The sequence below is a fragment of the Nilaparvata lugens genome, chromosome 6 (assembly GCF_014356525.2).
Source record: "Nilaparvata lugens isolate BPH chromosome 6, ASM1435652v1, whole genome shotgun sequence".
NCBI lineage: Eukaryota > Metazoa > Arthropoda > Insecta > Hemiptera > Delphacidae > Nilaparvata > Nilaparvata lugens.
Window position 1 is genome coordinate 64,893,969 of NC_052509.1, and position 243,041 is coordinate 65,137,009.

The 243,041-nt window shown below is 34.4% G+C and overlaps 1 protein-coding gene and 1 long non-coding RNA gene across 3 annotated transcripts; both read left to right on the plus strand.

Annotated features, from left to right (window-relative positions):
• Positions 1-280: 280 nt before the first annotated feature.
• LOC111050756 (DNA repair endonuclease XPF) lies at positions 281-67,713 on the plus strand. 2 transcript variants are annotated; one of them, XM_039431686.1, is made up of 21 exons: positions 281-451; positions 1,147-1,280; positions 2,541-2,657; positions 6,598-6,790; positions 8,306-8,482; positions 19,950-20,132; positions 24,000-24,180; positions 26,057-26,209; positions 26,866-26,979; positions 30,957-31,105; positions 43,924-44,078; positions 44,941-45,077; positions 48,125-48,373; positions 49,861-50,013; positions 52,343-52,480; positions 56,991-57,221; positions 58,526-58,699; positions 59,609-59,749; positions 61,963-62,067; positions 62,584-62,679; positions 67,249-67,713. In XM_039431686.1, the coding sequence occupies exons 5-21, from the start codon at positions 8,415-8,417 to the stop codon at positions 67,429-67,431; spliced, it is 2,610 nt and encodes an 869-aa protein (XP_039287620.1). In that variant the 5' UTR covers positions 281-451; positions 1,147-1,280; positions 2,541-2,657; positions 6,598-6,790; positions 8,306-8,414; the 3' UTR covers positions 67,432-67,713. The 2 variants fall into 2 exon arrangements, with proteins under 2 accessions (XP_039287620.1, XP_039287621.1); XM_039431687.1 differs by lacking the exon at positions 281-451 and adding an exon at positions 614-632.
• Positions 67,714-72,103: 4,390 nt separating this feature from the next.
• Positions 72,104-238,034, plus strand: LOC120352088. The gene is made up of 4 exons (XR_005571691.1): positions 72,104-72,271; positions 122,098-122,128; positions 178,336-178,376; positions 237,952-238,034. It is a non-coding gene; the product is annotated as an uncharacterized LOC120352088 (long non-coding RNA).
• Positions 238,035-243,041: the final 5,007 nt, after the last annotated feature.

Below are 243,041 nucleotides of genomic sequence, written 5' to 3' on the forward strand. Positions count from 1 at the left end.
CATCCTTGACTAGGATTTTTTCAATCAGGCTAAAATGTGAAATGCCTATAAATTATTCCTAGATTACTTCTTCTAGCGATTTTTTTCAGAACTTACAAATTTTGCAGTCTCACCTGAGGCACTTTTGAGCATGACAAAATACCGACAAGGGCACACCCACATGCCTCGGCGCACAGTGTATTGAAGGGCGCACTCACGCTTATAGCCTCTTGCCTTCCAAGTATGCCTGTGTGTACTCCGCTTAAAGCCTTGAATACTGATGATCAACAGCTGTTCGCTGTTGTAGCTGCTGAATTTGTGTTTTGTCAGGTTATGAAATTTGTAGTTTACAACCAATTTTGCAGTCCCTTAAATAATTAAAGTGAATTAAAACATGCGTATATTATGAGTAGTCTTAGATAAGTGTAGAGTTATAATGAAATATTTCCTTTCATTTAGTTTAGTTCTAATTGTAAGTTCCTTATGTATATTGTTATGTTTTCAAGTGAATTTAGACCATTAAGTTTATAAGCAACATGTCTACAATTTCCCAAAACAGCGATTTTGTTAATAAAAACGTACTTGTTAACTTATTATGTGTCAAATTTATATCAGTTTAATGATCAGTTTATCGTCGTCCGTCAAAATTCCAGGTGATAACTGGTAGCACACCGGTACCAGTATCTAAAGTTTTATGTGATTTTAGAACACACTATTTTGATTTTAATTAGTTCACAAAAATCACTAGCTAGTTTTCTAATATTTGAATTGTTTTTTATTGTATTTTGCACCTGTTTATTCTACTATTTCTATCTACAATTTGTTTTTTTCTAGTTTAAACAGCACTACATACCAAGTTGAATACATACAATGTGTTACACAACTTACCAATGAATTCTTTGATGTTATCACAAACGAGAAACTCACTGAGTGTTGAAAATCTGTATTTCTTGTAAAAGTATTGAGAGTTTGGTGATTATTCATTTTCAACTCTGACAAAACAGAACAATAAATAGATTCAGGATCATATTTCTATCACTACTCATTGCTTTACCAAGCATGCTACACTAACACAGATGTGTTTTTGCACAAACACATAAAGTTGAATCAAATAGGTTTATATTTTTATCCAGATTTAATATTAAGTACCTAATTGGATATTTTCAGATTGCATCCATCCAACTGCAATGTAAGGGAGAAAGTCAGTTACTGCACTCTATATCTGGAAAAGTAGGAGGAGGAAATTTCACATATTACAGCTTGATGTACACTGGACCAATATCGCTCTATCTCATTAGCAGGTAGGCTAAATTTGATTTTCTTAACTTACTTCATAATTCTCTCCTTAGTTATGACCAGATATCTGGATTGACTGTGTCAGAAAGTGGACCTGACTTGGTCCTTGTCTTAGAGTTGACATATAAACTATGCCAATAGTTTATAACATTCAACCAGAAATCTATATTTCAAATCAACTAAGATACCGTACTCGTTTATCAATGCAGAACATTCAAAGTAAGCTTACTAATATTTGCAAATTATTTTTTCTTAATCCGGGGTGCCCACAAGCGGGAGGGTTTGGACGCAGACTGCGACAAAATTAATTCTTGGAGGATCCGAAAAAACAGTGTTTTGAATGACTACCGACTACATTTTGGTTTTCAATTCAAAGGGGGGTACTGTAGCAGCCTATTTTTCTTTAACCTAGTTTGGCCAGTTAACTCTATAACGGCTCATTAGCTCTAACGGCGTGTGGTGAAATCCGATTTTGTCAGTTAAGGTCTAATTGGAGTTTACGCTTCCTCCAATGACACGTTTAGTTCCTGGTGAAACCCGGCCTTAACCTTCCGATAGTCGCGCCCTACTCAATCACACGAGCAGTCGCGTGTTGTATTTTGTACAACATCCAATTTTCCAAGTGTTATGTACTCTGTTTACTGTCAAAACATATTAATTAATTGTATAATTACTCTTTTCATCTTCTTGGACTATTTTACGCCTATGAACATTTGGATGATTACCATTTCATAGCCCAATAAAGTATATCAAGCAAAGCCATCAATTCTGTGTTATTGGTTTGTTTACAGTCCCCGTATACAGTCTTTCCCTATCTTATGCACAGTGCTACTAAACGGCACCTAAAGACTGAACCATTGCTCGGTTGATACTGCAACTCAGTGGAGTGATGGGGAGAAAGTTTTGGAATGCATAGGTGACTCATTCACTGACACCACCCCATTCAATAGTTTTGTGCAGCAAAAAAACTGACACTGTTGTACTTTTTACAACAGCGCGACTGCCGGAAGGTTAATTTCAGGGGTACTCGTCCTTAAGCTTGGGGATGGTAAGCACCCCTGTCATAATAGATTTCGTAGATTTCACTGTTGTTTTGTAACAGTATGTGAGTGTATCGTTTAACAATCAACAAAACTTATCAACACAATTACTATTTTAAACAACTGATTGACCAAAAGAACTCAATGTAATTAGACTGTTCTATCAGATACATGATTGTCGTTTTGCAACTAAAATATCAAGTGAATTTCATTATTTTGTTCCAGTTCTGGGGATGCTGATTTGTACATTTCACAAACATTGACTAAACCAACCTACGAGCCTGAATTCTACTGTCTTCAATCTTCTACGTGTGGTGTTGATACGGTTCATATTCCTAAAAGGTATATATTGTACTTTGTGCTAATTAATACTTAACTATTATCTTGTTACCATGTAATCTATCGTCATAAAACATGAAATAGAAAAAGTTGTACTAACTGTGATCAAAATTGTTATGATAAATGTAATGAAACAATAAAACAAGCTTTAAGTAGACCATTGGTCGAGGGGAAATGATTAGTACATTTAATGGAATTTCCAAATCAATATTGAGGGAAAACATGAATAAAGTGTAAAGTAAATGTAACCATAGAGAAACAATAGCGTAAGTAGATATCCCATGGTATAGGGAATTTATGTCGCAACTTTTACTGTTATCTCAAGCTGATTACTGTCGATTATTGTCAATTTTGTTGGGGTGATAGTGTATGAACGGCACAATTTGAGAGACTACCAGCGTCACACAGCTGCATGGAAAAGAACTACGTGAACTATCGGCTTGGGATAACAGTAAAAGTTGCGACATAAACGCCCTATACCATGGGATATCTACTTATGCTATCGTTTCTCTATGATGTAACTATGCGAAAAAGACTATATCAACTAGAAAACGCTACTGATAATGAGTAGTGCCTTATTAAGAAAAAAGGATTTCAAAATTTGTATGAAATAACAGAAATCCTTATAAATTACTCATATATTGTTAATTAATTCTTTTGATTCCTCTTTCTACCTCCATGACCAGGGAACTGGATGGATGGCATCCAAAAAGTAAGATAGCGGTCAATCTATACCATCCTAGTGTGCATCAAAATATCCCGCCACTAAGTAGAATGGATTTCTCTTCACCCAGATCTCGTCTTTTTTCTGGAAGCAATACCCTGCAGGTATTTTACATTACTAGGCAGGTCATTGTACAGGCGCAGTAATAATAATAATAATATCGAGTGACCTGGCTGACTCAGGTCTGGTGTCAGAGTTTTCAGGTCGCAACTGACCAATATCAGGGCCTCTGACATGACCTAACGACTGCTTTTTAGGCAGCCGGGACCGACGGTTTAACGTGTCTATCCGAAATACGGGAGTGGCCCGAGATAAATATCTTGCCCGGGCCGGTACAGGCGCAGTGCAAAGATAATCTAAGCTATTGTCTGGCAGTAAATTGGTGTGGCGGAATTAATTGACACAATTTGTACAATACCAAGTATTTGTATTAATATCAAGTACTTATACAGCTGTAAAATTGTACAATACTAAAGGTTCAAAGGACAAACTATAGGTTATCCAAGACAGTTAATTGAAATTCAATATTGGTTCGACTCACTTCTGGTAAGTCACTTTTTTACTTAGGCTATAGAACAGTCATTTTACAACTTACTTGTCAAGTCTGCAATTGTTCCAAGAAATTAGTCCCCATATTCAGTGTGTAGAGAGTACCTTAATACTATTCCATACTATGTTGCGGTTCAGGTCGTAGAGTGAATGCTTAGAGTGAAAGGTCTTCGGGGTGATTTGCAGCATTTATTTAGGATTTTCGTTAAATAATAATTATATATTAATTAGCATTTGAATAAATGCATTCTCTATTTAATTCCATCTGTAGCATTCCTCAATACTCAATGAAAAGTAAGTGTTTTTTTTCAAATATTTACAAGTAACACAGTGTCAGAACTACAACAGAGTTATTATGTAGTGTTTCGTCATGGAAAGCAACATCAATAAATTAATGGTGTTTGAATTTGAATAATATTACATATTTTCTATTGTTAATAATGATTATAATATCTTAATTATTTTAATTTTTACTTTTAAGAGTGAAATGTTCAATATTTTTGTAAAAACATTTACAAAGAAATGAATCAATGATACATTTTCATATTGATATTAAATACTCTGGTAGTTCATTCAGTCTGCAAACAATCTGCCAACGGTGCGGAGCTACATAAGGAAGGAGCCGTCTACTTTGTCAAATGACAGACAAGGATAGCAAACAAATGTTAATCAGATGCTGACTTTATAACGTGAATCTCACTCTAACCCGTGCTTGGCACTTGGGAAAATTTTGTGTTATAAAATGCAATCTCCTTATGTACAGGAAACATAAAAAATAGAGTAATTATTTTTTTATTTTTTTAAATTACGTAGATAATCTTCATCAGAGTTGAAATTCTCAGCTCAAAAAATTAGGTAGTTTGATTGGTCTCGAAACCGCAACCTCTCATTCACGAATCACGTGTGCTACCAATTATGAGTCACTTGATGAAACTTTTTTTGGTTGGGTTTTTATAGTTGCGTAAACTTTAAACTTCACAAATTGAATGAATTTATTTTGATTATTAAACTAAAATTGATTGATAAATAAGAATGAAAATAGGCCAAGAACCATTCTCGTAAAATTCAGAGACTTTGATGTAAAATTTCAAGTTAATCAGTTGAGTAGTTCAGACGTGGTGATGCCTCATTCGTGAATTTCCCATCCCGTACATGTATAAGCCAATAATTATGATAACCTCGACACATATCCTATTAAATTAAACGAGCAATTTCTGTATTTTTATATCTGGTTATCTATGTTCAACGGATCTCAAAAACGGCTCTAACGATTTTCACGAAATTTGGAACATAGTAGGTTTATGCCCTATAAAAATTCGATTGCACTAGGTCTCATCCTTGGGAAAACTCGCTGAACGACATTAAAAGGATAATTCATCCTTGGCTGAAACAGCTGAGACTTTCGTTGTCTGTTGATAGTAAATAGTGAGCGAGTGATTCTGTGGAAAATCAAAATATCGCATCCCCGAAATTCATAAGCTGACGTATAGCCAGCTGTAAAATATAAACACGATCATTTTAGAGAATTGTGTTCTGTTCATCAATAAATAAAAATCTGGTGTGGCGCACTCACACAACTTTCCTTGCCGTTATGAAAATTGATCACCTGACGCTAGTGTACCCGCGCATCTCAAGTCTACTATTCAAAGATTTGAGCCATCTGGTAACAGGGCAATAACTCTGGAAACACACATGAGGTCTGCTATCACTTCATATTGAATGATTTAATAGAATCAACAATAATTTGCAATTGAATAATCACATTTTCTCGAATTTAAAGCTTATTTTCAATTTTAGGTGAAAATGTTACTGAACATCAATTGTAGAGGTTTTCATGCTCAATCTACTCCACTTGATTTTTTTCTTTTCAATTGTATCTGATAATTGGGAATCTATCTGCATTGATGGGGCGAAGCTCCTGAAATTTTTACAGATATGGGACTTGTGGCAGTTGATAGAGATTACCGATGACTATTTTAGGTATGAATTTGATCAAAATCGTTGGAGCCGTTTCCGAGAAAATCAAGAAAAACCCTGTTTTTAACAACATTCTCGCCATTTTAGCCGCCATCTTGAATTTCATTTGATCGAAATTGTTCGTGTCGGATCCTTATAGTGAAAGGACCTTAAGTTCCAAATTTCAAGTCATTCCGTTAATTGGAAGATGAGATATCGTGTACACAGACGCACATACTCTCATACATACACACACACACACACACACACACACACACACACACACACACACACACACACACACACACACACACACACACACACACACACACACATACATACAGACCAATACCCAAAAACCAGTTTTTTGGACTCAGGGGACCTTGAAACGTATAGAAAATTACAAATTGGGGTACCTTAAATTTTTTCGGAAAGCAATACTTTCCTTACCTATGGTAATAGGGCAAGGAAAGTAAAAATAACGAGCGAGGCTCGGTGCCCCGATATTATTATATTATATAGTGAGGTATCATTTTGAAAGCCTCGAATATTGTTATATTATTGAAAATGTACGAGAAAATAATATATTATGTTCCTGAATTTATGAATAAACTCCTCTGGATGTGTAGTCCAACATCTAGAGAAATTATTATTATTATTATTCTTTTCTTAATTATATTATAGATGAAAACTAATGGTTTACTATTTGTTCAGTTTTCAGCGTCCGGTCGGCATAGGGATTTACGGCCACCCGTCGCATGAAGTGAGCATTTATGTGTTGGAAGTTTATTACAGAGATAATTTGCCCATCGATTTGGTGTTTGAAGATGGGGAAGACTTGTTCGAAGAGAATGGCACCTTTGATGAAGGAAGAGCTTCACTAGACGACAAGTTTCAAGGAGTTGAAGTAAGTCAAAATTAACGTCCGTTTTACAAAATAAGTTAGGAATAGCAGTTATCATCATAAAATAAGTCAACATACTACAGTTATCACCTCTTCTACTTCTTCTTGAACTACAATCCTGAACTTGACATGTTGCATGCCACTTGAGCCTTGCTCAAAAATGTGTGGCTTTACGCATTAAATTGTAATAATAATAATTCTTCTCCTTATCCTCCTCCCGTCTTCTTCTTTTTCTTGCAGAGTTGTTTCTTTTTTCCGGGTTTTCCTCCACGCACCATTCTCATAGACCGGACGATAAAGGTAGGCGCACACAGATCGTCATCGGACGGACGGCACGCATCGGACGGATCGGACGATTAGATTTGATGCATTGTTTTCAATTGGAGTGCTCATACCTATCCGCATCGTATAGGTATGCGCACTCCAATTGAAAACAATGCATCAAATCTAATCGTCCGATGCGTGCCGTCCGTCCGATGACGATCTGTGTGCGCCTACCTTAATATATCCTCAATCTTCAAAGACCATCAGAACATATTGTTGTCTTCTTGCAATCATCATCTATTTGCTTTGGGTTATTGTATGAAATTTTATATATATATTTTATCAAATTCAAATTTTATGTATTCAAACTCACAATATTCACATTCAGAATCAATAAGAAAAACAAAACACTCAGCTCAGTAAGATAAAAAATAAATAATGGAAGATTAATAAAATAAATACTGGTATGTTTTATTAGAAATACGGTAAATTTGTGAATTGGAATAAAAAATACTACCTGCTGGAAGTATACAATACTCCACGTTTGCAAGCAGGAATGAATATCACTTCAACTAATTTTAAAATGCATGAATAAAAGGAGAAAGAAAAAGAAAAGAGAAAGAAAAGACTAGCAACCATTCACTCTAACATTCACTCACCTTGCACACTTTCCAATAACAGCTCATCTTACTAATGCTTATTGCCAGCCACCAAAATTACATTTAAACTACGAAATAACATTAAATAAGGATTCTAAATGGTCAGGCATAAGACCTCTGAGCCATCTAAGAATTCTTTTTTGAAAACAAGTTGATTTTGAACCCTCTTGATTTCAATTGGGATGTTATTAAAAAACTTGAGGCCAAGAAATACAAACGATTTCTGGAAACAAGTGGTATACGATTTGGGAAGTCTCAGTAAATCAGCTGTCACTCTCCTAGTTTGATAGCTGGGAACATCCCTGAGCAACGTATGACCACCGTTTCCAGACATTACAAAGAACATATACAGGACCTTAAACACATACATATATCTAAGAGGCAAACATCCAAGGCACTGAAATAGAGGAAAAGAATGTTCATATTTACCCTTTCTATTTATAATTATATATATTTCTATTATCTACCTATTCTATTTCTTTGCTCACATCGATTTCTCCTGTACCTCCAATGGAGTGGAGCAGTTAAATACTGTTACTTGTTTCAATCCTTCACATCTGACAACTAACACATTTTTTTAATTTTTCCCCGACAGAAAGAAGAAGAAATAGAATCTTTCCTAGGAAATCTGCTCTGGACCTTTGTGAATATTTTATTAGAAGTTTTATTCTTGTGACGACCGCTGTGGACCTCGAGCTACCATCATGATCGAATACGAGAATCAAATGTTCTTGGATGTATTGTACGAGGATGGCCTACTTATATCTGCCAAGTAAGTACACTTCAGTGAATTATATATGCTATTTGATTACAGTCTAAACTATACTCTATTAGTAAATAAATAAATAAAATACTCATTTTATTTGTTCATAGACCAGCCATACAAATACAGAAATACAGTTAAATAGAGATACATGCACAATTATTCTATAATTCCAACAATAACCTCCAATAGAAATGAATTCTAAAGTAAAGTGTCAGTTCGTGAGAGAGCACGATTTCACTCTCTATGTCTGTTATAAATGTCTCCACTCCATGTGGATCATCAAACAATCAAGACTTATAGAATATTACTGCATAACTGAAAATTTATAACATAAAATATTGTATCAAGACATCAATGGAATAATTATAATTTAAATAAATACTTGAAGAACACAGCAATATCACAATTATAGATCAAACAATACTTCATAGCATATTACCAAAATTTACAGGAACATTAACATTACATTATAATACTACTTCGGATTGGAACAGGTACTTTAGGACAGGTACATTACTTAATAATTTTAACTACAAGGTTTCAAGCTATTGAATAGTCTTACAGGCATTCTAATGAGTATAATGATGGTTGTTAAGTCAGAACGATTGATTTACAATAAGACTACACTAAACTTGGGTGGAAATTCAATTTTTCAAGCCAAACAAAATGTGATTAATTTACTTGGGGCATGCAATAGCAATTATCACACATATTTTATATGAGTTACAGGAAATCCCACTTGTGAAATCACGTACTCAAGTATCAACACTACAAATCAAGAAGCGAATATCAATAATTGCTTTTACTACATAAAGGGATACTCTATTTATTTTCCTCTCACTCAAATTTGATAGAAGTACCATTACATTGTACTCTATTAGTATAGGAAACTATATAGAAACTATTCTACTAGTAGTTCTGTGAACAGTAGACCTCGCGCAGTTAAAAACCACAGCCTCCTCTAATACTGTCCATCGGAGTGAATTATGTCCTGTCCTGACGTGTCGGCGAGATATCGGTGTGTAAACAACTAATGGTTGTTTTATCGACAATAATTTTGTTGTAAACAACTATGCTACTATCATCAAAAGCTTAGAGCTTGATCACATGACAGCGCTTTACGCTCGGTTGTCGCGCGGTTGACCAACCGAGCGGTTGCCAGGTATAGGGAAACACATGGTGCCGTACACATGCATCGCTCGGTTTTAGTAGTCGCCGGCGAATCGCGGTGGCAGTTGAAGGTTCCAGTCCAACCGCTCAGTTGTCGGGCGGCTCGATATACTATGACCTGAGCAAGGCATTTGACTGCGTGAATCATGATATTTTGCTTGAAAAATTAGCTTATTATGGAGTCAGTGGAAGGAGCCTTAGTCTTTTTAGATCGTACCTCGGCGATCGCCAGCAAGTTGTTTGTGAAGGAAATGAAAGATCCGATCTTGCTAAAGTAAAGTACGGTGTCCCCCAAGGATCAATATTGGGACCACTCCTCTTTGTATTGATGATAAATGATCTTCCTCTCACAATGAACAGCAAGACTGTGTTGTATGCTGATGACACGACTTTTCTTAATTCTCATTCAGATGCACACACTTCACATAACATGACAGCTGATACCTTGGCGGAGGCTTCCAAGTGGTTCACAGCGAATGGCTTTAAACTAAACGAGGATAAAACTCAGCTTATGACATTTGGTCTCAGGGACTATACACACAACAATAACAATAGTTTAAAGTTTTTGGGCTTAATGTTTGATCACAGGTTGTCCTGGGAACCCCACATAAATTTCATTTCTGCTAGGTTATCTAGGGTTATCTATCTGTTAAGGCAGTTGAAGAATCTTGTACCGGAAAAATACCTCAGAAACTCATATTTTGCTTTTTTCCAAAGCATAATTTCATACGGAATTTTAGTATATAGAAACAGCTGTCACATAAATAAGGTCTTGCTTTTGCAGAAAAAGGCTATTAGAATATTGACCGGTGCAGGGTCACTGTCGACCTCTTTTCAAAAAAACAAAAAAAATTGACTGTCATAAACCTCTATATATTTCAAGTAATCATGCACACTAGAAAGAATCTCCATAGCCTGAATAAAAGATCCAATATTCATGCTTATAACACCAGGAAAAAAGACCTCATTGATATTCCATATAAACGTCTTGTCATAAGCATGAAGCCTGAATAAAAGATCCAATATTCATGCTTATAACACCAGGAAAAAAGACCTCATTGATATTCCATGTAAACGTCTTGTCATAAGCATGAAACACTACGACAGCATAGGCTTGAGAATGTACAATAAGTTGCCATTGGATATGAAATGTTGTGAAAATATTGTTATTTTTAAAAAATTACTTTTTGAGTGGCTGGTTTTAAGACCTTTCTATTGTTTGACAGAGTTCTTCGATTCTACTTGATGTAATTTATTCTACTTTGTGACTTTAAACTATTGCTTTGACTCTATTATTTTGTAATATTGTATTACTATGACTTTGTCAATTACCTATATTAGTCTACGACAATAAAATTTATTTATTTATTTACTAGATCAGGCATGAGAGCGTACATGTCTTCAGTCAATTGAGCGGTTTCGAGCAGAGCAGTACACATAGTGCACATTCTATTACAATTTCAGTTCAATTAAAATTTCTTTGTACGTGCCGTATTACATTTTTCAGTTCAGTTAGTTAGTTATTGAAAAACTTTCAATTACAATAAGTAACTTTGGAGGATACTCATGAATCGTTGTATGAGGCTGGCAAACCGCTCATGAATCGTTGTATGAGGCTGGCAAACCGCTCATGAATCGTTGTATGAGGCTGGCAAACCGCTCATGAATCGCTGTATGAGGCTGGCAAACCGCTCATGAATCGCTGTATGAGGCTGGCAAACCGCTCATGAATCGCTGTATGAGGCTGGCAAACCGCTCATGAATCGTTGTATGAGGCTGGCAAACCGCTCATGAATCGTTGTATGAGGCTGGCAAACCGCTCATGAATCGCTGTATGAGGCTGGCAAACCGCTCATGAATCGTTGTATGAGGCTGGCAAACCGCTCATGAATCGCTGTATGAGGCTGGCAAACCGCTCATGAATCGCTGTATGAGGCTGGCAAACCGCTCATGAATCGTTGTATGAGGCTGGCAAACCGCTCATGAATCGTTGTATGAGGCTGGCAAACCGCTCATGAATCGCTGTATGAGGCTGGCAAACCGCTCATGAATCGCTGTATGAGGCTGGCAAACCGCTCATGAATCGCTGTATGAGGCTGGCAAACCGCTCATGAATCGTTGTATGAGGCTGGCAAACCGCTCATGAATCGCTGTATGAGGCTGGCAAACCGAGTGATTTGCTAATCGAGCGACAACCGAGCGTAAATCGCTGTCATGTGAACAAGCTCTTACCAAGTTGAAAGCTCGGGAGAAAATAATATTATGCTACTTCGAGTTATCAATTGCATGCCTCACTGCATTCAATTAATATCACACAAAACAGCTGTGTTTTCAATAAGTTACATTGAGATATTAAATACGTGCCTCATTGATTGCAATTAATAATCCATTTGGCAGCTGATGTCTGATGAATAATTTCTAGTCTGATTTTTATAGTTATATTGGCGTTCGAAGGAGACTTCGTCTCCTTTTGTATTATCCATAAAATACAAAATTTCAAAAAAAAACGTATACTATACGTCAACGCGAAATTCAAAAAGGAACATACCTGTCATAGTTGGCAGGACTGGGCTGCCTATGAATTGTCTTGGTTTTGTTGCTCCGTATCTTTTGAAGTTTTTAAAGTATTTAACTAAGTATTAAGAATTTGGTTACTGTCGAGTGAATTGTGAGTGTCTGATCTACCTGAGAGGCGTATCCAACATAGTCCAACTTCTTGTGTGCTGCCGGCGTTTGAGAGGTAAATTGCACAACTGCCACGGTTTTGGAGTTGAATCTTCCATTTTTAAAACCAGTGTTTGCATGAAACTCTAACGTGAAAAGAACAACAGCTGAATCTGTCAAGTGAGTAAGGAGTGGTGACGTCAGTTGATAGATAACGTGAACCCATGCTGGCTCTTATCGCTTGTTAAGGTAGGCCTATTCTTTCTCAGTCAGCTGACTTGACTCCGTTTTTGTTTACCGGTATCCATGACGATAACTGATCTCGTATCCAATCCCAGGTTGTAACGTTCGACCCTCTGGAGAGGGCGGGGTAATTGAGTGCTGTCCAGCTATAGCCTAACTCTGCCCCGTTAGGTCGGCAGCTCATCCCTGGGTAGGACTATTACGAGACTTGTGATTATTATTATTAACTTTCACGACGAAATGACACACTCCGATCCTATAACGAAGCAGCAGACACCTAGTCCGCGAATTTCAACAAGAAATTATCTTAAAATGAAGCTTCTAGAGACAAATGATAAAAAAACATTGATAGACAAAGGTCACAGTGTTAGAAAGAATGTGGATAAACAAGTAATTAATAAAACACCAAAAAATAATAATATAGTTCATGACATAGGAGTAAACACTAAAAATACAATTAATTTGGTCACTTCCATGCTAAACAACGAATGGGTGACTGATGAGGTTCTCCAAATCTATTTCAGCGCAATGAATAATTCTATCAACAATAGACTCTCTATATGTATATTAAATCCTGTAATTGTTCAAGCGGTAAAATGCCTCGACGATATTTCTCAGTTAGTGTCACCATTGAAATTAGAGGACCAAGAATACATATTTTTACCTATAAATGATGCTAAGAGCACTGAATTGAAAGAGGAAGGCTGCCATTGGAGTCTTGTAGTTTATGTTAGGGCTCTCAATGAATACGTCTATTTCGATTCGATTGGAAAACACAATTTGAAAGATGCATCTATAGTGACAAAGAAATTGGCTAAATATATTAACGTTGATTCTAATATGAACATACCTTTATTGCCTAAATTAACTCCTCAGCAAAGTAACACGGTGGATTGTGGTGTTTATGTGGTCTTAATGACAGAAACAATCATCTCGAGAATACTCAGAGCTGAATTCGGATTTTTCGATGAAAACATTCTCACATTACCCACTTTTACTGATCTCGAAATATGGACAAAACGTGCACAAGTTGCTTCTACATTGTATACTTATGACACATCAGTATATTCGGTGAAAAAAATTATGGATATGCTGCTAAGAAGACGCGACGAATCAGTTAATAATGAACACAATAATATGGAGTTAATTAGAAAAATGGATAGTAAAATAAAGACTTTGGAAGATGAAATTCAGCGGTACACTAGACAATTGCATGAACAGGATTTAAAATTACAGAAATTGAAAGGTGAAATGGATGTGCGAGACAATAGTGATAAAACTAGTGTCAAAGAAATCGAAGAAGTTGATTGGGAAACGAATCCATGGAAACGAACATCAAGCATAAGAAACAATGTTCAAACACTGTTAGAAGCAAATAAGGCTGGAAACAAGTTTAAACAAGTTAGAGTAAGGTGTTTCTCTGACAGTCAGGGAAGACAGGTCACAAATAGGATCAGGTCAAAGAGTAATTATGAAGTGTTTAATATGATGAAGCCAGGGGCGAAATTTGAAAGAGTCACAGAGGAGAGTGAAAGTATGTGCTCTGATATGGGTAATGGAGACCTCGCTGTGTTTATCGCCGGAACAAACGATGTGGCATGTAACGAATCTAATCGTCTGATTCAATCGTGTAAGCGGAGACTCACAAATATGCGCCACACCAATGTATTGATCTTCTCAGTTCCACATAGATATGATCTACCGAGATGGTCATGTGTGAACAAGGAGATTAGAAGAACCAATGAACGCTTGGAAAAAATAACCAAACACTTCTCCAATGTGTGTTTCTCAGATTTAAGTTCTTTAGGGCCAAGATTTCATACATCACACGGTCTTCACTTGAACTATCTGGGGAAAAAATTCATTGCCGATACCATATTGAACACCGCATCGAGAATCACGGAAGCCATGGAGTCACCTAACCAGCCAATCCCTTTAGGACAACAGAGTGAGAACAATAGCATTTTTTTAGACTGAACGGCTCAACTACTGACCTATCGCCACCTTCCAGGACTTCAAGATGCAATGCGAAAGCAACAGTGAATAATAATTATATAAGAACTCAAATTGAGGGTTGCCAGAGCACTGAAGTGAACATAATTTCATGGAACTGCCAGGGTTTAATGAATAAAATCAATTACCTAGAAGTAATCGCTCTTGAAAATAAATGTGACATGTTAGCACTAAGTGAGCACTGGATGAGTGATGACGAAATTGTCAATATTGGCTTCGAAAATTTTAAATTAGGATCATACTTTTGCAGATCCAATAGAATTCATGGTGGGGCTGCTATTTTCATTAAAAATAAGTTAGAGTTTAATGTGATCCATAAAATTAGAAATATGTCTGTGGAAATGGTGTGTGAGGGTTGTGCAATCAAAGTACCTGAATTGAATGTAATCTACATGTCATTATATAGACCCTTTAACATAGATAGTGCAATCTTTAATAATTTTCTAGTCATTCTTAATGACATGTTAAGCTATCTGTTTACTTTTAAAAAATTCAATGTTATTCTATGTGCTGATTTCAATGTTAATTTTAATCAAGAATCTAGTCAAAGAGATGATCTTCTCAATTTACTAAATAGCTTTAATATGCAAATAACAACAAATGAGATAACAAGACCTAGTGCAACTGGTGGCTCTTGCATTGACAATATTGCTACTGACATTCATTTTAGTAGATGGGAAAGTAAAATAATAAACACAATTTTCTCAGATCATTTCGCTATTGGGCTGTCAATAAAACTGGAGAATACAATAAATTATGATAAGAATATTACTTTAAACACAAATAATAAGGGTGAAGGCTTAAAGACTAAAACAATGGGTAGGAAGTTTGGGAAGTCCCAAATTCAGCGTTTTATAAATGATCTAGATAAATTGGATTGGACTGAACTTTATCAGAGTCCTGTAGAAAACAAATTTTCATACTTTTACAATTTGCTCAAATATTATTTTGATCTTCACTTTCCGTTTGGTAGAAAAGTAAGAGCGAAACAATGTAGTAATAAGTGGATTGATAATGAGATTGTCGACGAACATAAAAGGCTAATTGAAATGCATCAGCGATACAGGAAAGACCAAAGTAATATAAACTTAAAGAAAACTATAAAAGCACATAAAAAGCATCTAAAAAGAATTATCCTCCACAAAAAAAAGAATTATATTGACTCAAAAATAAAAAAATCAACAAATGTAAACAGAACAATATGGCAAATAGTTAACAATGAAACAACAAACAAAAAGGACAAGAAAGTTATTAAAAATATTGTACTTAAAGAGAATGGTATAGACATAGATGATCCGTATAAAATTTCAAACATACTAAACAATGATTTTGTAGGGATGGTTGACACTCATGTCATCCCTTATCTAACCAAAAGTGACGTAACAGATGAGAAAAATGAAAAAGTTACAAAATTATCATTTAGATGTAAAACAATTGAAGAGAAGGACTTAAGTAAAATAATAGATTCGATAAAACCAAAATGGTCAGCCGGCTATGATGACATACCAATAAAAATAATCAAGGATGCTAAGTCATCACTCATCAAACCTCTTTTGCACGTAATCAATGCCTCAATTATAACTGGAGTGTACCCAAACGAATTAAAGATATCAAAAGTAATACCAGCATATAAGAAAGGAGATCCATCTGACCCTCTCAACTACAGACCTTTGGCCATCCAACCTGCCCTATCTAAAATATTTGAAAAGTGTGTACTAGTTCAGTTAATTGATTATTTTGAAACTAATGGTATACTTGACAAAGAACAACATGGCTATAGAAAAAACAGGTCAACCATTACTGCTTTGATAGAGTTCATAGAAAACATTTTAGAAAACTTAGATGAGGGATTAAATACTGTGGGAGCATTCCTGGATCTAACCAAAGCATTTGACAGTGTGAATCATAAATTATTATTAAATAAACTTCAAAATTACGGAATTAGAGGTAAAGAGCTTAGCTGGATCAAGTCATATCTAGAAGGACGGCAACAGTATGTAAATATAAAGTATACAAGCAATAAAAATCAGTACAATATTGGATCAAACTTAAAATGTAATAACTATTCTGTACCACAAGGATCGGTGTTAGGTCCATTTTTGTTTCTGTGCTACTTAGGGGGGTTGCCTAAATACATGTGCGATTTAGTTGAAAATAGTAAATTATGCTTATACGCTGACGATATAAGTCTGTGCATTGCTGATAAGGACTGGAACACAACAGAAATTAAATGTAACAATTCTATATCATTAACTAAAAAGTACCTAAATCACAGACATCTGCTACTTAATGATAACAAAACAAAGTTCCTCCATTTTACTTGTAGAAATTCAGAGGTAAAACAACTTAATTCCGTAGATAATAAGAAAGAAATTAAATTTTTAGGTCTATATCTTGAAAACACACTTAGTTGGTCCGTTCACATTCAAAAAATATGTAAAAAATTAAGCTCAGGAATTTTCGCGCTGAGACGACTAGCAAAAATTTCCAACTTAGAAACGTTAAAAGCAGTGTACTTCGCAATGATCCACTCCCACATTTCATATGGAATTGAAATATATGGAGGAACAAGCATCTCAAACTTAAATAAAATACTCCTATTACAAAAAGAAGCAATAAGAATAATTCTAAATCTTGATAGAGAGCAATCATGCAAGCCATTCTTCAGTAAGTTAAAGTTCATGACGGTGTACAGCCTGTACATTTATAGGACAATATTATATATAAAAACTAACGAATCTAGATTCCCACGGCAAGTAGATATACATAATTACAACACAAGAAATAAAAATAATTTTACAATAAAGAAACACAATAAGGAAAAATATAAACAAAGTCCAACGTACATGGGAATAAAATTTATTGGTTGTCTCCCAGGTTGCATAAGACATGAACCTGATAGATCAAAATTTAAGGAATTGCTGAGAGCATATTTGATGGATTTAGCATGCTACAGTATAAATGAGTTTACTGTAAAAAAATGAATTTTATACAGTCACTAATTTCTCTTTAGCTTTAAGTTAGTTTTAGTTTTTGACTTTTTCATGTATGTTTTGGAAAGAAATAAATGATTGATTGATTGATTGATTGTCAAATTTCATGAAAATCTATTGCTGCGTTTCGCCGTAAATGCGGAACATAAGAGATATGCAAAACCGCCGACTTGAATCTTAGACCTCACTTCGCTCGGTCAACTATAGTGAGGTCCACGTTATATGACACTACATGCATGACGAGTATGTGTGTACACACATGTTCAATTCACTTGTCCTGTCGTTAGTGTCCAACCCAAGTCACACTATTTTAAAATGCAATAAACTCTTGGCAATTTTTCTGACAGATTCCTACTTCACTGTTCTGTAAGTTACAGCATAATAATGTTATTTTCGCAGTATTCACTATGATCTATAAATAGAATCGCATTCTATTCTTGTGTTTTTACATACGATTTCACACTAGCTACTGATGAAGAGTCGTAGGATACTAGTAGTTCTGTGAACAGTAGACCTCGCGCAGTTATAAACCACAGTCTCCTCTAATACTGTCCATCAGAGTAAATTCTGTCCTGTCCTGTCGTGTCGGCGAGATATCGGTGTATAAACCACTAATGGCTGTTTGGCTTGTTGTATCGACAATGCTAATAATTTGATGTAAACAGCTATTCTGCTATCATCAAAAGCTTACCGAGTTGAAAGCAGAGAAAAGTCGGGAGAAAATACTATTCTACTTCAAGTTATCAATTACATGCCTCATTGCATTGCAATAATTAATAGCACACAAAACAGCTGTGTTTTCAATAAGTTACATTGAGATATTCAATTGCATGCAATTTATAATCCACTCGATAGCTGATTTATAATGAATAATTCTATAGTCAGAGTTTTACTCTAATATTGGCGTATGAAGGAGGCTCCTTTTCCTTTTATATTATCCTTGAAATGAAAATTTCCAAAAACCTTGTATATACAAGGTTTTCGACGCGAAATTAATGAGAGTAAGACTGAATATATATGCTTCTCCCTTAGGGGTCCCCCTGAGGATACTAATGTCAAGAATAATGTCAAACTGTTGGGATTTACATTGGAGAGAAGATTGGGTTGGGAGCCTCATATCTTGAGTTTGTGCAGGAGACTCTCCAGAGTTGTTTTTCTTTGAAGGAGACTCAAGTTATCTTTGAATGCTGAATCTTTGTTACTTATGTATTATGGACTTTTCCAATCACTCATCTCCTATGGAATTCGTCTCTGGGGCAACTCTTGTCATGCAACAAAGGTTTTTATTTGGCAAAAAAAGGCAGTGAGAGTATTGAATAACTTGAAGAACAGAGAGTCTTGTAAAGAAAGTTTCCGAAGTCTGAAAATTCTAACGTTCCCTTCTCTCTTTATTCTTCATACCTTGCTATATGTTAAAATTAATATAGAATCTTTTCCGCGTCTGGGAGCCAATCATTCTTACTCCACCCGACGTGGCAATGATCTACCACTGCCTCAAATAAGACTCTCCAAGACAAGAGATAGCCATATTTTTCAACAAGCCAAAATTTATAACAATCTTTCTTTAGAAATTAGAGAGCTGCCAATCTATGAATTCAAACAAATTTTGAAAAATAAATTGACAGAGAGTGCATACTATTCGGTAGATGAGTATTTTCAGTCTACAATATAATGAATGCTCATGATGCAACATTTACCTTTTAATTTTTGGTAAAACTGAATAACTTATTAATATGAATTGTAGTTTGTTCCCAACTAAGACTAAGACAAAATGTTAAGACAAATTGTTATTGTAATATCTTCATATATTATACGAGTTATTTTATCATATGCTTAATTTTATATCATAATTTCTCTTTTATTTCACAAGTGTTATATTATTGTTATTATTTTTTGACGTGCTCATACAATGTAAAGTTGTTCTGGCAATAAAGAATCTTGAATCTTGAAAAAAGGAACATACCAGTCAAATTTCATGAAAATCTATTGCTGCGTTTCGCCGTAAATGCGGAACATATAATATATAAACATAAATTAAGAGAAATGCAAAACCGTCGTTTTGAATCTTAGACCACACTTCGCTCGATCAATTATTGTAGTTTTATAGATTTTTACACTAGTGACTGATGAAAAGTCGTAGGATATAACATGATCTTGAATATTTTTATCAAAGTTAGGGAGAGAAACAGTTCTAGGCTTATCCTGTTGGTTCTCTCTCAGTCGTCATTTCTCATCATCATTCCTCTCATTACCCACGCACAAGCCTAAAAGCTTATGTGGGCATCACCCTCAGCATTATTATTATTATTATTATTAATCGTTGATTTGATATTGTGATTGTGGAATGAAATAAATAAATATCTGCAAGCTCATGACTGCTCTTTTTTCAGAGGCCTAAGGGTGGAAACAGTGATAATGAACCTTTTAAAGGTTTACTGTGACCCGGGAAATTTGGTCGTTGTCATGGGAGCCACACCCCAAGAGGAACAGTTTTTCATATCCGAATTGGAGAAACAGGAAGTCACGCCTCTGCCCAAGGTTTTGACCTACGATCATATCACATATGCAGAAAGGTACAGTATTCTCCATTATGTTATTCCTTTGCTTCTGTACTTAACATTCAAATTAATTTACTGTCTCATTGATGGAAATAAATTGGAATTTGCATTTGTTCAAATTCTAATTGATGAATAGATACATAATTTAATTGGGATTTTCATTTAATAATAATTACTCTCCCACTGTTTGTCTTTGTCCAATTAGTCTTTGTTTTGAAATAGGTAAATTAATCTAAATTAAATTTAACAGCAATTTTCCTAAGCTCGTCAATTCATGTAAATCATCATCAGCTACTCCTCAGCATCAGCTGACATCATGCTATAATCAGCATCATGTAAATCTCCTCTACCTTCCCCGTTCCGCTATGTTTTGACTTCAATATGAATTAGCTCAGCAAAACGTACAACTTGACATTTTAGGCTACAATATTTTTAATTATCCACGCAAATGCCTGTTCTATCTTGCTACATAGTATTATAGATGATACATCATGTCTATGTATTCATAGATAATATATCTGTTGTATATGAACAAGCTTAAATACAACATTGATTGTATCTGACTTATTTACTCTTCATTAGGGTATGTTCACATTGGATAATTGATGAAGTTCAATCAGCTGCCATTTTGGATAAAAGTATCATAGAACATTTTAATTTATGTTATCTTTCTTGTTTTAAAAAGGCCTTTAAAATGATGTACCACACAATGAGTGTTTACATTTAAATAATATTACATTCAATCGGACTCTTATCTGAAAATTTTAACCTATGATGTTCAATGAATGGATTTCTACTACCACGTGTAAAAAGATGTTCATAAATATTTTACACGTGGTAGTAGAAATCCATTCATTGAACATCATAGGTTAAAATTTTCAGATAAGAGTCCGATTGTTTATGGCTTGCAACTTTTCAGCAAGCTGCCTAAAAATTTGTCAAAGTCAAGTAGTCAAGTAGGCCTAATTTTAAGAGAGATTTGTATGCATTTCTGGTTGACAAGGCATATTATAGTGTTGAAGAATTTTTAAATGATAGGGTGTTATAATTTGTTCAACTGTAAAATTACAGTTATTTTTTGTATGTAAAGTGTAGAAGAATGTTATAATTTATGTGACATGCAATATTTTTGTAAGCTTCTGTTATTCTATTTATTTATTTCATGTATTTTTCAATACCTGTTGACATGGCCAGTTGTAGAGTGTTTTGGCTTAATAAATTTTAATTTGAATTTGAATTATACATATTTTAGGATACAAGTATCATAGAACATTTCAATTGATGTTATCTTTCTTGTTTTAAAAAGGCCTTCAAAATGATGTACCACACAATGGGTGGTTACATTTAAAATATTTGAGCTACAACCCGTAAGTCACCCCCTTATGAGGGGTTGAAATTCAGTTGTACGTCTAAAGATAGAATATTTGACCAATAACTTATCCTTATAAGTAACAGTTTACTATAAGTTACAGTATTACATCTATAACAGTCTCCAACTTATTGAAGGGTTCCAATACATATGACTCTCTCTGTATGTTTAAGGTTGTGCATTCAATAATTTGTTTTTCCAAAAAAAAAAAAAATATTTTTATTTTTCTAATCTATTGGACAGGTTCTTAGGACATGTAATATATGCAATCTATCAATCTATGCAATTGAAATATTTTTATCAGCTCCTGTTAGCGAACAATAGGGCTTCAAAAGTCACTTTTTTGAGTCAGATGGTACACATAACCTTCAAAAACTACAGGTCAGAAAAATATGCAAGTCTCCTCTTCAATATAGCAAAAATTACGTCAACTTTGATTTAGAAAATCTGAAAAAAATTAAATTTTTATGCCTTTAAAATTCCTTTTTCACTTTCAATGTTCGTTCTATAGTCTTTAAATTCATAGCAACTTGTAGCGCTGCTCTTGATGAATAAAGTTGATGCTTAAACTTCTTTTATAGATACAATAATAGCCGCTGGTATGTGTACCTTTAAAGCTAGGTTTTACGCCTGCTATGCTGGGGCAGCAAGTGAATAGTACAGCTGGAGCGATCTAGCGGAATTAGTTTGTCCCTAGAGCTAAGCGCTCGACGTTAAGTGCATGTGTGCATGTCAGATGTATAAGCCGAGAAACAAAATCTGGAAAGAGCCATTGAAACACATTGTGACTTGCATGTAGCTGCTCACACTGAACGCAATCAGCAAGTGCACACTTTCAATGTGAATGTTCGTATTGCTCTTTTCAGATTTTGTATCTCATCTGCGCGCTTGTTCATGTATGACCGCGCGTGAACTTGCACATAAACGCATCCAATGTGATCATACCCCTTATATTAGTCATAATGGTTTCAATGTTGGTTATTAATGTTTTAATTATAATTATTAAACGAAAATCCAAACTAAATGATGTTATTATTATTATTATTAGCGTATGGCTTTTAATGGTGGGGAGACCCAAGGGTAGTTGCACCTCGCCGTATATAGTCCAAAGTTCCCTAATGGAAAACCGGACACTAAGGTTATAGTAAGCACATCACTTCAAATTTACATTTTTCACTTCGGAATTAAGTTCATTTTAATGTTGAAAAGTCCGAACATTATACAAAACCGAAACAACACAGATAAAAAATAAAATGCTGTAATTTTTTAATGAAATGCTGTAATTCACCACGAAGACTTCTGCTACTGCAAATATTGACAACAGGGTAAACAGCTAGATGAAAATTCGATGAGCGCTACTATTCAAAAATTATTTGTCAGCCCATCATTAGCATTTGAATAATTGAAATATCTCAGTAATTTCTATCCGTGTATTTATTTTTTATCTTACTGAGCTGTGTGTTTTTGTTTTTCTTATTCGTGGGGTCCCATCTGACCGAATCCCAAAAGGTCGAAGAGTATACTTTCCCATATGGTCGAATCCCATCTAGCCGATGAGATTCGATCAATTGCGACGAACTACATTTTTCTATCAAATGGGATTAGACTGTTAGAGATTCGGTCAGATGGGAAAATCAAATTTTCGACCTTTTGCGACAGTTGAGATTTTCGGCCAAATGGGATTACTATTAAAACTTTTCGATCATTTTGGGATTCGACCATTTGGGAAAGTACAAGTTTGGTGGCATGCCAAATGACCGATTCCCATTTGGTCGAAATTATTATTTTGTCGCAAAAGATCGAAAATTGAAGAATCCCAAATGATAGAATTGAAACTTTTACTTTCCCAAATGGTCGAATCCCTAAAGATCGAAAAGTTTCAATAGTAATCCCATTTGGCCGAAAATCTCAACTGTCGCAAAAGGTCGAAGATTTGATTTTCCCATCTGACCGATTCTCAAACAGTCGAATCCCATTTGATAGAAAAATTTTGTAGTTCGTCGCAAATGGTCGAATCTCAAAAGGTCGAAAAGTATACTTTCCCATATGGTCGAATCTCATCTAGCCGATGAGATTCGATCATTTGCGACTAACAACTAAACTTTTCTACCAAATAGGAATCGACCATTTGGGAATCGGTCAGTTGGGAAAATCAAATCTTCGACCATTTGCGACAGTTGAGATTTTCGACCAGATGGGATTACTATTGAAACTTTTCGATCATTTGGGATTCAACCATTTGGGAAAGTACAAGTTTCAATTCTACCATTTGGGATTCTTCAATTTTCGATCTTTTGCGACAAAATAATAATTTCGACCAAATGGGAATCGGTCATTTGGCATGCCACCTTCTTATTGATTCTGATTGTAAATATTGTGAGTTCGAATAAATAAAATTTGAAATTTGAAGATTTGAATTTGGTTCTTCCGTACATGTGCATTATAATTCAGGTGAATAAACTATTATTATTCGTTATAAGTTTTGTCTTTTTTAAATGAATTGGTTATTTCAGAGAGTCGGTTTACCTTGGCGGTGGAGTGATGTTTGTTAGTGCGACTGTGATTGTGATTGATCTGCTGAAGAAGAGAATACCAATACCGAAAATAACTGGTTTCATTGTGATGCGAGCACATCGTATCCTAGAATCTTGCCAGGAGGCATTCGCGATCAGATTGTATAGACAAGGAAACAAGGTAAATTTAAATATATTTACAGAGCTATTTATAATATTATAAAATATTTATAATATAATCTTATTCTGCTTTAAAAATTATCAATTGTGTAAAGGAAGGACCAAGTCATGCCATGATTACATTTGTATGATCAATTCCAACCTCAGCCATTTAATTCAATTTAATTCATTTTCACATAAAATCACAAAACATGTACAAAATACTTGTTACAATAAAATATATAGGGATAAATTACATTAGGCTGCTGCATTTTTTTACACTGTCACAATATTGGAAAGTGGAATCCCCCAAGGAGACTATTCGTCGGTGAATGGGGGAAGAGTTCCTAGAAGCAGATAGTAATAAAATGAAAGGAAAAATGAGTAAAACATTTGAACTATTTGAAAAAATAAGTTTTAAATGTAATCTATCAAGTATGTGCTACTTCGATTAGTTCTATTGAAATAAATTTGAAATATTTTACTCGGTTTATCTACTTATTCAAGTCAACTCGAAACAGTCAAGAGTCTAAACTATCATGAATTTGACCGGTTGCTCGAAAGACGATTAAATTGTACCCTTTGTGAAATAACTTGTGGAAGCTATCCGAACCATCATGAATATGTATTTGACCGGTTGCTCGGAAGCCGATTAAATTATAATCTTTGTTAAATGACTTGTGGAACCTATCCGATCAAATCTTATTCTCCCTCAAACTTGCCAATTGATCATCTCAAGGGTACTATACTTTACATTCGTATTCAATTCGATATAAAGAAGTGTCATTAGATAGAGCTGTGAGTTGAAGAACTCAACTAGTTTTTGAAATTTTGATTTTGCTGGCTCAACATCAATGTCTGATGAAATCTTGAAATTGCTGGCCTAACTTTTGTGTCTATTTGAATATTTGTATCTAATTGAATTTTTTATATTAATGAAATTAATCAATCTATTTATAATCTTTCTGGCCCAACATCAATGTCTATTTGAAGCTTAAATATTTCTTCCTCCACCTACTGTCTAAAGTACTTACTTTACTCCCTGAAACATAATACTAAAGTATCACTTTTTCGCTCTCGGTAGTAAAAAACAGAAAAACTCCCTACGGAGGAAAAGTGACTCCATTTAAATAACATGGGAAGCATCTCTATTTCATAAACTCACATTGTAATAGGTTAGAAGGTCTAAGCTCAGATGAGAAAGCGTAATAGAGGTGTCAGTCATTGAGTCAACTGAATTCAATGCCACAACAAGAAATTTGATCAACTCATAAAATATATGTTTGTATGATATTATATTCTTAATATTGGTAGACGATAAAAATTCTTACACTTTTAAAAATATTCTATTCTATTCAAAATACCAGCCAACAAATATTTTTGATCTGCAAACTGCAATTCAAATCTGAAACGCGTGATCTGGAGTCAGCCATTTTTGGTAGCCGCTCAGCTGATATAATTGTTACAACTTTTGTCGATAGATAGCGCAATCGGCAGTGCCAATCAGCCGACCGGTTTTTAGGTTTTAGATTGTAGGTTATGTTGTTAGGAAACATTGTCACCAATACGTAAGTTATTAAAATGATTTTATTTGCAGTTTCTATAAAAAAATGTAGATGGAGGAAAAATGTTGTGTTCATCACGAGCGAAAAATACTTTTTCTCCCTCAGGAAAATTGTTGCCCTCGGCTTCGCCTCGGGCTTCAAACTTTTTCCCACAGGGAGAAAAAGTCGTACTTTTCACTCTAGATATACAAATAACTATTGAAGAAAGACTGAAATCTCACTTGTATAATGACTGCAAATTATCGTATTTTTAGATAGCTTGGTTGATATTAATATGAATGATTATTTTAATCTGTATATCATTGATTAATATAAGTTATTATTGACTTTCAGACTGGATTCATCAAAGCCTTCTCCACTTCACCTCATTCGTTCACTGTTGGTTTTGCACAAGTGGAAAGGATAATGCGAACTCTATTCGTCAAGAATTTGTACTTATGGCCTCGATTTCATGCCACTGTCAATACCTGTATGGAGAAGAAGAAGGTGAAACAAGATCCATACATTATCTTTGTAGCCATTCTTTGCTAACTATTCTTTCGATATTTTCAATCTGAAATCAATTCCATTCATAAACCAAAACTTCTTTTGTTCCGAAATTTAGTCCAATCATTATCAATTTGACTGTTTATTTATTTATTCCATTGACAATCACAAATCATTATTACAATATAATATGATTGGGAGAAGGCAACAGGCATAGCCCAAAACTGTCTTCTCCCAAATTTTTACAAATAAAAGTTTAAAAAAAATGAGGTTTTAATGACTGTTGTTGAAGAGAATCAACTATTTTTACGTACAGATATTTTTTTTATTTTGTTAGTTTTGTAGTTGTTTGTGACCTTCATTGTTGGTCTCTTTTCGAGTGAACTCCAATGTTCAATGAAAATCGTGAAATCTGTAATATCATTATTATTGTGCGCACACAACTTATTCTCTGATGATTTTATAAGAAGCAATTTCTGCAATCATTGTATGTTGTAATCTGTTTTGTTGTTTCATTATATTTTATTATTCTATCAACTTGTGTGTTTTGTTCTGTAATCTGTTTTATTATATTTCACGATATATTTTGCTTTATTATTTCATTATATCGTTTTATTATTTCATAATAGTTTAATCATGTTTTATTGTGTTTTCAGCCGGCCGTTGTTGAGTTTCACTTGGAACTGACAACATGCATGTCTCACATTCAAACATCAGTGCTGGATCTTGTTCATTTCTGCATCAAGGAAATCAAACGTCTCAACCCGTCTGTAAGTATTTTCATTGTAATATCTATAAAATACTGGTTTTTGATTCATTTAAAATTCAACATTTCAGTACTCAGCAGAATTTCTCAGTTATTACTAGATTAATTTGATGGTTCACAGAAGAAAAATAACTTGAATTTCAATTTGACCTACCATTGCATTCAAGAGAACTTGAAGAATCAACCAATTAAATTTAATAAACATAGATCACTTCCTTCGAGCAGCTACCATTTATCAGTCTCGTGTATACTTCAAATGACCTCTCCAAGTATTTGTTATAAATAGTAGAGCAAACCACGAGAAAATTCCTGAATATCCCACAATGTTGGTCAAGGGGAGGAGAGACCTCTTATTGTCTCAACTTCGTCCACATTACTTGTAATTATTCGAGTGTAAAAGTCAAATAATTTGACAACATCAACGCCTTAGGCCAGTTTCACACTCATTCGGTTCGTTTCTTTTTCGTTTCGTTTTCGGCAAATTCCGATAAGTGTGAAACGGTAATTCGGTTTGAATTAGGTACCGAATAGAAACCGCATAGAACCGAACGCCCATTTGACTCTAATAAATTCCATCAGGTTTCAATTCGTTGCTAGCGAGAGGCTACTTTCACACACTTTCGTTCCGGTTCGGTTCGTTTCGTTTTCTGCAAATTCCGATAAGTGTGAAACGATGATCCAGTTTGAATTCGGTACCGAATAGCAACCGCATAGCACCGAACGCCCCCTCGACACGAATAGGTTTCATCATATTCGAATTCGTTGCTAGGGAAACAGGAAAAAACAAAGTCTTTTACACACGCTTGTCTGTTTTGTTTTTATTTTAACCTGATATCGTGATTATCTGTTTCAAAACTTTCCAAGTCAAAATCATATGGTCAATTCATTTCTGTTAGTTCACAGGAACATTTCTTTCTCAATGAATAGTCCTCAAAAAAAATATGAAAGATTTAAATTAAAACTCTGGGAGAATTTTTATTTTTCCATGAATATTACATGATTTCATCAATGGAGAGAAGAGATGAAGTATATACCATCTATCAAAACAATAAACAAATTTACAATTTAAAAAAATTATCTCTCTGAACATCCAAAATTAACATAATCAAAAAGAAAATATTCAAATAATTCACAATTTCTAATTAAATTGAAAATTTTGTTGTTCAAGAAATAACATCTTACAATTTAACACCAGCTGTTATATTTACATATACCAGCATGAACTGTGAAAATACAAACACAGCTGTGTTTGATAAGAAAATACCTAATTAGAACCGTACGAATTAAAACCTGACATGTATGAAAGCCTCATTCGTTTTCGGTAACGAACCGAACCGAACCGAATGAAACCGAATGCGTGTGAAGCTAGCCTATTCTTTTAATTTCAGTCAATGGATTTATCTATCTATAAGAATTTCTAACTCTCTTTCTAGCCGTGTGCTGGCAATATTAATCTAATCCTATCATAAACAAATTAATAATAATTATTATTTAACGAAAATCCTAAATAAATGCTGCAAATCACCCCGAAGACCTCTGCTACTGCAGACATTGACAACAGGGTTAACAGCTATATGGAAATTCGATGAGAACTACTATCCAAAAATTAGTTGCCAGCCCGGGAATCGAACCCGGTACCTCCCAATTGATAGTCAGGAATGCTTGCCCTTACACCAAACTGACAATCTCTGGATAGCAGCGCTCATTTTATAAGAAGCCACAGCGGCCAACCAGTTACAGATGGAATTAAATAGAGAATGCATTTATTCAAATGCTAATTAATATATAATTATTATTTAACGAAAATCCTAAATAAATGCTGCAAATCACCACGAAGACCTCTGCTACTGCAGACATTGACAACAGGGTTAACAGCTATATGGAAATTCGATGAGAACTACTATCCAAAAATTAGTTGCCAGCCCGGGAATCGAACCCGGTACCTCCCAATTGATAGTCAGGAATGCTTTCCCTTACACCAAACTGACAATCTCTGGATAGCAGCGCTCATTTTATACGAAGCCACAGCGGTCAACCAGTTACAGATGGAATTAAATAGAGAATGCATTTATTCAAATGCTAATTAATATATAATTATTATTTAACGAAAATCCTAAATAAATGCTGCAAATCACCACGAAGACCTCTGCTACCGCAGACATTGACAACAAGGTTAACAGCTAGATGGAAATTCGATGAGAACTACTATCCAAAAATTAGTTGCCAGCCCGGGAATCGAACCCGGTACCTCCCAATTGATAGTCAGGAATGCTTGCCCTTACACCAAACTGACAATCTCTGGATAGCAGCGCTCATTTTATAAGAAGCCACAGCGGCCAACCAGTTACAGATGGAATTAAATAGAGAATGCATTTATTCAAATGCTAATTAATATATAATTATTATTTAACGAAAATCCTAAATAAATGCTGCAAATCACCACGAAGACCTCTGCTACTGCAGACATTGACAACAGGGTTAACAGCTAGATGGAAATTCGATGAGAACTACTATCCAAAAATTAGTTGCCAGCCCGGGGCAACCCGTTGCCAGTCGGGGTGATTTGCAGCATTTATTTAGGATTTTCGTTAAATAATTATATATTAATTAGCATTTGAATAAATGCATTCTCTATTTAATTCCATCTGTAATTATCTATTTATTAATAATCAATAATTCTATGGTGTAAGAAGTTCTATACTTGTTTCATCTAAGATGGAATAAGCATATAGATAAGATGTGTAGCAGGATGAAATTCATGATTCATAAATTCCTTAAATTGAGCTTACTAAAATAGAAATCTTTAAGTAAAATGGTCTATCTTGCATACGCCCAATCAGTTTTTCAGTATGGAATTAGGGTCTGGGGTGGTGCTTTTAATGCTAATTTCAATAAACTAAATATTATTCAAAAGAGTATCCTCAAGGCAGCACTAGGAGTGCATAGAAGGTACCCTCGGCAGCAACTTTTTATGGAGTTCGGAGTTCTGTCAGTTAGGCAACTGTATATCAGAAATCTTGTTAAATATATCAGCAACCATATACATCTTTTTACACCTCATTCAACTAATTATAGTTTTAGATCAGTAAATAGATGCTTTGTTCCTCGAACAGATCTAACTATATGCAGAAGACAATTCAACTATACAACAAAAAAGCTTATGCCAGAACCTAATTTTATGCCAGAACATTTCATTGCGGGAAAACCTACAAAAGCACTTGGATTAAAAATTGAAAGCTGGATAAAGACAGAAGATATCATACCTAAAATATTTTAATTTGATGTACATATACTGTCTTCCTCAGTTCCTCTGAATTTATTATTAGTAGGGCTATACTCCCAGATTAATTTTCTCTCTCTGAGTTTGTTTTATTTTTTGTGTAATGTGTACTGTATTGTATTGTTTTTCTAATTCTCTCTTTGCTTACAAAAGGAATTGCATATATGCTACAAATGAATTACATTATGTTACTAAATGGATTACATATGTACAGTGAATTGTAGATTAATAATTACATGAATCATCTCTTTTTCTTTTGAGTTTTTAAATTATTATGAATTCATTCTAGTTTTTCTGCTCTCTTAGTATTTCACTCTTAGTACTTCTTCTTTTCGGATTGAGATTTTTTTTTCTAGTTTTTCATACATTCCATATGTTTTTTTTTTCTTTATTATATTTTTTCTATTTTCGACTGAATCTCAAGCCACTAATTATAGCCGACTGATTACTCGTTGCCATCGCTCAAACTACTAGTTTTGCTGGTAACGCCAATGATAATATTATAATCGATTTTTAATGGAAAATATTTTAATTTTAAGTTTTTGCAATGTATTGTATATGAAATTTTTTATATTTTTCACATTTGTAAAGTTTGTTTAATGGTTTTGGCAATAAATATTTCTTTTTTTCTTTCTTTCTTTAATTGAAATACTCCTGAAAGCTATACATTCATGTTTGGCAATCTCAATCTATTTTTACAGTTGGATACAGAAGATATAACAGTTGAAAATGCTCTCTCGAAAACGTTTCATAAAATGCTTCAAATGCAGCTCGATCCTGTATGGCACCAGTTGAGCGGAAAAACTAAGCAGTTGGTCTCAGATCTGAAAACCATACGCCATATTATACAGTAAGTTTGTATCAATAATTATTTTAAAATGTGCAAATTTACAAATAAATATCTCTATTGCAATATATCTTTGGTCGACTATGTTTGGGCTCACAATATCTCTATATCATTACAAAAAATCTGGTGTGGTACACTCACACAACTTTCCTTGCTCATTGAACTATAAGCCTCATTATCAAACGAGAATAATTTAGGGGAATAGCATAATGACGATTGGCGGCAACATATTATTGCAACTACGATCAGACTACTGTATATGTGTATATACAATTGTTTTCAGAGTACTTTTTCCTTTATGTAAATTGTGAAATTCGATGATTTTTTTGAAATTTGTCAAAACAGCTGTTCTACAGATGAAATATCTTGACTATGACTGTGTTCTTTTTATAAACTGCTCTACCTACCTACCTCATGAACGAGAAGGAGGTTACAATAGTTATTTGTGCAACTAGTGCGCAAAGTGACAGTTTGCTGCACCGAAAGAAACGTTTACGCCCGAGCCGTAGGCGAGGGCGGAATGGCTTCTTGAGTGCAGCAGAGGAACTTTGCGCACGTATTTCACATTTAATTTTTCCTACAGTTACCATTGAATATGAGAAGTGGTTGATTGAATGATTATGGGTAAAATGATGGCTGAAATCCATCAAATGTTTGTGTGTGTGTGTGTGTGATGCTGTTATTAATAGCAATTTTAATTCATTTAAAAATTAATAATCCAATTGAATTTGAAAATTCTCAGCCAAAGTTCTCATTTTTCTTCATTCAAGAATCCGAAAAAATACAGATGGAACAAAAACTTCACATTCAAAATACACGCCAACAGCTTGTTGGCTAAACCGAGATGCAAGATAGCTGAACACAACAAGATGGCTGAACCGACAAGCGCGCGACCTAGCGGGAAGAATCGCACCTAAGTTTGTTTCATCCAGCTAAAAATTACTGAAACACGATTCAGAAATTTAGACTTTTGCTCAAATTAACGAGAAAAATGCTCAAAGTAAACTGAAAAATATTTTTTAAAATAACATAGACAACAGAGAATATTTATTGTAGTATTGTTATGTTTTTTATTATTTTTATTCATATGAATATCGAACAGTAATCATTAAACCTCAAAATTCGAATTTTATAATGTATATTTGCTACTTTTCTCATTTCTTGGAGTTGAAATAATAATTATCAATAGAAAAGAACTATTATTTATTATTTAATGATGAGAATTCGTAAATGATGATTATTTAATTATGATTTAGATGAACATTATTCTTGTTTTGGATTTCTAGATTGGGATTTTATCATAAATGTAGGGTAGCCATTGAAATGATTCTTATCTAAATCTAACCACAGTCATTTTTACCAACTTAATTTTTGTTTTTGTGCACTAATCCTCCATATAACCCACCAACTATTTTGTGTTGCCATGTTGCAAATCTGGAGTGCAGAAAAATTTTTTTCCTACAGTTACCTTGAAAAGTGGCCATTCCTGCACTGATTACAGAACGCAAAGAATCACTTTTCCGCTCTAGTGCGGGAAAAATTTTTCCTGCACTCCACATTTGCAACATGGCAACACAAAATAGTTGGTGGGTTATATGGAGGATTAGTGCACGAAAACAAAAATTATGTTGGTAACAATGACTGTGGTTAGATTTAGATAAGAATCATTTCAATGGCTACCCTACATATTTTGATAAGATCCCAATCTAGAAATCCAAAACAAGAATACTGTTTATCAATTCCCCCCCCCCCCGTTTGAGGTAGCCACGGCGAGAATTTATTGATTGCAAAAAACAAGATACAATGTTTACAAAATATACAAAAGTGCCATTGGGCGATAATTTTACAGAAGTGAGACCAGAAGGGTCTCCCCCAACAGGTGGGTTGTGGTCAATAATTACAGAAATAAGACCAGAAGGGTCTCCCCCAACAGGTGGTTTGTTATTCCAAGAGATGTTGCTGGTCGGTGGTTGGAGCTGGGCGTAGTTGAGTCTTGTACACCTTGATGGTCTCGTTGTCACGGGTGATCCAGTAGACAGCTCCTTGGTTGTGGGCGACCATATATGGTCCCTTCCATCTGGGTGCTAGGCCCGCGTGGAATTTCTGAGCCTTGTTTGAGAGTTGATGATTCCGTGTGAGCACCTGGTCGCCGATCTGGTAACGAGGCTGTGTCTCAGCTATCGGGTCTCCCTTCCTATTGAGATAATTTTCTTGGTTCAACACGGCTTCGCGTTGGATTGCGGTTAGCGTGTCTAGACACTGGTTAATATGGTCTTTGTGTGGTTCGAGTTGATTTTCGGGCCAGTGGCTCCATTCCCCTGGCCGTGGAAGGGTTTGGCCAAACAGGATTTGACTGGGGCTGTATCTTGTTGCCGTGTTCTGTCGATTTCGCAGGGTGAATAGCACAGATGGTAGTTGGTTTTCCCATTCTTGGTGTTGCTCTTGTAGGCGGATCCGTAGTCCCTTCTTGAGTTCCTGCTTCCTTCTCTCGGTAGGGTTGGCTCGGGGGTGATAAATTGGCGTCGTGTAGTGTAAGACTCCCCATTCGAGGCAGAGTTCGTTCCATAGTTTCCCCGTAAACTGAGTGCCATTGTCAGAGAGTAGGATTTTTGGGTATCCCCATCTGGGAAACAGGTGCATATCCATCGTGCGGCCAATCGTGTTGGCGTCGCCGTGAGGCAGCGGGTAGGCTTCTATCCACCTGGAGAAAGAATCAGTGATGACCAATATGAATCGATTTCTTCGCTTGGAGAGTGGGTAGGGGCCCATCAGATCGAGACATACGGTTTCCCATGGTCTAGTAGACCGTCGCGGTCGTTGCGTAGGTTCATGATTCCGGTTGTACGCTTTTGAGTAGCTACACAGCAGGCAATTTTGTACGTACGCGGTTATCTGCGCCTTCATACGGGGCCAAGTGTAGTATGTAGCGATGTTTCGGTAGGTTTCGGCATAGCCTGGATGTCCCATTAGATCATCATCGTGATAGCGGAACAGTAGCCGGGTGCAAAAGTTGGGCGGTATGACTATTCGCCAACCGTCGCGTGTCTTCTTCTCCCAGAGTCGGTTGTGTAGGCGGTAACTGGTGAGGAATACTTGATCAGTTCCCGGTTGATCCTCCAACGGTCGGGGTTCGATCTCCATCCATCGTTGCACCTGCGCGTTGATCTGGTCGTCTGTGGCCTGTGCTTTCCGAATCTCTTCTAACAGTTCAGTTTCGGTTGCGATGCTTGCTAGCGTAGCGGGTTCACTGGTGACTGGCAGGATGTCGGGAGGCATGGTTCGTTCTAGTTGTTGACTGGTCTCCTCAACTTTTTCATTGTTGGGTTGCCGTGACAGTGCATCGGCGAACTGATTCTCTTTACCCGGGCAGTGTTCTAGGGTGAAGTCAAATTCTTGTAGGAGCAGGGCCCATCGAGTGAGTTTGGCGCGGCTGTCCTTTGCAGTTTGTAACCAGGTAATCACCTTATTGTCGGTACGGAGTATGAATGGCCTGCCTTCCAGGTAAGGGCGATATCGCTTTATTGCCCAGACAACTGCAAGGCACTCTTGTTCGTTACTGTGATACTGTTGTTCCGTGTGGTTCAGCTTGGCACTGGCGTATGCGACCTTATGGTCATTGTTGATTTCTTGGTATAGGACAGCCCCTATACCGACCTTGCTGGCGTCTGTCTGTAGGATGAAGGTCTTGGAGAAATCTGGTCAACAGAGTGGTTGGATGTTGGCGGTCAATGCTTGTAGGCGGCGGAAAGCTGTCTCTTCTGTTGGTGACCATTTCCATCGCGTCTTCGTGCTAAGTAGCTCAGACAGAGGCGCACAAACGTCAGCGGCGTTGGGTAAAAATTCTCGTAGCCAGCCGACTACTCTGAGAAATTCTCGCAGTTTCTTTCTGGTGGTGGGTGGTTGGGCAGAAGTCACAGCTAGGATAGCCTGCAGTTTTGCTTGGTTGCCCTCGGAGGTGATTATGTGACCGAGGTATTCAAGTTGCTTGCGGCCGATCTGGCATTTTGCTGCTGAGACAGAGAGATTGTATAGATTTAACCATTCAAACACTTTGGCTAAGTGGAGTAAGTGTTCTTCCCAGGTATCCGAGTACACAATGATGTCGTCGAGATAAGCGTAGCAGAACCTGTCGACGTATCCACTCAGTACCTTGTTCATCATGGATTGGAAGCAGCTGGGTGCATTTCGTAGGCCGAAAGGCATGACCTTAAATTGTAGCTTTTCGCCGTAGGGAGTGGTGAAGGCCGTGTAAGGTCGAGACTGGGGTGCGAGTGGTACCTGCCAGTATCCCATCCGTAGGTCGAGTGAGCTGAATATTTTTGAAGTTCCCAGGCTTCGAATGACGTCCTGTAGGGTCATCTGCGGTGCCGTGGCTGGAACGGTGATGGAATTCAGCCATCGGTAATTGATGCAGAACCGTGATGTGCCGTCCTTCTTGGGGACAACGACGATTGGAGAGTTGTAAGGTGAATCACTGGCTTCTACCAGGTTGCGTTCCTTGAGGGCGGCAACTTCGGACTCGATAATTTGCAGTTTCTCCCGTGAGTATCGGTAAGGCAGCTGGCTGCGTATTTCTGAGCTGTTGAGTTGAATTGTCATGGTGGCGGCCGTGGTGATGGAAGGTGGCATCTGCTCCATGAACAATTTTGCATGTTGTTGCAGTAATACTGTTAACCGTCGGTGCTGGTCGCTGGGCGTGTCTTCTAGTAACTTGTCAACCAGGTGAGTGTCCATCTCTACTGAGACTGGTGGTTGCGCTATCCAGAAGATTGTATCTCGCTGCGTCTTGCCGTAGATCAGCCTGTCTTGCTCAAAGTCAAGCACTGCCTTATTCTCCCGAAACCATGGTCGTCCCAAGATGATGTCTTTGCGTAGGTCAGGTAGACCTAGGAAGGGAATATTTTGAATGTGCTGTTGGATCTGGAGTTCCAGATGTCCTTGTATGGCCGTTTCGCAGCTAGTGGGACGGTTGGCCAGCAGTACAGGTAGCTTCAGCGGTTGGATCCGTGTACCGTGGTCGAGGTGGGCAGCTCTCACGAAGTTGTGCGTTGCGGCTGAATCGAGTAGAGCGTGTAGTTGTTTACCCGCGAGGATGACAGGGATCCGGGGTAGAGTCTGTCCGTCTATCTGGATCACGGCTAGGTTCGGTGCTTGGCTGGGCGGAGGGCTGGTGATGTGGTTGTTGACTACTGGGGCGGCAGTGTTGGTGACCTTGTCGGTGACTGCGGCCAGGGCAGTGTTGGTGACCTGGTGGCTGACTGCGGCTGGGGCAGTGTTGGTGGCCGGCTGGTTGACGGCGGCTGGGTCAGTGTTGGTGACCTGGTGGCTGACTGCGGCGAGGGCAGTGTTGGTGACTCCGTCCATGACAGCGATCCCGGTAGGTGGCGGGTGCGTGTGGGTCACAGTTGCATGTTCCTCCCCAGGCTGGTGGTCGATGACGCGCTCATCGTCGGCTGGTGATGCTGTCCTCTCGCGGGCCAGTAGAGGCGCGGCTGCTGGGTGCTGTGGAGAGTCTCTGTCAGCCGGGAAGAGCAAGGGGTCTTTGGTGACATTGGAAGGAGACTTAGCGACGCTAGCAGGGTCTACGGTGGCGTGACGGGTAGGCGATCGATCCGTTGTGAGTGAGACGGTCATGAGTGACGGCTGGGTGGTTGACGCGCAAGGGTGTGCCGGACGCGGTTGCTGTCGTGAGACGGTGACCCGGGTGACGACTGGTACTGGGTCATTCTTGATAGCCCGTGGAGGTGCGGCTGCTAGGTACCGTGGAGAGTCTCCGTCAGCCGAGAAGAGCGAGGGGTCTTCGGTGACGTTGGAAGGAGGCTTGGTGACGCTGGCAGGATCCACGGTGGCGTGACCAAGGAATGACTGGCTGGCCGGTTCAGTGACGGTTATCGCTTGTAGTTGGGGTGGTGACCTGCGAGGCTGGCGCTGCGGGTCTTGATTCAAGATTCAAGATTCAAGATTTTTATTCGCCATTAAGTACAGTACAAGTTTATCTTATACTAGCGTACAATAGGTCGTAGTCACTAATCTAATTAAGACTTATATTACAGTCGAGTCAAAAAGAATTAATTAAAATGAGCATATTATTCAATAAGCTGTCAAATAGTCATAAACATTAAGTATGCAAGAAACATAATTAACATGTATGCATGTTGAAACATAAATTACAAACATAAAACATACTTACAGTATAAATCAGAAAACATCTATTAAAAACTATTGCTGATACATCAACCATACCGGTACGTCAAACTTCTCAAGTCATGGGCGAGAAATTCTTCAATTGAATAAAATGCTTGTTTTTTCAGCCAGTATGATACAGTAAGCGCAAATACTTTATATGGCAGGTTTCTGATTGATTGAGGTAGTTTATTGAACAAAATATATTGCTGATACTTGTGACTTCTGTGTGACTTGTGTAGCCTGATACTTGGAGTTACTAGGTTTTCTCGGTGTCTGGTCTGATACTCATGTTGATGGCTATGTCTATGGAAAAATTTCATATTTTTTTTTACATATATTAAATTGACATAGATATACATAGATGGAAGGGTCATTATATTTAAATCTATGAAACTGTTCCTACATGTTTCCTGACTCTTCAAACCAGCAATACAACGAATAGCTCTTTTTTGCCATACAAATGCTTTGTTCACCTCACTACTATTACCCCAAAGTCTAAGACCATAGTTTAGTTGCGAGTGGAACAAACCATAATAAGTAAGAATCAAAGTATCACAACTAACGCAGGATTTTAGTTTTCTTAAGAGAAAAATGACTCTTGATAGCTTTTTGCATAAGTGCTCAATGTGACTACACCAGCTTAATTTACTATCCAAAATTTCATGAAAATCTATTACCGCGTTTCGCCGTAAATGCGCAACATATAAACATTTAAACATTAAGAGAAAAGCCAAACCGTCGACTTGAATCTTAGCACCTCATCGTTAGTGTAGTGGACTCCTACTTTCTGTGCTGGAGGGGTGGAGTCCGAGTCTCTCCAGTATCGCCGTTTCCCTGCCGTTTCTTCGCGAGTTCTGGGCAGTCGCGATGAAAATGCTTGGCCGGGCAGTAATGACACTGAGGAAGCTGGTTGTAGTTGAACCTCGGCGGCGGCTCTCGATGGGGTGGCCCTGCGGGTGCCGTAGGTTGAGGCGGCTTATATTTTGGTCGACTGTTGAGGTCGGTTTCCAGGTCGTTGGCGATCATGATCAGCTCTTCATAGTTCGTGGGACGAGCAGCTCGAACTAGGGTGCGAAGCTCGGAACTCAGCTGACCGATGAGCAGGGCGATCACCTCGTCTTCAGCCAGGTTGGTTCCTAAGCGCTGCTGTAGTTGGAGCTTCTGACGGATGAATCGCTCCACTGGCTGGTTCGGTTTGTGGGTGGTGCCATAAAATTCCGTGTGAGCGGCTGCGATTTTATGGGCTCCCGAGAAACGGGCCTGAAGTCGGTCACGGAACTGTTCCCAGGTGGTTACGAATTCTCCATAGTCTCTCCACCAGGCGGCGGCGTCGTCTTGTAGTTGCGCTTTTAGAAGCATGACCCAGGTATAGCTGGGAATGTGGTGACCCTGTAGCAGCTCAGTGCACTGTCGCATGAAGGTGATGGGGTCTTCATGGAGCTTGCCGCGGAAGAACGGTAGCAGGGTCGCTATGCTGGTCAGCTGGCTGAGGTTGCCGGTGTAGCTGACGGCTGGAGCCGGTAAGTTGGCCATGTTGCTGGTTGCGGTAGTGGCGTGACTAGGGGTTGACGGTGGAGCAGGCAGGTTGACGGTCAGCGTGCTGGGTTGCAGGGTGGTTGGTCGAGCGGGTGGCTGCGTTGCCCTGGTTTCGCTGGTGGAAGCGGGCGGCTGCGTTGTGCTGCTGTTGGTTTGACCGGTGGTCTGTGCAGGCCAGCCGGCGAATGTAGACTCGGTGTGCTGGCTGGTTGACTGCATCGAATCTTCGGTGGTCGTATCTCCACTGTCTCCGGCTCCGGTTCTAGTCGCTACCATGTTCAGGTGTTATGGGCGCCACTGGGAAATTGCCTGTTCCCAGACAGGTATTCTGAATTGAAAGATTCAGAGACACATTTTGTTGAAAGAAAATAAGTTTGAATTTTTTTGTGTGAAAAATTCAAGACATACATTTAGATGAAAAATTTAAGACATACATTTAGTTGAAAATTTAGGTTGACATTTTGTTTGAAAAAAAAGTTTTGACAGTGGTAACGGGTTACTGCATCTCCATACAGTGAGTGGCCCCACGTTGGCAGGCGCCAATAATTGATATGGCGGAAGGTGTGGCTCGTTCATCAATTGGGCTAGTCAGTCGGGTCGAGCGAGGGGTTTGTTACCACTGTCTAAAAAAAATGGCGTTTGGTGGCCCTGAAAAGGGCCAAGTTTGTTGCTGGTGGCCCTGAAAAGGGACCAAGACAGGTTAGATGTTTAGTAGTCGTCGACTGGCGCGATACCACGCCGCGCGAGGGTCCCGGGCAGGTCCGTCTGGTGCGAGAGCAGGCCGGCAGGGGCTCAAGTCAATGGTTCGCAGTCTCCACTCTGGTTTACCCGGGCTACGGAGAGGGCTGACCGGGTGATCTACTAGCCAGAGGTCGTGCCGAATCTCCGCCGGGAGGACCTCCTCGACCACTTCCTCGTTTAGAAGGGGCCTTTGGTCAAACCCCGGGCAGGCAGGGTCGTAGGCTTCCGCTGCACACACTCCGATGTCGGTTCGGCACTCAACCCGCGCATCCAGTACCGCGCGCCAGTTGTTAGGCTGGGGCGCAGCTGGCGCGGCGGAGCCTCTCCTCCACCTGGCGAAGCCGATGTAGGGCCCTCCTCTTCTGGATTCGGCGGCCGGCTCGGTTCCTCCTAGGCATCGGCTGGGTAGTAGACAAGGAAGACACCTCAGGTTGCGGTTAGTCTCGCCGTGGTTCCCTCATTGGCCTGCTCGCTGCTCTGCTCCTGGTCTCGGTAGTGGTCTCGGCTGGTGGTCTCTTCTGGCTCTTCAGTGGAAGGCTGCTAGTGAGCAAGTGCTATCGAGGGTAGCTGAGTAGCCCCCTTTTATTCACAGTCCCAGAGTTCACCTGCGCTGCTATTGGCCGGCGGTGCTCGGCCAATAGAAACGCAGGAACGGGTGGCGGCTACTGAGGCGCACCCTGGTGGCGGGTGGGTCAACCACTCATTTGGTTGATGCGTGGCGTGGGGAGCAGAGCAGAGCGGCAGGCTGAAAGGTGGCGAACGCGAGGGAGGTATCAACTTTATTATTTTTCGGTAATTTAGTAAGTTAACTATGTCTAAATATCTGAATACTGTTTTTAGTTGGATGAAACGAAGTTAGGTACGATTCTTCCCGCTAGGTCACGCGCTTGTCGGTTCAGCCATTCAGCCATGCTGTTGGCGTGTATTTTGAATGCAATTTTTTGTTTATCTGTATTTTTTCTGATTCTTGAATGAATAAAGATGAGAACTTTGGCTGAGAATTTTCAACTTCAATTGGATTATTAATTTTTAAATGAATTAAGGTTGTTATTAATAACAGCATCACACACACAAACATTTGATGGATTTCAGCCATCATTTTATCCATAATTACCCACTTTTCATATTCAATGGTAACTGTAGGAAAAATTAAATGTGAAATACGTGCACAAAGTTCCTCTGCTGCACTCAAGAAACCAAGTAAACGTTTCTTTCGGTGCAGCAAACTGTCACTTTGCGCACTAGTTGCACAAATAACTATTCCCGCACTAGAGCGGAAAAGTGAATCTTTGCGTTCTGTAATCAGTGCAGGAATCGTCACTTTTCACGGTAACTGTAGGAAAAGTCCATTTCTCAAGGATTGGGTGGACCCCCCATTAGTACCCCAGGAAAAAGACTCATTTCAGTTGATAGAGCTAATAAATAACTATACAGAGTATGGATTTGAAAAAATCGTTAGAGCCGTTTTTGAGAAAATTGTGAAAAACATGTGGTTTTTTTAGTAACTGTCATTTTTCTCAAGAATATTACGGAGCTTCTGCAATTTTCTCAGAAATGAGACTCATGTCAGTTGATAGGGCTTATCAATAGCTATCCATGGTATAGATTTGAAGAAAATCGTTGGAGCCGTTTTCGAGAAAACCGTGTAAAACATGGTTTTTTAGTCATTATCCGCCATTTTTCTCAAGAATATTACGGAGCTCCTGAAATTTTCCCAGAAATGAGACTCATGCCAGTTGATAGGGCTTATAAATAGCTATTCATGGTATGAATTTGAAGGAAATCGTTAGAGCCGTTTTCGAGAAAACCGTGAAAAACATGGATTTTTAGTCATTATCCGCCATTTTTCTCAAGAATATTACGGAGCTCCTGAAATTTTCCCAGAAATGAGACTCATGTCAGTTGATAGGGCTTATAAATATCTATCCATGGTATAAATTTGAAGAAAATCGTTAGAGCCATTTTCGAGAAAAACGTGAAAAACATGGTTTTTTAGTAATTATCCGCCATTTTTTCCGCCATCTTGAATTGGATTTTATTGAATTTCTTATTGTCGGGTCCTCATGGTATAAGGACCTCAAGTTTAAAATTTCAAGTCAATCGGTTGATTAGGAATGGAGTTATCGAGTTCACAGACATACACACACACATACACACACACAGACCAACACCCAAAAATCATGTTTTTGGACTCAGGGGACCTTGAAACGTATAGAAAACTTGAAATTGGGGTACCTTAATTTTTTTTGGAAAGCAATACTTTCCTTACCTATGGTAGTAGGGCAAGGAAAGTAAAAAGTGCTAATTTATAAATAAATATCTCTATTATTATATATCTTTGGTCGACTATGTTTGGGCTCACAATATCTCTATATCATTACAAAATATCTCCACTGAATAGGCTGAAGATAAAATTCGTTTGATTCTAACAATGTATAAAAACTTCTTATATGTAGGCATTATTTATTTGTTCTTAAAATATTCGACTTTCCTATTATATGCTTCTTTGAAGTTTTTCCTTTGGACGACATTGTTTCAGTGTGTGACCACATTGGATGCGTGTGTATGTACAAGTGCTCGCTTGGTTATGCATGACCAAGCTTGCAGATGAGAAATAAAATCTTTAGAAAGCAATAGGAACACTCACACTGAGCGCATACTGGTTGCGTTCAGTGTGAGCAGCTGCATGCACGTCACGTGTTTTTATGGCTCTTTCCAGATTTTGTTTTTCGGCTCATGCATGATTTGACATGCACTTGCTTATATAAGCTTTCAATGTGATCACATCTTTAATCAATAATCATGAGCTCTATGGAGAATGTTGATAAAAATAACAAGTCACGTGTTTGTATGGCTCTTTCCCGATTTTGTTTTTCGGCTCATGCATGATTTGACATGCACTTGTATGTATACGCTTTCAATGTGATCACATCCTTAATCAATAATCATGAGCTCTATGGAGAATGTTGATAAAAATAACTAGTAGTTTTGATTTCTTGATTGAGTACTTTATTTATGTAGATTACAATATATACTGGCTTATACACTTATATACAATAGCTTACATTACAGCAAAATTATAGATGAATTTACATAATATAGACTAAGAAAATAATTATTGAACTGTATATGATATGAAAAAGCAATTTGTAATATAATAACTATAGATAATAATTAAATTGTTATGCATCTACATAAATTGGCGGAGCTTTGGACATATCAATGTCCATTCTTCGGAAAGAATATTAAAAATATCCTCCCCACTAACTCTCTACCAAAAAAGTAGTTCTGTGAACAGTAGACCTCATGCAGTTTTCTCATCCACAAGTATCTGATGTCACCTGTTCTAGTTGATTCAGTTGAATCACAATTCATAATTGAATAATAATTTACTCTTAAAAACTGTTATTTGTTTTCTCCAAGATCAAAACCTAACTTATGTTAATAAACTCAGCTCACGTTTGAATTTGTATCCCATATTATGATTTATCCAGTTTCGTGATAATCTTTCCATCTGATAAACATATTTCTCAACTATTTTTTTCCAATCAAGAATATTATAATTACTTCTGCATTATTCAGTTCATTTAATCATTTTTCATTTTATTTTCAATCATCTATTAAATTTGTTTTTCAAATGTGAGAATATTGATACTGATGGGCACACATCCTAAAAAATATTGAAACCCTACCTCATAGAAATAGACACGGCCAGACATATGTGTAATGCATGCAATGAATAATCCATTTGTCAGCTGATTGATTATGAATAATTCTATAGTCTGATTGATCCTATCTTCAAAGTAGATGATATATACAGTGATATCAGAGTATGGTGGAATTACTTTTCTTTTCATATCATTCTTAAAATGCAAAATTTCAAAAACCTTGTGTATACATCGACGCGGAGTTGAAAAAGGAATATTCCTGCCAAATCTCATCGAATTCTATCAACGCGTTTGGCCGTAATCGCATTACATACAGACAGACAAAAACAAATCGAGTTGAAACATAGGCCTCACTAAGTTCGGTCAATGAATTTGTATAAGACTTGTTCATTAATTATTGTTCTATGTTTGGATTTGAAGAATCTAAATTTAAAAATCTACTTTGTGGGAATAATTAAGAACGGAAAATTTTGTGAAGTGAATAACTACAAGACTTAACCTATTTCGGATTATGTGTAACCTTATCCAAATTTGGGAGAGGAATAGCACAAGGTTACCTTATTTTTTCTCTCCCTATCATTTTTGATGATGTACTTGTTGTATGAATCAATAAAGAATCAATCAATTTTGTTGAAACTACGCATTGTGTTGAATTTCACTGATTGACTTGTTTTGTTTTGACCTGCGCAGGAGTCTCTTCCAGCAAGACTGCGTTTCATTCTATTCATACCTGAATAAATTGAGGGATCCGGATTATGTAATGCGCAGCTCAGGTTGGTTGCTACTCGATTCTTTTGAGTCGATGTATGTGGCTGCTAAGAAACGGATCTATAATGCTAAGAACGGTGAGTTACAAAGTATTATTATTACAATTCACACTATGAACAAAGATGTTGAGGAATTTCTCCATATTAAAGTGAAACGAAAGACATGTTCTCAGTTCCACATAATCTATTCAAGCCAATAAACTATAGTTTCAATGCCCTTGGAACTATAGGTTGGCTCAAATGAATTATGTGGAACTAGAAACATCTCTTTCATTTCACCTTAACCTTCCGGTAGTCGCGCCCTACTCAATCACACGAGCAGTCGCGTGTTGTATTTTTTACAACATCCAATTTTCCAAGTGTTATGTACTCTGTTTACTGTCAAAACATATTAATCAATTGTATAATTACTTTTTCCATCTTCTTGGATTATTTTACGCCTATGAACATATGGATGATTACTATTTAATAGCCCAATAAGGTACATCAAGCAAAGCCATCAATTCTGTGTTATTGGTTCGTTTACAGTCCCCGTATTCAGTCTTTCCCTATCTTATGCACTGTCGCGACTAAATGGCACCTAAAGACTGAACCATTGCTCGGTTGATACTGCAACTCAGTGGAGTGATGGGGGAAAGTTTTGGAATGCATAGGTGACTCATTCACTGACACCACCCCATTCAATAGTTTTGTACAGCAAAAACACTGACACTATTGTATTTTTTATAACATCGAATTGAATTGAATTGAAAATTTCTTTATTCATCAAAATGCACGAAATACATCTGAACAGTGTCAAATTACAACATCGCGACTGCCGGAATGTTAAGATTCATTATTTATCATTACAATTACAAATCATTGTAGAGATATAACAAATCATTAAACATTAGAATAAAAATGTTTTTATAATCTAGTAACCTAATATTTTTAATTACAGAAGTGGATCTTGAGCCAAATCCGAAATGGGAAGCCTTAAGTGCCATTCTGAAGGAAATCTACAAGAATTCTAAAGATACATCACATACTGTTCTAGTTCTTGTGCATGAGTCATCCACTGTAACCCAGCTGAGGAATGTAAGTCATCAATTTCAATTATTCTTCATAGATTTTCTGCAGTTTCATAGATCTAGGTTTTAGTATTCATTCTTGTCTACAAGATCACTGGGCAGCATCACATTTAAAATTGAATTGAATAATTTTTTATTCAAAACTAGCCGGAAGGCTCGCTTTGCTCGCCTTACCCCCAGGACTCTCGGCTGAATCATACAGAAATGAAACCTCGCTTCGCTAGCCTCCAGTTTCAATTTGAGCTCGTTTCCTTCTGTCAAATAGTCAATAGAGACGTGCAGGCACGATCCAATCAGCGGTTAATTTGAATCGTGTAGCGCAGGGTTGCAACACTTTTTTTTGTTCAAAATTAAAAAAAAATATCATTTTCCTCCACCTACTGTCAAAAGTACTTACTTTACTCCCCGAAACATGATACTAAAGTGTCACTTTTTCGCTCTCGGTACTAAAAAACAGAAAAACTCCCTAGGGAGTAAAAGTGACTCCATTTAAATAACATGGGAAGCATCTCTATTTTAAAAACGTACATTTGGAATAGGTCAGAAGGACTAAGCTCAGATGAGGAAGCATATAGAGTAGTCATTAAACCAACTAAATACCTCAACCAGACATTTGATCGATATATAAAATTTATGTTTGTATACTGAAATTATTATTACAAACTTCATATCACTATACTATAAAAAATGTATATATTTTTTATTTTATTCCATGTTATTCAAAATATCAGCCAACGAATATTACTTATTAACTAATCAAATTTGAAACGGGAACTTCATCATAGCTGTAGTTTTGGCTGTCATTGTTGTTACAACTTTAGCCGACAGATAGTGCTGTCGGAGGAGAACTGTGATTAAAAGCCAGCTGTTTCTGTTTACTTTTTAGATTATGTTGTAACACATTGTTTGGTCACATACGTTTTTAAAAATTATTTTATTAGCAGTTTTTATAAAAATGTAGGTGGAGTAAAAATGTTGTGTATATCACGAGTTAAAAATGTTTTTTCTCCCTCAGGAAAATTGTTGCCCTCGGCTTCGCCTCGGGCTTCAAACTTTTCCCTCAGGGAGAAAAAACAGCACTTTTCACTCTAGATATACAAATAACTATTTCCACATTATTAAGATACTGTGATAATTTATTTTATTTCAGTCTAGTTGATTCAGTACCGTGTAGACTATAAATGATGTAGGGCACTCAAAAAACATGGCCTACATATCTTCCCCTTTGCAAGTTCAGATTTGCTATAGAATTCCTTAAAAACGCATTGAAAAACTGGAATGAGAAAACATTGGAAAGCCTTTAAGCTCATATTCTCGTAACTTCGAAGCAATCTAGACAAAACATTCGTACACCTTGGCTGAACATGTGAAGTAAATTTGAACAATTTTTGTCGATTAGTTCTTGAAATTAGGGAAACGCATAAAATGCAGGAAAACGCTAGAAATCGTCTATTTCGGAAGCGAATTTTCCAGGCTCTAGCTGAACTTTTCTATCAAATTTGAACATTTCTGTCAATTACTGGTTCTTGAAAAAGCTTAGAAAACGCTGGAAAAACGTATTTGGAAAAAATCTGTTCTCAGCGCGCGTCAAGACGGCCAAGTCAACATACATATAGTGAGGTCCACGTTATAATGACAGTGTTTAATTAGCAATGGTATTGCTATCCTTGTCCATCATTCAACAAAGCGGATAGCGCTATCTCTTTCTCGCTTTGCTCTGTTGCCAGATCGGCTTTTAACAATGTAGAATTAATAGTTAATTAACAAAATATTTCATCTTTATTATGAAAATTCATTATGAAATTATTGAAAAAAAAATTTTTTGCTTGATAAAATATGATTTATGATTGATTATTTTAAACGAGAAAGAAAAGTTAATATTACATCAATAATCCTGTATCAGCTACCGTCTATTGAAGGCATTGACAAGACAGAGGATCGGCAACGTTGTTCTCCTATCTTTCTCCACTGCCATTATAACGTGGACCTCATTATATTTTTGATCCAGTAGATTTTTAGTTCTTTTGATGAGTGAGTGAGTGCTATTTCTCTTTTATATAATATATAAAATATAGATTCAAATAAATTATTCTCATACATTATGACCTATCACGGACTTTTCCATTCTCATCTTAGTTATGGGATAAGAATGTGGGGCAATTGCCCAACACATAAAAAAGTTTTCATATGGCAGAAAAGGGCAGTTAGAGCTATTTTGAACCTTTCCCCAAGAGAAACTTGCAAGCCTCACTTCATCAAACTGGGTATACTGACTCTGCCATCTCTATATATATATTCCAATTTGATAAGTGTAAAGAAGAATTCTAACAACTTTCACAAACATAATGAATATCATGCTTACAATACTAGGAATAGGGAAAAAATTATGAAACCAAATCTCAGATTGAGTAAGAGCATGAAAAGCTACCCCTATTTACAGTTGTTATTTTACAATAAACTACCAATTGAAGTTAAGAACCTGCCTCAAGAAAAATTTAAAGTCGCCATTTCACAAATGCTAAAAGAAAAGGCTTACTACTCTACTGAAGAGTTTTTAATTGATAGCATATAACGTTTTCTACTTAGAATAAAAATGTGACTTACATTGTAAGAATAGTATTGTGATTACTATGTTATGACTTTATATAGTAGTACTAGTTGTAGTGTTAGTCTTTGTGTTTCTCTTTTAATATATTACGAATTGCTATTTATCTATATGCTGTGTAAATGTAATGTTTCGAAATATTTTGCTATACCTACTGATGTTATTGAAAATGTTCATTCAAGTTTTATTAAGAATAAGATGTTGACGAAAAATGTATTTATGCTAGTGACTTACATCATGTAATCTTGAACTTTTGACGAGGCCTGAAATGTACTGTACAAATGTATTTATTGGTCAATAAAACAAATTTATTATTATTATATTATTATTATTATTATTATTATTATTATTATTATTATTATTATTATTATTAGTATTATTATTATTATTATTATTAGAAACAGCTTGAATATAATTGTAATGATTGATATTCAATTTCATCTTTCCAGTACCTCACAACCGGCAGCAGTAAACTGCTTTCTCAGATGTATGCCAAATTGATTGCGACGAAAAGTAAATCAAAGTTCACTGCGACGAAAAGTGGAACCTCGGAGGCGGAAGCTGACAGTGAAGAGAATGCAGATGAAGAAGAGATGTTGACCACTGTGACGCTCACCCAGACTATGACCCAAATCGACGATCAGTCCAAGGAGGATGGCGATGTTGATATGGAGGCTACATTCACTCAGTGCACTCAGGTGAGTTTCCTCATTTCCAACGTGGATTACCACGTATCAGTATCCGGTTCAGTGAAAATATTCTTCCCATTAGAACTGGTAGAAGATTCTCATAAGAAGTACTCAGTTAAGGCTGTGCAAAGGCTGAAAATAAACTTTCTACTGGTGATATTTTTCAAAGTTTTTCGATTTGTATATCACCAAGATATCAAATTGAAATAGTTTTCTCAGGGAAACATTTTTTTCCAATCATTACTTTTCGAGATATGAGCGCCTAAAGTTTACATTTTTGAGACAGAACACTTATTACAGAACACAAATTAGGTAAGAGATAAATCCATGAAACTTAGAGGATGAATTCTTCACGGCAATTTTGATTAAATAAAACAAAAATTTTCCGAAGATATAAATTTCTGAGAAAGTTATTCAATTTACTAAAAATTACCAAAAATAACTTTTAGTTGAGTTATTTTTGGGTATTTGAATTACTTTCTCAAAAATTGACATTTTCAAAAGATTTTTGTTCTATTCAATCAGCAATAACGTGAAGAATTTATCCTCTGAATCTCATGGATTGAACTCTTACCGAATTTAAAATGTTCTGTTCCAAAAATTCAAATTTTAGGCACTCATATCTCAAAAAGTAATGATCGGGAAAAAAATGTTTTCCTGAGAAAACATTTTCATTTTTTAGCTTGTTATACACATCGAAAAACTTTGAAAAATATCACCAGTAGAAAGTTTATTTTTAGCCTTTGCACAGCCTTAAGGGGCGTTCACATTAGTCAAGTTTTCAGTAAAATGGACGATTTTTGCAAACTTGAATCCAGATTATACCAATCTAGACCTTTCTTCAAGCTCTGTTAATTCAAGTAGATGTTTGACTTTTGGATACAAGTTTATTCGTGAAGGTACAATCCAAACTTCAAATGGGGAATATAAGGTAAAAACAGTTGTCAGTCAATGTAAAATGTATAAAAACATCTAAATAAAAAAGTATGATGCGGATAAAGAAGAAAACTTTGAAATTAATTAGATTTTTCACTTCATAATAATACTTTTGAGGTTATGGAAACTTGAATTCTTGTAAACTTGACTTCAAGTTTTCAAAATCGCTCATTTAACTTAAAGGAAAAAACTTGAATCCAAGGAAACTTGACCAATGTGAACGCAACTTAAGTTAGATCATTAGAAGTTTCAAAAACATAGTTTACAAGTTCTATAAAATCTACGATCCTACAAATCCCTTTATCAGGAATTTCTTCCTGAAAAATTATTTTCCATTTTACTCTCTTTTCCATCCTATATTTAGTGTAATATATAGTTCATTTGTTCCCAATATTTCTAAATCATTCTTTCGCAGAAACATTCAATTCTGTCAGCATACAGTTCGTCGATGCAAGAAATCATTTGATATTGCAGCTGTAAATAATCAAACTTCAACATCAATTAAAATCTCTATGAACCTTGAAACTTAATTATTTATCTATTCTATCATATTTTTCCAGGAACAACTGGTAGGAAAACACGAGCCAGTGATTGTTTTACAACAGTTCAAACAGGACGGAGATACGCTCTCTCTGCCAAATTCATTGAAGCTGTTGCATCCACTCTATATAGTGCTTTACGATGTCGATGTAACAGCGATAAGACAAATCGAGGTGGGTACAAAGTTACATTCAGTTAAAACTTTCAAAATTTAATTTCTTATCAACCAAATTTCAGTTCATCTAATTCGATAAGACAAATCGAGGTGGGTACAAAATTAGATTCAATTAAAACTTTCAAATTTAAATTTCTTATCAACCGAACTTCAGTTCTTTTAACTATTGTTTTTCATTCAAAATACAATAGAGAAACCAGTAAAAAATGAGTGTAAGATTATTGAAAAATCAGTTACCTCAGGCTCAAACATCAATAATAAATAATTAACGTCTATCTCTCTTACCTCTAACTCTATCTCCTCAGTATGCGAGCACCTTTATGCCGCACCCACATGTTTCCCAATGAAGGTCACAATGACGACCAGAACCAGTGTGTGGATGGGTCGTTTGCCAGCGCGGTCCTAGATGTGGACTATACACTGTACAAAATTTACAAAATTACTTTTGACTTGGGATGGACATGCGCAGCAGAGAAGGCTTATCATCCTTATTTAAAGAGTTTGACAAATTTACGACAGAACTTGAGTTGTGGCCTGGGCCCGACTTAACATTAAACACTGGTGTGCCTTTTGAATGCTTGCTACCATTGGACTTCCTTACCATAGAGCGGTAGGGATACAACGGCGGCGATGTTTCCGTTCTCAACCGGCCAGGGCTCTATAATTTCTAGTGAGTATTCAAGCGCTCATGTTAAACTTACGAAGTTTCCTCTCTGCAAGCACTGACTCAACTGATTCTAATCGACAAATTGGCAACTGCGATTCCACCTACTATGACTCTATCCATCACTTTGATTGGCTGATCTCCCTCTTTTGGTAGAGAGTTAGTGGGAAGCATATTTTCAATATTCTTTCCGAAGAAATTGACATTGATATGTCCAAAGCTCCGCCAATTTATGTAGATGCATAACAATATAATTATCTATAGTTATTATATTACAAATTACTTTTCCATATCATATACAGTTCAGTAATTATTTTCTTAGTCTATATTATGCAAATTCATCTATAATTTTGCTGTATAAGCCAGTGTATAAGCCAGTATATATTGTAATCTACATAAATAAAGTACTCAATCAATCAATCAGTTTTTCTGCGGCGCATATTCTTCCAAGTCAAACTTAATTTAGTATGGAGTATAGGCATTACCCAAGAATATTATATTGAAGTCATATACTATGAACAGCGCGGGGTAACTTTGAGGGGTTAACAGAATACGGAGGACCGAGGAAAATACATAAAATGCGGAATTGACTGACTTGATGCGGTTGTAACGTTGCGATTTTAACGATGACTGTTCTCACTCAGCACCCTTCTCCTACTCCTGGGACATAGACAGAGCTAGGTAGAGATTGATTGATTGATTGAGTACTTTATTTATGTAGATTACAATATATACTGGCTTATACACTTGTATACAATAGCTTACAATACAGCAAAATTATAGATGAATTTACATAATATAGACTAAGAAAATAATTATTGAACTGTATATGATATGAAAAAGTAATTTGTAATATAATAACTATAGATAATAATCATATTGTTATGCATCTAAATAAATTGGCGGAGCTTTGGACATATCAATGTCCATTCTTCGGAAAGAATATTAAAAATATCCTCCCCACTAACTCTCTACCAAAACGTTAATTTCATTATTTAAACTAAGGATTTATTTATTAATGGAAATATTGTGAAAGTTTAAATCAATATGAATATTTAAGAGAAAAAAAACAGAAAATTGATAAAGTAAAATAATTATATAGGTAGATAAGATCAAATAATTGATTAATAAAATGAAGTAGGCTGAAAGTAGATCAGGGTAATCAACTTTCAGTAATATACAGCAGTATGCAGTGGATAATTGAAATAACATGAGTTTATATAATATATATATATACAATTCGTTCTATAACAGGTTTAAAGGTTTGTATTTGTGGGATGGGTGGGGGATGGTTGTCATGTGATCGTTCTAGGGTCGGACAGTAGAGAGAAGGGGGGGGGGGAACTAGAAGCGATAAGACGCACTGTACTGTTTACGTTCTAACCATACTATTCTTGGGCATTACCAGGCTAGGCCAGTGACTGCACCAGTGACATGTGTACTAGGCATTATAGTGCATATAGTTTATATTTTAGTGTCGATATTTTATATTTTTGAAACGAATTTCGGCGATAAATTCACTATCCCTGTATGTTCTTGTGAATGCAGCCATTCACTCTCATCCTCTCACCATAGAAGAAACTTTCTTCTATGGTGACTCTGATGAGTGCCCTTTTTTTAATATTTCAGTAATTTATTTAACATGCATCATTGCCTTTTCCAGTGCTTCCAAGCGGCAGACACTGTGTACCAGATAACTGTCTACTTCCTAATTCATGGCGAAAGTGTTGAGGAGCAAGCCTATCTCACTTCGCTGCGTAGAGAGAAAGAAGCGTTCGAGTTTCTCATCAAAGAGAAGTCTGTAAGTAATATTTGAAACAAGAAAACGCCAGAATGTTAGCAATTTGAATTTTCTTCAAAACTGAAGTCTAGCCCAGAATAGAATCCTGGTCCTTGTTCTTGGCACCTGGTTGTTCAATTAAATTTTACTTTTCAGATAGTCCAGCCACATTTAAATTGCATTTTGTGCAAATTGAGATGTACCTTTTTCTTTTAAGCACCTTGCACACAGGGACAAAATTAGCCTAGTGGGAACGCAGAATTACAAATGTCCAGAAAACAAAATTGTACATGGCATTCCGACAGCTAGTGGATGCTAGGTGAAAGCTACTATTGTTTTCGAGTGTCTTGCCTGTATATTTAAGACATTGAAATATGCAAGTGATATCTTTGGACACGACTATTTTGTATGGGACGCTTCTATCTAAATTACAAAATGAGAAGTTGAGTGGTTAGGAGTTGAGTATGTAGTAGTATGTTTTTAGTTTGTTAGTAGTATGATTAGGCCAGTGAGCTTTACACTAGAGTAGAACCATATATAAACGATAAATAATAATATCGAGTGACCTGGCTGGCTCAGGTCTGGTGTCAGAGTTTTCAGGTCGCAACTGATCAATTTCAGGGCCTCTGACATGACCGAACGACTGCTTTAAAAGATAAAAGATAGCATTAGAAGTAACCCATGGTATAGGGCGTTTATGTTTCTAATTTTCACTATTTGTTCAAACTGATTACTGTCGATTACTGTTGACTATTGTTGATTATTACTGTCTTGGACGGGTGAGAGTGTATAAACGGTTAAGTACGAGAGATTACCAGCATCACATAGCTTCACAAAGAAGCTTCCTTGACTATCGGCTTGAACAAACAGTGAAATTAGGAACATTAACACCCTATTTCGCCCACATCACTTTTAATGTAAAGTGCAAATAGAAGGCATTTATCTATCTATTTCGTGGTATAGCTTATTTTGCAATCGGTTCTCTGTGGTAAAACCTCTGCCTGACGTGAAATCTATACGGTAGGGTGAACTGCAAGACTCACCGAACTCGGGAAGTTAGAGTGAACTTCAAGAAGTAGAGTAAACTCTATACTTACTTGGTATAGAGTTCATTGGTTAAGGCTAATTTCGTATCTTTCATTTGTAATTTTATGTGTGTAAAGGTAGGTTTAGGGTTGTGCGTAAACTTCCACAGTCGACGACGACAAGCATTGTTGACATTCATTTTGTCCTAATTTAAAGTGTGCTAAAACAACTGATCCAATAACTTTTCGTTATTCTGTGTTTATAATAAACAGTCAAAACTTTTTCAATAATATCAACATAATTGCCATTCAAAAGTATAAACTTAGACTCCCCATTAAAAAATAATTGAAAATAATCTTTTAGGTTATTTAGACAAATTAATATCCACCCAATCAAAGATCCCCACCCTGCCTTGGTCGACGATTGCATTTACGCACAAACCAAAACCTACGTTTAGGTGTTCAGCAGTACCGGTATGTTAAGACTTATTCCGTATCAATTTTAAGCCAACCTAAATGGCTAATGAGATTAAAATGTACGTTGATAAATAGAGTGAATTGATATTGAGATAAAGGAAGTGACAACTCTATTATGTGTAGATGAAAACATATTTTGATAAATGAAGTGAATTGATATTGAGATAAAGGAAGTGACAACTCTATTATGTGTAGATGAAAACATACCTTGATAAATGAAGTGAATTGATATTGAGATAAAGGAAGTGCCAACTCTATTATGTGTAGATGAAAACATACCTTGATAAATGAAGTGAATTGATATTGAGATAAAGGAAGTGACAACTCTATTATGTGTAGATGAAAACATATTTTGATAAATGAAGTGAATTGATATTGAGATAAAGGAAGTGACAACTCTATTATGTGTAGATGAAATCATACCTTGATAAATGAAGTGAATTGATATTGAGATAAAGGAAGTGACAACTCTATTATGTGTAGATGAAAACATACCTTGATAAATGAAGTGAATTGATATTGAGATAAAGGAAGTGACAACTCTATTATGTGTAGATGAAATCATACCTTGATAAATGAAGTGAATTGATATTGAGATAAAGGAAGTGCCAACTCTATTATGTGTAGATGAAAACATACCTTGATAAATGAAGTGAATTGATATTGAGATAAAGGAAGTGACAACTCTATTATGTGTAGATGAAAACATACCTTGATAAGTGAAGTGAATTGATATTGAGATAAAGGAAGTGCCAACTCTATTATGTGTAGATGAAAACATACCTTGATAAATGAAGTGAATTGATATTGAGATAAAGGAAGTGACAACTCTATTATGTGTAGATGAAAACATACCTGATAAATGAAGTGAAATGATATTGAGATAAAGGAAGTGCCAACTCTATATGTGTAGATGAAAACATACCTTGATAAGTGAAGTGAATTGATATTGAGATAAAGAAGTGACAACTCTATATGTGTAGATGAAAACATACCTTGATAAATGAGTGAATTGATATTGAGATAAGGAAGTGCCAACTCTATTATGTGTAGATGAAATCATACCTTGATAAATGAAGTGATTGATATTGAGATAAAGGAAGTGCCAACTCTATTATGTGTAGATGAAAACATACCTGATAAATGAAGTGAATGATATTGAGATAAAGAAGTGACAACTCTATTATGTAGATGAAAACATACTTGATAAATGAAGTGATTGATATTGAGATAAAGAAGTGACAACTCTATATGTGTAGATGAAAACATACCTTGATAATGAAGTGAATTGATATGAGATAAAGGAAGTGACAACTCTATTATGTGTAGATGAAATCATACCTTGATAATGAAGTGAATTGATATGAGATAAAGGAAGTGACAACTCTATTATGTGTAGATGAAAAATACCTTGATAAATGAAGTGATTGATATTGAGATAAAGGAAGTGCCAACTCTATTATGTGTAGATGAAAACATACCTTGATAAATGAGTGAATTGATATTGAGATAAAGGAAGTGCCAACTCTATATGTGTAGATGAAAACATACCTTGATAAGTGAAGTGAATTGATATTGAGATAAGGAAGTGCCAACTCTATTATGTGTAGATGAAAACATACCTTGATAAATGAGTGAATTGATATTGAGATAAGGAAGTGCCAACTCTATATGTGTAGATGAAATCATACCTTGATAAATGAAGTGAATTGATATTGAGATAAAGGAAGTGCCAACTCTATTATGTGTAGATGAAAACATACCTTGATAAATGAAGTGAATTGATATTGAGATAAAGGAAGTGACAACTCTATTATGTGTAGATGAAAACATACCTTGATAAATGAAGTGAATTGATATTGAGATAAAGGAAGTGCCAACTCTATTATGTGTAGATGAAAACATACCTTGATAAATGAAGTGAATTGATATTGAGATAAAGGAAGTGACAACTCTATTATGTGTAGATGAAAACATACCTTGATAAATGAAGTGAATTGATATTGAGATAAAGGAAGTGCCAACTCTATTATGTGTAGATGAAAACATACCTTGATAAATGAAGTGAATTGATATTGAGATAAAGGAAGTGACAACTCTATTATGTGTAGATGAAAACATACCTTGATAAATGAAGTGAATTGATATTGAGATAAAGGAAGTGACAACTCTATTATGTGTAGATGAAATCATACCTTGATAAATGAAGTGAATTGATATGAGATAAAGGAAGTGCCAACTCTATTATGTGTAGATGAAAACATACCTTGATAAATGAAGTGAATTGATATTGAGATAAAGGAAGTGACAACTCTATTATGTGTAGATGAAAAATACCTTGATAAATGAAGTGAATTGATATTGAGATAAAGGAAGTGCAACTCTATTATGTGTAGATGAAAACATACCTGATAAATGAAGTGAATTGATATTGAGATAAAGGAAGTGACAACTCTATTATGTGTAGATGAAATCATACCTTGATAAATGAAGTGAATTGATATTGAGATAAAGGAAGTGCCAACTCTATTATGTGTAGATGAAAACATACCTTGATAAATGAAGTGAATTGATATTGAGATAAAGGAAGTGACAACTCTATTATGTGTAGATGAAAACATACCTTGATAAATGAAGTGAATTGATATTGAGATAAAGGAAGTGCCAACTCTATTATGTGTAGATGAAAACATACCTTGATAAATGAAGTGAATTGATATTGAGATAAAGGAAGTGCCAACTCTATTATGTGTAGATGAAAACATACCTTGATAAATGAAGTGAATTGATATTGAGATAAAGGAAGTGACAACTCTATTATGTGTATTAATCTATGTTACTATTTTATATGCTAGTATCAACTATTCAAATGACCACTCGTACAAACATTTTGTATGACTATTAATTATAAAATTCCGACTTTGCCTTGTTTTACAATTTGTATTGTTGGCTGTCAATAAATTGAATCGAATTTATAGGAAATGATTTTAAATTATTTATAGGATTGAATTAAATAATTTTGTTTTCAGTCGATGGTTGTTCATGCCGATCAAGACGGCAAAAGCGAAGATTGCGCCGAGCTGAACCGAGACATGGGCGTGTCAGCCAGTGCTACCAACTCTGCCAACACGAGAAAAGGTGGCGCAACAGTGCAGCCAACTGTAATGCCCAAGGTCATAGTCGACATCAGGGAATTTCGCAGTGAATTGCCCACCCTGCTGCATAGGAGGGGTATCAATATTGAACCTATCAGTTTATTGGTAAGGATTTCTGTAGTTTTTGTCTATTTCAATATCGCTATTTGAAACTACTCGTGTCTATAAGGGTGATCACTAACGGTTGAACATGCATGTTTATTATGCACATACACATGTTCATAATCAGCAAGAGGCTTCTAACATAAAATAATCAACCAATAACATCAAATAAAACACTGGAAAATTACAAATCATAATGATAGAACAATAATTTTACCTCACATAGAGCAGCGAAGAAAAAATGAAGAAAAAATCAGAGATGCAATAACCTGACCTCAACAAATTTTGCTTGAGTCGTTTCACTGTGATCACAGCTCTGATAACTTGACAATATATAACGACTGTGAATCATGTATGTTTCACTTATAGTGGCCAGCCTTAGAAAACAAAAAAGGAAGGGTACTAGCATAGAAAAAGGATAAGCATAAGCAAAATTTCTTGTCTCTGGTACTAGTTATATCAATAGGGAATTTCATAGTGCGTTTACTTGTTACTAATATGTCATTCATTATGATATTATAGAGAGTAAGTATAGTTCTGAAAATAATTGAAAAATTTCCGTAGTCTTTGATTAAAATGTCAAAGTTTTTCAATATTTTGAATGCACCAAAACTGATGAAATCATGTTTTTTTTTTTAAATTGGAATTTATTTATAAAACTGTCAATTCACAAACAAAATGAATGAACTATTACTAAAACAAATCAGTTGAACAATTTTGAATTTGAACAAAATAATAAACTAAATATTATCATAGAGAAACAAAAGCATAAGTAGATATCCCATGGTATAGGGCGTTTATGTCGCAACTTTTACTGTTATCACAAGCCGATAGTAATTCTTTCCCGTGAAGCTGTGTGACACTGGTAGTTTCTCATAGTGTGCCGTTCATTCACTCTCACCCGGTCAAAACAGTAAAAATCGACAATAATCGACAGTAATCGGCTTGAGATAACAAAAAAAGTTGCGACATAAACGCCCTATACCATGCGATATCTACTTACGCTATTGTTTCTCTATGATATTATCTTCTAATTTAAGTTAAATAAATGAAAATAATTCAAAAACAAGGTACTTCATTAGCTATTTGCTTAGTTGAAGTTACCTAAGTTTTGATTAATCACTCACCGTTTTAAGAGGTAACAAATATGACACCAATATTACTTCACTAACATTACTATAACTACGAATATATTGTTTTGATATGAACTAACACATTTATTACATGTTTATAGTATTTATAATCATTCCTCATGATATGATGGCATTGAATCAATATTTATCTTTCTTTGTTGTGTATATTTTTAGGTTGGCGATTACATTCTTAGTCCAGAAATGTGTGTTGAGAGGAAAAGTATCAGTGATCTGATAGGATCGTTAAACAACGGCCGGTTGTACACACAGGCACTCAACATGACAAGATATTACCAAAAACCGATTTTGCTCATCGAATTCGATCAAAATAAACCGTTTGCATTGCAGGTGAGATACTTTATCATATACTGATATACTTAAATAATTAAAGATATAAACTATTAAGTATACTTTATTCATGTCAACACTACTAGTTTCAACTCTTCAAATCCAAACAAAAGAAACTTGTAGTATTGACATGAAATAAAGAATTCTTGAACGGTTTTTTATTGCGCGTTTCATAAATAATTTCTTGTTAATACTACTAGTTTCTTTTTTTTGGAATTTGAAGAGTTGAAACTAGTAGTGTTGACATGAATTAAGTATACTTAATAGTTTGTTATTGTGTGGTTTAATAATCAGTAGCCCTAAGTTAGAGTGAACTTTAATTTATGTCATATTGTTCTGAATATATTTTGATATTTATTTTGAACTTTATATTTTACCATGTTTATTGGAAGTTATGGAATTTTCAATCATGTTGATATCATTATTATTGTATTCGAACTCGCAAAGTTTGTATTTTCCCTTTTTTTATAGTCACTTGCATTCAAGTCAAATATTTTTTTACTTTCGCAAAATCACAATACAATGTGAGATGAATCTTTCATCACTACCGTATCTGCAGTGAAATAAAAATTCAGAATTTCAGCTCAATCAATGAAATATTCTCATTTAAAAAGCAATCTCAAACATATTTTATAAACTTAGTATTTTTTCCTCCATTCATACTAAAGACAGTAATCAATGATTTAACAAAACATATATTTATACATTGATACATAGGTTACAATACCATTCTCAACTATGAATGATTGGGAAATGAACAACAGGCTTAAAGCACAAAACTGTTCCTTTCCCAAATTTAGTTAGAAATTGTCCAAAAATAGGTTATGTTTACACTTCATGATTTTTGAAGTTATATTATAATATTTCATCTCTTTCATATCAATCAAAACTATGTTTGGGTTTTTTCAGGGAAGGTATTACCTAAGTAATGACAAGTCTTCCAATGACATCACAAATAAACTTCAGTTACTGACCTTACAATTTCCAAAACTGCGGCTTGTCTGGTCTCCAAATCCATATGCTACAGCTCAACTGTTTCACGAATTAAAGGTAAATAAATTCAATCATTCTAATGTTTTATTTGCATTAAGTCTTCCAATGACATCACAAATAAGCTTCAGTTACTGACCTTACAATTTCCAAAACTGCGGCTTGTCTGGTCTCCAAATCCATATGCTACAGCTCAACTGTTTCACGAATTAAAGGTAAATAAATTCAACCATTCTAATGTTTTATTTGCATTAAAGTGAGCAATTCTTATCGTTGTATACTTATTTTTTCAATAAAAATTAATGCTGTGTTGTGATTCCATTTCCTTTTTTTAATTTAATTATTTTTTAAAAAAAGTATTTAAATTTTTTTATTAAATTAATTCAAACTTCGAATTGAAAACACTTTTGTAGTGGAGTGTGAGGATGACCAACAACAGGTCAAAACATCGTCACTGGTAAAAAGTAAATGTTTCCACCTCAGTAGTGTTTTTAATTCGAAGTTTGAATGATTATTAGTTAATTAGGTACTCATTATTGTATTATTTGATAACAATGTTGTTGCTTTGTAATTATTATTACTTTACTTTTTCGGTAGCTTCAACAATCTATTTTCTTATTCAGTCTGTTTTCTCTGCTCAGTCTTATATGAATTCTCCAATTTGTTATTTTTCTTTCTAAATTTGTCTCAATCGATTATTTATTTGTATAATTGACCGAGCGAAGTGAGGTCTAAGATTAAAGTCGACGGTTTGGCATTTCTCTTAATGTTTAAGAGTTTATATGTTGCGCATTTACGGCGAAACGTGGTAATAGATTTTCATGAAATTTGACAGGTATGTTCCTTTTTAAATTGCGCGTCGACGTATATACAAGGTTTTTGGAAATTTTGCAAATCAAGGATAATATAAAAGGAAAAAGGAGCCTCCTTTATACGCCAATATTAGAGTAAAAATCGGACTATAGAATTATTCATCATAAATCAGCTGTCGAAAGATTATAAATTGCATGCCATGACGCATGCAATTCAATATCTCAATGTAACTTGGTAAAAAAGCTGTGTATACTATTATTGCATGCCTCATTCAATGCCATTTTATGCACTATTAAATAAACTATTGATTGCGTGCAATAACGCTTGCAATTAATAACTAAAATAACATAGTATTGTCTCTCGAACTTTCTCTGCTTTGAACTCGGGCTGTCCTGTTGCCAGTATGTCTTGAAAGGAGATTAGCTTTTGATGTTAGCATTTTTGATACACCAACCCGAACAGCCATTAGCCGTTTTCACACCGATATCTCGCCGACACGACATACAGACAGGATTTACTACTCTGATGGATAGTATAAGAGGAGGCTGCGGTTCATAACTGCGCGAGGTCTACTGTTCACAGAACTACTAGTTTATTATCAGTGTATAATTATGAGTAACTTGTGATCCAAGTTTTACATGATTTATTAATTTTATTTTGTAATTTGACGAAGTCGATGTATTTTTTGTAAATATTGAATGACTAATAAAATTCTATTCTATTCTAGGTCTTATTTGTTTAGAATTTGTGGCTTGCGCATAACAATTTGCATATTACCGTTCTGAGTCTCAGTAGATCTTTCTAATCATGAATTTCTCTTACCATCAAATACAAACAGTTCTCCATTCTATTAGGTTTTGGGTGTTCTTCATAATTTATTAATTTTTTTTCTTTGTGGCTTCAATATTCTATTTAAATGATCTTGACAAAATATTTTCATCCTATAAAATTTTCTAATTGAATAAAACTTTCTCGATTTGAAAGATTATGAATTTGATTCATATCACCTTTGAATTAACTGTCCAATTTTCTCTCATGTTAATTTTTCCTGATTTTTATCCTATAGAATTTTCTAATTTAATAAAACTTTCTCGAACTTGAAATATCATTAATTTGATTCACATAGCCTTTGAATTGGCAGCCATTGGCGTTGAAGGTGTAACAGTGGATGATGACTATCGCCTAGAAAAGTATAACAGTCAAATTCAGGTTTGTTCAATTCCCCCAATATTGTTCTAACTAACTCTAAATTTTGCTAATTGTACTCCAAAATATATTACATTACCTGGCCTTACAGTCCTAAGTGGACTTTGGCCTCCTTAACATATTTCATACTTATTTATTCATATAAAAATACAATTCAGGTAGAAAAACAACAGGCATTCGCCCAAAACTGCTCTAAACCTTAACGTCCAATTTTCTCTCCTGTTAATTTTTCCTGTTTTATTTTTGTTCTGCAGGAAGGAAAAGAAGAGCCAGATTCGTCAGTAGCGGCAGCCATTGGCGTTGAAGGTGTAACAGTGGATGATGACTATCGCCTAGAAAAGTATAACAGTCAAATTCAGGTTTGTTCAATTCCCCCAATATTGTTCTAACTAACTTTAAATTTTGCTAATTGTACTCCAAAATATATTACATTACCTGGCCTTACAGTCCTAAGTGGACTTTGGCCTCCTTAACATATTTCATACTTATTTATTCATATAAAAATACAATTCAGGTAGAAAAACAACAGGCATTCGCCCAAAACTGCTCTAAACCTTAACGTCGAGCGCTTAGCTCTAGGGACAAACAAATTCCGCTAGATCGCTCCAGCTGTACTATTCACTAGCTGCCCGAGCATAGCAGGCGTAAAACCGTGCTTTAAAGGTACACATACCAGCACAGCTAATATTTGTTCAGGAATTTTATTTATAATTTTATATTTAATATTTATATAGATATTGGTTACTTGGTTACTTGGATAGTTAAATAATAAATAATAAAAATAAATCATTCTGTATTTTGTATATCACAGTTTCGTCGAAGCTGTAAATATGAAGTTCTTGGAATATTACTAGTAAATCGTATTTATTTTACAGGATTTTGTGACTCAGCTACCAGGAATCGATTCAAAGAATCTTTATAGTCTGCTGGATAAAGGAGAATCATTAGATAATCTGATAAAACTTTCTCAGGTTGGTATCATAAACCTTACCATACTAGATTACTACTGCTACTAGATATTGTCGGTTTTTTTCAAAAAAGTAGCTTACAACCCAATTAAAATGTATCATGCATAACAATACAGGCGTTGAAAAGTTATAAGGACTGTCTCAAACTGAATTTCAATAAAATATTGAATCATATTATTATTATTATTATTAGCGTATGGCAAACACATAGACACACACATGAATTCACAAAAATATGCAGGTCTTTGACCTTTGTCAGCTTGAAGAAAAAAAAATATATATATATAAAACAAAATAAAACCATCTATCTAGGTTATAGAATACAAACAAAAATATATGACAAAGAAAAGTGTATATATTCACACGGAAATAGGAAATAATCAAGTCAAATTTGAATGTCCAAGTTGGTTATGTAGGCTATTGCTTGTGGAGAAGCTGCTATAAAATCATCTGAACCGCCCTGATAGGCTCGAATAGCACAATGCCGGATGATATGATTCATTGTTTGTCTAGCCTCTCCACAATCACAATCGGGGGAGGGCAATCTACCCCAGTCACTTAACCTAGCGCCGCAGTGCAGGATGGTTTCTTACAGCTTGGCGTTTTTGTCATTCGAGATGGGTGTCTGGTTTGGAAGTGTTTCGGCCGCATTGCAGGATGACTGTTAACGGTTGCCGGAAGATCAACAGCTGGAATTTTTCCGTTATTTTTCGTGATAGAGAAATTCTGATTGCAGATTCGTTCTCAGCGACCCCAAGTTTAGCCTAAAGGCTCAGAATGTCAACAATGTTTTTAAATAATTAAAAATCATCATGAAAAGTCATTAATATACACAGTACACCATGTTCTTTTTACTGGACTGGAGTTATTATTGACACACAAAAATCAAAATAATCGTGATAAAGAAAACTGCTGATGAACGCGAATAAGGCCGCTACTCCATTGTTCTATTGTCTCCGCTGCTTGGCTGAGCCTGGCTGGAGGGATCAAATAACCGACTGGTTTGATCTTTCGTCTGTCCGCTAGGCGGAACTACGCCGACCATTGCTGGATGGAAGATGTTACTGCGGCCGCTCGCATTCCCACCAACGCTGCTATTATTTGCTGTCTCTACGCCTAGTCCGATTCAGCCAAGCAACCAGCCTGCACTGCGGAGCTAGGTTGAGAGATGCTCTACATCTTCCGTGCCCAGTTCTAATCCTGTTGAGTGCTGTCCATGTTCGCCTTGGCAGATCAAACCCAGCCACACTCCTCCCAACAGAATACCTCAGACTAACACTGAGAGGTGCTCTATCCATCCACTCCTCCTCCCAGCTATCAGCAACAGAGAAATTCTCACGTTCTAGCCGCTCAGCCAAGCGCATGGGAGGGCGCCTTGACCTCAGCCTGTTACCGAGCTCCAGAAGATCTCTGTGGATTGGGAGTGCTCTGTCATTTTTTATCTTATTATTCTCACGAACAAGAGCAAAAGATCTTCGCAGCCCTGGTGGAGCAATGTTGCTGAGAACTGACAGCCAATATGTGGGGGTGGTTCTAATGGTCCCAGAAATAAGTCGCATGGAATTATTCAGCTGAGTGTTGACTCTATTCACATGGGCACTATTCATCCACACAGCCGCACAGTATTCAGCTGTGGGGTGTACTAGTCCTAGGGCAGAACAGCGCAAAGTTGTTGCTGATGCTCCCCATGTTGTCCCACAGAGTTTTTGTAGAATATTATTCCTAGTTTTTAGATTCTCAGCAACATTATGAAGGTGATTTTTGTAGGACAGAGTGCGGTCAAGTGTCACACCAAGGTACTTTGGAAAGAAATTATGCTGTAATTGCGTGTTGTCAAACCTCACATCCAGTTTTACCCTAGCCTCCCCATTATTCAAGTGAAAACAGCACACCTCTGTTTTTTCATGTTAGGGTGTAGCCTCCACTTGTGGAAATAAACTGAGAGGGAAGATAGGTCTTCAGTGAGGCTCTCTGATGTTGTCTTCATACTCTTGTCTTGAGTGGCCACAGCAATGTCATCAGCATACATGAAGATCCTTGATGGTATGTTGGGAAGATCTGCTGAGTACAAGTTGAAAAGGAGCGGGGACAAGATTGAACCCTGTGGTAATCCATTATCATAGAGAAACGATAGCATAAGTAGATATCCCATGGTATAGGGCGTTTATGTCGCAACTTTTACTGTTATCCCAAGCCGATAGTTCACATAGTTCTTTCCTATGCAGCTGTGTGACACTGGTAGTCTCTCAAATTGTGCCATTCATACACTATCACCCCAACAAAACAGTAAAAATTGACAATAATCGACAGTAATAGGCTTGAGATAACAGTAAAAGTTGCGACATAAATTCCCTATACTATGGGATATCTACTTACGCTATTGTTTCTCTATGCCATTATTGAGTACCTTTCTTCTGCTTAGCTGATCATCCATGAGCACTCTGAAGCATCTGTTCTTTAGCATGTCATTTATCAATTGGATAAATAGAATTGAATTGAATTAAATTGAATTATAACGACTTGATATTGTCACAATATCTCGAAATGCCTCTTTAAAATTGCTATTTTAAATCGTCATTACAACAGACAATATTATAATCTTGAATTGGAAAACTTAAGTAGAACAGGAGAAGTGATTTTCAATTAAATAGAGAAGTTCCACAGCATCAATATGTAATCAACAAATTTTATAATATATTATTAAATACCGGTGCTGTTTTTGGTGAAATATAGTGATATTTAACCATAATAAAACACAGAATATTGTCTAAAAATATCACGAATTTATTGAAAAGTTACATGTCTCAACACCTAAAGCTGCGTACACATATTCGCGCTTCCAACCCGCACCGAGCACGCTCCTCCCTCGTACCGCCCTCGTACCACCATCGAACCACAGTCGCTCCTCCCCCGCACCCATCATGAACATTACGGAAGATGTTAGATCTTCTCGCGTTCCCCGGTCGAACCACAGTTGCTCGCCGGTCGATCATCAATCGCTCTGCTGGAGTGACGTTCGGTTGCGGAGCAGAGCGAAAGTCTGTACGCACCTTAAGGTGTCATCTTCTGTGTGAAAATATTATAAATTTTATAATCTTGAAATTATTACATCCATTATAATTTTCATTCAAACATAGTGATATGAATCTATGATATAGCCTACCGAACAATATTCTCTATTAAATATAATTATCTTATTACTAGCTGGCCCGGCGAACTTCGTGCCGCCAAATAGTTAATGCATATCATGACAAACTTTAGCTGGATTCACATCTGAGGAGGCGCGATGCGGCATTTTGCATCCAGGTGCTTCTTGCTCATTGGTTTGAATGGAAGCACTTAAACACACACACTGAATCGGGCATGGCGTGGAACGGTGTGATAAGGCAATCTCCATAAGATCAACACTTTGTATCACCAAGCCGCGCCACCTCATGTGTACTTAGCCTTAGCTTAATCTGATGCATCACTATATTTATTTTATTTATTTATTTATTTTATTCAATCATTCAAAAATACACAATATATATTTTATATATTACAATTATATTTTTATGTAAACTAACCAACAATCAGTATTTAAAGTTATATCTCAATATGGACTTCCCATGTGCTTATTAGCTGTGCTCGCAGGTAATTGAATGGTATACCTCCTTGCTGCTGATTTTCCCGTGCATATTCTAAATTTACAGCATTTCGAGTTCTACGACCCAAGTTTGTACGTCTTTCGTCCAAATAATTTACTAAAAAATAAATAAATAATTTACTTAAAATCGTCGTTAAAATTAATTCTAAACACCGAAGACAGCAAAATTATTCGAACAAAGCAATGTCTTTAGAGCATGTAAGTCTTTAACCTGAGGCCTTACTGTTGGATGGTTACATTCAGAAGTCAAAAGAAAAAATTATTTAGAAAGTCAAGAATAAAATACATGGACGGTTATAGAGCAGCACACACACACTCTTGTCTACTATCTACCGACGGCTGTTGAATGACGCAGTGATTATAACAGCTGATTTTTATTTCTGTGTGTGGCCAGCTCACAAATCTTCTCCCATAAGGATTACATGTAAACTTTAAAGGTAGGCGCACACAGATCGTCATCGGACGGACGGCACGCATCGGACGAATAGGACGATTAGATTTAATTCATTGTTTTCAATTGGAGTGCGCATACCTATCCGCATCCTACAGGTATGTGCACTCCAATTGAAAACAATGCATCAAATCTAATCGTCCGATCCGTCCGTCCGATGACGATCTGTGTGCACCTTCCTTAAAGGACCGTAGAAAAGAGTCCTGCAGTCGGATTATAAATTTGATAGGCCATAAACGTGGTTCTGAACATAACGAACACACTTAACTTAAAAAAAAACATCAAATTCGGTGCACACATAAAAAAGTTATTGTATGTCAAAATTTGAGGCTCGATTTTTATTTATATAGATTATCATGCTTATGGCTTTCTTGGCAGAGAGATCCTATAAGGATGTTTCGCCTTGCCGTAAAACCCATGTCATTTCCTATAATATTATTCCTAACTTAACTATTGTATTTTTTGTTATTTACAGCAAGAGCTAAACGCGATTCTTCGTAACTCATACAGCGCTGAATCTCTGTACAATGCTCTTCACACTGAAGTCGATTCTTTGCCAGACGATGAGACTATCATACCTGCAAGAGGCGCTGCATTCTCAAGAGGTCGGTTCGGAAGGAGAGGGAGAGGTCGATTTATAACTAAGAAAAAAACTTGAGCTATAGTGAGAGAATCACTACACACCATTGGTCCATTTGCTGACAGTTAGAAAGACATCGTCATTCTTCCATGAGTAGGTCTTCTTTTTTAATCAAAGACAGATATTTGAAACTATTGTGATGTACAATAAAGTTTTTATGTAGGTCTATAGTATTTATACTCTTATATCTGAGTTTTGGAGTGTTTATAAAACTTCCTTATTATTATATTGTGTGTACTGGTCTCAAGAAATGCATGTAAATTGTTAATAAAACTTGTATAAATCTGTGTGATTGTACAATTTATGTATGTAAATTATGTTGTATTCACATTTCCACTTGAAAATTTCAGTTGTAGTTACTGTACTAAATTAAGAATTGTCTTTTTCCCTCAGGGCTACCGGCACTCTTGAATATAAATGAAAATAGAAATCTAAGTAGGTACCCTTTTTAAAATTATTTAGTCACAAAACAAGTTTCGGCTATATGATGCATTCAAGTCATCATAACTTGATAATAACATGTTATAATTTCATGTAGCCTATTACTTGATAATGGGATCATATAAACATGTTGTGACTAATCTATCTATCTATTTATATATATATATATTATATATATATATATATATATATATATATATATAAAAGCGAAATGGCACTCACTCACTGACTGACTGACTGACTCACTCACTCACTCACTCGCAGTACAAAAAATCTACCGGACCAAAAACGTTCAAATTTGGTAAGTATGTTCAGTTGGCCCTTTAGAGGCGCACTAAGAAATCTTTTGGCAATATTTTAACTCTAAGGGTGGTTTTTAAGGGTTTAAAGTTCGTCTTTTAGCATGTATATTCTTCTTCTCCCAATCTCTTAATTATAATTGAAATTTCCATATCATATGTTACTATAGAACTATAATCTAGATAGAGTACCTCTTCGAAACAGTTGTTAACTGGCAACTAAATTAATAATTTTGTCAGGTTGGCATTAAGTTGAGTTGACTTTGTTAGGTTGGCACCAAGTTGAAGATTTAAATGCATTTATCGCAGAAAAATTGATTGGGCACTGCTACTTCAATCCTGGGAATATTATATTACTAGCCGCCAGGCTCGCTTCGCTCGCCATATCCGTTTGGCCAGACGTAGTCTGGCCCCCGACTGGATTGTCCTAACATATGATAAAAATGCTCAAATGAAAAATGCATGATTTCATCCTTGGACGAGCCAGTCCTGGCTAGACGGATATGGCGAGCGAAGCGAGCCTGACGGCCAGTTAATTTTATAAAGGGTACTTGGATTTATATTTTATTTTATAAATTGAGAATGTATCTTTAATTGCTGTGTACTATTTATTTGTGAAGAAAGCTTTGATTAGAGCATGCACGATTTTTTTAAAATACAGGATTTCCTGTATGATGTATCATCACATATTATATGAACTACCAAATGTATTGATTTGAAACTAAGATTAATTGCACTAAGATTCTGAGTTTACCGAAGATGATTAATTTATATATTATGAAAATATAACTTTGGATACCGTACTTATATATTTTCTGGATGCATAAAATATATTAAAAAGATTTGTAATTATTAATAGTTATTTGTGCAACTAGTGCGCAAAGTGACAGTTTGCTGCACCGAAAGAAACGTTTACACCCGAGCCGTAGGCGAGTGCGGAATGAATTGTTGAGTGCAGCAGAGGAACTTTGCGCATGTATTTCACATTAAGTTTTTCCTACAGTTACCATTGAATATGAAAAGTGGGTAATTATGGGTAAAATTGCCTGAAATGCATCAAATGTTTTTCTGTGTAATTTTATTATTGATAAAAACCTTAATTTATTGTCAAATTGAATAAAAATGTTGTCCTTGGTTATAATATCTAATACTAATAATTTGCGCGTTGTGCTTCGTTGCACTTCTGCTCACTATAGCAGCCCAGTCACTGTTACCAACTTCATTTTGATTTTGCTGCACTGTTGCTCCATATAACCTACTAAGTATTTTGCATTGCCATGTTGCAAATCTGGAGTGCAGAAAAATTTTTCCCGCACTAGAGCGGAAAAGTGATTCTTTGCGTTCTGTAATCAGTGCAGCAATGGCCACTTTTCAACGTAACTGTAGGAAATAGTATATTTCGCACCTAGAGCAGAAAATGAGATTTTTCCAGCTCGAAATCGGTTTTCAAGTCCGAGGCCATAGGCCGAGGACTAGAAAAGATTGAGAGCTGGAAAAACATTTTTTCGCCACACTGCACAGAAAGCAGCTGTTTTCCAGTCCCTACGTAGATCTGAAAGACCTTGTTTGCAGACGACGTCAGAAAAGGGTTTCTTTTCCGGTCTAGGCCAGAAAGTTGTCACTTTCCAGCCGCTCATGGAAGTAGTTAATAAGTCATCCGCTAGATCGGGCGAGTGTCCACTTTCATCATCAACTGAAGACGCCAAGATTTCAGTTCCAGTTTCGAATCAAACTAATTCGCTTCGCAACCAGTTTTATTCAATTATTTATTGTTGATTAGTGCATTCCGAATTTTCAAAAATGCTTGAAGATGACTGTGGTATTCCAAGTGAAATTTTAAAAGAATCTGAAATCCTGACTGCAAATCTTCTACCACTAAAATCAAGAGATAGGTACGATAGCTTAACGAGTATTCTTTATTTATTTTGTCAGCAATACCTGTAGTGTGGTGAAAAATATCGTTCGCACCACAGGCAAAAATGTTTTTCCAGCTCTCAATCGGCCTCGGACTTGAAAACCGATTTCGAGCTGGAAAAATCTCATTTTCTGCTCTAGGTGCGAAATATACTATTGCCCGTGGTGCGAACGATATTTTTCGCCACACTACAGGTATTGCTGACAAAATAAATAAAGAATACTCGTTAAGCTATCGTACCTATCTCTTGATTTTAGTGGTAGAAGATTTGCAGTCAGGATTTCAGATTCTTTTAAAATTTCACTTGGAATACCACAGTCATCTTCAAGCATTTTTGAAAATTCGGAATGCACTAATCAACAATAAATAATTGAATAAAACTGGTTGTGAAGCGAATTAGTTTGATTCGAAACTGGAACTGAAATAATGGCGACTGAAATGCTGATGATGAAAGTGGACACTCGCCCGATCTAGCGGATGACTTATTAACTACTTCCATGAGCGGCTGGAAAGAGACAACTTTCTGGCCTAGACCGGAAAAGAAACCCTTTTCTGACGTCGTCTGCAAACAAGGTCTTTCAGATCCACGTAGGGACTGGAAAACAGCTGCTTTCTGTGCAGTGTGGCGAAAAATATATTTAAAGATTTGTAATTATTAATAATAATTATTAAATAGGAGAACTTGTATCACAGCTAACATCTACTATAGGGCGGTTTAAAAATAGAAGTGAAACAATGCCTTCTCATCTTTTTTACTGATATTGAGATCTCTATATCAATGACTTTCCGATTTTATTGATATCGCACGCTCCGATATATCGATTCAATATTGTACAGCATTTTCATTTTTGTATGATACATCAGAGTTTGGAGCAGCAAAACAATTAGAACTAGACTAATATTGTGACAGAATTTGTTTATCAGATCCTACTTTTCAAATAGGATTACAGTTTTACTTTCCTTGCCCTATTACCATAGGTAAGGAAAGTATTGCTTTCCGAAAAAATTAAGGTACCCCAATTTCTAAATTTCTATACATTTCAAGGTCCCCTGAGTCCGAAAAAGTGTTTTTTGGGTATTGGTCTGTATGCGTGTGTGTGTGTGTGTATGAGTGTATGTGCACAGATATCTAATCTCTCAATTAACGGAATGACTTGAAATTTGGAACTTAAGGTCCTTACACTATAAGAATCCGACACGAACATTTTCGATCAAATGCAATTCAAGATGGCGGCTAAAATGGCGAAAATGTTGTCAAAAACAGGGTTTTTCGCGATTTTCTCGAAAACGGCTCCAAAGATTTTGATCAAATTTATACCTGAGATAGTCATTGATAATCTCTATCAACTACCACAAGCCTCATATCTGTAAAAATTTCAGGAGCACTGCACCATCTATGCAAAGTTTGATTTTATGACCAGCTGGCTCATATCTTAGAAAAGTAGACTTGAGATGCGCGGGAACACTAGCGTCAGTTGATCAATTTTCATAACGGCAAGGAAAGTTGTGTGAGTGCGCCACACCAGATTTTTGTATTAATTTATCGTATTCAATGAACCGAGACTATGTTATCGATATTTTGGTGATATCGATACCATCCAAACGATCGATACCAATTCGAGATACGATATACAGATATTCGATCTCGAATTGATATTGTCGATATGAAAAGCAGCTGATTTTTTATTTCTTCTCCTGACATTTCGTCTTAGTACATAATTTTAACTCTAGAATGCGTATGCTGCTCAAATCAACAATGACTTTTATTTCAACAATAATTATTACATTATTGTTCCAATAAATGCACAATACTTTTACATCATTATCATCAAATATCAACAACAATAATACAAGTATTATCGTGTAAGTAAATTCTTTTTTTCAAAAATCTCCAATATCAAGCAGCCTTTTTGTTTTTGCTTTCTTTCAGAATCAAACTTGGTGGGTATCGAAGTACATAATTTCGCCGCTAGAACGCGGCTACGTCGTGAAATCAATCCAGCTTCTTTTGTGAGTGGAAGGAGTCGCCTGCCATAAATGGAATATGTACGGCCAGTAACCAGGTTTGAGTTTCCACTTCTCATTTTCTATTCTGATAGGACGGTGAACGTCTGAACGTACCCGGTGTCTGTTGTCTCAGTGTCTAGTTGTTGTTTTGTGTTTGTGGGATTCATTTACACTCTCTGCTCATCGAATTTAACCGGTAAGTTTCACTCAACATCTTTACAATTCTTCATTATTTCTTTTGAAAATTTATCCTAACCAAAACGTCGTCGTTCTGTGATCCAGCATCCAGTTTGCTTTGTTATAGCCGTCAGCGGGTGGGGGATGTTTTGTTTAGTCCTGTCTCAGGTAGAAGACGAGATAAGAATCTGTCCGTTACCTGTAAACATTTTGCCGGCTGGCTGAATGAACTGAATTTTCAAAACCAGTTATGGTTGTCATCGCAAAAATATAATTTTCTTCGACTGTGTTTTTATTTTGAATCAATCTTCGATCGCTGTAAAATATCTGGGGGGGGCATGCAATGAGTAAATATTTTGAATTCCTCAACCAGATACCGTACAAAAATCTGGAATCTGGGTGGGGCTTGTTGACATGGATATCTTCTCATCTTAAATTTGAAGATCTGAAGTTCATCTCTTTCATTGATTTGTTTGGATTGAGTTTTTCAAGAAAGGATAACTTTGGATTATATTCTTTATCATTTTCAAAATGTATCATAATTTATATAAAATACATTACGGTGTAGGCCTATTCAATTTTGTTCTTATACTCCAATAATAAATTATGTTGTAAGGTGCCGTAATTTACATTATAATACTTTACTAAAATTTCCCGCGAATTGCAAGTTTCGTAAAATTCATTGAATATGCACGGTAACTTAATTTACATTAAGTTGATTATACCGTATCTTAAATTATAATATTTCAATATATTGGAGTCAGGAAAAAATATATAAGTTACGGTTAATATATGTATCAAATGAATGAAGTACGGTACATATAATTAATAATTTAATTAATCCCCACTCAGCATTCCATTTCCATCTTCCCTAACTCCCGAGTTATGCTCATGTCTTCTCTCTGTCTGAGTTTTCTTACTCAGTTCGTTATTCTCATCCCTCAGATTTCACATCTGAGATAAAATTTTTATTCCCTTTTGATTTTAGCCTATTTATTTTAAAAAAAACCAACAATACAACTTTGGAATAATAGAGTGGAAATGATCTTGTTTTTTGTATTTCTGTGAATCAAATATATGGCTGACATCACTCTATCCAGATCTCAATTAATCAAGAATGAGATCAAGTGTGACTGACTGAACTGAATACCTTCCTAACTTCCTATTGTTCCAGTATCTCAAGAAATTGTCAAAATCGGTACCGGTACCGGTCATTGTTGATCTGGAATCTTGACGAAATGAAACTCTTTCTAATCTTAAATTTTACTGGCCCAAAAATCCTTCCGACTCTTGGCAGAAATTATTATGATGACAGTATAGATAAGGTGTTCGGTAAGGGTAACTTACTATGATAACGATACCATCTAAATCTAATTAATTTTGTAATTAGTAAAAAAAAATGCACTCCATTAAAATTTTAGTGCGCCGTCTTATTTTTTTCGTAAGTCCTAATTTTATTGGACTAGCGAAAATGATGGATAGTTCTCGTAGTAATTTTCTTCAACTAAAGCTCATAATATTGACTTTAAACTTACGAAAGAATTATCTTTTAAATAAAGTATTTCTTCCCACTATTGCTAGGATTTTATAGATCTACTTACAGGACTATCATATTTTAATTAAATTTTAGTTTTAAGACAATACTGTAGTGTATTATAATTTTGAGAATAGATGCCTTGGTAATTCTTCTTCAAGAATAAATAACTGTATAATAAGATTAGATAATAATATAAGATAAGATAATAAGATAAGATGAATAACTGAATAATAAGAATAAAAGACTGTTCCCAATCCCAATGAAAAATATTTCCTCCATGTACCGAAAACGATTCTGTTTTGTAGTTACCCATTTACTGATTTAGCTGCCTCTCTTCTCACTGGAGATGAATCTAAGAAGCTGGCTGGAATCTAAAACCAAACAAACATCAAACATGTACACTCTATTTTTGTGATGGACAGTTCTTCGACTTCGGTCGACAGTTGTTCGACTTCTTTTATCATGTGACTGGTACAAGCACAGCTCAGCCTAGAAAGCTTTAAATTTTTAGACCGAGTACATATGAGAAGGAAGGAAGCATCTAACCGAATCGTCTTCGTTTTCAAATGAAGATGCAGTTTATTTTAGATTTTAGCTTATTTCCAGCTATTTATTCTCTTCCGGTTTGACGCGCTAGTCTCTCGCTTGAACTAGATTTCATTCGAAATTCCTTAAGCGGTCTTCTCAATTTTTTCTCTTATCTGTCCTTCCAACAATTTTGTAAACTGAATTTTACTTGATGCCTAGCATATAATAAATGCTGGAAGCTTCCCCTCTTGAACTGTTGTTTTAGGAACTTTGAAGCTTCAAGGATCAAAACTTTATTACTATCAATGGTTTCTACGTTTATTTTTCGCAAAAGCAGTATCTACAGTAGTATTAAGTATGTTCGATTATTATATATGTTTCACTACTCTGATGAGGCACCAATTCATCTGAATGGATACGTAAACAGCCAGAACAACATATTTTGAAGCTCAGAAAACCCTGACATTTTCATGAGACCCTTTGTATTTCGTAAATAGATTGGTGTGCAAATTACGAATTACGCCTGTAAGAAATGTATCTTCTATTCTTTCAAAGGAACGATAGAAGCTGAACGTTACCCAAAAATAGTGTATAGACTGACTATCCCTGAACGTTACCAGCATATATCATCATAATAATTATGCTGCTTGGCATTGCTTAGAGGTTGGTGAAAGATAGGAGAATCCTGGAAACATAATGAAACACCTGCATGCATTTGAAAATGGCATGTGAATAGCCTACAATAATTTACAGTAGGCCTAATCAAGTTATTTTTTTCACTCTATCAGATTCTTGAAACTCTAAAACAGGGGGAACTTTCTAGCATTTATGCTCAGCATGAACGCATCTCACAAAAGGTTATATGACCGATATAAACATTGCCCCTCCAAAATTTCCCGTTGAAATATGATTTATAAATTAGGGTTGCGTGGTAATTTAATCACTCTGTATATTGTCACTTTACAATATGTACGTTTTATTTTGCAATATGTTGGGAATCTTGCATAGATTTTTATGTTTATGAATATCATGCAATATGTTTTATAAAATTGGATCAATTTGTACATTATCACATTTTAGACAATTTACAACATGCCTGGTAACAATACTTAATATTATACTAGTAGTTCTGTGAACAGTAGACCTCACGCAGTATTCTCATCCACAAGTACCTGATTGAAACTATAGACCTTATGGTAATACAGCAATAGATTGGCTTCTCCACACATCTCTGTAATCACTTGTCAGCTGATTTATGATGAATAATTCTATAGTCTGATTAATTTTACTCCAATATTGGCGTATGAAGGAGGCTCCTTTTTCCTTTTATATTATCCTTGAAATGCGAAATTTCCAAAGACCTTGTATATACGTCGACGCGAAATTAAAAAAGGAACATACCTGTCAAATTTCATGACAATCTATTACCGCGTTTCGCCGTAAATGCGCAACATATAAACATTAATTTAAACATTAAGAGAAATGCCAAACCGTCGACTTGAATCTTAGACCTCACTTCGCTCGGTCAATTAAATATATTCGTATAAATACCTTATATTAAAAATACCATACTAGTAGTTCTGTGAACAGTAGATCTCGCGCTCAGTGAGTTACATTGACCTGTTGTTATGTTTTCTCAAAAATTAATGAATAATTTATCAATTAAAAATGTCTAGAAAAAATCCTAAATAAACATAGAGCTTTCTGTCCTATCGTACCGTGACGTGTCGTCCCGGAATGTGAGTGTGAGCGCTGTTATTAGGTCTGGCTGTAACTGTCTTCAACGTTGATGGAAAGATACAATTTTCAAGATGTTCGATGTTTTTGGACGGGTATTATTATGATGGAAAGATACAATTTTCAAGATGTTTGATTTTTTTTATTTTATTTTTTTTTTATTGCATCCCAAACATCCGAATAATCAAACTGGGGATAAGTCAAAAAGAGCAACCTAAAGGAGGTTCTCAACACATATCATAATACATTAAAATACTGTAATTATACAATAGTCACATGAAATATTAATAAATATATATACAGTATATATAAAAACGCAGTTAGTCAAGATTACCTATGTACAAGGACCTGGGAAGAATCAAAGACAAGGAACAATAATATATCACTCCTGCAGAAACTCATCCACAGAATAGTATGGCCTTTCAAGTAACAGCCTCTTTAACATTCCTCTGAATCTTCGTAAGTCCGCCATGTCTCTAATATGCTGAGGTAATCTATTATATATTTTTGGGCCCATATATTGCGGAGATTTTTCAAACATGGCGGTTCTATGAGCAGCCACTGATAGGGAGGCTGAGTGCCTTGTATTGTAACTGTGGATTTCATTATTGCGGGTGAAGTTTGGTAGGTTTTTGTGAACGTATGAACAGATCTCCAAGATATACAGTGACGGCAGTGTAAGAGTATCCTGCTACTCAGGAATAGTTCTCGACAGGGATATTGGGGGGGGCTTACCAAAAATAACTCTTAATGCTTTTTTCTGAGATCTAAATACTTGGATGAAGAATTTTGATCTTCCCCAAAGGGTTATGCCATACTTGAGGAAAGGAAAAAGATAACCGTAATATACCACCATTAGGGCTTTGAAGCTCAATGTGTTTTTGAGCACTCGCAGAGAGAAAATAGCCGAGTTAACCCTGGAGCATATTTTTTGAGTGTGTACTGACCAGTCCAATCTACTATCTAGTGTTACTCCTAGAAGATCAACAGCAACGCTCTGCTGGGGTACACTCAAATCGGCCAACTCATTAAAGTTTCTGGATGCAAAATGGGGGGGTTGGAAGGTAATGAACTTGGTCTTACTTGAGTTCATAGACAGACCATTTGCAGCAAACCATTTCTTGATATTCAGTAGCTCTTCCTGTGTTTGGGTGACTACAGCTCTCAAACTTGAATTAGTGATAATAGATGATGTGTCATCGGCATACTGAATAAGTGGCTTAGTAGAGCAAGATGACAGATCATTTACGTATATAATAAATAATGTGGGACCAAGAATGGAGCCCTGTGGTACACCAGCATTGATTACAGCCCATTTTGATTGATAATTTTTATTGTCATGGTTTATTAGGGTGGCCTGCATCCTCTCTTTCAAAAACGAATTGAACCACCACAGCTCCCTTCCCCGAATGCCATATTTTCTCAACTTTTCAACAAGAGTATCATGATTTACGCAATCGAATGCTTTTGACAGATCGCATAGCACTCCACATACCTGCTGGGAGGCGTCTAAACTTGCCGACACAGTATTGAAAAATTTTATTAGAGCTGCTTCTGTATCAAGTCCCCTTAAGAAGCCAAATTGTGTTTTTGAGACTATATTATTCACTCTCATAAAATGAAGAATTTGTTCATTAGCTGCCTTCTCAAAAAGTTTGGAAAAGGCTGTGAGGATGGCAATGGGTCTGTAATTGTTCAAGTCCTCTTTGTCATCTTTCTTGAAAATAGGTCTTACCAGTGCATACTTCATTTTATGAGGGAACTCGCCAACAGTAAAAGACTGGTTGAGGATCCTGGACAAGGGTTCAGACAATATATCAGCAACCATCCTGAAAACTTTCACTGGAATTTCATCCCATCCAGCTGAATTTTTATTTTTAAGCGATTTAATGAGCACCTCCACTTGCTTGGGACTAAGAAGTTTAAATCTCATCCTAGAGCTGCAGTTACCTACCACGTTTCTTGTTGAAGCAAGCAGATTGTGAGTACTTCCAACCCGTACTAGTTGTCGTCATTTGTAGCTTCATATCAAGTGCAAAAAAAACCTCTAACCAGATCAGAATGAAATTAGTATGGAAATTGAAAAGCCGTAATTCCAATAGCAGTACGGAATCAGAAGAGATGAAAAATTATTGCTTACGTTAAGAAAATATAAATTCAAATGAATGGGAAAATTCGTGAAAAAATTATAAAATGTAAATCATTATTAAAAATATTTATGCTTAGTGATAGGAAAGAAATTATTTACTCGGATTTATTTTATTTTTCTTTTATATATTTTTTCAAAAGTTTTAATGAGAGATTAAATATTTTTCTCGGTATATTATAATTATTCTATAAGAAGGTTTTTATGAAGGAGAGGACAACAAGTTTGAATGAATCAAGATAAATTAAAAAGCTACTATCTATCAAGTAATGAGAAATTGGGAATGAGAGATTTTTGTAAAAGAGAAAATTCTACTTTAAGACAAAGTGATCAATTTAATAAACTGCCTCTAGTCATAGATGACTAGAAAGGAAAAGGAAATGATTTAGAAAGGAGAAGGAAATCTGATGAGAGCTATGCTGAATAAATGGGAACCGCTAAAATATATTAGCATTAATGCAAAGAAGACTCAAAAAAGGAGGAATTAGCTCTAGTGAATATTTTCAACAGAAAACAAGTCTTTAACTTCCAGTAAACACAGGCGAAAATTCGATGAAACAGTCTGTCCTCAAATCGCTCGTACCCCGTCTGGGTCCGGGCCAAGAGCGACTATAGCAGGATGCAATGTTCACAAAACCTTACAGAGCAGCCTGCCGATTCCTCAGATCTGTTTCAAACCGTGTGTCAATAATTATAATCATCTATGATCATGTATAAGCTCTCCTCAACGAAATCAGGAAGTGGAAAGGGATGTGAAAATTTTTCATGAAACAGAAAAAGGAATGGTTTAAGAGACTAGAGAATTTAACAAAGTTTTTAGTTTACTGATACAATTTCGCAGTTTATGGTAGGACAAGTTTAGAAAGATTACATTTACAGGAGAAAAATATGTAAAACGATTAAGTGGTAAATTTATCTGGGATTAAGAAGATTGCAGATTGATCAATTTATTCTAGGAATAATTATTGGAAAAGTTCAGAGTCAAACGTAATCAAAGAGTTTAAGCTACTTATGTAAAGGCTAAGGAAAAAGTTGAAATATTAATGATATATGTTAAAATAATATTAGAGTTAAATTAATTTTTTAGATTTATAGATTAATGGAATATTGTTAATAATTTTAAAAATATACTTTCTAGGTTATGAAATGCTACCGAAAACAATGAATAACATTAATCTCTACAGGAAGAATCAGAAACAGTCAAGCTTATCTTGACTACGAAGCTGCTACGAAAACACTCCTTCTATCACCACGGCCTGAGCCGAACTGAATGTTTTTGAAAGGGGAGTATTATAGTCCACTAGACAGCTGATTTATGATGAATAATTCTATAGTCTGATTTTTACTCCAATATTGGCGTATGAAGGAGGCTCCTTTTTCCTTTTATATTATCCTTGAAATGGAAATTTCCAAAAACCTTGTATATACGTCGACGCGCAATTAAAAAAGGAACATACCTGTCAAATTTCATGACAATCTTTTACCGCGTTCCGCCGTAAATGCGCAACATATAAACATATATACATTTAAACATAAAGATAAATGTCAAACCGTCGACTTGAATCTTAGACCTCACTTCGCTCGGTCAATTAAATACCATATTAAATACCTCAATCAGTGAATATTCAAATTTTTATTCCCGCTATATGACATATATTTGGTAAATCTATACTTAGGCTTTTTTATTTCGTGAAGAGTAGGATTCAGAGTGCTGAAAGTGAGTGATACAAAGGTAGTGAGTACTGTTTAAAAACTACCTTTGTTGTACTGCTACAAAAGTGCTGTTGAAAAAATCTGGTGTGGCGCACTCACACAACTTTCCTTGCCGTTATGAAAATTGATCAACTGACGCTAGTGTTCCCGCGCATCACAAGTCTACTATTCAAAGATTTGAGCCAGCTGGTGACAGGGCAATAACGCTGGAGACACACATGAGGTCTGCTATCTCTTCATTGTGAATGATTTAATAGAATCAACAATAATTTGCAATTGAATAATCACATTTTCTCGAATTTGAAGCTTATTTTCAATTTTAGGTGAAAATGTTACTGAACATTAATTGTAGAGATTTTCATGCTCAATCTACTCCACTTGATTTTTCTTGTTCCAATTGTATCTGAAGCCTGATAATTGGGAATCTATCTGCATTGCTGGGGCGGAGCTCCTGAAATTTTTTCAGATATGGGACTTGTGGCAGTTGATAGAGATTTTCAATGACTATCTCAGGTATAAATTTGATCAAAATCGTTGGAGCCGTTTCCGAGAAAATCACGAAAAACGCTGCTTTTGACAACATTTTCGCCATTTTAGCCGCCATCTTGAATTGCATTTAATCGAAATTGTTCGTGTCGGATCCTTATATTGTAAGGACCTTAAGTTCCAAATTTCAAGTCATTCCGTTAATTGGGAGATGAGATATCGTGTACACAGACGCACATACACTCATACACACACACACACACCACACACACACACACACACACACACACACACACACACACACACACACACACACACACACACACACACACATACAGACCAATACCCAAAAACCACTTTTTTGGACTCAGGGGACCTTGAAACGTATAGAAATTTAGAAATTTGGGTACCTTAATTTTTTTCGGAAAGCAATACTTTCCTTACCTATGGTAATAGGGCAAGGAAAGTAAAAATAAACTATTCTTTGATACTATTCTACTGATACAAAGGTACTGATAGTAAAAGTGCTGTCAAAGGTGAAATATTCTATGGTGCGGCGGAGGCAGAGAAAGTGAGTGAGTGAGATAGAGTGCTGGCCCTGGTACGTCCTCCATCTAATCAGCACACAGCTGATAAACGACCAACAATTAATAATAATCAGCCATCCTTATCAATTGTTTTGCCTTGCTCGCAGTGATTAGTTGTTATCAGCTGAGGTCTCTGAAGATGAAACGACTTTCCTTGCTGAGATTAATGACTCTCTGCTTGTGGTTTTTGGCCTGGAGAGGTTTAAACTTATAGTGAGGTCCACGTTATAGTGGCAGTGGATAAAGATAGAATAATAGCAATGCCGATTCTCTGCTTTAATCAATTATATTTCTACAATGTCAAAAACATAATTGTCATCGTTGTGAAGCTAGAAAAGGATAGTACCACCGGATATGTCGAATGATAGACAAGGATAGCAAAACCAAAGTTGATCAAATACTGTCATTATAACGTGGACCTCTTTATAGAACGTGGACCACTCGAAACTGTCAGTATTGCTTGAATAGGAGGCATTGATGTTATATATAAGAAATACTGACAGAAATGTAGCTCACTAGGTACTTCATCCTTATCTGCTTCTTTTGTACTGAGATTTCTTCCAAAAAATTAACCTCGAAATGGGCTGGGCTGTGTGTAATTGAAGCTCTGAAATCACTTTTCAAATAAAACATATCAAATTGAAACTTTTTGTAGAATATAATAGTATAGAATAGAGAAGTAGGCTATATAATTAATTGAATGAAAAAGACTAAGAAATTGTCAAAAAATCACTGATTTATTGATAATTAGAAAGACCGGTTTCGGTTATTACACCATTGTCAATCTCTGATACACTCAGTTTATCAGTGATTGACAATGGTGTAATAACTGAAACCGGTCTTTCTAATTATCAATAAATCAGTGGTTTCTTGACAATTTCTTAGTCTTTTTCATTCAATATGAATAATTACCACAATATCAACTTCTCAACTACACAAAAAGTATATAATTAATGTAATATTACCAATTCAATCTCTTTTTCTCCGATTTCAATTCACTCTTATTCGATAAATTAATCAAAATTGAAAGACTAATGAAATGTTACAAGTTCATTTTCAATTAAATATGAAGGGAATTTCTATTGCAGCAAAAATGAAGCTTAACAGATTGTATGACAAAAATCAACGTTTTATTTATTTATTTATTTCATTGGCAATTACAGATCATAATTATAATAAATATAATATGATTGGTAGAAGACAACAGGCATAGCCCAAAACTGTCTTCTCCCAAATGTTAACAAATAAAAGTTTCAAAAAGAATAAGGTTAAGATTTCACTTTCACTTCAAAAAGTCCAATTTCCACTTCAAAACTAATGACAAAACTAAAAATTTTGAATTTTGATATTTAAAAACTGAATAAAAACAAAAATATTTCACTCAAAACTCTACAAATTAGAAATATAGAGTTCAAAACAGAGCAAAGCCAGAAAGAGATAGCGCTATGCGCTTTGTTGGAAGAAAGACAAGGATAGCAATACCATTGCTAATCAATCACTGCCATTATAACGTTTTAAGTTATGTTCCAATATAACTAAAATAGCAATATTCTAATACAGTATACGAGCTAAATGTTTTAAAGCTTGGTACCTTCAATCTAAGAATATGAACTATCTAAGAATCTATAGTGAGGTCCACGTTATAATGGCAGAGGAGAAAGATAGGAGAAAAACGTTGCCGAACCTCTGTCTAGTCAATGCCTACTGCAGACGGTAGCAGATACAGGTTTATTGATGTAATATTAAGATGTGTACAGAAATACGCGCCGCGAACATGAGCAATTCACTTTTAATTAGCTGACTATTTATCTGTATTTTTACAGAAACGGTAAGATACAGATATAAAAAGCTTGACATCAGCTGATTAAAAGTGAATTGCTCATGTTTGCGGCGCGTAAATCTAAAGGTGCTTACAGATATACGCGCCGCGAACATGAGCAATTCACTTTTAATTAGCTGACTATTTATCTGTATTTTTACAGAAACGGTAAGATACAGTTATAAAAAGCTTGGCATCAGCTGATTAAAAGTGAATTGCTCATGTTCGCGGCGCGTAAATCTGTCCTCACCTTTAACTGTTCATACTCGTTTTAAATAATCAATTATAGGCTATTTTAATATGCAATAAATTATATTTTTTAATAATTTCATAATGAATTCACATAATTAATATGAAATATTTTGTTAATTAATTATTAATTCTACATTGTTAAAAGACGATCTGGCAACAGTGCAAAGCGAGAAAGAGATAGCGCTATGCGCTTTGTTGAATGAAAGACAAGGATAGCAATACCATTACTAATCAATCACTGCCATTATAACTTGGACCTCATAATAGCTATTCTTTGCTACTCCAATATCTTGGTATTCTGAGCTACTGTATTTCCATCTTTTGTCTCCACCACTTTCGAGAATTATAACGTCTAATATTGAGATATCTCAACTATTAATGAATATAATGAACTCTGAGGCCCGGTTGCACAGCAGCCGGTTAAATTTTAACCGTGATTAATTCCACGAGAACCAATTATAGAAGGCCTTTCTGATAAGACGGCTTCTCTGATTGGTTCTCGAGGAATTAATCACGGTTAAAATATAACCGGATGCTGTGCAACCGGCGCTCAATGTGATACGACTACAGGTTTAATTGTTTTGTTTCTAAACTATGAAACTAATTACTGAATACTTCAGCTTCGCCCTAATGGTTTTTTGATAAGATATCCTCTTGAAATGAAAATGTTCCAGTTGACCCGAAAGTTGACAAAGAATTCCTTTGGAATAATTATCAAATTATTAACAGTTGGACCTTGAAGTTTAGAAGCTAAGTAATGTGGTCGCTAATGAGACATTTAATTCAATGCTTTCAATGATACATCATGTGATTTACTTTCCTTGCACCATTACCATAGGCTAGGAAAGTATCCATTAAATTAAATTCAATTAGAATAACGATAATATAAAAGTGTAATGTAACTTCATAAATCGGCGGGCGGTGTTTCAACAAATAATTGTCGATTCTTTGAAAAGGATGCAATAGTTATTTGTGCAACTAGTGCGCAAAGTGACAGTTTGCTGCACCGAAAGAAACGTTTACGCCCGAGCTGTAGGCGAGGGCGGAATGGTTTGTTGAGTGCAGCAGAGGAACTTTGCGCACGTATTTCACATTAAGTTTTTCCTACAGTTACCATTGAATATGAAAAGTGGGTAATTATGGGTAAAATTGCCTGAAATGCATCAAATGTTTTTCTGTCTAATTTTATTATTGATAAAAACCTTAATTTATTGTCAAATTGAATAAAAATGTTGTCCTTGGTTATAATATCTAATGAATAATAATTAGCGCGTTGTGCTTGGTTGCACCTCTGCTCACTATAGCAGCCACAGCAGTCACTGTTACCAACTTCATTTTGATTTTGCTGCACTGGTGCTCCATATAACCTACTAAGTATTTTGCGTTGCCATGTTGCAAATCTGGAGTGCAGAAAAATTTTTCCCGCACTAGAGCGGAAAAGTTATTCTTTGCGTTCTGTAATCAGTGCAGCAATGGCCACTTTTCAACGTAACTGTAGGAAAAATAATATCCTTCCCATCAACACAAGACCGGGAAATTGATTGATTGATTGATTGATTGAGTACTTTATTTATGTAGATTACAATATATACTGGCTTATACACTTATATACAATAGCTTACAATACAGCAAAATTATAGATGAATTTACATGATATAGACTAAGAAAATAATTATTGAACTGTATATGATATGAAAAAGCAGTTTGTAATATAATATTACTGTAGATAATAATCATATTGTTATGCATCTACATAAAAATTGGCGGAGCTTTGGACATATCAATGTCCATTCTTCGGAAAGAATATTAAAAATATCCTCCCCACTAACTCTCTACCAAAAGGAAAGAGAGAGAGAGAGAGAGAGAGAGAGAGAGAGAGATAGAGAGAGAGAGAGGGTTAGAGACCGATAACCATCAACACAAGACCGGGAAAGAGAGAGAGAGAGGGTGTGAGAGACCGATAACCCGGGGTAGAAAAGTTTCTACTGTAAAATTCGAACTGTCAGCATTCCTCATAGACAGCATCAACACTCCCCCATTCAATCAAAGCTGACAGTTTCAATTGAAACGCACTACATACAGGAACTAAATAGGACAGGTGAGGATCGGAACCAGTATTTTATTCTTTTATTTTCAAATTACTTTGTAAGCAAATCTGTCTACTCTCTCACTCAAGTATGATGTGCTCCTCTCACTCACATATTATGCACGCACCTCTCAGCGAGAGAAAGAGTGAGAGAGTGAGAAAACAAGGAAGGAAGGAGTGAACGAATGAGAGGGGAGGAAGAGAATGAACACGAAAAACGGAAAGATAACCAACCGGCAGCAACAATGCAGCAGGCATCTGGGGTCAGAGAACTTGCGCCATATAACCAAGAAGAAGAAGAAGAAGATGAAGGTAAAGGAGAAGAAGGAGAAGTGGCTGGCTGTTTAGTTCTCCATTCGTCGACAAGAGAGAAAAGTCTTTAACCTCTTTGATTTCGCCTGTTTTCCTTTTTCAATTCTCCGAAATTGCTAGATGCTAGCAGGGACATGTTCGAAGACTAGGAAATCAAAAGGTTGATTCTTCAATGCGACACTATTTTCACCAGAAACTATCAGCTGAACAATAGAGCTATACCCATCACTATGTACTGAAATAGAACTACCCATCACTATCTACTGAGACTCACAAATTTTCAGCATTCCTTAAACCTAAAGAGACACACTGGGGTGTTTTACACCCCAGGGATTTTTTTTGTTCTGCAGTTGACAATATCAAACAGATGGGAATTTATGCCCAGCCCAAATTAGGTTTGTAGTATTGTCAACTACTCTCCACCACTTCCAGTCAGTAATAGCATTCTACAAGGTCACCAGCTCATCTTGTTCTTCGTTTGGGGTGTCTAACACCCCAGAGTGTCTTTTACGTAGGACTTTTATCAAACACTTTTATTACAAAGATTTACTTGTATTGTCACTACGAATGTGGTATGGGATGATGGATCAGATTGGAATAAATGCTATGATTCTTGAGATTCAAAGCAATAAAATGAAGAGACGTGAGTTTTTGATGAAGTTGTCATTTGCAATGATCAAGCCATTCGTTCAAACCGGATTCGGAGCTCCAACACTTAAACGGAACATACGTACTTCAAAAATTAGTATAAATATTGATAAGCAGTGCTTTACTTTTGATTTCTGTATGCACTTGGAACAAGAATGATTAAGAATTGATGAAGTATGGTTTAAGTACTTGTTTTTTCATATTTTTCGAAGAAAAATTCAAAATTAAATTGGGGTGTTAAACACCCAGTGTGTCTACTGTGTTAGCATAGAGTAAGTGTGTCTCTGTAGGGTTAATATGTAGCATAGATGCTTCCCCATTCACCCAATGCTCACAATCTAAAGTGAATCTATCTATAGCCAATAACAACTACTGACTGATATAGTGAGGTCCATGTTATAATGGCTGTATTCACATTGGTGTTGCTATCCTTGTCTATCATTCGACAAAGCAGACAGCGCTATTCTTTTCTAGCTCCACAAGGTTGCCAGAAGAACAAGAGAATGAAGAAGTAGAAGGATAAGAAAACGAAAGAAGTGAGATGGGATGACAGGTGGAAAGATGGGAATTGAATGGTAAAGAAGAGTGGGAGCGATGAGGTGGTGGAGGAGGGAGGGAGAAAAAGAAGAAGAAAAATTGGGATGACGAAATAGTTATTTGTGCAACTAGTGCGCAAAGTAACAGTTTGCTGCACCGAAAGAAACGTTTACGCCCGAACCGTAGGCGAGGGCGGAATGGTTTGTTGAGTGCAGAAGAGGAGCTTTGCGCACGTATTTCACATTAAATTTTTCCTACAGTTACCATTGAATATGAGAAGTGGGTAATTATGGGTAAAATTGCCTGAAATCCATCAAATGTTTTTCTGTGTAATTTTATTATTGATAAAAACCTTAATCCTAAAATCCTAAAGTCCTCGTTGTCCTTGGTTATAATATCTAATTAATAATTAGCGCGTTGTGCTTCGTTGCAGCTCTGCTCACTATAGCAGCCACAGCAGTCACTGTTACCAACTTCATTTTGATTTTGCTGCACTGTTGCTCCATATAACCTACTAAGTATTTTGCGTTGCCATGTTGCAAATCTGGAGTGCAGGAAATTTTTTTCCCGCACTAGAGCGGAAAAGTGATTCTTTGCGTTCTGTAATCAGTGCAGCAATGGCCACTTTTCAACGTAACTGTAGGAAAAAGAAATAAAGTTGCAGGAGGAGAAAATAAAGTAAGATAAGAAGATAAGAGGCAAAAGGTGATGTTACATGTGGAGAAGTAGGAGAAGAGAGAAGTGAGAGAGTAATAGGAAGAAGGAGGGAAGGGAAATTGGATATTTTGAGCAGTGAGGTAGGTGAAGACGAATAAGAATAATAATAATAATAATAATAATAAGAAGTAGAAGAAGAAGAAGGAAAATGACAGATTTTGGAAGTGGAAAGCAGGAGGAAAAGAGCTCAGTGATGTAGAAGAATGAGAAGGAAACGTTGGAGGAAAGGGAAGGAGATGAGGTAGTATAGAAAAGGAGATGACAATGACAAGTAGAAGAAGACAAGAAAGAATAAGAAGAATAAAAAAAGATCGAAATATAAGAAAAGTAATAACGTCCAGGTAGAGAAGCATGATGATTGGAGCAGTAAAATTGAATAGTTTGTCACAAGCTTATACTTGTGCATCTATGGATAAGAATGTACCTACCTCCAAGTCATACTATAGAATATCTATAATAGAAGGTTATAGAATGTCTATAACGAGTTCTGTAGTTATCAATAGCTAGCTGATGCTAGGAGGAAAAAGAACGAAATCTGATAGAGGAGTACTATAGTTGTGAAGGTGTACAGTACAGTATATTACTTTTTAGAGGAGACAGTCTAGTCTAAGATCATTGACAGCCTTTCAATAGGCGGGGCGGTCTTTCTCATTATCCGCTTCCAATCTTCTACGATACTGAGAGAGAGAGAGAGAGAGAGAGAGAGAGAGAGAGAGAGAGAGAGAGAGAGGAGTGTGTGTGAAAGAAAGATAGAGAAAGCGAGAGAGAAGAGATAGAGTGATAGAAAGAGAGTGTGAGGATGAGGGAGAGATAGAGATACAGAGATAGATAGATAAATAAATAGAGAGAGAGAGAGAGAGAGAGAGAGAGAGAGAGAGAGAGAGAGAGAGAGAGAGAGGAGTGGAGTGTGTGTGAGAGAGAGAGATAAAGATAGTGTGATAGAAAGAGAGTTTGAGGATGAGGGAGAGATAGAGATACAGAGATAGATAGATTAATAGAGAGAGAGAGTTTGAGAGAGAGAGAGAGAAAGATAGAGAATGAACTTGTCATTTTATTTTTTTGGCAGCTCCCAGGAGACTAATCTATTCTAATCACGCAGTCCCTTAAGATATGCTCTCTGTACTAGACAAATGAGATATGAAATATAGTAAATTTCAAGGTTTATATTTTCAAATCTCAACCTAAACGTACAAAGTTTAGATTAAATTTAGTGTTTAACCAACTAAACCAAGTTTTGTGTAGATTAAATGCTGGATGATTTTTATAAATCATATTGTCCAGTTGATAGAGTAATATAAATGAAGAGTAATGAAATGCTGCTCTGAAATGTTTCAGAGCATCTGAAAAATGTATAAAGATATCTTCACATTCAATTTGAATCCATGCATGGAAAGCATAAATTCAAATATAATGTGAAGGTAAATATTTATTGTTTTCTCTCATTGATTAATTTTTTATACTTTGTAAAATTCGTTGAATAATTAGCATTACCGTCACTTAATGTAATTTTGTGTATAAGCCAGTAAATATTGTAACATACATAAATAAAGAAATCTAATCTCTCTCTCTCTCTCTCTCTCTCTCTCTCTCTCTCACTCTCTCTCTCTCTCTCTGGGACTTCTTGTCCTTCGGCAGGATGTGTTGATAGCTTCTTCTTGTTGCGGGTGGAAGGAAAATTATGAAGCAAAAGTAGGAGAGAGAAAGAATGTGTGTAGAGGAAGAGGGTGTGGAGGAGGAGGAAGAGGTGGTTGTAGAGAGAGGGGTGAGAGAATAATGCTAGCGGAAATAATTAGGTCTTTGTCCTGTTTTTTATACATGCATGGTTTGTTGGCCCTTTCGCACATACAGCATAGCTCTCTGGTTGTTTTCTCTATCATACGATCCCATCGAGGTCCTCCTCTTATTTTCTAAATTAATTCTATGTAATTGATTTTGAATGATGGTTGATTCTGGGTTTTCTGCTTTTCTTTTGATTTAAATCTGTTGGTTTAGTTTGGTAGATTGAAAAATGTAATTGAATCGAAACTAATGTATACTGTAGGAAACCTAGTACAATCTAATTTAATCTAAACTAGTCTTTACTGTAGGAAAGCTAGTATAATCTAATTGAATCCAAACTAATCTATATTGCAGTAAACCTAGTATAATCTTATTGAATCTATACTGTAGGAAACCTAGTACAATCTTTTTGAATCTAAACTAATCTATACTGTAGAAAACCTAGTACATTCTAATTGAATCTAAACTAATCTATACTGCAGGAAACCTAGTACAATGTAATTGAATCTAAACTAATCTATACTGTAGGAAAACTAGTACAATCTAATTGAATCCAAACTAATCTATACTGTAGGAAACCTAGTACATTCTAATTGAATCTAAATTAATGTATACTGTAGGAAACCTAGTACAATCTAATTGAATCTAAACTAATCTATACTGTAGGAAACCTACTACATTACGAGAAGGCCCCTGGGGTTTATTGTTAGAAATGGTTTTCAAATGGCAGCCAGGAGCCTTCTCGTGATGCGCTAGGTATGCTTTTACCTTGAATTATTGTGGAATTGATTGTTTTATAAAAAATGTTGAGTTATTTCATTGTAAAATGAGGAAGACGATTTTATTAGTTCAGTTGAGAGTTTAACGATTGTATTTAAACTTTGAATTGAAAACACTTTTGAAGTGGAAACTGTTTGGATATCATGTGATGTCACGATTGTGATACGATTGTATTTAAACTTTGAATTAAAAACACTTTTGAAGTGGAAACTGTTTGGATATCATGATGTTATTCAATCACATGATGACTGTTTGATTTATAATAAGTTGTTTACTTAGTTTAGTTTTTGTTATCGACGTAAATATAGAAGGTTTTTTAACAGAAACACTTTTTAGTTTTTATTGGTTATCTTCAGACTGAGGAACTCTGAGGAATGACCAACAACAGGTCGGTTTGCAACATCGTAACTGCTAAAATGTACGTGTTTACTGTTTCCTCTTCATTTTCAACAACATTTCTACGAATATTCATCATTAAATGATTGAGATTAGGAGAGAGAAAACATGGGGCCCTCGATTATCTCACGATTCTATATTCCATTTCATTTTTCAGTCGTATAACAGAATTTCAGATGAATATCATAGTCAGAAATAAAAGTCAATAGGTCTACTTTTCACACTCCATCAAAATCCATATTTGTTCCATTTACATCAGTTTTTTGCCCATTGAAGTTTTCATTGTCTGTAAATTGGATTATAAAATATTAAAATTCTTAATTTTATTGGCAATGTTTGCTGAAAATGTATTTGAATTTGTTCGCTGTATCTAACGAATAAATGAATAAATAAATTTAATCAACGGGGTCGATGGCAATTTTTCAGTGTTTGCTACATTCTGCTATAAACTACACCCTTCAGACACCAGTTAATAGCTGGTGAAGTGATATGAAATAGAAAATTCCGCTACACAATGCCCTTAATAAAGCAGATGGCGCAGTATTGTATTCATGGCCGTCGGTGTAGACCCAATGGTGTCTCACCTCATAAAGTCTGGTTCACTAAAAACCGTCAGAATTTCTGGTTAATAACACCAGAGCTCCCCATTTGAACAACGCTGATAGTTTGCAGTGAATCTCTCACTACAGCAGCTAGCACCTGTATCCGGCTATGCATGGAAGCTACTCAACCGGCCACCATCTTCATAACATTATGGTAGGACTCTGGCCGCAAAATGTTCAAAACTGTACATTTTATGAAAAATTCTTGAAGTTGGACCAATTCTTGTATTGTTATTGACATGATGGTTATGTTTAAAAATGTCTTTTAGGGGTCGATTGATGCTGAGTATTTATACCTCATATTAGAATACAATAATACCTTGAATACAATAATGCCTCATAATATTACGTATCAAATAGGTTAAAAAGTTTTCTGTAGGTAGGTACATTCAATTGTTGTTGAGCGTACAATTTTCTTGAATCACAGGGCTTGAGAATTATTACTATTGATTTCTAGCTATTCAATTGATTCAGTACCAAATAAGGTATTGAATAAAGCTAAATAAATATCTTAACTATGGCCAATTTTGATCAATTTTTGGATAGGAAAGTTATGGTCGAGTACCAGATGAAGTTTTGAATAAAGCGGCGGAAAAAATTAATAACTTGAGTGATCCTTTGCGCTGAGGAATAGACTAGTTGTTATCCTTTATTGTATAGATTGATTTTTTCTCTCTATCATTTATCACACGTCCATTTACCCAAAGAATTATATTAAACAAAAAAAAAAAAACTTTTGTAATACAACCATATAAAAGTATGTTACATTCTTAGATTATTTCTCTCATGTTGCATCCCATTATAGATTGCGATTGTCGGGATTCTACCTTTGTTCCCTTTTAGCATTTATCATTAACTCTTTCATTTGTGTTCAATCATTAAATTATTATTCAATAATTACTTATTTCACATGTAAATAGTATATATTAATTCTATTTTTTCCTTTCTTATTATCTGTTTACTCTCATCCCGCAAGCTATGTCCTGATTACTATCTGATCATTGATTATAAATTGTTCTATTGTTGATAGCAGTGAAAATCCCCATTGTAGTGCTCAGAATATCATCAACCAGGCTCGTTCAGTCGAACAAAGAGTCGTTTTTCTATCAGATATTTACGAGCTGGATGAGTCACGAGTTCAGTAAAAAGTAGTTTATAACTGCTGGCTTGCCAACTGCCAACTGTAGTTCGGTTCAGGAAGGAATTGATGATATTTTGCACAATCTCAATCTTTCCAATGAGTCAGACTTGCCAGTTTGCAATGCAAGTTAACTGAAAATGGATAATGGTTCGAAATTGGTCTACAAGTCACGTATTGTTTGAAAAATATCGGGATCACTGTGATAATTTCTTCATTCAGTAATGATCCTAATTTACAGTGATGCCTTGTTTAGAATAAAGATAGGTTTTTGTTTGGGAGGATTTGATAGGTGATCCAATTATGTCTGGTGGTATGGTGATTAGCGTCTTAATATTGTAGTACTGTAGAGTTCCTTTTACAACGCATCCGTAGTGCTGAACTGTATTATAATTATTTAATGAGTACTGTACTATTATAATATTGAGAACTCTTATTTCATGACAACTTCTCATCACGATATCATTACATGGAGACTCTATTATCCTTTTTCAAGACTGTGTCTCGAAAACTCGTTCTCCGTTTGGAAGGGTGACGATTTTAGTTCTATTCGCTCGAGGTTCATCCTCACACATCATTATTACCCATTCAGAATACATCTTTCATTTCTCTCACACCTATGGATGTAAGTAGATAAGGCTCAACGTTTGTATTCACAAGTTGAAAAGGAATTGGGGAAATAATTTTCAATCAGAATATTATTAACATATATCATACTAGCCGTCAGGCTCGCTTCGCTCGCCATATCCGTCTAGCCAGGGGGCTCCGCCCCCTGGACCCCCGACTGGATCGTCCAAGAATGAGATCAGCAGGCTCGCTTCGCTCGCCTGCATTTTTATCATGTTAGGACAATCCAGTCGGGGGACCAGACTAAACGTCTGGCTAAACGGATATGGCGAGCGAAGCGTGCCTGACGGCTAGTAATATAATATTCCCAGGATTGAAGTAGCAGTGCCCAATCAATTTTTCCGCGATAAATGCATTTAAATCTTCAACTTAGTGCCAACCTAACAAAGTCAACTCAACTTAATGCCAACCTGACAAAATTATTAATTTAGTTGCCAGTTAACAACTGTTTCGAAGAGGTACTCTATCTAGATTATAGTTCTATAGTAACATATGATATGGAAATTTCAATTATAATTAAGAGATTGGGAGAAGAAGAATATACATGCTAAAAGACGAACTTTAAACCCTTAAACACAACCCTTAGAGTTAAAATATTGCCAAAAGATTTCTTAGTGCGCCTCTAAAGGGCCAACTGAACATACCTACCAAATTTGAACGTTTTTGGTCCGGTAGATTTTCAGCTATGCGAGTGAGTGAGTGAGTGAATGAGTGAGTGAGTGAGTGAGTGAATGAGTGAGTGAGTGAGTCAGTCAGTCAGTGAGTGAGTGCCATTTCGCTTTTATATATATAGATGTAACATATATCATTAAAATGGTAGGGAGAGCGAAAATAAAGTAAGCTTGGGCATTCATCTCCTGAATTTAGATATATATATAGTCTACATATAAGTTCAGTCAATATAGACAAAAAATGGGGGTGTGCTTGCAATTTAGATTGTAATTATGATTTTTTAATATATTATTTGGGTTCATAAGAGAAGTCCAGAACCAATTTCTTCATGCAAAATTTCCTTGTGCAAACCTCGTATTTTCGGCTCATTTTCCAGTTTTCAGCTATTTCTGCCAAATCTCGTAATCGGACAGAAAAATTTGCTCTCGCCTTTTTTTTTGGATTAAAAATTTTTGAATAAAATGAAATCATTCGGAACTCTCTATCTCTCATGAGTACTGAGTTATGATTTTTCAAAAATGAGTGAAATTTGAAGAAAAAATCAATTTTGATGAATTTTAGTTTTTGATCAACAATATCTTTCGATTGTTACCATTTGGATGTATAATTCAAAATCCATCTGGGCGTATTTTTGTCCTCTACAATCTGAGATCAGGTAGAGCGCTCTATCTCAAATAGATTTCCAGGTACACTTGACAACAATGCTCCTTGTATTGTGAAAAACACCTAATTTTCAGCTTCAGCCATCATCACCAACTACATTGTCCTCACATTGATATTTCGTACAATGACATAATTTCATGAGATTATGTTCTATGAGAATCACCCGTTAGATGCACTTCATTTCAGTATTTCCTAGTGGAGAGGCTTAAGGACACCTCAACGATCAAAATGTCAAACACTTATAATAACTTTTGACACAATGCTCAGATTTCATCGTACTACACTTATTCTTCTCGGCTCGTCAAGGCGGTCCAAAATAAAGTAATATTGATTGGTAAGATCTTGATAAAGTATAAGATTGATCACTTTGAACAATTAATTACGACATAGCAGTCAGGTATTTATATAAATAAAAGCTATTAGCTTCTACTTACATTAGTGTAGCGCTATCAGACACTAGTTCCTTCATCAACACTGAAATACCTGACTGCTATGTCGTAATTAATTGTTCAAAGTGATTATTTAACAAGCAGTTCGTAATGGAATCAAACATTGAAGAGTATAAGATTGACTGTTTAATACTTTTTTGGAATCCTAAATACAGTATTCTACAATCACAAACAATCTTCAGGAAAATGTATTTTACAAAAGAAGTAGAAATAGTAAGTGACATAGTTTTCTACAAAGTAAACGAAACTGGGTTAAGTGTGTATGATCTCCATTGTAAAATTCACTTAAAACTTTCAGCGTTTGGTTGAATGGAAAGCATCGATGCTATCTATAAGTAGTGCTGACAGTTTAAACTGAAACTCAGTATATTGAAGTTTGTGCACAGCATGCATGATCACCAAAATTTAATTGGATCTCCTATCTTTAGATTCATAAATTGTTCCACAGATTATGCACTTTGACTAATCCAATTTAGTTGAGCATAACTTTGACTTACAGCATAACAAGAGCTCACTATGACTCACCCAGTTTATGTAACTTGAGTGTATTACCACAGAGGAAAGAAGCACTGTATGCTTATTCCGTAGTATTACTACTGAAGTATGCAGCCCAACTATTAAGATTATAGCTACATTCATTTATATGACAGAGAAGAATAGCTTTGAAGACAAAGCGCGGAATTAGAGCGAATTCCTCACTTTATGGCTTGGCTACCTACTTTGCTTGCAGTTTACGATAGACTTCCCACTGATTGTATTTGCCATTTGAATATTGTTGACCTTCTGTTGAACTATAGCTATTGCGCTACTCTTTCCCAGTCTGGATTTATTAGTGATAGACATTTTCCGTATCCAGAAGTGGGCGATACGAGTGATTGTTGGAGAATCCATACGTTCAAGCTGCAGACCATACTTTAAAGAGATGAAAATTCTCCCTCTTCCGAGCTTGTACATCCTAGAGAGACCGTATGTTTCATAGATAGGAACAAGAATAAATTCAGAACTGGCGCACATTTCCACAATATAGAACAAGGCATAGGGAAGAGTTGCGAGATGATGCACACTGGACCACCCCACCATACCATGTATGAGAGAGGAGTAAAGAGTGCTGGGATTCGACTGTACAATAAATTACCAGCTAACATGAGAGAAAATACAGGACGTAAATACAGAGTATTGATGAAGGAGCAGCTTTTGAGCATTTGTGCATTCTCAAATTATGAATTTGAAGCACATCACGAGATGAGTTAGGCTACTCAGTATTACTATGAACATATTCTTATGTAATTTTGCTATCTAAAATAATTGAAATATGACTTGATTTGAATACATTATTATCGACATATCCAAATTCCGCTTCCGTGGGTGGTAAATTGGACGAATAATAATTAAGATGGAAAGAGTTGTAGGAACTTAATCTCATCCAACAATAGTGGAAATATCTGAGATATCTAGATCACGAATTTGGTTCAGTATAATAGATAGTGGAATAGTAACAGTGTACATGATTGAAATAAATAGTCGACAATCTTTGACTATAGTATCCTCCTCTAAACACGGACTTGCTCCATTATAGTAGTTCTGTGAACAGTAGACCTCGCGCTCAGTAGGTTACATTGACCTGTTGTTATGTTTTCTCAAAAATTAATAAATAATTTATCAATATTAAATGTCTAGAAAAAATCCTAAATAAACATAGAGCTTTCTGTCCTATCGTACCGTGACGTGTCGTCCCGGAATGTGAGTGTGAGCCCTGTTATCAGGTCTGGCTGCAACTGTCTACAACGTTGATGGAAAGATACATTTTCAAGATGTTCGATGTTTTTGAACGGGTAGTATTATAGTCAACTATCCACTAACGTTGATGGTAAGATACATTTTCAAGATGTTCGATGTTTTTGAACGGGTAGTACGCGTATTATAGTCCACTAGACAGCTGATTCATGATGAATAATTCTATTGTCTGATTTTTACGGTAATATTGGCGTATGAAGGAGGCTCCTTTTTCCTTTTATATTATCCTTGAAATGCAAATTTTCCAAAAACCTTGTATATACGTCGACGCAAAATTCGAATTTTGCGTCGACGCAAAAACATCGAACATCTTGAAAATGTATCTTTCCATTAACGTTAGTAGACAGTTGACTATAATACTACCCGTTCAAAAACAACGAACATCTTGAAAATTGTATCTTTCCATCAACGTTGAAGACAGTTGCAGCCAGACCTGATAACAGCGCTCACACTCACATTCCGGGACGACACGTCACGGTACGATATAGGACAAAGCTCTATGTTTATTTAGAATTTTTTCTAGACATTTTTAATTGATAAATTATTTATTAATTTTTGAGAAAACAACAACAGGTCAATGTAACTCACTGAGCACGAGGTCTACTGTTCACAGAACTACTAGACTATATAGACTATATAGACTATATAGAACTATATAGACTCTCCCATTTGGATTTCCAGCTTTTTCCTCTCAAAGTGGAAGTGCAAGTGTGCTGCAGCCTTCCCACTTCCTCTACGCACCCATCATCTTCCTGATCACATTTTTCACTTGTCTGCTGAAAAAATGCGCTTTTCGCACACGGAAACAGTTTGTGATCGCGTGCAACGAACGCGCCGCGAATTGTTGCGCAATGTCCCGGACGAACGAACGGAACATCAACATCTAGCAACCAACCATGCCGCAAACTAATAAGCTGCAAATCTGTTGCCGCTGCAAGAGGAGAGATTCTTCTCCGTCGGATGTTGATGATAACTGGAGAAAGTACTGTACGATTCACTGGATATTGTCAGAATTCTTTGAAGGAAACAGTCAATGCTTCCAGTTTAACCTATGCTGATAGTTGAAAGTGGGTAACATTGTAGGAACTATGCCCGAGCTTGCCTGGAGAGGATGCCTATTGTTTTCTTCAGTTCCTCCTTCTGTTATCAGGGTCTCCAGACTGCATGAATCCCTGTCGTGTTCAACGAGCATTGTTTTTATTTATTCATGTATCTATTTGCTAGGAAGTATATTGTTACTGTGGACGTGGATGGGTTTGATACTCAATAAATAACCTGAATATAAAACATAACCTCATTTTTTCCGAAACTTTTATTTATCAAAATTGGGGAGAAAGACAGTTTTGGGCTATACATGGTGTCTTCTCCCAATTATATTATTGTATAATACTAGTAGTTCTGTGAACAGTAGACCTCGCCCAGTTATAGACCACAGTCTCCTCTAATACTGTCCATCATAGAAAATTCTGTTCTGTCCTGTCGTGTCGGCAGGATATCGGTGTATAAACGAATAATGGCTGTTTGGGTTGTTGTATCGACAATGCTAATAATTTGATGTAAACAGCTTTGGTACTATTATCAAAAGCTTACCGAGTTGATAGCAGAGATAAGTCGGGAGAAAATACTATGCTACTTTAAGTTATCAATTGCATGCCTCACTGCATGCAATTTATAGTCCACTCAACATCTGTTTTTTCACTAAGTTACATTGACATATGGAATTGCATGCAATTTATGATCCACTCGACAGCTGATTTATGATGAATAATAAATTGTATAGTCTGATTTTTACTCTAATATTGGCGTATGAGGGAGGCTCATTATTTATTTTATTTATTAGAACAGTCACAAACACGATATTTGGAAAGAGAAACAGGCAATTGCCCAAAACTTCTTCAATTCCTTGATTTTGGTACATAAATAGTCCAAAGTGAGGTTAAGTTTAAAATTTCTGTTTTCACCCAAAGATTAACACTCAGAGAATACGTATTCGAGATATGACTGATGAATTTTGAATTTTGAAGGGTTAATAAGAGCCGGAAATAACACTAAACAATCCGAAAGTTTCAATAATATTGAAATAAACTTGAAAATTTTGAGCAGAAAAATTAAAACTACTATCACTGCAACTATCAGCTTGAAATCTATTATCCTTGAAATGCAAAATTTCCAAAAACCTTGTATATACGTCGACGCGCAATTTAAAAAGGAAAAATGTCCTAAGATATTCAAATTTCATGAATATCTATTACCGCGTATCGCCGTATATGCGGAACATAAAAACAGTCAAAAAATAAATAGTCAATAATCTTCAATATAGATATCTTTGATAGTCAATAATCAATAAACTCTCTGCCGAAGATCCATCCCACCATACAGAAATAACATACAGTAAAGATATACATATAGTACAGGTATTTGAAATATGACATTATTCGTCTATGATTTGATTTGGAATTATGTGTGAGATATCCTGAGTGTTTGTCATAGATTGGTATTATTTAAATTTGTAACTCTATAGATGGTTTAATCACTAGAGAAAGCTTGAAATTTCAACTATAACTAGTCTATAGGCATGGAAAAATAAAAACATTGAAATCACTAGTAAATGATCAGTTAATCTGCTCAACCAAGAGAGAAGCTTTATTAGTAGGACGTTCCTTTATGTCACAAGAATATTTTCCAATGTTGGTTCACAGATTTTGAGAAGCTCATTGGATTATTGTTGAGTGAAATTGAGAATAACCGATAGACTTTTAATTTCATACTATAATAACTGTTATTGTTATATTTCATTTTAACATTACAATGAAATTCTACAATGTTTTAGAATATTTTTAGGGAAGAAGCAAAAAATGAGAAGAAGAAGAAGAGATGAAAAAGGAGTGAATAAATGTTTTAGGGAGTGAAGCTTGAATTATTCCCCAATTCAATTCAAAGTACTTAAATGTAAATTCATGTTTGGAACAGAATTAATTGCTGAGAATAAAAGAACTTTATTAAATTAAATCCATAAAAAAAATAAAATTAAATATAATTAAAAATATACAAACTTCATAAGACTTGTTACAATTTTCAACTTCTATTGACGGTTTATCAAACAATAACCAATGTTTGAACTCTGAGCACCTACGATGTTGATCCATTTGAAATATATAGCATTTCTTAATGGATAAATAAATTCAAGTTTTACTATTTTGAATCGAACAAGTTATCCTATTGGCCATAGAACTAGATTTTAGTCAACCAATCAAAATCAAGTCCATGTCATTCTGCTAATGTAGGAATATACGCACCGCGAACATGAGCAATGCACTTTTAATCAACTGATTATATCTGTATTTTTACAGAAACTGTAAGATACAGATATGAAAAGCTTGGCATCAGCTGATTAAAAGTGAATTGCTCATGTTCGCGGCGCGTAAATCTGTACGCAACTTTAGATGTTGATTCATTTCAAACATATATAAAATTCAGAAATTATAATATAGTACTTCTTAATGGATAAAGAAACTTAAAAGTGAATTGCTCATGTTCGCGGCGCGTAAATCTGTACGCAACTTTAGATGTTGATTCATTTCAAACATATATTAAATATATATAAAATTTAGAAATTATAATATAGTAGCTCTTAATGGATAAAGAAATTCAATATTCTACTATTTTGAATCGAACAAGGTATCCTATTGGCGTAGAGCTAGATTGTAGTCAGCCAATCAAAATCAAGTCCATGTCATTCCGCTAATGTTGGAACATTTTGCTCAAATGCATCATCGTTGCAAATGTTACCAGTTCCATAATCACGTTTGTGATGTGGCGTTATTCCGTTATTAATGTTTATTTCGTGTTGAAGAAGATTAGTTTGATTGTCTGGATGACTTGAATAATTTATTAGGCGAAAGTGACGATATGTCAAACGATTTAGCAAATCTATTGTCAAGCTAATTAGGGTGAAAAATTGTTGAAACCGTGTGTGGAGTTGTGAAAGTGAGAAAGTGATTGTCATGTTGTATGATTTGTGTGTTCTTAATCTCTTATAAACCAAACCCAGAATGAAGTGCAGCAGTATTTATACTAACGATCAAGTTATTGGTGATAGCCGTGACTTATCAAGGCAATTGTCTGTCATTATTTGATCTTATCTACCTATATAATTATTTTACTCTATCAATTTTCTGTTTTTTTCTCTTTAATATTCATATTGATTAAAACTTTTACAATATTTCCATTAATAAATAAATCCTTAGTTTAAATAACGAAATTAACGTTTTGGTAGAGAGTTAGTGGGGAAGATATCTTTAATTTTCCTATCCAGTGATTGATTGATTGAGTACTTTATTTATGTAGATTACAGTATATACTGGCTTATACACTTATATACAATAGCTTACAATACAGCAAATTATAGATGAATTTACATAATATAGACTAAGAAAATAATTATTGAAAGTATATGATATGAAAAAGTAATTTGTAATATAATAAAGAACTATAGATAATTATATTGTTATGCATCTACATAAATTGGCGGAGCTTTGGACATATCCATTCTTCGGAAAGAATATTAAAAATATCCTCCCCACTAACTCTCTACCAAAAAAGTGCTGAGAGATGATGAGACCAGTGGACTCGTGGACCAGTTTGAGATTGTTTCATGATTTAGTATTGTAGACCATCTACAGTGCCACATGAAACGATCTATCTGCAGCCATCTCTAGTTATTTGTGTTTTAATTGTTTTATATTTTGACGAAGTCTGTCTGGTGTCTGTCGGTCATGGACTGAATAATTATACTGAATTAGCACATATATAAGCCAGTTCTTTCCTTTATTACTTTCCTTGCCCTATTACCAGAGGTAAGGAAAGTATTGCTTTCCGAAAAAATTAAGGTACCCCAATTTCTAAATTTCTATACGTTTAAAGGTCCCCTGAGTCCAAAAAAATAGTTTTTGGGTATTGGTCTGTGTGTGTGTGTGTGTGTGTGTGTGTGTGTGTGTGTGTGTGTGTGTCTGTGTACACGATATCTCATCTCCCAATTAACGGAATGACTTGAAATTTGGAACTTAAGGTCCATCTCCTATAAGGATCCGACACGAACAATTTCGACCAAATGCAAGTCAAGACGGCGGCTGAAATAGCGAAAATGTAAAAAAAGGGTTTTTCGCGTTTTACTCAAAAACGGCTCCAACGATTTCGATTAAATTTATACCAAAAATAGTAATTGATAAGCTCTATCAACTGCCACAAGTCTCATATCTGTAAAAATTTCAGGAGCTCCGTCCCATCTATGCAAAGTTCGATTTTAGATTCCCAATTATCAGGCTTCAGATAAAATTTAAACAAAAAAATTTGAGTTGAAAAGATTAAGCATGAAAATCTCTACAATTAATGTCCAGTAACATTTTCACCTAAAATTGAAAATAAGCACGAAATTTGAGAAAATGTTATTATTTCAATTGCAAACTGTTGGCAACTGTTGATTCTGTTAAATTATTCACTATGAAGAGATAGCAGTCCTCGTATGTCTCCAGCGTTATTGTCCTGGTACCAGCTGGCTCAGATCTTTGTTTATAAGTAGACTTGAGATGCGCATGCACACTAGCGTCAGGTAATCAATTTTCATAACGGCAAGGAAAGTTGTGTGAGTGCGCCACACCAGATTTTTATAGTATAGGAGATACTACTTCACTACTTGAATACTGAAATTCTACAACTGCTAGAAGTATGTATAACTATGAACTAAGGATCAAGATTTCTAAGGTTTAAGGAAGAATTTTGTCTGGAGTGGGTTTCAATTCTTCAAGAATTTCAACGTTCCTCACCCACTCCTAATATACATCCTGTAGTGAATTCGCAGTATTATTGCTGACTAATAGACGTACAAAACGGCTAGTATGCGAATTCGTTGGCCTACGTTTTTAAATTTGTAGTCATCACAGTGATTTCATCATTGCGGTGTCTCTATCCTTGTTTTTTCTCTCTTTTCTCATTGGCTCCACTCTCTTCTAATCTTCGTCAACTGTCCTGTTCCATCGTAGAATTTTATGTCAAGGTAAAATTGTCATCATTGCTAATATTCTCTAGAAAATGGGCATGTTTGAAAATTTTAATTATGTTAATGATTGAAATGAATAGTAGATCTTCTGCTTCTAAATTAAATGTTGTCCTGTGAGGTTTATATTAGCCATAGTGGATGAGATTTACTTTAAACTGTATGCATTCCTAATGAATATAAAATCATTGCCTACCCAGTGAGAATAGAATTACTATACTCTCTGTGCCTACCATTCAAATTGGTAGAGAGTTAGTGGGGAGGATATTTTTAATATTCTTTCCGAAGAATGGACATTGATATGTCCAAAGCTCCGCCAATTATGTAGATGCATAACAATATAATTATTATCTATAGTTATTATATTACAAATTGCTTTTTCATATCATATACAGTTCAATAATTATTTTCTTAGTCTATATTTTGTAAATTCATCTATAATTTTGCTGTATTGTAAGCTATTGTATATAAGTGTATAAGCCAGTATATATTGTAATCTACATAAGTAAAGTACTCAGTCAATCAAACAATGCTTCTCACCAACATTTCAGATAATTGTCTTTTCCAAATATTATTGTATTATGTAGTTGATTTGATCTGATTATCTCAATCCATGTGGAAAATTTCCATTGCTTCACCTTGGCAAAGTTTCTTAGCTATTTAGTTACAGAAAACAATTTCTGTGCTCTTCCTATAGTGTTGAAAATCCATCACAGAAATACAATTATTTCATGATCATTACAGATAGCAAAACTCATTAGCAATACAAATCTTTTCAACAGTAGTCAGTTAACATTTGAATACACATCTATGGACATTTTTCAAGAATAAGAATCAGTAATTAATGTTGACAAGGTTTGCTTGTAACGAATAGTTTCAAAATTTGCGCCGTTCAGTTTCTTTCATCTCGGCTCAACGTGTCTTGCGTCGAATATTTTTCGCTCTTTGTTGTGCTATTAAGCTACGGTTTATGCTGTGCTCTATAGGTATGTTGATTCAGTTGTGTTTACATTATCACCTGAAACTATCGGCTTGTGGCCTCCAAGTATGGTTCAGTTGTTACAGTGACGCCGTGTCGAGTATTCTGTGTGTTTCGAGCGATTCTACTTCATCTTTGTCTCTAAAATTTGACTGGAATGCGTGGTTTTTGAGTTTAAAATTAGTTTTTGGATCGCGAGTGTGTTGTGTTGATGATGGGGAACTCTCTGAAGAAGTACCATAAGAAGCAGATGCAGGATAAGTATGAAAATGAGCTGTGGAAATTTATATTATTGAATTTAATTTATATTTTTTATGTTCTCTTTGATATTATTATTCATGAATACGTTTCCTTAACATTGTAGAACAATGATTATTATCCGTAGCCTACTACTTATTAACGTTGTTACAGTGTACAGTTCCCCTTTCAACATTTTAGATTTTTAAGAGCCATAATGCACCATCTAAATTTAACGCTAAACCACGTTTACTTGTAAATAGATGCATTTATCATAATGTATTTCATACGGGGTTTAAACGAACCGAGCGAGCATCTGCATACGGGCCTTAATAATGTATTTTTAATGCTAAGGAGAATCTTGTCAAACATTTCTTAGTATTGTAATCCAGATAAAATCTTCAAATAAGAGTTACATATTCCAATCCCTGTATTAGTGGTATTGATAATAAGAAAACAAAGATATTGTCGAATTTCACTAAAAATTTTTATTATGGAGAGATTTCACAACATCACCATCACTTCTACTAATTTTATTAGTGGTATTGAGTTGCTTATCTTGCTATAGTGAAGTCCACGTTATAATAGCAGTGTTTGATTAGCAATAGTATTGTTGTCCTTGTCTATCATTCAACAAAGCTGATAGCACTATCTCTTTTTCGCTTTGCTCTGTTGCCAGATCGTCTTTTATTTATTTAATCATTCAGAATTAATTACACAACTTGAAGAAAAGTACATTTTAACAATGTAGAGTTAATAATTAATTAATTAACAAAATAATTCATCTTAATTATGAAATTATTGAAAAATATAATTTCTTGCTTAATTAAGTATAATTGATTATTTTAAACAAGAATGAACAATTAATATTACATCAATAAACCTGTACCAGCTACCGTCTATAGCAGGCATTAACAAGACAGAGGCTCGGCAACGTTTTTCTCCTATCTTTCTCCACTGCCATTATAACTTGGAGCTCACTATAGATAGTAGTTACAGTGGTAGATGTTGATCATACATTTCAAGTAACAATTTTGGTGATGTCAGTGGTGATAACAAGCATTTCCACTTTTAGGGATCCGAATTCTCCAATATTAATGCTGATAATCTTGAGCCCGGTTCCACAAAATCCTGTTAAATTTCAACCGTGATTAAATGTCACAAGAACTTAATCAGAGAAGTATTTTTTTGAAAATCATCTAATGATTGGTTCTCGTAGCATTTATTCATGATTGAAATTTAACAGGCTCTTATTCAACTGGAACTAAAACAGGCTTTTCTGCATGATCTAAAATTATCACTGCATGATACTCCTATCTCCTAATATGGGTTGATCAATTTTTCATCTGTAGGTTTGGTTTGGGTGGACGATAAACCAAAAATTCACAAATTTCTACTATCATTCCTATGTTTCGCAACTAATATTGAAAAGTGGTTTGTCGTATTAGTCTTCATTCACAGCATTTTCAATTCAAATGTGGCCTAGTAAGAAGTGCAGAGATTGTTCATACAATTTACAAAGCGAACTTTCAGTTTGATTTTATTTGAATATCTATAATTATTAATGCTAGATTTGACAATTTAATTGTGTATTGAAGAGTTATTTAATGGTTTATTGGAGTGCTCATCAATCAAATTATTAGAATATTCTGAAACTAGGGGCACATAGATCATAATTTTTGTTTGGTGCAATATTTTTTCTTTTCAGTTTTCAATCTAATTAAATTCTAAATTTTGGTTTGTATATTCCTGGACTCGGAATTTGATTCAAAGTGAAGCAGCATAACCTACCTTTTAGACATTGGCTTACTATTATCAATATTCGGAAATGGAACAGTTTTGGGCTAGGCCTTTTGGCTCTTTGCTAATCATGTATTTGATTTGTGCATTGGTTTATATAAATGAATAAATAATAGAAGCTGTACTAAACATGCACGGTATTGAATATGTTGTTAATAAATGGGTGGATCCTCAGTATTCTCAAATTTCATCAATTTTCTACTTCAAGAATCGTTTAAAGTTCAATAAATATGATTATTAGTCCTGGAGTTATCAATATCAAGAATGTCTACATTACAAATAAAAATTAAAAATCTAAGTACCCTTTTTAAATTGTTCAATCACGACTATATAATATGATATAGTTTCGGCTATATAATACCATTATCAAGTCAAATATCGGGGCACCGAGCTTCGCTTGTTATTTTTATTTATTGATGAACAGAACACAATTCTCTAAAATGATCGTGTTTATATTTCACATCTGGCTATACGTCATCTTATGAATTCCGGGGATGCGATATTTTGAATTTTCCACAGGATCACTCGCTCACTCACTTTTTTACTATCCACAGACGACAAAAGTCTCAGCTGTTTCAGCCAAGGATGAATTATCCTTTTAATGTCGTTCAGCGAGTTTTCCCAAGGATGAGACCTAGTGCAATCGAATTCTTATATCATAAACCTACTCATTAAAAACAAGACGAGATGTTAAGTTTTCAATTTTCCTTCATAGTTTATTAAATAATAAAATAGATTCCCCATATTTGCTTTCATATGTCAATATTTATATATCTACCATATCACGTTGCTCCACTTTCTCTTTTTTTGTGCCCCGTTCCAGAACTGTGAGTCACTATAATTCTCCGGTCAACAGAATTCAAAGACTTTTCAATTGTTACTCTGGGCAACTGGACATCTTCTGGTTCTCTCGTGAAAAATTTTATAGAATATTAAACAGTCTATTGTGAGATGTCCTTGCTCGGTCGTGTTGTCGATTATTTGTTGCTGTATATAGTTATGTATCTATTGCACTGTGTACTTCTTACTCATTTTGTTGCTTCATTGGCAGGTATCAGTCCTCTGACATTCATTTGTTAGTTTTATCCATTCTTTGTAACATTTTTTATTTTAATTTAAGAATCTTTTCATTTCTATATTCAGTTTTATGATAATTTTCTTGTATACATATATTTTTTTCCTTCTCTTGTATTTCTATATATTTTTTCTTTTAACATTATTGGAATTGTAAGTTACATTGCTCATTGTTAATCTTGAATTGTTGTATTTGTGAAGGAGACACATTAGGGGTAAACTGTTGTCTCCATAAATAAATAAATAAAATCTAAAATCTACTATGTTCCAAATTTCGTGAAAATCGTTAGAGCCGTTTTCGAGATCCGTTGAACATAAATAACCAGATATATAAATACAGAAACTGCTCGCTTAATATAATAGGATCATAAGTTAATTATATCTAGGAGTAGCCCTAAAGAAAAAAAGTCAATTTGATGGCGAATCAACCCAACATGTCGTCTACATTTGTTTGAAATTTATAATTTTTCACGCAACTTTTACTGATTTGGTGTTCATGTTCAAAATAAGTTACAAAACAAAAGTTGAGTGTTGAACAAAGAAGTAGTACCTATCATCTCAATGAATCAAACATTCGTTTATTAATTCAAGTCTCTAGGCCATCATCACTCTTGTAGTGTAGTGTACATTTACTGTTCAAAAAAGAATAATACCCGGTGAACAAACATTTGTTCAGTTCAGTATCAATGCTCTATTGGCAATGGCCTTCGCTGTACTTGAACTCAAAAAACAATAATGTAAAGTCGAACGTAGCTAAAAGAGAAGTTTATTACATGTAATTACATCCTCGTCTGACATTTGAAGTTTGTTAAGAATAGGTTTACATTTTGCTTTAGTTGTTGTTCTCAAGGCTTGAAAGTGTTTGGTGTTTTCTAGTTATTTCCTTTTTTGTTTTACTACATTATTTTAGAATAATATATGTTTGTTGTTACGGTACCTTCAGGGACTTTTAGGTAAACTATATTCAATAAGTTTGATAAGTTGCGATATTTGAGTAGAGAATATTTCAATATAATATGTACATTGTTAAGGCTGTGCAAAGGCTAAAAATAAACTTTTTACTCGTTTCCGATCATTACTTTTCCAGATATGAGCGCCTAAAGTTTAAATATTTGGGACAGAACATTTCAAATTCGGTAAGAGATAAATCAATGAGCTTTAGAGGATAGATTTTTCATGGTATTGTTGATCTAATAAAACAAAAATTTTCTGAAAATATCAATTTTTAAGATACTTATTCAATTTACTAAAAAAAACTTTTAGTTGAGTTATTTTTGGTAAATTGAATAACTTTTCCAAAAATTGATATTTTCAGAAAATGTTTGTTTTACTAGATCAACAATACCATGAAGAATCCATCCTATAAATCTCATGGATTTATCTCTTACCGAATTTGAAATGTTCTGTCCCAAATATTTAAACTTTGGGCGCTCATATCTCAAAAAGTAATGATCGGAAAAAATGTTTTCCTGAGAAAACTTTTTCATTTTGATAACTTGATGATATACAAATCGAAAAACTTTGAAAAATATCACGAGTAAAAAGTTTACTTTTAGTCTTTGCACAGCCTTAATCTGCTACCTTCAGTGAATTTTGGGAAACTCTTAAATCAGTTTGTTACAGTTGTGATATTTGAGTGGAGAATTTTGTAACTCTACAAACTCGTTCTGCAAAGTGTATTTAGACATGCCAATCGTACAGATATTATTTAGTTATCGAATGAAACATAAATTCCATTGTGCTTCTCTGCTTAGCTTCTTGACAAATAGGCTAATTAATTCTTGATAAATTTCAAGCTGAATCGATTTTTTAACAGCTTTTGATCAGACCATAAAGGAAGTAAATATTACTTATTTAATCTGTGATCAGACATTCTGTATTTAATATCTTCCATTTTAATTGAATTTCATTCCAATCAAATGCATTTCTAGATATTATTAGTCAATATTTGTTGGAAATATTTTCAAAAACAGTCTTGGAGACTCTATAGTGAGGTCCACGTTATAATGGCAGTGTTTGTTTAGCAATGGTATTGCTATCCTTGTCTATCATTCAACAAAGCTGATAGTGCTATCTCTTTCTTGCTGTGCTCTTTTGCCAGATCGTCTTTCAACAATGTAGAAAAAATAATTAATTGACAAAATAATTCATCTCAATTATAAAAATTCAACATTAAATTATTAAAAATATAATTTCTTGCTTAATAAGAAATGAATGATTATTTTAAACGATAATAAATTGTTAATATTACATCAATAAACCTGTATCAGCTACCGTCTCTAGAAGGCATTAACAAGACAGAAGATCAGCAACGTTTTATTTCTATCTTTCTTTACCGCCATTATAACGTGGACCTCACTATTATAGTTATCTAATAATTGATAAATTCAGTCATCAATTTGCAATAGATCTCCCCTGATGCGTAGGTTCCTATTATCACTCATAAATAATAATAATAATATCGAGTGACCTGGCTGGCTCAGGTCTGGTGTCAGAGTTTTCAGGTCGCAACTGATCAATTTCAGGGCCTCTGACATGACCTAACGACTGCTTTTTAGGCAGCCGGGGCCGACGGCTTTACGTGTCCATCCGAAACACGGGACTGGCCCGAGATAAATATCTTGCCCGGGCCGGGATTTGAACCCGGGCCTCTGAATCATAAAGCCAGCATCTGATCCACTCACTTATTATTATTATTATTATCACTCATGGAAGAGTATCTCATTGTTAGTGTTGAAATTGCAAAAATTAATTGAATTTCATCCGTTCTTTCCTGTCAAAACCAATGAAAATTCAAATATGAAAAGTTATCATAAACCTTAGGAGGAGAGTGCCTTGTGAAACGTTTAAAAACTATAAAAACGTTTCAAAACTCAACCTCAAGAATATTGAAGATTTTATCTTATTCTCAATTCTACACTTCCATTCCTATGGATTCTCAACAATCCAACAACCACCCCTGGTTTGAAATGCGAAATAATTTATCAAGCACATAAAACTTTGCTTCTTCCTTTTTTCATGAGATATGTTCTGTTTCCTCCTGAATGTTCGCATCCAAACATCTTGTGTCCTACAGTGAGCGCTACAAGACATCGTTTCAATAAAACACCGCTTCTGACCGCTAGATATAGACATCATTATAGCTATGTGGACCACTATACAAGTATATAGCCCGCCTTGTATATATTTACTAGTAAATAGACTTCTAGACCGTGTTTTATTCAGGGAAGAAGTGCTTGAACCTGATAAATAGTACAGCTGTATTCTTGCCTGAGCACTAGATTTGCATATCGAATTCACTATGAACCCCGAACCTCTCCCCATAATTTAATACCCCTCTTGAACCCTTAAACTCAACCCACCCTAACTCAGTCCCTCGCAATACCCTGGTTAAAGGGCCCCCCAACCCAGCTCCTCCGATACCCTGGTTAAAGAAGTCGGTGCCCTTTTATTTATTTCAGCGGAGAATATTGTTGAACAACCGTTGGGATATTCACTTTGAACTGTCAGTAATTTCTATCTTTAATATCGGCTCTTCCCATTTAGCCAATGCTGCCAATATGTGAATTTTTCCAGCACTGTCAGCTGTCCTCATGAATAGCATCAATGATCCCTATCTAATCAATACTGACAGTATCAACTGAATCTCACCATAGTTCAATTGAGTTTTACGAGTGTGGAGGTGTACAGACAGAGTCAGCACAAGTTGAGCTGTGTAGCCTATATTCAAAGTTATTAGGCTATTTTCGAGTTACAATAAAAAGTTTTTATTGTTCTGTACTGGGTTTCTTGTTCTTCAAGCTTTTGATTATTTTTCCTGTTTTGTAACAACCACGATTCGCGTGGATTACAAGTCTTGTTGTTTTTGAAGAATATGTTTTCTGTTGGGACCGATAAACGTTCTTGATGTTGATTGTTAATTTTTTTGTTGAATTTTGAATTTGGGTTATGTTGTTCTACCACGATTCGCGTAGATTACAAGTCTTGTTGTTTTTGAAGAATATGTTTTCTGTTGGGATCGATAAAGGATACGTGAATGTCTTTTGCAGTGCTCGAATGAAATTCTAGTCTCGGCTAACGCCTCGACTAGAAACATCATTCTCGCCTGCAAAACGGCCCTTCCCGTCCTTGTGACTTAGGATACTATTACTCTACGGTTTTATTCTGAAATTATCTGTAAGAACTCTATGAAACTTCATACTATTTTTGTAAGATGGAATTCTTTAAGATACTACTTATATGACCGATTTGAACGCTCTTGGGTTTCCTTTATTGAACTCTGCAAAAATGGCAAAAACATTTAATGGAAATGGTTCTGTGTTTGAACTACTCTATCATAAATGACTCGAAACAATGACGGATAAAAAGTTTATTTAATTTAGTTGAAGAATGGAATCAGTTTAAAGTAAGTGAAGTTCACTTTAGACACAACTTTTAGAAAATGCCACGGTCTAAATCTAATTTTAATAATTTAATACAATCCAATAATTCCAATTCTAATAATTTGTACAACAGTCCAAATGAAGCTAATGAATGATAAGTTGAAAATTTTTGAGATATTGGTTTTGTATTGTAATTGCAATTCTATCTTAGTTCAGTGTCTATGAAGAAATATATAATTTCATGATAGCAAAATCATGAACATTCGTGTTCATTTTCATAATTCATTCATTTATCCTTCGGTTCATATACACCAGCTACTATCAACACTAAAATGGTTTTATTCGTATAATATGTGAAAATCTAATCTAATATCTAATATAAAATGTAATATATCTAATTAAATTCTAAACTTTAGTTTGTATATTTCTGGTTTCGGAATTTGATTCAAAATAAAGCCACATACGGTAACCTACCTTGTTTTACTTTTTGTGTAGTTGAGAAGTTGATATTGTGGTAATTATTCATATTGAATGAAAAAGACTAAGAAATTGTCAAAAAACCACTGATTTATTGATAATTAGAAAGACCGGTTTCGGTTATTACACCATTGTCAATCTCCGAAACCAGTCTTTCTAATTATCAATAAATCAGTGGTTTTTTGACAATTTCTTAGTCTTTTTCATTCAATACCTTGTTTTCTTGTATTTCTTGAGGCTTCTCTAGATAGGAATTCTTTCCCCACCCAAGGATTTATAATCTAAGTGGGGAAATATATTTCCTTGATTTGTTTTTGTAAAACTATTATTGTTATTGGTTATTTTGTATAACTAATATGTTTATGATTTTTTTTTTGTGGAAATAAAAATGAATTGAATTGAATCTTAGACATTGGCTTACTACTATCAAAATTCGGAAAGGGAGCAGTTTTGTGCTAGGCCTGTTGATCCTTTTCTAATCATGTATTTAATGTGTGTATTGTTAAATGTAACAAATAAATAAATAAATATGGTAGCATTTATTACAATATCTTACATCCCCGGCTTAAAAACAGCTAATCAATCTCCGTTTAAAGTGAGCCGTAAATCTCATTGGGTCAATTGTTCATTTCCAACAAAATATAGTATGTGTAATGAGTTATACATTTATTCGAAAAATCTCTTTTCATGTGGATTAACATAATTTTTAAAGTAGGTATAATCTCAAAGCTCTCTAGACCATATCAACCTACTCGGAACCTCATTAATTAAATTGAAATCCAAATTTAGTTTTATTCACAAAATCATTACAAATGCAGTACATGCATGAATAATATAAATTTCTTGTGAATTTTCCCCACATAGACAAGTCTGTGTGTGGGGAAAGAGTTCTAATAAAAAATAACTTGGAACTATAAATAGAATAATAAATATTTACAATATAACTTGGAGAATAAAAAGTAAATTAAATTTGGTGAAGAAAATATAGATGTTTGAATTGAATAAGTAAAATAATATGACTATTACGGTATACGCAGCTTTAATTGACTTGTTCATTTCTAAACATGGGTTGCGGACTCGTTAAAATATCGTTATTATTTGGCCTGCGTTATGAATTCTATTGATAGCCTAATAAAATCATATGCCACCCGCAAAATATAGCTGACCCCTGGATGCTTGTGAGGTCGAGGACCCCAATCACAGAAATAGACCACTAGAAATTCTCCAACTCCAGTTTTTCAATCCTTGCTTTTCTCTATATCTACTACACCCGCGCATGTTTTCGCATTCCTTTTTCTCTCTTACTCTATCTTCTCCTTTTCTCTTCCTCTATCCCTTCTTCTTCTCTTTCTCTATCCTTTCTTGTTCTCGTCCTCTATCCCTTCTTCTTCTCTCTCTGCAGCTCGTGCCATCCTGCATTCCAGCTTCGAAAATAAATCTAAAATAAATCTGTGGCTTGGAGTAGAGAATGAATTTGTCATCACTAACAAGAGCAAGTTAACACTACTTGAGTTTGTGTTTGGAATTTAACTTGGGGTTATTGCTCGACTTGTATTGGGGGGCTGTCGGCTCATATCTGAGAATTCAAATGTTCGTTTGTAATAAAACTACTGCCTTTTCTGTATTTTAATATCCATTGAGGTTTTTGTGACTGTACGCCTAGTAAAATTTGAAAAGTTTTAGTAGATGATGACTGAAAACTATCTGTGTTCTTCTTAGCAGTGAGGATAGAATGCTACATTCTATACTTGTTTGTTAACTTCTCAAAACCTATTGTTTAAAGCCCATACAATAGCTGTGTTGATAAATAAAAATTAGAAATCTTGGTACCCTTTTAAAATTGTCAATCACGACATGCTTTGGCTATATAATGCCATTATCAAGTCCATTAATAATTATTATACAGAGTGTTTCAGAAACATTGTCGAACATTTTAGGATATTGTTCATGGATGATAGGGGACTACAAATGTCGTATTTTCAGTGTCCAAAACTCAGCGGTTATCCTTATAGTTGCCATTTTGTTTTTTCGCTTGGGAACTTTTATCTCAAGAACGAATTAATGATGTATTGATCCGAAATTTGGCATGAATAGGCCTATTTATGCTATGAAGACTCAACTTTAAAAAATAAAATAAAAACTTTTCAATGGTGGCCATTTTAAATTTTTGATTGCAAATTTCACGAAAACCGTTCACTTTACAGAAAATTTACAGGAGACAAAAAAGTTAGCAAATTTTATCAAGATTTCAAGGATACCTTATTTATTAAGATTGGTCAAAGAATAACAGAGATATTACTTATTTTCGTATTGCATGCATGACCACTTTTCACAATATTTAAACATCAATATCACATTTTTAATTCCAATTGTATTATTAAGATGAAGCCTTGAAACACGGTATGGCTCCATATGGCCATCCAGCTGATTTTACAATGTTTTTCAGATGATCTTGTTTGTTCAAGATCTTTCATGCTCTACGAAAATAATTAATTTCTCTGTTATCCTCTGACCAATCTTAATAAATGAGGCATCCTTGAAATCTTGATAAAATTTGTTAACTATATTGTCTCCTGTAAATTTTCTGTAAAGTGAACGGTTTTCGTGTAATTTGCAATCAAAAATTTAAAATGGCCTCCATTTTGAAAATTTACATTTAAAAGTTTTTTCTTATTTTTTAAAGTTGAGTCTTCATATCATAAATATTCATGCCACATTTCAGATCAATACATCATTTCGTTCATGAGATAAAAATTCCCAAGTCAAAAAACAAAATGGCAGCTAAAAGGATAACCGTTGAGTTTTGGACACTTCAAATACGACTTTTGTAGTCTCCTATCATCCAGGAACAATACCCTAAAATGTTCGACACTACATCTGAAACACTCTATATAATACTAATTACTAATATAATATTATATTAGAATTACTAATATAATATTAATATCATTACTATATAATATGATTATATAGCAGAAACATGTCGCTATTGAACAATTTTAAAAGGGTACTTAGATTTCTAATTTTTATTTATATTTGAGAAAAAAGACAAAAGCTGTGTTATTGCAGCTTCTCGACACCAATGGCAAATTGAGTATTGATGCAAATTGAAGAACATTGGATAAGATTTGAGAAATTTTGAGTTTTGAGGCAAAATTCAGTTTCGTTTCGACCTGCTATAGTATGATTCCTTTCCTTTTTCAAGATGTCAGTATTGATTGGATAGAAAGTATTGATGCTAGTCATTTGGAATGATGACAGTTTGAATTGAATCTCTATATTGTTTTTAGAAATTAACTTTGTAGGATTTCTAATGATAATTCAATAAATACAAATAATAGATACCTAAAGCTGCGTTTACACCAAAGTTATTAACAAAATGTTAGTAACTTGAACCTTATAGATTCTATTATTCCATTAGATTAAACATAACTTATCATACACATCATGAACATACAGTATGTGTTTGTCAAGTTCCGTTCAATGTAATAGAACCTATATAAGGATTAAGTTATTAGCATTTTGTCAAAGACCTTAAAGATGCATAGACTCACATGCAGCGCTAGTGTCGTACTTGGAATTGAAATCCGCCATTGAGGGGGCAACCCATAAGATTATTACATACCAATGCCACCAATGCCTTCGTGATCTATTGTATTACAAATATTATTTATATAATATCACGTGCTAAAATACCCCAATGGCGGCCTTCAATTTCAAGTAAGAGCTATCATTGGGAAGGCATAGGCATTGTGGGTCTATACGTGTCTATCTATGCGTGTTGTAAACGCAGCTTTACTATTCATACAAGTCATCTGTATAAGCTATCGATTGATATGGGAACAATATTCAAGGAATTCTTTCAAATATTAAGTTCGTAAATAATTAATCAAACTTGTAGACAACCTTTGAAATGAGATGGGCTCACATTTTGCAATTTCAAGCTTTAATTTATTTGTTTTTAGGAGATAGCTCTATACGATATTATCTACTAGTTTCAAAACTATGCAGCATTTATGATGATAACAATTTTTAACTAAAAATTGATTCAATTGAAATAATTTTACTAATTGATAAGCAAATAAAGTTGGCCAACATTTGAGGAATCAGCAATTGGACGGGCGGGTAATTGAACTCGTTGAACTGTTTAATTGTTAACGAATCTTTTGCATTGCCAAATGTGGTAATTGAATGATTAAATCGTTTCGTGTTAGATAACTAACGTATGGAAGTCAATAAAATGTTTTGTTGGGACGTTTCCCCCATGTTTTTGTGGAAAACTGCTAAGAATTTACTACTTATATCCGTGTTATTGTTTTATCAGTATTATCTGAACGTAATATGTGTATTATTGTTGGTATAGTGAGGTCCACGTTGTAATGGCAAATGGCAGTGGAGAAAGATAGGATAACAACGTTGCCGATCCTCACTGTCTTGTCAATGCCTTCTTGACGGTATCTGATACAGGTATATTAATGTAATTCAAATTCAAAATCAAATTGAGTTTCATTCACAAAATCATTACAAATGCAGTACATGTATAAATAATATAAAACACTAGTGAATTTTCCCCACATAGACAAGTCTGTGTGTGAGGAAAGAGTTCTAATGAAAAATAACTTGGAACTAAAAACAGAATAATAAATATTTACTACATAACTTGAAAAAATTAAAAGTAAATTCAAGTTCAATATCAACTGTTCATTCTGGTTTAAATTAATCAATTATATTTTATTAAGCAAGAAATTATATTTCTTAATAATTTACTACCCTAATGAATTTTTATAATTAAGTATTACTTCTACATTGTTAATAGCTGATCTGGCAACAGAGCAAAGCGAGAGAGAGATAGCGCTATCCGCTTTGTTGAATGATAGACAAGGATAGCAATACCATTGCTAATCGAACACTGCCATTATAACGTGGACCTTACTTTAGAAATGTAAATAGAATAAATGTCCATAAGAATACTCTCATCTCCCCAATGATGAGACGGTCTGACACCACAAAGATCCAGAATGTCTGCGTTAATAAATGAATTTTCCCGACAATTTTTCCACTTATTTTTCTCCGCCATTCTTGTCGGATTTGTACAAAATTTATCAATTTCAAAGAATTTATTAAATTCATTAGACTGTCTGCGGCAATAAATCAACCTTCCACATAATTATTTCAATTAATTTTACACCATTCTTGTCGGGTTTGTACAAAATAATGGATTTTTAAGAATTTTTTTTTCAATTGATCTAGTTTATTAGACTGTCTGCGACAATAAATCAACCTTCCACACAATCAATTTTACACCATACTTGTCGGTTTTGTAGAAAATAATGAATTTCGAAAGGATTTTTTAATTTATCAAGTTTATTAAACTGTCTGCGTTAATTAATCAACCTTCCACACAATTATTTCAATTTAATTTTACACCATTCTTGTCGGGTTTGTACAAAATTTATCAAGTTTAACGAATTTATAACGTTCATTAGTCTGTCTGCGTATTAAATAAACCTTCGACACAATATATCAACTAAGTTTATCCACCTTTCTTTTCGGGTTTGTACAAAATTTAACAATTTCAAAAAATCTATCAAGTTCATCGGACTTTCTGCGGCAATAAATCAACCTTCCACACAATTATTTCAATTTAATTTTACCACCTTTCTTGTCGGGTTTGTACAAATTAATGAATTTTGAAATATTTTTTTTCAATTTATCAAGTTTATTAAACTGTCTGCGTTAATTAATCAACCTTCCACACAATCAATTTTACACCATTCTTGTCGGTTTTGTAGAAAATAATGAATTTTGAAGGATTTTTTTAATTTATCAAGTTTATTAAACTGTCTGCGTTAATTAATCAACCTTCCACACAATATTTCAACTAAGTTTCTCCACCTTTCTTTTCGGGTTTGTACAAAATTTATCAATTTCAAAGAATCTATCAAGTTCATCGGACTTTCTGCGGCAATAAATCAACCTTCCACACAATTATTTCAATTTAATTTTACACCTTTCTTGTCGGTTTTGTACAAAATTTATCGACAATAAATCAACCTTCCACACAATTATTTCAATTTAATTTTACACCTTTCTAGTCGGTTTTGTACAAAATTTATCAAGTTTAACGAATTTATAACGTTCATTAGTCTGTCTGCGTTAATAAATAAACCTTCCACACAACTATTTCAATAAATTTTACCACCTTTCTTGTCGGTTTTGTACAAAATTTATCAAGTTTAACGAATTTATAACGTTCATTAGTCTGTCTGCGTTAATAAATCAACCTTCCCCACAATTATTTCAATTAATTTTACCTCCTTTCTTGTCGGTTTTGTACAATATTTATAAAGTTTAACGAATTTATACCGTTTATTAGTATGTCTACGTTAATAAATAAACCTTCCACACAACTATTTCAATAAATTTTCCACCACCTTTCTAGTCGGTTTTGTACAACATTTATCAAGTTTAACGAATTTATCAACTTATAACGTTCATCAGACTGTCTGCGTTAATAAATCAACCTTCAACGCGATTATTTCAATTAATCTTCTCCACCATTCTTGTCGGTTTGCACAAAATTTATCAATTTTTCTCAGTGCCTTGGTTTTGCTGCGTCTCCGCCCCATATAAATCCGGTTTACGCAGCTCAAATTTCAACTGGCTGATGCCACTTGTGTGTCAGCATTGTTTGAATGGGATACATTGATGTTATCCATAAGAAATGCTGACAGTTTTAAATGAATGTCACTAAAGTTAATGCCACTTTTTTGTCACAACTGTGACACTTTACGCATCTGGGTCAGACTGTACTTCTACAGTAACGGAAAGACAGACCTGGAAATTAGATTTTTTCCGTTGATATAATTAAAGTGAAATTCCTGACTTGGATGAGAAAAATTGTTGTGATACTCCTCTCTAATTAAATCTGCATTACTGCTATCTCAAGTACAGAGTATGCGCTATTTTTTCGTCTTGTGAGTTATTGGTGTCTCTTGTCTTAAGTACCTCTCTTCTTCAATAACAATAATTGTTCCAGAATGGTGTTGGGATATAAAATATCTTCAAGAAGTTGGATGATGTTAGGATATAAATATCTCTAAGTAGGATGGTTTTTACAAAGGAATAGCTTGGATTGTTGTCGTTAATGTCAATGAATACTTTTTATAATGACTTAAAAATTCTATGAATTACTGTTGTACTATAGTTTCTAAATACATTATGAAAAATGAATATATTCAGCTGTTGTAGCTATGGTGGAAGTGATATTTTCGAGCTCAAAATTTAAGTGATTTTATTCTATATTTTGTGAATATTTGAAGTTTGGTTTTTGTTTTAAAGGAAGTTTTATTATCAATCTATCTAAATTTGAAATTCTTTGTTTTATTCTGATTCATAGTTTCAGATTGAAGATTTGTGTTGAAATTGAAGTGAACATAACCTACATAATATTTGGACGATTTGTGACAAAATCAGGAAATTGAAGAAGTTTTGGGCAATAGCCTGGGTTTTTTTTTTCGACTATTGTATTGTTCGCTCCATCTAATAAATAAATAAATAAATAAATAATATCAATGGATAATATCAAGTTGCATGATGTTAGGATATAAATATCTCTAAGTAGGATGGTTTTTTCCAAAGGGATAATGTATAGATTGCATTGTTGTAATTAATGTCAATGAATACTTTTTATAATGATTGTTGAAAATTCTATGAATTACTGTTGTACCATAGTTTCTAAATACATTACAATATCAATGGATAATATCAAGTTGGATGATGTTAGGATATAAATATCTCTAAGTAGGATGTTTTTTTCCAAAGGGATAATGTATAGATTGCATTGTTGTAGTTAATGTGAATGAATTTATAATGACTGTTGAAAAATTCTATGAATTAAGTTACTGTTTTAGTATAGTGCTCTTTTCCTAAATACATTTCGGAGAAAATTTCGTATCATAGATCTTGACATTAACTCTTCAAATCTTGTCATTGTCCTTAATATACTGTAGTTCATACTTAAAACATTGTTAGAAATTTGAAATTTTGTGAAGTGAAGCAACATAACCTACCTTTTAGACATTGGCTCGCTACTATCAAAATTCGGAAAGAGAGCAGTTTTGGGCTAGGCCTGTTGATCCTTTTCTAATCATGTATTTTATGCAGGGCCGGCGAGAGCGATCGCGGGCCCCAGGGCTGGACCTAATCCGGGCCCCTAGGTATGGTATGCATGAAGGCGTTTTGTTTGTGTGGGGTACCGGGGGTCTAGGGATACTCCCCAATCCCTGAGAACAATGTTGAATTACAGATAAAATAACTCATTTTGGTGTAATCTAGACCTGTTTTCACTTATTCATTCATAAATTATCTTTTCAGGCTGTTTCATATTTAAGTAAACCAAAAATTTAGGCACTCATTGAAGCATTACAGATACTGTAAATGTTGAATTAATTGAATAGGCAATGGTATTCAAAAAAGAAAAATACAACATGTTTTGATTGAAGAAATTGATTTTATTAATCCATATACATAATTATTACATATAATTCACGTAGAGAAATTATGATTATACATACTTGATTTTTTTTCCATTTACAAAGTAAACAACACTTTCCGTCAATTAAAGTCTTTAATCTAACCATGATTACAACAAAACTCCTCTTCTGGCTTTTCTTGACACAAATTCGTCAATAATTATTCTATCTACATTTGCTCATTTTACTAGGCCCATTTCCACCGCCAAAACACCTAGGCTTGACAACCTGTTTTGGCACATTGTTGAGCGTAGAACCGTTTTTATTCTGTTTAATACTGAAAACAAACGTTCTGCACTGGTGACTGTGGCTGGAATTGTGGGAAAAATTCTCAAGGCAACAGTAAGATTTGGGAATAAAGATTCTAAATTGAAGAGTTTAATTTTATTGAGAAGTTCAAAGGGTAAAAGTTTTTTTCCACCAAAGATTGCTTCATATATTTGCTTCAGACTCACCAGTTCCTCAAGAAGATCGGTTCCCAGATCCTTTTGGTGTCGTTGTACTAGTTCAGCAGATTTAGTTTCGATCAGGTCATCTGGCATTTCTTTGAATGACCACAAAACAGAAAAGTTACTACACAAATCGCTGACTGACTTGAAACACACTGTCATGTCCCCAATGACATTGTCCAAAATGACATTAAAAACTTTGTTCTTAAAAGTGGTCTTTGCATAAAGTTCATGTTCCGTATTGTCATCACACACCTCGTCATCCTCGTCAGCTGCTCTTTTTCGTTTCCTACTTCTTTTCTCTTCCTCTTCAAGTTGCTGCGGCCACCCTATGTTTTCAGCAATGACCAAAACTTCATTGAAGATTCTATCCCAACCATATCATTCCGCAAAACTTTCAAATCTTCTATCAATTGACTTAGATTCTTTGACGCTACATCTAAGGTTTCACCACGGTTCTGTAAAACTCTGTTGACTGTGTCAATGGTTTTCAATATTTTGTACCAAACCGATGCAAGAAGAAGGCAGTTGAAGCTCTTGAAGTATTTCTTCAGTCCCTCTACGTCTCGATGACATTCTGCTGTCAAATTTAGTTTGATCACTTCCTCAAGTGCTTCTACTATTCCAGAAAGATGAGGTGCAACAGGTCTTACACTATCCACTCTTGCTGACCATCGTGTTTTTGACATGGAGTGAAGAGATCTGGGTATTCTATTTTTCAAAATATCCCACCTCTGGGGGCTTAAACTGAAAATGTTGAATAACTTTTGGACAGCCCCAAAAAAAGTTATAGCCACTGGACAGCACTCCGCTGCTTGTTCACCACAAAGGTTTAAGGAGTGACAAGTGCACGCAGAGTAAACAGCTTTGCTGTTGGCTGATAATATGAAAGCCTGAGCTCCTTTATAGGCACCTTTAAAGTTATTTCCATTGTCGTACCCTTGGCCTTTACAGTCTTCTATAGGGATTTCATAGCGTTTCAAAGTACTCAAGATAAGCTCAGCAATATCTTTGCCACTCTTTTTTGTGCAATCAGCAAAACATAGAGGTCGTTCTTGCACTTTGTAGGGTTCACTTTCTTCTTCGGTTTCATGCACGTATCTCAAAATAAATGCTGTCTGTTCAATGTAAGCTGAATCGGGTGATTCAAACGGAACAGAAACGGAACGATAGAACTATCCACGAAACCGCACAGAAAATTGACAGCGTGCAACAGACATAAGTAAACAAAGAAGCTAGACAAATACACTGCTGCCGGCCGCGATGACGGCTAGTGCAGTGTTGCCAATGCTGCATGCTGCCACCTCGCAGACTTGATAATACCCACTGGGCGGCCGGGCCGGACCTGCGGGCCACCACAGTACTAAAACCCCTCACCTTCAAATTTACAGTTTCTTTTCTTCTATTCTACAATAGAAGAAAAACTCAAGTTTTGCCCTACTGATTAATGCATTACACCCAACTTTATTTTTAGATAAGAAGTCTGTTAAAGGAAATATTGCCCGATCAAAAAGACCACTGATTTGTATTTTAAACCAGACCTAGGGCCCCGGATCGGGCCCCCTCTGGGGGCCCGGGCCCCGGGGCTGTAGCCCCCCCTACCCCTCCCTGTCACCGGCCCTGATTTTATGTGTGTATTGTTAAATGAACAAATATTTTTATAATGTTTCTTTTTAGTAGGGGTTACTTTCAGTAAATCAGAGATAACAGCCAAGGGAAGAAAAATCATAGCAGCTCGACGTTGATATTGAAACCTGTAGAACTATTCAATTTTCGTATTAGAACTGTAGCAAACAATGTGTTTTTCGTTAATATTGATGAAACTTTTGAAATTACCTAATTTTCATATGTTCTAGGTGCCCAGACTCTTACTTCTTGATCAACTTGGTAAGGCATAACTACCTATATAACCAAACCAGAGTAGGCTATAACTTTTTTTTGAAAGATAAATAACTTTAATTCTCTTGAGCCCTCAACTAATGAATAGTGATATAATTCATAAAATTAACTATCGTTTATGAGTTTGATTTACTATTTTTAATTTATGCATGCAGTTGCTTTTTCTAGAACTGTGATCCGTTCTATCTTCATGATAATTTAGGGCTTCATGATTATCAGTGCGTGAAGTTTTCGGTTCAAAATTTTCCAGTTTCATTCGAAATTTAGATTTTTTGGATAATTGTTTCTAATTCTGTGAGATTTAGTGATTCATGATTCTATTTTTGATTGGAGATTTGTATGTTTTTTGAAGTGTAGGCCTAAATTGTTATTTTAATAAGTGATAGTGGCTAATCCTAATAGTTGATTTGGACTGTAGTATACATTCGAGAAGGGACAGTTTTGGGCATAAGCCTGTTGTAATAAGCCTCGCATAAGTGTAATAATTGTACATTACTAAATAAATGTAATAACATCAACCTTCAAAATTCAAAATTTTCAATTCATTATTCCTGGACCAAAAATCATATGACGAAGCAGTGTGTGATTACATAACCTAAACTTTTGGACATCATTAGCATTTTATCAAAATTTTTGGAGAGAAATAGTACAGGCTGAGCCTAGTTTTTCCTCCAATGTTATAATTGTATTATGATTATAGTGTTTTATACAATAAATGAATACATACATAAAAAAAAAGATAATTTTAAACTAAAAACTAAACTTTATGTTCTATTTACGATCGGAGTTTATCATTTATTTTTTAACATGAACATGTTATAATACATGCAAGGCGGTCGTTACTCCAGCTAAGAAATGTAAAATCTTTTCATAATTATCATATTTTATTTCCATGTTTTAATCTTCAAATTTATATAAATAGAGCCAAAGCATGACTAAGTTTTCAATCAAACTCTCGAAAATTTTCATTTTCTAACCCATTCGGGTTCTGACAAGTTGATCTTCTAACCATACCGGTAATCTATAACCATATATCATCTATAACTATAATCTCTAACCATAATCATAGAGAAACAATAGCGTAAGTAGATATCCCATGGTATAGGGCGTTTATGTCGCAACTTTTACTGTTATCTCAAGCCGATTACTGTTGATTATTGTCGAATTTTACTGTTTTGTTGGGGTGAGAGTGTATGAACGGCACAATATGAGAGACTACCAGTGTCACACAGCTTCACGGGAAAGAATTACATAAACTAGCGGTTTGAGATAACAGTAAAAGTTGCGACATAAACTCCCTATACCATGGGATATCTACTTATGCTATTGTTTCTCTATGCCATAATCTATTACCATACTATACAACCTTGAAAAAGTGCATTTGTTTGAAGTTCATCTTCATTATTTGAGTAGACATGAAGAAACTTGAATTTCAACTTGAAAGTTACGAATGATGAACGATCATGTTTCAAGGAGTAGAATATATAGACTATCTATAACTATAGCTATAATAGCTATATACTATCCTTGGTGGATATGTACCGGTAATTAGGGAAAGTTTTGAAAGATTGAATAACCGTGTACTTGAACCATTTCTCGTTTCTTGACTTGCTCTGGTTCAATGTAATTAATTAATATTCTTAAGTTATCTCTCGAGACATTTCGCGATTCTCCGATTGCTTTTGTTGGATGAAGCTTCAAGTTGTTGAGATTTTCTCAAACATTTCGCGATTCTCCGATTGCTTTTGTTGGACGAAGCTTCAAGTTGTTGAGATTTTCTCAAACATTTCGCGATTCTCCGATTGCTTTTGTTGGACGAAGCTTCAAGTTGTTGAGATTTTCTCAAACATTTCGCGATTCTCCGATTACTTTTGTTGGACGAAGCTTCAAGTTGTTGAGATTTTCTCAAACATTTCGCGATTCTCCGATTGCTTTTGTTCAACGAAGCTTCAAGTTGTTGAGATTTTCTCAAACATTTCGCGATTCTCCGATTGCTTTTGTTGGACGAAGCTTCAAGTTTGTGATTTTCGTTTGTTGGAATATTCTCAAAGTTGAGATATTCTACAAGTTGTTGAGATATTCAAGTTTGAAAAAAGTTTGGAGTGCCGGTAGGTAGTGGTGGATGCTGAGCTGTTGCTGCTATGCGCTGCTAACGGATCTTGACATTTGGAAACGGGCAGCAGAGAACTGGTTTCCAAGAGATTCGAGATGCAACGCAACCTGCCACCGAATGCAGCAGCCAGGAGGATAAGCAAGAAGGAGAATGAGGAAGGATAGAAGAAAGGAATAGGAAGCTCTCAAGGAAAATGAGAATATGGAAGAAACGGGAATAGGAAAATAAGAAGTTGACGGATTAAGAAAGATAACAGAGAACAAGAATAAGAAAAAAATAATACTGAGTTGAAGAAGAGGAAGAAAAAAATGGATGAGAAAATTTTAAGAAAAGGAGGAGAATGAAAATATAGAAGAAACGGGAATAGGAGAATAAGAAGGAGAACAGAGAAGAATTGGAAGAAGATAAGAACGGAGGACAAGAATAAGAAGAAAAAATACTGAGATGGAGAAGAAGATAAAGGAGAAGTAGATGAAAACGAAGAAGAAATGGATGAGAAAGCTTTTTTAAGGAAAAGAGGCTGGAAAATATAGGAGATACAGGAATGAGGAAGAGGATGAGAAGTAGACGGATGAGAAGAATGAATAGGAGAAGTAGAAGAAGAGATGGAGATAAAGAAGAAGAAGAGGAAACGTCGGTGATGATGGAGAAGAAGAAAACAAGGAAGAAGAATGAAGCAAAGAACCCGATAAAGAAGAAGAAAGGAGGAGGAGGAGGAGAAGAAGGAAAAGACGTGGAGATGTTGAGGATAAGTAGACAAAGTTTAAAAACTCTTTAGGTAGAGGAGGATTGACTGTAAGGTATGAAGAGAAAAGGATAATGGGAAAGAAAAGAGGACTGGGAAATGAAAATGAGGAAAAAGCTGAGACGGAAAAGAATTCAAGAAGAAACAGCTGATGATGAATACGGAATCTATCCATGAGGACTGGGACATTTGAGAAGAATCTGGTGTGGCGCACTCACACAACTTTCCTTGCCATTATGAAAATTGATCAACTGACGCTAGTGTTCCCGCGCATCTCAAGTCTACTATTCAAAGATTTGAGCCAGCTGGTGACAGGGCAATAACGCTGGAGACACACATGAGGTCTGCTATCTCTTCATAGTGAATGATTTAATAGAATCAACAATAATTTGCAATTGAATAATCACATTTTCTCGAATTTAAAGCTTATATTCAATTTTAGGTGAAAATGCTACTGAACATCAATTGTAGAGGTTTTCATGCTCAATCTACTCCACTTGATTTTTTTCGTTTCAATTGTATCTGATAATTGGTAATCTATCTGCATTGATGGGGCGAAGCTCCTGAAATTTTTACAGATATGGGACTTGTGGCAGTCGATAGAGCTTACCGATGACTATGTTAGGTATGAATTTGATCAAAATCGATGGAGCCGTTTCCGAGAAAATCGCGAAAACCCCTGTTTTTGACAACATTCTCGCCATTTTAGCCGCCATCTTGAATTACATTTGATCGAAATTGTTCGTGTCGGATCCTTATAGTGAAAGGACCTTAAGTTCCAAATTTCAAGTCATTCCGTTAATTGGAAGATGAGATATCGTGTACACAGACGCACATACTCTCATACACACACACACACACACACACACACACACACACACACACACACACACACACACACACACACACACATACAGACCAATACCCAAAAACCACTTTTTTGGACTCAGGGGACCTTGAAACGTAAAGAAATTTAGAAATTGGGGTACCTTAATTTTTTTCGGAAAGCAATACTTTCCTTATCTATGTTAATAGGGCAAGGAAAGTAAAAAAGGGATATGGGGAAAGAATGTGAAAGGGAAAAAAGGAGAAATAGCTAGTTTCTATTGTAGTAGAAATAGAGAAGAAAACGATACCAAACAAAAATAGAAGAGAAGAAGAGAGGGGAAAGACTAAAAGACAGGCAGATTTTAGACCCTTATTATCATTTGTTGCAAAAAAACCCTTATATTATTACTAGGATATTAGGTGCAAAAATAATGAAAGATGTGGAGGATTGTTCAAAACAGGGAAAGCTAGAAATACGAGTATATGCTAGTAAAGAGAAGAAGTGGGAGTAGAGTAGGGATAAATAGAACTAGTGGGAAAAGAAAACGACATATGAGAAAGAAAGACATCGTAAAGTAAGTACTAAAATAATGTGGAACAAATCATCACCAAAAGATCCTGAAGAGAAGCACAGGAGGATCAAGTAAAGAAAAAACAGAAGTAGGTGAATGAGTTCAAATGAAAATAAGAAAAAAGTTACAAAGTTGAAGATACTCAGTATGAAGTGGAAGAGAAGACCCAAGTTGAAGTAAGAGAAGATAAAGTAGAAGAAGAGGAAGTAAAAGAAGAAGTAGTAAAAGAAGAAGTAGTAGAAGAAGAAGTAGTAAAAGAAGATGAAGTAAAAGAAGATGAAGTAAAAGAAGTTGAAGTAAAAGAAGAGGAAGTAAAAGAAGATGAAGTAAAATAACTTGTCCTCGACAATTTTAATCTTTATTCCACTAGCTGTGCGTAAAATCCGGCTTTTCGTTCGGTGAGATCCATTTCAAACTTTCAGTATTGGTTGAATGAGAGGCATTCACGTTATTTTCCTACGATTTCTGACAGTTTCAAGTGAATCTCAGCATAACAGGGAATGCAGTGATGTGGACATATTTCGTCTGTGAGCTGCATAGTTGCCTCAGCATGAGATGCATGTCGAGAATAAATTATTACGTTGCCTCCTGCATCAACAATTACAATTTAATTGATAAGAATTACTTGGCTAGAGTACATGTTGTACGAATACCGTAATGTTACCAGTGTGGAACTCATTTGAATATTTTAATTTCCTTGTCGAGGAGTTTCGTGTTATTGGAGTACCCATTCAAGAGTAGGAAATTGGTTGTCAATGGTATACTTGTAGTAAAATGAGTCTTCATTTGTGTTATTATAGTAAATAATGAGTAATGAGAGGTTGGTAAGCAACATCTTTATTCTTTATTCGTTTTTACAATGAAGAACAGATCGGGAGAGAAAAACTAAGAATACCTTGTATTAGTTCTCTCCCAAATTTAGGTAACATTAAAAGTTCGAAATGAGGTTATGTATTCTAGATCATTTACATTATATCGTTATGTAGATTATTCTTTTATCTCATTCACATTTGTTAGTATAGTAGTCATATCATTCTTCATGGAACAGTCATGCAGGTTTCCAGTATAATGAGATTTGGCTTTGCTAATTGACCGAGCGAAGTGAGGTCTAAGATTCAATCGTCGGGTTTGCATTTCTCTGTATGAGATATTTTGTTAAGGGTTTCTACACTAATAAAACACTTGAGGCCATTTATACTCATTAGATAGATGGATTTATAAACATGGATTGTAAGTTGATAGAAATCTAGGAAATTTAACAGGAATGTTCCTTTTTGAATTAATCTTTATTTTCTCTCGGCCTTTCTTTGCTTTCAACCTTAGACCAGTTATAGAATAGACACGGCCTATTGTATATTCATACTGAAAGTCGATGAAGCCAACAATCTACTGCCATATCGCCAAATCGTGACGTCAGCATCAGATAGAAAACTTTTCTGTAGAGTTTGTTTACATTGTTTTCCATAGCAGATTGTGTCTATTTCAGCGGCAGCGCAGCTGGAGTTTACCATTTTAATGAATAATAATTTACATCCTTATTAAATATACACAATCTGAAAGTTTTCTATCCGATGATGACGTCATGATTTGGAGATATGGCAGTAGATGTTGGCTTCAGAGGCTACACTTCCCAGCGTGTCTATTCTATAAGTGGTCTAAGCTTTCAACTCGGGCTGACCAGTTGACAGTATGCCTTGTATAGTGATGTCCACGTTATAATGGCAGTGTAGAAAGATAAGAGAACAACGTTGTCAATCTTCACTGTCTTGTCAATGCCTTCTTGACGGTAGCTGATACAGGTTTATTAATGTAAAAATTATTGTTCATTCTCGTTTAAAATAATCAATCATATTTTATTAAGCTAGAAATTATATTTTTCAATAATTTCATAATGAATTTTCATAATTAAGATGAAATATTTTGTTCATTTAATCATTAATTCTACTTTGTTAAAAGCCGATCTGGCAACAGAGCAAAAGCGAGAGAGAGATAGCGCTATCAGCTTTGTTGAATGATAGACCATTACTAATCAAACACTGCCATTATAACGTGGACCACACTGTAGGACAACAGATGATAGGCATTGTCGATACGCCAACCCAATCAGTCATTGGTCTATTACAAATAGTTTCGGCTGTTATGTCACTATCAATCTCTTTTAAACTCAAAGTTGAACATCAAGAAGCCAATATTCATACTGTAGTGTAGTCTAGATGTAGATGGAGCCATATTATAGGTACTTGGTAGGCCTCTGTCAAGGTGAAAGTCTGCTATTGGTCGAGAAAAGACACGCCTGTAGTGGGCTGAGCTTTCAAACAACAGCCATGAGACAATGTTGGATGAAATATTTGAGATGATGGTTCAGGAACCGAAGCTATTTTATCATTTTTGAAATTAATAATTTCAAGACTTTATATTTCCAATTTGGGTATATAATCACATCTCCGTTAATACAACGCATGACATCAACTAGCAAAATGTCAAAAATTCCTCCTGACGGCACTTTGCCATGGAGATATGCCGACAATTAAATATACAATAATATTATGTAATGATTTCTTTGAAATGTTCAATAAAGGCCTTTATTTATTTTATTATTTATTTAATAATATTTCATTGAAAGGAAAAATTTCTCTTCTTCTTCTTCTTCTTCTTCTACCTCTTCTTCTACAACTTTTGTTCTCATGTTCAATGAGTTTGAAAAGCAAAGGATAAAAGTATGAATTTTCATGTTTTCGTTTAGTTTTCCACATAGAAAACAATAAATTCCAGAAATCTAAGTTTTAAAAGCACCGCATCAAATGAGAGTGTTCAAATTGTATTTATTTAATGATTCACAGATCACAAATTCATCAAAATGATTCAAATGTTGTGATGAAATATTTGAGATGATGGTTCAGGAACCGAAGCTATTTTATCATTTTTGAAATTAATAATTTCAAGACTTTATATTTCCAATTTGGGTATATAATCACATCTCCGTTAATACAACGCATGACATCAACTAGCAAAATGTCAAAAATTCCTCCTGACGGCACTTTGCCATGGAGATATGCCGACAATTAAATATACAATAATATTATGTAATGATTCTTTGAAATGTTCAATAAAGGCCTTTATTTATTTTATTATTTATTTAATAATATTTCATTGAAAGGAAAAATTTCTCTTCTTCTTCTTCTTCTTCTTCTACCTCTTCTTCTACAACTTTTGTTCTCATGTTCAATGAGTTTGAAAAGCAAAGGATAAAAGTATGAATTTTCATGTTTTCGTTTAGTTTTCCACATAGAAAACAATAAATTCCAGAAATCTAAGTTTTAAAAGCACCGCATCAAATGAGAGTGTTCAAATTGTATTTATTTAATGATTCACAGATCACAAATTCATCAAAATGATTCAAATGTTGTGATGAAATATTTGAGATGATGGTTCAGGAACCGAAGCTATTTTATCATTTTTTAAATGAATAATTTCAAGACTTTATATTTCCAATTTGGGTATAAATCACATCTCCGTCAATACAACCATGACATCAACTAGCAAAATGTACAGGTACAGCCCATTACTGTTCCTTCCCCGAATTCCGATTCATATACTTACTGGCCAAAAAAAAAGGTTATGTTTTATTCACTTTTGAATTTGTATTATAATTTATACATGTACCAGAGGCAATGATCAAGCTGTATCTTTACTATATGAGTGTACGTACTTTGGTTTACACCGGTAATCATTAGCTAGGTACTGCATTTACAAAATATTTACAAACCCCTTTCTATTGTTTTTTCTTTAGGGCTACTTTTGAATATAAATGAAAATATAAATTTGAGTACCCTTTTTAAATTATTTCATCACAACATGTTTCGGCTACTAATGTCATTTTCAAGTGATTGGAAAATAAATAAATATCGGGGCATCGAGCTCCGCTCTGGAGTACAAAAACATATAAAATTTATTATGAGAGAAGAAATTATAATATATTTATAGTTCATACAGAAAGGTTCTAATCTAATCACAGTGGATTGAGATTAATTCCCAGAGGAATGCAAAAATTTCTCTCACTAAGGCATGTTAAATTTTAATCCGGATTAATATTTCACGTGAACCAAATCAGAGAAGACCATTTCAAAAAGATAGCTTATCTGATTGGTTCTACTGGAATTAATCAGGATTAAAATTTAACCGGCTTTTGTACAACTGGCACTAAGTACCTGATTGAATGATTACAAAAGTTCAACAGCTGAGTCATAATTTTGTCTCAGTCCCACACACATGCACTCGCTCACTCACTTCCATCATCAACATGCGACGAAATTATCAGCTGTTTTTCCAAGAATGAATAAATCCTTTTAATGTCCTTCAGTGAGTTTTCCCAGGGATGAGACCTAGTGCGATTGAATTTTTATATTATAAACCTACTATGTTCTGAATTTCGTGTGAATCGTTAGAGCCGTTTTCGAGATCCGGTGAAATACAAACATATAAACATAGAAACTTTAAACATATAAACAGAAATTGCTCGTTTAATAGTATTAGATAATGCAAGATTCTTATTTATGTTCATTATGCTATTTTAATGTCGTGACGAAATAATTTAAAAGGTTACCCAGATTTATCTCTTTCTATAGATATGCTGCCCCATTAGCCTACTTATCAACCCATGTTAGTATTTCTGTAAACAAGAAGATCTATTACTGATTCCCCCAATAAAATGCTGTAAATCTGTGATCCAATTTTCTAGTATTTAACTTTTGTAGGTGCTGGTAGTCTGTGTTAATTTTTGCGGCTTCTTGAATCTAAATAAGGCTTCAATGCCCTTCGGCGACGCGACGACAACCGACTTGAAATGCGCAATTTTTGTTGCCATTCGCACGTGTTTGGCTCTAAACTGGTGCACAAACGACTTAACGAGGCATTATTTGTTGAACTAAAATGGAATTTCCGTAAAATGTAGTTGGTTTAGTCACTTGTTTCAGTATCAAGTCACGAGGATGCATTCTTGCTCGTTTGTAGCATGAAGAAAATCTTGAGGAAATGTGAGGTTTCTGTTGAATGGTTAGAGAAAGGTAATCAGAATTTTGTCGTTGATCGCTAGTTGAAGAGATATTTGATCGGATATCAAACTCTTATCGATGTTTATATATGGCTTGTAACTGGATACTATTACTATTCCCAGAGACAAATAAATACCATAGATAAATAAACAATTAAACAGTATCTCTAACCTATGCTATTACTACAGTATTTGGTATATTTTGTCACCCTCTCATTCTATGAAATTGAGGATAATAAAACCTACGATAAACGAAATAACACTTATCTTCCCTCTGACAAGACCTTTAAAAACACAAAAATATAATTAAAAAAATGGAAAAATTAAGAGCAAAAATAATGTAGATAAGTTTCAAAAACATTGAGTGGTTTACTCATTGTATGTTTTATATGGTACATAAAATAAATTAGCATACATTACAAAGAAAAGTTTACTTTAGTAAAACAAAACCGGACAACGTTTATTAAAATATATTTGCTCATTATGTAGACCTGATGTGGTGTTGAAGTATCAGAATATCCACGATAGTAGGTACCCGTATGCTTATTTCTCTCTGAAAATAATAATAATATTCGAGTGACCTGGCTGGCTCAGGTCTGGTGTCAGAGTTTTCAGGTCGCAACTGATCAATTTCAGGGCCTCTGACATGACCTAACGACTGCTTTTCAGGCAGCCGGGATCGACGGCTTAACGTGTCCATCCGAAACACGGGAGTGGCCCGAGATAAATATCTTTTTTATCTTATTTTTCTCTTATTTCTCTTCTCTCCAATATCTTTGTGATTGTTAACTTGATTTCTAACAGAACTTCAAATCTGTAAAAATCAATGCATTTTGAATTAAAAATTTTCAATAAATTAGGATGAAATTGGAACAATGAAATGGGTAAATTGCAGTGGAATTGACTAGGTCACTAAAACAATGGAATATCAGAAAATCCAACAACTGAATTTGCAACGTTTGATTTTGCACACAAATAACTTGATGGTTGAAAAACAGAATAGGTTTTATCATAGCCTAAGTTGTAAGTTTTATATGGTTTTATCAACAATACCCCATAATAGTCATTTTCATAAATTTATAATTAATACTAGCAGGGCACCCGTGCTTCGCTACGGGAATTAAAAGATAAAATTATTTTTATTGTTAACATGTTCTTTTATCATAAAATACAGTACTGACATTAGAAAAAGAAGTGACATACTCTTGTCAAAACCATCTTGAACCACGAAAACTACTTGAACTCGAGACCACAAAGTAATAAAATTCCGAACTCAAATTCTCTAAATGAACAACCCTAAACGAAATGGGAACTTCCAGCTATTATTTTGTTTGTGTGAAACTAGTTTCTGTGACCGCTACGAGTTTTTTTATTACAGCATGTTGAACTAGTTTCTTCCTATGAGTTTATATTGTGCCTGTAACTATCAGATTTCATTTGAAGACTTGAAATAGTTTAAATATAGACAGGTGGAAAGTTGTTGACAACAGTGAACTCTGCTATTGAAAATAAACGACATCGTCATCGATCCTAGATGGATACACAACGACCAATTCTGCCGATATCTCATACGAACTGATTTAAATTGTGATTTCATATTTACTTTCAGTTTAGACTAAGCGAAATTCCAATCATTGATTCTAGGCCTTAATGGATACACATCAACTAATTTTGCCGATATCTCATTCGAACTGATTTAAATTGTCATTTCATATTAAACTCTCTAAGCGAAATTCCGTTATTGTATAAATTGATACGAGAACAATAATACTGTTTTGGCATTGATTTCTATAGGATTAGTAAGGGACGCTCATTATAAAATAGTGTAGTGTAGAGCAGTGGTAGTGTAATGGATATTATAGAAGTAATATAGATCATTTTTCGTTGAATTATGAAAAATATTGGGGACCTTCGCTCTGGAGTACAAAGTCATAAAAATGTATTACCAAATAAGAAATTATAATAGTCTAATATTTATAGTTCATGCAGAAATCTTCTATCTATTCACAGTGAATTGAGATTAATTCCCAGAGGAATGCAAAAATTTCCCTAACAAAGTCCTGGTTGCACAAAAGCCGGTTAAATTTTAATCCTGATTAATTTTCACGTGAACCAAATCAGAGAAGACCATTTCAAAAAGATGGCTCTACTGGAATTAATCAGGATTAAAATTAACCCGGCTTTTTTGCAACCGGCAATAAGTACCTGATTGAATGATTACAAAAGTTCAACAGCTGAGTCATAATTTTGACACTGTCCCACACACATGAACTCGCTCACTCAATAATCCATCATCAACAGACGACGAAATAATTATTATCAGCTGCTTTTCCAAGGATGATTAATATTTATCCATTTAATGTCCTTCAGCGAGTTTTCCCAGGGATGAGACCTAGTGCAATCGAATTTTTATATTATAAACCTCTTATGTTCTGAATTTCGTGAGAATCGTTAGAGCTGTTTTCGAGATCCGTTGAAATACAAGCATAATTATAAACATCTAAACATATAAACAGAAATTGCTAGTATAGGATAGTTATTAAATTACAATGGTTTTCTTCACCTACAATTCTTTACAATGTTTTCATGAAAATAGTTATTGAATTTTAGTTAGTTTCTTCACCCACCGCCTTGCTTTCCGAAATAAACTTTCAATTCTCAAGAACTTGTATTTCCTTCATCCAAGTTCACATCTAAACACAATATTTTCGTTATGAGAATCAATTTTTACACTGTAATAGTATATTTCGCACCTAGGGCCGAAAATGAGACCTTTTTGGCTCGAAATCGGTTTTCAAGTCTGAGGCCGTAGGCCGAGGACTAGAAAAGATTGAGAGCCGGAAACTCATTTTTGCCCGTGGTGCGAACGCTATTTTTCGCCACACAAAAAAATAAGTTTTCATTAATTGTGCGTAAATGCGTCGTCGACCACGACAGGGTGAGGATCTCTTTTTGGGTGGATTTCAAATTGTCTAAATAACCTAAAAGATTATGTTCAATTATGTTTTAATTTTATGATTCTTTGTTTGAATGGGAGGTTGAGTTTATACTTTTTTATTCTTTCAAATGGCAATAAGATGATATTAGTATGAATGTTTTGATTTTGAATAATAAACACAAATAATGAAAAGTTTTTTGATCAGCTGTTTTAGCAGACTAACTTGGACAATCTGAATGTCAACAATGCTTGTCATCGTCGACTGCGAAAGTTTAGGTTAGAAGTTCTATCCTACTATGAAAATCGAATTTGAATAGTTTATAATATATCTTATTTATATTCCATTCATCCAAATAAAATGATGGTATCTTATTGCAGAATACTTTATTCAATTCTACAAGCATATAAACTGATTTCGTTTCATAAACTATTTTGTAAACACGTTCACATCAAATCAGAATCAGCTGACTTCAAGGTTATTTTACAGCCCGTAAAAATTTTACCGGCCTGGTCAGAAAACAATCACTTTCGGCCACCATATGACGCACGAAAACCAGCTCATTACATCCAAGTGGAGCGAAAAGTATTTTTTGTGTTGAATCCTTTCAATTTTCATACTTGATAAAATTTCTAATTTCAATTTTCATACTGAATAAATAACAGTTTAATTGATTTTGCTTTAGTGAAGAGTTGGCAAACTTTTGCTAAATGTTATCTTCGCTATTTGAGGCTGATGACCTGTTGAGCCTGAAGGCTTCTTTTAGTGAGGTTCACTTTAAATTGTCAGCATTCCTAATGCATATCATCAATGCTTCTCATTCAAACAATACTGACAGATTGAAGTGTATCTCACCATACCAGTTTAATACTAAACGGCTCCTCTTATTATTCCAGCCTATAAAATTCAGAACTTCCTTTTCTTTTACAATCTCGTTATGCTAATTGCTGGCAGGACTCATCCGAGCGAGACTGTTAACATTTATTCCGGATCCATAATATTTCCTCTGTGTTTGGTCAGATGTTTAACATATATCATAGAGAAACAATAGCGTGAGTAGATATCCCATGGTATAGGGCGTTTATGTCGCAACTTTTACTGTTATCTCAAGCCGATTACTATCGATTATTGTCGATTTTCACTGTTTTGACCGGGTAAGAGTGTATGAACGGCACAATATGAGAGTCTACCAGCGTCATAAAGCTTCACAGGAAAGAATTACGTGGACTATCAGCTTGAGATAACAGTAAAAGTTGCGACATAAACGCCCTATACCATGGGATATCTACTCACGCTATTGTTTCTCTATGCTTATATTTATTGGATCAGTGTTGTCTTTAGTGGGACCCGAAGTTGATTTAGGCTTGAAATTGATCTTGAACTTGGAACTGTACTTGAAATTTTAATTTCAATTTGAAACTGATATGGATGAAGTCGGATAACACAAGCACTGAATTGAGCACTATTCATTGGATCAGTGTTGTCCTTAGTGGTACCCAAAGTTTATATAGAAATTGATCTTGAACTTGAAACTGTACTTGAGATCTAAATTTGAATTTCAATTTGAAACTTGTATGAATGGAATCGGATAACACAAGCACTGAATTGATCACTATTTATTTATTGGATCAGTGTTGTCCTTAGTGGGACCCAAAGTTTATATAGAAATTGATCTTGAACTTGAAACTGTACTTGAGATCTAAATTTGAATTTCAATTTGAAACTTGTATGAATGGAATTGGATAACACAAGCACTGAATTGAGCACTATTTATTGGATCAGTGTTGTCTTTAGTGGGACCCGAAGTTGATTTAGGCTTGAAATTGATCTTGAACTTGGAACTGTACTTGAAATTTAAATTTAAATTTCAATTTGAAACTTGTGTGGATGAAATCGGATAACACAAGCACTGAATTGAGCACTATTTATTTATTGGATCAGTTTTGTTCTTAGTGGGACCTTGGGACCAAAAGGTGTGAAATTGATCTTGAATTTGGAACTATAGTTGGATTTTGAATTGAATTTCAATTTGAAACTTGTGTGAATGAAATTGGATAACACAAGCACTGAATTGATCACTATTCATTGGATCAGTGTTGTCCTTAGTGGGACCTTGGGAACCAAAGTTGATATAGGTTTGAAATTGAACTTGGAACTTTGGTTGAATTTTGAATTCAATTTCAATTTGAAACTGATATGGATGAAATCGGATAACACAAGCACTGAATTTAGCACTATTTATTTATTGGATCAGTTTTGTTCTTAGTGGGACCTTGGGACCAAAAGGTGTGAAATTGATCTTGAATTTGGAACTATACTTGGATTTTCAATTCAATTTCAATTTGAAACTTGTGTGAATGAAATTGGATAACAAAAGCCCCAGGAGCCAGTGTTAAACAAAGTTGTAGATGAATTTCAGTTTTTTTTTAAACTAAGCAACGTCTCCAGTAAGCTAATGAGATAAGTAAGATAAGTTTCAGTTATTTATTGAATTGCAAATGCTTGAATAATATTTAAGCAACCTCTCCAGTAAGTTAAAGAGTTGAGTGAGATGAATTTCAGTTCTTTATTGAATTATTGAATGACAAATTCTTAAATGTCTCCAGTAAGTTAATGAGTTGTAAAATGAATTTCAGTTCTTTATTGAATGGCAAATTCTTGTATAATATTTAAACATCATATTCATTGATATTGAAATTAGAACTAAACTTGAATTTCGAATTCAATTTTAATTTGAAACTTGTATGGATGAGTTGGATAACACAAGCACCAGGAATGAGTTGTAAAATGAATTTCAGTTCTTTATTGAATGGCAAATTCTAGAATAATATTTAAACAACATATTCATTGATATTGAAATTAGAACTGAACTTGAATTTTGAATTCAATTTTAATTTGAAACTTGTGTGGATGAATTGGATAACACAAGCACCAGGAATCAGTGTTTAAACAAAGTTCTAAGATGAATTTCAGTTCTTTATTAAATTAAACAACTTCTCCAGTAATCTTATGTGTTCAATAAGATGATTTTCAGTTCTTTATGAAATTGAAAATTCTTGAATAACTTATAGACGACGTCTCTAGTGTTTAGAGTTTGTTAGCCTTCCATCTATAGTTTAATAGCTTAATTGTTGGTCGGTCTAGCTTTGGCTGGACGCGATAAAACAGCATTCCTTTTCTGATAAGATGGTGTTGTTGGTTTGTGCAGAGGTATAATGTGTCAGTCAGATCAGTTTGAGAAACGTGAAACGGCAGTTGGACAGCAAATGAAGAAGAAGAAGAAGAAGAAGAAGAAGAAGAAGTAGGAGAAGAACAAGAAGAATAAGAAGAAGAGGCTAGAACTGAAGATTAGAAGGAAGAGAATTGATTATTGAGAAGAACGAAAGAAAGAGAAGAAGGAAGTAGAAAAGCTGCTGATCACACAGTACGTACTGCCATCTACAGACTGAATTTAGAAACACACTTCGAATCGTGTTTGACCAATCAAGAGAGAGTGGGCTGGGCTTGTAGGTGTGCCTGTATGTAGACGTAGTTTTGAACTGGATTTCGTGGACAAGGATTAGAAATTGTTGAAAGGAATGATGAAGGATCAAAAATTGAAGCAGAGTAGATGTTGAAAATAAAATTGAAAGAAAAGATGAAAGGGATGCCACAGAGTAAAGGTTGAATGCAATGCTTGTCTGTTGAACGAGGATAAAAAGGTAACCCATGCCCTGCAGTGGCCCACTTACCTTCAACATGAAAGGTTTCACAACTTTCTCAGTGAAGACTAAGATGAGACAGAGGCAGATTCCACCTTCCTTTTACCGAATAGCCTCCTTTTTCCCCGCACTTCGCGTCAGCACAAATTCTTCAATGATTGTTCTTCTAATCTCAGCCTAGATGCGTTTACAATTGTAGAGCGCGATGCCATTTGTGGATAGGTGAATACCTTAAAAAAAAAGTTGAATCGCACTTCCTATAATGAGGTCCACGTTATAATGGCAGTGGAGAATTATGGGAGGACATCGTTGCCGATTCTCGTTTTATTTATTTATCATTTACAATATTAACTTTAGGACTAAGAAACAGACTACAGTCAAACACTTCTTTCCATGGAAACTTTCTTTTCCATCATGATACTGTTTCTTTATAATAATTGCATTGTAAAAATATTTGTAAAATATGTCAGTGTTGTGAATAAATTTTAATTCCAATCCCAATTTCATAAAATAAATTGTCCAAATAAAGGTTTTGCAAATATTGTGAAGTGAACAACTACAAGATTAATTCAACCTATCTCAGACTATGTGTAAACTTATTTAAATTTGGGAGAGGAATAGCACAAGGTTACCTTATTTTCTCTCCCTATCATTTTTATGATGTACTTATTGTATTAATCAAAAAAGTATAATGCCACTGTCTTCTGTAGAGGATGGCTGATACCTGTATATCTGACTAGCCGTCAGGCTCGCTTCGCTCGCCATATCCGTCTAGCCAGAGTGCTCCGCCCCCTGGACTCCCGACTGGATCGTCCAAAAATGAGATCAGCGGGCTCGCTTCGCTCGCCTGCATTTTTCACTTGAGCATGCTTCATTCCATCAAAAAGTCAAAGTACTCGCTCGATCCAATCTCCAATTAATTTAAATTATTTAGTGCAATTTAATTCCTTCTAACACAACATTATTACACCCCAGCTGAGCTTCTGTAGTAAATTTGAACATTTTATGTTCATTTGTTCTCGATAAAGCTGAGAAAGTGTAAAAAAACGCTGGAACACGCAGATTATGGGCGTATTTTTTGCGATTTCAAATTCCTTCTAACACAACATTATTACACCCTTGTTTAGCTTCTGTACTAAATTTGAACAATTTCTGTTCATTTGTTCTCGATAAATCTGAGAAAAAGCAAAAAACGTTGGAAAAACGCTATTTTGAGCGTATCTTTGACGTCATTACAAATTCCTCCTAACACAACATTATTACACCCTAGCTAGCTGAGCTTCTGTACTAAATTTGAACATTTTCTGTTCATTTGTTCTTGATAAAGCTGAGAAAACGCTAAAAACGCTGGAACTGGAAAAACGCAGATTTTGGGCGTATCTTTTGATTTTTTCCCAAATCCGTTCTTAGTGCGCCTCTAATGGGCCAACTGAACATACCTACCAAATTTGAAGGTTTTTGGTCCGGTAGATTTTTAGTTCTGTGAGTGAGTGAGTCAGTCAGTCAGTAGTGAGTGAGTGCCATTTCGCTTTTATATATTTTAAAACTTCACAAACTGAAAGCCTGACGTATTGAAATTTTGAAGAATTGAAAATAGGTCCCTAACCATGTTCGGTATATTAAGAATCTGTATGCGAAATTCCATGTTAATTAGTTCAGTAGTTCAGACGTGATGATGCGTCATTACGCGTCAAATGTGTATTTCCTAATATCCCGTACATGTGTAAGCCAATTCTTTCCTTCAGTAAATTTTTCATTATAGATAGTCAATTATAAAATGATTAAAATGAAATATTTTGTTAATTAATAACTAATTCTACATTGTTAATAGAAGATCTGGCAACAGAGCAAAGCGAGAAAGAATGGCGCTATCCGCTTTGTTGAATGATAGACAAGGATAGCAATAATCTACCATTGCTAATCAAACACTGCCATTATAACGTGGACCTCACTATAGTAAATGTAGATGCTCAGTATAGTCCTCAATATAGTAGTATTAGTAAATGAATAGGCTCTATAATAAAAGTGATAAAAGATATAACTAATAAAAGTTATAAAAGTGAACATGATAACTGAACTCAAAATGTAAGACTGTAAATTGAGCATACTTTGATGGTTGATAGGAATTGTAAAATACTGTATCATAATTCAGGTTTATTAATAGGGAAATAGTAGTATAACTGTTAGATCAGCGCAGTAGTAATAGAACTGATAGTTCTACTATTATATCTACTATATTTAAACTTGACAATGACCTAAGTAGGCCGAAACTAGTTGTTTAAAATGTTTTAAATAAATGGGTACTTTTTATTTTATTCATTTATACGATAAGTACATTATCAAAATGATAGGAAGATTAAAAATAAGGTAACCTTGTGCTATTCCTCTCCCAAATTTAGATAACACATAGTCCGAAATAGGTTAAGTCTTGTAGCTCTTCATTTCACAAAATTTTCAGTCCTCAATTATTTTCACAAAGTAGATTTTCAAATTTAGATGCTTTAAATATTGTTTTTAATGATTCTACCATATTTACTATATAATAGTAGAACTGTGTCTTAGGGAACTTTATAATCGTTGTCAAGTAAGAGAAGTTAAAAGGAAGAAGGAGCTTACTTAAACTTCGGTTAAAATATTATTAATGTAAATCATACAAACAAATACTATCGTTCTTAAAATACAATAACTTCATAACTTACATTCTGTATTCCACATGGTGTGTGACAAAGAAAGTAACATGGTGAAAGTCCTCTAATCCTAAAGGTTTGTGTTATCGTTTAGGCTCAGGGTGTTTATCCTGTGACAGAGACAGACACACGAAGCCACCATACTAACCGGTGTAATTGAAATAATGATGAAGTATTGAGACGCTGTGAATTCATCCATCATTGTCAACTTCAATTTAGGGGATTATTTTTCTAAATGTGAGTGGAGGATGATAACTCCTCATAATCGCTGTCAAGTAAAGAGGAACAGAGAGAGAAAGAAGAGGAGGCGATGGAGAGGGAATTAGAGAGAGTGAAAGGTCGGACGTAATAGATCCTGTACTCATCTCAACCATCTGTCTCGGAGTCTGGATTTTTGGATTGATTTAGATTTAGCTTTAGATCGTTTCTTTGTTCTTTGTTTTATCTGTTATTCTGTTTTTGTTCTACGGTTCATCCTCAGATCAATTGCACCACTTCTCTTGAAAGTTAGTGTTCTCAAAGTGATTTGAAGTTTACCATAAAAGTATCTTCTGAAAGAATTTAGAGTGGGGCTTTCCTGATAAACCCCACTTAGGCCCAGTTGCACAACAGCCGGTTAAATTTTAACCGTGATTAATTTCACGAGAACCAATCAGAGAAGGCGTTTTTGAAAAGACGGCTTCCCTGATTGGTTCTCGTGGAATTAATCACGGTTAAAATTTAACCGGCTGTTGTGCAACCGGCACTGACTCTGCTAATTTCTTCAATTTTGGTAGATTTACAAAAAAAGTATAGCTATGAGAGAAACTTTTAGGGCCGGTTTCCGAGCTCGGGATTTAGCGATAGACTGGAACAATGTCTAATGTACAATTTATTTAATTTGCTGGAAATTACTCTGTAGAGTTCCTAATTCATCACTAAGGGCCGGATTCCAAGCTCGGGATTTAGCCAAGTTCTAGACTTTAAACAGCTGGAGTCAGAAAAGTGGTTTTCCGAAACGGGGCGCAGTCGCAGTCCACGTTTAAATTAAATTTCGAAAAACTAGAAAATTGAACCCAAAATAAAATAAAGAGAAAATAGTGTAAAGTTTCAGCCATTTTGAATTATTTAGGAATGTTTTATTTCGTCGAGGAAAAACGTTACTAGTTTATTATAGAAATGAGAAAATTGAGATTATCATAAAAACTACGACTACGCCCCGTTTCGGAAAGCCAATTTTCTGACTCCAGCTGTTCTAAGTCTAGAACTTGGCTAAATCCCGAACCCGGAAACTGGCCCTTAAATGATGAATTAGGAACTCTACAGAGTAATTTCCAGCAAATTGAATAAATTGTAGTTGTAGTTGTAAATTGTAGTTGTAATTGTAGTTGAAATTGTAGTTGAATTGTAGTTGGCCCTTAGTGATGAATTAGATACTCTACAAAGTAATTTCCAGCAAATTAAATAAATTGTAGTTGAAATTGTAGTTGAATTATAGTTGAATTGTAGTTGGCCCTTAGTGATGAATTAGATACTCTACAGAGTAATTTCCAGCAAATTAAATAAATTGTAGTTGAAATTGTAGTTGAATTATAGTTGAATTGTAGTTGGCCCTTAGTGATGAATTAGATACTCTACAGAGTAATTTCCAGCAAATTAAATAAATTGTAGTTGAAATTGTAGTTGAATTATAGTTGAATTGTAGTTGGCCCTTAGTGATGAATTAGATACTCTACAGAGTAATTTCCAGCAAATTAAATAATTGTAGTTGAAATTGTAGTTGAATTATAGTTGAATTGTAGTTGGCCCTTAGTGATGATTAGATACTCTACAGAGTAATTTCCAGCAAATTAAATAAATTGTAGTTGAAATTGTAGTTGAATTATAGTTGAATTGTAGTTGGCCCTTAGTGATGAATTAGATACTCTACAGAGTAATTTCCAGCAAATTAAATAAATTGTAGTTGAAATTGTAGTTGAATTATAGTTGAATTGTAGTTGGCCCTTAGTGATGAATTAGATACTCTACAGAGTAATTTCCAGCAAATTAAATAAATTGTAGTTGAAATTGTAGTTGAATTATAGTTGAATTGTAGTTGGCCCTTAGTGATGAATTAGATACTCTACAGAGTAATTTCCAGCAAATTAAATAAATTGTACAGTAGACATTGTTCCAGCCTAGTTGAATGAACTTATTAGCTTGCTAGTTGACTCCATCATATTGGAGATCAATAATTACAACTCTATATTTGGGCTACTGTTTGAAATTCTACAATTACTATTACCATTTTGAAGTACCATTTATAGTGAACAATGTACCAAAGTTCAATGATTCACACCAAAGTTCATGAGTTTATTTTATTACAATCTATCCTATGTAATTAGATAGGTAGATAATTGTAATGGGAATTAATTACAACCGTAGAACAAGCAAGAGATGCAATAAGAGGTACAACTGCACTTGTTGATGGAGTTAGATGCTCTTTTGCTTTATGAGAAGTTTGAATATTTTATTACAACAAATCAAATAGTGTTTATTTTGTCAGTTAAATGATCAAGGTATGAAATTTCAGAGCTGTTATCATGTTAGCTGTATTTCAAATAATGATCAATTGATGTCCATATTTGGATGTTATGTGGTCAAATAAACAACAATTCAGTACACAATTTGTGTTTGGCAGATTCATTATTTTCAACTACAGTGATTGCAAGCATTGTTTATAGGAATATAGATTGATGCAATTACTGAAAGGCTATCATTTTATTGATTAGCTTATTGTTTAGAGGAATAACAGTTATCTTTGTTCCTCAATTGATTACATTGTGCTTGTTAAACGTTGTTGAATATTGAATTGCTTGAACAGACATTTTATAAAGTGAATTGGTAATTGTATATCATTTATTCGGTCTCAAATAAATGTCATACCGTGTTTTTGGACTGTCTTTTCAAATTGTTCCAGATTTCTATGAAAATGTTGGGTAAAACCTCTCTCAATTTATGGAATATGTTTGGGTGATATGCCATCTTATTCATCTCTTTTCTGTATAGGGCTACTTGTAATATAAATAGAAAGAAAAATAAAAATCTCAGTTGAAACATGTTGTGATAAAATAATTCAAAAAGGATACTGAGATTTTTATTTTTATTTCTATTTATACTCTCTCAATGTTTTTTAGAGTTGACCAATTTATCCCATCTAGATTAGATTTTTGTGAGATTATTTGTAGCTTTTGAGTTGGTTTTCAAATTCTAATAAGACCAGCTCTATTTCCTATCTTCTGTCAAAAATAATATAGTAAAATCGTATTTCCAAAAATTATAATATAGTATTTCCAAAAAATAATATAGTAAAATCGTATTTCCAAAAATTATAATATAGTATTTCCAAAAATAATATAGTAAAATCGTATTTCCAAAAATTATAATATAGTACTTCAAAAAATAATATAGTAAAATCGTATTTCCAAGAATCGTATTTAAATTTTACAAAAATAGTCTTCTTCAAAACCTATACTTCAATTTAGAAAAATTCATATTCAATTCATGAAAACACTTCACAAAAGATGAAAACACATTGCAAACGTTACGAGTGAGATTTCTGGAACTGAGTAAGCCCATAACTTCCAAAAAATATAGAACCATTTTCACAGTATTTCCATATTTTCTATGATCAAGCAGTGAATAGCTTCATTCAAGATATTTATTTATACATTGATAAATACAATATCATTCTCAACTATGAACAACAGGCTTAAAGCCCAAAACTGTTCCTTTCCCAAATTTAGATAGAAATTGTCCAAAAATAGGGTATGTTTACACCTCATGTTTTTGGCCAATTTTGAGTCCAACATATTTATAAACTGAAAAATCTGGTGTGGCGCACTCACACAACTTTTCTTGCCGTTATGAAAATTGATCACCTGACGCTAGTGTAAACGCGCATTTCAAGTCAAAGATCTGAGCCAGCTGGTGACAGGTCAATAACGCTGGATACACACGAGATCAGCTATCTCTTCATAGTGAATGATTTAATGGAATCAACAGTTGCCAACAGTTTGCAATTGAATAATTACATTTTCTCAAATTTCAAGCTTATTTTCAATTTTAGGTGAAAATGTTACTGGTTATTAATTGAAGAGATGTCCATGCTCAATCGTTTCCACTAGAATTGTTTTGTTAAAATTATATCTGAGACCCCTGAGTCCAAAAAAGTGATTTTTGGGTATTGGTCTGTATGTGTGTGTGTGTGTGTATGTGTGTGTGTGTGTGTTTGTGTGTGTGTGTGTGTATGAGTGTATGTGCGTCTGTGTACACGATATCTCATCTCCCAATTAACGGAAGGACTTGAAATTTGGAACTTAAGGTCCTTACGATATAAGGATCCGACACGAACAATTTCAATCAAATGCGATTCAAGATGGCGGCTAAAATGGCGAAAATGTTGTCAAAAACAGGGGTTTTCGCGGTTTTCTCGGAAACGGCTCCAACGATTTTGATCAAATTCATACCTGAAATAGTCATTGATAAGCTATATCAACTGCCACAAGTCCCATATCTGTAAAAATTTCAGGAGCTCCGCCCCATCTTTGCAAAGTTTGATTTTAGATTTCCAATTATCAGGTCTCAGATATAATTTTAACAAAACAATTCTAGTGGAAACGATTGAGCATGGACATCTCTTCAATTAATAAGCAGTAACATTTTCACCTAGAATTAAAAATAAGCTCGAAATTCGAGAAAATGTGATTATCCTATTGCAAATTGTTGGCATCTGTTGATTCAATTAAATGAATCACTATGAAGAGATAGCAGACCTCGTGTGTCTCCAGCGTTATTACCCTGTCACCAGCTGGCTCAAATCTTTGAATAGTAGACTTGTGATGCGCGGGAACACTAGCGTCACGTGATCAATTTTCATAACGGCAAGGAAAGTTGTGTGAGTGCGCCACACCAGATTTTTTCCATACTAATGCGTAATCTTAAACTTACAATACTTCAACTTCAACAGAAAACTTAAACTTCAACTTTAAACTTACTTCAACATCAACAGAAAAAGTTTCAAGAAGAAATTGATGCAGAATCATTTTGAAAAAATATATATATATATATAATCAAGACACCTCTCAAATTTTCCTTAATTATCCAGGATTCTGAAAGCCTTCACTTCTATTCAGTATCTTCAACCACTTAACCTTAACTCAGCTCTACTGAAAATTACGAATACCGTTCATTTCTCCTGCCAAATATCCTCCACTCATGTTATACATGTGTGTGCTTTTTAAATAGGAAATGAATAGTCGCATTTGTAGGTTGATAACCTTTCAGGTGGTAGTTAGTCGTTGACGAACCGGTAGCAACAGACTGCCAACAAGAATGTCCTTTCACTCTATTTTTGACTCTTTTTCACTCTATTTTTTCCTCTTTTTCACTCTATTTTTGTTAATGCAGACTTCGTCACGCGCTATCTCGGCAATTTCATCTTCACTTGAGTTTTGACGTGTTGCGGAGTGAGATTTCCGTCTGTGCGGTAATTAGTTGACTTTCGGACGGGTTATTCAACTTCTGGGTGACAATGCACGTGATTGGCTGTTCAGTTTTCGGTTGAGAAACTTTTGTATTCCAGTGTTGGTTGGGGAGGTCAAGATTTTCTACATGTTTCATTACAGTAATAATGGAATAGAATTTAATTTTCTCAATTTGTCATAGTGATGCACTGATATAATTACTATAAATTGACTGATATAGTGATTTTCACATTGTCTCTTAGTACTCATTATAATGATAAAATCAAATCTGCTCATTCAAACAATGCTAAAAGTTTGAAAGTTGATATAACTTTAGTAAGAATTACATTCATTTTGGTGCAATGTACTGCGTGTTATTACATTCTATGAATTATGTTTTGTCTCTTCATGTCTTCTATATCAATGAGATACTGCGCGAATGATATTTAGACTATTCCTTATAATTTACGACAAATAAGCTAATTTTATTTTATTTATACTTCGTTTTAATTTAACGGTGTGAATAATTTTGTTTTGATATGGCATCTGCTGAAAAACCCACAATGGCAGGACACAACAATGTAAATAGTATATTTCGCACCTAGAGCAGAAAATGAGATTTTTCCGGCTCGAAATCGGAGCGTCCGAGAAAAGTCCGAGGCCGTAGGCTGAACGCTATTTTTCGCCACACTCAAAAATAAACAATATATATATATATATATATATATATATATATATTATATATATATATATATATATATATATATGAGAATAGTTGTTTACTAAGCATTTCCGAAAGCAGAAGTGGAAGGTGATAGGTTAGGTGATAGCTCTAGCAAATCTGAGGTAATTAATCTGAATATCAGGAAATTGTCCAAGTATTTTTATTTTTTATTCTGATTTGTCTAAATAACCTAAAAGATGATGTTCAATTATGTGGGAGGTTGAGTTTATACTTTTTTATTCTTTCAAATGACAATAAGATGATATTATTATAAATGTTTTAATTATTGAATAATGAACACAAATAATGAAAAGTTTTTTGATCAGCTGTTTTTTGATCTCCTTTCTTAGTTCCATGTTAGCGGCTGGAAAGGGTACTCTTTCCGGCCTAGGCTGGAAAGAAACCTGTTCTGATGTCAGACGAGAGTCGTCTGCAAACAATGTCTTTCAGATCTACGTAGGGTCTGGAAAACAGCTGCTTTCTGTGCAGTGTGGCGAAAAATGTATTTCCAATAAAATTGATTGATTGATTTCTCAGTCTATAAGATTGGCACTACCGTATGTCATTACAGTGATATAGAGTAATGGTAATATTTAGTAATACAGTAATATAGAACTGAGTAATAAATATAGAGAAAACAAGGATAATTCCTCTAGAAAAACAGGTTTCAATTCTGTAAAAACAGTAATTCCTCATTTTTCTCATAGACTGAACAAAATTTAATATATATTTCATGAAAGTTGTTGGACTTTGATTGTATTGCAACTAATATACTTGCTTATCGTTATTGATTTAATAGTATTGAAAACAATCCTGGAGCAATAGAAATGTTAAAATTTGGTAGTTGCAGGAAGCATCAATTCCATTTCATTATTGATTAATTATTTTATCAGTATTATATTATTCACCTAGTATCTGATCAATTCTCGAATTTGTATTAGTATTCTCTTCCTTTTGTATTGAATGTTGAAATTTGGTAGTTTCAGGAAGCATCAATTCTATTTCATTATTGATTAACTATTTTATCAGTATTATATTATTCACCTAGTATCTGATCAATTCTCGAATTTCTATTAGTATTATCTTCCTTTTGTATTCCTTTACACTCCTCTACTTCCTTAAGCTGCGTACACATATTCGCGCTTCCAACCAGCACCGAGCACGCTCCTCCCTCGTACCGCCCTCGTACCACCATCGAACCACAGTCGCACCGCCCACGCACCCATCATGAACGTTACAGAAGATGTTAGATCTTCTCGCGTTCCCCGGTCGAACCACTGTTGCTCCCCGGTCGATCATCAATCGCTCTGCTGGAGTGACGTTCGGTTGCGGAGCAGAGCGAAAGTCTGTACGCACCTTAAGAATATTAAGATTCTCAATTTCAAGTATGGAACTTTTTTCATTCCACTCAATTATACAACTATCTTCTACTCAACTGAAGCAATTAATAAATTGAAAATCGAATTTGAATTCATTAGCTGGCTTTGTTTATATCTGAAATTAGAGCACGGTCATTTAATCATAATAATATTGAACAACAGTAATGAATAATGATCTTTAATCATCCCCAATTTGTCTCACCTAATTACAGTTTACACTGTACGGATTTATTTGGTTTATAATATTGAAAAACAGTAATGGATAATTGATATTTAATCAGCCCCAATTTGTCTCACCTAATTACAGTGTACACTGTACGGATCATACAAAAAATGGAAATACAATCCAATAAATGTATTCCACACAAATTTATCCAAATTATAATAAGCAGCTCTGTCTGAAATTTCTCAATTACCATTTCCAATTGATTCACTACACGTGACTCGGAAACTTGATGGACTAAATGCATGTTATTCGAATTTATTTATTAAAATCTACCATGAAATTATTTAGTGTCATGTGTAATTGACATTTAAGCTGCAGAATTGGATTCTCTTCAGTACAGAGAAGACAGTTTCTTGAAATAGATTGTAGGATTGCATGCAATTGGAAGATTTTGCTCCAGATTTTGTTGAGATGACCCATTTAGAGTAGAATTACCTGTAATGCGTGCAGAAACGAAAAACCATTAGGATTGTATTTCGAACGAGCAGGAAAGAGAGGGTAGATGGATAGAGAGAGAGAGTGAGTGAGAAAGACTGAGAGATCCAACTGTTACAAGGCGAAGCACAGGGCAGTTATTTTGGTCCTTGAAGGCTGAAAAAAGACGAAAAGGTATTAAAAGAGAGAGAGAATGAGTGTGAGGGAGTGATAAAGGTATGAGAGGTGAGAGAGTCACACTCTAGCCAAATAAAATGGAAGAATAGACTACCCGGCTAGACACAATTAGATCTAATAATACATCTTGTAGAATTCGAGGTGATCCCTGCAACAAAATGCAATTAAATCGAACCGGGGCGCCAATTGTAGAATGCCTAGCAGTTTTTGGAGCCAAAATAATGCTAATCAAATGTCAGACCTAACATCAATTGTGCTGATCACTGAGTGTTGACGTAGAAGGCCTACTGCTTGAATGCCTTGAATAATTGGTGATGTCAATCTGTTAGACTTGTATTTTTTGTTTGTGATTGGATTTATATCATGGCAGACATTCAATGAGACTCCCAATGTACTTGTTAAATATTGTGAATCATTGAGCATGTCGATAGATTTGGATATACGAGAAAAGTATTTGGTCTATGCAGAAAAGTAGTATTTGAGTGTGGATTTCATCTGTATAATATAATAAAATTGGTTTCCTATACTTTGTTTATTTTTTATTCCACTAGTAGTTCTGTGAACAGTAGACCTCGCGCTCAGTAAATTAAATTGACCTGTTGTTATGTTTTCTCAAAAATTAATAAATAATTTATCAATTTAAAATGTCTAGAAAAAATCCTAGATAAATATAGAGCTTTCTGTCCTATCGTACCGTGACGTGTCGTCCCGGAATGTGAGTGTGAGCGCTGTTATCAGGTCTGGCTGCAACTGTCTACAACGTTGATGGAAAGATACAACTTTCAAGATGTTCGATGTTTTTGAACGGGTAGTATTATAGTCAACTGTCTACTAACGTTGATGGAAAGATAAATTTTCAAAATGTTCGATGTTTTTGAACGGGTAGTATTATAGTCCACTAGACAGCTGATTTATGATGAATAATTCTATAGTCTGATTTTTACGGTAATATTGGCGTATGAAGGAGGCTCCTTTTTCCTTTTATATTATCCTTGAAATGCAAAATTTCCAAAAACCTTGTATATACGTCGACGCGCAATTTAAAAAGGAGCATACCTGTCAAATTTCATGAAAATCTATTACCGCGTTTCGCCGTAAATGCGCAACATAAAAATATATAAACATATAAACATTTAAACATTCAAACATTAAGAGAAATGCCAAACCGTCGACTTGAATCTTAGACCTCACTTCGCTCGGACAAAAATGTAATCTACTTTCTGGCTAGCCCTCGTATGTACTGTGCGGATATACTGTGGATTAGATTCACCAGCTCTAGATCTGAGCGATAGGGCAAAAAACATAGAGACAGAAAAATGTAAAAAATAGAAGAAGAAAAAATGATAGAATTTCTCTTCATAGACTAGTTTAAACTCAAGTTCATGGGGTTTCTATTACTAGTAGCAAAAAATAGCTTTACATTATAGATTCTTTTTTCTAGCTATTGATTAACAATAGCTGTAGATTGTTTATTGTATGCTAGTAATCCCAATACTCATAGTAGCACTCGAATAATTTTCTTAGTAGAGTTAGTAGTACGCGTAGTTAAAGCCGAACAATGAGAATTGAGCAATAGAGTATTTAACCAATGACAAGCAACCAATTAGAGAGCAGCGATTTCGTAATCATGGCGTCAGCAAATGGGAGTTGAGTACGAAAGTAATCCACCAATCATGAGCAAACGAATGAGAGAGTAGCGACTGTGTTGTCTTAGCTACAACCAATGAGAGTTCAGCTTTTTCTTTCCAATACTGTAGTGTAATGTTTTTGACCTAATAAATTAAACATGAATATTATGAACTCTACTTGTGAAGGAAAGAGTATAGGCCTAAGTTAGTTAAAATAACTCAACTAAAAGTTATTTTTGGTTATTTTTAGTAAATTGAATAACTATCTTGAAAATTGAAAATTTCAGAAAAGTTTTGTTTTACTAGATCAACAATACAATGAAGAATCTATCCTCTAAATCTCATGGATGTTTGGATATATATTTTACCGAATTTGAAATGTTCTGTCCCAAAAATTGAATCTTTAGGAGCTCATATCTCAAAAAGTAATGATCAGAAAAAACATTTTTTCCTGAGAAAACTGTTTCATTTTGATAGCTTGATGATATATAAATCGAAAAACTTAAAAAAATATCACGAGTAGAAAGTTAATTTTTAGCCTTTGCACAGCAGTGGGATGAGACAGATTGAACTTTACCAGAGACATTACATTGCATGTCTAGTGCGTAAGAATGATGCCACTCCAGCTATATGAAGACGAGATTAGTAGCAAGTCATTTGAGCGAGGACCTCTTTCTTCCACGCCCTCGATAAACATAATCTCATGCATAAATGAGCTCACCACTTTTGAAAAATGGCCCTTCACAAATTACTATTAGTGCGGTGGGTCATTTGGTGGCAGGGCTTTTAAGGGATGAGGGCGAAGGGTGTCAGTGTCAGTATGAATGGGAGGCATTTTTTGTCGTGTCAAAAGGGATGACAGATTATAATGCTTCACAGTCCATTATTATCAGAAGCTTGGTGTTCTCCTATATATCCATACAAAATAAGTGTAGTTTTTTACTTCTATAGCCTTGTTCAATTTAAAAGCCGAAATCTAGTGCTGCTGCTGTAACATATATATTTTCGGTGTTTTTATGGTGATATTTTGAGAAATAATCCTTATAATTTGATAGTATTCAATTCAGTTGTATACACACAAATTAGGCTTTATGAAGATGGTAATTGAATAAAAGGCAGTGATCTTTTATTCTAAAAAACTGTTCAACTTAATTCCATGGGTTCAATTTTAACCCGTAAAGGCTGTCATTTATTTTTAATATCGAGAAAGTTTTTAACTAGATGGAATATTATTAACTTTTTTGTAGTTCAGACACTGTGTTACTTGTAAATAATTGAAAACGGGGGCGCGACAGTCGAGTCCGACGACATTCGAGACCTACGACCGTAGAGGACTGTTTTACAGTCCTCTACGGTAATAGGCCTCGACTGTCGGGAGTGTACGAAAATTAGAGTGGCCTCAACTGTCGCCTAACGCAGGCGACATTTGAGACCACTTTTTCAGGAGTCCTCTCCCGTCGTAGGTCTCGACTGTCAGGCCTGTACAAAAATTAGAGACTCGCTTGCAGCAGGCGACAGTTGAGGACACATCCTACTGCGATTCCAGACAAAATACATTGAAAACACCTACTTTGAATTCATTCACCATTGAAAACACTTTGAAAACACATTGAAAACACTTTGAATTCACCATTGAAAACACTTACTTTTATTGTAGTATTGAGGAATGTATTTCACTCCTGAAGAAGAGCTTCATCAGCCTGACACCAGGAGCGCTTGCTCTTATGGGTTGGACTGTGTGGCCAAAATGTGGGAAAATATTACATTCGATTTGAAGTTTATTTGATCATGTATTAAATTGGATTTGTCATTTTTGAGGTGTTCAGAAATTTTGTATTGTTCAAGTGTTTTGAGTCTCAGGCTTTTTTGAAGAATTTATAGTATTTCAATATCTGTTTCTATGTTTTGTGAGTGTGTCCTGTGGCTATTAAATGTTCTGGATATGTGGATTCTGAATTTGATTTTACTGCTTTTATGTGCTCATTGTATTTTATTTTGAAGCTACGACCAGTTTGTGCATTTTTTGAATATTATTTTTAGTTTATATTTACCTATTGATCGTATATTCAAGGACTGTAAAGTATCAACTACTTTGGTTTGAGGCTCGATCCATGGAATTGATCCTTTTTGAAATGGATCGGATTTGTAGAAATATTCGAGTTGATTCAGGACAATATTCGAGTAATTGCTGTTGATTTGATAAAAAAGTAAAGTAAATTGTAATATACAGAACCCCATATTTACGAATGTTCATATTGTTGAATGTCTTGGGAAGTTTCGATAGCTTGATGATCGTTTATTAGTCCAGTCAAGATATAGACATAAAAAAGGGGGTGTGCTTGCAATTTATATTGTAGTTCTGATTCTTTAATCTATTATTTGGGTACATGAGAGAAGTCCAGAACCAATTTCTTCATGCAAAATTTGCTTGTGTTAGATACATGGTGGCCCAAAAACTTCGTATTTTCGGTTCATTTTCCAGTTTTCAGATATTTCTGCCAAATCTCGTAATCGGACAGAAAAATTTATTTCCATTTTTTTAGATTATAAAACTCGGAATAAAATGAAGAAGTTGGTTTTGGACTTCTCTCATGTATCCAAATAATATAAAAAATCAGAACTACAATATAAATTGCAAGCAACAATGTAGGATAGTGACTGGACTATATGCGGATTATTTATTGCTTAGTAATTTGTTCATGGATATTTTTATTACTATCTATTGATAAGCGTCCATTTTTTGATAATTATTAATCAATATAACTCTTGAGCTAAACTTTTATCCTTTGAATAAAAATTATTAATATACTCGTTATCATGAAATGAAAAACAGATTGAGATGGAATTGTAACACTAGTAGTTCTGTGAACAGTAGACCTCGCGCTCAGTAAGTTACATTGACCTGTTGTTATGTTTTCTCAAAAATTAATAAATAATTTATCAATTTAAAATGTCTAGAAAAATCCTAAATAAATATAGAGCTTTCTGTCCTATCGTATCGTGATGTGTCGTCCCGGAATGTGAGTGTGAGCGCTGTTATCATGTTTGGCTGCAACTGTCTACAACGTTGATGGAAAGATAAATTTTCAAGATGTTCGATATTTTTGAACGGGTAGTATTATAGTCCACTAGACAGCTGATTTATGATAAATAATTCCATAGTCTGATTTTTACTCTAATATTGGCGTACGAAGGAGGCTCCTTTTTCCTTTTATATTATCCTTGAAATGCAAAATTTCCAAAAACCTTGTATATACGTCGACGCGCAATTTAAAAATGAACATACCTGTCAAATTTCATGAAAATCTATTACCGCGTTTCGCCATAAATGCTCAACATAAAAACATATAAATATTTAAACATTAAGAGAAATGCCAAACCGTCGACTTGAATCTTTGACCTCACTTCTCTCGGTCAATAATAGTTCGATTATGGTCTTGACGAATAATCACTGTAAAAATAAGGTGAGGTAAATATCAAGTTTATGATTAAAAATGGATACAGCAATGAGAGTCACAGGGGAAAGAGGCAGTGAAGGAACAGAAATGAAAATTTAATCGAGGTAAGCAAAGCCTTCTAAAAACAGAATTTGAGTACATGATAAATGAAATAGACTATATTGAAGAGGTAAGGTGAGAAAGGAATGACTCTCCATTATGATTAGAGGAAACAAGATGATGCGATCTTCTCAAGGAAATTCATACATTATTTTCTCACCGAACAACATATTTTGAATAAATTTAATTCGATAGGCATAATTTTTGCAACATCGATCTCTTAATAAGGAAAATAATATTCGAGGATTATCCTGTAAATTGGGATGCAAAGGAGATATCGTCAGGATAATATAAGGCTAATGAATAATATGCATATTCATTAAGCTTTTGAGGATGTTGCAGCTGGATTCACCTTATTCTGTCAGCATTGTTTGAATGGGCAGCATTGATGCTATTTATGGGGAATACTGACAATCAGCTGTCAGCGATAGGTCCTTGTCCTTGACCCGTGGTGCAGCTGTATCGCGATTCACTTTAAACTGTCAGCATCAACTTATTGATAACATATATGCTTACCATTCACCTAATGCTGACAGATTTGAGTGAATCTTGCTATAATTCAAACCAGTTGATAAGACTGTTATACTGTCAGCGCATTCCTTGAAAATAGCATTAATGATTCTCATTCAAATATTGGTGACAGTTTGTAGTGAATCTCAGTATGATTCAAACCAGTTGATAAGAGTGCCAAAAGTCTCTCTACCTGCAGGCAGCGTCTTAATTTGTAATTATATTGATCTTGAACTTGTATAGAGGAGTAGAGGCAGTGGAGAGGGAGATAGAGAGAGAGAAAGAGTGAGATTGATTGAGTACTTTATTCATGTAGATTACAATATATACTGGCTTATACACTTATATACAATAGCTTACAATACAGCAAAGTTATAGATGAATTTACATAATATAGACTAAGAAAATAACTATTGAACTGTATATGATATGAAAAAGCAATTTGTAATATAATAACTATAGATAATAATCATATTGTTATGCATCTACATAAATTGGCGGAGCTTTGGACATATCAATGTCCATTCTTTGGGAAGAATATTAAAAATATCCTCCCCACTAACTCTCTACCAAAACGTTAATTTCGTTATTTAAACTAAGGATTTATTTATTAATGGAAATATTGTAAAAGTTTTAATCAATATGAATATTGAAGAGAAAAAAAAACAGAAAATTGATAAAGTAAAATAATTATATAGGTAGAAAGATCAAATAATTGATTAATAAAATGAAGTAGGCTGAAAGTAGATCAGGGTTATCAAATTTCAGTAATATACAGCAGTATGCAGTGGATAATGAAATAACATGAGTTTATATAATATATATATATTATATATATATATATATATATATATATATATATAATTCGTTCTATAACATGGTTTAAAGGTTGATAAGAGTGCCAAAAGTCTCTCTACCTGCAGGCAGCGTCTTAATTTGTAATTATATTGATCTTGAACTTGTATAGAAGAGTAGAGGCAGTGGAGAGGGAGATAGAGATAACGAGAGTGAGAGAGAGAAGTACTAAACTGTCTTGACTAAAGCTGCGTTTACACCAAAGTTATTAACAAAATTTTTATTTCTCCGTCATCATTATAGATTCTATTAGATTGTACGGAACCTGACAAACACATAATTATGTCCATCATGTGTATGATAAGTTATGTTCAATCTAATAGAATCTATGAGTACGGAGAAATAAACATTTTGTTAATAACTTTGGTGTAAACACAGCTTAATAGTCACGTTCTCTCACCCATCAAAAGCTAGTGTGGTGTTGGAAGTAATTTTGATCTCAAATACAGAAATTATTCAATTTTAAAGTTATCTATTCTATAATAATTATAAAGAAAAGAATTGGTTTATGCAAGTACGGGATAGGAAATACAGCAATGACGAATCATCACGTCTGACCTACTGAACTGATCAACTTAAATTTTGCATAAAGATTATGAATTCACCAAGGTTGGATACAGGCACGTTCTCATTCCTATTAATCAATCAATCAATTAATTTAATACTTGTGAAACTAGTGAAAAATCAATTAATTTAATACATGTGATACTACTGAAAATAATTTGCGATTCCAAGTTTAGGCAACAATAAAAGCCCAACTAAACAGAGCTTTCTCAAAGTGACTCCTTAGTCACTTAGTAGCAATTGGTAGCACTCACGGCACATTAATCAAAAGTTGCGTTTTTGAGACCGATAAAACTTTAACATTAATTGAAAGTTACGTTTTTGAGACCGATCAAACTTTTACATTAATTAAAAGTTGCGTTTTTGAGACCGATCAAACTTTAACATTAATTAAAAGTTGCGTTTTTGAGACTGATCAAACTTTTACATTAATTAAAAGTTCCGTTTTTGAGACCGATCAAACTTTTTTTTGAAAATGTTCAACTCTGATCAAAATTATCCACGTAATTTTGACAAAATAATGAATAATTCTATTATTTTTTCATGTTTCCTTCACATAAGGAGATTGTATTTTACAACACAAAATTTACCCCGGTGCATGGGTTTCCTGCTAGTTATAATCTATCTATATTATAATAAAGTAAAGAACTGGCTTATACACGTACAGGATAGGGAAATTATGTTTTTCTCCACCTACTGTCTAAAGTACTTACTTTACTCCCTGAAACCTAATACTAAAGTGTCACTTTTTCGCTCTCGGTAGTAAAAAACAGAAAAACTCCCTAGGGAGTAAAAGTGACTCCATTTAAATAACATGGGGAGCATCTCTATTTTGAAACTTACATTGTAATAGGTTAGAAGGTCTAAGCTCAGATGAGAAAGCATAATAGAGGTGTCTGTCATTGAGTCAACTGAATTCAATACCACAACCAGAAATTTGATTAACTCATGAAATATATGTTTGTATGATAATTATTATATTCTTAATATATGTAGACGATAAAAATTTATACAATTTTTAAAATATTTTATTCTATTCAAAATACCAGCCAAAGCCAACAAATATTTTTGATCTGCAATTCAAATCTGAACCACGTGAACTGGAGTCAGCCATTTTTGGTAGCTGCTCAGCTGATATAATTGTTACAACTTTTGCCGATAGATAGCGCAATCGGCAGTGCCAATCAGACGACCGGTTTTTAGGTTTTAGATTTAGGTTATGTTGTTGGGAATCATTGTCACCAATACGTAGGTTATTAGAATGATTTTATTTGCAGTTTCTATAAAAAAATGTAGATGGAGGAAAAATGTTGTGTACATCACGAGCAAAATAGTTATTTGTGCAACTAGTGCGCAAAGTGTCAGTTTGCTGCACCGAAAGAAACGTTTACGCCCGAGCCGTAGGCGAGGGCGGAATGGTTTCTTGAGTGCAGCAGAGGAACTTTGCGCACGTATTTCACATTAAGTTTTTCCTACAGTTACCATTGAATATGAAAAGTGGGTAATTATGGGTAAAATTGCCTGAAATCCATCAAATGTAAATCTGTGTAATTTTATTATTGATAAAAACCTTAATCCTAAAATCCTAAAGTTCTCGTTGTACTTGGTTATAATATATTATAATGAATAATAATTAGCGCGTTGCACCTATAATTAGCGCGTTGCACCTCTGCTCACTATAGCAGCCCAGTCACTGTTACCAACTTCATTTTGATTTTGCTGCACTGTTGCTCCATATAACCTACTAAGTATTTTGCGTTGCCATGTTGCAAATCTGGAGTGCAGAAAAATTTTTCCCGCACTAGAGCGGAAAAGTGATTCTTTGCGTTCTGTAATCAGTGCAGCAATGGCCACTTTTCAACGTAACTGTAGGAAAAATACTTTTTCCTCCAGCTACTGGCTAAAGTACTTACTTTACTCCCTGAAACATAATACTAAAGTGTCACTTTTTCGCTCTAGGTAGTAAAAAACAGAAAAACTCCCTAGGGAGTAAAAGTGACTCCATTTAAATAACATGGGAAGCATCTCTATTTAAAAAACTTACATGGTAATAGGTTAGAAGGTCTAAGCTCAGATGAGAAAGCGTAATAGAGGTGTCTGTCATTGAGTCAACTGAATTCAATACCACAACCAGAAATTTGATCAACTCATGAAATATATGTTTGTATGATATTATATTCTTAATATTGGTAGACGATAAAAATTTATACAATTTTTAAAATATTTTATTCTATTCAAAATACCAGCCAACAAATATTCTTGATCTGCATTCTGCAATTCAAATCTGAACCGCGTGATCTGCAGTCAGCCATTTTTGGTAGCTCAGCTGATATGATTGTTACAACTTTGGCCGATAGATAGCGCAATCAGCAGTGCCTATCAGACGACCGGTTTTTAGGTTTTAGTTTTTAGGTTATGTTGTTAGGAAACATTGTCACCAATACGTAAGTTATTAGAATGATTTAATTTGCAGTTTCTATAAAAAAATGTAGATGGAGGAAAAATATTGTGTACATCACGAGCGAAAAATACTTTTTCTCCCTCAGGAAAATTGTTGCCCTCGGCTTCGCCTCGGGCTTCAAACTTTTTCCCACAGGGAGAAAAAGTCGTACTTTTCACTCTAGATATACAAATAACTATTGACGCCTCATCACGTCTGAATACTACTGGACTGATTAACTTGGAATTTTGCAAATCGATCCTTTATTAACCGAGGATGGTTATAGGCCTATTTTCAATTCTTCAAGACTTCATTACGTCAAGTTTTCAGTTTGTAAAGTTTCAAAATAGACCCTGGCGGAGCACGGGTTACTTGCTAGTATATTATACAATTTTTGTAAAAGCATAAAGTAAACGATCTTTTCAGTATTTATGGCTCGGATCTCTTATAGAAGTATGTACTCATTTATGGAATTCCTTTTCAACCTCATCAAAGTGCATTTCGATTCAAATGCAAGCCAAGGTATTTGACTTGAATCTGTGCGGCATATTTGCGAAATGAGCAAACTCAAATTGAATAGTGATGCGTAGCTACCAGCTGAGCCGTTGCCGGTCTCACAGACAGGAATCTGGGGGGTTTGGAGTTGGTGAAGGGGATCCTGCAGACCGGAACGCAGTTGGCGTCTCTGTCACTGATCATCAGCAGGAGGGGGGTGGCGACGCAAGCCAAATAAATTGCTAAATCATCCCATGGAAGTCGGTCAAACTGTGTCAACAACTGGTTAGTCCATTGTTTTTTTTTATCTGAAAACTAGGAGGAAGTTTATTTTTCAAGTGTTTGATCAAATATTTACTTCCGTTCTTTTCCCCTTATTCAACTTATTATTTCCCCCAGGTAGACGTTCTGCAGTGTTCTTCTATGTCCACAATGCACACTGGTATAGTGAGGTCCACGTTATAATGGCAGTGTACGATTGACAATACTGTTGCTGCCCTTTTCTATCATACAACAAAACAGATAGCGCCATCTCTCTCTAGCTTTGCAATGTTGTCTGTTTGCTAGAATATTTTATTTTTACTTTTGACAGTGACTGTACAAAAGTGAGCACACAATTCTCAGCCGCCATTTTTTTTCTTCATTCTATCAAAATACTTTAGTACACAAGTCGTATAATATTGATTTAAAATGTATTTTTGAAAAAATTAAATAATTTTTATACATTACCGTATGAGGAACACAAATTGAAATACCTGAAGTGACATTTTAAAAGTTGATAACTAACCATCCTAGACTTCATCCATGCTTCAGTTAGCCTACACATTATAGGTTAGACCTACTCGTACCGGTATAAATAATATTGAAAGGTTATTTCAGAATTATTTCCATTGAAATTACTTATTTTAAATAATATTTATATTTTTTATTATTTTTAAAAGAAATTGGAATAGAATACCTACCGAATAATTTAATTTCTTTTGTTTTGAAGTTCAGATTGGTGTATCACAGCTTTTCAAATTAGCCGACATTTCAGGTTTGTAAATCTGATCTCAGTTCAAATTAGAATCAAATCGAATTAGTTCGAGTTGGAATCAAATTATGAAAAAAACTATTCTATTGATGAATTCAATTAATTTGAAATGAAATTGATTATTTTATCAAAGGAATTAAAATTAATATCAGATCAAATTTAATGGGATAAATTGAATAACAGCTGTGTACACTCAATGGCAAAATTGAGTCAATTTGGCATCGTTGTTCTCATATCTTTCTTCACTGCCATTATAACGTGGACCTCACTATAGATACAGTTAATCCAAAAGTTTAGTTTCTCTTTTCATTCGATTGTGTTTTTTTAATAGTATTGTGCGTTACTCTTGTATTAATTTTGATCATATCCTACCTTTTGTTAGAGAGTTAGTGGGGAGAATATTTTTAATATTCTTTCCGAAGAATGGACATTGATATGTCCAAAGCTCCGCCAATTTATGTAGATGCATAACAATATGATTATTATCTATAGTTATTATATTACAAATTGCTTTTTCATATCATATACAGTTCAATAATTATTTTCTTAGTCTATATTATGTAAATTCATCTATAATTTTGCTGTATTGTAAGCTATTGTATATAAGTGTATAAGCCAGTATATATTGTAATCTACATAAATAAAGTACTCAATCAATCAATCAATCAACCTCTCTCCTCTTACCAAAAGCCTTCCAGTATTTACATATATATATATATAATAAATATATATATATTTATTTATTTATTTATTCATTTATTCAATAAAGCAAAGAAATACAAGATAACAAAAAGAAAAACAGGCTATTACCCTAAACTTCTTGTATTTTTCAAATAGTCCAATTAGGCTATATCCAGTTAGAGAATCTTCTAGATACTGATTTCTCCGGATGGAGGGCCAATCTCAATTTATTTAATAAAAAATAAAGTAGTTATTTTTCAATCCAAATAGGTTCTTAAACAAATTTACTAAAAGGAAAAATGAAGCATATTATTTAATATTTTAATGTAATTGGGGGAAAACTCTGGACCCCCTTCCCATAGATATCTCCCCCCCGGGTTCCTTGCCCATCGGTGTTTGCCCCTTCAAAAATTGGGGAAAGTTGCGCCACAGGTATTTATCCATATTGAATAAATATAATAGATATTGTCAAACGGACAAACCACAGTCATCAAAAATCGAGAGTCCGGTTTCGGTTGTTACACCATTATCGATCTCTGGTAAACTAAAACTAAAGTAAAGAGAAGCACTATTTAAATATACGAACGGCCGAGCACTGTTATTAGTGGAAACCAGTCAAGGTGAACTCCTATCATTGGCCTAGACACGCCCCTCCCCAATGAGCGGTTCATACAAACGTTACAAAATGGCGGTTCAAACAGCAAAACAGCAATAGGCTACTGCTGCTACACCATTATCCATCTCTGGTAAACTAAAACTAAAGTAAAGAGAAGCACTATTTGAATATACGAACGGCTGAGCACTGTAATTGGTGGAAACCAGTCAAGGTGAACTTCTATCATTGGCCTAGACACGCCCCTCCCCAATGAACGATTCATACAAACTTTACAAAATGGCGGTTCAAACAGCAATAGGCTACTGCTGCTACACCATTATCGATCTCTGGTAAACTAAAACTAATGTAAAGAGAAGCACTATTTAAATATACGAACGGCTGAGCACTGTAATTGGTGGAAACCAGTCAAGGTGAACTTCTATCATTGGCCTAGACACGCCCCTCCCCAATGAACGATTCATACAAACTTTACAAAATGGCGGTTCAAACAGCAATAGGCTACTGCTGCTACACCATTATCGATCTCTGGTAAACTAAAACTAATGTAAAGAGAAGCACTATTTAAATATACGAACGGCCGAGCACTGTAGTTGGTGGAAACCAGTCAAGGTGAACTTCTATCATTGGCCTAGACACGCCCCTCCCCAATGAACGATTCATACAAACGTTACAAAATGGCGGTTCAAACAGCAATAGGCTACTGCTGCTCTTTCCTCTAGTTTTAGTTTATCAGAGAGTGTAACAACCCAAACCAGTATCTCGATTTTTAATAAATCTCTGGCTTGAAAATGTCTAGTCTTTTTATTTCTAGTCTAGCAACAGTCGTCAGGTCACGTGATAGGCCCTGAAGTGGTTCAGGCTCATCGAACTTTGGATTCCCTTGAAATATTGCTGTTTTTTTTTACTTACAACAAATATTCGTATTATGTGAATGGATATATTGAATCATCACTGTTTATGAAACAGTTCATTTCATATTATTTGAACTGTGAACTGAAATTAGAATATTTATATGTCATGACGACTCGTTATCAAACGTTCCACAAGTAGACTAAATCGTTTTTTTCGGAAAAATCTTATCAGAATTGTATTTATAATTTGAATACAGCACAGTTTCTCAACATTGATATTTTATCAAAACCGACATTCCAATCGTATTGAGTCATTCATTGTTTGTGTTCAAGATCAATGCATCAATTTTATTCAGTTAATTTTTTTTGTTGCATTACTATTAACTTGCTTCCCATATTTGTGGCTTGTATCATTTCGTGATTAGTATAATTCAGTTGCACTCCTTAACGTCGAGCGCTTAGCTCTAGGGACAAACTAATTTATTCCGTTAGATCGCTTCTGCTGTACTATTCACTTGCTGCCCGAGCATAGCAGGCGTAAACCCGTGCTTTAAAGGTACACATACCAGCGGCTATCATTGTGTCTATAAAAGAAGTTTAAGCATCAACTTTATTCATCAAGAACAGCGCTACAAGTTGCTATGAATTTGAAGTCTATAGAACGAACATTGAAAGTGAAAAAGGAGTTTAAAAGGCATAAAAATTTATTTTTTTTCAGATTTTCTAAAACAAAGTTGACATAATTTTTGCTATATTGAAGAGGAGACTTGCATATTTTTCTCAGATTTTTCCGACTAGTAGTTTTTGTTGGGTATGTGTATCATCTGCCTCAAAAAAGTGACTTTTGAAGCCCTATTGTTAGCTAACAGAAGCTGATAAAAATATTTCAATTGCATAGATTATGTCCTAAGAACCTGTCTAATAGATTAGAAAAAAACATTTAATTATTGAATGCACAACCCTCATCGTCTTTCATATTTTTTGGGGTTTCAAAAATATACCTATCCTACTTCTCAAGCATATATACGTTTTTTAATATGGATAAACAAACCAAAGTGATTAGGTCGCTACAGAGTCCATATCTATAGAGTGGAAGATCATCCATGTATTATTATTTTTCTATTTCAATTATCTCTGTGAGGTCCTCTCTACCATTAAAACATATTGTCTACCATTTCAATTACCTAGGAGACATTCCTCAACTATACTTATAAATGGATTAAAATTCCTATAAATTATGGTCTTGTTGAGATATTCCATCAAAAGTGAATTATTTCTCAATACTGCAACTCATAGTACATTAGTCTTGAAATTAGTTTATAATACTGTTCAGAACTTGAATTAATCTACCGTGGAAACTATTTATTCGTTAGAGCATTAGTAACGATGTAGTTTTCAATCTGCAGTAACAAATAACATAAATCATCAATTATAGAAAATAACTAGTACCCTTGTAGTATTTTTAATAAACAGATCTAGTTCCAACATTAATTGTGTGTCATTTTCAAAATGAATTTCTGTTTTTTAACCGAAATAAGATAAATAATATACTTTTTTATGTATTTGAACACGACATGCAGTCGATTATTAAGTAAATATTAAAAACTTTTACTTACGACTGGAGTACTTTCAATCGTCTGGCGATCATTTTCAACAGTGTAGACCGGAAATCCAACAAACATTTTGATCACATAATAAACACCACAAATCTTCCTAACCATCAAAACATTTCCGGTCTACACTGTTGAAAATGATCGCTAGACGATTGAAAGTACTCCAGTCAGTAAGTAAAAGTTTTTAATATTTACTTGATAATCGACTGCATGTCGTGTTCAAGTACATAAAAAAGTGTGTTTATACAAAGCAGCTCGGAATGGATCAAGAAATCATCACCTATAAATAATATGATTTAATATCTGTTAAGCATAAATATCAAAGCACATATTTACACAATTATTACTCATTTTAAAGGTTACCTTTGATTATGGATACGCTAAGGATAAGATTATAGTTATGGATAACTTATCGTAGTATCCATAATCAAAGTTACTACTTAATTAGTAATCCTTGGATAAGTTGGAAAGAGCTATTCCTGCTACGGTTTCATTCATTTGACAAGTCTATAACTAAAGCTGTACTAACGAACGCAATATAATTATACAAATCCTGAGATATAAAACATTATAATGTAAATATTATTCTTGACTTTGTTTTGACAATTGATTGACAAGTATGGTGCTTTTTTGACAATAAACATTTTTGATTTTGGTTTTGATTTCAATAACTCTGAAGAATCTAATGTAGTACAGTAATTCTCAGTACAACTCACAATATTAGAATACTTTTGATTCTTCAAATCTTCTTTCCATTGAATGGTTTGTCAGACTACCTCTGATTGGATGTCACATAAATTTGAAACCTAGATTTCAACTAACTACAGCACTGTCTCATGAAAGCTATGTCTTTCTCTAGTCGCTAGAGTCTAATGATGTTCCATCATCATGATAATACACATTAGCGTCAGTTAAAATGGTTGGGATTTAAGTGAGTTGCATGGACCGTGATTACAGTATTCTTGTGATTTATGTGGCAGTAGTAATCGTCAACCAGTAGTGCTGGAGACATGATGCATCCGTGGATAACATGTCAATTATAACGGGCAGGCTTGACATGCATCCGATATTCTCTATGCATGTGAGTGTCTGTATATAAATGTAGACCTATATAGTAGGACAACGTTATAATGGCATTGAAGTAAGAGAGGAGAGTGGCGATGCCGATTCTCTGCCCTGCCACAGCCTTCAACAGATGATAGCTGATATATTACCGGCATATGTAATGTTATCATATTAACTGTCCATTATTGTTCAAAATAATCAATTATATTTTATTCGGCAATTATATTTTTATTTGATGATGAATTCCATAATAATTGATATTGAATATTTTGTTAACTAATCATATTTCATATTACTAGTAGTTCTGTGCACAGTAGACCTCACGCAGTATTCTCATCCACAAGTACCTGATTAAACCAAAGACCTTAAAAAGATATAGACCCACAATGCCTATGCCTTCCCAATGATAGCTTTTACTTGAAATTGAAGGCCGCCATTGGGGTGGCCTAATTATTATGGCCTTATTATATATTATTTATTTGTAATACTATAGATCATAAAGGCATTGGTGGCATTGGTATGTAATAATCGTATGGGTTGCCCCCTCAATGGCGGATTTCAATTCCAAGTACGACACTAGCGCTGCATGTGAGTCTATGCATCTTTAAGGTCTTTGATTGAAACTATAGACCTTATGAAAATACAGCAATAGACTGGCTTCTCCACACATCTGTGTAATCACTTGTCAGCTGATTTATGATGAATAATTCTATAGTCTGATTTTTACTCTAATATTGGCGTATGAAGGAGGCTCCTTTCTCCTTTTATATTGCCCTTGTAATGCAAAATTTCCAAAAACCTTGTATATACGTCGACGCGCAATTAAAAAAGGAACATACCTGTCAAATTCCATGAAAATCTATCACCGCGATTCGCCGTAAATGCGCAACATATAAACATTTAAACATTAAGAGAAATGCCAAACCGTCGACTTGAATCTTAGACCTCACTTTGCTCGGTCAATAATGGCACTGGAGTAAGATAGAAGAACAGCTTTACCGTTTCTCTGCATTTCCACTGCTGCTACAGATGATAGCTGTTACCAGCATATCTGATGTAATATAAACTGTCCATTCTTGTTCAAAATAATCAATTATACTTTATTGGTCAGGAATAGTTATTTGTGCAACTAGTGCGCAAAGTGACAGTTTGCTGCACCGAAAGAAACGTTTACGCCCGAGCAGTAGGCGAGGGCGGAATGGTTTCTTGAGTGCAGCAAACGAACTTTGCGCACATATTTCACATTACATTTTTCCTACAGTTACCATTCAATATGAAAAGTGGGTAATTATGAGTAAAATTCCCTGAAATCCATCAAATGTTTTTCTGTGTAATTTTATTATTAATAAAAACCTTAATTTATTCAAAATTGAATAATAAATAATTTGATTATAATGATTAGTAATTCAATTGAAAATTTATCTGACTGCTTGAAGGGCGTTTATGTTATGTAAGCATTGAAATTACTATAATGAAGGCACATAATGGCAAGGCAACGCTGTTCTCCACTGCCATTATAACGTGGGCCTCACTATGAGTGCAGTTACCAACTTAATTTTGATTTTGCTGCACTGGTGCTCCATCAACCTACTAACTATTTTGCGTTGTCATGCTGCAAATCTGGAGTACGCAAAGTACTCACTTTGCGCACTAGTGCGGAAAAGTGATTCTTTGCGGCCTGCAATCAGTGCAGAAATGCTCACTTTTCAAGGTATCTGTAGGAAAAATATATTTCTCAATGATTGAATAATGAATTTCCATGATTGATATTGAATATTTTGTTAATTAATAATATTTCTACATTGTTGAAACGATCTGGAAACGTTCCGGAGTTAGAAAAGGATAGCGGCATCTGCTTTGTCGAATGTTAGACAAGGATAGCTACACCAATAGCAATCAAATACTGCCATTACAACGTGGACCTCACTATAGTGTAATGTATGCTGTATAACCGTCGCTATAGAGTATCTTGTCTTAAAAAAATGATGGTAGAGTCTGCAGTTTTTAGCTTTTAAAGGCGCGTCAATGTGATAAATCTTGAGAATGATTGAGAGGGCAGTGCATACTGCATAGCTCTTTTTAATGGAGTTGACCGACACTATTATCTTATCCTGTTTTCTTTGTATCCTTTTTCCTTCAGATCCTTTCTCCTTTTTTCTGCTTTTTTCTCTCCTTATTCTCTTGTTCATTCTTTCGCCTTCTCACTCTCCCGCATTCCACTCTACTCCATCTTCTTCTTGTTCTTTTTCTAAATTGTATTGGTTTTCAATTCTCTTTCTCTCCTATACACTTTACTATTCTTCAACTTCATCATAGTTTTTTGCTTTTTTTTCATATCATTCCTCTACCTCATTTTTTCATTCTTTTGTATTTTTCCATCTTTTATCATTCAACCTTCTTCCGCCTCTTCCTTTTCTCCATTCCTCCTCTATCTCATCATTTTTCTCCCTTTGGACTTTTTTCTTCGTCTATCTTTTCTATCATCTTCTTTTCATCTTTTTCTTCTTTTCAACACCATTCTCTGCTATTTCAACAGCATTTTCTGCTCTCCCCCCTCTTTTTCTTGTTATTATTGTCATTTCTCAGTTATTCTGATTTCTTCTTCTTGTGTTATCTTCGTCTTTCTCTTCTTTTTCCACCTATTCTTCTTGTTGCCCTTCCTCCAAAATTATTAAAATGATCTCTTCAGTCTATAATCGGATCATGTTTTTCTTGAATCCTATTTCTTCTCCTCTTGGTGAATTTCCTATTCTTTTTCTATCCTCTCCTTTTAATTTTTCTTTTTTGAGATTTATAATCTGCATCACTTACTCCTGCTTCTGATTTTCTTCTTCTTCTTCCTCTTCTTCTTCTCCTCCTTCTTTTTTCTCCTTCTTTTTTCTTCTTCTACTTCTTCTCCTTCATCATCATCATAATCTTCTTCTTATTCTTCTTCTTCTTCTTCTTCTTCTTCTTCTTCTTCTTCTTCTTCTTCTTCTTCTTCTTCTTCTTCTTCTTCTTCTTCTTCTTCTTCTTCTTCTTCTTCTTCTTCTTCTTCTTCTTCTTCTTCTTCTTCTTCTTCTTCTTCTCTTCTCTTCTTCTTCTTCTTCTTCTTCTTCTTCTTCTTCTTGATTTATCCTCTTCATCCACTCCTTCTTATCGTACATTCTTGTTCATCTGTGATTAACCAAGCAAAACAAGCATGAAATGCCATGCATTTTCCCCCCTCTTTATATTTTTTTCTGCAATTCTCTTTTTCTCTCTCCATAATTCCATAATTATATTTTCTATACCTCTCATGTATTTTAAATAATCACCTAAGCAAACATCTGCACGTTTCATCTTTCACCAGGGAATGTACCAGGAATGCTGTGCATTTGAATTGATTTCAATTTATCTGCAAGCAGCCAAGCATTATAGTGTGATTCATTTCAATGTGGCAGAAATCCTCATCAATACCATCAAAGCATCCCTATCAATCTATGCTGACAGTTTAAGTGTATCTTACTATAGTGAGTTGCATTTTAAACCGTCAGCTTTCCTCATGAATAGCGTCAATGCTTGCCTTTAAACCAATTCTGACTGTGATTGGAGATGTTTGTTGCTGAAAAACAAAGGTCATGAACTGTTCCTTGAAGCAGCTGTCGATTTGGATGGAATTTGTAAACAGTTCTACTGTTGAATACAGAGTGATCAGGAGGTGGATAACATTGTTCATTGGTGAGTGTAGATAGAGCTCGTTTTCGGAAATCAGTTTTAAAATACCAATTGCATTTTTCCCAGCTTAGTCCTTTCTAAAACTCTGATCTCAGCGAATAATACTATCACTAATCAATACAATTTAAGACCCACCTCAAATAAGTACCTAATCTATCATACTAACATTGAAATATTAGAAGACAACTCATATATTTAAGCACTAAAATTATAAATAAAATTCCTGAACAAATTATTAGCTGTGCCAAGATAACAAAAAACTAAAAACAGATATCAATGCTTGGATCAAAATTAACTACTTCTTCTACATTTGAGAACTATAATAAGTTAACAGAGAACTTTTCTGATTAGTGCGCTCACTTCCCCTACTTGTGCTCTATCACATCCCTTTCCCAATCCTTTCCAAAAATTCCAAGGATCAAAAGCCTTCCTATGACATGGATAGCCATAGTTGGAAGAACTTTTGATCCTCTAACCTTCTTCACCACATAACATGTATAAATTGCCTTCTAATATTGTAATGTGTTCTCATATTTATGTTATTTATTTTATACTGTCATGTTTTTTTATTGATGTAATTAATTTTTATTTCATATTGATGTATCTTGTGTGTGTGTGTGTGTGTGTGTGTGTGTGTGTGTGTGTGTGTGTGTGTGTGGTGTGTGTGTGTGTGTGTGTGTGTGAATAAATAAATTGAAATTGAAATAATACTAGTAGTTCTGACCTCGCGCTCAGTGAGTTACATTGACCGGTTGTAATGTTTTCTCAAAAATTAATAAATAATTTATCAATTAAAAATGTCTAGAAAAAATCCTAAATAAACATAGAGCTTTCTGTCCTATATCGTACCGTGACGTGTCGTCCCGGAATGTGAGTGTAAGCGCGGTTATCAGCTTATCAGGTCTGGCTGCAACTGTCTACAACGTTGATGGAAAGATACAATTTGCAAGATGTTCGATGTTTTTGAACGGGTAGTACTATAGTCAACTACTGTCTACTAACGTTGATGGAAAGATAAATTTTGAAGATGTTGGATGTTTTTGAACGGGTAGTATTATAGTCCACTAGACAGCTGATTTATGATGAATAATTCTATTCAAGATGTTCGATGTTTTTGAACGGGTAGTATTATAGTCAACTACTGTCTACTAACGTTAATGGAAAGATAAATTTTGAAGATGTTCGATGTTTTTGAACGGAACATTAAGAGAAATGCCAAACCGTCGACTTGAATCTTAGACCTCACTTCGCTCGGTCAATTAGGTCGTCCTATTGGCAGAGATTATAGAATGCATTATTTATTCAGCGTGTGGCAGATACACAACAAATATATTATAGCTAATGAGTCTCAAATGCCTAGATATACACTGTATATTTCCAAATTCTTTGAGATGTTGTGTAGTTTTCGGTCAGGAGAATATAAATTTGTCTGACCGCCATCATTTGCTAGTCCATTTAGCTTCACACAATGTGCACCATGCAGGCGAACCAGCGTTACACATATTTAAGTTGAAAATCTGATTGCTGGAACAATTTTGAGGTTAAGGAAGGTTAAAAATCAGTTTTAAATTTTCACAGAAAAAAAAAATTTTAAATCATCTTCAACATTACAAATGTCAAAAATTGCTTCAATTTGTAATTTATCACATAAAAATAATCCAAAAATAGAATATCTGTTTGAAACGAGTACAAAGTTGTTTTTCTTATAAAACTAGTAAATAAATATAAGTTCAGAATATTTAGTTTCTATTTCTTGTCATAGATGATCAGTATTTATGATTTTCTAATGATCAAATAACTATAATAAAGCATTTATATAATAAGATTAAAATGAAAAAAAAAAATAGTAATGTAATACAATTCAGTGAACATAAGAAAGAATGAAAAGCCTCAAAACTGTTACAACCAGAGACCTTTTTGAATAGTAAAGCAAAATTAGACTTACAAGAAAATATTGCGATAAACGCTAAAGTAAATTAAATGTTAAGGAAAGTTAAATTGAACAGCAGCAGAATGATATACGATGAGTAAGTCAGTAAGCGATATCATTGGTGGATGTAGGTGAACGAACGTCTGCCATTGGCCCAGCTGTTACTATGAACTGCTCATTGTGGGAGTGGCTAATCTAGACCAATCGCCGACATCCAGACAGATAACTCACGCTTCTATCAATCTACCAATCATATTTCTTTATCAATAATAGTGATATGCTCTTTTTCCTCAGATTTCGTTCACCAGAGATTTGTAATGGTGTAACAACCGCAACTGGCACCTCAATATTATCATGTATTTTATTCACAATTTTACGAGTCCTCTTACTCATGATGGAAAGCTATCATAATATCACGTTTTAAATAGGAGATATTGCAAATAAAAAATATTTCAAAAAGACTTGTAGGTTAATCAAGAAACTGAAGGGAAAAATAAATAGCCTATATGGAAATACATAAGTGGGAATGAGAATGAGAAGTAGAGTAGAAAAATTAGACATTATAGACAAAAAGGGGTGAAAAAATGAGTTAGAAAAAATGAAGGCAGTGAAAAACAGATGAAACAAGTTGCATTAACCGAATTAACAAAATCGAATTGGAATTAACAGTTTCAAACAAAAATGACAATCAACATCAACAAAAACCAAAGAGTTTGAAAATAGTTGTATGAAGGCGACAAAAAATGGATAAAATATATTATGGTATAGAGAAGGAAAAGAGTGATTCAGAAAAGGATAGTGAGAATAGTTTAGTGGTTAGTGAGTGAAAAGCAAATGAAACAAGTTGCATTAACCGAATTAACAAAATCGAATTGGAACTAACAATTTCAAACAAAAATTACAATTAACATTAACAAAAACATAAGAGTTTGAAATAGAAGGATTAACGCACAGAAAACAAAAAATAGATAAAAAGAAACATATATCATGGTATAGAGTGATTCAGAAAAGGATAGTGAGTGTAGTTTAGTAGTTACCCTCTAGGGATAGAATATAGGCTACTTTATATTGGTCTTGGGTACCCTTAACAAAGAAAATACAAATACCGTTCAACATTGTCTGATTAGCATAATGCGATCAACCAGTCCTCTGCTACTTACTCACAAAATAACTCAAAGCAAAAAAAAGACACAAAAACTTGCCCATCCCATACCTGTAATTCAATGAATCAGAATTAATAACAACGCACATAGACTGGATGAAAGGCGATAGCACTAAGCAAATATAGTAGACCATAGTGTAACGAAATACTATCAAGAAAAATAAAACAAGACCGCCTGATAATACCTAGGTATAATGAGATATAGAGGGAATGGAGTTTGGAGTTTTTTTTTTGGTAGCCTTACTACCATCGAATAGAAACTTCATTCATACGAGTTTATATATTATGTTATAGTTATAATCAGGTATTATTGATACAATGGGATTTGGAGTTTTTTTTAGTAGCCTAACTACCATCGAATAAAAAATTCATTCATATGATTTTACATACTGCAACCTTGGGAGACTGTTTCCAAGTTTATTTCTGCTTCTAGTTTACGACTGGAGAACTGAGAATCAACCAACAAGTATAATAAAATTACCGCGATCCAGTTTTAATTGTTTCCTTTCAGGCCCGGTTCTTTGGGAAGCTACTTTCTCATGACTGTAATTTAGAGTGCAGTACATAGGTGTTAGAGGAGAAGGAGGAGTAGGAGGAGGAGGAGGAGGAAGAGGTGGTGACGTAGCGGCATTTCATTTGATAAAAGAGACCTTCGACCTCATTTGAACTAGAGTTCATTAATAAATTAATCTACGATTCTATTCCCCAGCCCTATATGTTCAAGATATACAACTGTATTTAAGGGATTTCTTTGAATTGATTAGATTAACAAATTCCTTAATTAAATTTTCATTGATTAATATCTTTCAATCCCAATTACTGTATATTACTATGAAACACTTATAATAAATCAAACATCTTGTTGAAACCTTTAATTTTCCCACAAAGTGGAAGCTCCAAATGTAACTTGGATTTTTATTCCCTATTCTCAATTCTGATTATTAATTACAGCCAATTTTAAATTGAAATAGACAAATAACTGAGTAACAAGTCTTCAATGATGAATGGATTAGGTCGAGACCATATTTGACGTTTTTTAGGCGTCAACAAAATCAGTTAATCGGAGCTTTCTGCCCTGTCGACTCTGGAAACGCCTCATGTGGTTTCGCTCTTATAGACCAGTAACCTGATTTATGAAACGTATCAATTCTTATTATCAAAAGTTAAATTATGTGAAACACCCAATTGAAAAATGCAATTTGACAAATTTATAGAAAACTCACTGTGAAGTCTACGATATGAGAAAGTTTTATTGGAGAAAATATCTTCTAAAGCAAGATTAGAAGATATTTCATTAGAAAATATTTCAAGTTTTTTGAATGGTCCCCCAACTGTAACCAATAGGCAGAGAGTATAGAATGTAGTATTCCATACACTCTATACATTCAAACGTTTTTTGGGTTCAAATTTCAAACATAAACTCTTTATTTGGATTGTTTTTAGAAGATAAATTACAATTTGAAGCAATTTTTGTCATTTGTAATGGTGAAGATGATTTTAAAAATTTTTTTCACGCAGTATTCTCATCCACAAGTACCTGATTCAAACTATAGACCTTATGGAAATACAGCAATAGACTGGCTTCTCCACACATCTGTGATGATCAACTTGTCAGCTGATTTATGATGAATAATTCTATAGTCTGATTTTTACTCCAATATTGGCGTGTGAAGGAGGCTCCTTTTTCCTTTTATATTATCCTTGAAATGCAACATTTCCAAAAAACCTTGTATATACGTCGACTCGCAATTAAAAAAGGAACATACCTGTCAAATTTCATGGAAATCTATAACCGCGTTTCGCCGTAAATGCGCAACATTTAAACATTAAGAGAAATGCCAAACCGTCGACTTGAATCTTAGACCTCACTTCGCTCGGTCAATAAATAAATACTTCACTTTACTTTACTTTTCTTGTTCGTCACAATTACTGAACTGCATTAAGGGAGCAACGATCCCGCTGTATATGACACGTCAAAGTTTAATCTAATATCTACCATCCCTCCTATTTCAACACAAGAGATCCCACATAACATACATCAATCAAACACTATTCAACAAGGAAGTCTGCTAACCTGTACGGACACAATACAATAAGGAATTCCCTGAGTGATTTTCTGAACTCCTTCAAGCCATCAATTTCTCTTATGTGAGGAATATATAAATAAATGTACTCTTATCAATAAAACAGTGCCTTTTCATTATTACTTCAAACCCGCTCTCGAACATCATTGTGTTCAAGATGAAATTGATCAATTCTATTTTAAAAGCTACTTGATTTTTATGGCTGTATGACATCACTTCTTATCACACTATGTGTCTACTTTTAGGAAGAAAACGTGACACAACGTTACTCTACTAGGAAGCGCTTTTTAACAAGTAGGTTTACACCCATGTTAGAAGGACATGGAAAATGAATCATACTAATTTGTAGCAAGGTCGATATACTTCCATAATTTCACTAGTGCAGCTCATAAAACATTTATGTCATTGTTCTACAAATTATGGTTTATGACTTGATTTCAAGACCGTAATAATAATGGGCCAACATAATTTATTACGCATGTGATGACTCTTCATTTGGGGCAACAATCATAATGCTACAGTAATTAGAGTTCCACACTAATGTCCATAAAAATAAACACATTTTATGGCTGGCCTTTCAGTGCTTACTAAATTGAGCATGGAAGTTGTGACTTTTGAAAATGAGATAGAATCGTTTAGAATGGAAAAATTTATGTATAAGTTGAGGAGCATTCGTTACAGACATCATACTGGAACAATAGTAAAACTTTCGTAAAAACATGGAACAAACTTTAAATTCACAAAAGAATAAAACCACTTAAATTTTGAGCTTGAAAATGAATAGAATGTGACAGCCTTTCAAACAACTTCAATGCTGCAATATGTATCCCTGTATGAATAGTATATTTCGCACCTAGGGCCGAAAATGAGACTTTTCCGGCTCGAAATCGGTTTTCAAGCTAGAAAAGATTGAGAGCCGGAAAAACATTTTTGTCCATGGTGAGAACGTTATTTTTCGCCACACAGAAAATAAACAATATAAATATGAGAATAATTGTTTATTAGGCACTTCGAAAAGCAAAACAGAAAGGTCATAGCTCTAGCAAATCAGAGGTAATCTGAATATCAGGAAATTGTCCAAGTATTTTTATTTTTTATTCTGATTTGTTTAAATAACCTATAAGATTATGTTCAATTATGTAAGAGGTTGAGTTTATACTTTTTATTCTTCCAAATGACAATAAGATTATTATTATAATAAATGTTTTGATTCTTGAATAATAAACACAAATAATGAAAAGTTTTTTGATCAGCTGTTTTAGCACACTTGAAATTTGGCCAATCTGAATGTCAACGTCAACAATGCTTGTTCGGAAGTTTAGGTTAGAAGTTCTATCCTACTCTGAAAATCGAATTTGAATAGTTTATAATATATATCTTATCTGTATTTTATTCATCCAAATAAAATGATAGTATCTCATTGCAGAATACTTATTCAATTCTAGAAGCATAAACTGATTCCGTTTCAAAAACTTTTTTTGTAAACACGTTCACATCAAATCAGAATCAGCTGACTTCAAGGTTATTTTACAGCCCTAGGGCCGTAAAAATTTTACCGGCCTGGTCGGAAAACAATCACTTTCGGCCTCCATATGACGCACGTAAACCAGCTCATTACATCCAAGTGGGGCGAAAAAACATGAAACAAACTTTAAATTCACAAAAGAATAAAACCACTTGAATTTTGAGCTTGAAAATGAATAGAATGTGACAGCCTTTCAAACAAACTTAAATGCTGCAATATGTATCCCTGTAGGAAAATTAATTAATAAATTCATCGTAAAAATTATCAAAACTTTGAATATTATTATCATCATCTCCACTAAAGAAGCGTACAGACTGTCGCTCTGCTCCGCAACCGAACGTCACTTCAGCAGAGCGATTGATGATCGACCGGCGACCAACAGTGGTTCGACCGGGAAACGCGAGAAGGTCTAACATCTTCCGTAACGTTCATGATGGGGTGCGTGGGCGGTGCGACTGTGGTTCGATGGTGGTACGAGGGCGGTACGAGAGCGGTACGAGGGAGGAGCGTGCTCGGTGCGGGTTGGAAGCACGAATATGTGTACGCAGCTTAAGAAATCATCTAATAAGATTCATGTGATGAAACCCTGCTCAGATACTATAGTGGGGTCCTCGTTTTGGTGGCATATTTGATTAAAACTGGGTTTTCCTTTGTGCGTAAATGCCGTCGTCGACCACGACAGGGGGAGAATCTCAGATTGGGTAGATTTCAATTTGTCCTAAAATAACCTAAAATATTATGTTCAATAATGTTTTAATGGGGCAGGTTGAGATTATACTTTTAAATGGCAATATGTTGATATTATTAGAAATGTTTAATTCTTTAATAATAAACACAAATAATGAAAAGTTATTATTTGATCAGCTGTTTTAGCACACTTGAAATTTGGACAATATGAATGTCAACAATGCTTGTCGTCGTCAACTGCGGAAATTTACGCAAATCGTAAATTTAAAGGAAAATGTACCTTTACATTGGTACTGCTATCATTTGACAAAGCAGATAGAGCTATCCTTTTCTAGGAGCTGTCCTCTATAAAAGGCAGTGATAAGGCTGAGAATCGGCAATGCTGTTCTCTTATCTTTGTTGTCTGCCATTATAACGTGGACCTCACTATATTTATCTCTTGGTCTTCACTTACCTCCTTTCCCTAAAAATCGTCAATTTTAAACGTTCAGAAGTCATCGATTACATTTTTATGATGCTACACCCTCCTTTTATAAAGTATCTCGCAATTATTTCTCAACAATTTGTGGTACAACATTTGTTGTTATCAATGTGAAATAAGATTTTAATGGACCTGTATACAGGCGTTTGAAATGTGGTTGTATCGGTGCATTCTTCGTATTTCATGGACAGAAAGGGTGAGGAATTCTGAGGTATTAGAAAAAATTAAGACTACAGTGGAGGTTCTTTACTGTATTAAGAGTCAGAAGCTTCAGTATTTTGGACATATGATGCGCAATGAGAAGTACAGATTCCCTGCAGTTGATAATGGAGGGCAAGATTGAAGGAAGACGCCGGCCTGGAAGAAGGAAAACATCCTGGCTAAAGAACCTGAGAGAGTGGTTCAACATTGACTCAACATCTCTGTTCCGAGCTGCAGTCAATAGAATCCAAATTGCATTGATGATCGCCAATCTCCGTCGCGGAGCCGGCATATAGAAGAAGAAAGTATACATTAGAATATTATTCACTAGCAGGTAACCCGTGCTTCGCAAGGGTCTATTTTAAAACTTGACAAACTGAAAACTTGACGTAATGAAATCTAGAAGAATTGAAAATAGGCCTATAAGAATCCTCGGTTGATTAAGAATTTTATTTATATGCAGCATTTCAAGTAAATCAGTCCAATAGTTCAGACGTGATGATGCGTCAAACATAATATTTTCTATCCTTTACACGTGTATACGTGTGTAAGCCAGTTCTTTCCTTTATTATAGTATAGAAGATGATATTATACTGGATGTGAAATGTCCCAATTCCTTCTCGAATTCTCCATATTTCTTCTCACTACGAGAACCAATCCAGATAATACATTAGTACAGCTACTTGCTCCAAACTCTGTATTTATTTATCTACATAGAGTAATGGATATTGTTTGGAGAAAATTCTAGAACAACGTAATGCTTTCTATGTAGGATATGTAATGCCAAGTGATAAGCAATGCCAAAGTGATTGACCGCATTCGAGGTATATATTGAACTCCCACGATCTAGGGTGTTTTTATAAGGCACCTTTCTCTTCAAAGTAAACATCAGCAGGTGATTTTTGACACCTCTCCAACGTCTTTGAGGTGCGAAACGAGTGATTTGTGCGCATAAACCGAATCTATTGGCACTTGTATCGTCTATTTGCACTTTGAAGTTCTTCTTGAATGGTGGAGTTTGGGTTAGTGACTGGTCTATTGATTTTAATAGGTCGTGACCTAGTATGAAATTGGTTTCATATGGTTCAAGGAAGGACAACGAATTTAAATGGTCGATTTCATCTCGGTTTAGTGTGTAGTCTGTTGTCATTTCTCCTGTGAAAAAGATGGTTGAAACTGTAAGCTGTATGATTCCCATCCCCTGCTTGAAATGTGCTGGAATTAGAAGTGTCTCATCAAATAATATTATTTTGTTTTTTGGTTTCATATAAAGTAACTGAGTTATCAACAAAATGGAAATTGATCATATACTTACAAATTACTGTAGTAGCAATGTATTTTCTATACTTCATCCATTAGTATTTTATAACATTGCTAGTATTTTCGACGCAACTTTTCTGCCAAATTTTCTATTGTCTTTCTTGTAGAAAATCGAAAATTATCTTATTTTCTATTATTGTTTCAGCTTCAACATATATTTTGCTGATCTATCAACACTCATTCTTGGTTCGTATTCAGTGATTTCATTGAGTAGATTTGTGCAAAGCTTGCATACCGTAATATAGTAGTTTGTTCAGCTGTAATTTTAGCAATAATCATCAAATCCCGCTAATTACTACATCACCAATTAATTTACAAAATTGATTAACATTTAATTTATTTTACTGTTTATTAATCAAAAGTTGAATTCATTCAGCAATTTATAAAATTGTGTGGTTCTATCACATCTTACTGGATACTACATCAATTAATTAGAAAAAATTATTAATATTCAATTCATTTTACTGCTAATTAACCAACAGTAGAATTCATTCAGTTAAAAAATTGTGTGGCTCTATTACATTTCCCTGGTTAGTTTGAATAGTATTTATATGCTTCTCAATAATGCATTTGGAGTTCAGATTTTATACAAATATACATACATTTTCCTGCATATCTAATATAGTACATAGTTGAACTCTTGTAGTTTAGCAATAATCATCAAATCCCGCTAATTACTACATCAACCAATTAATTTACTAAATTGATCAACATTCAATTTATTTTACTGTTTATTAATCAAAAGTTGAATTCATTCAGCAATTTAAAAAATGGTTTGGTTCTATTACATCTTACTGAATACTACATCAATTAATTAAAGAAAAATAATATTCAATTTATTTTACTGATAATTAACCAACAGTAGAATTTATCCAGCAATTTTAAAAATTGTTATATCTATCATATTTACTACCTATCATCTATCATATTTCACTGGTTAGTTTGAATAGTATTTTTATGCTCTTCAATAAAGCATTTTGAGATTAGATTTGATACAACAATATGTCTTTTTTACTCTTCACGAACTAGGATCATTATTAATCCACTTTTTACATTATTATTACCATATCGTTGCATCTACTACTTTCATGCTTTTTTTCCAATTATTGTTATTTATTTATTCGTGGATAGAATCACAAATCATATAAATATGATTAGGAAGGAACAACAGGCTTGGCCCAAATCTATTCCATTCCCAAATTTTGATATATTAATAAAATGTCCAAAAAATAGGTTATGTTTCTACTGTAAAACGTTCAAGTTCAATTTTCGTCCAAAAATATATATAAGCTAAACATTTTGAATTTAGAGAAATTAAAACACCAAACTATATTTAAATATTACACTTAATTATCACTTCATATTGAATTAATCAAGTTATTTTATAAAATTTTGAACCCAAAAATACACAATGCTTGAATGTCCAATAATTTCAATTTGCTTCCAATCAAAATCTCATTGGTCTCATCACCACAATATTAGCCTATGCTTTTACTACAATTTTGATGTAGTATAATTTTCAATTTTGTAGATAATTTTGAGAACGGGGAGAATTTAGTTAGTTAGTTATTTATCTATTGTACAAAATACTACAATCATAATTATGACATTGAAGGAAAAACTAGGCTGAGCCTTTACTATTTCTCTCCACAAATTTTGATAAAAAGTTAATGTTGTCGAAAGGTTGAGGTTATGATATCACACACTGCTTCGTCACTTGATTTTTGGTCCAGGAATAATGATATGAAGATTTTGAATTTTGAAGGTTGACATTATTCTTCAAATAAATCACAGAATGTATCACAATGAATAAAAAAATTAAGAAATATTTTACTTATTTTATAAATTTGAATACAAAATCACAAACCTACCCACTATTAGTAAGTTACAGCTGTCAATTTAATTAAGGAAAAGATAAAATTAACGGTACATTATAAAAAAATCAACTCTATGCTTTCTATCCCATCAATTAACTCCAACGAAAACTTCCATCTATAGACATAACAAAGGGCTTCATTCTATAAAATACTGTATCGTGTATCCTATGCTCTTTAGTTCATAACAATGAGGATAGGAAGATGTATTTTCTCTATGTTCATAAGTAGATAATATTTTTTTAGTTCTATCATAGAAGCAACTACAGTTAGTTAGATGTGTTGTCTTTTCTGTGCCAATTTTCTCCAAAAACATGTTATCAACATGCAATTTACGAGCTTCGTGATTATGATTATTGCAAGTTATCATGATCAGTGGGAGAAGCTATTTACAGTTCTATCACACTTCTCAAATCGTAGAGCATAGGAGAGACTATTCACAGTATCATTACACTTTTCAAATAAATGATAGCGTTATTAGGGAACAAAAACCAACACTGCACTGATAATAGTGGGAAAGAAAAACAGCCAGGATACGGCGTTGCACTTTCAGAAATTGCCTGAGTTTTTCGCATTTATCTCGTTAGAAATGCATCTTTTCCGGCTATTGAAGATGTCGAAGCAAAAGAGAAAGGGAAGTATTTTTTTACGATCTGGAATCAACCTCTTTCTCTCATCAGACTGTTCATCCAACCTCGGGCTCTTACTTTGATAATAATTGTTGAATTACTTGAACTACTCGTTGATCGTCTTCATAATTCTTCGATGAAGGTAATGCTTGGCAAGGAATGATAAATATAGGCTTTCCCCTAATTGAATTCAGATCTAAACTACATTCTTGTAGTAAAATAGTGCTATAAAACCATTGTTTCAGCCTCAGTACTGTTTTTATGAGATTCTTTGCAGGTCTTGTAAATAAAAGTTCCCATCATCAAATTTATTTGATCGCTTTACTGGTATTGCTCTTGCTTTAACTGTCTATTAATGGAGTTTTGTGGTGCCAACTAACGTGAAAATTTCATTTTCACATCGAAGAGAATTAATAGGTGTATGATGATGCTTCTAAACAGCAAATTTGTGCCAATTCATTTGAGCTTTGAATAGTTGCTTGAGTTTCTAAACGTTTGGAATTTCAAGGTTGGATGTTGAATGTTTGGTATCTACTACACTGGTATTGTACATACAAACCTCAAAATAGGACCCTCTAAATAGTATTATTTGACTATTCAAATAATAATACCACTTTATAGTATTATAATGAAATAAACGTTCCTCTGATAAGGTATACAAATTACAAAAATTCAGAGACCTATTCATTTTGGTTATAAATTTCTGGAGATATTTTAAAATATTCATAGACTGTTTGAGATTGGGCTTAGCTTCAATGATGAAATGGAGAATATACTGTAGATAAAGCTCTCTAAATATACTAATTTAAATGTCAATTAATCTTCATGGTTTAGATCGTTGAGCTTCGGTTGTTACAGAAATTGACAAGATTCTATGCCTATGTGTAATTGATGGATTTCATTCAAATCGTGTTATATTGTACGTTCCTTGATCCATTCATTTCTATAGTAATTTTCGTACTTAATTTTCTACCAACTTCTGGTTTTGCCAATGAATGAATGCAGAAAAAGTTGAATGAAAGTAAGAAATTTTGCGGGTAATGAGTTTGGTAAGCATACTCAATCATAACTACTGGAGTAGGCCTAAGCTCTTGTGAAGAATAAATCAAGATACTGTCCTACAGTATGAGTAAAGTTCCCATCCCATCTCCAATCCATAACTAATCCTATCTCCAATATCAGTACTGGAAGTCAATTTTGAAATGTGTAGAAATCTTGCATTTGTTCAAAGTTCAGTATGTAGGAGCAATGACAGGAAAAACACAAGATTATTCGAAAATAGAATTCCGGTCATGACTGCTGTACTCGTGACGTCATTGGAAAGCGAGAGAAAGAAACAGTTGAAGATGAAGGTGATGGTGAGAAGGGTATTAAGAGAGAGGAAGACATGTTTGAAAATGGAAAGAGATGGTAGAGAAGTGTAATAAGTTCTTGTGGATGGAGAGAGGAGAGAAATAAAAATAAGAGAGAAAGAGGAGAGAATGAAAAAGAAGAGAGAAAGAGGGGATAAGTGAAAAGAAGAGAGAAAGAGGACATAAGTAAAAAGAAAAGAGAAAGAGGAGAGAAGTTTGAAGGAGAGAGGAATAAGTAAATGTGGTTTAGAGTCGTTTAGGATGCAAGAAGGAAGAATGTAGCCAACAGGAATGCTGTGTGCCAAAAATGTAACAACTCGAGTTGGGTTTGAAATGAGCAAAGTTTTCGAGTAGAATGATGAAGAAATATTGTTTGTGATGCTTTGCTAATTTACTAATAATATGTCTTAGTTCTCTTGGTGTAGAGTAGACCATCCCTGGTTTTCAACTGTTCGTCATTGGATGAAGATAATATCAATATGAATGATTGATTATTCAAAATCCACTAAATGTAATGAATACAAGAGGACAAAAAGTTGATAGAATATGGAAGTTGAGAGGATGAATTAAATAACTAGCTGAAGTTCATCAGAAAGTCATCATTTTAAAATTCATCGATATCTTATCATAGCTGTAGTCCAAGACTCTGATAGATGAAATCATTATAGTTTTCGATTTCAATCAGTAAGAAGAAAAGTTGAATTTTTGTCTTGTTATTCTAAAGGTGCGTAAAGGTGCGTACTAAGTACAGCAGTACAGTATCCATCAAAGTCGATTTCTCGATAACATACCAGCAGTTGAGAACAGAAATTATTAAGGTGCGTACTGATATACGCGCCGCGAACATGAGCAATTCACTTTTAATCAGCTGACTATATCTGTATTTTTACAGAAACGGTAAGATACAGATATAAAAAGCTTGGCATCAGCTGATTAAAAGTGAATTGCTCATGTTCGCGGAGCGTAAATCTGTACGCACCTTAATAATTACTGTTCTCAACTGCTGGTATGTTATAGAGAAATTGACTTTAATGGATACTGTACTGCTGTACTTAATACGTGATTAAAGGCATCTTTTCTGAAAATATATCTGGTAAGAGTTGAGAAGTATTTCTTCTCCTTCTTCTTCTCCGTCTTCTTCTTCTTCTTCTTCTTCTTCTTCTTCTTCTTCTTCTTCTTCTTCTTCTTCTTCTTCCTCTTCTTCATCTTCTTCTTCTTCTTCTTCTTCTTCTTTTCTTCTTTTTCTTCTTTTTATTCTTCTTCTTCTTCTTCTTTTCCTTCTTCTTCTTCTTCTTCTTCTTCTTCTTCTTCTTCTTCTTCTTCTTCTTCTCTTTCTTCTTCTTCTTATTCTTCCTTTCTCCTCTATCATCATTATCATCATCTTTTTCTTCCTCATGCCCCACCTTCTCTCTTCCTCCTTCTCGACGAATCTTCTCCTCTTGAAGGATCAGGCTCTGTCTTTACTCATGGAAATTACATTTTATTAGAAAATCATCGATATTTTATCATGTAAAGCGAATCCTACCAGTATTGAAATCACAGGCTTCTTGGTTCGCAACCGGATTCAACGTTTACTTTGTAATGCAGTATGTTTCAATCTGAAGGAAAAAGCAGAATTATTTAAAAAATTACAAGCAAGTGTTCATGTTGAACTCATCTGCGTTGTGCGCAACTTTCATTTCAACTTCGTCTGACGTGATGCATGAAAGTAAATTTCAGTTGTGAAAATAATAAATTTCTCTGCTTTAAGTCGTGAGCATGAGGTGACACAACGACAATAATTATATTGCTTTTCACTCTAAGAACAAGTCAGTTGAGAAGCGACTTTACAAAAATACGGCCAATCGGACCGGATAGTCTTGAAAGCAAGTGAAAAAATAATTGTAAAAACAAAACGTGTAAGAAATGTAAAAGTCACTTATTCTAAAAAACGTGAACATGGATATATTTCGATCGTAAATTCTGTGGAAGAGAGTTGACAAGTTAGAAGAGCATTGAATGATACTCTCCTTGTATCAAGAAATTTGATTTTGATTAATCTTTGTTGTTGTTCAAAATATATATTTCCCTTCTCTATGCCATCTTTTCTATTTGTGCTGGTCTATCCATCTTGGTTTTTCTTTAAAAAAAGGGGTTTTCTCCCCATTTTTATTATTTTTGTAAAAATTCATAGCTTTGATAATGTAAGCCCTTCTTCCTTTTTCAACGTTTTTATGTAATCAATCGTCCAATTTTCTTGCTGTTTTTCTTTCTTCTTTATTACGAAGTGCTACCATCATTTTTACTTTCCTTGCCCTATTACCATAGGTAAGGAAAGTATTGCATTCCGAAAAAAATTAAGGTACCCCAATTTCTAAATTTCTATACGTTTCAAGGTCCCCTGAGTCCAAAAACATGATTTTTGGGTGTTGGTCTGTGTGTGTGTGTGTGTGTGTGTGTGTGTGTGTGTGTGTGTGTGTGTGTGTGTGTATGTGTATGTGTGTATGTCTGTGAACACGATAACTCCATTCCTAATTAACCGATTGACTTGAAATTTTAAACTTAAGGTCCTTATACCATGAGGATCCGACAATAAGAAATTCAATAAAATTCAATTCAAGATGGCGGAAAAAATGGCGGATAATTACTAAAAAAACATGTTTTTCACGTTTTTCTCGAAAACGGCTCTAACGATTTTCTTCAAATTTATACCATGGATAAGCTATTCATAAGCCCTATCAACTGACATGAGTCTCATTTCTGGGAAAATTTCAGGAGCTCCGTAATATTCTTGAGAAAAATGGCGGTTAATTACTAAAAAACCATGTTTTTCACGGTTTTCTCAAAAATAACGACCGATTTTTTTCAAGTTCATACCCTGTATCAGCTCAAGTTATCTATTATTATTATTATCAAGTTATCTATCAGCTCTATGAACTGGCATGAGTTTCCTTTCTGGGAAACCAATGGGGGGTCCACCCCATCCTTGGAAATTGGACTTAGTAACCTCCTTCTCGTGCATGAGGTAGGTAGGTAGCGCAGTTCATAAAAAGAACACATAGTCGAGATATTTCATCTGTAGAACAGCTGTTTTGACTTTAAAAAAATGACGACTAAAAAAATCATCGAATTTCACAATTCACACAAAGAAAAAGTACTTTGAAAACAATTATATATACACATATACAGAAGTCTGATCGTAGTTTCAAATATGAGCAAGGAAAGTTGTGTGAGTGTACCACACCAGATTTTTATTTTTGTAAAAACTCTTAGCTTTTATAATTTCAGCCCTTCTTCCTTTCAACGTTTTTATGTAATCAATCATACAATTTCTTTCTTGTTTTTCTTTCTTCTTTATCACGAAGTGTTACCATCATTTTTGTCTTTACTCACACCTTGTACCCGCTGTACCTAGTGCAGAGTTTTTTTTTATTCATCGGCTTAATATGTTTCCAATTGTTATCACCATCATCCTCATCCCAATCCTTTCTCTATTTCTCCTCATTCCTTTTCTTCTCCTCCTCTCTCCTCTTTTCACGCAAATATAACAATGATTATCAAAATTACATGAGCGATAACTAATTTTGATCCAGGTTGCAGTCTCCTTCAGTGAAACCTCACCAAACCAGTATAAAGCTATCAAATTTCGGCAATTGAGTTATTCCACGTTCATGAAATAAGCTGTAATTAGACAGTTCAATTTCGCAATCAAATGGCATGAAAAATCCATTGAATACACTGCAAACCGAGCCACACGTTTTTCCCACAGTTCGGACACATTTGTAACGGACACTTTTTTAGCCGACAATTGTACAAGAGTAAAAGAGCGAATTTCTAACTGCATTCTCATTGTTGAGGAAACTAATTGCTGATGCTTTTATGGGGCATAAACAAATTGCTATACAATTATGTTACTATACAGAGTTTTGGGCTATTAAACTTGTAGACGAGCCTTTGCCAGATCCACTCCAAAATGTCAGCGGTCTGTATAAGCATCACCAATGCTCCTCATTTAATTAATGCTGTCAGTTTGTGGACAGGTAGTTTGTTTCGCTACTTGTGACTACAGCTACAACACTGAGATTTTGTTGTTGAGTGGTATCAAAAATGTAATTAAACAATTGAGTACCGGCATTAGAAGCAGTGTGCAACCAGGCACCCTTGAAGATTTGCTCTGAATCTGGAGGGACGAACATGAATTAACTATAATAATGGCACTGGAGGAACGTCATCAAAAGTAGGTAGAATAGGAGAACGAGAAGAGAAAGATTACTGTGATCGAATGATATTGAGGATGAGAAGGAAGGAGAAGAAGAAGAAGAAGGAGAAGAAGAAGAGGAGGAAGAGGGTGAAGAAGAAGAAGAACAAGAAGAAGGAAAAGAAGAAGAAGAAGAAGAATAAGTAGCGGCGGAGGAGGAGGGAAAATGAATGTAAAAATGATGATTCTCTACAAAATGTTCACTGTACATTGAAGGAAGAATTGAAAAGTCACATACAATGTGGTATTATAGGTGGAAGTGAGAAACAGGGTCATTATGAATAACAGGGTCAACATTGTCTATATACTCCTTGAATATTATATGGTTGTTGATGGAAAGATACTCATTTCTAGAAACACTAGGATAAAACTTGATAACAGTGTCTGAATTGGCAAAACGTTGTCACAACCTAAAATCGTTGAATATTTTTATCAGAACAGTTTATCCAAAGGTATCTTCTTCAAGAATGGATAGAATAAAATTTCCAAATATTTATTGTATAAAGCACTATAATCATAATATTTATTATAGAGTATATAATTTATTATGACATTGGAGGAAAAACTAGGCTGAGCCTGTACTATTTCCAAAAAATTCTATAGAATGTTAATGTAGTCCAAAATTTAAGGTAATGTAATCACACACTGCTTCGGCACTTGATTTTTGGTCCAGGAATAATTATTTGAAAATTTTGAAGGTTGACGTAATACTCTAAATAAATCACAGAATGTATCACAATAAAATTAAAAACTTATAAAATATCCATATTGAGTAGAACTATCCGAATTTATGTATCCAAAGATAATTTCTCTAAAATAAAAATGTCAATATTGTGTAGAATATTCCGAAATTGTGAATCCATAGGTACCTTCTCCAAGAATGTCTAGAATAAAAATATCCATATTGAGTAGAAAAATCCGAATTTGTCACCAATTTATTGACATGTTATCGATACCGGTTACATTTGTTACACAGTTATCAAAATTTGAAAAATTGAATCCAGAGTCGAGAGCGACAGAATATGATGTAGTATCGAGCAAGGGATTTGATTGGTAGATGAACGGCCAATCAAGGCTGTTATTGGCCAAGATAAGCCACTCCCAATTCCTCACTCTCACAATGACTATAATGACTATCTATAGTTATTATATTACAAATTGCTTTTTCATATCATATACAGTTCAATAATTATTTTCTTAGTCTACATTATGTAAATTCATCTATAATTTTGCTGTATTGTAAGCTATTGTATATAAGTGTATAAGCCAGTATATATTGTAATCTACATAAATAAAGTACTCAATCAATCAATCAATCAATCAATGACTGGTTCAATATAAACGTCTAGGCGGCTTGGTCAATGACTGACTTTCATTTTGATTGTTAATTCATGTACCGAACTAGCTCAATACTATACCTATTATTATGTTGTGTTTACTCTAGTTTTCAATAATTGATAACAAATGTCACAACCGTAATTCTATATTTTTATTGATTTGTGGTTCGATTTTGTAACGAGTTTTCTCATTCGTATTAGAAAATATATAAAGTAAAATATATAAATAGTAAAGTAATACTATTACAGTATTTATTTAGCAGCTTCTGTCTACTAACGTTTAACTAAATCAGTACCACTTTCTCACTGAAAAAAATAAAATACAGTATCGTTAAATAAAATAAAATATAATGAAAAGAAATATATTTTTTATGTGCTTAAGCCTGTTTTAAAGCAAAATAGGAAATAGGTCAATTCTGAAAGCCAGAAGCTGAAAGCGAGATTAATTTTTCCAAAAATTGTAACTGTTTTCCAAAACTTGTCATTTTATCATTTCTCTAGCGGGATGAATACGGTTCTAGCATTCTCTAGCGGGCTATAATAAGTAAATATTGTAAATCATGGATAAAACTTGACCCTTGTCTAATAATAACAATTGTACAAATCAATAAATAAATTAGATTGAAAATTGTTAGTCAGGTACTCAAAATTCTTGAAATTTCTGACAAAACTGGGATTTCTGCTAACTATACAAAAATATTATCATTCCCAACGCAATAGACCAATAAATATATTATTATTATTCTTGTAACACTTGTCTAATAATAACAATTGTACAAATCAATAAATAAATTTGATTGAAAATGGTTAGTCAGGTACACAAAATTCTTGACATTTCTGACAAAACTAGGATTTCTGGTAAATATACAAAAATATTATCATTCCCATCGCAATAGACCAATAAATATATTATTATTATTCTTGTAACACTGGAAATTGAGAAAAATAAGATCTTTGAAATGGAGATATGATCTTTTCCTAATAGTATGATTCACAAAGATCTTTGGCTTCCACAATAAGATAGGTTTGGTGCATGAATCCATGAATGTTTCTGAACCCTCAAATAATATCAACGGATATAATATTAATCAAATAATTCGTCTTTTTTGTTTTGTCTCTCAAACTTGACTAAAACTTTCAAGTTTAAGTCAAGCGGCGTTGTTTTTTTTTTAGCAACCGAATGCGAAAACATGAGAAAGAGGTAAGCAGAGAATGTTGGCAGAGAGCCAAAATGGCGGACAAGAATAGTCACCCAAAATAACAGTACAAATAAATTCTCAACCGAAGTGGGTTTTTACTGTGTGAAGTAGCTGCTGATTCACATTCTCAGACCTGCTATAGTAGGATTCACTTTAATTTGTCAGCATTGTTTAAATGGGAAGCATTGATGCTACTTATGAGGAATGCTGACAAACTCAGCAAAGAGCTGAACTCAGAGAAACATAGCGAAGAGCAAGCAAATGTGCTGCAGTCAGATTGACTCAAAACTGTCAGAATTTCTCATAATTGACATCAACACTTCTTAATTCAATCAATACTGACAGTTTCACGTGTATCTTACTTCACGAGGAGCTGCCAGTCATATATTATGTTCAATATATTATTTATATTGAAGAGGATTATTGTGTCAGGAATTAAAATAAATGTATGTGCAGCATATGAACTCTTGTCAGCAACTTGGGGAAGTGTATATAAATATTTTAAATCTATGAGCTTACCGAAACATAAATTTCTGGTTTTTTCAAAATTTGACGGTCGATGAGTGAGAATTTCCCAAAAGATCACAGAACTTGGTGGAGGATTTTTTTCTATTTTCATTCACAATGAAAAGGAGAATGTTTGATAGATATTTTAGTGGAATAGAATCATTATTTAATAGAGGTTTCGATTATTCTGATATACTCACAGCGTTCTCAATATTAATAATCAGTTTTATTTGTCAGGAATCAAATTCTATCTTCCAAACTCTAATGCTTTATCTTCATTTTACGTTGAATGTAAATCTAGATTACAGGCTATTTGAATCAAGTCTCTTCAATTGCTGTTCATTATGGATTAGGCGTTTCGTCTAAGTATGAATCAAATCATAATTTATATTTATTGAACATATAATAAAAAAATAAGTAATGTATGTGTAAGATATAAAAAAAACAGAATAAAATTTATGTAGTAACCTTTTATTTTATCACAACACAACTATTTTCAACTCTTCAAGAGTGATTTTCAAGTGTCGGATTAGGCTTTTTGTCTTAAGTAAGAATCAAATCATAATATAATTAATTCAACATAACAGCATAACAAAATAAGTAATGTATGAGTTATTATTAAAAAAATAAAATAAACTTTATGTAGTAACCTTTTATTTTATGACAACACAACTAGTTTCAACTTTTCAAGAGTCATTTTCAAGTGTAAAAAGTTCTTCAAAATGTGAAACTATTGTGTTGTGGTAGACTGGGAGATTACCTTTTAACAAAGAGTAAGGAAACTAATATTTATCATATCTTTAAACTTATAATATTATAAGTATTTAATATTTATGAACCTAGATTTACTTCATCTCGGCTTTTAATTTTTATTGTGTTTCAATAGTTTCAGTTGTCCTAAAAAAAGTGAGAAAGGTTTGAGATATAACAATATTGTCAAATCTCAACCTTTGGTACATCAAAATCATCTGCCACCTTCAAGTTTTGGCGTGAATCAATCAATTTCCATGATGACCCATTATATGAAAATGATCATGAATCATTCTAATGACCTGGAAAATGTTGATGTTACTTTCGTTTGACGCAGTCCATACGGAAGAGCTTTGGCAGAGTAGGAAGGAGCACAAATCTTAGCAGAATCACAGAAATAGATGGTTGAGTGGGAGGGCGGACATGATGCTGTGTGGAAGACATGTTGTTCAAATGAATCACCCTGTTGATTTTCGAAATGTGATACAATATTCTTTGTTCTGGTGTTTTCCAACTTAATTAATAGTTCTAGCTCCAAGTATCCATGAGAAATGAATAGTGATTCGTAGAGATTATTGGTGAATCTTCCAAGTCTCGGAAAATTGATTAAAAGATTAAAATATTATCTTGTTGAGATTTAGTATTTAATAGTTTGTAAATCATTTGATTGTCCCACAAATGCTAAAATATATGAGAAATGAATAGACATGGTTCGTAGAGATCATTGATAAATCTTTCAAGTCTCGGAAAATTTATTCAAAGATTAAAATACTATCTTGTTGAGATGTTGATCATTTGATAGTCTCACATTATATGAGAAATGGATAGATATGGTTTGTAGAGATTATTGATAAATCTTTCAAGTCTCGGACAATTTATTGAAAGATTTAAGTCCTAAGTTGTTGAGATGTGAATGTGCATTATCTAGTGTGAATCATTTGATAGTCCTATAATGTTTTCGAATATTTAAATCTTCTTGCTAACAGCTCTATATAATAAACTGTTCTGAAATCAATTTGAATTTATTTATCCTGAATAAAATGGAATATCATTTAAAAATTGGCTCTTTCAACTCTTCAAGGAGGCTCTTTAGAACTTACTCTTGGAATTGTTCCATTCTTATATCATACAATATATTTTCATATTTCTGTATAGTGATATTACAAGAATGTTATAGAGAGTTTTCGCCTAAGGCTTTTGGGTTCATGCATTTTTACTTTCCTTGCCCTATTACCATAGGTAAGGAAAGTATTGCTTTCCGAAAAAATTAAGGTACCCCAATTTGTAAATTTCTATACGTTTCAAGGTCCCCTGAGTCCAAAAAAGTGGTTTTTGGGTATTGGTCTGTATGTGTGTGTGTGTGTGTGTTTGTGTGTGTGTGTGTGTGTGTGTGTGTGTGTGTACACGATATCTCATCTCCCAATTAACGGAATGACTTGAAATTTGGAACTTGAGGTCCTTACAATATCTGACACGAAATCTGACACGAACAATTTCGATCAAATTCAATTAAAGATGGCGGCTAAAATGGCGAAAATGTTGTCAAAACAAAAAAAAATCGTTTTTCGCGATTTTCTCGAAAACGGCTCCAACGATTTTGATCAAATTCATACATCAATTAGTCATTGATAAGTTCTATCAACTGCCATAAGTCCCATATCTGTAAAAATTTCAGGAGCTCCGCCCCATCTAGGCAAAGTTTGATTTTAGATTCCCAATTATCAGGATTCAGATACAATTTCAACAAAAAAATTCAAGTGGAAAAGATTGAGCATGAAAATCTCTACAATTAAAGTTTTGTAAAATTTTCACCTAAAATTGAAAATAAGCTCGAAATTCGGGAAAATGTGATTATTTCAATTGCAAACTGTTGACAACTGTTGATTCTATTAAATCATTCACTATGAAGAGATAGCAGAGCTCGTGTGTCTATTGCGTTATTGTCCTGTCACCAGCTGGCTCAGATCTTTGAATAGTGGTATACTTGAGATACGCGGGAACACTAGCGTCAGGTGATCAATTTTCATAACGGCAAGGAAAGTTGTGTGAGTGCGCCACACCAGATTTTTTTTATTTGAAAGATATTCTCATTTGAAAATGAAAAATTTGTTTCGCATAAATCTAGCATCTCTCTATTCTCTGTATTCCTCTCAGCATTTATTTACTCTTATCTCTCAGCATCTTTTTACTCTTTACTCTACTGTATCACCATCTCACTCAATTTTACCTCTGCTCCACTGCCTTCTCAATTCATTCAACGTTTCTCAAAAATGTTCCTCTCAAGCTACCTTGTCGGATGAATTTCTCAAAAATGCTCAAGCCACCTTGTCTGACTTCCCTTTGTCTTCTTTCAAGTGATTCTAAATACCTGTCTCACTCACTGATTCATTCTCACTGATTCATCCTGCCCCAGGTAGCTTACCTACCCCAAAAATGCGAGCTTCGACAATATTATTGGTGTGTGACCAGCAATAGGAATCTGGGATTATGAATGGTTGCTAGTTTGCAGGTTATGTGTGGGCGGTCACATGCTAAACCATGCAACTCATAAAGCCAGCAACTCAGCGTGTAGTTCAGGTGATACAGTATGGTTTATCGTTCACGGTATATTACTATACATACTACCCCGACTGTGAGTTGTTCAGTTCTTTAAAATTGCTGAATTTATTACTCTCTCAGCTCCTGCGGTCTTTGTTGTCTACCTGCATACTTCTCTGTTCCTCTCCTCCTCAATCTCTCTTGTTCTCATGACTTTTCTTCTTCTCTTTCTCTCCCGTTCTCCTGACTTCTCTTCTTCTCTATCTCTCTTGCTCTCCTGACTTCTCTCCTCCTTGTTCTCTCCTGCTCTCCTGACTTCTTCCTTCTCATTCTCTCCTGTTCTCCTGACGTTTCTCCTTCTCATTCTCTCCTGTTCTCCTGACTTTTCTCCTTCTCATCCTCTCCTTTTTTCATGACTCTTCTCCTTCTCATTCTCTCCTGCTCATCCTCTCCTTTTTTCATGACTTTTCTCCTTCTCTTTATCTCTTGCTCTCCTGCTCATCCTCTCCTTTTCCCCTTCTCATTCCCTCCTGTTCTCATGATGTTTCTTCTTCTCATTGTCTCCTTTTCTCCTGAATTGAAAAAAGTCGGTTGTAACGACTCACACACCCATCTCTCATATTTTTATTCTCTCTTGACGGTGTTTTTTGGTTTGATTTTATTGCGAAAATATTGATAACATCACCGTATTCTCGTATTGTTATTGGAAACATCACCGTATTGTTATGGGATAGCTGTGGAGAATTCATATAAGTAGCATTTGTGTTTTTCAGTGGGTATGAACTGGATTCGAAATCTTGATTGAATCTCGTATGAACTGTATTGTATAATGTGGTATGTTTCTAATATTCATTCGATTCGTTTCAAGTCTGTAGATCCTTCGGTTCAAGAAATACATTATTGGAATCATTGTATTGTTATTAGGTAGCTAAAATAGTGAACATTGTTATTCTTAGCTATCTATCCCAATCTTTTACTTCAGATTCTTATTATAAACCAGAAGGGGGTCAACGATTTCACTTGATAAATATTGCTAGAAATTTATATGCATTTAATATCATAATGCTATTAATGCTAAAATAATATTATCACTAATAGTATATTTCGCACCTAGAGCAGAAAATGAGATTTTACCGGCTCGAAATCGGTTTACAAAAGACTGAGAGCCGGAATAGTATATTTCGCACCTAGGGCCGAAAATGAGACTTTTCTGGTTCGAAATCGGTTTTCAAGTCCGAGGCCGTAGGCCGAGGACTAGAAAAGATTGAGAGCCGGAAAAACATTTTTGCCCATGGTGAGAACGTTATTTTTCGCTACACAGAAAAATAAACAATACAAATATGAGAATAATTGTTTATTAGACACTTCCGAAAGCAAAACAGGAAGGTCATAACTCTAGCAAATCTGAGGTAATCTGAATATCAGGAAATTGTCCAAGTATTTATATTTTTCATTCTAATCTGTCTAAATAACCTAAAACATGATGTTCAATTATGTGGGAGGTTGAGTTTATTCTTTCAAATGACAATAAGATGATATTATTATAAATGTTTTAATTATTAAATAATGAAAAGTTTTTTGATCAGCTGTTTTTTGATCACCTTTCTTAGTTCCATGTTAGCGGCTGGAAAGGGTACTCTTTCCGGCCTAGGCCGGAAAGAAACCTGTTCTGACGTCAGGCGAGAGTCGTCTGCAAACAATGTCTTTCAGATCTACGTAGGGACTGGAAAACAGCTGCTTTCTGTGCAGTGTGGCGAAAATTCTATATTCAAAGATTATTTGTCATAATCTACTTCCCGGGCTGACAAATAATTTTTGAATAGTAGCGCTCATCGAATTTCAATCTAGCTGTTTACCCTGTTGTCAATATGTGCTGTAGCAGAAGTCTTCGTGGTGAATTACAGTATTTAATTGGGATTCTCGTTTAATAATAATAAACAATTCGAAGTTCATCAACTGAACAGGGGTTTGATCTCAATTGTGATTGAATTTTCTGGAAATAATTCAAAGATACATTCGTTGAAGGGTCATCACAACTTGTATTCATCTAGTGCATTTGATGGCCTTGTCTGGTTACTTTTTCCCAAATACTTGATAATTGATCAACTTTATTATTGATTTGAATAGAATTTGAAGTTTCTTGTAGCCAAATTCATTTCTTTTCAGTTTATTTCACAAATGAAAAAATGAAACATACATAGATGTATATGAATTGAGAAAAAGTCACACCGATCCTGTTATACTGTCTATAATCTGTACAAAATTACTTCTTACTTCGGATGGACATGGGAAGCAGAGAAGGTATACAGTGGCAGGGATACAACGGCGGCTTTGTTACCGTACTGAACTGGCCAGCGTTTATAAATTTCCAGTGAGTATTCAAGCGCTCATGTTAAACTTATGAAGTTTCCTCTCTGCAAGCACTGACTCGACTGACTCTAATCGACAAAATGGCAACTGCGCTACCACCCATGACTCTATCCATTACTGTAATTGGCTAATCTCCCTCCATTTTTCTGCGCCGCAAATTCCTCCAAGTCTGAAGTAATTCTGTACGGAGTAGTCTATAAGTGCCGTTTGCATATTAGTTGTTTATGTCTCAACTAAATTTCATCTTAAACTCGATTAAATCCATATCAAGTCTCGTTCGTTTTAATGCGGTTGATTTGGTGTTCAATCCACCAGATGATTAAATTAAGTTCAAGCTTCAACTTGAAAACGGCCCAAGTGCCATTTGCACAGTTTTAGTTTAAACAAAATTTAATTTTAATGTGGATTAAATCATCATCAAGTCTCGTTCGTAATAATGTGGTTAATTTCGAGTTTAAGCTACCAGATTATTAAATTAAGTTGAAACTTTGACTGTGCAAAAGACCCTTAATGAGTTTCATAAAATATTGCCATTTTGAATTAGACTGCGATTGATATGGAGTTACAGCCTTATAAACAACAAAAGATTAATATCTATCTCCGATTCTTAGTTTTAAATAAGAGTGAAATTGATATAAAGTTATAGATACCGCCTTATAAGCAACAAAACATTAATATCATCAAAACCTATCTAATTCCTATATCTACTGGAATGATCAAGATTACAAAATCATTCTTTCACTTTCGAAAATGAAAACACACTAATTGAGAACGGTTTTGCATTGCAACGAGGTAACGAAATACTATCCCATCCTTCAGAAAGAAAGTAGGGCTACTGGGTTAGTAGCAGAGAGCTTTTACTATTACTTTAATCTTGGGAAATGAATCTCTCTTACTTTAAACCAGTAACCTGATAACAGAGCTCATCAGTTATGTGTGGGAGGTTCAATCCAAGACACTTGATACTATCTCACTCTCTCCTCAACTTATTTTCCCACTTTTCCTTTCTACCTTCCTTTCTTTTCCTTTAGTCTTTTCATTTTTCTTAACTTCCACTACTTTTCAACTACTACAACTTCTTCGTTATCACATTATCAAGAACTTATCTTCTCTCATTCACTACCTGTTTTCTAATCTTCTTCATTTCACTCCTTCTTCTTTTTCTTCTTCCACCTTTTTTTCTTCTTCTTTTTCCGTCTTCTTCTTTTTTTCATCTTTTTCTTCTTCTGTCTCACCATTTTTTCTTCTTTTTACGTCTCCTTCTTCTTCTAGTTTTCTTCTTTTACTTTTCATTCTTCTTCTTATTCATTCTCCTTCTTCTTCTTCTAGTTTTCTTCTTTTACTTTTCATTCTTCTTCTTATTCATTCTCCTTCTTTCTCTTCTTCTTCTTGTTTTTCTTTTTCTTCTTCTTCATCATCATCATCATCATCATCATCATCATCATCATCATCATCATCTTCTTCTTCTTCTTCTTCATCTTTTTATTCTTCTGTCTTAACATTTTTTCTTCTTCTTTTTACCTCTTCTTCTTTTTCTCCTTCTTCTTCTAGTTTTTCTTCTTTTACTTTTCATTCTTCTCCTTATTCAATCTCCTTCTTTCTCCTCTTCTTCTTTTTCCGTCTTATTCTTCTTCTTCTTTTTCTGTCTCACCATTTTTCCGTCTTCTTCTTTAGTTTTCCATCTTCTACCTTTCATTCTTCTCCTTATTCATTCTCCTTCCTTTTTTGCCTCTTCTTTTTCTTTTTCCTCATCTTCTTCGTTTTCTGTCTCACAATTTTTTTCGTCTTCTTCTTCTTCTGTTTCTACTAATTCCTCTCCTTCATCTTCTAGTTGTTCTTCTTCTACCTTTTATTCTTCTTATTCTTTCTCTTCCTCTTCTTCTTCTTTTTATTCTTCTTTTTATTTTTCCTTTTCTTCTTCTTTTTTTTTCTTCTTCTTATTTTCTTCATCTTCTTCTGTCTCACAATTTTTCTTCTTTTTTCATCTTCTTCTTCTGTCTCACCATTTTTTCTTCTTCTTCTAGTTTTTCTTCTTCTACCTTTCATTCTTCTACTTCTTTTTCTCTCTTCTTTTTCTTTTTATTTTTCTTCATATCCTTCGTCTTCTGTTTCATAATTTTTTTCATCTTCTTTTTCCGTCTTCTTCTTCTTTGTCTTTTTCTCATCCTCCTCCTCCTCCTCCTCCTCCTCCTCCTCCTCCTCCTCCTTCTCGTCCTCTTCTTACTCTACCTCCCACTCCTCTTCATCTTATAATTATTATCATTTTCGCCGAGAACTTATCCATTTTCTGTCTTTCTCTACAACAACTCAATACCAAGTATTTCCCAGGTGTAAACAAATGTAAATCATTGAGGATGAGTGAATGATTAACAATACTGATGTGTTATGTGAGAACTAACACAAGCGATTGTAGTATGATCACAATACAAAAGTGGACCACTTTCCACAAGCATTTCTGTTACTTTCAATTGCTGCTAATTAATAATAACAATATACAACAACAGTTCCATATTTATTGAAAGTTGAAGAGGATGTTTTCTTTCGAAGGGAAATAATGTACTGCATCTGAGAGAAAATATTGGATCAACACGGGGAATCATTCAGTTTATAGCATCAAAGAGAATATTAATACTACATTGTAGTTTCTATTTTCCTTTGATAGCATGTTTCATTATAATTGCCGTATTGTTTTGCCTAGAGGCTGACGAGTTACATCTCGGATACAAGGTCAGCTACAATAATATTGAAAGTCTACTGTAATTCACCAATGATTTAATGTAGAAATACTATGACATCGTTAAGATCATCAAATTTAGATTTAGACTGTACAATTTTTTTGTTAGTACCCTTTCCAGCCGCTAACATGGAACTAAGAAAGGTGATCAAAAAACAGCTAATCAAAAAACTTTCCATTATTTGTCTTTTTTTTTTCTTTTGTGTAGTTGAGAAGTTGATATTGTGGTAATTATTCATATTGAATGAAAAAGACTAAGAAATTGTCAAAAAACCACTGATTTATTGATAATTAGAAAGACCAGTTTCGGTTATTACACCATTGTCAATCTCTGATAAAACAGAGATTATCAGAGATTGACAATGGTGTAATAACCGAAACCGGTCTTTCTAATTATCAATAAATCAGTGGTTTTTTGACAATTTCTTAGTCTTTTTCATTCAATATCCATTATTTGTGTTCATTATTCAATAATTAAAACATTTATAATAATATCATCTTATTGTCATTTGAAAGAATAAAAAAGTATAAACTCAACCTCCCACATAATTGAACATAATCTTTTAGGTTATTTAGACAAATCAGAATAAAAAATTAAAATACTTGGACAGTTTCCTGATATTCAGATTACCTCAGATTTGCTAGAGCTATCACCTTCCACTTCTGCTTTCGGAAGTGCTTAGTAAACTATATATATATATATATATATATATATATATATATATATATATATATATATATATATATATATATATATATATATATATATATATATTGTTTATTTTTGTGTGTGGCGAAAAATAGCGTTCGCACCACGGGCAAAAATGTTTTTCCGGCTCTCAATCTTTTCTAGTCCTCGGCCTACGGCCTCGGACTTGAGAACCGATTTCGAGCCAGAAAAGTCTAATTTTCGGCTCTAGGTGCGAAATATACTATTCCATCTAGCTGTTCACCCTGTTGTCAATATTTGCAGTAGCAGGAATCTTCGGGGTGAATTACAGCAGTTAATTTGGATTTTCGTTTATTAATAATACTAATTAATTCATTAGCATTATTTGAATAATTGCAATATCTCAGTAATTTCCATCTTTGAATTGTTTGTTGAAGTCTCCAATTTCTGTACATTGATGAACTTATTTCCACTCCAATTTCTATTCATACATGAACTTATTTCTACTCAACAATCCAATCAAGTACTAGCACTTTGAAAAGTCACAAAGGTTCGAATAATACAAATTCAAAGCACATTCTAATTTCTCCAATTTCATTCTTTCATAACAAAATCTATTGTATAGATTTGCATCAGGACATTGCACGTGTTAGCTCTAATGCAGGCATTGCTTGTTTCATATACTGTAGTGGAATTCACTTATAACAGTCAGCATTCTTTATAGTGAATTTCAATACTTCTTATTTAATCAATGATGACAGATGAGTCTCTAGTGAGATTCACTTTAAACTGTCAGAATTACTTATAATTTACATCAATGCTCACCATTTAATCAATGATGACAGAAGAATCTTCAGTGAGATTTGGTTTGAAATGTCAGTATCCCTCATAAATTACATCGATGCTTCTCATTTAAAACAACGGTGACAGTTAGAAGTGAATCTTAGTATATAGAATACATTCCATACTCTAATCACGTCCGCCTAATTTGCATATGCACTACGCAGAATTCAAATTCAAATTCAAATTTATTTTGAACACATTCTCGTGGCAAGTATTGAACAGATTTTCGTATGGTGCTTACAAAGCTCACGTTTTGGGTGTACTGGTACTTGATATTGTCGTGTTTTGGGGACAGTACTATTGTCGGAGCACGACACCATGACAGAGAGTCGGTTTCTTGTGTTGGATTGAATAAATGCAATGCCATATTGCGTGCATAGTTTGATTGATTGATTGATTGAGTACTTTATTTATGTAGATTATAATATATACTGTCTTATACACTTATATACAATAGCTTACAATACAGCAAAATTATAGATGAATTTACATGATATAGACTAAGAAAATAATTATTGAACTGTTTATGATATGAAAAAGCAATTTGTAATATAATAACTATAGATAATAATAATATTGTTATGCATCTACATGAATTGGCGGAGCTTTGGACATATCAATGTCCATTCTTCGGAAAGAATATTAAAAATATCCTCCCCACTAACTCTCTACCAAAAAAGTTGTCAGATTCACTTGAAATAAAGCTGTCAGTGTTGTTTAAATGGGGAGTATTGGTGTTAATTGAAAGAAATTATGACAGTTCAAAGTGAAACTCACTGTAGAGGAATCTGTCAGTATTGTTTGAACGGGGAACATTGGTGTGTTCTATAGAGATTGCTGACATTATAAAGTGAATTACAGTGACAGACGAGTGCATTGGAGGGATGTTTTTGTATTGTTCTCGAAAAGGGGCATAGAGACAATGAGAGAAAATTATTGGAAGGGTGACTGAGGGAGAAATAGAAGACTTGAAAGAGAGGGAATTACAAAGGGATAGAAAGGGAAGGGGAAGGAGAGGAAAAGACGAAGGGTGAGGAAGAGGATTGGAAAGAGATAAAATACTGTAAGATGGGGTTTCTCAAATGGGAAAATCGATTGTAAATAAGAGAGGAGAGACCGGAAAGTGAGAAGGAATAGGTAATGTAGAGAAAGTAATATAGAGAGAAGATGTCAACTTGAAAGAGACGAATATAGGTCAAGAAGTGTCAAGGAAAGAGATAAAAGACAACAGTGAAGAGAAAGAGAAGGGAGAAGAAGATGTCTGGAAAGAGAGAAAATACTAGAGGGAGCTTCTCTCAAATCGAGAAAATCTTATTGAAAACAACAGAGAAGAGACCTGGAAAGATAGAAGGAATATATAGAGAAAAATGTCATCATGAAAGAGACGAATACAGACTAAAAAGTGTCAAGGAAAGAGAAAAAGGCAACAGTGAAGAGAGAGAAGGGAGAAAAAGAGGGTTGGAATCTGGAATGAGAGGAAAATACTAGAGGGAGAGTCTCTCAAAATTGAGAAAATCATATTTTCAATAATACATACAGGAGAAGTTCCTGTAAAAAGAGGAAGAATATAGAGAGAAGATATCAACATGAATGAGACGAATACATAATAAAAAGTGTCAGATAAAGAGAAAAAATATCAGTGAAGGACGAAAATAACAGTGCCTGTTGTTCTATCCCGATCATATTCATATAATTTGTAATTATATCAACAAATAAATAATAATAATAAAATAAAAAGGAGAAGAAAGAGAGGAAAATACTAGATGGACAGTCACACAAATTAAGTGAATCTGATTGTTAATAATATATACAGGAGAAGAACGTGGAAAGTGAGAAAGAATAAAGTGAGAAGATGTCAACTTAAAAGAGACGAATACAGACTAAAAAGTGTGAGGGAAAGAGAAAAAGACAACAGTGATGAGAGAGAAGGGAGAAGAAAGAGGTTTGGAATGTGGAATGAGAGGAAAATACTAGAGAGAGAGTCTCCCAAATTCAGAAAATCTTATTCCAGATTACAAAAAATACCTGGAAAGTGGGAAAGAATATAGAGAGATATAAACTTTAAAGATCCCAGAGGGATTTCAAATTGAGAAAATCTGATTGCAAATAACAGAGAAGAGACCTGGAAAGTGGGAAGGAATATAGAGAGGAGATGTCAACATGAAAGAGGCGAATACACATAAAAAAGTGTCAAGGAAAGAGAAAAATATATCAGAGAAAAAAGAATGTGACTGATAACAGTGGAAAAACCAGTGATACATTGGAAAAGAGTGAGAGTTGGAAGAGTGTGGTGAATAAAAAAGTAGAAGGGAGAAACAGATGATGAAATACAAGTAAGTAGTGAAGATAGTAGAGAACCAGAGAAGAGGATAAGAGGAGAAAATAAAGCAGAAGTGTCACAATGAAAAATAAAAAGAGTTTTGTATAGAGTAGAGAGAGAATGAACATGAGTCACAGAGATGAAATAATGACAGAGTGCAATAAAGAGGAGAGAGATAGAGAGTGTGATAAAAGAGAGAGAAAAAAAAGAAAGGAGTTTGATGAACAATAGCGCGAATCACCAATACAAGGAGGACCCACAGCAATGGAACCCCGCGGGAGGAATAATTCAAGTTCGATGAACATTAAAAAGGAGCCATTCTTTTTTTAATAACAGGCCAGCTCCAAACAGTCTGGCTGCTCCTCCATTCAACGCTGTAAAATTTCAGTTATCAATTTCAATTATAACCTTGTCTGAAATCGGTCAAAGTCGTAAATATTGTTTGTTGGAGATTGAAGATTATTTGGTGAGGATTCATTTTATACTGTCAGTATTGGTTGTATGGGAAGCATAAATGTTTTATTGCAAGTAGTGCTGACAGTTCAGAGTGAATTCAAGTGAAGTCGAGCTGATTCTTCCAGTTCGTTAACGGTTCAACGGGTCGGCTGCAGCTTCGTTTGGCGTGATTTTGTGATCGTGACATAAAACAGGATCATTCTAAATCATGTTAACACTTTTATCGGTCCTTCTACTCCCATCCTGAAAACTCATTTCCGTTTCAGAAGTGGAGTTAAATTTTTTGTGATGTTTTTGGGGCTTGTTGATATTATTCTCTATGAAAATGAACGTCAAAAATGTCGTCATTTATGTATGTTTTCGACATTGACATCATAGCAATAATTTCTAAACTTTAACAATCATGTCAATAATTCCAACTATATAAAAACTTGTTGAAACAAGCAACTAGCATGATCAGAAGAGGAATCTGAAATACTAAATTTAATATTCACTCCATATACTTCGCTTTTGTAGTACATAACATTTTGCTTTATACAGTTTTATTTTGCAATAGAAATGAGGGAATGTAAATAATTATGTTTCGGTTGAATCTTAAATAGAACTTTTCCTACCTCTAAATTTTGCTCTTTGATTTTTGAACGGGCGTAGCAAGCTCCTACCAATTATTTATTAGAGACTCGAGTCGTTGCCAATAACTTCAAATTCTCAAAACATATTCTCTGAACCATTATACAGACTGAGTTCGTTGGCCAACAAGATTTACTCACTCCTTCGTCCTTTTTCAGGATAAAACAAGATAACATTGAAAGTGCATGTAATTTTTTCAGTGTTTTATCATCCAGCTGAAGTCTTCTCATTTGTGTTTTGGTTGTAATCCTTTACGTCCTTCATGTGTTATCAGGTGATTTCTGCTGTCTGTCTTGAATCTTGAATCTGATTTGTTTAATCATATGGGAGAAAGAGGTATTCCACGTATGATCGGGAGTTTGTCTCAGAAATGTCATGAAGTGTACAGGTGACCCTGTAACTGGAGCCACCTAACGGCAGAATTGAGAACTATCCTAGAAGGCGTTCCAATCCACCAATCAGAAGAGAGTGTGGGGAGCTTGGAGGCGTTGCTTGCTGTCATTGGTCCGTTCTTCTATAATTCTCGCTCTCTTCCAAACACATACACTACTCAGTCACACACACTCTCTCACTTTCTTTCTTTCTTTCTTTTTTCAAGTAGAGTGATAATGGGAAGAATATTCTTGAGTACCTTTTCCCAAGAATGAACCTATTACTAATACAAAATAACCAGTAGGCCATAATATCAGAGGCGGATTTTAGAATCAGTACAATAGTTCATGAGCGAGCTCTCCAGCCCGGGGGGCTCACTAGTTATAATGCCAGCGCGTTATACAAACTTGGACTCTTGATAAGAGAAGAACATAGTTGTAAATCAGTATGTATTCTGAAACTTAGTGCCGGTTGCACAAAGACCGTTTATATTTTAATACTGATTAATTTCACGAGAACCAATAAAAGCCGTCTTTCTAAAAAGATCTTCTCTGATTGGTTCTCGTGAAATTAATCACGATTAAAAATTTAACAAGTTTTTGCGCAACCGGGCCATATCATATACTACTACTACGATTTAAACCTCTAAAATAATTGAGAATAGCGTAAAAAACAATGGCGTGGACTCTCGTTAGAGTGGCATTTTGTATAATACTAGTAGCTCTGTGAACAGTAGACCTCACGCAGTTTTCTCATCCACAAGTATCTGATGTCACCTGTTCTGGTTGATTCAGTTGAATCATAATTTACTCTTAATTTCTCCAAGATCAAAAACTCGCTAAGTTATTCAACTATTTTGAAATAAATTTTTTTCAATCAGGAATATAATAATTTTTTCGGCATTTTCCAGTTCATTTAATCATTTTTTATTTCATTCTCACCTATTAAATTTGTTTTTCAAATGTAAGAATATTGATACTGATAGGCACCCATCAGTACATCAAAATATTGAAACCCTACCTTATATAAATTAATAGACACGGCCAGACATCTGTTTAATGCATGCAATGAATAACCACTTGTCAGCTGATTGATTATGAATAATTCTATAGTCTGATTGATCCTATCTTCAAAGTAGATGATATACATAGTGATATAAGAGTATGGAGGAATTCATTTTCTTGTCATATTATCCTCAAAATGCAAAATTTCAAAAAACCTTGTGTATACATCGACGCGCAGTTGAAGAAGGAATATTCCTGCCAAATCTTATAGAATTCTATCTACGCGTTTGGCCGTAATTGCGTTACATACAGACATACAAAAGCAAATCGAGTTGAAACATAGACCTCACTACGTTCGGTCAATTAACTTAAAACTATACTATGTAGTGATACTACACTATACTAAACTATACAATGAATTTCGTATACTATGTAGTGAACTGTTTTGGAGTTCACTACAAAACTCTTCCGTCCTTTACGAAATCTAAGGACACTCAGTACTGGCTACTGGTAACTCTCTACCACCTAATCTTCCAATCTATTTCACTCCAATACAATCCAACAGGCTCCTATTCAGCTGTGGACTTCACGGTGCGTTTAGTGGCTGTAGAGTGGCTGATTTTCGATTACCGGCCGGTATAATGACCTTGCAAGTCGGTTGCGCAAGTCTCTGTGTGGCTTCACAAACCTTACCACACTAAATAATAACATTACTCACAGATATACTAGTATATTATAGTGAGGTCCACGTTATAATGGCAGTGTTTGATTAGCAATGGTATTGCTTTCCTTGTCTATCAGTCAACAAAGCGAATAACCCTCTTTCTCGCTTTGCTCTTTTGCCAGATCGTCTTTTAAATATGTAGAATTGATAATAATCCATTAATATTTCAACTTAACTATGAAAATTCATTATGTAATTATTGAAAAATATCATTTATTGCTTAATAAAATATAATTGATCATTTTAAACGAGAATGAACAGTTAATATTACATCAATAAACCTGTATCAGCTACCGTCAATAGAAGGCATTGACAAGACAGAGGATCGGCAACGTTGTTCTCCTGCATGCTCAGAACTGGTCAGAAAAAATCCAGTCCAATGTTATTTAATAGTAAAACTTGACACATCAGACAAAAAGAGTTTTGTCCACGAGAAGTTCCTGATCAGAAAAGGTTTAGTCACAACCAGCCAATCACAAAGCAGTAACCATGGAAACCGCAACCCATGATGCTTTGCAAATCTAGACACCCGGCCTGACTTTTACAGAATTTTTGAGGTTATGTTAGTGAGTTTCGACTTTCGACAGTGATGAATTACAGCGGTGAATTTGAATCTGAGTTTGAATCTGGAACAACAAAAATCATATTATCATCCCATTTAAAATAAGATAATTTCAAAATTAATTATTGGAAAAAAAACTGATGAAAAACCCAAGTATTTGTTTTTATTGAATTTAGGCCTTGGAATGAATTATAATTCATCCTGGCTGTTTTCAAATGACTGATTTCTAAAGAAAACCCACATTCAGGAGATAATCCAGTCACATACTGAAAGATAGTGTAAAGAAGGTCGTTCAAAAGACGTTTTGTCCACGTTTTGTCAATCAAAGAAGGTTTAGTCCAACATTCAAAGCTTTATTATTCAAAAACTAATAATATTCTAGGAAAAAATTGATGATCAATAATAACTCTGATGCCTCATTAATCATGTAAAAAAATAAATTCTCCACACTGGTTAATATCGTTACGACAGTTTTTGTCATTTGTGAGAAATTAGCTTTTGGTGACAAGATCTTTTTCGAACGCCGCCTCCTCATAGATGAAGTAACTACACTTCAAAGTTTGAAGTCTGAAGTTATCCTTTATGCAGTAACTTACTGGTTACTTCAGGTGCATTTTGGTGTATAGTGAGGTCCACGTTATAATGGCGGTATTCGATTAAAATTGGTGTTGCTATCCTTGTCTATCATTCGATAAAGCAGATGTCGCTATCTTTTTCGCGCTCCGGGACGTTGCCAGATCATTTTAACAATAATAGCTATTAATATCCAATAAATAGCTAGTATATAAAAGACAGTATATATTGTAATCTACATAAATAAAGTACTCAATCAATCAATCAATCAATAAATAACTATTATAACAATAATTGTTATAATATAATATAATAGATATAATTATTATAGCTATTATATTCTACAATCTGATGATGTAGCCACCAGGTCGAAACGATCGTCACTACCAATAGTAAATAAATCCAAAACATACAAATAATTGGTTTTCTATCAAATAAATGTATAATAGTAAGTGCATTTTCACTTCCCAAGTGTTCTTAAAATTCAAGTTTTATTTCATTGGAGAAAAAGTATGGATATGGAACAAATCAATTATATCCGACAATCTGACAGAATGCCCCATAAATAACATCAAAGCTTCCTACTCAATTACTGCTGTCAGTTTCGAGTGAATCTATCTCACTTACCTTGTCGTTTTTCACTTTCATCCACTCATTCACTAGTTGAGTCGTCAAATTATTATCTATAACCTTGCTTGTTGAGTTCACTAGAAACTGGAAAGTTTGTTTGCATGCTTAAGCAAGCACTTGATATGCGCGTAAACATATCAACTAATGAAAATAATGAGTCTTAATAACTGTTTACCACAATATTTTCGCTGGAGTCAATCACCTTTCTATGTAAATTACTGTACTGGAAATATGAGGGTTTCTAAATTTTTTTACCAAAGAAATAACGAGCCTATAATTGTTCACAATTTTTAAGCTGTAGTCATCATCACCTTTGTGTGAATTTTTGTACTGTATTTACTAGTAATGATGAACCAATGTATTTAACACTATCCTAATAAGTTCACCATGTTTTAACTGTAGTCACCTTTCTGTGTGAATTACTGTACTGGAATGTGAGGTTTTCTAAAATGTTGAACCAATGGGCTATAATGCCTGTTGCTCCCATACCTGTATGTATCTATTTTTTTTTTTAAATAAATAAATAAATAAAAATGTAAATAACGTTCTCCTAATAAATTTACCATGTTTTAGCTGTAGTCGATCATCTTTCTTGTGAATTACTGTACTGTATTAACTAGTAATGTAAGGTTTTCTAAAATGTTGAACCAATGTAAATACATTAACGTGGTAGTAATTCTTGATATTTACTGGTAATTTGAGATTTTCTATCTTTTTGAACCAATGTAAATAACGTTTTCCCAATTCATGATTTTACGCTGTAGACAGTCACCTTTCCGTGTGAATATTCGCTGGAAATGGAAGGTTTTCTAAATATCTGATCGTTGTAGACAAGAGAAAAGAGTGTAGTTTAATGCCTAATAGATGTCATTCTGGTTCCGTTAAGACAATGGCTATCCATAAATCCTGCTAATAGTCTCAACTGTTGACAAGACCGAAATATCTGCTTTCTTATTCAGTCTTTGGTGGTCGGTATGGTGATATTTGCTTGGTTCCCATACTCATCTGTGGAAGATGCCTAATAAATTGGCAACATAATCGAGATTGTCTGCTTTTTTGGGCGCAATGCAATACAGTATCTATAATCTATACAGTATCTGTCATAATCGAAACGTGTTTGTAGCAGCATAGAGTAAGGAAACTATATTAGTTTTCTACTATAGTTTTTTAATATCTTACTATAGTAAGAAAACGATTATTTCATTCATCTCTGGTAGCAGCCTAACATCCCTCTATAGTATCCCTCTAAAGATATACTATAATTGGAAAATAGTTCTGCTATGTTACAACTAAAGAGAAGTGAGTTTGCTTTAAAGTTTACTTTTTAGTGAGTTTTGCTTACAGGTGAGTTTGCTTTTTTAGTTTGGGTAGACAAGTGTAGTTCAGTAGTTCGCTTTATATGTGAAAGATCAGTGTTACATAGTTTCAGTACCCTATCAAAGATTGCAAGATATTCAGAAGGAGAGAATTTTCATTATAGGAAAAGGAATTAGGGAATCATGTTTGATTACTCTGGTGAATATTCAGAATGTAGGATCGTTCCAGTATCACTCTATAATATATTACAGTATTACTCTGCTACTGTATTTCTTTATTATTATTTGTTAGCACACCCTTTACTTGGCTCTCCAATGAGATAACGGAAACACAAAATAGTGATTAAACTGTGATGGCTCCTATCTTCATGAAAACAATTTGTTTTCAATTAATAATAATAATAAATGTTTATTTCCCAAAAAACTAAAACTACAACATCAATTACAAAAATATTAGATAAATTACAATATTACATAAAATAGTTAGTTACAAAATATTCTTATAATGTGTTCTCTACTTGTTAAGTTTTTCTGTGTGGAAATTGACCTACTCCACTATGGCGTACCATGTTCTAGAGTAGGTTTTGTTAGTTTTTTGTATGTATTATCAATTAGTTAGTGTTTAGTAAGTCATTAGGTGGTTAATTATTTATCAATATTATTTTCTTCTAACGGTTTCCTGAGATCTCTTTTGAACCGTAGGTCAGTAATTATGTTGTGGTATCAAATTTTGGCGTTTTGACAGTATTTTCTCGTAATTTTTTTTGAAACCCTGGGTCTCATGACTCTAAGTACACAAGCTTTGCAGAATGTATCAATGTAATGTAATCCAGTGCCTCTAGACGTGCCCGAGGTATAGAGAGTATTGAATGTATAGAGTATCAGTATGGTATAAAATAGAAATAAAAATCTCAGTGTCTATTTTTCAAAATTATTTTGTTTCAACATTCATGCCATTTTCAAGTGATATCTAAGTGTAGAGTATGGTATTCTATACTTTCTGGCCCGAAATTCACAAAATATGTGAACTAAATTCTACTCCATGAGTTATATAGCACTCCATTCAAATAGAAGAAAAAAATGAAAATGAACTGAATTATTTGAAACTGATGATTGGGATTTTATTTTGACCCAGTCTACAATTCTTCAAACTTACCTTGAGTAGATTTTCTCCTGATACGGAATGAAATGAGTGCAGCCTAATGCTGTAGTTTGGTAGTTAATGTAGAAAAGTCCTGTTTCTATAAATTTTCTGTTACTTCTTGTAACAACCACTTGTTTGCAGTTCACGCCCTTACTTTGCCACGAGCCAAAAGTCTACTTCTACTTTAGTGTGCCATCTCAGGAGAGCATGGAGAGAGAGAGGGAGTGTGAGAGAGAGAAACGATCAGTATGAGAGCTCTCGATCCTGAATCTCTTTTTGATAGCCGGTGATTCGCGGAAATAATTTGAGTTTTTATCCCACCTCACAACTAAGCTTGAACGATCCGTTTTTGATTGGTGTGTTTTTGCGGTCGATCGGAATCTGTTCAAGTGGCTAATAATGATAGCTGCACTTCGATAGCACAAAATAAGGCAACTCTGAAAACGAAAACATCTCAGAGATGAGACTTTCCATCGTTTATTTCCTACTTAAAATTATTTCTGATAACAGTTTCCTGATCACATACCAGGAACGATCTTAATCTCGTACAAATAGATACTTCAAACCTCGATAACAACCCATAAAATCTCTACACAGCTTCATTTATTTCTACTACCAGTATATTTTAACAATAATGTCCAATCAGCTTGTTTTTAGTTGCTGTGTTGACCTTTAGCGAATCTTTATGGATAATCGAAGATTTCTTTCTCCAGGCTGGAGAAAATTGATTTGTTCAAAGGTCTTTTTTAATTTTCTGCTGTGAAAAACCGTTGTAATGATGGACTGTCATGTTATTAGAAGTGTATTTAACTAGTTGATTCTACATCTTACTATATAGTTCCCAGTTTTTGTTCCATTTATTTGTTCGAAGGATGGTGGATCGTGTGGAAATACTACTGGTGCTTACATCCCATTCTCCAACATTAAACTCTCAAAATCGTTATAGGCTTCAATTTTCTCTGGGTATAGATCCAATTGAATTGATTTTATCAACTTCGTTGAGTTTGGATGAAAGTAGCTTCTCCGACATTGAAATTAGTTTACTGTCTCAGAATTAAAAATATCCGATATGATAACATCAACGTCGTTAATGTCTAGTTTAAGGTGCGTACAGATTTACGCGCCGCGAACATGAGCAATTTACTTTTAATCAGCTGATGCCAAGCTTTTTATATCTGTATCTTACCGTTTCTGTAAAAATACAGATATAGTCAGCTGATTAAAAGTGAATTGCTCATGTTCGCGGCGCGTATATCTGTACGCACCTTTAGATCAGATCATTTGTGAGTACTGCGTAGAAGATATTTAGTTTGCTGATGATGATGCCCGCTTGAGCTTTAGGCTTGTGCGTTGGTAATGAGACCAATCGTGAGAAATGAGCGAATCTACAGATTAATGTGTGTTCCGAACTACTGGAAATTGATTTTTAAATTGATGAATAAATTATAGTTATAATGAAACTCGTAAACTCAACAAAGAATAATAAATAATGAATAAATAAATCTTTATTCAATGACAAGTACATTACAGAATAACAATAATCAAATATTGAATTCAACAAAAATGCTTAGTGTACAGTCAATGAATACAATACAGGTTACTAAAGAATGAACTTTGTCTGCAAACAGGAGCATATCTCATAATAATTGAAAATAAAATCAGGAATTCGCTTAGCATACATACATGAGAATCCACCGCATCGACAGAATTCAATATCAGTTCTTAATAACAGTTTCTCGAATCAGAAATTTATTCAAATTTCTACAAACTCTATTTACCTCTAGTATTTCAATAGAAAATTTGTCTATTATTACTCTGACCAACTCTTCTCGGTTTTTCCCTCATGAACTCAAGCTCACCAATAAAATTGGACCACTCTCAATACTGGTATCCTATTGGTTGAAATCACTCCCTCCCACAAAATGGCGTCTCCGAATTCAAAATGGAACAGCTGATTACAGTTTGACTATTTTCTTATTAGTTATATTGTTTGAATAGAAAATTTCAATTGCAAAATCATTGTTTATAACTGGTTTTCATGTAAAGTGTATTTTCGGGAATCCAGACTGTATTTACATGTAGGCTACAGGATATTATATTTTTGAAAATGACCTATTATTTATTTAATTTTTTTTTTTTTGAAAATAAAATGTTTATAATACAATATTACACAAACATGCACATATACATGAGAGAAGAAAAAACTAATAATAAAATGTTACTGTATATTCATTTTTTTTAAATTGAATAATTCTTTATTACGTCATGATATAATATTTGAAAATTATTGTTATTATTAATTAATTGTTATTGTTAATTATTATTTGAAAATAATTCTTTATTTGAAAATTATTGTAAACATAAATACTTAAGGTGAACTTCATGAGATGCGGATACTGCAATTGAGTTATGACATTCTGCCTATTTTCTAATGCATTATTATTCAATTGAACATTTTGTTGGACTAATTGATCTTTGGATGAATTGTTCAACAACTATGTAGTGTATTCAACTATTAAACAGTGTACTAAAATTAATCATGTTTAATGCAAATTACTTTACAACATATCCTTAGTTATGAGTATCCCTAAACCATGATATAAAGGTGAAGATGATATATGAAACTACTTTATTCCATACATGTAGGACAGACTTTTCTTTTTGGCAAACTTCGAAGGTTTCCAGGTTTTACACATGCAAAGTATTTTGAATTCTCTGAGGCCATCAAAGTAAACTATTTGTGAACAGGTTTTACATATGCAAACTTTGAAGTATTTCGAATCCACTGAAGCCGTTCAAAATAAAGTATTCGTGGACCATTTCGAAAATATACGACAGAAGCCATTTTGCAGTGAGAACGTCATCTGGCGAATGTCATATCCTGTTTCTGTAATCGAAAGTCTTGCATCGTTCTGTAGGATTAGGATGTTTGGGCTCTGAGTGCCATATGTTATAAGTTCGACCTGCTTGATGCATTTATAGCTGTTTGACGCATTTCAAGTACACGTAGGCTATCATACAACTTCAAGAATAATCATTTCCATTTTTTTCCATCTCCATCCTCTTTTAATATTTTTCTTCCCCCACTCTCTCTCTCTCTCACACACAAAAACTCTCCCCCACATCTCTTTCTCTCTCTCCGCCTTTGTCGCTCTCTCTCTTCTCTCTCTCACTCTCTCTCTTAGGGTTGTGTGGCAGAGAGGACCAGAAGTTCTAACTCCGTCCTAATAAAGGCATATAATCAATCAATCAATCTCTCTCTCTCTCTTTCAGTAGTATTTCTTCTCCTGTGCTTCCTCCCCATTCCTCGTGATCGGCGAATGTTCGTTATTTATCATCATCATCATCACGACATCCTCCTTATTCTCCTCCTCCTCCTCCATCTATTTTTCACATTCTTACAAATTACATTTTCTTATAATTCCTCATTCATTTCCTTAATGATTATAGAGAATGTTTTTCCATCTTCTTCCAATCCATTTAATAGGAAAAAACTATTTTCATTGAATTATTTAGACCCGTAGATTTTGAATTGCAATGGTTGTTAATTGCTATATTACACTGTGTTATTTCCCTCAGATCACTGAATATTATACAAATTCAAATCTATTTATTTGGCAGGAAAACAATCGCTATCGACCCAAATTTTTCATCTGATTTAAAGCCTAGTTTACACATCGCCAATTGGCGTGACTGTTGTCATTGGACAATAATTATTGTCCACATACAATAATTGTCCAAAGACAACTGTCTCGCCAATTGGCGATGTGTAAACTAGGCTTAAGTCTGATTGAAGTTTGTTTTTATGTTGTTTCACATAGACTTAAAATATATGATTTCTGGTGGAACCAATCTGGTTGAACGATCCATTTACTTGTTTGACCGTCATATCAGAAAAATATTCAAAGTGGATATTCTAAAAGGTTTATTGAACTAGCTATAATACATTTAAATAAGTTGAACAACGGTTAACCCCTATCAAACTAATTAATTGATTTTCAACTTCAATAAACAGTTGAACGATCCATTCACTTGTTTGACCGTCATATCAGCAAAATATTCAAAGTGGATATTCAGGGTTTATTGAACAAGCTATGATACATTTAAACAAGTTGAACAATGGTTAACCCCTATCAAACTAATTAATTGATTTTCAACTTCAATAAACAGTTGGAACGATCCATTCACTTGTTCGACCGTCGTATTAGAAAAATATTGAAAGTGGATATTCTGAAAGGCTTTTATTGAACTAGCTATAATACATTTAAATAAGTTGAACAACGGTTGACCCCTATCAAACCAATCAATTGATTTTCAACTTCAATAAACAGTTGGAACGATCCATTTACTTGTTCGACCGTCGTATTAGAAAAATATTTAAAGTGGATATTCTGAAAGGCTTTTATTTAACGGAATGACTTGAAATTTGGAATTTAAGGTCCTTCCACTATAAGGATCCGACACGAACAATTTCGATCAAATGCAATTCAAGATGGCGGCTAAAATGGCGAAAATGTTGTCAAAAACAGGGTTTTTCGTGATTTTCTCGGAAACGGCTCCAACGATTTTGATCAAATTCATACCTAAAATAGTCATCGATAAGCTCTATCAACTGCCACAAGTCCCATATCTGTAAAAATTTCAGGAGCTCCGCCTCATCAATGCAGATAGAATCCCAATTATCAGGCTTCAGGTACAATTTAAACAAAAAAAATCAAGTGGAGTAGATTGAGCATGAAAATCTCTACAATTAAATGTTCAGTAACATTTTCACCTAAAATTGAAAATAAGCTTTAAATTCGAGAAAATGTGATTATTCAATTGCAAATTATTGTTGATTCTATTAAATCATTCACTATGAAGAGATAGCAGACCTCATGTGTGTCTCCAGCGTTATTACCCTGTCACTAGCTGGCTCAAATCACTGAATTAGTAGACTTGAGATGCGCGGGAACACTAGCGTCAGGTGATCAATTTTCATAACGGCAAGGAAAGTTGTGTGAGTGCGCCACACCAGATTTTTCAACTAGCTATAATACATTTAAATTACAGTTGAACAACGTTTAACGGTTAACCCCTATCAAACTAATTTAATTCATCCTCAACTTCAATCAACACCTCCAATATTGATATCCACACTTACGCCTTATCTAATCGACCTTTCTCTCAACTTATCCTATCTAAAACAACATGCTTCTTAGGATTTAATTGAATTTTTACTCGGATAGAAACATTTCATCATTTGTTTACAACGTTTTAATTCATGGCGCCACTAGCGTGTCAATTAATGACTGGTTTGAAAGTTATTACTCTTATTTTTTAATGACTGATAATACGCCAGTTTGTTTCAATCTCAACCTCCTCCACATCCGAAATTAAAGAGTCATGTATCCATTAATACGTCACGATTAAGGAATTTTTCTAGAACAGATAGTGGTGGTGAGCTAGGGTGAGGTTCGCTTGAAACGGTCAGCATTGTTTAAATGAAATGTGTTGATGTTGCTCACAAGCTATACTGTCAGTTTAAAGTGAATCTCACTCTGTGGTCAGTTGGGGTCAGCTGTGACCTCTCTGGGGTCAACTCATGAAGATTCGTTTTCAAGACTGGTCCCTCTGATGGAACGTAAGTGCTCTCTGTTCAACTCATGACTCTGTCTCGCTTTTTTCAATTGTGAACGTCACTGGCTGTCCTACTTTTTGTTGATAATTATTAATGAATCGAATGGCTGCGGTGGATCATGTTCCTACTTCGGTTAGTGTTTTAAAATTTGAATAAAAAACTGTACTGAATCGACTATGTTCTAAAATTTTAGTAAAAATGCTGTTCTCTTTTGACTATGTCGACATGTCGTTGTTAATAGAGAAGAAAAACCCCTTCTTTTTTAGGGCGTTATTGTTTTATATCTATTATAACCAATCGTCCATTTATTCTTTCTTATCTATCGAAATAGTTATTTGTGCAACTAGTGCGCAAAGTGACAGTTTGCTGCACCGAAAGAAACGACGGCTCGGGCGGAATGGTTTCTTGAGTGCAGCAGAGGAACTTTGCGCACGTATTTCACATTAAGTTTTTCTACAGTTACCATTGAATATGAAAAGTGGGTAATTATGGGTAAAACTGCCTGAAATGCTTCAAATGTTTTTCTGTGTAATTTTATTATTGATAAAAACCTTAATTTATTGTCAAATTGAATAAAAATGTTGTCCTTGGTTATAATATCTAATACTAATAATTAGCGCGTTGTGCTTCGTTGCACCTCTGCTTACTATAGCAGCCCAGTCACTGTTACCAACTTCATTTTGATTTTGCTGCACTGTTGCTCCATATAACCTACTAAGTATTTTGCGTTTCCATGTTGCAAATCTGGAGTGCAGAAAATTTTTTCCCGCACTAGAGCGGAAAAGTGATTCTTTGCGTTCTGTAATCAGTGCAGCAATGGCCACTTTTCAACGTAACTGTAGGAAAACAATATATTAATTCATCTAACAAAATCCAAATTTTCGTGTTGGTACAATTTCTGTTGTTCCTTCAATTATTATAACCAAAAACTTCGTTGTACTAAAGGCTATAATATGCACCATCATACGCTAATCCACGATTAAATGTAGGTATGGTTGTATTTATTATAATGTTTTTTTTTCGGGGTTTAAACTAACAGCCGATCTTTCTCCGTTCAAACCTTAGACCAGATAGACATCTATATCTGGTCTAAGGTTCAAACCGAGCATCTGCATACGACCCTAAACAAGATTTTAAGCTGAAATCAGTACTTTCAAAGTAATTAGAATGTATATTATGTTGAGTACAACAAGTACTATCAATATTTATCAAGTGAAATATTTATTACATACATCATATGTATATGATTTATACATACATCTATTCATCTATATTTATCATACATTTAGTAATGTAAATGTATATTATGTTGAGTACTATGGTAAATAGCTAATCAGCTGCTGAAAAGTAATTGTGCTAATTGATTCTGCTGTGCGAAATCTAGCATTGAAACATCATTGTTAAAACTACCAACTTATCACCTTTTCACTATCTGATAATGGATACAAATCTTTAGACCTATTGATTGTAAACCAAATTATTTATCAATATCATAAAGTATGTGCTAATTAGTATGTTGTCCACTGGTAAAAATAGAGATGGAGTGTATTAGCTCCTAATACTAATAGTTGGGATATATATTTAGTATCTTCTAAATTTTAATTAGGAATTTTAGTTTGCAATCTCAATTTCAGTATCCAAAATTAAGAAGAACGTATTGCGATCAAATTGTCTTTGAATACATAATTTTATTATGTTCTTGTATATGAGTATGAAATTAATACACTATTAAACAACCACAAATATTGTGCCCAAGGAAGCAGATATAAACTCACAAACCCACTCTGCTTGAGGCTTGTTGAGCTAAAAAATTTGTTAAAACTCTTGTTCTCTACTTTCACTGATCCAGAACATCCAATCTATTAAAGAACCACCAATCCAATATCGATCACTCAATCTAGACTGTGGTTATTGATAAATCTGAATTTTGATTCTCAAAGGCCTGGTTGCACAAAAGACGGTTTAATTTTAATCGTGATTAATTCCACGAGAACCAATCAGAGAAGCCTCTTTTCAATGAGCCTTCTCTGATTGGTTCTCGTGAAATTAATCACGATTAAATTTAACCGGCTTCTCTACTTTCACTGATCCAGAACATCCAATCTATTAAAGAACCATCAATCCAATATCGATCACTCAATCTAGACTGTGGTTATTGATAAATCTGAATATTGATTCTCAAAGGCCTGGTTGCACAAAAGCCGGTTAAATTTTAATCGTCATTAATTCCACGAGAACCAATCAGAGAAGCATCTTTTCAATAAGCCTTCTCTCATTGGTTCTCGTGAAATTAATCACGATTAAATTTAACCGGCTTCTCTACTTTCACTGATCCAGAACATCCAATCTATTAAAGAACCATCAATCCAATATCGATCACTCAATCTAGACTGTGGTTATTGATAAATCTGAATATTGATTCTCAAAGGCCTGGTTGCACAAAAGCCGGTTAAATTTTAATCGTCATTAATTCCACGAGAACCAATCAGAGAAGCATCTTTTCAATAAGCCTTCTCTCATTGGTTCTCGTGAAATTAATCACAATTAAATTTAACCGGCTTCTCTACTTTCACTGATCCAGAACATCCAATCTATTAAAGAACCATCAATCCAATATCGATCACTCAATCTAGACTGTGGTTATTGATAAATCTGAATTTTGATTCTCAAAGGCCTGGTTGCACAAAAGCCGGTTAAATTTTAATCGTCATTAATTCCACGAGAACCAATCAGAGAAGCATCTTTTCAATAAGCCTTCTCTCATTGGTTCTCGTGAAATTAATCACAATTAAATTTAACCGGCTTCTCTACTTTCACTGATCCAGAACATCCAATCTATTAAAGAACCATCAATCCAATATCGATCACTCAATCTAGACTGTGGTTATTGATAAATCTGAATTTTGATTCTCAAAGGCCTGGTTGCACAAAAGCCGGTTTAATTTTAATCGTGATTAATTCCACGAGAACCAATCAGAGAAGCCTCTTTTCAATGAGCCTTCTCTGATTGGTTCTCGTGGAATTAATCACGATTAAAATGTAACCGGCTTTTGTCGGTTATTGCTTTTAACCAATCAGAGAAGCCCTCTTTTCAATAAGCCTTCTCTCATTGGTTCTCGTGAAATTAATCACGATTAAATTAAACCGGCTTTTGTGCAACCGACACAAAGACTCAAACCACAGATACACAGTCTTTAGTCATTACTATTTATGTAAATTAATTGAAATGTTGATCATAGCTTAGCCTTATTATTTATCCTTTGCAAGACTTCTGTAATTTGTAATACAATGTGTTACTGTTCTACTGTCTAGCTCTGTCTGTAGAGAGATTCACTCCAAACTTTCAGTATATTCCTTATAAACAAAATCAACCTCCTATTTAGCCAATCCTGACAGTTAGTAATGCATTTCACTACAGCTTCAGATTAGCATGTCTCCAGCTTCCAGACGGCAAGGCCTTGAACTTGCACTCAGCTAAACCGCTAACTTTCTCTCTCATTACTCACTCACTCACTCTCTCACACTCTTTCTCTCTCTATCTATCTCTCCATCTTTCTCGACTAATTATTTTGTGCTCCTTTCGTTTGGGTTGGAATCGCTTTTCAACTAATCATGCTGTTTGACAAATTGTTTGTTCAGATAGGTATTAATTATTGTAATTGCGCGCGAATGCTGTGGGGTCAGGATGGATTTAAAAATTAATTTCATACTTGATGACTCAACTAAGTTCTTGACTTTGGTGTACTGGGTTTTGGAAATTGGAAATTACTATAGTGGGATCCACTTTGAGCTGTCAGCATAGTAAGGGCTTTAAGCCTGTTTTTCCATTTCCAAACATTTTCTGATTATGTGTTGCTGTCTCTGTTGAATAAATAAATTGCTTTCCATTTAACCTCAAACAGTTTAACCTCGCAGTTTAGTGTTAAACTCACTATAGAATAATTTTTGATATATGTCACTAAAGAACCCTTGCCTAGAACGAGCATAGTGAGCATAGTCCTTTGTTACAGCTGTTATATAGCTATGGTGAATGTGATATTTTCGAGCTCAAAATTTAAGTGTTTTTATTCTTTATTTTGTGAATTTATAGTTTGTTTCATGTTTTTAAGAAACTTTTATTATTAATCCATCCAAATTTAAAATTGTTTGTTTTATTCTAATTTATATTTTAGATTGTGATTTGGTGTAAAAATTTGAATGGACATAACCTATAATATTTGGACAATTTAAAACTAAATTAGGAAATTGGAGAAGTTTTAGGCAATAGTCTGTTTTTTCTTTTCCGATTCTTGTATTATTTTTGCTAACCTTATAAATAAATAAATAGTGTGTTTCATATCCATACTTTTTCACTATTAATTCCAAACTAGAATTTTGAAACATTAATGAAGTGAAAAATCGATTCGACCTGATGTAGGTTTCCTTTACTTGTCAGACATCAAATCAGGCAAAATGTGGAAACAAAAAGCCAATTTTCTGGAAAAATACAATTATTGGATATTCCAAAGCTGTTACTTTTCTTTTTCTCATACCTAAATGAACTCTCCTTTGTTTTTCTGATGTGAAATCAGAAGAAAATTGATGACAACATGAAAAATCTCTGGATTTGTCAAAGTAGAACATTCTTAGGACCGACTACCTCAGTCTGACATGTTTTCACGAGGGTTTTTTCTCAATTTTTCAACCATACATGTGATGAGGAAATGACAGATATTTGTCCAAATTTGCCAACTTTCTGGAAAAATACAATTTTTGGATAATCCAAAGCTGTTACTTTTCTCTTTTTCATACCTTTATGATTGAACCCTTTGTTTTTCTGATGTTTAATCAGACAAAAAGGGTTTTTTCTCTGAATTCTTCAACCATACATTGCTGTGATGAGGAAATAACAGATCTTTGTCCAAGTTTGCCAACTTTCTGGAAAAATACAATTTTTGGGTAATATAAAGCTGTTACTTCTCTCTTTTTCATACCTTTATGATTGAACCTTTGCTTTTCTGATTGATGTTAAATCAGAAACAAATTGATGACAACATGTCATGTAATGACAACATGACAAATCTCTGGATTTGTCAAAGTAGAACATTCTTAGGACCGAATGCCTCAGGTATAGGCCCAAAATATATTTCACGAGGATTTTCTTAATTCTTCAACCAGACATTGTTGTGATGAGTAAATTACAAATCCTTGTCAAATTGGAAAATTCTTAGTAGCCTAAGTATAGTCCTAACATGTTTTCACGAGGATTTTCTCAATTCTCCGACCTGACATTGTTGTGAAAAGTGTGTTCTTGAGCCTTGAGTCTCGATTCCCACTTGAGAGAGCCCTGAACAACGGCTCAGTGGATTTCGCTACATAGTGAGGCTGGCATCGTTCCTTACTATACAACAGCAGTGCCTTGCTTTCAATTAATGCTGGCAGTTTTACGTGAACGGGATTCGCTATATCTTAGTTCCGAGAAGCTATAAGGCGTGGGTCAGACGCTGCAGCAGCAACAGAGCACTGAAGATATAAATCTTGAAAATTGATGCTCACTCTGTTGCATTCCTCTCCTCTTCGGTTTCCTCCTTTTCCTACTTTTCCTCCTCCTCCTCCTCCTTCTTCTTCTTCTTCTCCTCCTCCTTCTCCATCTCCTCCCCTTCCTCCTTCTACTCCTCCACCTTCTCATCCTCCTACAGCTCACTACAGCTTTTGAAAATTGATGCTCACTCTGTTGCACTCCTCTCCTTTTCCTCCTCCTCCTCCTCTAACTCCTCCTCATCCTCTTCCTCCTCCTCTTCCTCCTCCTCATTCTATTCCACCACCTCCTCCTCCTTCAACTCCTCCACCTCCTCTTCCTCCTTCATCTCAGCTTTTGAAAATTGATGCTCACTGTGTTGCATTCCTCTTCGGTTTCCTCCTCCTCCTCTTCCTCCTCATCCTTCTTCCACTTCTCCTTCTCCTCCTCCTCCTCCTCCTCCTACTCCTCCACCTCCTCCTCCTCATCCTCCTCCTCCTCCACCTCCTCTTCCTCCTTCACCTCAACTTTTTAAAATTGATGCTCACTCTATTGCATTCCTCTTCAGTTTCCTCCTTTTCCTCATCTTCCTTCTTCTCGTCCTCCGCCTATGCCATTCCTCCCCTCACTCTACGTCCTCCTCCTCCTCCCCCTGCTTCCACTCTTCTCTCTATCTTCGTCTCCTTCTCGAGACGGCCGTTGAACTCCTCTCAGTGCCCACTCTCCAAGTGCCTTGCTGACTTCCATTTCGCGAAACAAATTTCTGACTTACAATCTCTACTGTGCAATTCACTACAATTTGTCAGCATAGAATGAACGGGAAGTATTATTGGTGTACTATAGGGAATGCTGACAGAATGAATTTCAATCTCTAAAGTGAGGTTCACATTAAATTGTCAGCATTAATTGAATCGGAAGCATTGATGCACTACAGTAAGGGATTCTGACAGAACCTCACTAAAGCGATGTTGTCTATCGAGAATTTACTGATTATTGTTCAGATTTCCACCCTATTTTACTAAATTCTCTACAGTAGTACATACAATACACTCTGTGTAATTTTCCATAAACTCTGCTATTTAGATAGATAGATAGATAGATATATTTCTCGATCCATGAAACATCTATAGATGCATGAGATCACGTCAAAATATTAGAACACATACATAATAGAGTACTAGTCAAATTATTATGCCTTTATGGTTTCAATGGTTTTTATAGCATTAGAGGTCTATGCTGGATTCAGGCAGCTGAAAAAACTCGTCAACATGATAGAAGGGGTTAGCGCAGAGCCACGTATGTAGAGTTTTTTTGAACTCTATGGTTCTCATGTCTCTAAACTTGAGGGGTAATTTATTAAATAAACGTCTACCCATTATCAGATGGCTGGACCTTAGCCTTTCCAGACGGACAAAAGGAATGTTGATGTCATGACTATGTCGAGTATTAATCCCATGATCGTTCGATCTACATTGGAGCGTTTCTCTACACTTATGAGTGTGAACAAGGCTACTTATTTTCTGTACATCTTAGTATCATATACTCTATTCTATACAGTATTCTATCTATAGATATATTATACTGTACTATTCTCTGTATAATGTATTAGCATCTCACTACTGTAAGCCGCATACTATACTATAGTTATACACTTATACTATACTGTAGTTATAATACTGTAGTTTAATGGGTCCACCCGTCCACGTTATAATGGCAGTATTTGATTTACATTGGTGTTGCTATCGTTGTCTATCATTCGACAAAGCAGCTAGCGTTATCCTTTTCTGGCGCCGAAACGTTGTCGGATTGTTTTCAACAGTGTAGAAATATAATTAACAAAATATTTTATCTCAATTATGAAAACTCATTATTCAATCATTGAAAAATACATTTTTTTGACAAATGAAATATAATTGATAATTTTGAACAAGAAAAAACACCCATTTATTTCACTTTCCAAGACGAACTTCTAGTCAATTATTCTTTATAGATCTATTTTTGACGACAAACTTGACTTTAGTTAACTGATATCACATCAGACATATCAAACACTCCCGTGTTTCAGATGGACCCGTTAAGTCGTCGGTCCCTGCTGCCTAAAAAGCAGTCGTTAGGTCATGTCAGAGGCCCTGAAATTGATCAGTTGCGACCTGAAAACTCTGACACCAGACCTGAGCCAGCCAGGTCACTCGATATTATTATTATTACATCAGACATGCCGGTATCAGATAACCTCATAGAAGGCAGTGGCAAGGCAGAGAATTGGCAACGCTGTTTTCCAATCTTTCTCCACTGCCATCATAACGTGGACCATACTATAGCAGCGCTGTACATTCTAGCTAGGCCAGCATATAAATATCAACAAAGCATGAAGTACTAACTATGTGCTTGCATTCTGCACTATGTTCATGTATGTATCATCATGTACTATGTTTTCCATTGTCTGCATCTGTCTGTGTCTAGCACAGACACACATCCGTACCCGTACGGATTGATTCTCAACGGCCAATAGCAATTGCCGCCATTTCATTCTCTTTTTGTTTGGTTCCCGCCAATTCTGGTTTCCCGCGAAAATCTGTGGTTATTTGTTGTAGTTGTTGCCAACGCAGTTACGTAACTGGAGTGGATTATAGGGATGAGTCTAGCGAACTGAGATGGATGTAAATTATTGTGGTAATGATGGATTATAGTGAGTGAGGATCACATAAAACAAACTTTACTGACATCTATCAGTATTACCAAAGAGAGAGGAAAGCATAAGAAGATATCCCATGGTATAGGTCGTTTATATTCCAAATTTAAAGCCGATTACTGTTGACTACTATATGATATTATATAGTATTATTTTTATATATCCCTCAAATAGCTTACAGCTAGAGGGATACTATCGCACTATTGTAATACTCAAATAAATAAATAAATATCTATATATTTATAACTATCTGGTAACCAGTGCTCTGCAAGGGTCTAATAAAAACTTGAAAAACTGAAAATTTGACGTAATGAAATGTTGGAGGATTGAAAATAGGCCTACATCCTCGGTAAATTCAGAATCGGCAAAATTTCAAATTAATCAGTAGACTAGTTCAGACGTGATGATGCGTCAAACATAATTTTCATATCCCGACCGTGTAGTCTATAAGCCAGTTATTTCCTTAATTATGTTATAGATATACTGTTGAATACTGCCTGTTAGCTATGTCTGAGTACATGTTATTCTACTGTATTTTGACTGTATTTATAAAATGAATAAAATGAGTAGTCCATCTATATATATAAAAGCGAAATGGCACTCACTCACTGACTGACTCACTCACTCGCAGAACTAAAAATCTACCGGACCAAAAACGTTCAGATTTGGTAGGTATGTTCAGTTGGCCCTTTAGAGGCGCACTAAGAAATCTTTTGGCGATATTTTAACTCTAAGGGTGGTTTTTAAGGGTTTAAAGTTCTTTTAGCATGTATATTCTTCTTATTCCAATATCTTAAAATTATAATTTTGAAATGTCCATACCATATGTTAATATAGAACTATAATCTAGAGAGAGTGCCTCTTTGAAATAGTTGTTCTGGTAACTAAATTGAAAATTTTGTCAGGTTGGCATTAAGTTGAGTTGATTTTGTTAGGTTGGCACCAAGTTGAAGATTGAAATGCATTTATCCAGGACCTCCTAAATACCTATTTATCCAGTTAGCCAAAATTAGCGTTTTCTCAGCTTTTCTGCGTTTCCTCACCTTTTTCAATAATTGATGGAAATATATTTAAAAAAATTCAGTACACAGGTTTAGCTGAGGTGGAAGAATTTTGTTCGCCAAAGATACGCCGATATAGTAACAGAAGTATTTCGAGATCAAATTGACATAATACTTTCAAATTCGGTACAGAGGTCCCGCTGAGGTCTACATGCAGGCGAGCGAAGCGAGCCCGCTGATCTCAATTTCGGACGATCCAGTCAGGGGTCCAGGGGGCGGAGCCCCCTGGCTAGACGGATATGGCGAGCGAAGCGAGCCTGACGGCTAGTACAATCATAAAGTAAGGAAATATGGGGTGGAGATGCATAGTTCCACTGATTATTCTGTCTTCTCTGATACAATTTACCCATTCTTCCAAAGTAGAATAAAATTATCAGTTAGTTGTCTTGGATTTTTTCTCTCTCTTCATTAATATTCTCTCTCTCTCAATTAATGTTTTCTCTCTTTCTCTCTCCGTACTCTCTGCTCTTTTTCACTCTCCATGTTCTCTTTGATTCGCAATCCCGTTGGCTAAAGCATCCTGCGGAAATTAGCCGATTCCATACGCGAGTCCCACTTTACTTGCACTTCCTCCGGTGGGAAAAAATTCTGTATTATGCTAGTGCATTGCTAGAAATTGTGTTTGCCAATATGTGTGTGTGTGCTTAAGAAGAACAGCGCTTTGAACTTGTGTTTTTTATTGAGAAAGAAAGGTGCAACAACAATTTCTCCTCATGAGCTTCCATCCACGTGAATCCGGTAATGTTGCTTTTAGATCATTGGCTGTCGTGCTGTTGTCTGACAATTGCTTTCTTGAAATCATTTCAAGATTGTTTGTTTCTTTCAATGTCGGTCTTTCTTCAGGTAGTGTGAATTTCTACTTATCAGTTTTCAAGATATTTTAAAAAAATATTGGCTCTTCTACTTCTTCGTTTATCTATATATATAAAAGCGAAATGGCACTCACTCACTGACTGACTCACTCACTCACTCACTCACTCACTCACTCACTCACTCGCATAACTAAAAATCTACCGGACCAAAAACGTTCAAATTTGGTAGGTATGTTCAGTTGGCCCTTTAGAGGCGCACTAAGAAATCTTTTGGCAATATTTCAACTCTAAGGGTTGTTTTTAAGGGTTTAAAGTTCGTCTTTTAGCATGTATATTCTTATTCTCCCAATCTCTTAATTATAATTGAAATTTCCATATCATATGTTACTACAGAACTATAATCTAGATAGAGTACCTCTTCGAAACAGTTGTTAACTGGCAACTATATTAATAATTTTGTCAGGTTGGCATTAAGTTGAGTTGACTTTGTTAGGTTGGCACCAAGTTGAAGATTTAAATGCATTTATCGCGGAAAAATTGTTTGGGCACTGCTACTTCAATCCTGGGAATATTATATTACTAGCCGTCAGGCTCACTTCGCTCGCCATATCCGTTTAGCCAGACGTTTAGTCTGGACCCCCGACTGGATTGTTCTAGCATATGATAAAAATGCTCAAATGAAAAATGCAGGCGAGCGAAGCGAGCCTGCTGATCTCATTCTTGGACGATCCAGTCGGGGGTCCAGGGGGCGGAGCCCCCTGGCTAGACGGATATGGCGAGCGAAGCGAGCCTGACGGCTAGTCTATAATATAATAAAGGAGAGAACTGGCTTATACACGTACAGGATAGAAAATCATCACGTTCTGGAATGATTTTCTTGAAATTTTGAATATTGATTCTTTAGCGAGGATCGAAGGATGGTTATAGGTCTATTACAAATTATTCAAGATTTCAGTAGGTCAAGTTTTCAATTAACTTAGACCTTTGCTGAGTACAGATAACCTGCTAGTTTCCATATACAATTTCTTCTAATCTCTATTGGTAGTAAATCAATCAATTCATTTTCATTTAAGTTTAGAAAACACGTACAATATAGTTCAGTTCTATAACACAAATAAGTGATATAGAATTGATGAATAAAGAATGAGAAAGGTGATCGATGTTTTTTATTATTGATTACCGATGATTGATATTATGTTTTATTAAAAAACATCGATTACCTTCATCATTCTTTATTCATAAATTCTGTATCACTTTTTTGTATTATAGACTTGAACTATATTGTACGTGTTTTCTAATCCTATATGAATATATATATATATATATATATATATATATATATATATATATTAAATATATTCATCTATTCATTTAGTTATTACATATAACAGAAAATAACAGACTAATATAGAGGTTCAAAGCTTTACGCAAAAAACAAACTTTATTGAAAATATATCGATATCACAGATATAAAGTAATAAGGAATCTGAAAAATAATCAAAGTTGTCGAAATCACAAATTTATTACAATATCGGCGTAGATACCAGTTTCGATCGTTAAACCATAATCAATCTCTGATGAACTAAAAGTAAAGTTGAGAGCAACAGAAGAATACTCGTGAAGCAAGCGATATGATTAAAACATATACTTTCTCCACTACATTTAACAAACTTTTATTTTTCAAATTGTACTGTATTGTAAACATTTATAATTTTCTTTTTAGTATCAATTTTTTTTTTTTTTTTTTTTTTTTTTTTTTTTTTTCATTAGAACTCTTTCCCCACACACAGACTTGTCTATGTGGGGAAAATTCACAAGTATTTATATTATTTATACATGTGTACTGTATTTGTAATGATTTCTGTGAATAAACTCAATTTGAATTTGAATTTGAATTTGATTCGTAGAAGGATAGGCTTGCCTTATCGAAGAGAACATCTGCCATTGGTCACTCCCACCATAAGCTTGACCAATCAGAATGAAGCTTGGTGTATGAACCGCCATTGCTGTGACGTTAAAATTAGTGGCGCTAATTGTTGAAGAGACTGCTCTAGGCCAATGGCAGACGTTAAAATTGATAGAGTATTAGCTATTGATCATATCGCTTCCTCTGATAAAAGTATTCTAGCATATATTCTGTGAGTTGTAGCCTATGTTTCATTTTGGATCTATTTAGATTTATAATGGTTCAAAAACTGAAACTGGAATTCATATTCTAATAACATAAGACTTCTGCTACTGCAAATATTGACAACAGGGTAAACAGCTAGATGGAAATTCAGTAGTCTTCATCCATGACCGTTTTTCCCCAGTCGCCCGCTCTAAAGTAAGGAGCTTAGCGCCGAGGGCAGAAGGTACGAAAATTTTATTTCTTGCCAGAGACGAATCCGGATTATTGACGTTCGAATTATCGACGTTCTACTGTAGACTGAGATCAAGATGGGAGGCCAGTAATAGATCTCAGAAAACATTGCATTGACTCTTCATGCAGGGAGTAGAGAGCCAGACTCACAAGCTTCTCACAAAGTACATTAAAAACATTAATTAACTTTAAAGTACCTTCTTGAAGTTTTTTTCCTCCTGTTCACGGAAATAGAACGGCATCCTGTAATGATTCGATGAGCGCTACTATACAAAAATTAATTGAGATTTTTGTTTGATAATAAGTAATATTATCATTCATCAAACGAACATTACAAACCTTTTCTATTAGAAATACAGTAAACAGTAAAAAGCATGTAAATAGTTCGAAAATATAGCATAGAGCATATAAATAGTCCAAAAATACAGTTATAAAGGGACAATCAATGATGAAATAGTGTAAACGTTTACAGTAGGAATGAAGAATCTTATATATAAATTTCTCGTCAATGTCAATATTATTTTACTGATTAAAAAGAAACCGTACTAAATTATTGAGATTATCAGACTATTTTATTGAGATTCACTTAGAAACTGTCAGCATTCCTTATGAATTACGAATAATGCTTCCCATTCAATGGATGCTGACAGATTGAAGTAAATCTCATCATAATTTATTTATTTATACATTGATAGATATAATATCATTCTCATCGATGAATGATTGGGAGAGGAACAACAGGCTTAAAACCCAAAACTGTTAAATAAACAATTGTCGAATTTTGATAAAAAATATCTATCCAAATGAATGGTAGTCTTGTTTGATGTAAAAATAGCTGAAAGCTCTAATGATTTTCTTATCAGCTTCCGCATTATTATTATGTTCAATGTGCATCCACTGTTCCGTATGCGCGCCCATTCATAATTATCACACCAAGTGACACGCTATACTTTATGAGTGCTTCTATGCTGTGAACATTCCCACATAAAATGTGGGATTTGTTTCGTTCGTCTTACTTCATTAGTGTATTAATTGGATTGATTTACATATTACCAAGCTTTAATTCGTAACAAAGTTGGATTTCTTGCGTTTGTTTTATTTTATTAGTGTATTAATTGGATTAATTGGATTTACATATTATCATTACTAAGTTGTAATTCGTAACAAAGTTGAATTGTTGCGTTTGTTTTATTTTATTAGTGTATTAATTGGATTAATTGGATTTACATATTATCATTACTAAGTTGTAATTCGTAACAAAGTTGAATTGTTGCGTTTGTTTTATTTTATTAGTGTATTAATTGGATTAATTGGATTTACATATTATCATTACTAAGTTGTAATTCGTAACAAAGTTGAATTGTTGCGTTTGTTTTATTTTATTAGTGTATTAATTGGATTAATTGGATTTACATATTATCATTACTAAGTTGTAATTCGTAACAAAGTTGAATTGTTGCGTTTGTTTTATTTTATTAGTGTATTAATTGGATTAATTGGATTTACATATTATCATTACTAAGTTGTAATTCGTAACAAAGTTGGATTTTTTGCGTTTGTTTTATTTTATTAGTGTATTAATTGGATTGATTTACATAATTATTACTAAGTTGTAATTCGTAACAAAGTTGGGAGTAGTGTAGTGTATATTGTGTGGAATTTTTAATGGCGTCCCAAGTTAAAAAACGTGGAACTTTCTTCTGGACGAAAGACAAGTAAGATATTTGCAATTAAAAATTGAAGAAGTTATTGATATCTTGAAATTACTAGTAGTTCTGTGAACAGTAGACCTCACCCAGTATTCTCATCCACAAGTACCTGATTGAAACTATAGACCTTATGGAAATACAGTAATAGACTGTCTTCTCCACACATCTGTGTAATCTTTTGTTAGCCGATTTATGATGAATAATTCTATGGTCTGATTTTTACTCTAATATTGGCGTATGAAGGAGGCTCCTTTTTCCTTTTATATTATCCTTGAAATGCAAAATTTCCAAAAACCTTGTATATACGTCGACGCGCAATCAAAAAAGGAACATAGCTGTCAAATTTCATGGAAATCTATTACCGCGTTTCGCCGTAAATGCGCAACATATAAACATTTAAACATTAAGAGAAATTCCAAACCGTCGACTTGAATCTTAGACCTCACTTCGCTCGGTCAATTAAAAATTGAAAATTTGTGAGTATAATTTTCATGACCAATTTCGGCACTGGTATAATAATTTCTACAATTTTCCTCCAATAGTAACATAATTTTGTTATTTATATTAATCATTAAAACTGAACTATAAAGTTTCATTTACCGTATTTATCCATTTATTGTACAAAATACTACAATCATGATATAATTATGACATTGAATCCAGGCTGACCCTGTACTATTTCTCTCCAAAAATTTTGATAAAAAGTCAATGCTGTTCAATGGTTGAGGTTATGATATCACACACTGCTTCGTCACTTGATTTTTGGTCCAGGAATAATTATTTGAAAATTCAATTTTCACTATCAAATATCTCTCCAATGTGCCAATTATCGCATTTCTTTTATCATCTCTACTATTGCACAAGCCTACGGTGTAAGTGGGCATCATCCTCAGGCCTCAGCATAAACGAGAAATAACGAGTACTTATGTATTGAAGAATCTTTGAAGAAACTTTTATCAGACCCCTCTGCATATCCTTCTTATTATTAGTACATAGATTCTGAAATTACGGTAGCCTATGTCTTTGTAACAAAAGTGTATTTTTCTCTATGAGATCATACTTATTTAGATGAGATGAAGTATGTTTACGTTGCCTTCCAATTGGATTTCAAATTTAAACGCCAGTCTATCACAGGCCTACATGATTTTTAACGCTATTCTAATATTCATATCTGCAACTCATAACATGATCTATCTTTCATTATTAATACTGTCATTTTTGAATACTAGTAGCTCTGTGAACAGTAGACCTCACGCAGTTTTCTCATCCACAAGCATCTGATGTCACCTGTTCTAGTTGATTCAGTTGAATCACAATTCACAGTTGAATAATTTAATCTTAAAAACTGTTATTTGTCTTCTCCAAGATCAAAAACTCACTTATGTTGATAAACTCAGTTCACGTTTGAATCTGTATCCCATATGCTAATTTATCCAGTTCCGTGATAATCTTTCCATCTGATAAAAATATTTTCAACTATTTTAAAATTAATTTTTTTCAATCAAGAATATTATAATTTCTTCAGCATTATTTAGTTCATTTAGGTAATCATTTTTTATTTTATTTTCAATCACCTATTAAATTTGTTTCTCAAATGTGAGAATATTGATACTGAAGAGCACGCATCATAAAAAATATTGAAACCCTACTTTATAGAAATAGACACGGCTGATTGATCCTATCTTCAAAGTAGATGATATAAATATATAGTGATATCATAGTATGGAGGAATTCCTTTTCTCTTCATAATTATCCTTAAAATGCAAAATTTCAAAAAAACCTTGTGTATACATCGACGCGTAGTTGAAAAAGGAATATTCCTGCCAAATCTCATCGAATTCTATCTATCAACGCGTTTGGCCGTAATCGCGTTACATACAGACAGACAAAAGCAAATCGAGTTAAAACGTAGACCTCACACTATACTTCGTTCCGTCAAATATTCATCTGGTTTTTCTCTGTAATTTATTGATGAAGGAGTATAATTATCTGATATTATTCCAATTTCAACTAATTCAATTTTAATAAAATTAGTAGAATTGATGGTGATGTTGTGAAATCTCTCCATAATAAGAAAACAAAGATATTAGTACAGCTGATGATGCGTTGGTTAACTACGTGAAACCATGGTTCTGTTTTAAAGTTTTTAATAAATTTTCAGTGAAATTTGACAATATCTTTGTTTTCTTATTAATTCAATTTTAATTATCAATCCAATCTAATCAAGTAACTAACTTAGGCCTAGTTTCTTGGTCACTTATTGAATTTTAATTAAATCTGTAGGTCTGTTAGGTTTAATGAGTTTTAGCATAGATGAAGGATAAGTTTATATATATATAATATATTATTCTTGTCTCTGGTTTTAGCATGATTTTTAACAATATTCCAATTACATCAGAAACTTATAAAATGATCTAACTTCCATTATTAATACTGTCTTTGTTGAATAATATTCATCTATTTTTTCTGTTCATTGTATTAATTTTATTTGAATGTGTCCTACTAGAAAGTGAGCCCTAATGACTAATCTAATGTAATCTACTAATGTTATCAAACAAAAATCCATTATCTCACTGTACTACAGTACGAATCAAAACTTCCTTCCTGAATGCACACGACTGCATTAATTATTTCTGTCAGACTTGGGCTGCAGTCATATTTTAAAACAGTAGGAAGACTGTAGACGTAGACTGGTGTCGAGTAGACATTGAGTAGGTGAAGAAATATTTGTAACCCGACGGAGAGCTGTGAGTGGCATAGTTTCCGAGTTTAAATTTAGACCGGCTTATTCCAATAGGTCCTCTCCGTCAACCCCTCCCTTCCGCTACTCCTACCAACAACCTCCCCCCCACCCATTAGTGTGGCATCTACTAAGAAAGTCCTTCGTTGCGTTCAGTACAAGCTTGAAGCTTGAGAAGCTTGGCTTGCCGGTTGAATAAAGTGCTGTGTAGCTGTGTTCTAGTGTATCTTGCATAGGAATGAAGAATTAACTTTTCACAAGGTAATTTCGGTTTTAAGAGTGTTGTTTTTCTGAAGATATATTTTCGATCCAAGTCGTTTTTACATACATTTAATACTGAAACAAGCATATTACGTACTACACTAGTAATAAGATGCATATTCTAGTACTAGTTGAAGTAGCCTATATTTTCATTGCAGATTGAAATACGGTTTGAAAAAAGTTTTTTTTTAATGATTTACAAGAATAGAAGTTCCATACTGCAGCTGCTATAACTATTATGTCGTCGTCTTAAAATATTTTCGATCGAAGTATTTTTTACATTATCTGAACCTGAAGCATATCACGTACACACTAGTAATAAGATGCATATTATTCTATTTGAAGTACATTTTCATTGGAGAATTGAAATTCGGTTTGAAGAAAGCTTTTTTTCATGTTTTACAAGAATAGTATTTCCATACTGCAGCTGCTATAATTAAAATGAACTCTTCTGTCGTCTGAACATATTTTCGATCAAAGTATTTTTACTTTCCTTGCCCTATTACCATAGGTAAGGAAAGTATTGCTTTCCGAAAAAAATTAAGGTACCCAAATTTCTAAATTTCTATACGTTTCAAGGTCCCCTGAGTCTAAAAAAGTGGTTTTTGGGTATTGGTCTGTATGTGACTGTGTGTGTGTGTGTGTGGTGTGTGTGTGTGTGTGTGTGTGTGGTGTGTGTGTGGTGTGTGTGTGTGTGTGTGTGTGTTGTGTGTGTGTGTGTGTGTGGTGTGTGTGTGTGTGGTGTGTGTGTGTGTGTGGTGTGTGTGTGTGTGTGTGTGTGTGTGGTGTGTGGTGTGTGTGTGTGTGTGGTGTGTGTGTGTGTACACGATATCTCATCTCCCAATCAACGGAATGACTTGAAATCTGGAACTTAAGGTCCTTACACTATAAGGATCGTTTGAAAAAAGCTTTCTTTCTGAAAATATTTGCCATTCAAGTCTTCTATTTATAATACTGAAACTGAAACATATCACGTACTGCTCTAGTAATAAGATGTATGTCGTAGAACTAGTTGAAGTACATTTTCATTCAAGAATTAAAATATAAAATAATACAGCGATTTATACAGTTAGTATTCCTTATAAATAACATCAATGCTTCTTAATCAGTTTTAACAGTTCCAATTCATTTATTGCTGTCTTACATTCATGTACAATTGTATATGTTTTTATACAATCCATCATTTCTTTATTGATTCATTCAATAAGTACATCATCTAAATGATAGGGAGGGGAAAAAAATAAGTTAACCTTGCTATTTAATTAAAATAACTAGAACAATAGATACTTATTCACACTAGATACACTATTTCTGTTGCAGTCTAGTAGTTTTGTAGATTTCACACACACTATTTCTGTTGTAGTGTAGAAAATTTTCAGATTCCGTGGTGAAATCATAGGTTTCTTGAATGTTTCACAGTGTATTCCATAGAGGGCAATCACACAATAAATGGTTAATCAATCACTATCAGTGAAGATAAGGTGTCGTAGATAATTTAGTTTGATTGTATTTAATCTGGGAAGCGTGGTATTTGATAACAAATGAACCTTGTTTTCTTGTCAATTATTTTTATGAAGTGTTTGGTTGAAGGTTTTTGAGATTTCGTGTTGTATTTGAGGTATTACTTTGTTGAAATGTTATATTCTCATTTTTTGAACTTTAATATTTTCATTTATTTCTACAAATGCTAAATATTGTCATTATTTGGTTTCTATGAGCCGTAAGCCGTAAGTCAGGGATACTACTATTTCCAAAAACCTTGTATATACGTCGACGCGCAATTTAAAAAGGAACATACCTGTCAAATTTCATGAAAATCTATTACCGCGATTCGCTGTAAATGCGCAACATATAAACATATAAACATATAAACATTTAAACATGTTCAATGTTAAATGTTTAAAATAAAAGGGTACTACATGTTTTTATTCATTTTAATAAAGTAACCCGTACAAGTGGTGTAATTTTATACCTCTGTTCGTCTATTAGATTCACTTTGAATCTAATGAACATTTAGTACCAATTCTTTGTGTTCTATCATGTATCTCTATATCGAATAAAAACACACATATATTGTCAAATTCTACCGTTTGACAACACCTATGTTCTTGTTCTTGTTCTTAACTATGTTCTTGTTTAACGGTGACTCAGTTTTACTTCCATATCGATGATTTGATTATGATAAATAGTAGTTCGCTTTTTACGATATCTGGAGAAAGATCCTTGCTATCCACAACCTGATTGATAAGTGATATCCATCATTCTCTCACTAGTCACTACATACCTATGAGCTGATTTTTTTTCTTGAAATTTTGAGGTAAAGAGGATTTAGATTTAAGGGGTTTTGAAAAAAAATGTTACTTGATCTATTAATTTAGAGAAACTTACCGTAGTTATTAAATAGAAATATTACACAGGATGTCCCATCAAGGTTGTAACAGCCGTTGACCATAGATTCTAGTCGACATTTCTGACAAAAGATGTTCAGTAAACTTTAGTTTTTGAGATATATCGATTTTTCGATATTTTCAGAATATTCCTACTTCCGGTCATTAAATACTCAACCAACACCGCTGTTGTGAATTTCCTCATTTTGAAGGTGTTCATTCCAGATATTAGCAGTTTTGAACACTTTATCATGGAACTTCCCTTTTCGAATATATATACTCATTCGAAAGCCTATGAAATGGAGAGAGAAGTTTTTGAAATATTGAAACCACTATAATTACCCGGAGAAAAATCAAGAAAAAATTATTTGAAATTTGACTTTGATTTTGAAGAATAACATTTTTTCAAGTTTAAGCCCTAATAAAAAAACTACAAAATATCTAACAACAAATAAAATTATATTAATCTTGTTTTAAATGTTTTTCTCTTTCCAACAATACCCTTGAAATTGAAATTCGACCAGTAGTTTTCGAATTATTGGGTATTTAATGACTGGAATTAGGAATATTCTGAAAATATCGAAAAATATATCTCGAAAACTAAGGTAGATAGGAAAAAAGTTTACTGAACATTTTTTGTCAGAAATGTCGAGTAGAGTCTTTGGTCAACGGCTGTTACAACCTTGGTGGGACACCCTGTGTAGCATTTTGTCCATGCAATGAAATTTTGTACTTTCTGATTCTGATTTAGTTCAGGACATCTCTTTGATATTCTTCTTATTTCTCTCCCTACATTCAATTCAGATATTTCCTTGATAATTGAAATATGAAAGTTTGCTGTGAATGTCCCTTTTCTATGTATTCTTGGGTCTATAGATACGATGAAATAGTTCCCTCTATAGATAAGATAAAATAGTTCCCCTGAAGTCGGTGTGTCAGTGAAGAAAATTTAGCCGTAATAAACATTAAGAGACATTAAAATACGACGAAAACTGGGTTCAGTGTTCCAAGTGGACCGAGTAACCTCATAACGATAGGTCGCTAATAATATTTCGTCCTTGGTCTCAGTTCACCTACTAGTCTATGCAATTTGGCACTCACAGCATCACCACCCCACTTGCCATGTAAATAATGGCTTTTCTTGCAGATTATAACAAGCTGTCCGATTTTGTTGCAATCATCGTTAGTGTCAGTGGAGAATTGGTTAAACGTAGATGAGTTTGCAACAGCAAGGATTTAGGTGATTGCTGACATGGTTTAGTTTGAAATTTGTATTCATGATTCCCCTTGGGATAGTTCTATTAGTGAGTTTTTAACTTGAGAGTTCTTAATGGCTGTTTCAGATTATTGTTTTCTACAATATTTTATTCTTTTTTGTGTAGTTGAAGTTGATATTGTGGTAATTATTCATATTGAATGAAAAAGACTTAGAAATTGTCAAAAAACCACTGATTTATTTTAAACTCAGTTTATCAGAGATTGACAATGGTGTAATAACCGAAACCGGTCTTTCTAATAAATTATCAATAAATCAGTGTTTTTGACAATTTCTTAGTCTTTTTCATTCAATATTTTATTCTATTCATTTATTTTTTCATAATGCGGTAAAGCACATGAGCTTTTTGTTTTTGATATATGTATTGATTGATTAGTTGTCTTTATTTAAAAAGAAAAAAATTGCGTTGTTTATGGAAAGTGCTTTAGTGATTTGATTGGATGAAAAGTCCATGCCATCGGCGGGATTCGAACCCTCGAACCAAGCGGTGCTAGTTGACCGAAGTTTGTAACGCCCCTTAAATTAAATTACAGTTCCTTACCTTACATTTCAATTAAAGTATTACAATATTAAGAGAGCTTATCATTTTTGAAGTAGTCTCCTTCAAATTTCGAAAATTAACTCGAATTCTCAATAGTATTGGTATAAGATGATTCAGATGGTTTTTCTCAAGGGGTTGAGTTTGAATAGTGCTTGTATTGTTCTCAAGATTTTTATAAAATTCTTTAAAATTTTAAGACTTTTCCGGCGTTTCTTGTCTTACAGTTTCTCATCTGAGATTCTTTTCCACCCCCTTCCATTCACCTAATACCCTCTTGCCTCTTGCGGTACTGTCGCCTTGTTAAACTGTCAAATTTCTCGCTTCTGTTCTCTCTTCCTCTCCTCAATTATTTTTCTCCATTCTCTACAATGTCTAGTCTTCTCCATAATTCATTTTCTTCTAGGCTACTTCCTTGACTTAAGGCTGTGCAAAGGCTAGAAATAAACTTTCTACTGGTGATATTCTTCAAAGTTATTCGATTTGTATACTATCAAGCTATCAGAAAGAAAAAGTTTTACAGGAAAACATTTTTTCTTAGACTTGAAGCTCTATTCCATTTTATAATTTCTCTGTCTTTTCGGATTCATGATCAAGGAATTGGAAATTGAATTCAAAGTTCAGATTGACTTCAAATTGAATTAAATTTCATCACCGAATGAAGTTGAGGATATAATATGTGGTTGAACAATCTAGATTATCTTGTGATCTAGAGTATTGATAGTGCTCTTGGTAATATATTTCATGCACCAAGATAGTAGAGATAGGCCAGTTGAAAAATATTGATATAATAATATTAATGTTAATATATTAATATTAGTCAATTATTTTCATCTCTCAAATTGTATGCATAAAGTTGAATTATTTTCGAAATCACGTTTCTGACTATTGTCTTGCAACACACACATGGAATTCGGATAATATTAAGGTGCGTACAGATATACGTGCCTCCAACCCGCTCCGCCCTCGTTCCTTCATCGCTCCGCCCACGTTCCTCCATCGCTCCGCCCTCGTTCCACCTTCGCTCCACACTCGCACTGTTCATGAACGTTACGGGAGATGTTAGCTCTTCTCGCGTTCCACTCTTGCTCCCCGGTCGATCATCAATCGATCTGCTCGAGTGACGTTCGATTGCGGAGCAGAGCGAAAGTCTGTACACACCTTTAAATCTATTTGAACAAGACTTACTTATGTGAAAATTTTGATTGATTTGAGTCTAATTTATACTTGATTCCAGTCCAAATCATTTATTTAAAAATAAATATGAATATTATTGTAAGATGTTGGGTCTCTGCAATTTCTTGGTTGTTGTTGTTGTTTACAATAATATTGTTGATGCTACGTGTGTTGAAAACATGTTTAGATATGCGATTTGGAACATACCATGGTAACTAGGTTTCAACTGATTGCTGAGTGCTGTAGGTCAAGATTGAACTCGGTCAAGGTCAATTTTAAATCTAATGCTCAATTTGAAAACATTACTCCAATCTCTATCAAACATTATCACATGATTCGGAAATCGTCGAATTTTGGAAAACTATTAATCAACGATTCTTGCATTTGTCGTGATATGTGAAAAATCGTCGATTATTTGGACTTGCAGTTGTGAGATATTTGTTGAGAACACGTACATTAAATAAAAATAATAATACAAATCGAAAAGGTTTACAGCCAAAACAAACCTTATGAACTTCTGAACTAGTTTTTGTGAAGTTGAGAAGTTGATATTGTGGTAATTATTCATATTGAATGAAAAAGACTAAGAAATTGCCAAAAACCACAGATTTATTGATATCTTAGAAAGACCGGTTTCGGTTATTAAACCATTGTCAATCTCTGATAAAACATTAACTCAGTTTTATCAGAGATTGACAATGGTGTAATAACCGAAACCGGTCTTTCTAAGTATCAATAAATCTGTGGTTTCTTGACAATTTCTTAGTCTTCTTCATTCAATTTTGAACTAGTGCTGAGAACAGTAGTTATTAACTTGATTTTTGTTGCTGTATTATAATATTTTCTCTCTTTTTTGCAGGGCGAGGGAAATTTATATGAATAAGAAAGGATTCGTGGACGAGGTAATGAAAGGAAAAGGAGATACATTAAGCGGAAGGTAAATATTTCTAAATTATTTCTCCCATTTTTCATGTTTGAAGTGCATTAGATTGAATCATCTTCAAAAATCTCTTTTCCTGGTCGCATTTCAATTAAAATATATCCTTGATCAGATCATCCATATTGTATGTATGTTTCCTCATTTAACTTCCTAGCAGTAGGTTAGTAAAAGTCAAATATAGGTCAATATTAGTCAAATATCTTTCAACAAAAACAAAGTTCTTGTTGAAAAATCTATCAAATTTCGGTCGTTGACAGATACTTCATCATTTGAATAATTCGTATAAGCGACTGTACAAATGTTTATTTTTCAAAAATCATTCTAATGGATTTGGAATTTGGATGAATGAGGAAGTTCAATATTCTCACAGATCAACACAATCATCTTTTAGCTATGGTGAGGTCCACGTTATAATGGCAGTGTTTGATTAGCTATGGTATTGCTATCCTTGTCTATCACTCAACAAAGCGGATAGCGCTATCTCTTTCATGCTTTGCTCTGTTGCCAGATCGTCTTTTAACAATGTAGAATTAATAAATAATTAACAAAATATTTCATCTTAATTATGAAAATATTGAAAAATATAATTTTTTGCTTGATAAAATATAATATTGATTATTTTAAACGAGAATGAACAGTTGATATTACATGGATAAACATGTATCAGCTACCGTCTATAGAAGGCATTGACAAGACAGATGTTCGGCAACGTTGTTCTACTATCTTTCTCCAATGCCATTATAACGTGGACTTCACTATACACATAATATAATGCAACTTATTTGAAACTAGCTTTATCATCAGACTTATGTACTCTCGTGTATATTGTCAAATCTATTTCAATTTATAATTATCCAATGTTTTTAAATTTCTCATTTTGTTTCTCTATGCAGCTCCATTTTACGGTTGAAATCCATAGTTTACAAACACTCTCTAACGAATACAGAGTTTTGTATTCATAATAATCTGATTAACTGTGGCCCGGTTGCACGAAATCCAGTTAAATTTTAACCGTGATAAATTTCACGGGAACCAATCATAGAAGGCTTCATTGAAAAGATAGCTTCTCTGATTGGTTCTCGTAAAATTATTCTGGAAATTTCCGCCAGGAACCGTTAAAGTTGTTCACTCTGATGTGATGTAGGTACACAACTCAGGCTGTTCAATTAATTATTATTAATGCATTCTAATTGTTGTTTCTTTCTTCATCTCCTAATTCATTCTTCTTCTCCGTTTCTCTTCTCCTTCTTCTTCTTCTTCTTCTTCTTCTTCTTCTTCTTCTTCTTCTCTTTCCTCCTACACCTCCTCCTCCTTCTTCTTCTACTTCCCGTTTCTCCTCCTCTCCTTTTTTCTTCTTCTCTTTCTTCGTCTCCTCGCTTCTTTTTCTAGTTCTCGTTCTTCTTCCTCTCCTCGCTTCTTGTTCTTGTTCTTCTTTTTGATCTTGTTCTTGTTCTTTTTCTGCTTCTCTTTCTTCGTCTCCTCGCTTCTTTTTCTAGTTCTTGTTCTTCTTCCTCTCTTCGCTTCTTGTTCTTCTTTTTGATCTTGTTCTTGTTCTTTTTCTGCTTCTCTTTCTTCGTCTCCTCGCTTCTTTTTCTAGTTCTTGTTCTTCTTTCTCTCTTCGCTTCTTGTTCTTGCTCTTCTTTTTGATCTTGTTCTTGTTCTTCTTTTTGATCTTGTTCTTCTTCTTCTTCTTCTTCTTCTTCTTTTTCTTCTTCTCCTTCTTCTTCTTCTCCTTCTTCTTCTCCTCCTCCTTCCCTCGTCCTCCTCTTACTCTACCTCCTTCTCAGTTCCTTCATTTTCTCCTTCTCCTTTTCTTCTTCTCCTTCTCCATTTTCTCCTCGTCTTATTTTTTATTCTTCCTCTTCTTCTTTCACCTCCTATTTCTGTGTTGTGCTGCTGGTTAAGAGACCGCGAAGAAGAGTTCATCATTGCAACTACAAAACATTGTGTCTCTATATCTATGTTTATTGCCTTATAACACCTATATCACTACAAATCTATATATAAAAGCGAAATGGCACTCACTCATTGACTGACTGACTGACTCACTCACTCACTCGCATAACTAAAAATCTACCGGACCAAAAACGTTCAAATTTGGTAGGTATGTTCAGTTGGCCCTTTAGAGGCGCACTAAGAAATCTTTTGGCAATATTTTAACTCTAAGGGTTTAAAGTTCGTCTTTTACCATGTATATTCTTCTTCTCCCAATCTCTTAATTATAATTGAAATTTCCATATCATAGGTTACTATAGAACTATAATCTAGATAGAATACCTCTTCGAAACAGTATTGTTAACTGGCAACTAAATTAATAATTTTGTCAGGTTGGCATTAAGTTGAGTTGACTTTGTTAGGTTGGCACCAAGTTGAAGATTTAAATGCATTTATCGCGAAAAAATCGATTGGGCACTGCTACTTCAATCCTGGGAATATTATATCACTAGCAGTCAGGCTCGCTTCGTTCGCCATATCCGTTTAGCCAGACGTTTAGTGTGGATCCCCGACTGGATCGTCCTAACATATGATAAAAATGCTCAAATAATGAAAAATGCAGGCGAGCGAAGCGAGCCTGCTGATCTCATTCTTGGACGATCCAGTCGGGGGTCCAGGGGGCGGAGCCCCCTGGCTAGACGGATATGGCGAGCGAAGCGAGCCTGACGGCTAGTTATCTATATTCCAGTGTAGTATAAGAATATTAGATTCACTTTGATCTGTCAGCATTGATTAAATGGGATGCATTGATATTAATTTATGAGTAATACTGACAGTTCAAAGTCAATCTTACTATGCCATGTACTGTAAACTGTATAGTCTGGAAATAAAATAATAAAAATCTAAAGCTGCGTTTACACCAAAGTTATTAACAAAATGTTAATAACTTAATCCTTATATAGAGATTCTATTAGATTGAACGAAACTTGACAAACACATATGTTCATCATGTGTATGATAAGTTATATTCAATCTAATAGCATCTATAAGGATTAAGTTATTAACATTTTTTCAATAACTCTGGTGTAAACGCAGCTTTGGTACCCTTTTTACTTTCCTTGCCCTATTACCATAGGTAAGGAAATTATTGCTTTCCAAAAAAAATTAAGGTACCCTAATTTCAAGTTTTCTATACGTTTCAAGGTCCCTTGAGTCCAAAAACATGATTTTTGGGTGTTGGTCTGTGTGTGTGTGTGTGTGTGGTGTGTGTTGTGTGTGTGTGGGTGTGGTGTGTGTGTGTGGTGTGTGTGGTGTGTGTGTGTGTGTGTGTGTGTGTGTGTGTGTGTGTGTGTGTGTGTGGTGGTGGTGTGTGTGGTGTGTGTGTGTGTGTTGGTGTGTGTGTGTGGTGTGTGTGTGTGTGTGTGGTGTGTGGTGTGTGTGTGTGTGTGTGGTGTGTGTTGTGTGGGTGGGTGTGTGTGTGGTGTGTGTGTGTGTGTGTGTGGTGTGTGTGTGTGTTGTGTGTGTGTGTTGTGTGGTGTGTGTTGTGTGGGGTGTGTGTGTGTGTGTGTGTGTGTGGTGTGTGTGTGTGTGTGTGGTGTGTGTGTGTGTGGTGTGTGTGTTGTGTGGTGTGTGTTGTGTGTGTGTGTGTGTGTGTGTGTGTGTGTGTGTGTGTGTGGTGTATGTCTGTATGTCTGTGAACACGATAACTCCATTCCCAATCAATCGATTGACTCGAAATTTTAAACTTAAGGTCCTTATACCATGAGGATCCGACTAAAATACTAAATAATTTTAAATTACTAAAAAACCATGTTTCTCAAGGTTTTCTCGAAAATGGCTCTAACGATTTTCTTCAAATTTATACCATGGATAGCTATTTATGAGCCCTATCAACTGACATGAGTCTCATTTCTGGAAAAATTGCAGGAGCTCCGTAATATTCTTGTGAGAAATGGGCGGATAATTAGTTAAAAATCATGTTTTTCACGATTTTCTCAAAAATAACTTTTTTTCAAATTCATCCCCTGTATAGTTATTTATCAGCTCTATCAACAGACTGGCATGAGTCTTCTTTCTGGGAAACTAATGGGGGGTCCACCCCATCCTTGAGAAATGGACTTAGTAACCTCCTTCTCGTGCATGAGGTAGGTAGGTAGAGCAGTTCATAAAAACACATAGTCGAGATATTTCATCTGTAGAACAGCTGTTTTGACGACTTTAAAAAAATGACGACTAAAAAAAATCATCGAATCGAACAATTTACACAAAGGAAGAAGTACTCTGAAAACAATCATTTATACACATATACAATAGTCTGATCGTAGTTTCAAATTTGAGCAAGGAAAGTTGTGTGAGTGTACCACACCAGATTTTTTAATTTTTTTTAATTACGACATGTTTCGGCTATGATACCATTATCAAAAAACACAACTGTATAGTCTAATAGCAAACAATAGAAGATATGAATAATATCAGATACTAGACATAGATTTAATCTAATAAAGAGTACTAGACGAAATTTTCGCGTACCCTCATGTGCCAGGTCATTACTTGGTTTGCTAGACGTAACGAACAACAAGGAAACTAGACACGCGTGTCAAGAGAGAGAGATTGATATGATGAGATTCACTTTATACTGTCAGCATATTGGTTGAAGGGAAGGATTGATGTTATTCATAAGGAATTCTGACAGCTGGAAGTGGATTTTACCATAGATGAAGTCTGATTTGCTAGAGTATGAGGAAGCGATCCTTCTCCTTCTCCTTCTTCCTTTTTGATCGTCCTTCATCATTCTTTCATCTTTCCGAAGAATGGACATTGATATGTCCAAAGCTCCGCCAATTTATGTAGATGCATAACAATATAATTATTATCTATAGTTATTATATTACAAATTGCTTTTTCATATCATATACAGTTCAATAATTATTTTCTTAGTCTATATTATGTAAATTCATCTATAATTGTGCTGTATTGTAAGCTATTGTATATAAGTGTATAAGCCAGTATATATTGTAATCTACATAAATAAAGTAATCAATCAATCAATCATCTTAACTCCTTTTGTCTATTTG

What these genes read in the sequence shown, in the direction of transcription:
- LOC111050756 (XM_039431686.1), top strand. Translation starts at nt 8,415, where the DNA reads ATGATCGAATACGAGAATCAAATGTTCTTGGATGTATTGTACGAGGAT. An exon ending in ACCATACGCCATATTATACA is followed by an intron (nt 31,106 to 43,923) that starts GTAAGTTTGTAT and finishes TGACCTGCGCAG; the next exon opens with GAGTCTCTTCCAGCAAGACT. An exon ending in AACTGTTTCACGAATTAAAG is followed by an intron (nt 59,750 to 61,962) that starts GTAAATAAATTC and finishes TTTGTTCTGCAG; the next exon opens with GAAGGAAAAGAAGAGCCAGA.